The sequence below is a fragment of the Ptychodera flava genome, chromosome 11 (assembly GCF_041260155.1).
Source record: "Ptychodera flava strain L36383 chromosome 11, AS_Pfla_20210202, whole genome shotgun sequence".
NCBI classification, from domain to species: domain Eukaryota; kingdom Metazoa; phylum Hemichordata; class Enteropneusta; family Ptychoderidae; genus Ptychodera; species Ptychodera flava.
The window spans coordinates 40,280,495-40,550,893 of NC_091938.1; the positions used below are offsets into that span (position 1 = coordinate 40,280,495).

At 37.1% G+C, this 270,399-nt stretch overlaps 13 protein-coding genes, 1 non-coding gene and 1 pseudogene across 19 annotated transcripts; 7 read left to right on the forward strand and 8 right to left on the reverse strand.

Moving 5' to 3' along the window:
- Positions 1–650: 650 nt before the first annotated feature.
- On the reverse strand, positions 651–36,848 carry LOC139144269 (uncharacterized). The gene is given in 21 exon segments (XM_070714934.1): positions 651–3,887; positions 4,043–4,144; positions 5,023–5,123; positions 5,126–5,202; positions 5,778–5,980; positions 7,639–7,755; positions 8,862–10,178; positions 11,883–12,866; positions 16,865–16,975; positions 17,318–17,458; positions 18,100–18,241; positions 19,599–19,696; positions 20,065–20,142; positions 20,789–20,912; positions 22,625–22,701; positions 23,231–23,282; positions 23,782–23,910; positions 24,531–27,043; positions 30,018–30,030; positions 35,478–35,574; positions 36,545–36,848. Coding segments are annotated over 21 exon segments (6,744 nt in total). The 5' UTR covers positions 36,657–36,848; the 3' UTR covers positions 651–3,731.
- An 11,861-nt stretch (positions 36,849–48,709) lies between these two features.
- LOC139144270 (E3 ubiquitin-protein ligase NRDP1-like) lies at positions 48,710–54,817 on the forward strand. The gene has a single exon (XM_070714935.1). The coding sequence runs from the start codon at positions 48,718–48,720 to the stop codon at positions 49,675–49,677; it is 960 nt and encodes a 319-aa protein (XP_070571036.1). The 5' UTR covers positions 48,710–48,717; the 3' UTR covers positions 49,678–54,817.
- A 1,791-nt stretch (positions 54,818–56,608) lies between these two features.
- Positions 56,609–66,115, reverse strand: LOC139144271 (uncharacterized). The gene is made up of 8 exons (XM_070714937.1): positions 65,909–66,115; positions 63,121–63,202; positions 61,513–62,730; positions 60,956–61,058; positions 60,206–60,327; positions 59,766–59,894; positions 59,160–59,233; positions 56,609–58,024 (listed from the first exon to the last, which is right to left on the reverse strand). Exons 2-8 carry the CDS (start codon positions 63,191–63,193, stop codon positions 57,965–57,967), a joined length of 1,779 nt encoding a protein of 592 aa, XP_070571038.1. The 5' UTR covers positions 63,194–63,202; positions 65,909–66,115; the 3' UTR covers positions 56,609–57,964.
- A 6,485-nt stretch (positions 66,116–72,600) lies between these two features.
- Trnas-cga (transfer RNA serine (anticodon CGA)) lies at positions 72,601–72,682 on the reverse strand. The gene has a single exon. It is a non-coding gene; the product is annotated as a tRNA-Ser (tRNA).
- Positions 72,683–76,424: 3,742 nt separating this feature from the next.
- On the forward strand, positions 76,425–99,475 carry LOC139144272 (uncharacterized). 3 transcript variants are annotated; one of them, XM_070714938.1, is made up of 4 exons: positions 76,425–76,617; positions 96,964–97,083; positions 97,329–97,601; positions 98,652–99,468. In XM_070714938.1, the coding sequence occupies exons 1-4, from the start codon at positions 76,557–76,559 to the stop codon at positions 98,885–98,887; spliced, it is 690 nt and encodes a 229-aa protein (XP_070571039.1). In that variant the 5' UTR covers positions 76,425–76,556; the 3' UTR covers positions 98,888–99,468. The 3 variants fall into 3 exon arrangements, with proteins under 3 accessions (XP_070571039.1, XP_070571040.1, XP_070571041.1); XM_070714939.1 differs by lacking the exon at positions 76,425–76,617 and adding an exon at positions 90,422–90,672 and having other exon boundaries at positions 98,652–99,475; XM_070714940.1 differs by lacking the exon at positions 76,425–76,617 and adding an exon at positions 93,651–93,672 and having other exon boundaries at positions 98,652–99,026.
- Positions 99,476–104,804: 5,329 nt separating this feature from the next.
- On the forward strand, positions 104,805–117,739 carry LOC139144273 (tubulin delta chain-like; annotated as a pseudogene).
- LOC139144274 (ribosome biogenesis protein SLX9 homolog) lies at positions 116,388–140,098 on the reverse strand. Its single transcript, XM_070714941.1, has 5 exons — positions 139,914–140,098; positions 128,451–128,652; positions 127,127–127,271; positions 126,569–126,622; positions 116,388–117,875 (listed from the first exon to the last, which is right to left on the reverse strand). The coding sequence occupies exons 1-5, from the start codon at positions 140,013–140,015 to the stop codon at positions 117,749–117,751; spliced, it is 630 nt and encodes a 209-aa protein (XP_070571042.1). The 5' UTR covers positions 140,016–140,098; the 3' UTR covers positions 116,388–117,748.
- A 242-nt stretch (positions 140,099–140,340) lies between these two features.
- On the forward strand, positions 140,341–146,460 carry LOC139144275 (uncharacterized). Its single transcript, XM_070714942.1, has 7 exons — positions 140,341–140,752; positions 141,398–141,571; positions 141,981–142,057; positions 142,561–142,674; positions 143,043–143,207; positions 143,863–143,956; positions 144,151–146,460. Exons 1-7 carry the CDS (start codon positions 140,437–140,439, stop codon positions 144,396–144,398), a joined length of 1,188 nt encoding a protein of 395 aa, XP_070571043.1. The 5' UTR covers positions 140,341–140,436; the 3' UTR covers positions 144,399–146,460.
- LOC139144276 (uncharacterized) lies at positions 146,001–150,867 on the reverse strand. 2 transcript variants are annotated; one of them, XM_070714943.1, is made up of 9 exons: positions 150,650–150,867; positions 150,067–150,200; positions 149,529–149,670; positions 148,907–149,028; positions 148,147–148,257; positions 147,709–147,754; positions 147,277–147,337; positions 146,766–146,856; positions 146,001–146,187 (listed from the first exon to the last, which is right to left on the reverse strand). In XM_070714943.1, the coding sequence occupies exons 1-9, from the start codon at positions 150,756–150,758 to the stop codon at positions 146,059–146,061; spliced, it is 945 nt and encodes a 314-aa protein (XP_070571044.1). In that variant the 5' UTR covers positions 150,759–150,867; the 3' UTR covers positions 146,001–146,058. The 2 variants fall into 2 exon arrangements, with proteins under 2 accessions (XP_070571044.1, XP_070571045.1); XM_070714944.1 differs by lacking the exons at positions 148,907–149,028; positions 149,529–149,670.
- Positions 150,868–152,190: 1,323 nt separating this feature from the next.
- LOC139143162 (caspase-3-like) lies at positions 152,191–157,159 on the forward strand. Its single transcript, XM_070713296.1, has 6 exons — positions 152,191–152,487; positions 152,927–153,170; positions 153,707–153,987; positions 154,893–155,068; positions 155,435–155,564; positions 156,242–157,159. The coding sequence occupies exons 1-6, from the start codon at positions 152,472–152,474 to the stop codon at positions 156,490–156,492; spliced, it is 1,098 nt and encodes a 365-aa protein (XP_070569397.1). The 5' UTR covers positions 152,191–152,471; the 3' UTR covers positions 156,493–157,159.
- An 11,971-nt stretch (positions 157,160–169,130) lies between these two features.
- On the reverse strand, positions 169,131–176,758 carry LOC139144533 (probable LIM domain-containing serine/threonine-protein kinase DDB_G0287001). The gene is made up of 8 exons (XM_070715231.1): positions 176,704–176,758; positions 175,748–175,850; positions 175,431–175,560; positions 175,042–175,177; positions 172,363–172,543; positions 171,977–172,115; positions 170,077–170,184; positions 169,131–169,556 (listed from the first exon to the last, which is right to left on the reverse strand). Exons 1-8 carry the CDS (start codon positions 176,756–176,758, stop codon positions 169,131–169,133), a joined length of 1,278 nt encoding a protein of 425 aa, XP_070571332.1.
- A 2,972-nt stretch (positions 176,759–179,730) lies between these two features.
- On the reverse strand, positions 179,731–191,547 carry LOC139144278 (UDP-GalNAc:beta-1,3-N-acetylgalactosaminyltransferase 2-like). Of its 3 annotated transcripts, none has more exons than XM_070714946.1 (12): positions 191,307–191,547; positions 188,659–188,786; positions 188,062–188,161; positions 186,872–186,960; positions 185,697–185,801; positions 185,143–185,238; positions 184,031–184,144; positions 182,913–183,018; positions 182,550–182,733; positions 181,759–181,837; positions 181,109–181,299; positions 179,731–180,699 (listed from the first exon to the last, which is right to left on the reverse strand). In XM_070714946.1, the coding sequence occupies exons 1-12, from the start codon at positions 191,404–191,406 to the stop codon at positions 180,495–180,497; spliced, it is 1,497 nt and encodes a 498-aa protein (XP_070571047.1). In that variant the 5' UTR covers positions 191,407–191,547; the 3' UTR covers positions 179,731–180,494. The 3 variants fall into 3 exon arrangements, with proteins under 3 accessions (XP_070571047.1, XP_070571046.1, XP_070571048.1); XM_070714945.1 differs by having other exon boundaries at positions 188,062–188,162; positions 188,651–188,786; XM_070714947.1 differs by having other exon boundaries at positions 188,062–188,162; positions 188,647–188,786; positions 191,307–191,346.
- Positions 191,510–204,406, forward strand: LOC139144279 (F-box/WD repeat-containing protein 7-like). Its single transcript, XM_070714949.1, has 12 exons — positions 191,510–191,641; positions 193,527–193,751; positions 194,388–194,566; positions 195,723–196,000; positions 196,852–196,970; positions 197,594–197,745; positions 198,231–198,303; positions 198,616–198,727; positions 199,625–199,749; positions 200,434–200,509; positions 201,058–201,173; positions 201,634–204,406. The coding sequence occupies exons 2-12, from the start codon at positions 193,644–193,646 to the stop codon at positions 201,760–201,762; spliced, it is 1,467 nt and encodes a 488-aa protein (XP_070571050.1). The 5' UTR covers positions 191,510–191,641; positions 193,527–193,643; the 3' UTR covers positions 201,763–204,406.
- A 22,978-nt stretch (positions 204,407–227,384) lies between these two features.
- On the forward strand, positions 227,385–243,132 carry LOC139144280 (extracellular tyrosine-protein kinase PKDCC-like). The gene is made up of 8 exons (XM_070714950.1): positions 227,385–227,800; positions 228,113–228,976; positions 232,167–232,280; positions 238,234–238,341; positions 239,781–240,030; positions 241,375–241,488; positions 241,769–241,945; positions 242,246–243,132. The coding sequence occupies exons 2-8, from the start codon at positions 228,281–228,283 to the stop codon at positions 242,326–242,328; spliced, it is 1,542 nt and encodes a 513-aa protein (XP_070571051.1). The 5' UTR covers positions 227,385–227,800; positions 228,113–228,280; the 3' UTR covers positions 242,329–243,132.
- Positions 243,133–252,884: 9,752 nt separating this feature from the next.
- Positions 252,885–265,508, reverse strand: LOC139144281 (EH domain-containing protein 1-like). The gene is made up of 2 exons (XM_070714951.1): positions 264,466–265,508; positions 252,885–257,008 (listed from the first exon to the last, which is right to left on the reverse strand). Exons 1-2 carry the CDS (start codon positions 265,387–265,389, stop codon positions 256,313–256,315), a joined length of 1,620 nt encoding a protein of 539 aa, XP_070571052.1. The 5' UTR covers positions 265,390–265,508; the 3' UTR covers positions 252,885–256,312.
- Positions 265,509–270,399: the final 4,891 nt, after the last annotated feature.

The following is a 270,399-nucleotide window of genomic DNA, read 5'->3' on the forward strand; positions in this document are numbered from 1 at the left end:
AGGGGAATCTATAGTTTTGAAAGATGATAACTAATTTGAATACTGCAATATTTTAATTTGTGTCGAGCATGTTTTAAACAATTTGACAATAAACAAGAATTTTATATTTGCACAAAAATGTGAAGTAAAACGAACACTGCTATTGATGTACTGATGATCTTTTTCAGAAGAGTGTTGGGTTTACTATATTCGATAAGAATAACAGTGAGGCAGTTTACTAAGTTGCATGGTAACGATAGGTCTACAATGTATTTATTGGATTGACTCTTTAAACGCCAAAGTCAATCTTTGTCACTTTTAAAAAATATGTCCCAGTCATTTTTTTCAGATTTTTCCCAAAATTCTGATAACTAGCAAATGTGTCCATTTAGTCTAAAATTATAGAAAAAAATTCCCGAAAAATTTATAAAAATTGATAAAATGTTGCACTAAAATTTTGATGGGAAAAATTGCAGTACTCAAAGGGTTAAATGAATTGTAACAACAAAGGGTCATGTGGCCAAGACAGGTATGTGCTAACCACTGACCTCACTTTGAATCAGCATCCCATGCGGTTCTTATGGCATTCAAATGGGAGACCCATTCTCACAGTTTGATGTTAACAACAGCCCAAACCATCATAGAGAAAAAATACACACAACACACTGGAATTGGGAAGATAACACACATCTTTTTATTTGATGTTTGTCAACAATGGAATACGCAAACACCATGTATGGCCTAAACAATGCATCAGAGTAGCATTGGTGAAAAGATATTCTTGAGGCCCACGGGCCACACAGTACATGCAGCAGAAAATTGTACTGAGGTATATGTGTAAAATAGGGCAGTCAACTTCTTTCCTAAAAAATACAACTGCAACATATAAAAAATTCTATTGCAACAGGAAAATTTTTAAATACAGATATTTTTAAACAACAAATTAAAATATGACTAACATGTGTTCCTTTCCCACCTTTTTCTAAGAAATCTACAAAAATTTAACAGTAACTGGGGAACACATATGGAGGAGGAGGAAATGGCATGTAACAAGTTTTGAAAAAATCAACAGCACAACTTAGGTAGTTACAACACTGTGGTGGGTTGGACACATGGCAACCAACATTTAACAACCCTATCTAGAAACTGACATCAAAAACAACAAATCTTACAAAATAAATGAAGATCCCCTAAAAGTAGAAAAAGTCAAGTTTTAAAGTCATTTTTCTGACACAAAAAAATCTGTATCTAAAGCCCCAAGAATTGCTGGGATAGAACATCACATGATATCAGTACTCTTGTCAAGCCATTTATAGCTTTGACTGCCATGGTGAAACGACACTGAGATTTAGTTTTCATACAGTTGGGAAGCTTAGACGTTGTTGGTATACCCACTTATCATCATGATTTACCACATCTTATTGTTTTCTATAACATAGTTGGATCTCTACAAAGAGAAATCTGGGTGAATGGGTCAAGGGAAGACCATACATACTCCAATTCACTTTGATTACACAAGTTGAAATTGCAGACTTATCTAATGGATGGCCTATTACAATCTGCATGTCTTTCTAGAGTACAATGGTGTCTGTGTGTCTAGGATTGTCTTCAATGATCAGCCCAATGAAGATTACTTGGTTTACTAGTAATCATTTCAAAGAACTGCCACGATTACGATCCACACAATCTCACCACCATGGTAACGTGTTGGTTATAATTACATCAGACGTCTGTCAGACACAAACATACTGACTAAGCAATGAAACATGCAGCCTTACTGTGTTACCATGAATGAAGAGCTCATTAGAATATACTGTAGGACTGACACAATGTGTGGACACTTCATACTTTGTGAAGGCTAACATTCTGTTCTGAATAAAAAATGCTTTTAATGTCTTCAACAACTACTGCATGGTCATGTGAGCATGAAATAGTTTAATTCTTCGTTCTGTATCAATGATTGTCATACATCGTGGCATAAGTTTCACAACACATCTTAGGAACTGAACCAATAACAGTGGTAAGTACAAAGTCCATATATTCTCATTGCAGTCTTCTGTTTGCAACACCTCAACCAAGGCAAGTTACAATGTCATTGATATTATACGAGTTTATACTCAAGAAATCACAGACTAACCAAGCTGTGGTGTTAACTTTTTCATTCTACTACTGTACAAGTCACTGTGTGCATAACCTGCAAAGTTGGGAAATGCTAAAGACTGATCTATTACACACAATTTCTGGTGATATTTAATATTTGTGTTTGCTATGACATTGGAAACAGGTGGTCTACAGGTCTGAGTCACTGTGACGATTTCTAGGAATATATATCAAAATATTCTGCGACAGAAAAAACTACTCAATCTGGGTCAAAAAGGTCAGATGTTACCCCTGCACTCTGATTGGTTAATGTGTTCTAACATTTGCATCAATTTTTCCAGAGAATCAGGTACATTAATGCATACTAGACCATACTGGGGTGTTTTAATCATATCAACAGTGTGTTGTCCACACACCAGATCGATGATCGTGCAGATGAAAATCCCAGCTGTAGACCCAACTAGAACAATAATATCATCCCTAGGGCACACTTAACCCTTTCACCCCCAGTTCCCTGTGTGCAGGTCCAACTTTACCATAGAAAACAATGGATTTGGGTCAAACTATGGTGGTGAAAGGGTTAAAATGATGGGCATCCGTTTTTGCTTGTTATCTTTTATCAAACATAAGCTGTGTGACAAAGTATTGTAGACAATTACAACTCAAAAGAATCTTCATAGTATTCCATGCTCATCATGGTCATTACAGTGTTTTGAAAATATACAAAGTTTGTGCAATACTTGTAAGAGGCTGTAAACCCTGTTGAGGAGAACGGGCTGAAATGATGTTTGTACACGCTGGCCAAACATCAGCTTGCCCATGGCATACTGGCACAGGCAGCATTTCTATTCAATTTCTTACCATTCTCACCTGCTTTGAAACACATTCATAAAATTTCCCACCGACTCTTTAACAAACTAGAGAGCTACTGAAGTCACATCACAATCATACCATTTTGTTACAAAAATTTGTAAAAACAGGCCATAAGCCCCTGACAATTGGTACAGTACTTCTACATCAATACAGCACACACTTTTCACATCTTGCCTAAAAACTAAGCCTAACATCTAACTGAAAGACATCTTGACATAAATTACAGAATTTCATCAAACTTGCTTGATATTTGAAAAAACATTTCTGAGCTTTCAATAGTATCACCTTCTGTAATGATATTTTACAGTTTATATCTCATGGAACTCTTTTTGTTTTCCATGTAAAGTTTCTGTACAGTTTTGAGGATTGTCATTTTACAGGAACAGCTTTTAGGTGTACACCAGACTTTTAGGTGTACACCACATTTTTAGCTAAATTCAATAACCCTGGGATTCTGTCTGGCCTAACTTTGCAATATGTAGGTAGTGAAAGCCTGTTGATCATCACCCCACTTAAATTAAAAGACATTAGGAACATTTGACTTTGAAAGGTTCCCCGTCAGTTTCAAAAATTCCACCTCTGCAAAAGGTTCAGTTAAAAGATGCACAAGGGCATTTAGATCTATGTACACTTTCTATAATAAGAAGAGACTTTGAAAGCATTTTGTAATTAAACATGGAAAACACTATAAAATGTCCCTGAAAAAAACAGACTTTGTCATATCGGGTGTCAAATCTGAAAGAATGAAGATTATTGTACAGAAGCCAGACAGTTCAACTCTAATCATGCGAACTCTCTTTCTTGTACACAGCACCATATCTGCTCATGTACTTCCTTATGTATTCCTTGGCTTTCCCTTTGACATTTTCATTAACTTCCAAATCTTCAACATTCTGGCAGTGTTTTAATTCCTTAGCCATGATACCATGTGTCAACTAAAATGGAAAAAACAACAAGAGAACAGTTATATGGCTATCATGGAATTTCTTCAGTAATCTGCATTGATCATGGGCAATGAACATACGATAGTTTCCAAAATATTGCAATAACCTCATCTTTTCATAGCAAAATAAAAGACCTTTGACATTACCTTCCTGGCTAAGTGTTTGAAGTCATCTGTCTTGTTAATTCTGCCAACCTTACAATCTGGTTTCCTGTATGGATTCAGCACACTTACAACGTAAGAAGACATCTGTGAAAGAGACAATACATATTTTCAATCGAGTTAAAAAAGTCTGAAAGTGCCAATCTAGTTCTTTTATGTGATAAGTCAATTGTTCAGCCACATCTCAATTTCCTTTGTAAATAATGACAGGCATGGACACACATGATTGGCCTATCATGTAATGCCAATTACTACATATCTCAATTTCCTTTGTAAATAATGACAGGCATGGACACACATGATTGGCCTATCATGTAATGCCAATTACTACATATCTCTGCATGGTCATTCAAATCATTGCATTGAATAGGGACATCTGAGAAATTTGGAATTCCTGAAAGCCTTGTACAGTGTGTGTTGTGCCAATGGTTACCCAAGCTGATGAAACCAGCCCCTACAAAATGTGTTCTTTGCGCATCTTGTGCTTGTTTCAATTTTGCATCTACCTGAATGCATCATTAGACATGTTGTTCAGTGGATTACAAATATTGACTTCAGCTCTGAAACCACTTGACAAAGTTGCTGCACACATATCGTATTTGTATCAAAAGTTATCTATCAACAAGTTTAGAGTCCATAAAATAGCCACTGCTGAAAACAGCGCACCAGAATTTACTTGAAGGTGAACAGCTTGTCAAAATAAGTGTACAGCTTTGCTGTCACTGTCATTGTCTTGGTGACATGAATCTTTCAGGATCAAAAGATGTTTAGATGTTCATACTGTGTCATTGTCACGTCAAGTGTGAATGCATTCTCTGACTGTTGGCAGATTTTGAGAAAATGACTCATTCTCTGCCATTGGTTGCAGCTACCCAATTCTCCCAACGACCAACAAATACTTAAACACCATGTCACCTCAACAAATCACTTCTTTAGGGAATTAGTGAAATCAATGAAGTGACTACCTTGCTCCTGAATTCTTCCTTTTTTCGTTTAGCGACTTCACTTGAAGTATCAGCTGCTGCTTGTGTGGCTCTTTTCTTAGTCTTCTCATCGTAGGTTGGGTTCCAAGGTCCATATCAGCCTCATCACCACCCATGTCAGGGGAGTTGCCATCCCATGTTGGTGGATCCCACTGAGTTTGTCTGGTGAGCAATCAAAATGGAGCAATATGTCAAATCACATCTCTGCACACATTTCCCTGATATAAGCCTCACAGACAGCTTAGGAAGCACATCTCTGTGCTGCTCTAGTATATTATATTTCTGATTGGTGCTTACATTGCTGTACAGTACCATATGAATCAAGCAGTTAGTAGTCATTAGGCAGTCACTCAAAGTTTGATCGTTTACATATTACAGAATATGTGTTTTTACACAGGTTGTATTTTATAACAATCAATTTACTTTATCCATAATACATCTACACAAACGCCAGAAGTTCTAGAGTTTATCGTTAGATATAGCATCAGGTCGTATACACTGCTACAGAAAACCTGTTTCCATTTGTAAAACCCTAAATGTGTCATAACACAATGAAAGAACTGCAGTTTACAAATTATAGTTATTTTCATGGCATGGTACTACATTAATCAAACTTGATAGCATTTTTTCTATGTCAAGTTCTCCATTGGAAGTTTCAATACTTTGTATCATGAAACATAAAATACACTACCAAATCTATGTCTTCTATGTTTTCCTTGAAGTTTACCCACACCTACCTTGTTTTGCTGTGGTAGTAGTATACTTTGCCCTCAGCATCTCTTGCAGTTTTCCATAATGGTGGCAGTACAATGGGTTTGGGTTTTGGAGGAGATGGAATGTCTGGAGTTTGTGATGGTTGAACAACTTGAACTGTTTGTATTGGCTGAGATCCCAATGATGCCAGACGCTGGTTTAATTGCAGTTGCTGTAGTTGCTGCACCTGTACAGATCAAAGGAAATGCTATGATTGGAAGCTTGGCAGAGTAGTAATAAGAATTATATGAGTCACCGCAGTAAAACATCAGGGAGTATCATGTAGAATATTAAAAGATATCATATCATTACTGTCAGATTAAAATGTGTTGTTAAAATGCAGTTTAGTCAAACCATCAAATATACATATTAAAGAAATGGACCATTTACAAAAAACCTTTCATACTGCAGCAAGTTAATCCTCTTTCTAACAGGCTCCATACACAAACCATAGAAATAAAAGATTAAAAGAAGTTAATATAATGGGTAACTGGAGTTCCCTTGACAGTATTGTAAGGAAAATGACACGTTTTTCCAATACTTTCTTGATTCTTTGACCCTGCTCATCCCCGTCGCCTAAATAGAATAGTTTCACTATGCAGTCAAGTCTGCCATTGTTTATTTTCATTTACGACCACGAAATTTCACCCTCTACAAATATGCAGTTTCATCTGTTTATAACAATTATCCTTTCATCTGTGATGAGTTTTTCCTAGTGACCATTACAATTTTGACTGCTATATTGTTGTTCTCACAAGATTCAGACCGTTTGATACTGGAATGTTGAATTGCTTTTCCACGCAGTCAATGCATTCCAGTTCACACTATGCTGTTAATCGGCAGCATACATGACCTCTTTGTTTCAAGTTTTGGGTTTTTTGACGCTGAAATTTCACCAAAATGTCACTGCTGTATCCAGAAATTGTGTAATCAATTTCTTTGGCTGTGTAAGTTGATTTGAAAATGATAGAAAGTTGGAATGGTGTTTAAAAAATCGTACATAAATTAGCATAAATTAAGTGGTCATGGCAGATAACATGGGGTTGCTTGAGTGTAAGCCCCTCCCCTTGTTTTACCATCGCTTTTTTGCTGCCACACTGGGGGCTTATACTCAGACGAATGCAGTACTTCTCAAAACATGATTAGGGGGGTTTCCTTGTCATAGTATGATCTGAGACAGTAACAGGCATACAGCAAATGATCACCAACTCAACATGACACTGACATAACAGTCACACTACATGGCATATCTATGTGTACATGTACATTTTCCATGGATTTAGGGTTTTCTGTCCCATCCAATCAAGTTGATAATTTATCCAATGTGAAAAACAAAAGTCTCAAACTTGCCACATCAGACATTCTTGAAAGAAAACTTTTGTATTAAAATATAGTAAAGAATATCAGAATGACATTTTGGTCTTGAAATAGTGACCTTGCCCTTGTATATCTATAAGGCCTGTCATCATTTGAGTTATCTATAACAACATAAACCCTGCAAGTTACACAGGTCTGTGTGTTTTGCAATCACACATCTGTAAACACGATACATTTTGATGAAATTTAGCATTTCACTTTTCTCTGTTAAGATATGAAAAAGCTCACAAACTGGGAGCAAGTCTACCATACACAGGTCTCATTATCAGCTAGTACACATATTTTCTCTATTCCATGCACATTCTTGAAAGAATAAAATAAAATAAAATAAAACAGTAAAATACTTGTCATTCAAGGATGCATTTATTTCTCATAATTCTCTAATGAGAAAATATACCATACATCTCATCTGACAATTCTGTCATACACTTATATATGCAGAACCATGCATAAATTTATGCATCCTACCTGTTGCATGTTTTGTTGGATATCTGGTAGCTGTGTGATGGTTTGTTGGACCACCATTCCATCAGCTGTCACAAAGGTAGTTGTTTGACCTGGCATGGGCGTTGGCTGAACAAAGCTCTGCAATTTAGAAATTTGAATTCAACATCAAACAATCAGGAAGCAAAGAGTTCACATGATTCAAAATCAATAATCTGGTAAAAAAATTTATACAAGAGAACACTTCAATACATCCAAAGGTACATGTGATCTTTACATTTCAATACTTATCAAAAAAACTAGCTTAACATCTGCTGTACTAATAAAAAGCTGTAAAAGCAAAACTTATATACATATACCTACTGACCATATAGCAAGTTAAATTAGTAAAATCATGATGATAAATATCTACGTTTTCACAGGCCTTCAAATGTTCAAAGTCTATATTAAAGTGCAGCATGGGACATATTATGCCAAACAGGTTTTAACCAACTTGACCCGATGGTGACATATTAGCTTGGTAGGATAAGGGATCAATGGTATTATTTTAGCAACAGACTACCTAGCTAGGTAGTTATACCTGTGTTTCAAAAACTAACTGTTACTTTAGATGTACACAAGAAGGAACATCTTTTGGATGAATTTGAAAAACAATTAGACTTGGAATAATGTTTGGTAGTTTGTAATTTCAATGACCTCTGAGATGAATTTGCAACTTCTTTGATTCATGAATATTGACTGGTAAAGCATTCAATTGTCAAAATTGTACAAGAAGCCACAGCTGCATGTGAGTGAGTGCTTTCTACAGCGAAGAACTGTATACACAGAACCTGTATGGATACACCTACAGGGAACAATGTCGACTGATTTGTGATTGATCAGTTTACTCTCCTGTTCATAATGGAAATTATTGATAATTATTGTGTCAGGAAAATGATTTACTGAATTGCAACATTGTAACAAAGTCTCACTGTGAAATGGTCAAGATGAGACCAAAGAATTCAAATTGCTAAGTAACTGTTGCTGGGGAGAACTTGCAACATTCCTGAATGCATGGACTTTTGTGATTTCATTTGTAAGCAAATAAACAGTTGGAACCCAAAAACAAAAAGAAAACTGCATACAAAGTACAATTTTGCATCATCAATTCGAAAGTATGCATTTGTAACATTGCCAGTGTAGCAACTGAGCAAGTGTTGAATTCTTTGGCATTTGCATTGAAAAGATACATGAACAGACTGCTGTACCTGATGGACCATTGGAGACTGTGGCACATAAGTCTGCTGAACCACATAGCTGCCAGGTTGCTGTGATTGTGTTGGTTGTTGTGGCTGTTGTTCAGTTGGTGGCTGTCTGGGTGGTGGCGGTAACTGTGGAAGAGCTTGTGAATATGCTGATACCCCACTAGAATATTGCTGCTCTGATGGCATATCAAAATGCGCCTGTGATGACGGAGGTTGTGGGGGTGGTGGCAGTCTCTGGGATGGTTCCCAACCCTGTGATAATTCTGATGCTGGCGGTAGTGCAGTCATACCAAGATTAGGGTCATTTATTTGGTGTGGTGCAATGCCATCACTACCTTGCTGTGCCATAGCTTCTTGATGAACTTTGGTAGGGTCAATTTCAAGGAGGGATGGTGGATGAGAATGGGAATGAGATCGCTGGATAGGGCTTTCAATGACTTCATGAGGTACCATTGGCATGGATGGTGTTTCAACATCCATCATTGGGACAGATCTTTGTACTGGAATCATACCAGGATCAACTGGCATTATTTGTCCTTGTGGAGGCAGTATGGGAGTCTGTTCTATACCATCCGGCTCCATGGTGGCTGGCTGTATGGGAATTTGCGGAGGCTGCATAGGTATTTGGGGTTGCACTTGACCTCGGAACATAGTTGGATCTTGGACAGGAAACTGTTCACGTTGTGCGCCACCATCCTCAAACACCTGCATTTGACTGTTAAAAAACTGTTCCTTCGCTTTCTGCATTTCTTCCACTCTCTGTTGCTGCTCCACCTTTCTCTCAAATATATATCGTCTTTGTTCCTTCGTAAGTTTCTTCTTTGAATCCACTTTTTCTGTTTTCCCTTTCCATGGTTTCCGCAACTTGGGTGGAGTGGAATATTCTGAGGAATGCCTGTCTGATTCTGAATGATGTTTGCTTCTGTCATCATAATGGCTGTACCCTGAAGGACTACGTGATCTTCGTCTTGAGTATCTATCATCATATCTGTCTCTATCTCTGTCACGGTCTCTGTCTCTGTATCTGTCACGATCACGATAACTGTCCCTGTCCCTGTAACTATCTCTCTCCCTGTAGCTATCTCTGTCTCTATAACTATCTCTGTAGCTTTCTTTGTCACGGTGACTGTCTCTGTCTCTGTCCCTGTCTCTGTCTCTGTACCTATCTCTCTCCCTGTCACGTTCTCTATCTCTGTCAGAGTCTCTATCTCTGAAGTAGTCTCTGTCTTTCCCTCTCTCTTTGTCTCTACTTCGATTATCAATCTCATTATCTGAGTCCTTTTTCTCTGGTCTTTCCTTTTTTGGAATTCTGAATATTTCCTGAGGGACAGACAAAAAATATCACAAATGTTATTTTTTGGAGTGTTAAGTTACCCTGAATACAAAAGCGCAAAAACTGACATCTTTCCCAAGCATAACATTATCAAGAATGTTACTGATTTGATTCTTGTAACCTGACAGTAAAACATTGCAAATATACAGAAATTTAATAAATCTCCTCATTTTTGTGGTGACGTGTCAAGATTCAACTTGTCTCTGTAATTATCAGTCTCTGTATCTGGGTCCTTTTTCTCTGTCCTAGACTGGATAAATTCAAATATTCATGATAACTGTGAAACTGCCCAGTATGCATGCAAAAAGGAGATCACGTCCTCCCATGATGAATGGTAAGTGTAAATTGTTAAATGATCACACATAACAAAACTGTGAACTTTGTTGAGCGAAAATTCCTAGGTTTTATATACCTTACTCATTCAATTATAAGACCCTGCTCAAGTATAAGACCCTCCCCCGCTTTTAGAGGATTTTCAAAAATGCTATACATCGTATATAAGACCTCTCCCTATTTTAGTTCAAAAAGAAAAATATAAGCTCTTTTTGGTATTTATATATAAAACCAAATATGAGCTAAAAAATCACACAAATCAAAATTGACGATAGTATGATTTCAACGATCACACATGCCAATTTGTTGCTGACTGACCAACTAAAGATTAAGAAGAGCCTCTAACTTCCACATTATTCAAGTGACGGTAGTTGTATCAGACTTCCCATTGACACTCTCAGGGTTGTGTGGTCGGATCTGTGTTTGAGCCTATGAAGAGCTGTAATGTAGATACTTTTTGCCGTGCAGGGAGTGTATGTATGAGCATGGTGTTGTAAATTATTTAGTGGTTGAAATTTTCTGTTGGACCTAGAAAAATCACTAAAGGTGCTAAATAATTGACATTGACATTCCTATAATGGAACAACAGGTAAAACTAATTTTTTCCTTGTTCTTTTATTTCTGTACCCTTCTGTTGGTCACCTTCTGTGGCCCCTCCTAAAAATAATAGAATAGTCCAATGGCAGCTCTACTAAGCTGCATGCTGATGCATGACGTGTGCTGCCAATTTATGGAAGGGATTATTGTTTGTAGCTAACAGTTTACACCGTGGATGGATTCTTACCGTTGACTACTGAGAGATTCATTGCCATGTCATTTTTTACTCGACACTGACCTTAGATTTGCAGAAAGGTTGGTTGTTTTTATTTGCAGCAAATGCATGTACATACACAATGTTAACTGATGCCGATCGGGGAACATGTTTGACTTTCCGTTTTGAATTTTCTCTGACTTTCAATAATTGCTTCAAACTTTAATTTCACCACATAATTTGGTTAGCCAGGGATTATTTCAGCAGTAGAACTTTGAACAGCGATAAAGAATGCATGTCAGTTAGGTTGGGAAGTCATCGCTAGATCACTGATTTATCTCTGTAGGCATGGTTGCCTGTCAATGTACATAATTGTGAGTTAGTGAGAATGGTTAGCCCATGTAAGCTTTTGTACCATCTGAGAAAGAGTATGTAAAAGTCTAGAGTTATGCTGAATGGACATGAATAAATTAGCATAAATTAGCAGTGTTGGCGGATGGGGTGGCTCGATCATAAGATCCCCTTATAATTACACCCATTTAATGTTGCTGACCCCAGGTCTTATAATCGGACGAATACAGTATAGCAAATCACAACAACAACTAACCTTCAATGTACTCCAGCCTTCTAGTAATCCTTTTGCCATGTCTGCAATACTGACAGTCTTAGTTTTTTCTTTAACATCTTCCATCGAATCTGAATCTGAATTTGATCCTTTCTTGGATTTACTTTCAGATTCACCATGGCTAGCAACCGCTGATTTATCCTCCTCGGACGGCATCTGTTGTTCTTTTGGTTTTGAAATTTCTTCACTGTGCGTACTTTCCTGAGTGGCCTCATCAATGTTTTCATTGTCTTGACTTTGTGATGAATTTTGGCTGATGGCGCAATCTTGTCTTTCATTTTGTATATCAGTATCATTGGTCACTTCAAAATTCATTTCATTTTCCGTTTCAGTCTTCCCAGATGTCCCAATATTCTCCTCTTTATCATTGTCATCTTCATTACTCTGTTCTTTGTCTTGTATGTCCTCATTCTCTTCAGCTATCATTTCCATTTCACCATTTTTAACTGCCTGTATTCTGTCCTCACAGACAGTGTCTGTCTTTTCTGATTCACTGTCAAGTTCAAGTTTCACACTGTCTACCAATGCCACATTCAAATCAACCTTCTTTCCATTTTCAGAATTGTCACTTTTAATTGACAAAACACTGTCTTGGGAATTCTCACCAGCGAGTGCAGAAAATATATTCTGGCTGCTTTTAGAGTCTTCATCAATACTATTTTCATTCTGTATTGCCAGCTTCCTTGGTATTTTCCTTCTCTTGGGAGTAGACTCACCTTCAAGTTCACTTTCAGAATTCTTCTCACTCTCTGGATATTTCACACTGTCTACTGGACTCATGTACTGTGAAGGCTGTATTGTCATTGGAGTAGCTGATCTTTCACTGGCACTGGAATACTCAGCATCTGCATCTTGCTTAGCAACCCTCTGTGCTTCCTTAGCCCATGTTTCCACGACAACCATCACTCTACTTTCCTCCAATATAGTCTTGTTTGGAATGGGCAGGTGTCCCAAGGTCAATAGAATCTGAATAGGGAAGCACATAAACAAGAGATAAGTGTGTGTAACTGTCAAATCTCTTGTGTTATACATTACTCCATCACTGTAAGGATGTTTAACCCTTTGCACCCTGACCCCCTGGTACATGTACTCTATGACGTCATCGGACATTTATGTCCGAGCCGGGTTCAAAGGGTTAACATCTACATGGTGACTGTGTTTCATTGAGACTCTAGCATAGCACAGAGGTATGCCACAGGCTCTTCAGGATGTCAAAGGGCACAGGTTATCTGTAAAACAAGTCTTTTTTGATAGCATCCTTTCTTAGCTAATTTAGCGTAGTGTTTAAATTTGCCAGTTTAAGATGCCACTATTTTAAACTTTCCCCATATTTACTATGGACAAGATATCTCTTCAGCTGAATAAAAAACACGCTGATTGCAAAGAAAATCCAATTTGCTGAAAAGCATGCATTTAATACAAAGTATTTCACAGTATGTAAAGTGAATGTCTCAAGACAAATTCACCATGTCCACAACATTACACTTACATGCATTCGTATGATACAGGGCTCGAAATTAGCGGTAGTCCTGCGTCCACAGACTACCAACTTTCCCTGGGGCTACCAAAGTCCATGAAATGGTAGCCCACACGGACTACCAAAGCCTGGGACATGAAATACTTGGCGTGCGATGTCCGTCACTTTCGGACGAGCTAAATGCAGTCAACCTGCAGTTTCATTTGTTTGAAGCAGTTATCCTTTCACCTGTGAAGAGTGTTTTCTGGTAACTATTAGGCCTACAATTGTCACTGCTATGTTGTTGTTTTCACAAGATGCAGAGCGTTTGATACTAGAATGTTGAGTTGCTTTTCCGTGTGCAGTCTTTGCATGCCAGTTCACACTATGCTGTTGATCGGCAGCATACAAGACGTACTTGTGTCAAGTTTTGGGGTTTTGATGCTGAAATTTCACAAAACTGTCACTTCTATATCAAGAGATTGTGTAATCAGTTTGATTTGAAATAGTAATATAAAACACTGTGTCAGTTAAGCTTGGCTGAGTTTCGCTGTCTTTTATCTATGGTTGTCGATCAGTATCAATGTATTACGTTCTGTATAGAGAGACTCGGGTGTAACAAGGCATGCCAGTTCATAAAGATCATGAGAATATTTTTTTTCTGTTTTTCTTTACTCAAGTTAAAATTTCTTTGGATGTGGAAGCCGAATTTCAAAGTGATAGAAAGTTTTAAAGTGTACATAAATTAGCATAAATTAAGGGTTCGTGACACATAACATGGGGTTTCTCAAGTTGAAGCACCCAGAGTTTTACTGCTATTTTGTGTTGCTGAACTGGGGTATACACTCGAACGAGTACAGTATCCCTAAAGTAAAATATTCATGGACTACCAGCCATTGTCACTGGGCTACCAACTTCAGAAAATGGTAGCCCAAGTGGACTACCAGGGAAAAAAGTTAATTTCGAGCCGTATGATACATATAATGTACATTATTGTACACCTGCGTCTGTAACCTATGGAGTTTTGTTGTACTGTAAATTTCGGTATCAGAGGATGCGGAGTCCAATAACTTTGACACGGAGTACAATAACTTTTGGTGTCATTGGACGCTATTTGACCTTTGACTTCAAAACACCTTTATGTCAGCGCAGGGAAAAAGGAGAGATTATTTTATTGAAGTTTTTAACAAAAAATATACTTCTAAACATTCAGTACTTCACAACCTTAGTAGTGGTGAATCAAAAACCTGTGAATTTGGGCAAAATTATGCTACTAACCTACAATTTCGATCACGTACACTGCACCGCACGAGTTTGAAATTTCGTTCTGTGCGCTTAGTGGACGCGCTGAACGCGTTCTCAGTTTGCTCGCGATCGCTCAGTGCAGTGCGGGACGGGTATCCCAAAAATGCTTTAATTTTGACTTCTTCGCGGTGAAATTGGACCAAAAAGGCGTATAATGATAAGGTTACAGTGTTCTCCCCAGGCCGTTTAACAGGATCGGCCCCGATCCTTTATTTTTTTCGCCCGATCCTTTATTTTTTCGCCCGATCCTTTATTTTTCAATGCCGATCCTGTTTCATGTCCGCTGATTCTCTTTGGCGGCGATTTTGTCACTTTTATTTCAGCGAGCGTATCAAGTGTGAAACGGTTCTAATGTGGCGATAACACGACGTGCCAGATGATTAAAAGGTTTATTCCATCGCCCAAATGTGTGAAATGGTTAGACTGTTCTCCTTTCATGTCGATGCTTTAGGTGTTTTACACACAATGCGGCAGGGTTATCGGGTGCAAAGCACCCAAAGTCACGCTTGTCTGTGAGGAGAATAAATGGGCGGGCCGTAGTGCAAATGAACATCGGCTAAGATGGATGAAACTTAATTCAAAAAGCATGAAATGTGTTATGCTGCCGATCGTGCAGACAACGGCCATTTTATACAACGGACATGGAGTATACTCAACGAAAGGCTCAGTGTTGCATCTTTGCCAGCGGGCACTCAGTCAAAGCATCACTGGTTGAACTGTCATTGCCACCAAAGTCTCGCACTGGTAAGGATCCAAAGGTCAGGAAAAGTGATTTCGATCAGAAGTGGCTGAAATCGTACGATTGGTTGAGACAAACATCATATGCAAAAATGTATGGTACTGCCGTGTGTTCAGATTGTTGCGTGTCCGAGTTAGCACGCTTGTCAGCCATATCGAAATTTGTGTACGTCAACATGACGTTGAAGCCATGTGTGTCACCTCGTGTCACGCATTCGTAACTTGCATGGGTTCGTTCGATTGACTTTGAGAAACAGTTGAACTTGATCCAGTTTCAAAACCCATGACCCATTTTACAATATTCAAGGTACCATGAAATGAAATAAAAAGGAACTGCATGAGCGAAAATAATCATTCGTTTGATCATATGAATACAGCAGCTATGTACGTACGGTTAGGGATACAGTATAGGTTCAAAGGTCGCGTGTGTCAAAGAGTGCACCACACAATGCAATGCATGGCGGCCGACGCCGTGCAGTTGTCGAAGTTTCGTACGTTTGTCGAAGTAGAAGTCGATGCAATTTCAAATCTTGTTCTTGAAAATACCCGGTATCAATATTTTCGGGCTTCTCTTTATTATGAATTGAGTTTTAAAGTCAACATATTTCTCTGCAGGCATGCTCTGCTGACTCCGAATTGTAAGTGCAATATTCAGTCCCGTATGAACTTGTCCGTGTAACTGTTTTGCCATGGACGTTTAAAAAAGACGTCCATGGTTTTAGCAATCAGGCTACAGACAAACTGTAGTAACTGAAGATCACATAAAACGTCTGATTTTGAATGTTATTCTAGACAGAACTGGAAGACTTTAAATGAAAAATACGGATGTAATATATAAAAGATTTTACTTTATCCTTTTTAGAGATTTTTTCTGATGCTATGGAGTGATGTGTGTATTGCATAATAAACATAACATTTACATAGTTATTGTTATGCAAATTAGCCGATCCTGTTTCAGAAATTTCTGGGGAGAACACTGAGTTATTCACAAAATACCGGGATTTATATCTGAGTACATCGTGCAGCGGAGGTATTGTCCTCGCCGCTAGGCGTCGAGGACAATACTGAAGTGTACGATGTACTCAAACATAAATCCCTGTATTTTGTGAATAACCTTATATTGTACAATCAACATTCTAAAAAGTTCTTTTCAACTCTTTCTGAATACATTTGCAGATAATACACTAACTGATTTGCAACCATAAACCTACAGGGTGGTGGCTCAAGCTTTGGTGTGGTAGGGACCTACTTGTTCAATTCTACCTCTTTCATGAAGGATATATACCCCTACAATAGTGATCAATGTTTTGAGTAAACTCAGTAATTCATTCTTGCCGAGAAGTTATACCATAGGGTTCCTAGCAATGTTTGAACACGAGTTATTGACAAAATGCTGTAAAAAAATAATTCACATATTTTAGCCAGACCAATACAAACTAAGATTCACAAAAACAGTTTGCCCTACCTGTGTTTTCATCTCTTGTGAATTATTGCCAATATCAACCATCCAACTCCAGATCAACTTCAAACCATGGTAGCTGAGAAAATGCTTCAGACAACTCTGGCTAGTAGTTTCCTGTCCAAGATGAAAATAAAATCAGCTTTTTTGTTTGCATCAACGAAGAAGTTCAATAACCAACTTCAATATTTCAGAGACGGCAGTGTACCAAGGGTTACTCTGCTGTTAAAACATGAAGGTTTACAGATTACAGATAAATGTATCAGTATGTACAATGTAGTGTCAACGAGAGAAGAGAACAATTTTGAAAATGGAAGACTGCTTGATGTCTTGAAATAATTGACATATATAGACCAATGGTACTTCAACAATACATTAAGATGTTGTAGAAAGACACTGTCACTTTCAAACACTAAGAAGGTAATGCATGAAATTTTAAATTGATAAATTGGTCTTTACCTGGAGAATTTTTAAAAGTTGAAGTCTTTGTGTTGCAGTTTCTGATCTGACCATAAGACGAGACAGATTAAGAGTTTGATCCTTATCTTTCATGCCCTCGCCATCAAGATCAAAAGACATCCGCTCTATTTCTTCATCCAGCTTAACATGCACAAAAACAAAAGTTTGGCATTAAATACAACGTTAACCATACAGGTCTTATGTTACAACGCAGAAATAAATACTGATAGATTGTAGAATATTCATCATTAATCATAGAGCTCAAAATGGGCAGAAATGACATCTGAACTTATTCAACTTTGATTCACCAGACTGCTCACATTTTTGACCCAGAGCTTTAAAATTCAGTAATTTCTTGTTCCGATTCAAACTGAAAACCTATGGTACCTACTCAATTGGCAAAGAAATCAGAGATCAAAGTCTCTCATTTACATCCCACATCACTCAATTTTCATACAAGATCCATGACAGTAAACATCTGACCTGCATGTATGAAACTGCATATCAAAATTGTCTGTTAACGGCAGTAAAAATGCTTTCTGTGACATTATTAGCAAAGTTCTAGGGCATTAACTGTTTTGTCAATATCTTTCCTTTAGTTTTGATGAATTGATATTATCTTTGAAAACTTAATCAGAACAAATTTCGCTCCATTTCAATCTGCAAGTGAAATAATTATGGCTGTAGGATATGCAGTATATACATGGTGATGTCATTCCTTCTTGACCTTTGAAGAAGATCAGACAAGTTATGACACTGGCATTGCTAATTAATCAACTTACAGATTGGTCCTCAAAGTCTTCTTTCTTTTTCTTTTCTAATTTCCGTTTCTTCCCCTGAGATGAGCGTAGCGGTGTGGTTTTATTTCCACCCAAGAAACCTCTACAATTGTTAGCACCACAGAAACACTTCTGGGCTTCTTTCCTAATATTAAAAACATACAGTACACAATATACTTTTAAAATTTACAGATGTATGCGAGCAATACAAAGCCTGGTGCAGCCTGGTAAAGCTTGGTAAAACCTGGTAAAGCTTGGTAAAACCTGGTAAAGCTTGGTAAAGCCTGACAGATTTCTGAATCCAATGATGAAGAAGCCACATAATTTTTCATTCAATTCAAGACTTTTGGCTGATTTCTGATAAGTATAAGAATGTGATCATGGAGAAATGGAATAAACAACAACTTACATTATTGCTCTGTACTAACTGTATTTCATCGAAATGAAAATATTTTTTTTATAACAGAGATTTTTTGTGAACTTTGCACCAAATATAGTGCATCTGTACTTTTTTGAACACCTTACTTGGAATACTTGGTCAACAAGTCTCCCATGAAAATTATCAGCAATACTCTCTTTCATAACAAAGTAAATTCTCTGGAAATTAATCAAATTCTAGAGCACCTTACATTAGACTCATTTTACATGAAGCCAATCAATGGACTATAACTGTGACTTTCAACATCAGCAATTCCGCTAATACCCATAATATTTGGGCTATTGGTCAGTTTAAGTACATTTCTGATACTATTATAGAAATTTTTACTTTGGAATCGTTTACCTTTTGATAAGTATTGCAATGCTGCACACCTTATACATTGTGGCATTGGATCAAGTTAGAGTAACTCATCATTTTGTTTTCATAACTAAATTCCTTGTGTTTCTATTCTGTGTTACTGTAGACATATTTGCATCAACTTTACGTTCAAAACAGTCACTGTTTTCTCAAATAGGAGCATGAAACTATTGCTCCTAAATATCATCTTAACAAAGGGTTATAGTTTATAGACAGTCTATTGCAAACCTATAAACACACAGTGAAGTACCTAGCTGCAACATAGCCTAAACCACTGTACCTCTTCATTTCCATCATAGGCTAATAGCTTTTTAAGCATTTATTTTAGATTGTTACTCAAAACAACAGAACAAGTGTCGAAGAGAGATTTGATTTCACTCTCTTCCTCTGTCAATGATAAATTCAAAGTCTAAAACTCAGCTCATGGATTTTTACATTCATATAACCAGCGAATTAATGTTTACTGTTTTATTAAGTTTTCATCTGGTGTATTACATATGATGCATATGGAGATTTGGCATGGCATTTTCTATCATAACACAAACTTTTAGTCAGCATGACTTTTTTATTTAGGTATTACTGGCAGTTTGGAAACCAATCACTTCCTAGCTAGTGGACAACAGAGACATCAAAGTCAGGACATTACAGTTTCATGACTTGAGGAGAATATTGGAATGTACTTCAGCATTACTGCAAGTATACTCACCCATAGCGTTCAAACTGGTAGTCAAATGTCAGTTCTTCTGAAGCTGGAATTGCCCTTTTAGTAAAGAAACCCACTCGTATCTGACCATTCACTGTCCACTGAAATGAATCACAGCATGATATTTGTCAGCCAATATGAAAGATTGTTGTTGTTTGGGTCTAGATACTGTAGCAATATTTCAACTGATTACTATTATTATCATGTAAACATTTGCAAATCTTGTTATCATATTCTGTTGTTTGGAGTAACTTGGATCATTTTCAACCCTTTATAAACCACAGTGGTTTGGCCCAAACCCATTATTGCCAATGGTAACTGCAGACTTGTTCACAGGACAGAGGGGGTAGGGTGGGGGATTGAACCTCTTGGACATAGCTAGACTGTCAATGGCAATGTCGACGAGTGTGGAAATCAACAGACAATCAGTGGTTCATACATCATAAAATATTTATTCTTTTTCTCCTACCTTCTGTGTTTCACAGTTTGGATCACAGCTGTGGTTAATAAACCTTGACACATTGCCTTTCTTGGTTGCATCAATGATCTGTAAATAAAACACATTGACTGAGTAACTTCTCATCTTAACAATTATTCATCTGATTCAAAATACAGTATGTAGCAATTAACCAGTTCACTACCATGTCTAGACTCCCCTGATGTAAACTGGTTCTATACTTTACTTCTATCCTACCATCAAAATTTTCCTAAAGCTGCAGTCCGAAATCCCTTGTTTTGGCATTAGTCGACATTGACTATTTAAACGATATCCCCTTTGTTTTCGTTTGAAATTTTAATAATATTGAGCAATAACTTTTCACACCAGGTTTGTCATGTAAAAAAAAATTCTAATGTTCTTATCAACTAAGAACTCAAGTTGTAATGTTAAAACATGACATACTGAGAAGTAAACACTAGCTCTGCTTACTCTACTGTTTTCTGCCAAAGTTTACACTTTAGAGTGCATCTTTTTCACTTTACAAAACAGAAATCTAATTACAAAGAAACTTGTCATTTGGCTCTGTTCTTCACAATATCTGTCATCAGGAAAGGGCTTTTGAGTTCAACAACACAATTATTAGCGTCTTTTACTATTGTCCTATATCCACAAACACATCAGCATCACTTTAGTGTCAATGACATATAGGTGACACTCCACATATTGACAATATTTGCTAATTCATACAACTTACTTCATCACTGGTCAGGGCCATGAAATAATGGTGTCGTCTATTTTCTTTGTTGTACTGTTTGGTCCTTGCTTTGAATTCTTGGTAGTTGAGAACTTCACCAACATACTCCAGAACAAAATGATTCCTGAAAGAAACAAAGGTAATAGTTTTATGTCTTGGTATCAACTTGAAAGAGGTACATTTTCGAGGCTAAAGTAGAAATTTTTGGTGACGAGGTTAAAGATATGTATAACATTACCGATACTAGGCAGCCTATACACTTGGTAACACTGCATTTACTGATATTTGCATACCTTGTCTACAAAGTGTACTTGAATCCGTAAATTAAATCAATTGATTAGATATAACATAAATCTGCAAAATGGAAGCTGATAAAGGTCACCATTATATCAACAAGTCATCGTTGATGACACAGTCCCCACTTGTTAATGGGTACTTTGATTACAGGTCCTCAGAGAGGATAGAGTCCTCTTCATTAGGTCTGTGATAAAAATACTTATGAATAAATTCGCTTGATACATGCCTGAGTTGTAGTTCAGGACATGAAAAAATCGTAATAAAATGGCCACATGGTGGCCATATTGGATCGTATCACAAAACAAATAAATGTGCATATGTATGACATAGGTCAATGTCCTTGTAGCAAATTTGATTAAAATTGGTTGAGATATGCCTGAATTATGGCTTGTACATGAAAAAATCATAACAAAATGGCCGCACAGCAGCCATATTGGATTGTATCACAAAACAAATTAATGTGCATATGTATGACATTGGTCAATCTCCTTGTACCAACTTTGAATAAATTCGCTTGAAACATGTCTGAGTTATGGTTCTGGACATGAAAAAATGTAATAAAGTGGCCCACACGGCGGCCATATTGGATCGTATCACAAAATAATCGATGTGCATGACATAGGTCAATGTCCTTGTACCAAGTTTGAATAAAATCGGTTGAGTTATGCCTGAGTTGTGGCTCTGTACATGAAAAATCGTAATAAAATGGCCACACGGCGGCCATATTGGATTGTATCACAAAACAAATTGATGTGCATATCTATGACATTGATCAATGTCCTTGTACCAACTTCGAATAAAATCAGTTGAAACATGCCTGAGTTATGGCTCTGTAGATGAAAAAATCGTAATAAAATGGCCGCCTGGCAGCCATATTGGATCGTATCACAAAACAAATCGACGTGTTTCTGTATGACATATGAAGTAATCCTTGTACCAAGTTTGAATGAAATCGCTCCAGGCATCTCTGAGATATCTGTGTGAACGGACGGACGCACACACGCACGGACGCACGCACACACGCACGGACATGACCAACCTATAAGTCCCCCCGGACGGTGTCCGTGGGGACTAATAAGCTACTCTTCTCCGAGTTGTTTTGACAATGACTTGGCAGGACCACTGGATGACAATGACATTGGCACTTACGACGTTGCAGGACCACCGGCTTGACATTGTACTAGTGACTAGCAAATGCATGACAGATTTTCAATAATGTGGGTGAGGAGGTCACAGAACTTTTGGATTTATCTTCTAAAAGTGCATGAAATTTCAGTTTTGACAGTTTTGACAGGGAAGATATCCTATTAAAAGTGCAAAGATAAGTACAGAATTATATTGCCAATGGAAATTTATTTGGGAAGCCAGCTGAGCAAGTTGTTCTGGTGTGATTTTAGGGATTCTTATCATCTATGGATAATTATAAACCTCAGTACATCAGGTCAATGTACATGTATATGAATGAATCAATTATTAAATCAAATGACTAACACACTGTATACTAGTTTGGTAAAACTACATCATGTGATGATCACTTACTCAGGAACATCTTCGACTGTTTTAAGACCATGGCCCTTCCAGTCTGTTTCAAATATTTCCAACTTTGGGTATTCCCTCTGTACAGAGAAAGAAAGAAAATGAAGAGATGAATGCTGGGTAATTCTCTGGTAACATTTCCCCAGTGCAAGAAATACTTGGTTAAAATAACCTTCAATAAAGGAATGGTCAAGATACTCTGTAAAGTACACTTGTCTACACGTTCCAATGGCCCAATGCACTGTCAAACTTTATTGACTTTTCATGTTGGACTGATAAACAACAGTATATGCAAATATTAGAAATAAAAAAGAAGAAAGTAAGAAACTGCTGCAAGTCTGCATTGACAATATTGACTATTTTTACATCCTTCGATTCAGGGTGCAGGTTAAACACAATTCGTATTTTAACACATTTGCATTTTTCTTCAAAAAGTCTGGGAATCGCTGGAAGTTCTGTGCCATCCCTAGCACCGCACAGAATAACTTGTCTTGCTTTCATCATCAAAGGTACAACAGATTACATAACGGTAATTGTCAGGGCAAACTGTACTCATTTCAACTGATTTGAAAAGATGACAAAACAAACATAGTTTATATATACACATACCTTTTGAAACCTCTTATTAGTACAATATTCTCCAGTTGGACATCTTGAAGTACTACAAGAATACAAAATAGAACAACTTTGTAAGTAGTATTCATATTAAAAAAGTTTCTTTGTTTTGTTAATTAATGTTTAGCATAATAGATGAAACAAAGCATGGGATAACATCTTGTATTTTGGCTTTTATCATGTCATAAATACATGGGTATTCAGGCATTATTTTTGCTGACTGGCTGACAATTCACAACATAAGTAACTGTGCCGGCAGATAAATTTACAAATCCGGCACGGATTCAAATTTTGACATGGAAACTAAGTCCATTACACTGTTCTGGAGATGATTTGTATATTTTCCAATCCATGTGTTCAGAGTATGGATGTAGACTGCTTTGTATACATCATTTTCTATTCCATGTGTTCAGAGTGTGGATGTAGACTGCTTTGTATACATCATTTTCTATTCCATGTATTCAGAGTGTGGATGTAGACTGCTTTGTATACATCATTTTCTATTCCATGTATTCAGAGTGCGGATGAAGCAACAGGTCACTTACCATTCTATCATAAGTAGTCTATTCAGGCAATCTTCACCACAAGCTGCTAAACCTCTTTCTCTATCATCAACTGATGTAGTACACTCACACTGCATTCTCTTGATTTCTTTCCTGGCCTTAGATTTCTTCCTGTGTTCAAACAAACAAAGACATGTACAAACCAGTAAAATACCAAACTTGTGCTCTATGACAGAATATGCTTGGCATGGGTAAATAGTTTATAAAGTCCTGTGACATTTTTCTCTCCCCTGATGTTACTGACTATGGGGAACATAGGAAAGTGTGGTTGCATTTACAGACTTCATGTTCTCAACAAAAACACTGGAAAATTACACAAACTACCATTAATTTTTTCAAATTGAAGTCATAAAAACTACAACATACGACTGGAATGAAAGTAGTTACAGTGAAAGTGTACAAACATACATGTATATGTACTGTACTATCATCTAGAACTCATTTCATTGCCTGTTATATCAGTACAATATCATATTACTAGTCATACAGCCATGTGGTGCATACAAATGTACATTCTCTTTGAGAATTTCATTTTGCTAAAAAGGGATGATCATTTTCCAGTTCCTTAACATTGCTATGAAATACATTTGTAAAAGACAAACACTCCAGTACAATATCTTTAACAGGGCTTTGCAACAGTGAAAATCATGCCAAACATCTCCATTGGATCAAATACGACTGTTATTCTAATTGTATAATATACACATTATTGCTAGGGATAACAGACTTACCTCTCAGTCAGATAGATATTTTCTTGAATAGGATCATATGGCTCAGGTTTTACATCATCTTTTTTTGGTGATTTCTGACTCTGGGGAACTTTATTTGATTTCTGCTCTTCTTTATCATTAGCTTTATCTGCAGTTGCTATGGCTACAACAGTGTCTTCCATCTTTTCAACTTTGGAATCATTTGCAACCGTTCCAGTGGTAATTTTCTCAGACTCATCTTCCTCCACCTTTATATCCTTGACAACCGCCTCCGTTTCCATTTCCACAATATCCTCAACATTGGTCGTTGTTGTACTTACTGGTTCTATCTCTTCTTCTTTGATGTCAACGTCAGTTTTCACATCTTTTTGTTCGCTATCATCTGGAAGTTCACTTGCCATGGCTGTACAGTTATCATTTGTCTCATTCTTCTGTAACATATCTTCACATTTTACTTCATTTTCTGTAGCTGTCTTGTCTTCACTGAATGTTTCATGTTCATTCTCTATAGCATTTTTAATATCTGGTTTATGTTCAACTTCTTTATCTTTCTGTTCTTTCTCCCTCACTTCCTTTTCTTTCTTTTCTCGTTCCTGTTCTTTCTCCTTTTCTTTTTTCTCTTCAATTGACTTTAATCTCCTGCTCCTCCTCCTCTGTGTTCTACTCTCCTCAGCACCATTTTCTTCATTTGCAATTTTCAATTTAGGTTCACTTCTCCCTCTGTTCCGTTTACCTCCTTTCTTTGTACTCTTTGGCGTATCAACTTGGACAATACCTTCTGAAGAGTCAACCATTGTCGCAGGCTGTTCTATCTCTACTTTGACAATACTTTCCTGAGCTTCTACAGATTGTGATGATGAAGGAGGGGAACAAGTTGAGTGAACAGTTTGAATCTCTAAAGCTGAATCAAGTTCAGTTGTAGTGTCATCACATGGCTTATTTGTTTTAGAATCAGCAATGGATGTTGATTCTTGGAAGATCTCTGGTTTAGATTCTGCAGCATCTAGGTTTGATTCTTTGGACACTTCCTCTTTCACAATAGAAGGTTCTACAGTTGCATCCTCTTGCAGACTTTCTACGTCACTTTGCACTTTGTGAATTGATGAACAATGAATTTCATCTTTCAAACTCAGTGTCTCCTCTGTAACATCAACTGATGGGCAAAGTGTCACTGTTTGCAATCCCTGAAGTGTTTCTGAATCATTTGAATAATTATCACCAATTTCAGATTTTTGTTTCACTTTGAAAACATATTCCACTTTGACAGAAGTTTTTTCACTTTTCAACTGAGACTCATCTTTGAGTTCGGACTTTTCTACAGCTTCACTAAATTCCCTGTTTTCATCTAGAGCTGTTGGTTGATCACAATATTGCTGTCGCTCATCGCTATTTATTCCCTGTTTACTGTCAGTTTGTTCATTGTTAGGTGATTGTACATTGTCGTTCTGTATCTCATGAGTTTCTGTGTCTGTACAAACAGCATCCTTCTCAGCTGATGTTTCACATGACAAGTGATTTTCAGGTTTGTACTCATTTTTGCTTACAGTTCCGGTTGTCTCCTCATCTACAGAAGTGGCTCCATTTGTATTTTTTTCAAGTGGTATGTCTTTGTCACTGTCTGTCACCTTTATCTCTTCAATAACCATCTTTTCTTCTGCAATCAGGTTATTTTCATCATTGGCTGTACTTTCACTTGTCTGTTTGCATTCCACTTTTTTTGTCTCCTCTGGCTCAATTTGCATACCCTTTCCTTTCGGCTTTTCATCGATTTTCACAAATGTCTTGGGAGGGGGTGAGCTAACAAAGTTATCACAGTACTCATCCTCTGCAAAGTCAGTTTTGGAGAAATCCATCTTCCTTAATCTTTTATCTCTATTTCTGACATTAAATCTGAATGGTGTGATTTTGGATTCAAACAGGGTAGGATTCCTCTGTCTGCTGGTTTTAAAAGCTCTGGGAGAATCTATTTTTTCCTTTGATCTATCTCTAGTAGTACCCAAGTCTTTCCACTGACCTGTTTTGCTTTCTTGGCTAGAAATGTTCTCACCTGAATTCAGTTTCTTCATGTTTGAATCACACTCTTTCTTTTTGAAGGTTTCTGCATTCATAATACAAGGTCTTGCTCCTGTAGCTTTGGTCAGATGTTCAGACATAATATCTTGTAGCTCTATTTTCATAAACTTGTCCTGCCTTATATTCAGATCATTATTATCAGAGCGTGAATCCTTGGATTTGAACGTCTCCTCCACTTTAAGATGTTTGGGATCAGCAGTTACCACAGCAACGGTTTGTCCTAGGTGAGAACCAACGCTTGCAGTGTCATCAGTTTTTGGCTGGTGGATACTCTTACAACTGTCACTGGTGTGAACATCCTTGACTACGGACACATTCTCTTCTGCTTCACTGTTTGTAGCACACACTCTGTCAGACTCACTCAGTGCCTTTGGAATGCTGTTGGCTGCTTCACTGGTTTCTCCTTTTCCACTCTCATTTGTTTGTTTTACACAACCACCAGAACTTGACAATGCTTCTTCCTGTAAATCAATCCAAAAAGCTATCAGAAAATTGTGAAACATTCATTGATGATTTTTGCTGATGGAGTTTACATTAGACAGAAAGTAAACATTCATTCACAGAACACTGACTTTTATGTTTCAGCCAGTTCAATCATACAGAGATTTGCAACATTGAAACCCGTGGCAAATGAACTTGTGAACATCCTGGCTATTGTCTTTTACCCTGACATGGAAAATCAGTGTCCAGTAATTAAGAGATTGTATTGTTTTAAATAACATTTTATTGAAAGCTAGATGTTGAATTGTTGCATTGTTGACGTGAATTTGTATGAAGTTCTTGAACATCAGATTGTCATAGATGTTCAAAGGTTTGCACAGCTTATGCCACACCGTGACTCATCAGTACTGTACAGGCTCAGTTGATTAGCTGAATACTGTGTATTTCAAGATGCTTCAAGAAGTAGAACAAGAAACTAGAGTTGACACTGACAACAAAAATAGCGAAAAAATCATCAAAAGTTACAACTACCGACCCTTTAAGGTCATTGCAATATTGCCCTGATTTCTTAAAGGAATACTATATTTGTCTTAAATAATTGTTAACAGTTGTCTTCATGACCACACTGATTGCATCAACTACAGGCACAATAGCTGTATTGTACTCAATCTTCAGAACGAGGGCACAAAGTGGGTGTGTCTCTCATCATTCAATAGCACTCTCACTGTAATGTGACAGCATTGCTTACGGAATCAGTCGGTCAAATTAGTCTACAACATTGCACACATGCAATGTCAACTGATGACTTTCATTTTCTCTGATCAACAAATTATCAGCAAATAACTGGAAATGTAGTTTGTCATGATTCAAAGTCACATAGTCAGTTGATGTCCCTTATATGAATGATAACATTTGACCTTTTGTATTACCCAATCAGTGACTTTGATCTACAACATGTGATATGCTAAATAGCTATTACTATGTCTATTGAGCTGTGACAACATAAACAGCACATGCTAATCTCCTGCCAAGGAGAGTGACATGTGCTGGTTTTGCTAATTATTTACTGGCTATATCTCACTTTGCTGTCAAAAATGTATATTTTTTTGAAAGTATATTTATATAGCCCAGTGTTAATACTATGTGTGACTACTAATCTTTTGATCAATTATGCTGTCATTATCTTTGAATGTCACAAAGAGAAAGAATTGATCTCCTTGGCGTTGCATCATAGTTAAACCAATTGACAATGTGATAACGATTTCCTATCTCACTGGTACCTCCCTAGTGATGCATGCATCGGCCTCTTTGGAGCAAATCTCTTGTGGTACTTGAGGTTCTTTTCCAAGTCTGAGCAAGTACACTGAGTTTGAACTTTACTTTGGCCAGTTCTAATTACATGACAACAAACATTTGCTCCTTAGTTGCTGTTAAATTCACTAACCCATGGACAAACAACACTGGGCACATAATATCAGGAGTGGAATGGTATTCATATGAAAGAACATCATCCGATCACCAACATTATGATCACTACAAAGATTTGCAGTTGATATATTATTGACTGGTTGACCAGTAACCTTGGTGACTAAAAATCTCAAAAAAATACATTAATTGCTCTATTTTACAGGACTGTATAATTTTGTAATCAAAATAAGATACAGATCAACTCAGAAACCCAAGTTTGAATTGATATTACTCACTGGATATAAATAAGCCTTTATAGTATGTCAGGAATTTACAGATGAGTACCACAGTTCTTGGCAAACAACTCAGCATTTAAATATTAAATCACTGAAAATAACATTACAGTTGGATAACACTTTCTGTCAGGATTTTTCAAAATACAACATCACAAAATGATGAAATTTCTGATGAAAATCCATATTTAAAAACAAACATTAGGTATGATTTAGCCGCTGACTGTCAACTGATGATGTACTGAAGTTCAGATCATTTCTTTTCTATGTGCAGTTGCTTTGGATGAAAATGCACAAAAAATCAGTTGGTCATACCTCTGAAGGCTAAAATTAATGAGTAAAAGGCAATGCTATTTTTTTTATTTCATGCAAAAACCTTATGAAATTCTTTTATTCTTGTATTGATTTATTTTAGTTTGAATTTTTAACAGTAACCATCCTTTACACTCTGGAAATGGATAACTAGTAAATTGTAACCTTTCCACATATTACACTTGATTCTGGGATGACAATGACACCAGGTCAATAAGTGAACAAATTTCCCAGAATGCTTTGACATGTTGTGATAGCAAATTACACCCAGTGTGAAGACTGAACTGCTGATGATAATTTCAATGTTTTTTTCTGGAAATTTGTTACATTTTGTTCTTCTTCTCACGTAAGTATGTCAAACAGAAAGTACCTGAGCCTTGCAGACACAGTAAAATATTATGAACCGGTTAAGTATGAAATATTATTCAACAAATGAATTCTAGCCTGGACTCAAAGTCGGTTGTTAAAACTTATCACACTGGTACATACTCTATTGATAATTGATGACTTAATGTTGATTTCTAGCATATATAATAGCTGGACCACTGAAAAAATGCTACACATTCATGCTCAACGCAGTTCATATTTTGAAAACATTACTCAAATATTTGACCTTATTTCCCCATGCATTGCAATCTGTGTATTGCCGTATTTAGGCAATAGTGTACCCCTTCCGGCCTATTATGGAGTGCAAAGTTTGCTTGAGTCCATTATGGGTCGGGCCAAAGTACACTAGTGCTTCTCTCTTATAATTTTGGCGATACCAGTGACTTTGTAGATGTAGTAAACATCTGGGCCCACAACACTGTATAATCAGATACATCGATAATAATTTTAGGGATGACATCACAAAATTCACTGGTATTGACAATGCTATATATTATAATTACACAATAATATTCAGCAGGTAGAGAGAGTAGGGTTAATGTACATCACAAAGCTGAAGCTACAGGAAGGAAGCTGAAGTTGGTAAGGTACCCACCTCACTATCTTCTCTCAATGGGTCAAAGGTGAAGATAGCAAAATGCAAATACCGGAGACACATACCAGAGAGAGAGAGAACATGAAAGGGTAAAAAAAGAAAACAGAGGTTTTAATAACAGGCACTGGCATTATTGAAAAAGTTTTGTATTCAATGTCAATGTAGAGAGTGTGTAGAATTTTACAGTGTCAGGTTGAAAATATCCAACAACATTTAAAACACTTTCTACATTGCATGCAAGGTTTTGTGCTAACATACATGTACATGTATCCTATGGCATAACATAAATTTGAAAACTTCCTGTAAGTTCACATGAGAGGTATGATTCCTGTTGTCAAGACAACTAAAGTCAGATTCCTTGGTAACAGTAGGAGTCTGATATGCAAAGATGACCCTATCGTGTATTATCAGTGGAACATTTTACAGTAGGAAGCCATTTTGTTGTTTTCTATTTGGCTTTCGTTGTGATTAGAAACTGTTCACTTGTGATAAAGTGATGAAACTAGTATTATACAATGTACATGTATATTCATGTAAAGGTACATGTGAACGGAACTACTTACAACAGTCATGATATACATGTTGCTATAAAATGATTTCTTATCTAATGATGGTCATATTTACACATCATACAAGTACATGTATGTCACATTCACAACCAGTACATGTCACTATGTTGACATCAAGCTTTAGTGCTACTGACATTCAAAAATTTACCCAAGTTGAACTCATTGTAGATAACAGACACCATCCATAGTGTACATGTCACATAGTTACTTCCAGAACAAGTAATATTCTGAAAAATCGTCTGTACTTCTATCATGAAAATATGTCAAGACTGAGCATCCCTACTACAAGTACAAGCAGTAAACTTTATCTTGTTGTGAAATTTCATCTCATGCAGAATTACATTTACAGGCATGTGAATTGACCACACTGGTAAATACATACTTGTATTTGGAGCGCTCTTTTATTTAAGACATACAAGAAACAATTTTACATAAATTGTCCAGCTCAAGACTTAATCATGCATCACAATCTTGTTTGCCAAAGATTTTAAATCATCATCTAGAGAGGTAAAACCTTCAAAGTGTTGTGATGTGTGTGGTGAATTTATTGTAAAAGCTATCAGTGATCTTTTTTTCAGCTAGCGACATCTACACAACCATGTTAAATAAAGGCTCCACCTTTCTCTGGCAAATAGTTTCTCATCTCATAATCATGCAAATTAAATGGTGAAACACTGACATGCACATGGTGCATAATCTCACAAAGAAACCAACACTATTAAATAAAGGTGTACAATTCCATTGGTATAACATCATGACACATTGTATTCTCTATCACAGAGGAGATAATATCATCGGATTGTGAATCACTGATGATCAGCTGACATCTTGCAACAGATCAAGAGCGCAGGAATATTTACAAAGTGTAAAATCTGTTAATATCCACCAATAATGCTTTTGATATCACAAACATTGTTAGTTACACAGATATGTACGACACATCTAGAAAATATAGCTTCACTCTGGCAAATTACACACTGGAAGATACATGTACACTGCAGTACAAGTTCCATTTTCTGTACCGTCATGTTCAACAGAGTTACAGTAATTACAATGAACGTGATACTTGAAATTACTGTTGCACTACCATTATCAATAAATACAACCACGGTCCCTCCACAAACCTTGACACAGTTCACATACAATGTATGGTCAGGTATGTTGAACAAATACTTCTACATGTATAAAGATATTCATTGCTACATTGCTATGTAATTGTATTACACACATGTTCATTTCAGCCCTGCCACTCACAACAAAACAATATACCAGTGATGACATTATGAATACCATACCACAAGGTGTCCTTCCAAAGGGTTTGAAACCTGTCAGCTGATACCATGTGTATTACAAGTCTACAAGAATGCCATGGTTCTAGACAACCTTCCTTCATTTTGATATTACACGGGTTTGTTGAACAATAAATTTTATCCAGATAACACTTGTACTTGGGTGGGAAAGTGCCACTGCAAAAGTTGCCATCTCTGTTAATTTTTTTGTTTTTTTGGGGGTTTTTTTGAAATTTTTCGTATAGTTTTGCAACTTTTGTTATTGTTATATTTTTGAACTTATCTTAAATCATTTGTGTTTTCTGTTTTTAATTTGTATGTGTACTTTGTAAAATTTATTCTTTTGTGGAGGGTTGCTTTTTTATATGTGTCAGTCACCTGTGCGACTCATCCTGACTTCATGTCAAAACTGATTATAAATAAATAAAATAAATAAACACATAGCATGGTCAGGTCACTTTGTCTTTGCATACAAGGTACATGTAGGATCACCGTACAGAAAAGCTTATATTCAGTCAGTGATAACAGTTATGTCACATGAAGTGTAATAAAAGACTCCGTCAATCTGATTCCTCAAATGCTGATGGAAAGGAAGACAGACAAATTTACGGTGCATCTACAACATGAATGGACTGCAAATTGGTGAATTCTACATGAAGCCTGCTATTCGCAAAATTCATGAACGACCATCATTATGAAGAGAGGGACTGTTAAACTCTGGAAAGATCTGTGACATGTTTTAGGTCTAAAAAATCTATAGATGTCAATATGGTACAACTTCTGTCAGCATTGCTCTGCCATTTTCATCTCTCAACAGCTTCCTTCCTTTTCAATCCAGCATCGAATAGTATCATTATAATTTTAAAAATTACGTTGACAACATATAATCTAAAATGTAACCCAAACATTGCTGGCAAAGACTTTGCAGTGAATGTGACCTACAAGTGTATAGGTATAAGTATACATGTGCAGTAGGTGTATGTGACAGGCACATGGCGGTCTGTTTGATTCTCTTACACATCACAATGCCCAACTATCAATTCACTGAATAAATTTAAATTATTATGACAAAAATTGTGAAAATTTACTTTACACATTCACTTTCGGTTCAGAATCACTTTAATCATGTAGTAAAAGCAACTACTAGTAGGTTATTTTCTTGATTCCAACAATTTTCAAAGCTACATTCACAACTGATGTTGTCAGAATAGAAACGCAAAGTAGAAAGCTTGGCCACTGTATGTCTTTTAAAATGAGGTAGAGAAATCTGCATGTATGCATTGTGCAAACTGTGCTGTCCTGGGAAGCTGTCCCTTTACAACACTGGAAGAATACTGTTTTTGTTGGCACATATTTGTTGCAGACAAGTTGCATTTCAACAGTCCTGTGAGGAAGATGCCACATGACCAAACAGTCAGCCAGACAGGAAGCCAAGTGTCATCATAATGGTATTAGCTGATGATAAAGATGTCACATGATCACATGGAGGAATTTGATTGGCATACACGATGTCAGGCACACATCAATGATAACAACTGCAAGACAATAGAGCAATTCAGCCCCTTTACCACCAATTCAGTTCTACACTCACAACTTCACCATTTCATATATCAACGCACATGTCACTTATGATTACCATAAAAAAAGCAACAGCAAGGAATGACAAACAGTATCTGGTTTTCAGTACGTAAAACTTGGGTGTTTAAACCAATGATCACAAAGTTCTCAACATTGACTGATTGAATTAGACCCATACACTTTAACAAAAACAGCAACAGATCTAGTTTTTGGTAGCCATATGGTCAGTGGAGTGTCTGTGGTAGCCATAATAATTATTGTACATACCCATAATGAGTAATAAATGTAAAACTGCAGCAAAGCAAAATGCATCTGGTCATAGTATCAATGCTTAAGCTGTGGTGTTCGTACAAATAACTTTGTTAGGAAGAAACACAACAAGAGTCCACATCAAATTGCCAGTGACAAGTACAGAATAAGTGACCACCAACTAAGATACTTAACCATTCAACTCCAATTCCCTGTAGACAGATCAGCTCACACGATTGATAACAATTGGTCTGGGCCAAAACATGGTGGAAAAGGATTATAAAGATGTTGCAGAAAGCCTCTTTAAAGTTTTGCAGTTTAACAATTGCAAAGTTTGTCAAGTTAGACACTACATATTACTATAAAATATCACACTAAGCAGGATAAATAATTAACAAAAGATTTGAACTAGAATGTTACTTTCTGATCAGTAACACAGGGCCCAGGAACATTTGATATGGATGTCAAGTGCTCCTGTTTGTTGTGCATTACATTGAATAACCCTTGCTCTCAGCATGCATAATAGATTACGCCCCAGACAGGCCATGGATTTCAAAATCAGATCATCTATTACATGGAGAGTCATACATCTTTTAAAGAGAATTGTGCACCACAACTTACTCAAATCAAATCCTAAACTCAAGGTGCCACAAAAAAAAGTTGCTGTGATTTACGAATGCCTGTATGAAAAAGAAACACACCACCTAACAAAGCCACTCTCCTGTCGAGACACTACCACGTGATTATGACCTTGGGTTCCCCTTGTAAGAACCACTTTACCAACAAATGTGTCCCATAGTGTTTAAAACCAGAGTCCTGCAGTATTGTCGATAGGCAGGCAAAACATTAGTGACATTGATGCTATATCCTGTGATAATTGCGTTACTATCATCGGAGATTTTCCCGCGACGAATAAATGATTGACAACTGGTAGGCGTTGATCATCAAGAACCACCGTGGTATAACACGCCATTTTGAATTTTTCTGATACCATCATTTCAGTCTCGCGCTTTGACCTAGAAAATGAGCAGTTCAAATTAAAATACTGACGTGTTGATTTATATGTAAACTCAATAACAGATTCGTTTACTTGTACCGAAAAGAGAAGTATGAAGTATTTGTTACACGATACGATGATAGCTGATGTGTTACAACCATACAACCATACATATAAATAAAGGCAGCCATGTTGGATTTCCTTGAAAATGAGCGACAGGGCACCGCTAGCTTGTCGGTCAAAATGAATAAAATACAAAGATATTTCGTCAGTGTGTGTGACCGTATAGTCAGTGGTGTAAATATGATTTGATTTTCCGATCCAAAGTGACAAGGACTGTGACAGAACTGCCAATAACGCTGACGACGTCCGTGCTAATTTTCAGCATTATGTGGCTCGGCGGCCATCTTTGAATTACTTGTTACGCGTTTTTATGTTGGGTAATGAAGCTCGACGCGATTTTTCTGGCATTACCTCAAATATTCGGCGAGAAATATGTTATCACTGATCTTATATGATATTTTACTGATATTCGCACATTAAGTTATGAGCTTTTATCTCAATTAGGCTCTTCGATCGGCGACGATCGCAATCTGTAATTGTGACCTAGAATGTGAAATGCTGGCAGGACGTCACTGCACTATGTACTCCAACTTCGAAACATGGCTGTACATCTCGCTATCAGGGTTCCGAACTTCGACCACCATTCTCCTGTCGATAGAGACAGTGATAGTACCAAATTAAGTTTTAAAGCGTGTATGTTGTGGTTTAGACTTACCCTTGTAGTAGTGTTTGCTGCAGTCTATCGTTGCAATGTCTCTGTGGACGGTGGTGTGAACGTCGTCTTTGTTTGCACTTTCTTCCACGTTTTAATGCTGAGCGACAGGCAATCGCAGCAGCGTTTGAAAACATAACGAAAATCAAATTATCGTTTGAGAAGAGGTTTCTGTATAGCTTGTAGTAGTCCTGTTTTCAGGAGTGCTGTGCAGCTACCGTTTGACCAAGAGAGCTCGTGTAACGCAACTGTTTTAGTGAACGTGGTCACGTAAAAGGAACGTTCGTTTCCATTGACATTGCAACAATGTAGCCAAAATACGTACGTCCATTCCCCCAACTATAACAACCGTATTTATTTCCCTATCTTACCAGGTAACATTTATTTAAGTATTGCAATGATGGCATAATCTTCGAAAAGTAAACATTCATCAGAGCACACTGAATCTGTAGACATTTGTTTTATATTCATGGTATCTTATGGATGTGTACACCTTCAAAAATACGGTCCAAATAAAATTATAGGCTGTTGCAAAATTCGAACCGCCTTTTACGTCGTCTGTCTGTATAGCCAGTCGTTTTCGTGTCATTTTGAAACCTACAATTAAATGTTTCACAAGTGCCAAGATTAAATTATTCAGCATGATGATGTATGCAGCATGTTTAACAGAAGACAGATAAAAAAGTGCCCAGTTCTTCCAACGGAAGGGTTAGATTTAAAATACGCCAAGGCGTCAGTCAAGGGTAACAGAGTGGCGCGCGCAGATGATGCGTTACTGGTGTCAACACATTTTTGCCAAATCTGATCATACAAATCTTGTTCTTAGAGTATATTGTAAAGATATGCAACAGTGCTGTATAGAATGCCTCTCAGCACGGTACTACAGTAAGTAGTAGTATTTACCGGTATTTGCAACACACAAAATATGTGTAGTAATACTATTACTAAGGCACTCCATAAAGAACAGAGGTTGACAAATCATTAGCCAACAGTGGTGTAGGAAAAATACAAGTTAATATTGCTGTCGGTATATTAACCGTCTGAGTTTTTCAAAAATTGCTGATACTTACTCGGTGGGACAAGCTGGGTCGTACAACTCGGCCATTCTTGAAAACAGTTACCGCGATCTACCTGTGTTAGCGAAACCGTCACTTGTACAGCGACAAGAAGCTTGATTTCCATAGGCTAAACTATGTGAGCTGAGATTCATCGGAGAGATCGATGGATCTTACGACTGCGTGGTAAATTTCCTAATCATAACTTCCATCTATAAATGTACGCTCTGCAAATTAGACTGTCATTCAATCCCGTTTCCATGGAAACTGGTCTAAAATTGGAGCGGACGCGCACGCTGGGTTGGGATTCCCTCATCCACTACGGCCACCAGCCTCGCTTTAACCGATCCCGGGATTTTTGTCACATGGTTGATGACGTCACTCCAAGGGACACGGGAGGTTATCCTGTACGCATGCGTCTGTAACATAAGAGTTGTTCAGGTCTGTGATATATCCTGAGAATCTTTAAAATCGGCATAAAGGAGCGATATTTCCAGAGTAGTATGTATAATAGACAGGTAAGCTCATCTCTTTCCTGATCTGGCTCTTACCCCGTATGTATGGCGCGGAACACAAACCACGATGGAACACCTTATTCTTGTCAAATATGTCGGCGAGATGTTTGTTGACATTCGCCGGGTGGATACGAATCTGGTAATCACTACGACTGTACTGTGGAGGGTATGAATCAAGATCTGGTGTGAGAATTTTCCCTGTCGTACTTAAGCGTCATTTTTAAATTTCATAAGTTAAAGACAGTACTTTTTACCAAAATGTAATTGAGAAAGGTAATTGTGTTGCCACGCTGCCACTAGTAATAATGGAAGATCGCTATTTTGACCTGCTGAATAGAAAATCGCAGAAAATGCCAGCTGATCAGACCAAAGGCAAACAGAACAACTTAGATCACTTCTCCAATAAGGCAGTATATGTCCAATACATCTGTGGAATGTTATCAATCAAAAGTATTGTCTTAGCCGAAAATTACAATTTTAGTGTATTCATCTTCCATGCAGAAATGTCTGCTAAAAATTAGGAGGCATTTACCTGATAGCATGTTACTCATTTGTGAGCTACTTCCATACTGGACAGTGGTACTATAGCATGGAAAAGAGGCCAACTGCCCCTTCCCTTCAAAAATACACAAAATCAAAAACTATGTAGTCAAATAATGTTTGTCCTACTGTGTATAACTAAACTGCCAAAACAGTCACTGAGTGTGTGGGAAGTAAGGGCCATTGTCAAAATAAAAGGAAATGCAGAAATACTATGAAAACCAATAGAATTGCAATTAAAACAGGATTTTTGATAAAGCCGACTGGGACCCAGCTATGATATCTTTTCCCTGCCAATAGACTATCATATCTTTTTTCACTGTTATCCCAAACACTAGTGGAATGCCCATACCCACAATCAAATGAAATGAGCCAAGCACAGGAGTCTGAAATTTAAATAATTCTAATACATATATCAGTCCAAGTAGGAAATATTCTGTTCAACCAAGTGAACAGTTGCATGGGTTTCACAAATAGCTTTCTCAGTCACAGGTTGTTTTGACAATTTATGGATTAATATATGGTCTGTTATAAACTCCAATTCTGTGAGAGAAAAAACTTGACATTGGCGAAAGAAATACTGAGTTGTTAGCCCTTTGGTTGGTGTTAAATATTAATCTTATTTATCAAACACAAGGATTATACAACTGGATGGATTATACATGTAAATCTATGAAAGGTCAGGTGTCTGAACAAAATTTGTTTTACACTGCAGATACCAACATCTCTGTGGCATGATATTCTTTGCCATTGCCAGGGACACTTAGAATACTTGTAATTCAACTGGTCTGAATGCAACATAGCAATGTTTGTCATACTGAAAAGGTGCCAAGCTATGAGAAACAGTTTTAATTTTACTGTAGAGTATTCATACTCACTCCATTCGATAAAAAGATCTTGCATGTCAATCATTAACATACTTAAACAAAGTCTGGCATGAATTCAAAAATGATGCAATGGACAGGTCAAGTTTGACATACGCCCCAACCTCCCCAGTAGCTGTTAATGGTTATTGTATCCTTTATTATGCTTTTTTCTGTAAAACAATAGTTTCATTGAACACTAATGTTTTGCTGAAGGATGGCATTTGCTTACAAAGTCATCCAGAGGTTTTCATAATATCTTTAGACATGTCATTAAAACCTCTATCTAAAAGTTAACCTAAACTCCCAAAATCTTGCTTTATTGACAGTCATGTTTGCAGAGATAGTGACTTACCAGTATTGTACTGTGTAACAAGGTAGGGTCCAAATGCTTAGTATGCATGAGGTTTATTTAAAAAAAATGGTTAGGGGGGGCTGGAGGAATCGCGATTGAAATCTTATTTTTTTTCAGATCCCCCCCCTCAATACCCTCAAAAATTTTCAAGTCCCCCCCCCTCGATACCCTCAAAAATTTTCAAGTCCCCCCCCCCAATTACCATATAGCCACATATTTATTAGGAATGCACACAGAGTAAAAAAACATGTAATGTGTCGTTCTGCACGCAAATGTTCAACACTACCTCTTATCAGCAGGTTGTAGAGCCATATACCTAGGGCAAGTTCTTAAATTGATTTATTTTTAAATGCATCAGTGAACTTTTTGGATTTCTCAGTCTAAGCCGACTTGAGTTTATCCAACTCTGGCCAGTTCAATGGCACCAGCTGAAAAGCACACAAAATGACAATCATGAGAGAGTATGAAAATTGTGTATTCCTAGCTACGTTTAACCAAATTGTGAAAAAATGAGCACAGTGGCCTACCAAAATTTTTTTTTTCAAAAGTACAAGACATATACAACTTAGATGCCACTTATAAAAAGTTTTACAAAATTGACAATACTGGAAGGTTAAAATATTCCATGAAATTAATGTTTTAATCTCAGAAATTTTGGGTGTAATAATGGCAAATTTGATAAAAAATAAAAGATTCCATTTAGTCACACATTTTTCCATTTAAATTAGAGTCTTTACTGTTCAAAGTTTTACTTTTGTGTTATTGGTACAATGAGATGTGAAAATTTCATTCACTGCATGAACTTGAAATGAATGGTATTATATATTGATTTTAAGTGATTTTAGAAAAACTGACTTTTCATCGTAGATTTGTATAAGATCAAATATGGTGACCCCATCTTTTTTCTTTAATATTTGATTGTTCTCATATGCCAGAATTCAAAAATCCATGGTAACTGTTAGTCCCCTAGTCTTCTATGTGTACAAGTAGATGTGTGTGTCACTGTCAATTGAGTGTCCTATGACCAAAACTCTTCTTAAACTACATCAGAGTCAGAGCTACATGTATCACTGTCACTGCCAGTATGTAGTAGCAGGGCAGTAGTTGTATTAACTTTTTATTTTGACAATAATTTTGTTCAGTTTATACAATTGTGTTCTTGTTCTACTCCCTACAGAATGTTGAGCTATCCAGTACTCAGCTTGCCAACACAGCCTACGGGTACCGTGCATTTGCATCATTTAATTATCACCAATATTTAAACAAACGGGCTTTGTTGACAAACTGAATATTGTGTTTTTCAGCAGCATGCTGTAGAGAGACACCAAGAAACTGTGTTTGATACATTGCATAGAAATATTGAAAAATTATCAACAGTTGTAGCTCCTGCCCCATTACAAGGCCAACTTGTTCTACGAAAATTTAATGGCATTAATACATTTGTAGACTTTTTCGAGATTAAAGACATAAAATTTGACAAAACGGTTCTAGATTTTGTTTAATTATTACTAACATTAGAACCATTGGACGACATCAAAATGTTGGGAGTCAAAATATTTTCAGGTCCCCCCCTATAGGCAGAGCAAAACTTTCAAGTCCCCCCCCTCAACTACCCTAAAAATTTTCAAATCCCCCCCTGAATTCCTCCAGCCCCCCCCCTCACCACTTTTTTTGAACGCGGCCTTATGTAGAAGAAATGTTTACAGAAGCCCTGTAGTGTACCTATAGTATCCATGGTAGTTTGTGCCAAGATAGAAACTGTAAACTGTTTCTTCATTGTGATTGAGTAAAGTCTGCTTCAGGGGTGTAGGGATGTACAGTATGGAATGTGCAGCATAATACACACTGTCATTGAGAGAACTAAATTTAACTACTTCTGTTTTGCTCATATCATGCAGTTGTACTGGAGTAATAAAAGAAATTTATGTCCATTACAATTTGTAAATCATGACATACTGGAACATGTAATAATTTGTAGATAAATCCAGGCATGTATTGTAGTATCACCACTACATGTAAGAGTAATGTCAATTTCAGCACATGAAACGCATCAAAACAACTATCAGTTTGCACAATCAATTCATGAAATAGTTGGAAGCTTTGCCACCGTCAACATCAAAGATCTTATGTGAAATACATGAGTACCTGCATACAGCTCTGTAGAGTAGGTAACACAGGGACATATTTGCTTGCCAACTAGTGTTTTATTTGAGCTGGGAACCTCCCTCAAATTTCAAAACAACATTTGTTGAAACATGCTTACAATCTTTCTATTGATAAGCACCATCATGCATATATCATTGTCAATGACCAGTGTTTGCCAATCACACTACATCTCAGTGCTCTGCTGTGCTGTACACTCTATATTGAAACATCCACAACACTGAGAATCCTGGTCTTCCAAGCCATATTGAAGAACAACTTTGATATTTCCTTCAAGAGTTTGACGTATTTGCTTGTAATCAAATGAAGGCAGTAAGTTGATTATAAACTTTAGTACCGTAAGGCCTAATTATTACAAGAAGAACTTGAAATGGCGATGGATGTTTATCAATGAGTATATAAAAGTATGGATGCAGATTTTTTGTAATTGTACTAACTTGGCTCAAAGCAGAATGGATACAGAAATGTGACCTAGCTGTCACACTTTTGGTAGACTTTACAGAAATAGATCACAGGCCTGTGCATGAGTGTGGTAGGACCACTAGTATTGAGGCAATATCTGCAAAATGCTATAGGAACTGGACCTGCAGACCACAGGCGTACGGAATGTTTCCTAGATCGTTGTCGGATGGGAAATGACTGACTCTGTACTGTGAGGCCGAAGGCCGAACCTCGCTCGGTACTGTATAAGAATACAAGGTATGTCACGGAAAAATCGACCGGTGGCCCGAAACAAACAAAATAAGCATCTACCTCAAAAAATTACATCGACCGGTCGGAAATACCTTCAACTTTCAAATCTTTACTCTGGTTACAGAATTCTTTCAAATCTGCCAGTTATGGCGATAATTGACTGTCCAGCGAATACTCGCACTTGCATTGCCACTCCGCCATTTCGAATAGCTGTTTTACTGGGGTTTTTACTCCCAAAAGCCTTTGCGAGTGGACGAGTGCCACCCCGTGGAGAGTTTGTTTACAAATGTCAGATGGCGGGATTCACAAGCATGAACTTTCCCATGGTTTGCGTTGATTGCCTTGTTGCCTGATAGCTGAAGTTGTATTCACTGACAGAATGAAATTTACCTATAACGGTTAACGGTTGAATTTAGCGGTTGTGGGGTCACGGGGTCACTTGTCCACTCCCAAAGGCAAAGGCTTTCGGGAGTGAAACAGCTATTCAAAATGGCGGAGTGGCAATGCAAGTGCGAGTATTCGCTGGACAGTCAATTATCGCCCATAACTGGCAGATTTGAAACAATTCTGTAACCAGAGTAAAGATTTGAAAGTTTGAAGGTATTTCCGACCGGTCGATGTCATTTTTTTGAGGTAGATGCTTTATTTCGTTTGTTACGGGCCACCGGTCGATTTTTCCGTGACATACCTTGTATTCTTATACAGAACCGAGGTTCGGCCTTCGGCCTCACAGTACAGTGTCAGTTACTTCCCATCCGACGACGATCTAGGAAACATTCCGTACGCCTGTGCTGCAGACAATGGGATTTACATTTTCAAATAGTTGTTTCATCACGCCACAGTCCCTCCACACATTGTGGAGGGACTGTGATCACACCATGATGGTAAAATGACCTCTGGCGTGTTTGTTATGCAATATACTGGTAATTAGTCGGTGCTCATACTGTACATGTATGTTTGATTCTTTCACAGCCCATGGTTTGTTACGCAGGTTCTAATCTGTTACCTACCTCCACTGATGTGCTCTCCACAGTCTGGCTACACCAGCCCAGGGCCAAATATGAATTGAACCCAGGTTGCCAACAACTTTTTTGTCAACAATGATTCTTTGCTGATATGCAAAATCATGAAAAAGTTTGAAGAATGTCAGTTTGTTGTTTTGAATTATTATTTAAACGCCCCAATTCCCCATTGACATGCGGTAATTAGTAATAGGATGAATTGATATCAGCTGTTGCTATGGTAATAACATATAGCATATAATCATTCAAACTACCTCACAAGACACTTGGACTACATGTACTGGTGTCAAGCTACATGTGTAGCTCTAGTCCAGAATATTTTCGATCGTGGTACCACATAACAAATGTAGTTTTGGTATGATAAGTCTTTGGGTAACTTACCAAAACTAAGGAGAGGTACTAGACTAGGCTGTAGATAAGAGTTACCGTGATGTACTTGGGTTTTTGAGGGGGCTCAAGCTATCAAGACCAGTATGTACATGTGTACTACATCCCTAACCTCTAAAATCAAGTGATAGTAGTAATTCAGTGTTGAATCTAGTCTTGTAGAACCAGGTGACATTTGGCAGCCTTCCAGGACAAAAATGGGGCCATGACAGTTGTTTGAGGTCACTCTGAAATGCACCATGTAAATAAAACACTGAGGTAATCAATAAATGTTCATCAGTCTACACTTGTTTTACACTCTACAATTTTTCATGCAGTGTTTTCTGTAAACATTCTCCTGTTTTTTTAAGAAGATCAGCTCAGAATGCTTAACAACAGTCAAATGACTCTATGTCAGGTTCCTCTGTGTTTATGAACATGAGTCTGTTCAATGTGTCTGCTGCAAGTCTATTTCATAGTGATATCTTGATGTTATTTTGCACTCTAAAGCCATGCTCACAGTCTACTGTCTAAACAGGGAGTATACATGTACATGTAAGTGCAATGTCACACAACTTATGAAGTTTGGACACAGATCACTGTGATACTTGTACATCAAACCCCAGAATCAAGATAATTTATCTCTTAGTCACTTCTGCTGTACAGTACATGTAGTTCTCATTCTTTGAACACAGCCCACTTTGTATATTACATCAATGTGCTTTATTAAGTTCTTGATTCTTGTTTGTAACGTGATGAACAAGCAGAAACACTGGGTAGCACTACAAAATCACAATATTAGGGAATCTTTGACGTTCATGACGCTGTACATCAACCTGGCAATTGCTTTACCTAGTAGAAAGACATTCTACCATCGAGTCGAGTCGAGTTGTAATATTAAACTGTTTTCATTGTTTTTCCTCTATGGCTTAAAAACAATATAAAAATTTGCACATTTAAGATCACATCACCATCACTTTTAAACCTTTATGCTCTTTTAGACATTCAGGCCACTTCGACAATCTTTTTGTATGCGTTTTGAAGACGTGTGTGTTACATTCTTGATATACACTATCAGTGTCCACTCTTACCATGTGTTTTTGTATGTGTCCATCTTAACAATAATCAACTTCCATCTAATCATTTGACCAATGTACAATACATTGCATTATTATACACCTACTGCCGTAACCTATGGGAGTTTGACCGTCCAATAACTTTCCGTATTTTGTATAGAACGCGTAGTCCCGAATACGGGAGACGCGCGACGCGCGAATTTTCAGGGGTTTGTACTGTAGCAATTTTATTTCAACAATCGCGCATGTTCCACTCATATCGCACGTGCCGCATCCCTCAAAATTTACCATAAAAATTAGTTTATACGGACGATTAATGAGGGAGGTGTATAATAATAGGGTTATACACAAAATACGGCCCTGGGCCGTGTTTTGTGAATAACCCTATATTACAGTGCTATGGGGTTGACGCAAGAAACATATAATTATCTGCAAACTGAGAGCAGTGGAGACTTTAGGTAGCTTTATGCCTCTGCACCAAGTCATGTAGCACTTTAACAAAGGCTCATGAACGGTAAATTAGCATTCAGAGTTCAATGTTGGGTCAGGTTAGGTCAGGTCCATGATATCAATAATATCACTATAGGGCTGAGCCCATCAGCTTGTGCAGAGTAAGACTTGAAATGAAATTTCAATGGAAAGTGGCAGTTCACTATTCATAATAGATGGGTTTTTTAATGAAAATATACAAAGATACTCCAGTGTTCTCCCAAGGGTTTCTTGGTAGAGTGGTGAGTAATTTGCATAACAATAAATGTGATTCTTATGGTAATGATTTCTTTTGTTTACCAAAAATTAAAGAGTGGCAACCACCACTCTATAATTGCCCTGGGGAGAACACTGTACTCTTGTTTGTCAGAGATGTTGGTAGCTAAGCCCAGCTACCCAGGGTGCTTTGTATGAGGACAGTGACCTTTGACGCAAGTCATGATGACTGTTGGTCACTCAATAATATTTCATCCAAAACAAAAATATGTTGATTTGTTATTTTCAAAGTTATCTCTTTATGCCGATTGCAAATTTTGTTTGAAGTGAAGAATATTGAAGCACTAGAAGGCATTGTATAGAACCGAAACGTAGATTTTGTAAGATCTGTAACTCCGGTGACGTTGAGGACGAGTATCACTTTTTGTTAATTTGTTCACTTTACGACAGTATTAGAGTTAAACCACCATGTACCTTTCTTGATCCAAACTATGATAAATTCAAAAGGCTTATGAGTTCTAAAGATCCCAGGTATTAATGAATACTTGTAAATATATCTACAAAGCCATGGCTGTGAAAACAGCAGCCATCTGCAACTATTAGTATGAAGCATTAATCTTCAATTTATTTTTGTGAGTATTTTGTAAATATTGTGTATCATTTATTTCATGTCTGTATTTGTGTGATAGATAACTTTACTGAGAGCTGGATGTTCTCCTTGCATTTGGGCCCAAGGCCTTGAAACGCAATAAATTACTTACTATCAGAAGGCATTGTGGGAATGCATTGTATCTGGTCAAGGAAAAATTTCTTATCATACAGCAGTGACATATGCATATCAGGGAGCCATTTGTGGCCAACTTTGGTGGCCTGCTGCATAAACTATTAAATTATGATCTTTCGTCCAGTCTTTCCGCTTTCTATCATCACTTCCTGGGCTTGACATGAGTTTAAAGAAATGGGAGCTTTTTGAAAGATGATTTATTGCCACTCTCACATCATCAGTAAACATTGAAGTACATGTACGTCATGTCAGGACTGGAGTCTCGGAGCCACTAATGTTTTCCTAAATCATCTCAAAGTACAGCAAAAGACAAGATGCACATTTTACCAAAACAAATATTATTTTGCACCATCCTTTGATTCTAGTTTTAAGACAGCAGTAATCGATATACAGTAAGTTATTGTTCTCTATACACTTGTAAGTCTGGTTTATTCTGTGAAAGTGTGGTAATTTTGGTGGGCTACATGTATGGCAGTGATTTAAACCTTTTCTACAACCTTACTCAAAGTGTGTGTTAGTTAACTTTGTTGGTCATTGAACTCCATTAAATTGTTTAAATGAAACATTCTTAGAATTTTAGTCTGTTTATACATGTAGTTTGTTCCAGCTGTCATTAAACACAGTAGTGCATCAGTAAGGGAATTATGCAAGCAGGAAATGCATAGTGGTAGGTCAAATGAGTTTACCAGGAAGTAAAGCCTTTCCTGATAACGTATCTGTAATGACATTTCTGAAATACTAGTGTTCCCATCAAACACCCAAAAAGCTTCATCCGATCATGAATGTAACAGTAGAATTAGTTCAGCCTTCAATATACCGGTATCTTCTCAAATATGACCTGTGTTTTGTCACTCTGACCAGAATTTGGCTGGTATGTATATGTAACTATATTTCCTGTTCTGTGATGTAAGCATGTAAGATATGTGTACCGTAGATCTGAGTTTACGTAGATCTGAGTTTACGTCAATACATACGTGTCACATGATGTGTACGTACATGTAGGTATGTCAACTTTTGTGAGCAGATGTATATATGTATTTGTGCATGCACACACATTACAGGAACACTCTAGATACAAATGTTACTGATTATACATATACATATACATCTATGTATCATACATTTGTACAATGTAAGGAAGTTGAAGCATAATATTGTACATGTATGTGTATCAGTGCATATCATGTGGCTTTGGAAGTTTGATGTCTATATTCACCTACATTTGTAGGCTCATACAGTATATATATATATATATATATATATATATATATATATATATATATATATATATATATATATATATATATATATATATACATATATTATATATATATATATATATATATATATATATATATATATATATATATATATATATATATATATCAACAATACTGTTCCCTCTCAATCAAGAGAATGTTGTCCTTTCCTGTCAAGTAAGCCACTGCTGTAAACTTCAATTATATGTATTTCTCAGAGTTTCATTTGCTCATATGATTGCAAATATTTTAATTGTAATCTGCACATTGCGTTAACCAACTAACAAAAGAATTCAGGAAATTTGAATAGGCAGTCTAGGAACCCTAGAGTTGTCCATGATTTGCACAGGAGTCGTACATATACTGCTGGTAGCTAGGCCACCATGGCACTGTTTATCCAAACTATGTACTTTTTTAATTTTGATAAATATATGATGTATCAGGATATCAGGACATTTAGCAATTATCTTCTTCAGTATATGTAGTTACATTCCTCATTTACTCACTGAATTAAAATATTTTCCCAAATGCATGTATTTTTTTAATTCAACCATTTTTATCACACCCAGAATACTTCCACTGTGAATCAAAAGAGTTCAATTGTAACTCGTCCTAAAGGTTAGTTAGGCAATTTTTCCAAGTAAAGCTCATAAGGTTGTACAGTGATTTCTTTTTCATATATTCCTGCTCTAACTGAAGTAACAATCAGACATGTGTTCTGCCTTGAACTATGATCTGAACTTAGCAGATCAACACAATGGTCATGCTTTCTTTGTTTTAAAACAAACTGAGTAACATAACTTCAAACTGTGTCCGACTGTGATTTTTTTAATAAAACTGGTTCTAAAAGTGTAATCAAAAGATTTATTGGTAAGTCAGCATTCTTTTATAAATTAAAACTGTATTTAAAGATCAGTCTGAATTAAAAAGAGAGGAAAAGACCTGCATAAGCAACGCAACTGAGATAATTCCAGATAAAAGAATTAGACTAGATTCCATGAAATACGTATACATGTATTTATTCTGTGGTATTGTTAATATTATAATTTTAGTCCGAGCAAGTCCACTGAGCATTAACTATTCTATAGGTCTGTATCAATGTAAATCTGGTCCTGATGTCTTTAGTCTGTATCATGGAGTGTCACTAGTACTGGCAGTCACTGATCTACCATACTCCATTTACATTGCATAATAACAAATCCACTTCCCTAGAAATGGATTAGAATAAGTGCACCTTGACAATGGATGGGTGGACTGGACAACATATCACTGGATGTTCAATCCCATTGATCATTGATTCCAGATAGAATATATAGTGGTTTATTGGAAAAGGGAAAAGGGTCCTTTTCTGTTGTACACATGGAGTATTGCTATGAACATACAAAGATATTGAAACATGTTTCATTTACATGCATAGATGATCTTGAATCTCCAAGTCAATGGGGAGTTTGCCATCATTTGACCAAAACTCCAGTCATTGCAAGTACAAAGTAAAAATTTGAGTTGTTTTTTAGGATGATGGTTAAATTAGTATGATATCATTCAGTAACTAAAATACAGTGAACACTTTCACAACACTTATCATTGTGAAAAGAAATATGGTATGGATCGCTCACAATATGAACATACCGTACTACACTTTACACAATGTACATGAATTATGTACACATGCAGTAGTACAGTCTATGATACCATACATGTACTCTCAGACTGTTACTGTTTGAAAATGCAGCACTCCCCACTGTGATGGGGAAAGATTTATAGACATAACAATCTAAGATTTGTTCATAGGTAGTTTTCATTGACAGATTTTATTCTCTGTTTCTTTTTACATTGCAGTAATCAAGATGGGTTTTGAAGTTGGTCGTTTTGAAGGTGAAGTTGATGAGGAACTGATCTGTCCAATATGCGGAGGTGTTCTTGAAGAACCAGTTCAGGCTCCTCAGTGTGAACATGCATTCTGCTCAGCATGTATCCAAGAATGGTTGTCAAGACAACACACATGCCCAGTAGATCGCAATGCAATCACGTCAGCTCAGCTGAAACCAGTGCCACGTATACTTCGTAACTTACTGGCACGTCTGTGCATAGCATGCGACAATGCCAAGTTCGGATGTAGTGTCATTGTCAAGTTGGATGCTTTACAACAGCATTTGGATGAGTGTGAACACAATCCAAAACGACCTGTGCATTGTGAGCAAGGGTGTGGACTTGTCATACCAAAAGATGAACTCAAAGATCACAATTGCGTACGTGATTTGCGTGCACTGATACAACAACAGCAGACCAAAATGAGCAACTTCCAGACAGAACTTGCTGATGTTAAAAGAATGTACACAGAGCAAAAGCGAGAGCTACAGATGCTGAAAGAGTACATGCGTGCTATACGATGTTCCAATCCAAATCCCAGCCCTTCTATCCGTGCTATAGAAGATGAAATTGAAACCAATGAAGTCATACGCTGGGCAAATTCCTTACCAATATCCCGTGTGACAAGATGGGGTGGTATGATTTCTACACCTGATGCAGTTTTACAAGCAGTCATCAAGCGGGCATTGATAGACAGTGGGAGTCCATCACATATTGTCAATGATCTGATGGATAATGCTCATGAAAGAAGATGGCCACCAGGTTTAGCAACGCTTGAAACACGACAATTAAACCGGCATACGTATGAACAGTATGTTACAAGACGTATCCCTGGAAAGCAGGCAGTTGTAGTGATGGCTCATGACAACCAACATATGGGCGAAGATTTCAATGTGGAACCGGGTCTTGTCATGATTTTTGCTCATGGCATTGAATAGATTTCATCTTTCACCACTATACATGTAACTTGGTTCCAGCCAATTGTTTTCCAGGGTGCAGTTGGGCCATTATGTGTGGAATGTGGGTGAATATTCAAGCTTAAAATTTCAAGGCAACTGAGATCTCATTGACCACAATTTCTTGACCAAGTGCTTGTAAAACAGTAAATAGAAAAATGGCATTCTTACCCTGCGTTCAGATGAGGTTCTAGATAATCACAGAAAATTATCTGACCATTGAGCTAACTGGAGCATTTCAAGATTCTTCTCAGCATTACTGTCATTGCTGTTAAGTACAATGATTTGTTAGAAGAAGACTGAGTACTGCCACAAACTTGAGCTTGTACAAATTTCAGTGAAATTTTGTGTGTCGCAACAGTTACCTGCAGACTAGCTTGGATAATCTCCATCGTGTGCACTTTGTAAAACATAACACACAGATATGTGCAGTGAAGTAAGTTAAACTGTAAGAGTTAATGACAATATAGATATTGTGTAGTTTTATCTTTTGACGTATGAATATACATTGTAGAATTGAAGTGTTTTCACAAGGCATTGGAATGTGTTCAGTTATTTAATCTGAGACTTTCCATCCAAACTCAACTCTTTCACCCCCGTTTCCTATTGTAGAAGTCCAAATTTGCTGTAGAAAACTATGGGATTGGACCAAACCATGGTGGTGAAAGGGTTGAACTTTGTGCCACAAATCTGTCAAGAAATGATGACAGTATAACTGATTATGATCAGATGAAGAATGGTCTCTCAAAATTGCAATTGCAAAATTTCATGCAAAGTTGCTCCTCCTTGTAGTAAAATTAAAGTGATCTTTCATTTTCAGTTATTTTAACAAAATTTAAAATCAGTCAGTTTCCAAGATCATGAGCAGTTAGTTAATCACTGTAGCTGTTTTTAACTATGTTAAAGCATTCATTAGCGATAAGTTGGCTGGAATAGCAACACAAATGCTTCATCACTCACTGCCCAGAAGTCATAATAGCATACATGTAGTTTTCAATGATATGATTAGACATTCATACATTCAAATAGCAGTGAAGGGTATGTAGTCACATTGATTTCTTAGATCACTGATATTAGTTGTCAAGTTACCTGTGATCTTTAAATAATTTGCTGTTATACTGGTGATCACTATCTCAAAACTTCCTAACTTATAACATTAGACACCTCACAAAATAGGATCTGTATGATCATTGTGTAGTTCTATACTTTGTCCCATGAAGTTCAATTTACTCTCATACCAGCTTTTCTCTGAAGTCATCAGCAACACTCTATGGTAGTAATGTAGACACATGTACTGGGATATACTGCATATCTTCTGTAGGTCATGCATTTGCTAACACACAGTATTGGCAAGATGGTGCTGAGTTATTGATATTACTTTGTTGTAACAATATATACATGTCATAGGTGTGATCAGCATGTATCTTTTAATCAAACTGACTGTTTCAGTGTCTGGGTATACGCACTGTGTACAATGTACTTTCTGTATTTCATTTTAACAGTCATTATTGTACATTGTAAAGTTATGAATGCCTGTGATGATTAGAGTCACATATACTGCTACATGTTTGGACTTACAGCTCTGCATAGTCTACTATACCGTAAAAACTGTGATGAGCTGTATGGATTAAGAATCCATTGATTGATATGTTCAAGCATACCATAACTATAGTTGTATGTACATATCAGCATGTTTGGAATGCTCCGATTGGAATTTCCATGCAGAGGAACAGTGTTATTTTTTAGAAAGTAAATCTGTGAAACTCACAGTGATATTTTCTGATCTGTTATCATATTATACTGCTGCTCTAGATATTGTGTACAGATATACCCAGTGACCTCTGCAATGTCATTCAGTAAAACTGCATAATTTATGTTTAGATCTGTGTAAGATTAGTCTCAACATAATTAGTAATGGTGATAGATTAATAAAATGCTAAAATTTATCCGTGAATGAAATAGTTTTAGTCCTAACTTTGCCTCTGTAACTCAAATGTTCAAATTTGATGCATGAATACAAATGTATATGTCTTTGAACCCTGGATGTGGTGTTTATTTTTGAGATTGACGATCGATTGATTGATTGATGATTTGTGTCATTGACGATGACATTTGTAATTCTGTCATAGTATTTGTACATTTATGCTGAAAACAGTAAGTAATTTAGTCCACTCATACTTCTGTCATTTTCTGCAGCAAAGAGCCCCATCAGGTAATTCAGGTTTAAGACTGAAGTTTGTAAAACATGGATATCAAAAGCCAATTTGTATACACATGCTATGAAGCCACTGCACTGCATCCCTACCCAACTTCGAAATTTGAAATACGCTTTTTGTCAAATCCACCATCTACTTAATATGTATGTGTATACTTCAATCACAGAAATATTGACACATTTGTACCATATTTCAAATAGAAGTCACAAATTGTCATGTTAAGATCATTTGACAATGTATCGGTATTTTCAATTTATACACAATGTGAACCATTAAGGATGTATTTCTGACACAGTACAACAAAGGATATATTTCAGGCACAAGAAGAGATATGTTTCAGGCGCAAGAAGGGATCGCAGTCAGAAAAATGTAACAACTTAGCCGGCTATTGAACGTCTCTTTTTGAGAAAGGGGAGTTAGCTGAGTGGTTCTGTCTGTTGCCTTTCTGCTAGGCGACTGATGCCATATGTTATGAGTTCGAACCCGATTGAAAACTAGCCGTATTCTTAAGCAGGAATGAGAAAGAGTTTTGCGGTGTGTGCATAGTGAATCATATGGTAAAGAGTTAACTTTGATACAGTTAAATTGTAACAACTGCCAGGAGTTGAACTAAATTGTACATTTTGCATTCCAGTTACTTTGCCCTATCATTAGTAAGTTATTATTATGTGTGTTTGTCTCACTGTTTTCTTTATGGCTGGAAGAACCATTGACAGTATCAGTTTCACGGTGAACATGAAGGGTGATGGGAATTCCATATTCTACACATCAGATCAAAAGGACTTTGCAAAGAACAGATTCAACAAAATACACATTGTGATAATGTGAATGACAGTGTGATATACATGTCTCTATCGTGCAGTCTAATAATTGATTTATTTCTTGGCAGCTTCACTGCAGAACTAATAAATTGCAAGCTAGTATTTTCTATTATAATCATTTGATATTTGATCAGTGTCATTTTCATAGCAAGAAAGAATGGAATTCAAATATTAACAGTAGTTTTTACAACTTCCAAATGATTTGACATTTGGGAAAAGGGAAGAACTTGGTATTCATAGTTTGGCAAAGCAAAATGCTGATGATGGATTAAACCTCATGAAGTAGCTTACAATTGCTTATCTTTCTATGGTGTAATACAAAATGTAAAATATAAACTCAGATTGTTTAGTTTAATTGCTGAAATAGGTAATAGTTTTATAGTGTAATTAAGCACTCAGGTATAATATGTAATGACTGGTGAAGCCTGGCGCTTCAGTGAAACATGATACTTACGTTCAGAAAAAAATGTTATTATGTAAGTTGATATTTAAAAACATCATTTCTAAGGTATCAAAGCAGAGTAATTTTCTGCACAGGTTGGACTGTCTGATAGTGAATGATGCTTTAATAATTACCAGTAGTAATAAACTCTGCGTAGTGTTTCCATATTGTTTTCAAATGCACATGTTACTGTCTCAGGGGTTATGGATATTTGTAACCATGTATGATATTGAAAAAGTATCTGGACTAACACAAAAAATCAAGTCTGTATGACTTACAATGACAACACAATTGACAGGCAAAATCATTTACACCATCTCTGTGGTGTTCTAATAGCATACAAGGTCTTACATCCCATAAACAGTCTCAGAAGAAAATAAACCATGTCCTGTTGCAAAGGCAGAAGCTGCCTGAAATGGGCCTTATGTTTTAAACCTTCTGTCAGAATTGTTTGGTATAGCCCTGTCATGCTTTTTGTCCTGGTTGTGTCCATACATAGGGAAAAGAGTAGCAGGGTTATTTTCAATTGATTGAGTCAGTGCATTTGCAGAATTGTAAAAAACTACTTTAATGGACTTCAGTCTTTCACCAGGGGAGCTTAGTCTGTTTCTTATAGATAATAACTCAAATATGTATTTCTTGGCAGCAATTACACAGTTTTTGGAGCTTGTTTAATGTAACTGTGAATGGCTGACATGTAAAATATTTTAGATATCAACCTTCATACACTGGTGTATGAAAACATCAAATGTACTGGTTCGTTTGTGGTACATAATAAATGTTTGCATAAATTATAAAACTAACCATATCTCAATAATTTCAATAAGTCAAAATACATCCCAGACTCAGGTCATCATTCTTGATAACTAAAATCTCAAATTAAATTACACAGTTAATAGGAAATAGGAAAACTATTGCAAATATATTTTTGTTGGTTATTTTGAAACAATGCATTTAATATCACCATGTCATGCTCTTTGATCATCCTATGATGTGTATCATAAATAATTTTTTCTGCATTTTTATGATAACACTTGTTATTTCAAAACAGTTTTGAGTTTGAATTCCTTTATTTTGTGAATGAGTAAATTTGAAAAGTTTTACTATTAAAGCAGAATGTGTGGAGCAGAGCTATGTCATCAGATGAGTCAGTTATTTGACAATTGAAACTTTTGTTTTGCCATACCTTATTTGTGATCAAATTGTTTTCAATGTGTATGAACTTCAGTCTTGCACAAAGGGAGGTTAGTCTGTTTTTATTAAATCATACACATCCCTGTCTAGTTCATTGTCTCGCCAACATTCTAACCAAATTTTCAGTACTTTCTGTACTGATTGAGGGGTTTATAATTCATTTTATGTGATTGGATATGCTAGTACCAGAGTTTCAATTTCAGGGGTTTGTCCCAATCTGATGATGCCATCATGGGCAGCAAGTGAATAGTTGTAGTCGTTGGTAGAAGCTGATATTTTATGAAGCATGCAGTGTGGATTGTTATTGTCCATGTGGTGCACTGGTAATTAAAACTTTACCCCCGTTGCATGTGGATGGCTTTTAAGCTAATGAAGAATTTCAACAATTATTGTGTATCTTGCTGTACAATGATTTGAATTCAATAAAGGCTTATTCAGTGTTACTAATATTATCTGGATTGTTGATATTATGGCTGTTTGCTAGAATGACAGTTATCATGAGGTGTGGTTTGATCAGTAAACATTTGCAGATGAGTATAGAATGGATGTTACATGCAAGATGTGTGAATTAAAGTAATCAAATAGAGCATTGAGAAGCCCATACACTAGTGGGAAGACTGTCATAAATTCAGCTTGTGTTACAATAACAAATGAGTAAACTCTGGATATTATGACAATGACAGTGGATGACAATCTAGCTAACAACATGCATTGCATGCCCATCATCACCCTGAGACATAGCATACTCAGCAATACACTCTCTTTGTTGTTTGAATGTCCCAAGCTTACTGGTAGTCTATGGATCTTTTATAACAATGACAGTGGATGGCATTCATATTATAGCTTACAACATAACTTGTGAGACGAAAACCATTAGGAGACAACTTGTGTTTTCAATGAAGAAAGTTTGGAGTAACATATCAAGATTTTAGACAAACTCGCAGGTTTCAGTGTGTTGTTTTAATTAAACAGACATACATAATTCCAGCAAAAACAAAAAGCGGTGCTACCTTCCCTATTTTTAGAATTTCCCTTGATCTATAGTTCACAGGACTGTGGATAGCAGAAAACAAAGGTTTACGCAAAGATCAATACTCATACTGTATCATACATCTTGAAAATTTCCATAAATGTCTGTAAATTTATAGGTTTCTCTTATTGGTAAGTAGAGTTGACAGTGTTACAACCCTTGCATGGTAGGTTAGAATGTGTAACTCACGTAGAATTGTAACAGTTTGCTGAAGTAACAGCGGGCATCTGTTTTGACAGATTCATCATCATTTGTTTGCTGCCCTCACAGGTGAGTTACTACAACTAATGCAGTAATGAAAAGTTCAAATCACAAAAGGATAGATTGAAGAGAAATATTTGTACTGATTAATGACAATGTCTCCCATGGCCTGAAACCATACATTTGCTAGGTAGAGTGATATCAGAGAATGCAAATAACTGGGAATTTTTGAAAGGTTAACAACTCCAAATTTAGTCAAATATAACTGAAACTGTACAGGTTTGTGTAAATACCCTGGTACTGGACCTGGATGGCGTCTCTCAGAAGTAAAGCCCTCATTGAAACAATTTAGAAATATGATTCCATTCAACTTTCAAAAGGTTTGCTGCATTTTCATTGTGACCTCTCCCATAGTGATTCCAGATATCAGTGTTTACATTAAGCTAAATAATGTCTGTTATTTTATTTGTTGGGAAAAATTACACACTATTTTGTTGATACATGATCAATTTGTAAACTTCTAATTTTTTGACAAGATGCTGGATAATTGCACGATGTAAATACACCTCACCCTTCTCTAAAATAGAAAATGTTTCAGATAAACATATGTAATCCACTGACAATAATGCAACAGTTAATCTTAAATTGTACTACCTAAGTCTTAAAACAATAAGAAAGTAAGGTTTAGGTCATCGTGCTTAGAGCTGGTCTTAGTATGGTAAAGATCTGCAGTTCTTAAATTCACTCAGACCTGTCAGTCTTGAGAGAAGTCTTCATTGCCACCATGTCTGTGGACTTGTTGAGACCAATGGAATTGTGTAATGAAGAATGTATGTTCAGAAACCAGACTAGACAACTGGAGTGACGGACCTTTAATAATACCTTCACACTGATCCTGTAGACCATATATCAAATACTAAAATAAACGATTCTCTCCTGTCTAAAAAATGTTGATTACCTCATTCCTCACATAGCAAGTTACAAATAAAGACACTTTTTCACACCAGTATTATGTTGAATAAATGGGTTTGTGTTTATTGAAATCCACTTCCAAAGAATATTGTGAAATATGGGCATTGCAAGCTAATAGACCTAAATCCACAGCAAGCACATAACTATCAGTATAAAACATCTTAAAAATTAATAAAAGTTTTCAATAGGATATCAGCCAGAGATTTCAGATGATGAATTTTCTCTTCAGCATTGATAAAGTCATCTTTACGTTAATTAGCATCTATTGTTTTCCCAAAAGCATGAACCCAAAATTAGTTGACATTATCAACTATCCTCTGGATGTTCTAGTACATATCTGGACTAAGATAATTTATACCACTGCAGATAATCACTATTGTCAATACCACTTCCAATGCTTGTTACAGGGTATATGTACTCTTCATACAGTATATGCTCCAACTAGACTTCCTAGTATTGATTCAGGACATTGATATCCAAGGTTTAAAAATCTTTCTCTCTACAGCAAAAGCATATTTGCTGTGTTTGTGTGCAAACACCTTGATTAACAGTATTATAAATTACTGTGTAAAATCACACATTAATCGTGAAAGGTTATACATTCAGTTTCAATGTAAACTCGAGGTGTCTTAAAAGCTGTTTGTTAGCTGAGATTTACACAACTTGACACAGTGTACTTTGTATGTGGATTTCAACAATGGAACACTGATCATGACTTTATATGGTTATTAATATTTCAATGGCACAAATAGATCATACTTGAAAACAATGGAAAACACTGCTACATTTCACCTCTCGGTGATTAGATATTACAATATACATGTGACATGATGTTTGTGACAGTGACATTCACACATTTTTGCCATTTTACATAAATACTGGTATGTGTGTGTATGTATGTATGTGTGAGTGTGTATATATATATATATATATATATATATATATATATATATATATATATATATATATATATATATATATATATATATATATATATTAGACACCTATGTATTTCAAACTTACTAGAGTTAAATGTTGTTTAACATTTGACAGCTTAGTTTTCAAACATTTAAAGTATTGAGTGTTGTGACTGTTGACTGTTGGTGTTACAAGGTAGTACATATTTCAAGCATTGTAGTCATTGTTGTCACGGTTGTCACTACTTTTCATAAATGCAAATCAATTTCACATCTTATTTTTAAGGCGTAGTATCTATGGAACATGAACTGAGGTTGATATTGTCATACAATCTATGTTCACAGTTGGCACATGAATCGCAGCAAATGACTTTTACAGATCAAGCAGTATGTATAGGTAAGCAATGCAAGTATATGTCTTTGCTCTGTGAGTGCATTTTGTCACTGGTGATGGATGTAAGACTGTTGTCTGATTGCTACATTTCTGGTAATTCATTTCCTTTATATTTCAGGTCTTCTTTCTGTGGTGGCTGGACCTAAAATGAAAGTGAGAATATATCAAGAAATTAATTCTTGTATGGCCATATAAAGACACGAACATATATGTTTTAATTATTTTACATTTCACTGATCGATTAATGGCTGGATGATAGTAAACTTTTTAACCATTTCTCCTTATTAGACTGACTGGCACTTTTACTGAATATTTTATTAAGCTTGATAGGTGCGTACTGAGCACATCAACTGTCATATCAACCACTATATCAAAATCACAGCACTGCTAGGTACCAAGTTTAAACACGCAGTCTCAAACCACGTGCATTGTAAAAACAAGAATGTGCCTTTGGACATATATTCGGACACTCACATTTTCACAATTCTTTCTTATCTACCACTTGTTAACACAGGGATGCGGCTATTTTGACTTTCATATTATATCGGTAGATATTAGGTAATCTGTTTCTCTAGTAAAGAACTTTACATGGTCACCCCTAATTTTTATTTGGCAAGCGAATGGTTGAAAGTTTCATCGATGGAAGTTTGAGCAAAAGTTTAAGTCAAAAGTTTAAGTCTTTCACTTCAGAGGCGCCTAACCTGAGTTCCCAAATAGTTCATACACCATAGTTCCCTTGATGTTGTCCAAAATAAAGATACCGTATGATGTTAGCGCTTTCAACACAGTCAGAAGGAAATCCAGAATCATAAGTCTACTTTAATATTTCCCAGCTTTTCACAAATCAAAGACTTAACAAAACTAAATACTGTATTTTGTTCGCATTTCCTTTCTCTCTTCCAAGCAAACAAAATTACTTTTCACGTAATCCACTAATACTCGTAGAATAAAAACTGTCCAAAAATCGGAATCTGTTTTCAACCTTTGTGTAAGAGTTTGTGGAGTTAAATGTTTGATCTAATAGTTTGTCATCATACAATAATAGCTATAAAGCAAAGATTATCGGGAAACCATCAAATTTATCACACAAAGGGTTAATTTCATTTGTTTGTGTATTCGAGTTGTTGTTTGTTACCGGTACCATTGTTATGAAACTGCCAGCTTAAACTTTTGATCAAACTACTTTCTCGGTGCAGTTTAGCTATTTTGATATGTTAGCAATGAAAACAATGCTACAGAGTCTGCTATTTTTAACAGCGGGCATCTTAGCTACTTACTGTGGTTGCAAGTGGGAAGCATTCCTTGGTCTCTGGATCTAAGGAGAACGATCTGGGACAGGAATAAATGGCAACTGCAAATAATTAAAAGACAAAATCAAAAGGACAATTATTGATATCGTCTTGAAAATTCATGCACTATCTGCAATCAGTAAATTTCAATAAACTGCATACATATACTTTTCTGAATCACAGTGAGGGTGAAGGTAAAAATATATAAAAATCCAAATCGACCTACTGCCAGTGTATTTGTCGAAGCTGTGTTACGCAAAGCACACACATTTTACTTTTTTTAACATTAAACCCGATATTGGTTGATTGGTAGATATGTGTAAATTATTGCAGGCGCACTTGTTTGTGATTTTATTATGAATATTCAAATATGGTTTCCAACCATTTACACTGTCATGAAGGAGTATAAAGCAGGCCTATTTTCTGTCCGAATGAAAGTCAACTCACCAACGAACACCTTCTACTCTCGATCTTGAATTATGTTTCTGAATACATTATTTTCATGTACGGTTTTGTACATTTCAGTTAATTGACGTCACCCTATGGCAAACAGCCACAAATTAATTGTAAAGACGTTTTAGAAACACAACTCACCGTAATCGCATCCTAATTCGTCAATGCCTGACGTACAGTCAAAGGTCGCGTCGCACAAATCAGATTTAGGCCTGCATATACCATCACAGGCGAACTCATCGTGTTTTGAACAGTCTTTCGTTTTCATTCCTTTGAAAAATGTACATAGAATACATTGATGAGGGAAGCCAAGGCAAATTAATCTGGAGACTGATTTTTATGGACACAGAGGGGAAAAACTCAACGGCAACAAAAGTAACAACAACGATAATAATGATATTACAATATACCAGATGATGATGATGATGATGATGATGATGATGATCTTTAAGTAGCGATTTTACCTCGAATGCACTGTAACGGAAGTCGACCCTTGATAACATTATTATATTCGTATACAGCATTGAAATTATATATTTTGCAAATTGTGATTCTGACATCATTTTCTGTGAAAGACGTACCACATTGTAGCTCATCAGAGCCATCTCTGCATTGTTCGACGCCATCACAAATATCCTGTTCCTTGACACATTGAAATCCATCATCACACTTTGTATAAGTGTCAATGCAAGGACGACTACACCTGTAATGTCAAGGAAAGGGCAAAAGTTGCTGAGTAAAACGACTAGTTGTTTCTCGTTGAGGTGTTTCCTTCACTAAATGTACAATTATCATTGAAACGAATGTACATGTATCGTACTGCCCTCTATTTCACATGCCGACAAAGTTGATTGAAAATGAGGTATTGGCCGAAAATAAACTTTCAAGACACGGCACTTCGTAGATTTTGCAATAGGGTGCTATAAATAAAATTCTTTGTTTGCCGTCCGCGTGCTGATGGATTTTCAGAGAAAATTAAGAAACCGAACACAATGTTAACAGTATTACATATAAAAATATTATATTTCCAACAGAAAGCAAATAAAAATTGTGCTTATGTTAATACACTTGTGTTTTTGTCTGTGTTTGTTTTTTCCCTGGCTGGCTGCTAGCTTTTTTCAAAAATCCAAGGACGACAAACAATGAATTTTCTTAAAATGGCGTAAGGGACAAACACAGTTTGAAGAATTGGGGCTCAGTATATTATACAATCTTTGAGCAGTCTACTGGGACGTAATCATCATAACTATATAAAATATTCATTGATATCTTATAATTAGCAAATGCCTAATCAAAGGTCATGAGGACATGATAGAATCAACTGTACGTACGTCAGAGGACTTTCATCCCATCCAGTGAAGCAGTCACTGACACCATCACATAAATCTTCAGGTTGCAAAGTTATGAGTCTTCCGTGTAGATCAGTGCATTTAACTGAAATGATAATGCAAAACGATTACAATTGAAATTATTGTAGGAGAGGTTATGCTGTTCATAACACTATTTTCAGCTTAAATAGAAATATTGACAGAAAACAACTATAGAAGATTGAAATTTTACTCCTTTCCAAGATTCTGGGAGTAAAGATTCATTTTACAACCTATTTTATGACTATACCACAACAGCTTATCATTAGTCGGCAACAGCTACCTCGGTCATCGTTTTCTCGATGTGTTGCATATTTTCCGCGTTGCTATTCTCGTCTCGAAATTCTTCCGGTACTGTGTATTGTAAATGTGGCAACACCGCCTGGTAAATAATTAGAAACGTACGGAAAGGGCCGAAAATGTGAGCTTGCCATCGCGACTATTGTTACAGAAAATCTTTTTCCAAAAATCAAATCATTACTGATAAATATCTTAAGAAAGCAACAAAGCAGTCTACTCACCAACATGATTTGTTTTATTTTCTTCATTAATATTATCTTTTAAATCCTTGACGCTGCCCTCATCTTGTGGAATAACATCATTAGATGCTGTACTGTCTTCTTCCACTGTCAAGTCGGAGTCAGTCGAGTCAGCTGGCTTTCCATTTCCACCCTGGCTTGTTCCGAGCTCCTGTAACTCTTCCAAAAGACTTGCAGTCGACTTCTCATTTGTGACATTTTGATTTGATTCCAGGCCGTACAGCTGATCTCCAAAACTATCCCCTTCTTGAGTTATAGAAACTTCAGCTGTAGCATTTTGACCTTGTCGTAGTCCGTCCAATTCCTGTACAACGTATTCTTCCGAAGCATTTTCTGACAAATCCACCTCAGAGAATGTACCCTCGTCATCATCTCCCGATCCAGACGATTCAATTCCCCGTAATTCCTGTACAATGCTTTCCATAAACCCAAGTTCCAACAATTCTGCCTGTAGCGAGATGACATCATTGCCATCTCCAGAACCAGACAACGACCACTCATCTTCAACTCTCACACTTACTCCGATGCCATGCAATTCCTCAACTACATTGTCTTGTGCTCTAGACTCTGACAAATCCACCTCAAAGAATTTCCCCTCTCTAGCATCTCCTGATCCAGACCCTTCTAGTTCCTCCGAATAATTGTTGTTCATTTCAAGTACCTGCAATTCCTGTATGATATCAACTCCAAATACAGACGCCAACATCGATGCCTCCTCGTTTTCATCTCCGAACTCAGATCTCGATGGTTTTGCAAAAACCTGGTTTATTCCAGGTAAATCTCCGTCTAATGCCTCGGAAACGTCGTCTGCTAATCCGAAGCTCGGTATAACTTCTTCAAGGTATTCGTCCTCAACACGGTCTTCATATCCAGGTCCAGATGGTCTAGCCATTTCATTGTTGCCATTATCAAAGTTCAATGACTGTCTTGCAGTATCTTCTTCCTCTTTCAATACATCAAGTTGTTTGGACAGAAGACCACTTAGAATTTGTTTCCCGCTGCTAGACTTTACCTTTCCCAACAGCATTTCGTTCAACAATGTTTGAAGTATAGCAATCGTCTCTGGATCAACGACCAGCTTCTCTCCATCATTTGGAGGAACAACTGCATTGGTGTCGCTTTGTTCGGATTTCAGAGATTTGTTGTCGTTATTGGTGTTCCCTTCCCCGCCATGTTCACTATCATGCTCTCCTGAAAAATCTGTAATGAAGGACAGTCGTTGACAAAAAATGCTCGGTTTGGGGATTGTTGAAATTCCATAACTACTGGTCATAAATACTGCACATTTGTATCAATCTGCATGAGCCATACTGAGAAACTTAAAGATTTTGGAAGTCTCTCGCATTGAGAGACACATGTGTGTGGCGTTTGATAATATCACTCTGCGATATTGAGAAGGCAAATTGTATAAATACACCGACTCCATATGTCCTTAGCTGGCTGTATGGAACACCCGCATAGCGATGCACAAAATTAGTTTTCCATTCAAAGTTTACATTTTTGTTTACAGTTTATACTTTTGTCAAGAAACTTTGAAAATTAACATGGTAATTATTGCACGTATTTGTGAAAATCAAATGCTTTCTTTACCTCGGACAGGAAGGCCTGACGTCACTAAGGCCAGAGAAATAACCAATGCCAATGATAACGACAACTTGTTCATATTGCTATTCTGCAAGATAGAAAACAAGAAAAGGTTAATGGATATTTTATTTTATTTTTATTTCAATTATTTTATTACTCATCCAACAGGCGAACCTATTTCCGGGATGAGGTACCCACAACCCACTACCAAATGGAGCAATGAGGAGTAAAGTGCCTTGCTCAGGGGTACAACACCGTGCTGGAGTCTCGAATTCACCATCCTCTGACAGCGAGTCATTCCTCTGGACATATTAGTGAGTCCAGTACCCTAATCACTGCCCCACGGTGCTTCCACAAACTATATATATCATAATGCAATATATAATACAAAATATATCTATCACAATGAAATTTTCATGCTCGAAGACTAATGCCAATGATTTCCCACTGCATTTTAATTCAAGTGTGTATAAATTATGAAAAAATTATGACTACAAATATTTATAGCAGTTCGTCTCGTTTCGCACGACCTTTCTTTAACGACGAAAATAACAGCTACTTTACTTTATAGCATGCTTGTGGCTTAATCGCCATTGCGCTGCGAATTTCAGTTGTTAGAAGAAATATTTTATACTTGATCCTGTTTCTACAAGTACACAATGAGCTCTGAATGATATGGGCGTATTGAGTCCACATTTTACAGTACAAAGTAAATAGTCACACTGTTTCATAGTGAACCAGCTGAACTGTTTTCGAGCTATGGCTTTATATTCCATGGGGAACACAATTACAGTAACCTAGTCGTGGTTTCCACAGTGTATGTACTTATTTCTTTGTGGCTGGAAATTTATCAGAAAAAAATTTTACTCATTGTAATGTAAAGTTTAAAAATTCGGTATACAAATACTATTATCAGCCGGACTTGTCTGTATCTGTATCTACAGTATAATCTGACTCAAAGAGTTTCGGAATGATTTTTGAAGAGTTGATATCAGACATACAAACCCCGTTGCTCTTCAGCTTAATATTTCTTCTCCCTTTTCTAAACTGCGACGAAAACTGAATCACCTCTGTCTTATTGGGTGTCGTTCAATATCATTATAAATAAATGGGATGTGATGTGAAAGGGCAGACAATTGTTTTACAATAACACGTCATCACTAGTATTGATCGTGGTCTTGTACTTGCCACTTTCGGCATCACGACGTTTTCAGGAGATGAAACTATACAGTTGTGGCATGGAGATTGTGTCGTTCTTTTAGTGAAAATAGCTGTGAAATTTTCACTGTGAAGTACACAAAGCGTTGATTAAACAAAAGACATGTTTCGCCAAGTCAAATCTTATGTGTTACATAAATAGCTATGTGACCAAAATGGCGATTGCGATTCGAAAATCGACAAACTATCCTTATCTCTGAATATCCTTGAAGTTTCCATGTACAAACTTCACAAGATACCTTTAAATTTGTTTCTCTTGCAACCGTGCTCTTTAGTCACATTATGGGAAAATTAGATAACAGATTTAAGTTAAGACTGGGCACATAATTTAGGAAGAAAATTGGTGAAATAAGATACCAGATTCAACAGTTTGAGCAATTTTTGCCACATGATGTTAGAAGTCTTCATGCTGATCCGGAACAGCCAAGAATTTTAATTTGACGTCAGTTTTCAAGTTCAACCTCCTTGCAAACCACGAACGATACGTTCCTTTCTAGATTGTCCTTTCTTAAATTGTAGGGCTTTACAGTGACTGCTCAGTTCTGAATTTCGTCAAAGATTTTCCGATTGCTCATTAAGAACATCCCAAAATGTTGAAAACGTTTATAAAGCAGTCCAAGTTAACCCTCAGTAATAGTTGTGAGTTTTTTGTCAATGTATAATAAACAATACTTTTATTCAAGTAATGAAAGTCTTTCTGTTCATATGTTATCGTCACAGAGTTATTACGTTTCCACCAGTTTCTATCAACCATTATGCATGTAGTGCAGTAGTGTTCTACGTGTTGAATGGTATCTTCATTAAACCATGAAAACGCAATGGAAGCTATTAACATTTCTTTAAGTTCAAAAAGTGGTGTTAGCCATTTCGTCCGTATGACAAGCATGGCAGTACGTGCACTCGTAAGATACCAGTAATTTACAGCCTAGACTTCCTTTTCATTGATGATTTTCTATTGAAATTTTTCACGTCTTGTTCTTTACTCGAGAGGGATAGGGTGCTAAACTACCCTTGATGTGTGACAGGGCAAAAGGATTATTTGTTTTGGCAGAACAACAACAAAAAAATTGCCGATTTATCCAAGGCGGGGATTATTGAAGGTTTCATAACAGACACAATTCTCGCGATACTTTCATACCATATGATAGCGCATTTTTAACTCATTGCTCCTTAATTTTACATTACTGTAAATTTTACTACCAACATTTCTTTATTCTCTGGTATTTAGCCACGTTTGTAGGCCATTGCTGACAAAACTAATATAAACGCTAAGAAAACTGTGGAATCTATACAGAGGGTACATTAATTCAGTAAATTAAGTACGTAAAGAGATTGTTGTGGGACATCGCCATTGGTACCGAATTGAGAAGGTACAAAAGTTGCTCACGTCAAAGAGGGACCTATCCTATAGGGTTCACTGGAGTCTGAAAACTGCAGATTGTAAGCCAGAAAATTTCTAAAAATCAAAATATCGCGTGATAATTTTCCACGGCATTAACACCGCGAATTCCAAGCATATAAGCACAAGTTTAAGCGTAAGATGAATCACAAGACACGTAAAAAACACTGGACTTACCTTCAACCTTCAATCACACGTGGCGTTGTTCCTTGTGTATATTTTATGCAAGGAAATGACAGCGTTCTCAACTCATATCATCGCGATATGCTTGAAGAATGCGAAGAAGAGCGTCACGTGTATGAAATCACTCCTCTCTGATGAGAAACCACTGCGACAACGCAACAAGTTGACAAGCTGCTTCCTCCGCGGAATGTTCTAATTTGAGAAAATCGATCAACATCGATTTGCGAAAGTCTTCCGCCATTAAATAATTGATAGGGTGACGTATTGATCTTGCTCCATCAAAGACAATCCGACGCTGATGATTGGTAGGTGTTGGAAGCATCCATGATATAATGGTGAAAGTATATGATAATTTTACACTGATTGTCAACACTTCTTAGGAATTGTAATTTTTGCGCCAAAAATATCAAAACCAGAATATTTCTCTTGAAAATTTGACGATTTTCCCGATCTTGACCAAGATTCAACACTGAAACAATATAGCGACGAAACTATCGCGAACGCTGTATGTGCGCTACATGTCTCCGAAAATGATGAATACTAACAACTTGAAAATGAAGTAATGTCACAGGTATTAAGATTAGACAAAAATCAATTGGCTAAACTTATCATTAATATTTTGCAGTGCCCCTCACAATCGGTCCGGAGAATGTCGACCACGATCTGAAAATCGAACTGTGATAAGACCCACTTGTGTCAGTCATTGTCATTTGTGGATTTTCTGCAACAATTGTATTGTTTGTACATTTTCAGTCGTTGTCAATGCCAAAAGAGCCCGGAAGAGGATTACGTAACAATCTTATTTGGCTTTATCGTCATTATAGTTAAACCAAGTGACAGGTAACTGTAAACCCCGACTTTTTCAGCAGTTTACCCTGTGTATCAACGAGTTCCCTGTTTCTTTTTTGTATCATCTCCGTAGAATGTGTATAAATACCTAGCCCATAGCCTATACTTGCAGTGCGCATGCGTTTGGCATTTGCTGTCATCGTTTACAGTTGAGTTCTTGCCTCAACTTAAATTGATTGTCACGCACATACACGTGAAGTACTGGATATTTTATAATACTAAAGCGAATAGACCAGGAAACTGTATACGATGAGTTGAACTAAAATACTGAAAACAAATCGTCATTTGCTTCGGCTGTCGTAATTACATTTTTGGACTATTCATCACCCATATACAAAAGAGGAGTCGTTTGAAGCCTATGCAGGTGAACTGACCGTGGAGGTGTTTGTGTGTGCTACCTTCATGAAGAGACATATAAACATAAACATAAACGTAAACATCTCGTGTATGATATGTTCTACTTCATGAAATCTCTTTCCAATTCTGCTGGAGCTACGAGCTAAATTATTCTACATGACTCGATCTCAGTGTCTTCCAAAATATTTTTTCTGTGAATATTAAATTACAAATACTAAACGTCAAATTCAATTTGCACTTCTCTCTTTCGTTAAATCCATAACAAGGAATGTGAAGGCAGCAAGACGCTTCAGGTGGAAATCAAACGATGACGTCAAAGGCACAATTTTCCATTCGGACAGAGAGTTGACGTAATAGTGTAGGAAAAAAGCATGACGTTCATCGACTCGCCTCTCTCTCTCTCTCTCTCTCTCTCTCTCTCTCTCTCTCTCTCTCTCTCTCTCTCTCTCTCTCTCTCTCTCTCTCTCTCTCTGCAAATAAATTATTTAATTGTTCACTTCTCTGTCTGTTTTTATTGTTTTGTAAATATTGAGAACACTCCAGATAGTTTAACATATTCAGATATACAGTACTATTTACAGAACGAAGATAGTTTTCTGTAACAAATGAATCTTCAAAATTCGATAACATGACAGTTTTTCGCAAATACAACTTTTACCATAAAAGTCAAAATTTTCTACAAAAAATGATTATTAAAGAGCTATCGCATGGAACGTCTTCGATGGTTCAATGCATTATGTTATTATAGTAAACTTCAACACTGTCCTTATCATTGATAGAGTTTCTTTTGATAACGATTGTTTGCCAGAGTGACACGACTACAATAAATAACACACAACGTCCATGAAGCTGATTGCAATATCGAATTTTCGACAGGTCGGACAAGGTAGTTGCTCCTGACTGGGTAATGATATTGACAACAACAACAAAAAACTATAGAGGGTTTTGAACAATGAATTATTGTCATTCGACCAAGCAAAATTCATTCTGAACTATTTGACATTGATTGTCAGTGGTTTTGATGGAGTTTGTGTGCATTGTGTTAGTGATTGTGTATCTGTGTGCGCTTCATAGCGCTCCTGTTGAGTAGGAGGGTCACAAGCTAAATCGCAACACTGAGGTCGCTATCGAACCACATTTTGAGGTGGGACGTAGGCGAGGGGTCTGGAACGCAGACTTCTTTGTAGACGAGTAGACGACAGGTGCAGCCAACTGGTAAATTTAATCAATTTCGCCAAATCATCACCAAACAAGTTTTGAAGGCTGATATACCAATTTTAATTATTTTGACCTTGACCTAAAATTTGGAGGGGGAAAGTAGAGTTGTTCGTAACTGCCCTTCAACTGGAAAATGCCTCTCCCTGAATTTTGATGCCCACTGCCCTCCAGTATCTATGGTCTGCCCGCTCCCCTCTCCCCGCCCATTGAAAATACTGAAATTTCTTCCCCGCCCGCAGTAAATTTCTTCCCCGCACGCAGTAAATATCGACGTTTTTCTCCCCGCCCGCTGATTACTTTGGAAATTTGCCCGCCCACTGAAAAACTGCGCACGAACACCTTTTTTGCACGAACAGCTTAGTTGGCGGCACATGAGACGACGTTAATCGAATATTGGCAAAACTTATCATATCCTGGGAAAACACTTCACAGATGGCAACTTAACGTAACTTGGGGGTACTGTAAAGTTCGTTTCACGGTGAACCATGTGATGGTGCCCGACTGCTACCGGTAAATGTAGCGTTGCAGCTTAGAATCTGAAAGTGACGAAAAACATGCAAAAGCATCCGAAGAAATGGACGAAGAAGTGATGCATGATGTTGATTGCCAATTGACTGATTTATCAGAAGATTTGTGCACAATATATACATGTCCCATTACTTCCACCAGAGGTTTACTGAGACTTGGTATGTACTGATAAGACCATTAACCCTTAAAGTGGATGTAAATAGACAGCATGCATGGTCGAAGCAATCGCCATATATTCATTCTATCGTCGTGTGTTTTACATTGCAAATCCATTACTATTTTCATGGAATGATGCGCTAAACAGACCAGCACAACAGAAAAACAAAATTCAAGCCACTTAAACAGTTCGTTTTAATGCATGTAGTATTGAATTACGTTCGATTTAATCAGGATTTTAATTCGATTTTAAGAGATACACGACGGGTCCACACTTGCGTAATGTAACTTTCCAACTATCCAAATAAATAAATGAAAAAGTCATCGGTACAACTGTCTACAGATACAGAATAACATTTGACATCACATCACATCACATCATTACAAAATCACATAAACCCCATACAACGCTTCGCCGATTCTGCATTAACTGTACTATAGCTTTATCAGCAATGAAATCATAAAGTTTTAACTTTTAATGAAATTGGCCAATATCATTATAAGCTTAGACTTTCATTACAAGTATTTCTGCACGGGGACCGATCATTTGCCTTGTGGAGTCATCACGGGGAAAAGCATGAAAAAGCAGTTAAAATGAGGACCATTTTGATTTGGGGGTTGCTCGAAAAAAAATATGAAAAGATAGATGACAACGCTATGAGGAAGATCATTTGGCTTTTATGATGACATTTTGCTCAGTGTTCTCACGACGCGCTAAATATTTTCACTCACGGACAGGTATGCTCAGTTTACTATATGAACTTCGACGTAAGCAAGGTTTTATATTTTGTGGAAGGACTGCTTAAACAAATAGAACAATCACTAGAAATTCCAAGAGTAAAAAGGAGTACAAATCAGTGAGTTTTATGCCCGTAATGATGGATATTATTAACGGCACAAAAATAATTCCAACCTTCGATTTCGGAAGCCCGATATTGTTACTGTTTTCAAACCATTGTGAAAGTGCTTCAGGTGACTTTACTTACATATGTTGGAGGGTTCAAATTGGCCCTGAATCAACCACAATTTGACTTTTGTAAACAGTGTGTCCGGTACTCGGCTGTACCTTTGACAGAAAAAAACAAACACATGTGTTTCTGCATAGTAGCTCCAGCGTCAACAGTTTCAAAAATTCCGTCAATTTTCCTGAACTATCCAAATGAATTAATTCATGCTAAACGATTTTCCTGGCGTTCGTTTTGACGCCTTTGTGTGTCTGGCATGTTTATGAGTGGAATTCACAAAGACCACTGAAACGACGAGCAGAATGTGTGTAGAATGTAGTTTTCATCCAAAATGTCGTCAAATGTACAGCTGTCCCTACCAGGAAACGAGATTGGACAATGCAAGTTATGCATTATAAAACGTTATTTCACAGACGTACGGGGTTTTTTTGGCAGCAAGGGTAGTCTTCAGTTTTTGAAGTTGAGGAACGGGCACGGTCTCCTCAGCTTAGTTTCCTTTCAATATTGTACGGTCAGGTGAGGCAGCTTAAGGGCCACTCAACTCGACCGTAAGTGAGGTTATTGGTCGTGAATGGGCCGTATAAAGCTGGGTAAACTCAGATTTTTGTACGCAGAGTCGAGTTACAGCAATGAGTGAAAATTAAAACTTCGACATCGCTTCTTGCAAAGGCTTTCGGTGTGTTCCATATATATATGAATATACTGCAATGTGTTTTCACTTATGCTGTGTTACCAAGTCCTTTCGCCGAGCAGTAATACTCAGTCACCAATCAGATGTTGCTAAGTGATAGAACACCGTTGTAACAATGTCCTAGAAAGGCAAATACTTGTTTAGTTCCCCAGTACAGGCATTGTGCACGCCGACGAATTGCCTAAAATTGCCAGGGATTAACTTTCTTCAGGGCGGCCAACTTTCTGTCTTTAATCCACAAAAGCTGGCCACAGATTAATCACTGAACAGATAGCTTACCATTGTTCCTCCACACACAGGGGAGGCTGTCATAATTCAGTGGAATAGCAACTCAAAACGGACTAGTCGGGATAATGACAAAGAATGAATCATCGTGGAGGTTGTGTTGTTAGCTACTACGTCCACTACATAATAACACGATGGGAACTAATTTGGGATAATTGGATAGTGAAGTAAGTTCGTTTTAATCTGCAAACGTAAGCTCATCTGCTTTTTTTAACTTATACACTTGTTTCCATGAGTATTTTGTAATATTGCAACATTCAACTATATGGCACTAAACACTTTTGAGAAATTTCAAATATACGAAGATCCAATTATCCCAAATTAGTTCCAATCGTGTTAATATACACCATGCCGAAAGCTTTAACATATGCCCATTGGACGAAATAGTGAAAAGGGCAAAGCGGATATTTTCCATGTAATAGTGATAGCATTTCCCTATGTTTCTATACCTACTCAAAGATTTTTGGTCTACTGGTTTATGTGTGCTAGGTTCATAAATTCTCGTTTTCAAAAAAAATTGCACAACTGTGTTTTTAAGGGTCTTCGATGAAATTAAGTAAACATCACATTGGCCAAATATAGAACATCCATTTCCAGTAGCAACTACAATATGTACTTATCCAGTAATTTTCAACAATAGCAATTGCAAATTGTGAAAGTATGAGACTTGACGATTTGACGGGATTTCGAGTTCTGGACAATGTAAGCAAAATCAAAATGTCTGATTTGAGCAATGATAAATGAAATATTTGTGGTAAAGATGAAAATTTTGTGGAATAACAAGGAATACATCCCAACGATAACATGGATATATACTTTAACAACAGAAATAGACAATAACATCGATGTTATATCTGATATAGTTTACTGAAACACTGGAGGTGAAATAAGGAAACTGAAATAACTGAAATATGACGAAGTTAATCCCACTATTAGTAAACTCACTCTTCGATATACTGTAGTATGATATCGATATACTGTAGTATGATATCGATATACTGTAGTATGATATCATGAACTGGGAAGGTAATGTACATTCTTTCGTGAACAAGCTGTATTTTATCAGAGGACAAAAGACAAAGTTGCCAAATTTGGCACCTCAAGGGGTGTCACCTCTATATGAGATACATCCGACAAGTTAGCCACGGGGGCACCCATGATTTCTCCTTTTAAAACTCAGAAAAATGACTTTACAATAATCACCATGTCTACTTTAATACAACGTCATGATAGGTTTTGCCAGAATTGAGCCATTTTAACGACCCATCAAACACTCAAGGTCCTACATCCCGATGTTGAATTCATTGGTACGAGCATACAGCTGGACTGAAGAGTTTATGTAACAGCCTATCCCGGGAGCTTAACATATTTGCTTAATATATACTGCTTTACATGCAGTCATGAATTGTTTTCAACATAATGCTGGAAGCACGAAATATTATTTATTTGTGTAAATTGTACAAATAGATATTTTTGAAAAATGTGAAGCCGGGGATTCATCATGTTACTTGGATCTTGCGCCATAGATCAACAAAATATTTGGGTGTAATAAACCATTCACATACTGTCTACAATACCCATATATGAACTGATATAGTGATTATGAAGGTTGTCTCTTACGTCATTCAAAACAACATCGTCGTGGACAGGATTCGAACCTGTGTGGGGATACCCCATTGGATTTCGAGTCCAACGCCTTAACCACTCGGCCACCACGACGCATACTTAGATAAGTTCAATAACATTATATAAATTTAGTGGCATTGCATTACATTACATGTATTCAATATACTAAGTAAGTAATTCTACGGTTTATTCATGAAGTCATTGTCATATTTTACCGACTAACTTTGCCATCAACAGTCGTAATGTAAATGATAAGGTTTCTGATGTATTCAAAAGGTTGGATCATAGAGTTCGAACAGTCCAACACTTGGTAAATATGCAGGAATTTTGAAATGATCAGTGATCATATTTGAATATGTAAAATAACAGCTGCCACTTTTATTTGAAATATACATAACAGGAATCCACGTCGAAAGTACGCGATTTTTTACCTTGAACATTTTTAGGGTAAAGTACTCTATCACATTTACTGATCAACTGAATGCTTTAAATATTTTTGCTTTCTGTTCGTGTTGTATATATGGCAATGTCAACTCTTTGGTAAGCATTTTTTCTTGTAAAATTCTTTAAAATGAGAAATAAAAACATTTTGGAAGTATAAAATCTGGTTCCGTAGAGGAAAGGATTTAAAACACAAGTGGCTCTGCTTGTATATTAAGTTATCGGAAAAAGAATACATTATATCTGCATACATATACTCCAATCATGAAATAGTATTAGTTTATGTTATCATACTTCTCTAAGCAAGTTACATTCGATTCATAAATACTCCAACGAAACCGCGATACACCATGTGATAGTGTAATTCAAGGGTACAGAAGTGTTATAGAGACAGACTGCCCGAGACAGATTTCAGTGTTCTCCCATCTCTACAAATTGGTTTTATACAAGAATTTTAGTCTGTTATAATAAACTAGAAAAAGGTTTGGCAGAGTGTGTTTATAAGTCGTATGTGTTATCTTAATAATATGAGAGTGAACAAATGGGATAGATATACAATAAAATAAGTAACATGTTCCAAAGAACGCCCAGGAGACCTTTTTCAAAATGTCAAAACTGATCCGCTGACGACAAATTGATAAAAATCTCTCTCAAGAAGTTTTTTCAAATAATTACCCCATTACGAAATGATGTCTTCAGCTGCCACCTTAGTATGAGCAAAGTCAAACAATCGACACTGTATTTATGTCGTTGGAAAGACTTCTTCCTTAACTTGAAAGAGAAAACTCACACTCATATGAACTTTTCAAGTGTCTGACTGTATGGGGGAGAGAGAGAGAGAGAGAGAGAGAGAGAGAGAGAGAAGAGAGAGAGAGAGAGAGAGAGAGAGAGAGAGAGAGAGAGAGAGAGAGAGAGAGAGGAGAGGGAGAGAGGGAGGGAGGGAGGGACGAGGGAGGGAGGGAGGGAGAGGGACAGACAGACAGAGACGGAACAGACATACATATGGACAGGCAGACAGACAGACAGACAGGCAGTGACGGACAGAGACAGAGGTGATTTTCAAAGTCTTTCTCTCGTTTTTTTCTGTTTATCATGCACATTTAATGCAGTTTCTCCGACTCCGCAAAAAAGGAGTGTCCAAAGCAAGGGGACAGCTTGTCAGAAGAAGTGTACACGGATCCACGTTGTCAAGTTTCAAACAGTTGAGTAATTGAGTTTGAGTGTAGAGAATATCAAAATTTGTATACTTTGGTTATCAAACTTGAAATTAGAGAGCCAGAGACTCTGTCTATTGCTAGGAAGTTGGTTGTTTATTCAACTGCCTATAGTGTTGGCGCAATTTATGAGCAACGTCATCGGAAGCCCTAAACTATTGAGGTAGTGGACTGACTACTGCCTCCATGCCGACACGAATACATATGTACCGACCAGGAGATCGAAAAAAGAAGATTAACCCTAATTGTCCATTAACTGAAAATGTGTGAAAAATCGATAAGTAACAAAAGCAACGTTCATCAATGGAAAACGTCAATTAGCCCTCACTCATTTCGTGTCCATAGTGAAATGTTGGGCATTGAATGTCCCTGAAATGAAATACTTATAAATTTGTGCATTTCGTTCAGATTCAGTAATGCTACTCATTTAACCTGCATCCCACGACTACCTCATTTTCCAAACCATAAAAGCTACTAAAGGAGAAGAGAAATCAGACCCTTTGCTAATCTTAGAAATGAATTATTCATGTATTTTCCGCGATGTCTGCACATGGTACAACTATTTCCTTGGTTACGAGGCGATCCAGACTGAATTGTTAGAGGCTTATATTGAACGGAAATTTGTATTTTTGGTCAATTATTAATTGTTCTAATTGGCCACAGTGAGCTAATACAAGGACCCCATAACATCCCGGGACAAGAAAATAAATGTGTTTACTTAGCTGGTGATAATACTTGTCGGCGTTCGAGCCATTCAAACAAAGTCAGTAACCTGTTGCATTGTGGGGCCATTTTTACATTTTCATACGTTTTGTTAGACTTTCCCTTCGATTTAGATACACTCTTCAAATCTCCACAAAAATATTCATTATAAACTTTGCAATCTCGAAAACCTTGCAATTCGAAAAGTATCGCCAGACATTGTAACTTTGACAAGAACAAGTGAACTTCCATGCAAAATTTGGCAATATGCTTGGCTGTTCGTATATCAAAGTCTCTCTCTCTCTCTCTCTCTCTCTCTCTCTCTCTCTCTCTCTCTCTCTCTCTCTCTCTCTCTCATTATATGCAGAGACATGGCGCCCGAGGCATATATCAATTACTGATGACAAAACAAGGTATATTTACTTGTTGGAAACTAAATGATGACGTCACGAAGAATACTATTTTAATAAACTGCCCATCGGTAACTTTGACTTATGTATCATACAACAATCTTGACGTCATCAAGTGAACGCCACACCTTTACACTGCAGGTTTGTTGGTCGATTCTTCACATCTTTTGACGCACTGTGATTGCTTTACAAAGACGAAGTCATTGCTGAAATCGAGTGTTGAAATAACGTTGTGCCGATACAACATCAATCACAGATACAAGAGGTAAGAATCGACTTATGTAACAGTCTCTTATGATATTCAGTTTTCTCTGAAATCATACTTGTAGTGTTAATTCGCAATACATTTATTTTCAAAACAGTAACAAAATGTAATCGATTTGTTTGAGGCAAATGTATCCGTTATGATGTTGTGTTATGTATTTGATAAAATGAAAAACTGCACTAGGATACGTTATTTTTTCATGCATTATTTAAACACATAAGTCTGTTTATTTCTAGTCATTAAATAAACTTACTATATCACCTAGGTCATCAAAGACTAACTAGAATCGTCTCTTCCTATTGTCTATCTCTCCGTACAAGAATTTTTCAATTTATTGATAAAATAGTACGCCGCCGACCGTGATAATATGATGAAAATTACTGCAGTTTTATTTTTGTCGTATGCTAGCGGTATCCATTCACAGGCAATACACTGCGTTAATTTCAAGGATGGTAGACTTAAGTGAAGAACCATTACAATGCTGTTTGTTCACTTTTGCCTCTTATGATTATTTTTTTTTATTTATTAGATTTTGTCTATATATATATGGCCGCAGACAATAAGTATCGCATATTTTTTAACGGAAACTGCCAAGTAGCATGGTTATAACAAGTATTTTGGCGAGTCATTAGCTGCGTGTACCGTTCAATTTACTTTTTCCTGCGATTAGCGAAGGCAAAAGCATTTAAATTGGTTTGCTCGGTATTAATGGTAGACAGTATGCAAATAGTGACGTTCAGAACGTGATCCGAAAAACCTCAATCGACGCTGTCTTAGGGGGCCTCCCTCTGGGGCGGGGTTGTTCATTGACGACGAAGTAATCGGCAAACGTCGGATTAAATGGGAGCAGGGGGATCTGCGACGGAGGTGCGACGAGATATTCAACTTTTTCCAGGGAATGACAAAATGATGGTTGATTTGGTGACGATATAAGAATGAGCAAATGTCTGATTGTGGTGGTGGTGTTGGTGGTGTTTGCAATCTGCTTTGCAGCAGGTGGGTTTGTTTTATATTGTTCCCCATGAACAAACAGACAATTTTGCATTTCAGAATACTTGAATGCAACAAGCTTTCAGTGGAGGTATCCTTCTATAGCAACAATTCTGGTAAACTCTACAGATATGAGAAATTAATACCATATTTGAATATGTCATAAATATAGCTATCCCATTGGTATAAGCTGAAATACATGGAACAATGCGGAAATGAGTCAAGACAACCTCTTTCTATGCTTTTGGTATACAATTTTCAATATATTTCGCTCATTAAGCGACTCAGGGACTTTCAAGTGTGTGGTCCCGTCAGAGCTCTACTTGAGCTAAGAGAAATCAATATTTGGACGTCTGAACAGCTCCCTAGATCAAATGATTAAATCGATAAAGAAACCAAATCCGTATTCATTAAACATGGAAGAAATTGATGTTTCAATACTAAGTTCTAATTCCTTGCTTGTGGTAGGAAATATTTCCCCTGGCTGCTATACGTTAATGGATCCTATATTACGTGTCACGTATATCGTACTTCCTTACCCAGTTACCTCAAATAGGAATATTTTCAATGACGTTTTCAATACTTTACCGTGACGGACGTACCAGTTACGTTGTACGTGCAACTGATGTTTGTAACTTTGCCCTGATGCAGGGCATGAGTGCCACAGAGCTGTGGCTTTCAATCTCACTTGTATAACCAGTGTGTTTTGTTAGATCAATACCTGTACACGTAAACAGGTGTAGGTCTTTATTAGTCCGACTGTCTCTCCGTCTGCATGTCCGCATCGGTCTGTCTATCAGTCTGTCTGTTTGTTTGTCCCTCCTTATGTGTTCTATGTATGTATGTATGTATGTATGTATTTATGTATTTATGTATGTATCATATCTATGTATCATATCTATCTGTTTGTCAATGATGGAACTGGGCCATGATCTACCATTGACATTTTAAGTCGATGTCAGTGAACGTACCAAATCATACTATGGTTTCAATTAAGGGACATCCTTACATTCTTTATGCAACGTTACGTTGCAAGTTTTCACTTCCACACAGCATTCAATCATTTTTCTTAGCTCTTTCTCTGTACACGTTCTCCAAACTTTGTATTCTTTACCCGCTCTATCTTGTTATGTGATCACCATTGTCCTTACTTATTGTTTCCTTACATCGAAACCTTTTCATTTACTGGTATACAAAAAGTCTGATTTTGTAAACAAGTTTGTGTTTGTTCCAATCGTCACTGCAGACTTAATCCTCTTCCCCAGTCTCTGTCTTTTCGCAATTGTAGATTTCTGCCATTGTTGACTCATTCGAAAATAGATCTATTACGTCATTAGTGCCTTCCATATTGACACCGTTTCTTGCTAAATTAAAAACAGTATCATTATCATAGTTTAAAGTACAAATCGTCATTTAACTCCAAACTCTCTCGATTTCTATCTATACGATGACACAAACTTTAAAGAAAACAGTACAAGTTGGCTAGGAAACGATTTCATAGAATGGACGAATGCCCATTATCCCAGCCAAAAGCTACCAGCACAAAACTTTTTATCCATCTTCAAGAACTTGAAGAACACAATGTCCGCTTTAAAGAGTGTGAGGATAGTTTAACCTACTGACATTTTAATTAATTTATGTCGAGTGTAAAACGATTAGGCTGACAGCCGGCAAAGATATTCGACCAATGGGATAAAGTGCTGTCTTGTTTCAAATGGTTTTGACCTGACACTGTGTAGCCAGTGTTCAAAATATTGGTGTGTTACTTGTCTAAATGACTCGCACACGTTACTGAGCATGGCGATGGCTTACGTCACCAGACAATTAGGATCACTGTACAGCGACACTTAACAATTAAAGATTGAACAGTTCGGCAAATAAGCGCGAGTATTGAAACTTTCGAGTTAGTCTGGCGCCTGACTAAGCCAGTGGCCAACTTTTAAAATTGACATGGGGCTTTCGAAAAATGATGTAATTATACAGTCAACAATTATTTTCATTTATGTAATAAATTTGTGTGTAATCAAATATACAGGCAGGACATCTGTGGACGACAATCTCAGTTTGTAAACAAAATGACGTATAAGCCCATTATGTAATAATACTGTGTTAAGATGAAATAGCGGTATTGACAGCTATCAACTGTGAAAGCGATGACTAGGCGATGAAGTATTTCTTGAACAACTGGACAATTCAATTGTGCAATTATTTGGGCTCCCCTCTTCAAATGTAAATGCCTTTGTCAAAATAGCCTATGCGTTTTACAGAACAACTGCTTTCTTCCTAGATGCTTTCCTTGTCTAAGTTCAATTTAAGTCATGTCGATGTTGCGAAAATAGATAGCACCTGATAATTATACAGAAAAAAGTAATTAATGGAACATTGAAAAACGCGAAATTATTTGGTGAAATAAGATTATTTGTCATAAATTTTAATATTCATTTTCCGCAACGTTTTTTATTAATTACAACACCGAAGTTTTCTAAGTGCCACATGGCATCCTCGACTATACTCTTCTTCCTTGAGGAAAATATGCTTATGTGTCATGCCAACGAACGATTATTACAACGACCAATTTAATTCACTGTCCTTCAAGATCTCACGTCTGTGAAAGATAATTGAACCTGTACGATGAATGCCAATTTTATATTATCTGATTATAAACGCGGTACGTTTGTCGGAATAAAATATTTGCAACAGCGAAACTTTAAAAAGTTCTCATTTATGCAAGATATGAATGTCACCTGGGTGTTTGCACTTTCCAATATTGAAGTGAATTGATTAAGGAGGCTGTCATATAGCAATGTTTATAGGTCACTGAGCATGACTATGCACATGGGCATTGATTTCTATAATTGGGGTCTTGCACTCTGAAATGAAGAATCTCCGTGTAACATGTGATGGCGACGATACTTTGACCACGGAGAGAGGAGTGGGAAGCTACAAACCCAGAAAAGTGGTTCCAGGAATATTTGTCGTTATTATGGAAAGTGTTTTAAACATGAAAACAATAAAAAAGCACTCGCTCTGTTAAGTTACTTAATATTCCTACCTGAGCTAATTCGATTTCATGCTTAGTTAAGTTAGACTATTTAATTTCAGAGGCCACCAGGGGATTGATTAAAATATCGATATTGCCCCTGGCTTTTTAATTAACCATGCAAACTCAACTGTGTCAATACAAAACGTTCAATATTGTATGTTAGACTGGCGCGTTCACCAACAGAAAGCACATTACAATGATTTGCTCGTACTATGAATCACTCATTTATGCATCCTGCCAGATTCATGATAATTTGATACGACAAAGTAAACACACAGAGGTTGAAATCTACACAGGGTACCCCACTTCAAACATTTAAAATATAAAAAAAACAAAGACGACAGCAACATGATAGTCAAGTTTCCCTTTTAGTGGACTACAAAGGATACATTTCCGAGACTAAAAGCGGCATGTATCGTACGTCTTGGTTCACTTTCATTGACAGCATTGGAATCTATAGTGCACGGATCATTTATCTGTTTTTATCTTGCAGTCATCATTTATTAACAATGCTATGTTCTGGTTCCACGAAGCTGAATATGTACCCAAGCATAAAGAACTGTCATGCTCTCGTTCTGTCCTTTGTCGCTTGGTGACATGTACAAACACCACACATTACAATGAATTCACAAAATATTTCGATTCAAAGTCGCATTATCCCGTATATAAGACGTTCATTGAGCATTAAAAATAAAGGTGACTCATTGTTTTTGTCTATAGACGAGCAGTTATTTGTAAACTCGAAAATACATTAGAGAGAAAAATGTTATTATTAAGATTACATATGTACAATATTTTGATGGAATGTAAAAACAAAATTTAAAAGTAAAGCGAAGAAATAGCGTAAGATGCAAATGTAATCATACAATTTAAATTCTACTGAACTATCAGGACTTTCTTACTCAACAGCAAACTGTAGGTGGTATTTTATACCTGAGTCTGTGCAATGATATAGCTAGCAATGTAGTATTGATTAATCTGATATCTTAGTATTAAAATGAACCCAAACTGTTTGAAACCATTGTAAAAATATTCCCGATAGTAAAACGTAACATAAAGCCTAGTCAAGTGTTCACAATTTGGTTTTCAATTTTGTTGTGTGAGATGTCGCTTATGAATTGCATCAATTTATGCGTTTTGTTCTGTACGAATACAATAAGAGCATTTTCCTACTTCAGATTAACCTTTCCCAACTTGAAAGGTAAAACATCACGTTAGAAGGAAATTGTGAAAGCTGAGATTTCCTTCAATATTGAGACTAGATGGTATGGCCTAGGTCCTAGTTTCCTGGCTATTCACAAAGCTTGCCGTCGTGTTTCTCAACTAATCCCTGGGGCGTTTCTTTATCAAACCGCAATGGCAGGCTAAAAATATCGTTGTTGCCGTTATCAACCAAATTGATCATTCACACAGTAAGCAAATTAATTCATGGCAATATTGCGGCTATATTTAGCCCAACGTGTCGGGATAAAACCATTGACATTGTGAAAGGGGATGGCAAAGGTTAACGCAGGTCAATTCCACACTTCAACGTTTATTAATAAACCTTTATTGGCCATGTAGCATCACGTGTCGGAATTGATGTTGAATGACCTTCATTTAATGACTTTGACAGAAACCTTGTTTGCTATTCCGTTCATGGTGAGGTAGTTCAGGTTTTCTATCAAGTATGAGTATGTTTAATATTACAAAATAAAAGTAAATTGAATTTTAACCTATGTTTGATCTGAATACTTACTGAATTAAATTTTCACAATAATCTGCATTACTTTGGTTTTTGCCATGAAAATTCTAAAATATTTTACAGTATTCAAAATTTCAGTTAATGGCATAAAGGTCTTTACTCTGGCGGTTGTGAGTATAGTTTAATGTGAGTTGTTTAGCTATCAGAGTCGTAGTTGTCATTTGTCTCGGTTTCTGAATAGTTCGTGTTTTTGTCGCTTTCGTCACACCCACGTTGTATATGCGTTATTTGCCACTGGCTGCAACTCGATAACTTCTGCTTTGAGGACAAAGGTGAAAAACGTCAATGATGAGAGACTGTTTCATCTAATATCTCCTCCATGCTGTAACTTGCGCAGTGCGCCAGACGTCTCCCTCTGTGTCTTGCCTGCGTAGCACTGCAATTCTTCGAAAAAGACGGAGCTCAATACTGAATTTCGGATTTTTTTATTCAAACTTCATACCGTCTAAGCTGACAAAAGATAAACATTGCCTGTACTTCAACTGACTGCAGCATTCAAATCGCTATTGATCCAGTCGTCAAAATAATAGATGTTGTTTTACAATGAAGTCTTATAATCTTACAAACAATAATTCTTAATTATTGATGACTTAATGAGTGATTAAAAGTTTGGACAATTTGTTGATGACGTAATGAATACGCAAGATCACCAAAATACGTGATATCTGTTCTTTATCACAGGAATAAAATAGTATATGAATTTGTCAAAGTAAAAGACGTGGATGCGTTGAAGTAAAAATCGATTAGTTGGGTTATTGTCGCAGTTTTTGATCGATACCACTATTCTGAGGGACATACCTAACTTAAAGGACCATTGTTATTGTTGATAAATGTATTCTAGTCCGGACCTAAATACAAAATTTCAACAATAACAATTGCAGATTATACTCATATAGGGTATATTTATGAGCTAAATATTAGGAATTTCTCCATGGTTCAGGGATTCAAAACAGAAACTGCAGATGATACACAGAAACAAACAAAATAAAAAATGACCAAAGTTACAGCTAATGGATCTTTAAACCAAAGAGTGTAAATCTTTGCCCATCAAAAGTGATACCACTGAACGAATATGAAGTTTATGAAATCAAGACAAACATACCTTTATAATAATTTTCCTGAGAGTGCTGTATTGCAACGTTCAGAGAACCCCCTAGCGCAATATACTTTTGAACGCGCCATATAAAACTATGTAGTTGTTGATTAGTACTGATAGTAACATCTCCACATATATATATATATATATATATATATATATATATATATATATATATATATATATATATATATTACAGCGCTCGATGCAAAATCAGAGCGTTATAAACATAAATTATATCTATGTATGTGATATGTAGACAGATAGATAAATAGATAGATTGATTGATTGATCGATTGATTGATTGATCGATACGTAGTCGCTGGTAAAGAAGCAGAATTTAGTCTAAGAACTTGTTGTTTCGTCAGGAAATCATTGTCATTTAAATCACTGCTCCATGTATAAACGGCATTATCATAATCGCATGATGTTTGAAAATTTATTTTTGTACAAAGGTTGCCATCATAACTTTACAGATCGTTTACCGATTATTTCCGTATAAACGCTGACAATATGTTTCAATGAATATAATGATTTACACTTTTGCTGCAACTTCGATCAAAGTCAAGGTTATAACAGAAAATGTCGTTTGTCAAAATCATCAGCTTTAACAAAAGTATATTTTTGTTAGCTTCAAAGTCATTATACATTATTTAAACTGCATGTCAAATCTTAAATGACCTAAGCTTCAGTAACACCCTACTCTGGACAACGTCAAAATAGTCCGCCAAGTCACAGCTTTCTATCCACATAAGCAACCCCCTGCCATTGCAGTCCAACAGACCATTATATTGCGGTTTATGTCTCCAAGTGTAAATTTGAAGAAGCTTCCAACGGTAATGACAGAATACGTACACCGTGAGTTTATTTGTACCGTCTGTGATATTAAAGCGGTAGAAGACCATGGCATACACAACGATGACGTCATCACACAGATGACCTGATAAACGGCGTCAATTACATCCACTAAAACGAGTCATACGACCAATCTGTATTCGAAAGCTTGTAACCTGTACAATTCCCCTGGAGAAAAGAGATAATTGCTCTCTTCTTAAATGTCTATGTGTAATTTAAATATATTTGATCTGCGATCTTAAGTGAACATCTGCTCCACTCATTTGCATCGATAAATGCTTTCTACATAAACGATTCACAAAACTTGAAATTATTCTTATAAATGACATTCGCTCTCAACTATTACGTCATATCGTCTGCAGAATTTTGGCGCCCGCTGTTGTTTACAAATGACAGCACCATGGTCACTACGACCTGTGCATGGGCAATCAGCGAAAATAGTGACGTTTAGCAAGGCCAGTATCCCAGATGTCTACTGCTTTTCTATTTCCAACTTCTTTTTATTTCTCCTGACCTTAGAATGTTTCTCAAAATAAAAATAAGGCAAGGCAGCAGTTATGTTTTATTGCAATATTTGTAAAGCTGTTCATTATACAGAGTTGTCTTATGTATCGCCCGAAAAGTTAATCTTGAAAACATAATCTACGTAGGATCCAATTAAAACATTTATCTTGTGAACGTATTAATGCACAATTTTGCTCTGTTCATAAATTGGTTATTTAATACTCCATAATTAGAACTACAGTATTCTTTTTCTGAATGTTACAAAATACCAATGAAGAAATTGGAGACCGCCCATTCACTGACGTCAAACAATTAATCTTGACGGCTGATCAGTGATTTCCTCCAGTCATTGAGCTTACCACGTTGAGCATCCATGACGCAATTACTGGGATAGATGTTCAGTTGAGGACTAATCTGTTCACTGGATCAGTGTACTAGTGAATCTAAGCAATCTAGTTGTCGTAATTTACCTTAAAATCCGGTAATAGTTTCTCCAGGAATGTGATCTAGATGTAGGCAGTGCATCTAAGTATACTAAATAAAATCACTGCAAACAACGTTGACGGGGCCCAAGAAAGTGACAGGAGAAGTGCAAATCCTGAGTAAAATGAAGTCTTTGCAGCAAAACTATAGGTGGTATAAAATTATGCTTAGTAAGGAAAGGGAAATACAAGTTGTAGTTGCTGAAAATACCTAACAGTAGGTCAAAGGTCAACCCAAGGTTAGCCCAGAATTTTGGAACAACTTCAGGTCCTTCACTTGGTCCATGAAACTGTCGCCTCTCCCTGGTTTGTCTTAAATTTAGGTATGGACATAATTGATGGGGTATGTCAATTATTCCAGAGATAATATGTCATTTAATACCAAAATTGTACCTATTGCACATCCGGAAAAGTAGGTCAAAGGTCACCCAAGGTCATCCGTTATCTCGGTCATTCGATTTCGGATAAAAGCCATTGCTAAATGAAGTTACGAGAAGTCATGGGGACACTGGTTTTGCCACCACACACAAAAATATCACTTATTATTCTATAACCTAAACCTAAAATACCTCATTAAGCATCGAATAGATTATTCTGGAGAAAACTTTATGTTAAAATTATCTTTATTCAACACAGAGGAAATCGTTCTATATACAGAACTCTACTTAATTAACAGTTGTCGAGTTTGCTTGTAGTTTGACTATCAAAAGTACCAACCCCAAATTGAAAGCATTGACATCAAAGGTTGGTTCATAAACTTTTCAGTTGGCAAGTACATTTCTTTAAGAGAAAATTGGCTTGAAGACAATTAGGCCTAACAGTGTCTGAGCTTGGAGACAATTATACAGTGTCTGAAAGGATAATTTCACAAGGTTTGTCACGAGACGTACATATTCATGTCTTCGATGTCTTCAATTACTTCCACGAAGTGTGTTCAGAAATTACGTTGCGTTCACAAAAAAAAACCCGGTGAAGGTGGGGGGCTAGAGGAATTCAGGGGGATTCGAAAATTTTGGGGGTAGTGAAAGTTTTGCGCTGCCTACATGTAGACCTGAAATTTTTTTGGTTGACATTTACATTTTCCAATTCCGAGGTTTGTCAGGTAGTTCGATTTAAAATGAATAACGTTTTAATGTCATCCAATTGTTCTGATGTTAGTAATAATTAAACAAAATCTAGCACCATTTTGTCACATTTCATGACTTTTATCTGAAAAAAATCTAAATATGTATGATTTTTCGTAAAAAAACCAAACAAGTGAGTCTAGTAACGGGGCAGAAGCTGCAACTGTTGATAATTTTTTCCAATATTTCTATGCAATATATCAAATACAGTCTCTTGCTGTCTCCCTACAGTATGCTGAAACACGCAATTTCAGTTTGTCGATAAACCCTGTATATATAAATATGTATTGGATGTTAATTGAATTAGAGACCAGACTGAAAGTCATTTGTCAATGATACAAATGCACAAAACACATACACAAGCTGTGTTGGCAAGCTGAATACTGGACAGTTCAACATGCTGTAGGAAGTAGAACAAGAACACGGTTGTATACACTGAACAAAAATATTGTCAAAATAATCAAAGTTAATACAGCTACTGCCCTGCTACTGCAGTGTCACTATAACTACATACCGGCAGTAACAGAGATAGCTCTAACTCTGATGGAGTTGAAGAAGTGTTTAGGTCAAATGACGCTCATGACAGTGAAATATACCTGTACATAAAATCAGACCAGAGAGCAACATATGATATGAAAGACCAGGAAACTTGAAAGTTATCGGGGAGTTTCTGGGAGAATAATCAGTCAAATATTAAAGAAAAAAGATGGGGTCACCATGCTTGATTTTCTAAATTTTCACATTCTTATCGTAAAATAACACAAAAGTAAAACTTTTAACGGTGAAGACACTAATTAAAATAAAAAAAATGTGTGACTGTATGGAATTATTTATGTTCTACCAAATTTGCCATTATTACACCCAAAATTTTTTAGATTAAAACGTTTATTTTATGGAATATTTTAATCTTCCAGTATTGCCAATTTTGAGCAGTATCTAAGTAATATTTGTCTCGTACTTTTGAAAAAAATATTGTTTGGTAGGTCACTGTGCTCAGTTTTTCACAATTTCGCAAAACGTAGCCAGGAATTCACAATTTGCATACTCTCTCATGATCGTCATCTTGTGTGCTCTTCAGCAGGTGAAACAAAAGATTTCCATGGCGACTCCTCCAGCCCCCTCACCCTTCTTTGTGAACGCAGCCTCACCCAATTACCTTGTACGGTCACCGTGCAGTGCTTATCTTCGTTGTTGTATACCAGACGTGAGAATAAAGTAATACACGGGTACCATATGAAAGGTATTCGATCTAGTCGCTTACAATCTTATCTTCATTTACACCCATATTGCTAATGTCGCTTTTGCAAACTGATTTTGAACTTATTCGGGGTGTCCAAATATGCTTTTTTTGAGCTATCAAGCATTCAGGTTTGGTGCAGAACAAAGATAGAGAGATCCCAATTTAAAGAAACAAATATCAAGTATAATTCAAGTGTCATCTATATTTTCGAACATGTATATATTCGCATCATATCCTGCGTATACGTCTTTCATAAAGAAAAAACATTAATTTAAAAATATTAAATTGGCAATGACTTTAAAGTCACGATTCCAACATTAAGTTCAATTACTACTTTGCATTCAGTAACGGTGGGTGCAGATGTAATGTTAATCTAAATAAGTGTTTGTAATTTAATTACTCTCACTCTTTCATATTCAGTGCGCGAGCGATTTCATCCAACACCGCTTTGATGCAAGATCACGTTACCGAGAGAAATTCTCTCTGTTAATACGAAGCAGGGCAAAGTGGAGGATGTCATACAAATGGTCTTCATTTAATGTTCGTTTCTACAAGTTACACACAGGCAATTTATCTAATTGAATTTAAATGTTTTAACATGAGTCATGCAACCAACAATGCATCGATCATTTAAGCAATAACTCCGTCCATGGTTTCACTGACAGTAATGTCTCTTTTCAAGTCATGAATACTTAAAACGTTTTGATAATCGTCCTCCAGTGAGCTACTAACTGCTTCAATTGGTTGAAATTGAAACCTACTCGGAGTTGTCACGGGGGAACGCGGTTTGATATCTGAAGATGTGGCTTTGTTCAGTTTGACCTTTGACACTGAAATGACTGTAAGTTTCGCTGTTGTGTTCTTTTGAAGCGTCGAACATTCCACAAATTGTAATCGAAATGTCAAACAGAATGACAAGCGGCGACATCGAAGGGTTCGTCATCAAAACAGATTGTGTTCCATCATGATTGCAGTAAGATTTAAGGTCAATATCAACAAAAAATATCTTGCTTTGAGTCCAGTAGTATCATTAACATTCAAGATAAACTAAGGTGTACCGTGTAATACATGAAGTTGGACAAACTAAAATATGTGTGAATTCACATCACATAATTTTTTTACTATACTTTTGATGCCTATGCTACCATGCTCACAGCGTATCCATGGTAACTAATCGAAGAGAAATGACTGCAAACTAGTTTTACCATCAAACATCATCACACAGCCAGATAATAACTGTTCTGATTTGCTCGGTAAGGCTTATGATAGCCAATAAGAGTCCTACAATGAACACATTCGTAATATTCTAAATTAAATGAACATCTTTCAAATAGCCGCCGTTTTGAAGTCGCCTAGTCCCCCGGGCAAACAAATTGCAAATAGTCAATATCCCTTTTTGGGCACCTCTGGGTATTTTTGTCGAAGACCCTTGAGACCGATAATTGCATTTGATAGATGGAACACATCGCGATTCTATATACTTTGCTAGTTTTTTTTAATTATTAACAATTAGAATTTATTTTAGCCATGTTGCTTAGAATTCTAGACTAGAGCTTTGGTAAAGGGAACCATACCTGGCCGTTGCACATCGTATTTTCCGAATAACATCTGCTGCTACATAGAAACCAATACAGGAGTCCTTTCATACAGCCTATACACCTCTGTTTTAAAACTCGTGAATTGTGTGTCTGAAATTTTGCCTTTTGTTATTATGATGAATGGTAAATCGACATTAGAATATGTGTACATTTTAAAATATTAAATGTTTTACATGTATAACCGTAACTTTAATAATTTCTCTAACAGCTTTGCTGTATATGTTTTCCCTATCCCCCTCTCTAAAGTAAGTAAAAACAACTTTAAACAAAACGTGAATATTTTCATTGACAGTTATTAATGTAGTTGGCGCCTTGAAATTTAAAGATTTATTCTTTCGCCCAAACGTTCCATTATAATACTTTAAGATATTGTCATTCGAAATCATGAATAAAAATCAGGGGTCACTGTGCAAAATTTAAATTTGGTATTCGAGAACAAATAACACAATTTTAATCGACACTTGTTCAAAATGGCTGCCAACCCTGTGTTAACTCTTTGGAAAAAAATTAAAAAATCGATTTTACACAACTTTATTTACTCCATGAGCTTAAAGGTGAGCCCCTACAAGTGCTGTGCCAAAATGTATTTTCACAGTTTTAGAGTCAAAATATCTGTCCCCGGGGCGCAAGGCCCTGAAAGGAAATTTATTCCACATTGTCAGTAGTCATAAACCGTTCGATTCGTAACTTTAAAAAGCTGCCTCTACATCAAGCTACCGTTTCCATAATGAAATATAACGTTATGATTTTCTCACATAGAGCTTAGAGGGGTGTTTCTCTCACAAATCAAACACTAACGAGATCTAATATCTCATTTTATTTAACTAATATTCCGTTAATATATTTGTAGGAGTGTGTTTTTGAAAGGCTATGATGGGTATTACAAAGTTTGTCGCATACTTCAATGCGTATCATATAAAGCCTAGTACTTCATCGGTGTGTAACTGCTTGCAGTGATGGGGACGCGATTGTATTCTCCGGTATTGTCGTACCAGTACCGCTCCCGACAACTTGAAGCAGAAAAATCCCATCAGGTCGAGTTACGTTCACTGCGTCAGAATCGAATGCGTGCGTGAGTGTATTCCTGTCAACCCACGTATGATATGAGAGTGTGTAAAAAATCCCCTTGTGACTAATTATCGTGAATTGGTAATGCAACGTCAGACCATACAGTTTACCTGTCAATGTCAACCATACATAATATAAATTTATCGGATTGCATGTCTGGATGCCATAGCAACTGTCGGAAAGAGAGGGATTCTGAAATGAATACAAAGAGTGCCAATAGTTTTAGACATCTATGAAATAAAATCTAATAGCTTTTGTCGACTCATTGAGACGAAGTAGTTCTCGTCACTTTCCGATATAGCTTGTCCGCAGATTCGCAAAGTAGTATTTTCAATATTTCACCTCTTTCCTACGCAGTAGAGTGTGCCAACGAAGAAACTACTACTGTATATCCAGTGGGAAATCGACTTAATATTTACTGAAACTGTGTGGGTTAAGTGACACTTGCTCACATCATGGACAATGATGTGAAGACGATGGAATACATGTACTCTGAGACTTGTGAACAAACGTTACAGCGGGACTACAGTTACTATGATAGAACGTTTGTCTCTAATGCTGAGGTACGCAGATTCTGGTAGCACTGTCATCTTGTCATCGCGTAAGAAGAGGGACTTGCAATGAAAAGAAGCGTGGTTTATTTGACCAAAGCCAAAGATACCAGTATTCTTTACCAGTGTCTCAACCAAAGTTCTCCCGTTTCACTTCTAAGTCGGTCATCCGTGTTTCACTTTCAACTTTACATGTTATTCATAATTGAAATTATTGCTGTTGTTTTTTTCTAAATTCTGAAGTGCTGTGCCAACATTATTGTCAACGGAATTCGTCCCCTTGAAGTTGCATCATGAATCTAAATTTGTGAAGTCAAACTGATTCGTTGAGCTGTATTGGATGTGATTGAACTATCTCATCGCGTAGCTTGTGTGTTGCTTAACACTATTGCTGTGGTGTGGTCTGTTAATCTGTTGTTTTGTTCGCTTACAAATGGAGATACGATCAGCATGGGTGCGTGCTTTCTACCACTTCAACGCACCGCAGATATTCCATTGCCTGTTTGTGACGTCATTGAGTCCGTGGCTCGTCGCTGTGTTCGTGAGCGCATTGCTCTTATTACATCGAGGATCAAGCAGTGGGGACTACTGAAAAGATTGCTAAGGATAACGATCCATATTCCCGTTCGTTTGGGAGAAATTACGAGCGATATGACTGTCGCTTTACGGCAATTCAGATGACATCATCGCGTTGACCACAGACTATGGTCGTCCTCACAACATTACTGCTAACGGCCGTCTTGCTTGCCAAACAAGGTAGAACTTTAAGATTTTACTTAATAGCAGTAGTCACTTTGTGTTTCAAAGTCGATAAAACCCCCAAAATGATGCTGAAAAGTTCTTATTTCGTACTTCAAGGCCCCATACGGAAGAGGTTGAACTAAATACTAGAGATACCACGGTGAAACAAGGCATTTGGTATATGCTCGTTTATTTCTCCACTGGTATTCAGGGACAGTCAACTATAGTCCTGTGTTTTCAAAGTCGTGTTGTCAGTCATCAATTCATGAGAGGCGAATCACTGTTCATGCAGATGTTGTGGTCACGAGACACTTTCTGGCGGGTACTGAGTAGATTGGCATGGTACAGCAGATCTTTTACTGTTAGTGCCCACAGCGTTTTCTTCGAAAACGCAGTTGGCCAGGCAATGCCAAGGTCATAACATTCGGTTTTTATCCCTTCTGCTGAATCTAGTAATTGCCAGTAAAATGTGCATGGCAAAAGTAAGATAGAATGCATTTCTAGGTCTCTACAAGACAATTGCCAAACGTTCTTTCGATACGGATCCCATTGGTTCCCGAATTTCACAATTCCTTTCCAAACTGTATCTGGATGTAAGCCTAGACCTAATTTTATAAATATTATTTCTATGCAAGACGGATACACATTTTGCATTGTCGTCCACCAGACATCTGTGTAATACATTGTGGTCAGAATGTCGGCGAAATATTTGATCGCAATTTTACCTCGCGAGAAAATCGCGCAAAATGTTCTTAAAATTCCTCTGTGCAACATACGCGCTCCAATGTATTAGCGTCAAGCAACCTTACGAACTCTTCACTGATTCCAATACTTGTTAACAGTGATGTGACGACTGCTTCATCGAAAAGAATTTGAATGTTAATGGCATGTCGGGAATTACCAAGGCTGCATGGCCGTCAGTCATGAGTTCAATTTATTAATCTCGTGTGTAAAGACCTCAAAAGTGTTCCCGACCTCAAAGTCACTCGTGGCCGAAACCACAGACTGAAATTTTTTAAGGAATTCCAAAGATCAGAGTGATATTATAGATGTGTGCTACACAAGTACAGTGAGTTGAAAATCAAAGTAAATGTGAGTATAAGTTATTTAATAATGGTATACCGTAGCTGATGCTGAAAAATATGTGCAAAGTTTGTAATGTTTTAGCACAGACGGCCAGGAGACCGAAAACAATATCCACGACACCTCTTGTAAAGTAATCGTTTGGTGAAAGAAAATGACTTTTTCCCTGGGAGTTTGTTTGCTCAGTGAATTGAGTGGATCGGCCAAATGCCATCACAAAGTGAATACTAATGATTTCAGCAGTCGCTAGCACCTGTGTCTCTGAAGATACGCACTGATATTCTTGCTGTAAGAGAGTTCAATTTTGCGTAACCAAGTATTTCAACATGTCTGTACTTTTTATGTCGATATATTAGTCACTATGGCGCTGTCTTTGGTTGGCTGTCCAGTTTTCCCGAAGCGATGATGATTTTCAATAGCGGGTGTAGAGTTAGATCGGATTACACCCACAAGGTTGTGAACTATAGCAGTTGAATTGTGTTCTACGTATCAGCTAGAAATCGAATTGTGTTACACCGAATTGAATAAAATTATTACAGGGCAGGGACTTGACTTATACATTAATAGTGTCAAGATGTGCATGTACAAAGTACCTTTGTTGTCATAGTTACATTTCATATTGGAATCAAATTACAAACCTAATTGATGTACATCTATAGGCTAATGATCAGGTCATTTAATTATGACAAGTTCAAGTTAAAGCTCCATAAGCTGTATCTTTTAGCTATTTTTTCAGAATTTTTGTTTTGTGGTTTTCCTACACTTTCTGCATTGAATCCCTAAACTGTAATTAAATGTCAAGTATTTAGCATATCAACACAACCTATATGAGTATAATCTCCATTGTTATTGTTGAATATTGTATTCAAGTCCGGACTAGAATTCACTTGTAAACAATAAACAAATGATCACTACACACATACAAGCTGTGTTGACTTAAAGAATACTCTAAATTTCAGCATGACAAACAGATTAGGGTCAGACACGGTAGTTGATATACAGAAGCATAATACTGAAAAACTTACCACACGTTTACAGCTTATGTCCCCTTAATAACCTTTTAATAGTTTATAAGTCTCAAAGTAACAATATCTCTGCTGCGCTGTACGGTACTTATTACTGAAAAAACGATACTAAGATTACAATTTGCAACTTACTCCTGAACAGTGGAAATCATAAAATCACATCTTATAGTGTATGCTAAGATAAGAATGCGGTTTTTGGACAGATAGTCGGACTCTCAAATTTCTGCAATTCTTTTGTGGTCTACCACATTTGGGGCTCATTTTAAAGCTCTTTGAGAAAGAAAAACATTCACCGTCTTAGTTCTTCGAAAAACCAAAATTTAATTTTCCGCCATAGAGTTAACACGGGAATGGCGGCTATTTTGAATTTCAAACATAGCAAAATGTTGGGTAATTTGTTCCCTAGTTCCAAACTTTTCTAGGTGACCCCCGATTTTTTTTATTAATTTGGTAAGGGAATAATTGAAAGTTTCATTCAGGAAATTTTGAGCAAAAGTTTAAGTCTTTCACTTTCGAGGCGCGTACTACCTTAAAGGGATACAGTCGTCGGAACTACGCTCAAAGATCGTATGGGACCCATACAACAAATGTAAACACTGTATCCAAGGTACAATGGTGATTGGTGAAAGTTAAAACATCTCTGTCATGATCTAAATCGTATAATTTAAATGTTGCAGCTATGATGATTACGCCTAGATATCGTGCATGAAATACATTGTTTGTAAACTAGAAATTGACGACCGTTTCTTTTAACTGAAAGTTCTTTTTTCAGCGGTCGATGGTCTTTGCATAGCGCATGCGTGTTGTCATCTACTGTGTGTCACTAACAGTTATGCGAGGCATCCATACAGTACAATTATATGTGTGGTGTGGAGTGGATGATGAAATGGATACAGAACTATGGCCGGTATGGAAAAATTAACGCTTTCATTCATTTGTTAAACGTCCCCTCCCGGTTTTGGTACATTCGACGTGTCCTCAGCTGTTGGTGTTAATGCAAATATTCTAAGTACCAATGAAGCCGAGAGCAAAGACTTGATGAATTGAAAATGTCTGCCTTGGACATTTGTGGCTTAGCACTAATACAAATCACCTATACAGGTTCACGTGACGCGAATTTCTAGAACCTGTCACTCAATAATTGACGACCAGAGGTTTCCTATGGGCTATGTGTGTTGTATTCACCATTGAAGTTTTACTTGTCGGTAAATAACAGGATATCAACATCCTGAACCTAAATTGATAAGTTAACATTTCTGTGACTTTGGTGTCGTTTTTTAATCTGTGTTTTCCTTGAAATATTCTCAGATTTCTTCTCCATCTCTCAAACTGTTCAGTGGAAAGATCCATTATTTGATGACGCACATGATTACACAACCTTGCCCTTCTGGCGTTCTAGATACCTCACACATGAATTCCCTTTTCAACCGGGTTATTCATAGAAAGTAATGTAGTTGTGGATGTTTACATTGGACTTTGCCACGAAACATAAGAAATCGTGTAGATCCTTTTTGCATTGGAGAACCTGCCGGAAGAAATATGGATCGAGTGAGATTGGAATCACGTACCCACAATATATTTTTCATGTAGTACCAGTTTGCTCAATAAACTCACAGCCATCGTTGATGCAACGACCGTTGGCGGATGACTTCCATCCTCAGAATTTTGTCTTACAATACTTTTGTAAAATTAATTCTCAGTTAATCAATTAAAAGTGGTGGCCGAATGCAGTGTTAATGTAACTAGCTGTACAATAGGTTTGCTGAACGCATATTTTGACGTGCCAAAACAGCATAGCTTCACATCGTAAGCACGGAGAAGTGAGGCCTGTACAAATATTTTGTCGCTCTTTTATTGAACTTTCAGTTAAGAGAAAGTCCATTCAAATACAGCTCCTGATTTGACTAAGATAGTAAATGAGAAATATTTCAACCCAACATTTTTAATCTACTCATTTACTGTTTAAAATGTGAGGTTAGTGCCAAATGGTACCTAACAGACAATTCATTAAAATACCAGTGTAGATTCACAAACCGTACGTTGAAATGAATATTTGCATATATGCAAAGTACTCCGGTATATGGTGACGATTGCACAGGGCCACGAAAAGGAATTCTGTGCGATTTTGTGTCGGTGGGTGGGTATGTACCGTGCTTTGGTGTGACATTTGTATTGACATATACAATGATCTTGATTACGTCGACCACGTTAGACAATGCTTCAATCACGCTAAAAAGTGACAGTTTAATGTTTCAAGTCAACAAGCAAACGTTAGAGATGTGATACAGGCTTTGGTCCATACGATCTGTGTAGAGATCGTCTCTTCGTGTTCAAATGCCACAGTTCAAGGGCAGGCAATTTTGTAAAAACTGAAATACTATTTCTACATATTTTAACCTTGCCGATTGGATAAGTTGTGTAGTTCAACCAAGACATAATTTACATTTTCTTTGTGTCAATATCTTGCACATTCCCGCCATATCAATTCCTGAGAAACAAGCCCATCATGATAAAATTAAGCAGACTTAAAGCAGAAATTAAAATGGAACCAATATCATTTTCTGAGTAGGAAATCAACAAAGTCAAGAATTAAAATTGACTTTTCAATTTTCAAATTATAAAAGGATTTGACTGACAAATGTGTAAAGAAGATAGATTCAGGAAGGAAAAGATGGACACTAATAATTCAAGTACAGTTCTGTTCTACGAAGACGGTAGAGTACATCTACTGCTTTGTGAAAGGTTTGTTTTTTGAGCAGACAGTTGTGAATGATAACAGATAATGGTGATCTGACGTCGTACCATTTGATACCAATATTCTTATTCTAAGCTAGAAACGAGGTCGATACTGAATAGATCTGTGTAAAGGTTAGGCTGTTTTGTGTGTTTTATTGATTCAGACGATGACATTCACATCATTTGGTAACCTGTGCAGTATTTCTTGACGTATTCCCTTTATGTTACGACATCCTACTGCAAGTCTTGGACATTGTGACTTTAATTAAGTGGACGGTATGATATAGTGTATTTTCGCTCTAGGGGGCAACAAGGACACCAGTGGATAAATATAGCAACAAGTCATAAGTCAGTTTAAGTGACATTTGACCGACCCTGCAGGACGATGCACTTTAGACGAGCGCGCGTGTCAACTTCACCTACATTATTTTCTTTCAGTAGGGATGAGCAAGTAATATGTTTGGAGGAAATGAGTGTCACAGCTCTCTTTGACCAGAGAAAAAAATACAACATTTAAGAATGTGCAGTTTGGAATTTAACCTTTATGCTCTCGAGTAGACGGTTACAACGCTGTGATAGGTGCCAAACTGATGTCATAATCTACATCAATTCTATATTGTTCGCCGTGGTTTTCTGTACATCAATAGATGTACACAACTTTGTCTGGCGACATTCCCCCTGTGGTATCTGCAAACAAGTGTTAGGATATACTAGGTCTACATGTCAGTGTGCCAAACGTATTCACCATTGCGATTTTACAAAATTGTTTCATAGCTCATCATCACCAGTGTCGCAGTGTACTCGGATTGGTAGGCTAGGCTAATGTGATGTAGAAATCTAGCTGATAGACAATACAGCCTGGCGAGAATTAGAAAGTGCCTCAGGACAGCTATCCTCCCTTGGCTAAGGTGAAACATGATAGTTATCATTTCTGAAATATCAATCAGACGGCCAGACAGTTGTGAGATATTAAAAATCAATCGCGTTTGGCATTCGAGAATGCAGACATCGCAAATACTGAACGATTCAAGCGGTTGTCTCTGAACATCTGTAAGAAATGTTTACATTTCGTTTGTAAATAATTCAGTTCACAATGTTACCTTTCAGCTTCGTTTGTAATTGCCCTTGTGTCGGACTAAATTGCTGGGAACAATTGTTCGTAGTACGTAACGGTTTTTTTAGACTCGGGATAAGGTGTTGCATTCATTTGGTCGCCATGTCCAATGCTTTCTCTCAAAACACTGACAAACACAAACACTACTTGACTGTTTAGAAAGAAAACATTTTAAATGACTGGACAGAACTTGCAATCTTTGTGTCTCTGATTTCAACGTACGATAAATAACACTGTGATCTTCTTTCTAGCGGAATGATCTGCAGGAAATTAATCGTCTCAGATAGATTTTTTGAACGGCTAAAGTAATGTTTTCTGAGTTTTAACTCGAGTTTCCTTATTTTCCAGTCACTAGTTTGAAATGTCATCATTGTGTAGAAGTAAACGACAGCGGTGACTGCAGTAACGCCGCCTTGGTGGAATGTACAGATGAGCAAGATATGTGTAGAACGGTCGTTTCATGGCCAGGTACGTATTCGAGTCTAGCATCACATGTATACGGCAAAGTTTTGACCACTTCTGTCCCATTAACCCTATATCTATGGGAGATATATCTACACAAAGTTATTACGAACAATATGAGTTGAACGGGTAATTTCAAAAAGTTACATACGGGAATACAGACAGAGAAACAACAGACGAAAGTAGGGGCGTATTGTATACATCCAGAACTTATTTTTTTCAGTAATTTTGTTCGGTTTTACATTCAACAGATAACGGATCAAGTGAAATGACGCTGGTGAAGTCGTGCAGTAACAGCAGTGAATGCAGAGAATCGGACGAGACAGGCACGCCAACGTGTTATCCATCTGCCCAGGGATGGGTCTGCGTCTATTGTTGCCGTGACAACATTTGTAACCAGGGAGGTGTTGGAAGGGTAGTCCGACCTCCACCTATCCCACCAGTGCCTGAGCCTCTAGTACAGAGGCTGGCCGGTGACTGTGGGAGAAACTCTCGCTTCTGTGCTACATCGATCACGTGGTCAGGTATGCCTAAAGAGCTAACTTTCTCAAGTTACACGCTACATCAGTCGATCGAATTGTTACTATTAGCAACTATTAGGAAAAACATCATTACGGAAGATGGTATAGACGGACGGACGGATAGAAATATGTATGTCTGTCTGACTACCCTGTCTACCAGCCTGTTTGCGAATGTAGTCACCTAGTATGTATGTATGTATGTATGTATGTATGTATGTATGTATGTGTGTGTGTATGTGTATGTATGTATGTATGTATGTATGTATGTATGTATGTATGTAACGGTATGTGTGTGTGTGTGTATGTATGTATGTATGTATGTGTGTGTACGTAAGTATGCGCATACGTATGCACACACGCACGTCTGGATATTTTACCAACTGCATTGTCATCGAGGAGATGAAGAAAATTAACTGCCATGATTATTTCCACGTGTCCATATAGGTTCCGGCATTACCAATATTGGTATTGACATAAAGTAGGTTTAGTGAGAAGAGAAGTCCCAATGATATTGTCTGACAGAAAGTATGCCGCTATCGTAACATCTACGACATGCTCCACTAGCTTTGAGATTTTAAAGGGACATTAGCTGTAACTGTTGACTCATTTTTCACTACTCTGTTTCAATGTATCAACTACAGAATTTTACTATAATCTGATCATCATGACCAATGCCCGGTGTCTTGCTTGCCAACACAGCCTGTATATGTGAAATGACCATTGTTATTGTTGATAAATGTATTCTAGTCCGGACCTGAATACGAAATTTAAACAATAACAATGCAGATTATACTCATATAAGGTATATTTATGAACTAAATATCAGGAGTTACTCCATGGTTCAGGAATTCACACCAGAAACTGCAGATGATACTCAGAAACAAGCAAAATAAAAAAATGACCAAAGTTACAGCTAATGGATCTTTAATATACATCATTTCTTCATTCGACTGAAGTCCTATTATATTTGTTAGCTTCTGTATGATTTTTATAAAACATTCATCATTTTACCGAACATTTCTAACAATTGTATCATTTTCTGTTCTGCTTCAGATGCCGAAAATTTCGTATCAATCAATAAATTCTGTAGCCAACCAGAAACTGAAGACTATGCAGTAGCCGAAACCTCTACTTTGTGTGACGAGGAGGAAAACCCTGATTTTTGTGTTTCGTGTTGTATTTCCGAGATGAACACATGTTTCAGTAACATTAACAGCGCCAATGTCGTCACTCTCAACAGTTTGGCATATATTCTGACTTGTACACTTATCTACCTTTTGCGTGTATGACACCCTTCCTTTATACATCGTCAACTCCTTTTTTAATTAAGATGTCCTTTGAATTCAGTCTTTGTTCTTACGAGTTGAGAAATTTCCCAGAAGATCAGTTATTACATAGAACACCAATGATCCATAGTCTCGTAGATCTCACATGTTAATAGTTCAACACAACACATATAGGACTCTATAGGTGTGCCAATCGCGTGTAATATAAATGTTTTTCATAAACAGTATTCAACTTAAAGATATTTCAACGGTGAAATAAGCACTTTAATTGAAATGTTTAGACTGAATACTGAGTGAGATATTCAACCAATAACAATTTTTATGGTCTTGCTACTTTCTGATTATTTCAATACGAGACTAAGAATAAGACAGTGATACTATAACGATAATTCAATAAATGAATAGCAATAATTTCTTGTTTATCAACCAAGATTATCTTTACCATACTGGTGTCTATCTTGTTTAAGAAAGCAAACTTGGTGAAGATAATATACTTGTCACGACAAAGTGACGCCTTTTACCATTTATACGGATAGTGTGATAAACTTTTGTTACGGATTCTTAATAGATGATATTAAATGCAGATTACCCAACAAAATGTCTACTTGTATTTTGCTTCCAGCTCGTGTATGTCACCAATCTAAGGGATCGCACGTTGACACGTTGTTGCAAAATCTCTTATAGGTTGATTGGAATACATCTTTAACATAGACGAACGTGGGACTGTAGTTGTAAATGTCACCGTACTTCGACTTTGACCTTAGGCCTTCATAATAATGCACATATCTTTCGATTCTCCTATATACCCAGTGTGTGTATTGCAAAATAAAAACTATCTACTGTTGATTGACCAATCAGAGTGCTCAATTCAGGGTGTTTTATCTACTCATAAAGCCTTGGTCACACAAATTCCAGAAACGAATGACAGCGCCGTAGTAAAGTACTCTCCAATCAAAAGTGAACATGTCATATTCTGTAGACATCTGGTACGTTTTAATATTCAAATTTGGTAACACAGCGGAAACCAGCTGCAACAGAAAATCTGCTGTGCCCTAGGGCATTTATATAATGTGGCCTAGGGCATTTATAGGATGTTCCATTACATTGGAAGGCTATTTCACAAATAAAAGTTTTAATTCATATCCTAAACATGTTACATTGACAAAGGGGACGGTTGACGGAAACACATTGAAAACGAAAATATATCAGTTAGGGGCGATAGTTTTTAAGTCAGATAAAACCCTCGTACTCGGGCTCTTCTGGTATATAAAGTCCAACCCTACAATAAAATGTCTCGGCCTGCGGCCTCGACATTTTATCGTTGGGTTGGACTTTATATACAGAAGAGCCCTCGTATACTCGCTCGGGCTTTATCCTATACATAATTTGGCATAGAAGGTGATCTCTTGTAGACTTGGCTTTTCGCTTGCTATTGGATATTAAAGCCTCAATAGCTGCGAATTTTATGCATTTCATGATTCTATTTTCAAAGCAAAGTTGGTTGGTGTAAATGTGCTAACTGAAGGACGTGCATAGAAGTATCACTGCTTGCTGATTTGGACCATGCCTATACGTTTTAACAGGCTGAATAATAAACGGTGGCGCACTCATAAAATTGCGTCCCACGGAAAAGTACAAACAACACAGTATTTCCTGCATATACACATCGTGATCATACCAGAAACAAAGCATGATGCTATTTTACTGGCACAACACACGATGGCCAACATTTTGTTGTTGTAATATTTATTTTCTCTGTCATATCATTAGTCTTTGAAATGGCGGGAAATCTAATAAAACTTTTGAATTTACATGCCACTTTCGACACTTATGACAGTGTAATACATTTTTTCAGTCTTTAATGAGTCACGTTTCAGAAACACCGCAACCGAAGGTAGGTAGTAAGAAAATATTCATGTAATATATAAAATCTCATGCTCCTTGATAGTCTGATTTTTTGTTTAAGATATCTCTATGTAAGGCTAGAATATCAGCCAATCAATACACCAGCAAATTGTTAGCATGTCTGTGGTTGATTCACTTGCACTGTACCAAAGCTTTTGGTACGCATGCAAACTATGGAAAAACTTCGCGGACAGATCCACAGAATTCAGACCAACTCATGGGAGAAGCAATGGACATAATTGGACCTGAAGGGAGATGGTCCAGTGGATTCAAAGACATCATATCTGTACTTTGCTCGTCATTACTAAGTCATCCATTTCTTGGGAAGCAAAGCCACAAAACATCATCTAGAACTATTACCTCGATGACTTTTACATGTAAAGCAGTTATTCTGCAAAACCCTTTCACAAATTTTAAGGGACTATTATCTACTTGTAAAGTCTATTGACAACTCTAATTCGCTGGTTCAAATCCCCGCAAATCATTATGGATAGCCAGATCGGAAATTCTCTAAAAGTGTGCTAGTTTTGCTGACTTCGTTAGTTGCTGATAGACCTTGACTTTTGTTATTTCATGACAGGAGTTGATAACATCTCGACTTTACTGAGTGACGGGTAAAATTTTCCGGTATACAACACAAACCAAATGGAGGGGAAAGAACAGTAATTCTCGCGTTGTTTTCCTCTAAGCCGATACATCCCTGACGAAGTGCGGCGTATCGGAAGCTTGTAACTTGCTGGTCTGTTCCATATCATTAACGTAAATGAATCATTTCAAAAGACAAATCAACTACACAAAAGCTTTAGATTACGTTTCTGAGAATTATTATAATCCACCAATCAGCTATGACCTTCCAAGCCGCTGCACATCAGAAACACCATTTTGTCCCGTCGTCAACCTTTCCTGCTTCTGCACTTCCAGTCTCTGTCACATAAGCTTATGTAAGAAATATATGTATTTCGAACATTGCATTTTATTGTTGTTGTTTTTCACACAGGACACCAACAAATAATATTTTACGGTAAACGACACTCGAAGAAATGAATAATATACTTTCGTCGATGGCTGCCTTTTAAACATTAGTTGACAGTTGATAACCCTAATCGGCTATACTGTATGCAACTGGTTCAATATATCAACTTTAAACACTTTGACTACACATACTTTAATCTTTAGACTTTTTCTCCATCATTACATGTGTGCATATTTCATGAAAAACTCTCCGGAAGAGTCGGGATTGATGCCAGAAATTAAACAATATGATGCGGCACGGGATGGTCATAATTCGAGCAGAGTATGGTTGAACATGATTTTTTCAGGACCACACCATTTTTTCTGGCGATAAATGGACAGTGACAGCAAATGAATTGAGACAAAATAATTCAAACGTAACGTTTTCTGCAAACTACAACGACAAATGTACAGCTATCAGGCACTCCAACTGTATGCATACTGTGCAGACCACGTGTCAACCGCGGGTGTCAAGCAGGCCCGGCAAGCAGGCAAAGTATAAACAGAAATGTGAAGATAATTGTCCATTCAGGGGTAAATGAATCGAGTTACTTAACATTACAAATGCAGACATCCGGTAAAATAAGATAAAATAAAATAAAATAAAATAAAAGAGAAATGTACTGATTGATTGATTGACTTTATGAATGAACTGAAAAGACAATGTTTGCACTGATGACGATGTCTTTGATATGAAGTTTTGAACCATTAAAAGTCTACAGGTATAAATACTTTTGATATATGTGATACCCTTTCACAACCTGCTTTGAAATCAAACAAACTCTGGTAGATTACAAGGTCCTTCAACGTTTCTGCCCTATGGTAGGTTGCGTTGAATCGTCAGTGATAAGCGGAGGTTTAAAAAGACATCATGCTTCACGTACAAGTCACTTCACTGTGACTTTGCCTTACAATACAAATTAAATATATAGAATATCACAATGTCCTCTTCGATACAGTGACACCATTTCCAAGTAGGAGAAAACAAAAACAGTTGGATCATTTATCCCGCTTTCACCTAACAGCCTAGATATCTAGAATTCCGCTTTCGCTTACCAGGACGTCTAGAATTTAATGTCTCAAATGTACCAAATTGCTTCTATTATAGTCTGCTGTGTTTGAATCCTGATAAGAGTATAACTGACTACAAGAACAATCGCTTTCCAGTGAAAGGTTGTTTCTAATGTGTCAACGAACTCCCGCACAGGGTAATAGGGACAGTGTCGATATCATTTGACTTTGGCCCACAACATCAGTATTGTATACATTTCATCTTCAAGAAAGGTTGAGTGTACATCTGATGCCCAATGACTAAGTAGGTCGTATGTGTCATTCAGTAATATTAAATACATTAATTCTGCGATTTAAAAAAGAAACCATGAAGACATGACAAGATGGTGGCAGTATTTTTGTTACTGCACGCACATCTCGTGTTGAATGATCGGTTAATACCGTAGTTTAAAATGCTTCTTCAGGCTTGCCAAGCTTTTTGGGGAACTTTCTTCTATGATTAAAAACGACATGTCACGCAAAGTATGTTTAATCAGAATGGCGAGTTTCGAGAAGTATTTCCTACCTGAACGATAGAATATGGGTACATTGTTGTCAGGTTCATGATTACATCTAGTCAAAGTTAATTAGGGGCCTATAAAGCCAAAAAAAGAAGAAGAAATGTTTCTGGTCAGGTCTTTATTTAAAAACTGGTGCGGCGACGCGCATTTTATTTTTTTTTATTCTTATTTTTTTTTCCCTAAAGGGAGGGAGGAGGGTCAGTTTTATAGTTTTATCAATATAGTCACATATATACTGTTCATGCAGTCACTGATCATGCCCCCCCCCCCCCCCCCCCAAAGAATTTTCATTTTCTCTTCAGCCATTTTGGTTTGGTGTCAGCCGCGCCCGCCGGCCACAAACAGAAAAAAAAGGGTGACGCGCTGTTGTTCAAGTGACGCGCGCGCTGACCAGAAACATTTCTTTTTCTTTTTTTGGCCTAATGAACCAGTATAAATTGTACTGCGAAATGCACATTGTAAATTTGAAGAGCTATGCCTGAAGAAGCCACATGGTGTTTTGGATAACAGGTTTAATGATTTGAAAAGTCAGCATGTTAGAAAAAGTCGCAGGTACAATTCCGTTAGTTACCGTAAATGACCGAGAGTCTATGAAATTTTACTGCACTGAGCGTTCGTACCTATCTCCTAGTTTCACCGCGATTGCGTTCGGATTCACTTAGGCTAAGGCCTAATTTGAGGTCCATTTTTCATACACACGTACATGTAAAGGCGGATAGAATACGCCTCGGGGACAGATATTCAGACTCTCAAACTTTTACAATTTTTTTTTCGATATACCACTTGTGGAGGTTCATTTTAAAGCTCTTGATGTAAGAAAATTTTAAACCGGCTTAGTTTTTCGAAATTCGAAAATTTTATTTTTCTCCATAGGGATGGCTATCATCTTGAATTTTAAATATCGGTAAAATTGGGTTATTTGTTTCTGTAGTACAAAAATTTGCACAGTGACCCCCCTATTTTAATTGTTGATTTTGAAAGAGAATGGTTGAAAGATTCTTTAAGTTTGAGCAAAAGTTAAGGCCTAAGTCTTTTACTTTCGAGGCGCATAAGCTTAGCCTATAGGCCTACAGCCTTAAAAGTTCACAGAAGACTTTGTGTCTCACGTCACTAGCCCGTTTGACAAAGCTTGTCGGGAGCTTGGCAATGCCAAGGTGAAGCCACAGTCCCTTGGTGGGCTATTCAGCTCTGGGACTATAAATTTTTTTTCGCCCCGTAGAGGGCGAATAGTCCCAGAGCTGAATAGCCCACCAAGGGACTGTGGTGAAGCTTGTCATTAATAGCGTGGTTAGGCCTACACAAAAGTTCAACAAAACTACAAATTAGCTGGGCGTTTTGAATCAGTTTGCGTTTCAGAGAGGTGTTGCTAAGCGACGAAAGTTTCTCATCATGGCAGGTTATAGGTCAATACCCACAATGCTCTATGGTATAGTCAATGGCGGCCTACTTCGAAAAACATTGAATTCAAACATCTCATATCTTTTCTGCATGGCGGGGATGGTATGACTTTGATTTGTGGATTTTTGTTGTCAATCATTTCGAAATGGTCTCTTCGAACGCAGTGGTCATTCCGATACTGTGGACGTGAGGATTGAGTCACAGTCTTTCAATACTTATACCTTGACTTGACGCTTGCACACTCAGTACACTCCGTACAGTGTGTTTATGTTTGGACATGTCGTGCCGATCATGCCGATCGCAACTCAAAGTTGAAATGGTTGTGTGATGAACTGCAATCACGGTCAACAAGTGATGTTTCCCTGAACAGGTGTCGCCACAGGACAGATTTGATTGTCCGTTAAATATAATTCGATTTGTTCGTAGACAGAGAACTGAGTTGAACATTTAACTAACCCGTGACCGGGTCTGGTTGTGACATTATTTTTGCACGAAGATGTCGACGGTATTCGTCCAAGTTGGCCAGTGTGGTAATCAGATTGGACAGGAGTTTTGGAAGATCGTCAACAAAGATGTTCAGGAAATCGGGTATGTATGATATCCATTGTAATTCATATGTCGGGATTTATCTGTCAGATATTTTCCCTTTACTGAATGCAAATACTGATTTTGCTACGACAACACAATAGCTGGCAAATTCTCCAAATTTAAAACAGCAATAACATTGTAATGTGTAGGGAGACTGGAAATGTAGGGGTTAACTATGTTGTTTATGTATTGGCTGTAATTAGATTCGGCTGCAACTTCCCCAAAACCAACTGGACAAAGGTCAACTTGACCTACCCCACCCATCGCAACCAACTGACATGTAAGTCAGCTGGACCCTTTACCAGCTTGACCCATGGACCATTAGAGTTAGACCATGGTGATAATTAAGAAAGCAGTGAATGATATTACACACAATCAATACTCATGAATGCAATCACATATACTTATTTGAAGATAATACATAGGATTTTACAGCAGGCCTTGTTATTATGGATGCATGCATGGTCAATACACTTACATCTTTCCATAATGTAAACAATTTCACAGCATGAAGTTTATCTGTTTCAACATTTTGATCAATACACTCATACGGTAAACTGGCGGTTCAGTTACATTGGTATTGGTTTTGGTCCAGTTGACTTGGGCTTAACGTCCAGTTGACTTTGGACTTTGGTCAAGTACACATGGCTCCACTTGTGAGCCTACATTATCTATCTAAACAAAACAAAACATTTTCTCCACAGATCTGCAATTACATATACATAGTCTCCACTTACCTTGCATAGACATAAAGATTTTCTTGCGCCTTCGTTGATATGTGTCCATGCAGTTGTATGAAAAAATTGTGCCTTTGACTTAGATCACAATGAGCGTATATCAGGATGAATATTGCGTTTCGCCCATTTACCAGTCAACAATTGTGAATGTGATAGAAAACCATAAGCTTCATCATTGCAGCCAAGTGAATGTTGATGGTCATATACCAACTCATGTCAGACCACAGAATCAACTACCACACAAATCTTGATCACTCAGTCTATTATGTGAAGCACATTGCACAAGAAATTTTGAGCAACTTTGGAACAGACATAAAGGATAAGTGGGCTTTGGACTTAGTATTTCCAAAAAACACAGTCTCTTGGTCTAGCATTTCCGGAGTACAGGGTAACATACTGTCTGGGTCTAACATTTCCAGAGGTACTGGGTAACATACAGTCAACCGGTACGTCTAGCATTTGGACGAGGTGCTGAGTAACATATAGTCTGGATCTAGCATTTCCAGAGCTACTGGGTGACATATAGTCTGGATCTAGCATTTCCAAAGGTACTGGATAACATATACTACGTCTAGTATTTCCAGAGGTGCTGGGTAACATATAGTCTACGTCTAGCATTTCCATAGGTACTGGGTAACATATAGTCTACGTCTAGCATTTCCATAGGTACTGGGTAACATACAGTCTACGTCAAGCATATCCAGAGGAACTGGGTAACATATAGTCTGGATCTAGCATTTCCATAGGTACCGGGTAACATATGGTCTGGATCTAGCATTTCCAGAGGTACTGGGTGACATACAGTTTAAGTCTAGCATTTCCAAAGGTACTGGGTAACATATAGTCTACGTCTAGCATTTCCTGAGGTACTGGGTAACATACAGCCTGGGTCTAGCATTTCCAAAGGTACTGGGTAGCATACAGTTTAGGTCTAGCATTTCCAGAGGTATTGGGTAACATATAGTCTACGTCTAGCATTTCCAAAGGTACTGGGTAACATACATGTACAGTCTGGGTCTAGCATTTCCAGAGTACAGGGTAACATACACTCTGGGTTTAGTATTTCCAAAGTACCAGGTAACATGCAGTCTGGGTCTAGCATTTACAAAGTAGGGCTGATGTGCTGCATCTCGGAAGCTGATGTCAAATTGGGTGGGTGTAAAATGACTCCCTAAGTTGCTGTGAATAGTGACAATCGACCAATCAGATATAACCTTCCAAGCACAGTGCACATCAGCAGACAAAGTACAGGTGGATAACACGTAGTGTCTTGGTCTGTCAGTTTCAAACAGTCCTTTTGTAAGGATTTATGGTGCATTGTTGTAACAGCAGAGTTAAGACACAGAAAGTATGGCTGACAACTGTACTGATAGACTTGGGATTGCATACAACTTTCTTAGACTGATTTGTGGCTTCAATTGATGCTTTTGTCCTTAGGCAGCTTGATAAGTAGTGGAAAACTCAGCACATGCTCACATTAGCACTTATATGGCGGTATAGCTGTATAGGTTGTAAATAATGAAGAGAATGTACCAGCAGTGAATGGAACAACTGTCTGTTCTAGCCTTTTGGGTATGCCATGTTGGTGGAATTACCTTCACAAGGGTTCTAAAGTTGATTCCATATAACATGCATCTTGATTATGCTGATTGGTCATGTACGTGATAACAGACAGCAGATGTTATTTATTCAAATCAGAGTTCATCCGCCCAAAGAAACACACAAAGGTTCAATGAATTTTCAGTTTCCAAATCATGTCTCACTCAGTATTACAATGACAAGTACGACCCTTGCATCACCTCTGACAAGGGTCAGATAAACCAAACACAAATCTATAGATTTTTTTGAAATAAAATCAGGTCTAACAGTTTGAGAATCATATTTCTACATATGAAAATGAGCAAGTACATACAAAACTTATTAATATTGACAATTCCTTCAGCTATAAAATAATTTTAGATGTAGTAACTGTATTTATGTTTGAACCCAGACAACTGGGATGTATTTGTGTGAAAAAAGCCGTGTTTTGCACAGTACTTAAATATCATGCAGTAAACTTTGTTCACACAAAAGTTTTTTTCATATATCACTTAGAACTATGAATTAATATTTCAAACATGTTTACCTTTTTAATGACTCAACCTTCAAAAATAAATTGGTAAATGACTGCCTTCTTTCACGTAGATTTCTTTACACATCTTGCTCTTTTTAAATATATTCATAACTTCATGTATGTCGTGAAATACTTTACTACTGACATTTATGTAGAGCAAGTGTAGAAGTGATACTTAAATTACAGACTAGATTGTTATGATAGTATTATGATTTGAAAAACGGGTATAATTATAAGTATCATATTTCAAATATTCTCACATATTGTGTATTGAAATCATGTTTTCTTTTCCATTTTATGAATTACAATGAATTATTTGATTTTTGAACATTGTTTTCTTTTGTACTTTTAGGCATGTATTCAATGCAAGGGATGGAAAGGTGAGGTCAATAAACATTGACAGTGAACCCAAAGTAGTCAGAGCTGTACTTAAAGATACCAAGAAAAGGTATGTACAAGTACACTATAAGAATGATGATTTGGATTTATGTATTCTGCATGCAATCAATATGATGCATTGCTTCATACTCAAATCAAATGAAATTGTCAGACAAGGTATATGGACTCTCCATACTAGCTTAAGTTTCACAGTTTCTGTTTAAAGGGACAATGGCTGTACGGTTACTTCAGGTAATAGTTTTGCTGTATAAAACAGCTAATTTCTTTAGTCTCTTTCAAGCGTAGGTTGAAATGTACAGTATTATTCTCAAGAGAGAGTAGTGTAAAATATGCAATATTGCAGTTGACAAATTAACTCTCATCAGCACTAAAGACTATCCTAATACATTATGCATGAACAAGTTTAATTCTAAAGATATTAAAGTAATTCTGGGAGTAGAACAAGAAATTGGACAGACAGAACAAAATACGGAACAATACATGATCAATATGTGATACAGCTAAAGGTACTGTCCATCTGTTGTGATGCCACTCCAGACAGTGATCACTGAATAACTTCAACAGCTGTATCCGCTCCTCAAGACTACCCAGTTTTCACAATCTACTTAACTTTTTTAAAGGCACACTTCTGTTATCAAGATGAAAACAAATTGTAAAGTTTCTCCCATTTATTTGTAGAGTGCTCAATTTTGCAAACAATTGATTAAACTTAGGATGAAGGAGATCATGCATGTTTACTTCAGTAACTGTTGTATATTTATTCATTTCAATATTCCTGTTTCAGTTGGTTTCGTGAATCTAATCTAATCCTTGGTAAGCAGGGAAGAGGAACTAATTGGGCTTTAGGTAAGACTTTACTTTGAAAAGGGCAACCAAATTTGATGGAATAACTATTGCAGTCACAAATCTTTCAAATAATTAACTTCAGACTGGTTTAAAATTAAGTGAGATTGAAGAGCAGATAATAGCAAAGTATAAAATCAAGATCAAAGTTACATGCACTTTCATTTCAGGAAGAGTTACCACAGTATTTTCCCTAAAGTCTGTATAGCCTCCTTGAGTCAATAAAATAAAGTTGTTTATTCTGCATCATTTCGCCAATACCTAATGGTTATATTAAAAGTTCTGCATCAAAAAATTAATTCCCCGTAATCATAGTGCTGTTTTGATTGTAGTTTAACTGAACATTTTTTTCATCATCAGGATACTATGGTTCTAAACAAGAACAACTAGACTCTGAAAACTCACTGCTTCACAAAACTGTAGAGTGTTTGAGGAAAGAAGTGGAGCGATGTGATAACTTTTCTGGAATTGTTATGTTACACAGCCTCAGTGGAGGTACTGGCTCAGGTTGGTTGATATCTACAATACTTCTGTACATTTGATGCTTTTCAATAGTCAGTGTTTTTAAGAATCTTGTTGTATGCAAAGCAGCTTGACTTGTCAAACTATTCAAGTTCAGTGGAGCTTCATTCAATATTGATAGAAGTGAAAAGATTGCAGACTTTATTTCATATCAAAATTTCGACACAGCGTAAAGTGTAAAAACCTGTAGAGTGTATAAATAATGATATCATGTCTTGTGAAAACTGGCTGTTGTTGATTGATCAGGAAAAATTTATCATTTCTAATAACTCCTTTTTCCATTATCTAGTTTATTAACTTTTTCCAATTCAAGCTTAAGAGTGTCTTCTTCTCACAAAACTAGGAAAGAGTAACATATTGAATATTTTGCTACGTAGCATTCTGTACAAACAATACTGCAGTCATTTAGAGAGTCATGTCTGCTTCTGCAAGGCCCAAGTAAAAATAGTTTGCAGTCATACAATGTATGCATATACAGTACAAGTATGTCTTTGACACATTGCCATGTCATAATTCTGACAGGTCTTGGATCTCATTTGTGTGAAGTGATACGAGATGAATACCAAATGCCATACATGATGTCTATTGTAGTGGCTCCTCACAGCCTTGGTGAAAGTCCATTACAACATTACAATGCATTACTATGTCTATCATGGCTACAGAGGTAAGATATCATTCATTTTCTCATTGTAGGTACCCTGTATATTTAAGCAATAAAGCACACCCAGCGATGGTATACCACAAGATTTTGACCAGTTCACGACATATATGCACGAGCGATAGAGAGTGTATATATATGAAGTGAAATGGTCGAAATCGAGTGGTATACCGTAGCTGGGTGTGATTTATTGCTATTATATCATAACAGTATATTGAAATTCTGGCATGGAACGTCATAAAAGGAATTTTTCTCAAGCTAAGAGCTAGCGCGCATGCCTGCCGTGGTATATCGCCAATATACCACGGTTCTTTTCGCGTCTCGACCAATCAGATTGCTGTATTTGCACCATCAATATACTGGTATGATATAATAAGTAATACATGATTGCAAGGGCAATATCAAAATTTGTGCCTGCCCGAAGAATGGTACTTGGTACTGCACTAGCAATAATGGCCTGAGCTGAATACATGTAGCACTGGTATCATATACTGGTATATGAACACAATGAGAACTAGCCTGAGGATACCTAACACAGTGATCTTGCTCTTGCTATCATGTGTTACAATCTTTTATTGCATTAAAGTTTTGTGTCCAAACCTTTGCATACTATCCTTGTAGAATATATGTGATAGTCACGGCAAAGTCCCCAGTCACCTGCATAGTGAACCCCTTCATTTCCCAATAGCCATACATGACTTCAGTACTGATCAAATATTTGTAAAACCAGAAGCAGGCAATGTTTGCAGCTAACATTTACACTCACTGTCCAATTGTTCCAGACTGTTGTGTAATGGCTCTACTCCAGAAGAAAAAAAAACATGATTGTATGTCCAAGAGATCAGGTGATGATAGTACAGACAAATCCACATGCAGCAACAAACATGCATACAAATGCACTTACTTCTATGAGATTGCACGCATGGATTGGTGGTCTATTGGAATTATGCAGGGCTTGAAATTAACTTTTGGTAGCCCAGTGACAATGGCTGGTAGCCCATGCAAAGTTTTATTTTTGGGATTTTTTTCATTAACAAGAGAAGAAAAGCTATTTTCAAGATTCTGCCCATGAAGTGAATTTGTTAGTTATTTGATGTGAATACTTGCACACCTTTATTACCCAAAGGAAACTGGTATAATTGACGACAGTGACACGAAAAAGTTTGGTGACCTATCATTGTATTGACAACCCGTTTCATTCTCAGAGTTGCATGCCAATTTTGATAGTCGTCATGGCAATGACCATCACCTTCTCAGCAGTGCTAAAAACAAACCATGGGCTTTCTGTAGTAGGGATGAGTTTGTGATTGATACATTTTGATCAAAATGCAATGAGAATACGTTTTCATTGGCCATCATTTTCTGTGCCTGTCATCCAAGTACATCAGTTTAGATATTGAAACTTTGTTGCAATTCCATCGCAAGGTCGTCGTTGTAATTTGCAAAACAAAGTCATAGTCTGGCCTTACTGTAACCAGCTTGGTTTGACTGCATTTAGCTCATTCAAAAGTGAAAGACCGGACATGACACGCCAATTACTGACTGAATTTCATGTCCCTGGCTTTGGTAGTCCATGTGGACTACCATTTCATGGACTTTGGTAGCCCCAGGGAAAAGTTGGTAGTCTGTGGACGCGGGACTACCGCTAATTTCGAGCCCTGTTATGGGTATACACCATTCAGCTTGTGTCAAGTCAGCATGCCTTTTTGAGACAATCAAGTTACAGGGCAAGTGTAGAACAATGTGTTATGTGCAGAAAAGTCAAGCACTTCTCTCAAATGGGACCTTGAGGGCAGTATAACCATCAAGCGGGCAAGAGTTTCCTGAACAATGTTATTTAACTTTTTCCCAATTGCCATGTGATTAAATCTCAACCAATCACAAAGACCAGATAACATTAGGGGTGTAACACTTGTACTATTCCAGTCTCAACAATATGTTAGTTTGTCATCTGACTCTGAAATATCATTTGAATCACGACACAGTGTTCAGTGCATTGCAGCGTGGGAGAAATACATATCACAATATTTGTAATTTGATTCATAAACCATGTCACACTGCTATTGTATTCCATCTGGTGTGTGATGAAATAATCATAAACAAAAACAGGTTATTTCATCAATAATTTTCCACCCTGTTGATTTCAAATTTTACAGAAAATTTCAGAGACTTTGTATAAATGAAGCTGATATTTTCACATTCACATGAGGTCAAGATGTAGTGTTAGAACATGAAGTAAGAAATTCAACAGTTTTGGCTTTCCTAGATCTGATAATGGAGAAAGCAATTGCAATATCTTGAATGCTTTGATTTGAAATCACTTGATTCTTGGTACAGTGTAAATAACCACATTGAAATATATCACAGGTCAGTAGTAAGTCTTGTTTCACCTGTGTATGGTTCAATTTTCATCATTTAATTAAGTTGAATATACTGTATTGTTTCACAGACATACTGATTGTGTTGTTCTGTTCACAGACATACTGATTGTGTTGTTCTGTTCACAGACATACTGATTGTGTTGTTCTGTTCACAGACATACTGATTGTGTTGTTCTGTTCACAGACATACTGATTGTGTTGTTCTGTTCACAGACATACTGATTGTGTTGTTCTGTTCCAAAATGACAATGTTCTCTATCGACTAAAGAGAATGTTAAAGAAGACAGATAGTGGTAGTATTTCTATTTATGACATGAATTGGCATATATCGTCATGTCTGGCTGGTGTCTTTTCACCGATATCTACATTGACACCTCAAAGGTAGGTCAACAGCCAAATGGCACTGTCTTGTTCCCTTCAAATCAAGTTTAGAAGATCTTCATCATGATGAGTATTACTGTAGTGATAGCTGCTGTAGTCTGTGTGTAATTGAGAATTGAATATCTCACATGACAGCCATGTAGGTAAACATAAGGATATTTTGTTTTTATGGCCTTACACCAAATATCCACATTTATAGTAATGAGACAAAGATTTGCATGAACAAGATAAATCCAATTGACAACACCACTAATATCTCAGAGTCAAAAGTCTATCATGTTACTACAGTGTATGTTGTTGACTTTGCAAGGAATCTGCCACTCTTCAAATAGTCAGACCAAATGTTGTCACATCAGTTTTGTCTAACATCTCTTCCCACTGCTAAAGATTCACGAGACAACTTTCAACTTCCCCCCTGAATGTTAAAGATTTCTAAAGCTGAGCCTAGCTGAGTTAGTAAATTTACATTGCATAGAAAAGCAGGGTTTGAAGTTAGCTCAACTCTGCGATGCAAAAGGCCATGATAGTCAATTGGTAAGTGAACATGTCAATGCCATGTAATGTACTGTCTGAAACACCGGCACAGTATCAATCATTGGTTTGTAATATAATTGTTCTGTGCTATATTTCATCAAAAAAGCAAATATTCCCATACAAGGAGATTTGACAAAACCTTTATTGTTTTACTTACATTATTGAATAGTGGTGTACCCATAGGATCTGAGCCTTGGGAAATGATAAGGTCTGTGTGTCCAATGCCATCATTGAAGTTTACCTCAATGCATCACATATCAAAGAGGTGAGTATTTACTTTGTTTGAGAAATCATTTCCAATGAAAGTATTAAAACTCTGATATTACATAATGTCTGCATAATTTTCCCATCTTGTTCATTGAAGAGTAATGTACATCATGTACTTTTATGATATTGGGTCAAGTGACAGACAAAAATGTCACTGGCGGAAACTTGAAGAGGAGATGCACCTTCCATGTAATATGTGTCTTGTGGTAGGAGTTGTGCAAGTGTTCTGAGTCACTTAGGCTGGAGTATAATATGACTTTTAAAACATTGCCAACAGGAAATTCAATTGCATGTCTAACATAATGGTACATCTATTTCAGTTTTCAGTTTTGTCTACAGTATATCCATGTCAATGTCTTCCACATACACAAATTTGTGAAGTACATTCCATTATCACATTTTTATATCTCACAAACAAAATCCAAAGTAATGAAGAGAGTCTAAGCCCGTGTCAAAGTCAGTCTAAGTTATACTTGCTGTAGTATTTTTATTCCCCAATTAAAGTGGTTTACAAGGATAAGTATCATTGCTTTTCAATTCAAGACAAACGTTGATTCTTTTAAAGAGTAATACTGAGTCTGTTGCAATGAATTAAAAAAAATGTGTGGCTGTCTTTAGGATTTCTGATTCCGATTGGCTGAGTGTCTTCTTTGCAAGCTCTGGTAAAAATGTAATGAGATAAAGTATTCCATGAAAATTAAATCTGTGAAAATTAACACTCTAGTGCCAACAGGAGATATCAATGCACAGTTTCCTGTGTGTGTGCATATTCTGACCATCAAGTGTATGTTTCATTGCAGCAAAGCCACCTGGGAAACATGTGTACATCTCTGCTTCACACAGTGCCAAGACTTAACACAGCTGGTCAGACTGTATCCTTTTGTAACACCGCAAATACTCCTCAGTGTTTCATCCGTCACAGTATGGCCATGGCAAGTATTGAAATGAGCTGTGAAATGCTGACTGTGAGAAGTACTGCTTGTGAAAACAGTATACTCCTGCTGCTAGCCACAGCTGTACCATTATTCCAGCTGTTATGCTATTATCGGTGCATTTAACTTAATTTCCATGAAAACTAATAATTTCTACTGTTCTATTCTTGGCAATAAGATATAAAACTTTTCAAGAATTGAGTAATCAAGTTTTTAGGAATATGACATTTGAATACTATAAAGTCATGCAGCTCTGATCTTTGAATTGTAGGTGATTTCTTTGTGGTCAAGTCTTTCACAATGAATCCCTAACTCTACACCAGCACACTTCTTTATCAAGCATTGCTGTTGTCAGAGGTGACAGTACCAATTCATTTTCCAGACAAGCAAGGCAGGTTGAAGATAAAATAAAACATAGCTGTAACTTTGTAGAGTGGAATCCATTTCCTGTAGACTTTTGGATTGGTAAGTACTCATAGTTCACCACATCTCTGATATATCGTTCTTAATGACATGTTTTGTTGTACATTTTAAGTTTGAAATGACGGTTACTAAATTACAAAAGAAATACATAGGTTTGTGTTCAATTTAGAGTAGTGTATGGGAAGACATTGGTTTTTGTGAATGTTTGGTTTCTCATGTAATAGTGTAACTGTTTTTTAAAGAGTAATGGACACAACTATGAAATCAGACCTGATGGTACCATTCTAAATTTCTGATGTTAGACGATGGCCCCACTCCAGAATAGAAAAGTTTATTTTGTACATGTGTATCACTGTGTGCTTGAAATCAAAGTTTAAGAAACCATGGATGACATTTACAGGTTTTGTGATTCAATTACAGGTAAGAGACAACCATCAGCTTTGCCAGGTACAGCTAGTATGACATTGGTCACAAACTCTGATTCCTTTGTGGATTACACTGAACATGTACTGAAGAGATCACGACAGATGTTTGATGCAAAGGCCTATCTGCATTGGTATTGGAAACATGGCTGTCAACAGGTTAACAGAACATGCCATATTGTTGCTGGGTTTATCAGAGATTTACATTTGAACTTTGAAAGTATAGGAAGATTAGTTACTGATTTGGGAACCTGATAAATAAAAGCCCAACTTTCTTTATGTTTGTCTTCAGGTGCATTTCATATCCAGTGAAGAGAAACAATACTCCATACCAATGATTTATTGTGATGTTTAGTATACATTGTATTACATTGCAAAGAAGCTGTTTCTTCTATTGAAGCAAAGACTTCAACACATATGAACATTTACAAGATTTTATTAAAAACATATCCTTACAGTTCTCACTACTTAGGTTGGAATTTTACAGTAAAAAAAGGGGGAGGGCTTGTTAACAATCACATATCTTACATTATAAACACATAGGTATGCATGTATGTATGCATTTATAACATATGCTACTTACAGTGATGTTTGTGTTTCAGCATTTCAAATATTTTTCATGAGTCGTATAACACCTTGTCAAAAGCACTGTTATGCTATTCTTTTCAGGAGGACTTCACAGAAAGTTTTGAAAGTATAGAGAGTCTTCTGTGTGACTACAGGGCAGCAGTGAAGTGATTTTGAATTCATCAAATGGTTGGACATCATTTACAGCAAACTACAGTTTTCAACAAATATCCAGATAAAATTCTTGGGTGGTGTGATAATATTCGAACAAGATATTTCTCAAGGACTATTTAATTTTTAGCCAACCATTTTTATGATCAATGACATTGTATTATCAACCAATGTTAAATGATTTTAGTAAAAATTCACAACAGGTTTTCTTATCAGCAACATGTAAATGACACTACAGACTATGTAAAATAGTGTATTTCTTAATTCTAAATGAATTAACATTTGATCATCTGTTCTTAGTGACACTGATTGATTGTGAATGGTAAAACTTGTATAGAAAATATCCATCAGGACAGGGCAAAGGGAAGACCTTTAAGAGAGAGCAACAATGATATCAAATTGTTTGTCTCTCAGTTCTGTCAGAATGAAATCCTGAAATTTTATTTTTTCAACCAAACAACATCTCCAGACAATATGGTTATGTTTTTTTTTCTCTGGACCAAAATACCATACAGTACTTTGTCTTGAAAATATACAAATATGTTGGCATATGCATAGCTAGGTATTTCCAGATCTAATGTATGCAATTAATTTTCGTAGAGTACATAATGTGATCTCTTATATATATTCTGAGATTTTAGAAAATTAAAAAGATATTTCCATGTTAGACCTTGCTGTTATCAAGTGCAGTAAAAAATCATGTATGAAAGATATGGTGAAATTGAAAAAAAATTGTGATGGGGTTGGAGCTGCAAGACTGGTGTAGAATTATGTGGAACTTAGAATTATGTGGAACTCAGAACTGCCATTATAAATACTGATGTCTGTACTTTGATAGGTGTCTTTATTGTTTGGTACTCAGTAAATGACATCGCTTAACATGCTGGTTTGTTGTGATACAATGCCTTTCTAGATGGTCCTTCCATATCCAAGACAATAACAACTGAATTGTTAGATACAATGACCATGTATAGAAAATACATTCAGAATGTAAATTATATTTTGGAAAATAAAACTATTTGACTCTAACAATGAGGCCTGTCAACCTTGATCCATGTGTTCTTCCTGTAACATTTGATTCCGGAGCTGTTCTTTAATACTTGTAAGTGGACTAGTTTTAAAACTTGAATTGTTCTGTACTTGACGAAACTTTGCCACTTCCTCATTCCTGCAATGTTGAAGGTAAAATACTCATTGAAGCAAGCAGGCGCATGAAAATTTAGTTATTTAAAGCAGTTGTGTGTGTGAGTATGTGTATGTACTCTGTGTGTATGTGTATGTATGTCTGTATGCACACACTGTTCTAGCTCAGGTAGATTCTTCAAATTAGAAATGCAACTAGCTCTCTTATTTTTTCATTAAAATGCATACATTCAACCCCGGTTGAAGACAAATGAAACCATTGCAAAAATGAATTAATGGTCATGACCATTAATTCATTTTTGCGATGGTTTCATGTATCGTGTCTAAAACCAGGCTCAAATATAAGCGCGGTCACCCATTCATTGACTATCTTTCCTTATTATAAGTAGTATCTCGTATCAAACAAAATTCATGAAAAATGGCTGACTTGTCCCTTTAAATATAATACAAAGGTGCATCGGAAATATTTTCATAAAATATCTGCCACTGAAATCTGTGAATCAATGGCATTAGGGTTCTACAAGGTACAGGTATGAATCAATTGAATTCTGATCTACAAGATATGGCAAATATCTACATAATGCATACAGTTCAAAGTGACAGATCAAAGAATCACTTTGAAGTGCTGCAAATTACGCCATGATTCTGCTAAATCATGATTTTGCTGAACAATTACATGTATGTTGTGATTGCTAAAGAAATCATGCTATTACATCATAGTACTTTACAGCAATACATGAGACTACAGTTGTAATTTCAGGCAAAATTATTCCCATCACTGAAATCATGAGAACAGAAACATAAGATAACTAGAAAGCATTTGCAAGCAAAAGCGAAGTTCCAGAGACCAGAGCAGCGGAAAAAACAAGAGAATGTGTGACAAAGATAGGTGCAGAATGAAAGAGTGCTTTGGATTTTAATATTCAGGGCTGATAGCAGTAAACACCATAATACAACTAAAAGCAAGGCAGTCCGGGGAATTACAGTACACAGATTACAAATGCCTACATGTACGGTAAAAACGCAACAGATACATACGGGGGCGACAACGCACGGAAATGTTTATCAGACGACATTCTCGCGAGCCAGAGCAATAATTTTCGCTCCGCTGACCTACGCAAAAATCAATCGCTTGACGGGTAGCGCTGAGTTGTTGCCGTAAAGAGCCGTGTCATTTACGACGATGATCAGACGAGAGGAAACATCGGACCTTGGCCGTTGAAATTGAGCCACATACATTTTCATTTGATAAAAGCACAGACTAAAACAATTTTCATTGCTATGTCGCTGTTTCCACAAGATACTGACCATTTGATCTTGGAAAGTTGAGTTGCTTTTACGTTCAGCCAACGCATGCCGGTGCATGACAGACAGTACGTTCACTATGAATGCCTAGCTCTGCATGGCAGGGCTGTGTGTTACCAGCGTTAAACGGCCTCCCACCACAGCCCCGCAGACTGATATAGGAGAAACTCATGAGGGGAACGCTCCATTAACTTGGACGTACCCGAGTAACCCGAGTTGGTTATCAGAGGATTAATCTCTATGTCAACATATGCGAACAGATTATCTTTTAGTGTAAACAAAACATTAGCACTGCCGGAACTACTTTTAGCATGGCCCACGCCGTGACGGCTCTTGTCCGGCACTCATGATTTCCGACCAGCGTTAAAAGTGCCGTCCAGCACTTGCTGTTACTTTGAAGTCATCATTTAGTTCATAAAATTGCATGAAGAGTTTACAAAAACGATGGTACTATAGAATCCCTTTCAAATAAAATGCTGTTTAAACAATACTAGCAGTTAATTAACGTACGCTGATTTTGCATACGAAAAGCTATTTTAGTATGAGAAAGTACGGTAGCGAAAATCAGCACAACAAAACAGGACTTCAGCACAACAAAACAGGACTTTTACTAAAACGTACTCTCTCAATTTCAGTTCATACTCACATTGCGGAAAGGTGCATGCAATGTAATGAAAGTCACGAGCAAACTTTGGTGTCAACGGATCCAGTCTTTGAATTATCAATGAACACTCACTTATTTTTCTGGTCAAAAGCCAAAGGCTACTTGTCCATCGCAACAAGCCTCTCTGTTTGAATCCGCGTGTTCATTTTTAGCCGGATGCCGGCCAAATTGACCGGCTACTTCCGTATTTTGGCCGGCTACTTTTCAGCAATGTTTCGCTCTCTAGCCCCGAAATTCTAGTTTTGATAATAATATTTTGATATTTGTTGTCTTGCAAGCCGGAGATAACATTTCAGAAGTGCCTATGTGGCTATATGTAATCTAGCAATTTACGCGGTGAACTTGTTGCTATCTAGTATCAGCCTGTAGTACCGCGATCTGCGAACGTGTACTGTACTGGGAATCGCTCTCGAGGTCATCCTTGCTTTCCCGACTACAGCCCGAATTATTCCGACGTGAATCGGGTGCAGTTTACCATTGGACTGACGTTACGCCCACCAATAGCCGGCCATTTCCGAATATAGCCGACGTTTGTTTCTCTCAAACGCGAAAGAGAAGAAAGTCTCAAACGCGGAAGAGAAAGTCGACGCTTCAGAGCTTTTGTTTTCTGCGTAAGAGTAGGGCCTTGTCTGATGGGTAGGATTTTGATCAAATGTAAAGCGACCAAAAGTTACTGAGTCTCATTTGTCATACTTTTGAAACGCCACGTCAATCCATCCATAGTCGATCATAGATCTACATCGCGTTTTGTGGAGGGGCCGTGGTTAAGCGGAAGGGAAAGTCTACGCGGGAGTCTACGCTTGAAAACTTTGATTTTCTGCGTAAGAGTAGGACTTTGTCTGTTTGTTGCCGGAGGTTTTAGATCAAATCTAAATAAACAAACAATTACTTGGTCTCATTTTTCGTACTTTTGAAACGCTACGTCGATCACAGTGTCAACTTTCAGGTCGATCACAGTCCCTCTATCCACCGGTCTGGAAACGCCTATTGTAAAAGGTGTCAATCACCTGGATCGCACAGCCAAACCGCGATACGAGGGGCAGTCACGTGATAATGCGTAGCTTGGGTTTGTCCTGCATGCCACAGTCCCCGATTGATGTCTCTCGAATTTTTGCTGTTTTTGGCTATTAAGTGTTCTCTGCGTCTATCTACGACACGAAGACAGAAATTATCATATCCTAAAACCGGTGTTTGTTTTTCGTGATCCTTCTCCCATCGTAAATGATGATAGTGTGCGATAATTTCTGGGTTGATCGCTGCGAGTGTGTTGACGCATGGATGTCTATTTTTTACACCCATGGTTGACGTAGCACAAGCAACGGCTGGAATCACACCGGAAAATTTGTCGTCGCTTTCTCTTGCAATGCTAATATTCAGTGCCTCCAAATATGATTTAATTATGTTTTCTGTGTAATACTCTGTGAAATCATGTCTGTTAACTGAGCAGAATAGGAAAGACAACTGCAGAAATGCATGGATAGAGGGACTGTGGGTCGACCGATATTGCATTATGTGTAAGCTTACTGTGTCACAATCGACTAGTCGACTGCAGGTTGTGTTGTACACATACAGTGTCGTACAGGTTGACGTTGGGTGTCGTCAATTTGGAATTTTATCAAACATGAACACTGGAATTTAGCTCTCTTTTTCAATTATATTCAACATCACCAAAAATCAATGGTAAGCTCGCGAATTCGTTTTATTGTGAAATTAATACCGTGAATTAAATCACTGAAAATTGTGCCGTCCGCCGACCGGCCTCGTTAACTGCCTCTACTATATCTCCTTTCTTATAATATGTACGAGTGGCCATACTGTTTACAGACGGATCCGGCTAGCAATTCATTGACTTAAATTCGCTCTATAGGAGATGTAACTTCACAGGATACGCGCAGCTCTTGGAGTCCTTACTCACTCGTTACGTTGTTTGCAAGTGCAAGAAAAATCTCGTGGAAAGAACGTTCCATGCTGTTCTGATCACATTTGCATATATGATCAATGCGCGTTACTGAAGTGAAGCGCCCGAAAATAGGAAACTTGAATGAAAGTGAACGAAGAACGATATTTTCTTTCACCATATTTCTAAAACTTAGTTTAGAGCCTAAATTAAAGAATAACTAGATTACTTGCAATGAAAAAAGGGCAGTTCACTTTTTCCTGTCAACATAGTTCCATGTGCAAGCATATGTGTGTGCCCGTGGTACTGAGTGAGTCGTTACAGCCCTGACGTTCCTATCATAGCACCAGCTCGATAAGATAATCGCAACAATGGAAAATTAACACCTCGGGGATTAAAAGTCTTCTGTTTGTCACCCGAGTTGGCAGGCAGCAACTCGGGTTTCAGGTACCATCAAAGTTAATGGAGCCTTCCCCTAATGCGCTGGTGGCTCTCAGAAATACGGCGGGCAGTTTCTCCGCCAAAACAGCCGATTTTGAGTCCAAATTTTGCATTGATCATCGTTTTAGAGCACACCCACCGCGCCTAGGTACACGATGTGCCCAGCCGCGCTTGTAAACTTAGGTAAAGTATGGAAAGCCGTTCGGGACCCCCGGCGACAACAGTCAAACCAATGCAAAATTACATAGGAATGCAGCGGCGACAACTGTTACACAAATCTGGCAGTACAACTGGCGACAACAACAGAATTTTGACCGGCACCGACAACTCCAGAGCCGACAACTGTAGAATATCACCCGACACCTACAACTTATCACCCGACACCTACAACTTAAAAGCCGACACCTACAACTACAGCTGGCTCACTGGCCCGGCAGCGGCAGCGCTGTTCATTTGGAAGCGCCTGCGCACTTTGATTGTACTCGATGCCGCTGGCGACAACTCTGGTCAATTCAAGCGGCGCCTACAACAGTGGTTTGTTCATTAGTAAACGCATGCGCACTAAGTTGTACCAAAATCCGCTGGCGACAACTCTTGGCCCTGCTTGCAGCGGCGGCGATAGTGCTGCTCATTGGTAGGCGCATGCGCATTTACATGATACCAAAAATGCCGCTGGCGGCAACTCTGGGCACTGCTTGCAGCGGCGGCGACGGTGGTGCTCACTACCAAACGCATGCGCATTTAGATTATACACAAGACCTACCAGTCTGACAGTGCTGTTAATGATTAATTGTCAGTAATGCAGTTTTAAGTTCTATCGGGAATATTAGGAACTGTCACATGTATACTTCTCTCTCTCTCTCTCCTCTCTCTCTCTCTCTCTCTCTCTCTCTCTCTCTCTCTCTCTCTCTGTGGTCCTTTTGATCTATAGTAAGATTGGTTATTGTAATTTATATATCATGATCCCATAAGGGGATACGATTTCAATAAATGCAATGATCCTTTCATTCACCATATCGTAATATTAAACAATCTTGGTAGAGCCGATGTGTGGAGTTGCCCTCATTTTCCTTTATATTCATTTACATAATATAGATACGAACTTTATTTTAGAGAAATGGTTGGGGTGTGCGAAATGTAATTAATACACCCGTCCTGATTTTAGACCTAACATCTCGCTATTTTAGGACCCCATTTCAAATGCATTTCACCGTAGAGCCAGTTTACAAAATCCATAGCGTCGAAATTTGCACAGTATTGTTGGATGAATACTTTAAAGCACTTGCCTTGCAAGGTCGACGTGACCACATCCGTTGGTGGGTGGTCTGGGCCAAGCGTACGGGAGTCATCTGATGTTAGGGGAGAACCATTTGATTGGGGGGGTATGGAGGAAATGGGTATTGGAGAATTTTTTTTCCTGTCACAGTGACAGCAATTTTTCTTTCTACTGTCAGAGCTGCATCAATTTTTTTCAAATGGAGTAGCAGTGCAAATTTTTTTTATTTGTCATCAAGTTTGTAATGCGTTGTATGTAAGGGAGCCGTCATTATTTACGGCCTGAAACTCAGAAATTTCGAGTGACACCCCCCCCCCCCCCCGTCAACCATGATGAATTTGAGTAACTCCCCTCTCTAACTCTGAAATTTTGACTGATCCCCCACTTAGAAAGGTTAAATACATGTATTTGTAAAAATTTACAAAATACAGCAACAGTAAAGACCTTTGAAATCCTGATGTACTCTGCTAGACTATCATCAGTTATCTTATGATGGTTCAAAAAAGGTGAACCCATCAAAATGAAATTGAAAGTCACAATAAAATAAAGATATAAAAGCTCACGCAGTATCTAACCATATAGTATATTGTTTAATTATGACAGGGTTTTCACTAGGATATCTGACAGGGCAGAATTTGAAAGTACAGGGGGAGAACGCGCGAGAGGCTTAGGGGGAAGTGTCACAGGGGCTTTCCCCTATCTTGCATGGAAATTTTTAAGATATTGATGTGTGCAATGGTGCAGTCTGGTGCAATCTGAGAGTTTTTTTTTACTTTTTTACTAAGTGAAAGTGTTAGAATACCCCCAAGGGGGAGAGCACGAGAGGGGGTTTCCCCCTCTCGTATTGGAAATTTTGAGAAATTGATGTGTTTAATGGTGCAATCTGAGATGTGTTTCAATTTAGTTCGCGCAAAAAAATTGAGTAACCCCGCCCCCTTTCTTCCTCTCCACATTTTGAGTAACGGCCCCCTGAAGTTTTCAATTTTTTAGTGACCCCCTTGTATTTCATTATATTTGTTGTTCCTCAATTTTTCATTGTCAACTTGTACATCTTTCTAATATATTTATATTGAAAGAATAATATATTGGTTTTAACACTAGTTTATTGACTCCTGTCTTGGTGGTTTAAAATTTTCACAATTTACAGAAGTCAAAAAGTCCCCTTTAAATAGTGCCTATGCCATTGAGATATTGCAACAAAAATCCTGAAATATGATTTCTTGGGTCAGAAAAGGGAAGGAAAACATTAAGTGTACTGAGGTGTAAAGTAGACCTATGTAGTGCATGCTTATATCATAAGTGCTGGGAAAAAAACATAAGAATTGCTTGTGGTAAAAACATTTGCGCCGCCTCTGGCGGCGCGGCGGCAAAGAATACATGAGAATAGGGTTTCCAAATTTTGCTAATTTTTGGTGCATTGTGACAATGTTTTCTTTCACTTCTGTCTGTTATGACAATTTTTTTTTCTCAGGCCATGACAGGGTCAATTTTTTTTCTTCTATCTCACCTGGCGACAATTTTTTTTTCTCAAAATCCTCCATACCCCCCCAAGAATCAAATGGTGTTCCCCTTATCGCTCGCTAGCTATGCGGCATATATGATTTTTTCGAAAATATTTGGTGAAGACAAACTACTAAAAATTTAGGTGTTAGAGCCTTGGTATAATATTGCTAGGTAAATTTGGGATACGAAATCATACCTGAGAAAGACATTCAGATGCGCAACATATATATTGTGAGTACACAGCCCTATCATTCCCCATGGGGATTCAAATTTCACCCTACTCATTCGTTAAGAATGTTTAACTTCGTTTTCAGCTATTGCGTCCAGACTGCATCGATAGATTATAAAGTAAAATCTTTATTGAAATCGTATCCCCTTATGGGATCGTGATATATAAATTACACTAAAGGTTAAACAACCAATCTTACTATAGATCAAAAGGACCAGAGAAAGAGAGAGAGAGAGAGAGAGAGAGAGAGAGAGAGAGAGAGGTATACATGTGACAGTTCTTAATATTCCCGATAGACCTTAAAACTGAATTACTGACAATTAATCATTAACAGCACTGTCAGACTGGTAGGTCTTGTGTATAATCTAAATGCGCATGCGTTTGGAAGTGAGCACCACCGTCGCCGCCGCTGCAAGCAGTGCCCAGAGTTGCCGCCAGCGGCATTTGGTATAATGTGAATGCGCATGCGCCTACCAATGAGCAGCACTGTCGCCGCCGCAGCAAGCAGTGCAAGAGTTGTCGCCAGCGGATTTTGGTACAACTTAGTGCGCATGCGTTTACTAATGAACAAACCACTGTTGTAGGCGCCGGCGCCGCTTGAATTGACTGGAGTTGTCACCAGCGGCATCTAGTACAAGCAAAGTGCGCAGGCGCTTCCAAGTGAGCCAGCTATAGTTGTAGGTGTCGGCTTTTAAGTTGTAGGTGTCGGGTGATAAGTTGTAGGTGTCGGGTGATATTCTACAGTTGTCGGCTCTGGAGTTGTCGGTGCCGGTCAAAATTTTGTTGTTGTCGCCAGTTGTACAGTCAGATTTGTGTAACAGTTGTCGCCGCTGCATTCCTATGTAATTTTGCATTGGTTTGCCTGTTGTCGCCGGGGGTCCCGAACGGCTTTCCATAGTAAAGGCTATTTTTCTCTCCTTGTGCGAGCGAGGCCATCGATATGCCGCCATCTTGTCTCATGAGCATTCGGGCGAAACAGTATAGCGCCACGTACGGCGGGTATTTAGAGAAAAATAAAATCAAAAAGCAACAAAAAACAAAGCGAAAGAAAGCTAGAATTATTAATAACTGAACGCAATATGATAGTTGAGCAATGCCAAATAAAAAATAAATAAATAAATAAACAAGAAATGCCCGTAAAACCCGTCCGAGCTGAGCGATGACGTCATAAGCGTGTCGCAATGCATTCTGGGTAATTAAGGTAAAATTTGTGTATAGCATGTTCTGCGGTAGTAAAACCGGAAATAGAGAAAGAAAGAAAGAAAGAAAGAAAGAAAGAAAGAAAGAAAGAAAGAAAGAAGGAAAGTGAGCAAAAACTAACAGTTCCAGAGCTGGTCTCTGGAACTAATTTAAGTGACTAAGATGGACTGGATCCACAGAAATTACAAACACATGAACCTTACATTAACTTCTGACGATCTTTTGTGCTGGGGGTTGGTCTGTGTTTCTTCTCTGGTCTGCAACAAGAAATGGTATCAATAGAATTATCAATGTAAATTACTAGTTCCAAATGTTATGCCAAGAAATTTGCTGTTACCTAAACACACATGACAAATTTAGATTTGGCTGTCAGAGTATAGTAAATGGACGTGTAATGTTTGGCTGAATTTTATACCAACATTGTTCACTTGACAATGTGGGGGGTATGATGTCATACCATATTAGGCTTTATCTTGGTCACAGTTGTGGAGGGACCGTGTCTTGGTTTTACTTCACAACATACTCTCTTTTTCTGCCATCTTTTATCAGTACCGTACATCTGCATACCTGGTAACACATAGAAGTCATTACACTTGTACCAATGTTTCTATACCTACACTGTCCTGGAATTCAATGGTAACTAAACACTTAATACTAAAGCCATACAGAAGCAATCCCTGAATTTATATACAATTAGAAAAAATGCATTCCTCTCTGAATCAACGAATTGAATTGAATTAGTTAAACTTTGTCATGCATACCTTTTGTTTCTTTTTGATGTTTTAAAATATTCTGTCAAATCAGGAAGAGCATCACTTAGCAACTGTAGATCACCAACAATTGGTGTTTTTGCTCTCTTCTTGGCTTCTTTCTCTTTTTTACGCAACGTCTTTATTGTTTCAATTTCTACAATTGAAAAAATTATAGAAAATAGAGTTGAAAAGCAGTATCACGTAGGATCAGCAATGTTTACTCCACATCACTTCTTCCTTGTACAGGTACATACAGAATTAAGAGGTTGCAAATAGCAAACAGCATTTCAGAGAAATGTTCTCCAAGCTGTCATATACTGTATGTAGAAGCCTTGTTTTTTGCAAGTTATTTGGAAGTCTGGAAGAATTCAACACTGACACAATCATTTTCTATGAAATCAACAATTTACTCTGGCCCAAAAGTTGTATTCTCAAACAACCACTAAATTTCAAATTACAGTAGTTACATGGCAATGCCTACCTTTGCTCTTGATTTTCAAAGGAAAGAAAATAAGTTGGCATGACTAAAGCGAAGTTTTCAAAATATGAGCACAAATAATGTACATGTACGTCTCATCATTAAGAGATTATTTTGCATGTTACACAATGTTTTTGTCCAACTTCACTGTTTGCAAAAATCAGTATTTTTAGTTATTTGCTCACCCTAGATTGGTATATTGAATTATACATGTTGGTTTACTTTTTTGAATGACAAGCAGTTGAAGTTAAGTGAGATAGAATTTATATCAATGCAAATGCATGCAAATCACTGGGTTTCTTGGCTTTTTTGTTTCACCCATTTTGAACATTTCTCCACTCTGACTGGATCAAATTGTGTAAAATTGTCACATTTGATTCTTTAAATACTATGCAATACTATGTTTGTTTCCAATAAAGTACTTACATTTGCAGTGAGGATCTTTTCAATTTGGCTTATCATGATTTTAATTTTTGAGTACCAGTCTTTCAATTTCTGCTGTTTGGGAAGGTATTTAAGACAGATACAGCAAAATGAAAATATAACATTTTTTTCTGCATAACCCCTGGTATCAAATGAGATATTACATTTCATAAAGTATATTTTAGACTTAAAATAATTTATGTTATGTATCACCAAAAATGATGTGTTTTATCGCTAGTATGTATCCCTGCATGCTTCAATAACCACATTTACACTTTTTTAAACTGTATGGCATAAGGGGGTTTTCTTATTGTCTTGGATGGGGAATATTTCTTTGAAAGAAGTGTGCAAGTAACATACAAGACCACCATAAGACACACACTACTATTCTACGCATGAAGAAGTGGTAGCATAATAAAACATTGTACATACTCTGTAACCACTGTTCATGTCTCTGTTTCCGTCTATCTTTCTTTTTCATCTGTCCACTTTCACTTCTGCTGGATATTGTACTTTTCACATCAATGTCTTTGTCTTTCTTAACTGTTGGATTGGTAATGAGTTTGTCAACGTCAATCTTTGTACCGCTGAACAGCCCCTCAGACGGGAAAATTGGTGGCAGTGACAATGGAAACTAATGGAGAGAAAGATACATGTATACAGTATACATCAAGAAACAACAACATATCACTAGTATGGTCAACACTTGTGAGGCTTTGAACTATCACAAAGTCTTGCTTGCTACAAATGAATGTTTACAGAAGTTCACTCAGCAAGAGAATGTTTTCATTCTGATGTCACACCAGCAAACCATTTTTTCTCACTTTACATTTCTAACAAAACTGCTACATACTGATGAAATTCTGTCATATTCATATTCATTCTGATGTCACACCAGCAAACCATTTTTTCTCACTTTACATTTCTAACAAAACTGCTACATACTGATGAAATTCTGTCATATTCAGATTTCCTTCAGAAACCCAAATCATGATAGTAGACTTGAAGCTACATGTAAGTTCAGAGTATTATTGCTATTGTGACATCAAAACATTACAATGATCAAAAGGAAGGGCATTCTCATAGAGACTGTGTGTGAACGTTACATTGTGTACACCTCCTGGTTCATTACCTCAACCTAACATTGCTAGATCACTGAACTTTTAAACATTTGTGAACTTTGAAATATCGCTGAGGAATGTACAATTTAATAATACAAACACATGATAGCAAGGGTAAGATCATGATTTGTTGCCTGCCAAAGGTATGTTGCTCATGATGGTAACCTTGGTGATGAACACAAGCCGCAGGTGAGAGTATCATCAATATTACCATCATAAGCCCCATCCTAAAAACGGGAAAAATTGTGATCGCTCCCCTGCTATCATGATGAGTTATTTTACCAATGCTGTCTGGTTCAGCTGTCACATGCCAAGGGGGTTCTACCAGTGTTTTTGTTAAGGCCGGTACCCCGGTAAATGTTACCGGGGTTCCCCAGTGATATTACCGGGGTTCCCCAGTGAACACGCGAAGCGAAATCATGTTTCTGATGTTGATACTTTCATTCATATTCACGTACGTACGCATCGTAATAAAGTATGAATCTCAACGTGGTTTCCTTATCGCAACACTGTCCCTCGCGTCCTCTCACTTTACATACAACATTGTTGCACGCGAATGTTGCAATTTTGTTGCCACGGTTTCAGGCTTTCATGTCTTGCTGATGTGGCTGAGCTTGAGAAAACAGCGGGAAAAATATGAGTACAGAGTTAGAGAGCAGCCGAACCGAATCAGCATACATCGTCATGCCGCGCAACTATTTGAAAACACTACAACCGAAAGACGGATTAGGACAAAATTCAATTCAGCATTTCTTCAGAAAAGTTCAAAATGCCGCCGATTGTACACGGCCAAAACCGATATCAACGCAGCAGCCTGAGCACAACAGCGAGGTCGGACATGCAGCGAGTTCCCAATTATTAATACAGCCAAACGATGTGAATGTAGTCACCGACGCTTCATATCCAGACAAAACTCCTACAACGTCGTCTTTGGATGAAAGTGAACATGACACAGTGAGATTGGTCCTTCGAATGGCAGCGATGCAACTCGGACCTCTACAGAAGGCTTTGCTGACGAACCGGCTCAAAAGAAACGCAAACAAGTGCATTGTTTCCAGAATTGCTGGCTTACGGACAAAACACTTTGTTATGACGAAGTGGTCGATCTTTTCTGGCTACGATATGATGATGAAAAGCGGGGCATGTATTGTTACTTATGCCGCAAACATGATACATCTCAACAGGGTTCATACGTCTGGAGCCGAGAATGTAGCATTCGCTACCGCCGAAATGTTGTCAGTAACCACGGCAAATCTGAAATGCATCTGTTGGCGAAGGAAAGGGAGTGTCTGCAACGGTATTCACAGTTTGAGCAAGAAATTCAGAAACGGAAAAGTGTTGAACATGAAGTCGTCATTGCTGCCTTCAAGTGCGCATGTTGGATTGCCGAAGAAGACATCGCAGTCAGTAAATATTCGTCGCTCATAGAACTTGTGTCACGTATTGGAGACGATCCTTTACACATGCGTCAGTTCGGGCATACCAGTTTCTCATCGGTCAGAGAAATGATAACCATCACAGGTGATGTTTTGGTTTCAAAATTGATAGAGCAGATCGGATTGAGTAACTTTGCATTGTTGATAGATGAAGTGACAGATATTACAGTATATCAGCAAGTCATCATGTACTTGAGATATTTACATGAAGGTCATATCAAAACTCAGTTCTATCGCGTCGAGCGTCTGAAGGAAAGCGCTACGGGTGCAAATTTGGCCGATCTTGTGAAAATAAGATTTCAGCGGGATAACATTGACCTGACCCAACTACAGTTTGTTGGATCTGACGGTGCAGCAAACATGACTGGTAAGAAGTCGGGGTTCGTTGCTCAAATGAAGAAAGAAAATCCTCACGTCGTGGGAATCTGGTGCGTTAATCACAGACTCGCGCTTTCAGTCGGCGACACAGTGAAATCGTTGCAATGGTTAAAACGCTATGAAGGAACGGTGCAACAAATAAACAAGCTGTTTGAATATTCACCCGAAAAGACCAGAAAGTTAGAGCAAATATCTGATCAGTATGAGGCAACGTTTTCCTCCGACAGGCGAAAGAAATTCGTTCGACCCGCCGCCACCCGATGGACTTCGCACGAACGAGCCAACGACGCAATCTATCACGGATACGAAGTTCTCCTTCAAACGCTGCATTATTTCACCGAAGAAGCTAGGGTTCCAGATGCTACCGCCGCGGGATTATACACTTCTGTCGGAAATATATGTTTATCGGCACCGTTTACATCTTGCAGACTGTACTGCCGATCGTCGGAAAACTGGCGAGACTTTGGCAGAAGGACGTGTTAGTGTTCAGCGAGGTCAAACCCCTCACACGTGCGGCGATCGATAAATTGACCACACTCAAGCAAACTCGCGAACCGACGCTCGAACTTCGCGCCGAGTTTGAGGGAAGCGGCGATTCAGCGATGGAGAAATACAATTTACCGACAAGAATGATGCAAAACTTGACCAGTTTTATGACACACTGCTCACAGAATTGTGTGAGAATCTAGAGTCCCGCCTTGCTTTGACGCCGTTCCTCGAAGCATTGAACTGTTTGATCCGTGTCGTTTCCCAGGTGTGAACGACAAACAGTACGGGAAAGACGAGATCTCCCTGTTATGTACACACTATGAACTTGACGAAGAGAAAACTCAAGATGAATGGTGCAATTTCCGGTACAAATTTGAATCACCGCCCATATCTACAAAGACTACTGCTGGAGAGGTTTGCGAAGTTGTCGTGCAACAGAGAAATGTGCTCGGGGATGAGTATCCAAATTTGTGTAAACTTGCCGAACTAGCACTTCTCATTCCTATGTCTAACGCGTGGCCTGAGCGAGGAGCTTCCTGCTTAAAACGAATAAAATCGCGACTGCGAAACAGAATGAAAGGAGATTTGCTTCAGGCAATCATGACTATCGATCTTAATCATGGTGCTGGTGATGAGAATATCACTGATTCTGTTACAGCATGGCGAAATAAACCAAGACGTAACGTGTTCGGAACCGCACACCGTGAGGACATTCACGACAGTACAATGCAAAGTTTATCGGAACTGGTTGACAGTCTAACTGCAAAGCATCGAGAGCTCATGAATCTTGTGTGTTACAATGATGAACAGGATGCAGACGAGGACAGTGTTGCAGATAAGAAAGAACAGTAAACAAATAAATAAGAACATTGACTGACTACAGTTTGATGGAAAAATTAAAGTTTAATCCATCCATAATTTTCATGAATCAAAAGGATAAGTTGGCTGTCGTTTCAATGTGTTGGAGTGTGCTATGCATAATAAATGAATATTAATAATGATGTCATTGATTTTTTGCTCAAGCTGGATTGGGGTGGGGTGTCAACGTGTTACCTATGTTCCCAGCCATTTACCTATGTTCCCCAGCCTTAGCAAAAACACTGACTACACATGCCTTTTTATACAACTAATGCATTCCACTTTCCTACATGTATGAGCAGAAATGAGGCACACTAACTCAAATGCATCTACAGTTGACAAGATCACCACATCGGATAAAGTGTCCTCAACCATGTTACGTCACTTTTTTCAAGTACCAATTACAATAACTGGACAATAAGGGTATACGTTTAATAACATTACTGCTGCTTGGTACTGGATGGTATGTACTTGAAACCTAAACAGACCCAACCAGCAAGACATGGTCATAACAATATCTTACATCTTGTCACAGGGATGGAGGAACCTAGTTGAACAGGTTTCAAAGAACCACAAACATGTTTGTGAGTTTCAAAAGCCAGTAAGATGTGAGATTAATGGGGCACAGACAACGTTTTTCATTTATCACTAGTTGCCATCTCAGATTTTTAGACATTGTTAAATACATGTAGCTAAGCTAATAGGAATGCAAAATAATTATTTCCACATTAAATTAAAAGAAATAGGTAAACTAGCAAAATGCCAAATTTCATGATGACTATAATTAGAGAAAACGATATTTCAGTTTATGATACATTCATTACATGTGAAAGAAAGAATTAAAAGCTATGCACTACAGAATATTTTTAATCTTGTCTCCAAAAGTAATGTTTCCAAACTTCTGGAAAACCATAGTTTTTCTCAAGGATCTATGGGAAAACTAATCATTCCAATTCATGAAGCTAGCACTAAGAAAATCCCTTCAAGGGGCACATGTGTAGCCATTATGAATTGCATTGGTTAATGTGTATAAATATTAGACTATGATCACATTTTTAGGAAGCAACAGTGTTATCTAAACTGAACAATTTGGTTTCAGGAAGTGATTTTGCATCGCTGATAAAATACTTATCCCCATGAAAATAATTTATCATTGAATATCTCTACAAAAACAAAATAACTCTAATCACAGCACCAGGGAAAAAAATTCCAGATTGATGTTAAAGTACTGTAACACCTTCGCCTGACTCTGGAATTTAGACCTATTTGAAATGTTAATGTGGAACTGAGTTCATGGGAAAATCTCTTTCACTATTATCAACATTTGTAAAAAGTTTAGAATCTTGATTGCTTTGAACAGTAAACAAAAAAGTTACATTATGGTGTAAATTGACAAGACAAATTGAATGGTCTTCAACAAATCAACAAGACTCCTTGACAGTAACTCATTATTTTGGGAGGTACAGAATTGACAGTCATACATTGATTTCAGAATTTGTTTTTTGTATGTTGTTTTCAGTTCAAATGTAGGTTCAGAGGAGCTATGAAAAGTATAAAACAATAGGTATGAAGGCTTTGTTCTCCCTAAATGTGAAATTAACATCAAAACACTAATTTACATGTACCATTCATGCTTCCTTGTTCTGAATATGACCAATTTTGACTTATGGCTGCAATGAGGGGGAGAAAGTAATATCAAATTTCAAATTGACGATATTGAGGATGTTAATTTAAATTTTTATAGATTTACTTTAGGAATTGCAAAAACTATGCTTTCAATGGGAATTCATGGTGATTAATTGCTATCCTATTATATAAATTCCTCAAAACACAGTTATTAAAATATAATCATTTATTTGAATCAAAAATGTACTACTAAAAGAGAAAGGAGTATTTTAACGTAAAACACAAACAGTAATTGGAGCTGTGCTACTGAATCTCTTTTTTAACCTACATGTATCTACAGAGAACCCTATCCTTGAATCAAACAACAAGATAAGCATTTCACACTGGAAGTCCACGGTTCCCGGACACTTCGCACCAAAACCACTTTGCACCATACCATCTCGTCCCATACCATTTTGCACCAAAACCACTTTGCACCAAAACAACCTCGTACCAAAACCACTTCGCCCCAAAAGTCACCTCACCCCAAACCATTTCGCCCCCAAAACAATGCCACTTTGCCAAAAAAATTGCCAACCGGTAAAGCTGAAAATAACCAACCACTGCCATCGTAGTTTTCATCACCTTTCTATCATCCAAGGACTGAAATCTTGAAATTGTACACATTTCGAGAAAATGACATTGTGCAATTCCGCGCAAGGAACCTGGGTTGTAGCACTGAGTAGTTGTGTGTTTGCAGTGTTTGTTTTTTCTTATTCTACCGTTCATGGTTTCATGCAACAATAAATAGTTCATGGTAGCCAAAATGTCCTGACACATGAATGCTTCCATTAGTTACAGGTAAAAACAACATTATAATACGTCATGGCATTGTTGTTTTAGGAGCTCATTCTGCCATGCATGCCGAAAAGATTGCGTTTTCGTCTTTCTCAATGAGGCAACAAAAAGTAAATTCTGCTGCTCCGATAAAATGGTTTTCAAAAATAGGGTAGGTACGACGGCAGGGATTTTTTTCCAAAACATTTTTATTTTCAAATATGCAATTTTCAGGGGGTTCGGGGCGATCAAACACTGGCCACAACATTTTCACAACAACGTAGGTATAAAAGGAATGAAAACATAAGAGACATCCTCATTCAAGCAAAACTCAGGTGCCAGGTAGCGAACATGTTATTTTACGGGATTTCTTTCTTTTTTTTACTTCTGTGTTTACGTAGTTCTAAAAAGTTTAGGGTCGGCAGGCAAAAAATAGGGAAGGTCAGGTAATCGGAACAGCACAATTTTTTTCTTTGGCCTCGTATTCCTTCATGCCTGTTGCTTCTCCTTGTTGTTTGTTTTTGTATTCTTCTTTGGGGGCTCACATCTTTCAAAAAAACGCCACATATTGGTAAGGCAATCCGCAACAGCATAGTCACTGTAGTCAGGTCACGCACGTGTGACAGCAGACTTGCAGGACCTATGACCTTTGTAACAAACTTTGTCAGTATCAAGAATTGTGATTGGTCAAAATAACAGCCTGCCCTTGAAATCGGCCAATTACGTGCGTTATTTAAAAAAGTTTTAAGCTGTCGCGGCTGTTGTTCTCTGTCTGAAGAGTTTGTAATTCGTTGCGTATTGCAGTAGCAAAACTTGGAAAAACACTCATGCAAGAGGGGTTCGGACCGACAAATAGTTGGATACATATAGGCAAACAAATTCGGTTTTCAAAATTATTATGTGAGTTTTGCACTGGTCCGAAGGACCAGTGGTCTGGAAAAACTGCTGGTCAGTCAGGAATTCTGTTGGTCTCGGACCAGCATACCAGCATTAATTTCGCACGCTGCAACAGGAACAACTAAAGGTTCCCAGACACTTCGCATCAAAACCACTTCGCACCAAAACAACCTTGTACCAAAACCTCTTCGCCCAAAAGTCACATCGCCCCAAAACATTCCGCCCCTAAAACAACACCAATTCTCCCCAAACTTATAGCCAACCGGTAAAGTTATAACCAACCACTGCCATCGAAGTTTTCATCACTTTTCGATCATCCAAGGACTGAAATCTTGAAAGTGTACACAGTTAGAGAAAATGACACTGTGCAATTCTGTGCACGGCACCTGAGTTGTAACATTTAGTAGTTTGCGTATTTTCCTTTTTCTAATATACCGTTTATGGTTTCATGCAAGAATAAACATTGCTTCGTGCATATAGTAGGTTTGTGGTAGCCAAAATGTCCTGACACATTGTTTCCAAGTTGCAGGTAAAAACAATGTTATGATACATTGTTGTATCATTGTTTTAGGACAAGTTGGTATTATACTGGGGCAAAGTGGTTTTAGTACGAGGTAGTACTTGGGGCAAAGTGGCGTTGGACAAAGTAGTACTTGGGACGAAGTGGTTTTGGTACGAAACGGTTTTTGGGCAAAGTTGTGAGGGCCAAACAGGAGTTGGTGTGAAGTGTCTGGACCCCCAAATAAATTGCTATTTGTTTTTAATCTTTCTGATGTTATGATGCAAACAGTACCGAAAGATGAACGATTATTGCGCGATAGTCCTGGCAACACAGTATCTGGCACTGATCACAGTGCCATGTGTAATCATCCAGGATGGCATAGGCAGGGGGGATTTTCCCCTTTACCAGAAAATTTAGGGGAAATTTCAACAGTTCATGTGTTCTACTTGTATATCTAAGGTAATCTTGGGCTGGTCCCCTTTGACAAATTACTAGGGGATGCCAACATGTCAACAGAGGGGGAATCCCCACCCCCCTCTCTAGGTGAAACACTGTATAATGCAATTCCCAGTAACAGAAGCATTTGTTGAGCCAGCACTTATAGCTATACCGATATGATGAAGATGAACTTCTGGCTTTACACTTCATTCGGTTCATTTTGCTCACAACACGGTTACTCTACCCCACCCAATGATCGCAGAGATGAACGGTCCATGACCATTTGATCATACATCTACATTTGGTGCTTCAAACTAAACAACTGGTGTTGTTGTTTTTTTCTCAAAAACTGTCTACCATAAATTTGAAATCCTGTGTTGTACAATAGGTGCTCGAGGTAGGACCTCCATGTTCTTACTGAACACTCGCACTCCTAGCCTCCAGGCTCCCTTGGCGGCGGTACCATGGATGGCCATGGAGATGAAGCAAGCCCTCGTGATTGTTCACACGTTCAAAATAAATGCTCCGAGTCTATTGACACCCGGGTGTCAATAGCCATATAGAGCTTCTCCTGGCTATTGACACCCGGGTGTCAATAGCCAACCGGCCCTCTATTTGGCTATTGACACCCCTCCCGTTTTTTCGCCAGTCGGCCTCCAAATTCAGGGCTCGAAAATTTTTTTAAAATTCACTTGCCATAGGGCAAGTGAATTTTCAATTTCACTTGTCCGGAAGAGAAATTCACTTGCCCTGAATTTCAGATGATTTAAGGAGTAAATGTGTATGATTTTATTCGTGTCATTGTAAAGAAACCATAGCTGTAACTTACTGATAAATTTGTGTCCTTATTCTGTGTATCAAAAATAATATCTTATGTAATGTATACATGCACAGTGTTTCAGCCAGCTTTTGCTAGCATGGGGACACAGTGACACATAGTAGGTCTTAATGGGGACAAATTAAATTTTGGGGGACATGTAGTGTATTTCAATAAAACAACACTGGTACATTGTCATTGTGTGTCATCATGACCTGGTACCTGGTTTTAATAGGCAAGTCAGGTAGGTGCACTGAGGGTAAGTATATAATAGGCCACTGGTGTTGTGTCAAATTGTGCCCATGTGAAACTTTCAGTATCATTTAGTTTACTGCTACCACATGGTATGTGCATAAACTGCAGTGTTCCCTATTAAAGTCACCAAAATGATTAGCCAACTCATTAGCCAAATCAAAAATCTTGTAGCCACTTTGAGCAACTTTTAAACAGTTTATGATCTCAAGTGTAGCAACAGCTTTCTTGGAATTCAGGAGTTCCTAATTTTACAAATCAAGATGTTTTGTATGTTGTTCATGATAGTTTTAACATTAAAGAAATATTTGTTTAGTTTTTATTACATGAATTATCTGTGTTTTCATGACATTGATGGGATTGAAATACTTTTCATTTCTAGTGGTAAACTTTTGCCACAAGAAATAATAGGTGGCAATTCTAAAAATCAGGTAGCAATGTGAAGTGTATATTACCACAGATACAGAATACTTCTGCAGCATTGAGTCACTGTTCACAGTATGACAACTTATCATACATATACTCTACAAGCTCCTTATGTGGTTTTGTTAGCCACACAAATACAAATTTTCCATGCAGAAGAAAGCATTCAGTAGCATAGTGACAGTGTAGATACAAGTATTGTGGTGTTGTGTCATAGTTGTGATCAAGCAGGCTCAATAGCATCTTCAGCATAAGTATTTTGCTTGAGACAAAAAGGGTCAGGTCAAAATCCTTTAAAACAAGACACAATGATATTGTTCAATCATTTCCAATGTTTTAAAGAGTAATAATAGTTTTAATGACAATGATAACATTGTAGCCCAGGAACATTTTCATTTGATATTTTGATATCATCAAGAAATGTCTGGTGATGTTAAATATTACATCATTAAACTGGAGGAATCTGCAGAAATATTAATGTGATGATTTGAAATGGATATGCTTGCTGCAACTACTGTTGACAATTTCCCTTTGCCATAACTGTTAATAAAATTTAATTTAAAACTGACAGTCAAGCTAAATGCCATTAAATTGGAAAGCACCAAGAAATTACCTTTTATCATAAGATTGTACCTATTAGACCTCCCTATGTGGTTTCTTTTGAACCATAATTGTGTACTTAAAGGGTCTTCATTCATGACATCACATAAGGTGACCCAGATTTGACCTTTCAGAAAACCTCAAGTTTTTTCTCCTTTTCCTTGTATTCTGACTCTGTTTGTGAAAGTTTCCTTTGAAATAATGGTTTTTACTATCAAACTGAGTAATTGCAGGCCAAATTTTGATTCAAGCAAAGTAGGTAAAACTTGGACTAAAAAGGACGACCGGTACGCGGGACTCACAGAGGCAAAGCCAGGCCTCAGTGTATTCATGGTCGTCCATGATGTATTGTAGCACGGTCCGTCCGTGAGGGACTGAGAGAGACTGTGATTGCAGTATCGAACAGCAACAATGTTTACTTCACGTACCAGGGAATTTGTAACTTTTTAGAAAGGAGAGTAAAGTGTTTCAATACATTGTAACTTTGTAGGAAGGAGGGTAAATTGTTTCAACACCGTACAACATTTTATTGTAAGCTGTAGTTTTCTGTTGAGGAGGCATCGTGACATGATTTCATGAGAAGAAAAAAACATAAGATCGTGCAAAGACGTCAATATTTTGCCATTTTGTAACCAAGCAGAACAGAGCTATTTTATCGGCCGGCCATATCGAAAGCGGTACACTCAAAGAACTAGAGAGTGGCAGCGCGTACGTACAGTGGGCTCATTGAAATTCACTTGTCCGTCAGGCTTGGAGAATGTTGTTTTCACTTGCCCGGACTCAAAATTCACTTGTCACGGGCGTCGGGCGGCGAGAATTTTCGAGCCCTGCAAATTCAACCAAACTTAGCTTAGTTATTCTAAACAACATATATTCTCAATAGAAATCCAAAAAAATTCCTTCGAAATAGCTTCTTTCGTCGTCATTTTGCGGTCCGATAGTGCTACTGCAGGCGGCCTACACCAGTGGGTGTCAATAGCCAACCGACACTGTATTTGGCTATTGACACCCCTCCCGTTTTTTCGCCAGTTGGCCTCCAAATTCAACCAAACTTAACTTAGTTATTCAAAACAACATATATTCTCAATAGAAATCCAAAAAAAATTCCTTCGAAATAGCCTCTTTGGTCGTCATTTTGCGGTCCACAGCGCTACTGCAGGCGGCCTATACCAATGGGTGTCAATAGCCAACCGGCCCTCTATTTTGCTATTGACACCCCTCCCGTTTTAAAGCTTCACTTACTTTGCCAACATTTGGATTGGTTTGTGGTTTCTCATCTTTCTTTTCATCGCATTTAACTGCTGCTGAATGATATTTTTGTCTGGATCTCCTTACTTTCCCCATCTGAACGGTTAATTCACCGTGAAACCGTGTGGAGGGACAGTGATCACTCGCTCACTGTTGCTGTGCAATACGCAGAGAAACGAGAAACATGTGGATGTTGATGACCCACGCTGACCCCGTTCCCATACATACTTATTTACGGTAATTTGAAAAAAATGGCCTGAATGAAGTTGAGGGTCAGGCAGAGGGACCGTTGACCATAGTTTCCATTGTAGGTGAAATGAAATATTCTTCAATGATTAAAAACAATAAATAATGTAAAATGTCCCTCCTGTGATGTAAAAAGCTCCAGGTTCGGTCATTTGCTTTGCAGCAATAGCGGCTTGTCACTCTTTAACGGTAAAGGTTAAACATTATCAAAATACTTCCGCGTTTTTGTGGTCAGTTGTGTCATCGTCGTATCAAAAAAATTCACGAGGTTATGGCACACAGACGGACACAGCAAAGTGACAATGGAGAGACTGCGTACGAAAATAGAACCACCGATGGGGATAAAGAAATAAGCGCGGCATCCAAGCACCTCCGCGGTGAATTAAGCCGTCGACCCCGAGCGAAATATGGAGCCAGCAGTCCATCGGACGTGAAATTCACGCCACCTTTCGTCGGAGTGATCATGGCCTTGTCCTTGCCAGTTTCTTTATTGGTATTTTGGTACATCACTCTGCCTTTCCTTTGGTGGTTAGTCAGTTCTATCGTTGGAGTGGATTTCATCAGGAATATCATGTTTCTAAAAGAAGGTGAGAACGAATATCATTAATTCGTCTGCTTCTCTCAGACGTTGGAAGGCGCCCTCACTGTCGCCGATACTTGATACGCACTTGAAATAGCGAAACATTGGGAAACTAACTTCACCACACTCGTACTTTTCCGATATTTTCAGTAAAATAATACAGAGTGTAAATAGTCGAAACTAAACAACCATGTCGTTTTTCAAATAACAGTCTTTTTGCATGATCCAAACAATGTCATGACCTATGTGTTAAACTTTGAGAAGACTAGTAAATGATTTATCTGTGAGATTTAAACCACACTTTCTAAAAAGCTGTATTCAAATAGTGTGTTTCCATTCATTCTTTTAACAGCTTGTAGAAAGTACTCTTTGGCACATTACTTATGCACTTTTCTTATATAGATTTATTTTTTCATAATTGTTTTGATATATATTAATTTTTCTTGTCAATAAATTTCTTTGAAATTATCCATCAAACAAAGATTAAATCTTTGTCTACGTAAGTGTCATAAATCACTAGCAATGCTCTGCTGCTTCATTCACCTTGTAATAGAAGTAGGATCACAATAGAATACTGGATTCCTACTCTAATAACAAGGAATTGCTACCCTTTGGTGTATGGATACATGTGTTTGCATCTCTTTCCTTTTAGATATTGCCGCTGCATTGACATCACCCTGTGCTCTGTGGATACCAGCTGATGAGAGGGCATATCTGAATGATCACTCTGACTGGACAGTGAAGAGATTGTCCAATGTAACTGCTAATCAGTTTATAGACTTTGTCAATAGAGGTGAACCAGTCATTGTCACTGATGCAATGAAAGGTTAGAAGTTCTGAATGAATCTGTTTTGGTCAGTGCCAAGCAATGACAAGAATAGCAATCTTCTGGTAACAGTTGAAAACTTCAATTTAACAACTTGGAAATCTTTTAATGTTCATATATTGAAAATGAACCATGATTACTGATGTAACTCCTTACCCTTACACAGTGAATATATGGCAATAAAAAATGGTGAGCGATGTCTATCTACTGGTAACTTCACAAACACTCTGTTAAGGGCTGTTTTAGATTTGAATACATGCAAAAATATTGAAAGAAAATTTATTAACATCACATCATTGTTAGCTTTACTGTTTGTTTCATTGCTTAACGCCCAGGTTGTCATAAAAAAAACCCAAAGTTTGATATACTTTATCAAAAATCAATACATTTTTTGCTTTTTTCTTTTCAGATTGGGAATCATTTCATAAATTCAACTGTACATATCTCATTGAAAATTATCCAGATGTTGAATACTTTGATTGGCAGGTAGGAGGAAAACTTTATATTTAATATACTTAAGAATTTTAGTGTAAATGCAATTGTTTAAAAAGGTTGGAATATGATGAGAGTAATACATTTTGCTAATTGTTACAAAACAGAGATTTACAGGTTAGTTTGACATTTTTGTATAGAAAAACACAAATGTTTGATTTATACAAAATACCTTTGAAATCTAAACCCACCTAAAATAATTACAGACATGATTTCTCACTTACTTTATAAAGGGAATAATAGTTGAGTTTAAATCACTATGGTAACTTGTCTATGTTTTCGGTCATCATGTTAAAAGAGTGATCATATTTTCATCAATATGTATTGAATTTCTTCAAAAACACAAGTATATGTAATTTCTTTTACTGTACAGTGTCAATATTTGTTTGGTGAACAACATGTCATTGCCACAAAGCTAAAATGCCTCACATATTTAAATTTTCTCCATACTTATGTCATTGGTCTAGAACATTACAATTAATATTTTTGTTGTACAGGGAGGTAGAAGGATGCCAATACGATACATTCCAGAAAGATGGGAACAAGCTGGTATGGAATGTGCAAGCGGCTATATTGAAATGTCATGGCCAGCCAATAACAAATATTTGAAGGTAAAGATTGATAGCTGTAAAATCTTCAAAGTTCCTTTTTTGATCATAATAGTAGATCACTGTGTATTAGCACTCTCACAACACAAAATTTGTTGATGCTACATATCAAACCACATTAAAAAAATCCAAGTGTACCAATAGTTTTCTAGAATGAAGACAAACAAGTACACAAATTTCAATGAAATTGTGAGTGATTTTCTATTTCATTGACTTTTACTCTGTTACCCAGACTGCCCTCTCCTACGAGAACTTTTGACTAATTTATATTTAGGTGCATTCAGAATGAAAACATTGTGATAGATTTGAAAGTATCATTTGTCATTGTAACTTAAACCTATGAGAGCTAAACCTCTGGTTTTTTCAACCAGGAATGGTCTGACCAGATGCCAGCACCATACTTTTTACCAAAGGATGTTTACACTGATGGAGGGCTTGCTGAAAAGACAGTCAGCATGACAGGATTTCTTGGCACGCCATCCACTGGTGTTTCTCCACATCTAGATGAAACTTGTGACACATTTATGACAGTACAGGTTAGAATTTTTACTCCCTAAAGACCATTTGGGTTTGTAATCCACAATATTTGGACTATCCCTGTATTGAGATAGTCCCTGGGGATAGTCCATAGACTCTGAATTAGGGTCTATGGATAGTCCAAGATAGATGATAGATATATCTATCAGAGAATATCAATTTTTGTACCTGTACAGCTTAGTTTCATAGAGATAGTCCTGGTTTTATGATGATAGTTCTGGTCATATCACTTACTATATTGCTTTTACCAGTGTGTCCAATAAGCTAAATGACCAACAACTGACTTAAGAAATCTCTTCCTGATGTAAGAAATATCTCTCACTGACTCTTACACACTACATATAGTGGTATACAGCTAATATAAAGAATTGTCCAGAAAGTCCAAAGAGTTTGTGAGTTTGAGGATATTCTACTGCCAACTGTTATGATCCAGAATATCAGAATACATCCTAGATGAACTGGTGTGGTAAATGTGTTGCTTGCACGCTGACTTCTTAGTAACAATCCTGTTAACTTAAATTTTTTAAGTGTTTCCTTTATGATTAGTCATCAAAAGACAGTAACATTATTAATCAATGTTTGTCCAGAGATATTCATGAAAAAACATAAGCATTTAGAGGTATGACTTATCAAGTGTTGGTTCTTGTTCAATAGTTTTCTGGAGTGAAAAACTGGAGTATATCATGGCCAGTCAGGGAAAGTGATGAGTTGAAATGGGCCAAGCCGACAATAGTCACTTTATATCCTGGTAAGTTCTGTCCTTCTGTTTATATACTGAAGAGAGCAGATGATGAAAACACAAAAACTGATTTTCAATCCAATTGGTGAGAAGATATTCTGCATTTAAATATTTTCAGATTGCCTTTGATCTTATAACCATTTTATTTTGCAGTAAAGTATATTATTTTCATATTTCAATTCAAATATATATATTTTTTCCAGGTGATATTTTGTTTTGGTATGTCAGTATGCGTCACCATACAGAAGTCTTAGAAGGATGTTCCCTCAGTTTCAGTTTTCTTCTCAACACGCCGGCTCCAAAGCAGTATTTTGAAAATCTCCATGAGGACTTCAAAGCAGTAACACAGACTGAACGGAACAAACTTTTTGCCAGCACTCATGCTGCTAATCTAGACTACATTGACTCTTGTAGCATTGTTCATAACAATGGTAAAGATTACATCATATAATGGAGATTTGATCACCATTTGGCCAGTCTTTCAACTCACAATGCAATGAAAACAAGCTTTAATGAAATTGCAATACCTTTTCTGGATTTTAACAACATACAACAGTATGAATCTGTGATTATAATTTGATTGTGAAATCTCAACAAATGCTGTATCAGTCATTTTAGGGATTAGTGAATCCCAGTGTATTCCTTTTTTACTGCAAGCATGAGATGAAAGATCAACATTGCTGGCTGTATTTATGCTTTATCGTTTCAAGAGATATTTCAAAGAATTATGACCTTTAAAAACAAACTTTGCAGTCCATCGCTCTGAAATTGGCCCATTATGAGTAGCAATCAAGGGATTATTGAAGTATTTAGAAGACCATACATCATACCAGTAGATACATGTATGTTGATTGAACGCTATCAACAATTTGCTATATATTTGCATATATACAACATGTTATATGAACACTGAAAATATTGGATCATGTCAATAATGGTAGTTTTAAAGAATCTCTAGCAGAGGTATAGTCTTGCTAAAATACCCTAGACAAAAAGTATATAATTTTGTTTGGTGCCATGCTAAATGTCAGCCAAACTATGAGTTCTCAGTGAGTAATTTTGAAGACCCACATTACATGCTTCCATTTGAACAATTATTGCATGCTCAATATGACCTCCAAGGTGATGGATATTGATGCCTGGAAAATATCAACCGCTTATTTGCCCAGCGAATATGTCTGCCTGCTTCCTATGTACCTTGATTTCTCAAGTATGATCAACAGACATCTTCAGTACTATTCAAGAGTCAAATTACGAAGGAACATTTGTTCTGTTAAGGTTGGAATTCAAAATTCCAGTATTGGGTCATACACAGTATTTTTGATCATGCTTCTACAATGTTGAAGTATGGTCACAGCAACCTGGCAATTTATTGTTCAGGTTTGTGTACAGAACTTGATCATGGACAAGTGTGCTTTCTTCTCAGAAAATTCTTCAGTCAGGCTTTCTTGTCATAAGCCATGGACTGATAGAATATTTTTCAGTATAGTCAGGCAGCTCATAAATTATGAAGACTGGGGAGGAAAGTATATTTGTACAAAGAATTGTGTTTTGGTACATATGCTTCCATGCAAACTCAATGGACACAAACATGTAGACCTAGATAGTCATCAAGTTATCTAACATGTTACTTGAAATCCTAAGAATATATGTACATGTCATTTCAGAATATCGTTCCTTTAATCTGTATTCTGTATTCTGTATCTGCAGTGGCAGCTATTATCTCACAATTTTTTGTCTTTGTCTGAATGGTATAGATGTACAGGCTTTAAAGGATGTTTGATGAATTTTTCATGAGAAACTCAAACTTTGCATGGAGATATTGTGAATTGTAATGTCAAGCAAGGAATGCCAGCTTGTGATGTCTGACAGTCACTAAGCAACATTAGAGTTGTTACCACTGTTTTAATTAACACTCTGCCAAATCCCACACTTTCCATCTTTTGTGGAAAAATTATCACAAAATACAAACTCATTAAATTGCTCATGTAAACACATTCAACCATACGGTATCATGAAATCCCTATGCAAGAAATTACACAATACAAATGAATTTGTTTGCTACACCTTCCTTTTATTTTTAATAAAATTCAGTGACATACCCAAGCATATCACAAAACTTGATAAAGAAATATTTGTTGGATTTCATCAAGATCATTTTCCTCAATTCCAATGGCAGATGCAGCAGCATTGTAATCCAGTGGTATTGATTTGACCCAGGATTTCACATTGATTCCAGTCTGAAATGACAAACAAGTTTTTTTAGTAAGTGCTATTGTAACTGTCTGTTCAAAGGTATAATTTGAAATCACAGAGCAAGGTGTATCTCTGAAATTCTTTGTCATCAAAGTAACAAATGAACACACAAAATACCAATGTGCAAGTGACTACAGTTGTATGTGGAGTATATTTCCTTGATGACTGTTGGTTTGTATGTAGTTTACATCCATGTTTGTATGTTCCTTTCTTTTTTCTACAATTTTCCAAAATAAACATACAGAATTGTTAAAACATTCTTGTATTTATTCTCATTATTTTTGCATTGACAACCATATTTCATTCTACTTTAGATTGTTCATTATCAACAACACAATGTCTCTACTTGAAGTTACAACATACAAAAATTGGTACAGTGAACTCTAAAAGGTGTGTGCATTTTATGTTTGGCTAGTCAACATTAATAACAGACATTTTGTGAGATGCATTAGCCCTAAACATGAAACATTAGGCCTAAATGCGTATGAACAACAAATTCAAAGAGGACACCAAATATAGTCCTATTATTTCCATTTGACTATTTGGAAGTAGACATACTCACCTGTAGACATTGTAAGGACTGTTCAAGGCTTGGTACTGTTACAAGATAACATCCTTTCCTCTGAATGCTTTCTGCAAGGAATCTCCATATTCTGTGACAAAATATTAATTGAGAATTATAAAGCAGTTTGCAACAGATTTGTTCAGCAGATTGTATCACAGACAGTAGAGGGGAAGACAGATTTGTTCAGCAGATTGTATCACAGACAGTAGAGGGGAAGACACATCAGTATTGTAGCCAACTTTTGATTTCCAGATTTTTTCATGTCAAACAGATCTCATAACAGCCAAATACATTCAATCCAGTTAAATTGTAGTCAGTCCTTTCCATAATTACCAGTCATGCACTTCTATGCATCACCAATTCAATGAAGCAGTCAGTATAATATTTCTTGTACTTTCACTGTTCTGCATAAATTGTATTGGAGAGACACTGCCATTACCTCTACACAGCTTATAATCACTATTGTATCTAGCATACAGTACATATACTATGTCATTCTGAAACTTACTTGGTTTGATCTTCCACTGATGCAAAAAATTCAAAGACATTGTTGAGGACAACTACATCAGCTGGAAAGAAAAACAAATGTGTGTTCTTTAGTTGATTTCAAGCAATAGCAACATACTTCATAGCAAGAATGTCCCAGCTAGGATATATTTCAGTATTGTGGAAACACAAAAATATGGCTTGAAGATTGTTGGATGTTGATAATCATCAAATGCAAAGAAACTGTTAGATGTTGATTATTACCAAAACTAAAACTACGAAAACATAAACTATGGTTATCTGCATCAAGAACCAGCAGATAGCATGGCATTTTTCTCTGGAACAAAAATTGGTTTTATGGCTGCAATAATGATGATCGATTCGATATACATTGATAAAAATATGAAATTTTGCAAGACTGTAATAGCTAGGATTAATTGTCATCAAACTTTACCCTGTTGTAATAACATCTTCTGTGTACACACATCAGCACAGATGATCTGAAACAAAACAGTAGTGACAGCATTGTGACAGTTCATTCAACTATAATTATGCAAAGATATACCTGGCAACCTCTTTGGTATGATGAACCACATACAATGATTACATGTAACCTTCAAATTAAGATCTACTGGTTTGGAAAGGGGATATTGAGAGGATTCACTACGCCATTTCAAAATTATGATAAAGTTGGACTTTTATGAAGTATAACCACAACTCTTATTCCATTCATTTCACACAGAACTAATACCAAGATGACAATCAATTGTCCATTGATGACTTTTTGTTTTCCTGTCATTTTTACTTCAGATAATCAAACAGTCCATGTAAGAGACAAAGAGTCAAATTAGCACAGAGATTAATGCTTGGTGAAAATAAAAAGAGAATTTACCTTTATCCTGTCATGGAGTTGATAGACATCAACCATTTTCTGTTGCAATCTACAAAACTCTTCATTGAATTCAATTCCAATAATATTGGCAGCATCACTGTAGTAGTATGTCTACATGTGTATTTATGAAACAACAAAGTGAGCCATCAGATTTTCTGTTTAACACTGTATCATGTTTCTAGGTTACTATCATAGAGTGTAACAGATGAGTTGAGTTGTGATCAAGAAGAGAGCTAACAACACTACAAGCAAGCGAGATGTTGTTCAGTGAATGTTGCACATATGTATCAAGTGCAACTTTTACGAAAAATTTACAAACTATGTAAATCTTTCCATGTTCAAAATTGTACTTTCGTAATCTTATAAAAACCCAACATACTGAACCTAAGACTTAAATTGTCTGCAAAGTTCCTATAATCCCTCTTACTTGCTCTGAAACAGTATAACTTGGGTAAAAGAGATACATATATGCTATAAACAAATTTGTTTTCACAATGGCTATTTATTTCTTGATCATGGGCTACAATTGCAAACTGAATTAAGAACATATATGATCTGATGTACATCAACACTTTGAAATGTTTTAAGCGCCACTAAAAAAACATTTTATTATAACTTTGATACTCAAAGGATCCCTTGCTCATTGAGCCCCTGGATTATACCACAGTCCCTATGATAGCGGGACCTTGGTTCTACCTTTGACCCTCTGTGAGTGGCAATTGCTGCAGTTTTTCAATTGACTCATGTAAACCTAACTCACCCCATACAGAACAGCACCAAGCCTTGATCCAATGTCAATGACTGTTTTGTATTTAATATCTGGCAGAACATGTTGAAAGATAAACTTGAGCTGTACTATAGAGCAGGAGTGTGAAATAAATGCTGTAACAGAAAGATTAAGTGAATGGTTAGCTACAATTTCTTGAATCTCTGGACATCTGATTTCTCTTTAGTAAAGGTATACAATGTAATTCACACTAGTTTACATCAGTTAACATGTACCCTTGACTGTTCTCATTTTAGAGAGTCATTATTATGAAGCTTCACTAATTAAAAACAGATGTACCTGACATCATTATAAAGGCTTCAAAATACTTGGACAGAAAAAAGGGTCTGAGAATAGATAATGATATAGATCTGTAAAGAAATGTGATGATTGTAACAGTAGTATGTGTACTTCAATTTCCAAAACGGAGCACATATAGCTGCAATATTACACTCAAAAGTGGAATACAGTCAAACCATGATTACAGTTCAGATACATGCTATGCTAACAATTTTCACACAGTCACTGAGAGCACAATCAGTATTGATACCAAGTTCACAAAATGCCTTCTTTGGAAAATAGCTTTCACTAACTAAAACATTCATAATTCACTTACACAGAGGGGCAGTGTTATGAGACTTGCAGTCAAGGCAGTAGTTTTGACTCAGCTGTCCTCTATTGCACAGATCATCTACTGTGTCATCATCATAAAGAAACTTGTCAACATGAATTGTGCATTGATCATTAGATCCAGAGTTCTTTAAAAAAGTGAAAGGAAAATTGTGGGCAATATTTTACTCAGAAAACACTGGTGCTGCAGAGGTAAATTTGATTTTCTATAATAACAATCAAGAATTGATTTGAAGCAATTTCTAGGTAGTATACATTCTTGGAATTGTATACTTTTGATGAATTTTGTTACTAAAAGCATACACCACATTTGTACGGTGGTGTATGATAAAAACTGTTTTGGTAACAAACTTGCATCATCGTATACAATTTTAACAATGTATACCTTGTACTACCTAGATTTGCTTCCCTATCATTTTTCGATTGTCATTTTGTATTGCAATCAAGGTGTCTTGCCAAAATAAAGATAGCTTGAGTGTATTAATAAGTCATTGATAAATCATAGAGTACAAATCCACACTTACTTGATCAATTCCATCATGTTTTATTTGTTCATTGTTGACAAGGCCATTGATGGGTAACTCTGAACGGAGAGACTCAGCGATGCTTTGAATAATGATGTCTTCATTGCTGGGTCCATCATCTTCATTAAAGTTCTCTGTTGTAAATAATAACAAAGCATTCCTCTTTTTGCTAGATTTCAGTAAAGTGTTCACATTCGACATTCAATATTATCTGAATACTGCATTGGCATGCAACGACATTCATTTTGATCAAGAGGGCCAGTAGGAAGGGCCTCTCTAACCTTTCTGGGTGGCCGGGGAGAGGTATGTGGGCTGCGGAACTTTCACGTTTTATGGTTGGCCTAAACCTATTCTTATCACTGGTGGCTTTGGAATTCGGGTGAGCAGGGTATAGTAGCAAGTAGAAACAAGCTGATATTGTGCATATGTTGTGCTGTGATATATTCTTGGAGAGACTTTCAAATGTGTACGTGTATGCATGGAGGTAGTAGTACTACCTCCATGGTGTATGCTATCTTGCTAGCTTGGAGTCCTGCCATAGAACCTTCCGGACTTACTCCCGTAGAGCTGTACAATGTATTACCTTCTATCCACCTCAGAAATTGCTTTCTGTCGGCCAGTTCTACCCTGCCGAATAAATGTTGAAACTCGCTTTTGGCTTCTTCGATATCCATGTCCACAATAGTTTGCATGTACGCGTGCTCTAAAACCACGATATGTGTCAGAGTATGGATGTATCAAGTCATCCTTGGTCAGAGGAGCTGGGCCATGCGTGTCGCCATTTGTGTGTAAACTTGTTGTGAGCAGGGATTCCCTCTGTGACGTCATTGTGCAGTCTATAATTTGCATAACAAAACACTTCGCCGACTGTACCTGCACAGGCTGCAGTACATATCTTTATAACAGCATTGCTTTCACACAAACACAAATAAGCAACACTCTTTACAAATAACACTTATATAAAAAAGCCGTTTAAACTGTAAATGTAACTTAGGCAAAAGATCAGAATAATGCTAATACTTATAGTGACTGCAGTCTGCTGGATTGATTCCAGTATGTTTCCGTACAACTGGACCATTAACAATACTTTTGGCAGAAGAATAACTCAAATATTTATGTTCAAACCATTAATTGTTTGCGTAAAATAATGATAGTCAAAATAATGATCAAATTATGGTGACTTTTTCCCTTTAGAACACTGACTCAACATTCGACACAAGTTAACATCATTCCAATCTCCAAACCATTCAAATCTTTTACTATACCGAAAGTATTAGAGAGTGCAGGCCAGGGAGTCAGCTCCCGAAATATCAAGTTTTGATTGCTATGCTTGGGAGTCGCCCTACTATACATCATGGTTTTGAAGTGTACATTTGACCTCAACTCACTATCTTCACCCTCGCACAATGCCACAATGGCTGCGTTGTAGATAATGACGAGACAATTTAGTAAACCAGAAGGCACACATTTGACACACTCACTCGGTTACCTGAAATTACATGCGCTGATGAAGAGCATTGTCAATAATCGTTAATATTAATATGACGGTCGTGGCTTCCCCCACTATACAAGGATATAACGTGTACAGTGAATTTTTTCGCATTTCAAATATGTTACAGAATAGCGAGATAACATGAGTAATTGCAAGTATTTGGTTTACTTATCATGTACATACTTGTATGAGCATAAAAAATCGCCCACCCATCCCCCGAGAATTCTAGAAATGGCTGAAAGAACAATTTTTGAACGAACAGCTAAGTTGGCTGCCCTGAAGGAAAATAAGTCAGATATATGTTACATCGATAAGATAGTAATTAACATTCCAACTTATTTAAAGCTCAACTCGACAACTAACGTAACAGCCATCCAGATAACCTTGACAAATTAAATGACAACGAGGGGTTATCGGTTTCTGCAAATTGTTTATCACTAGGTGCCATCACTCATCTGGTTGGCTCAGTAATCAGAACATACGGACACGTAAGTATTAATTTTAATTCTGATTCGATGTCAGCTACTTATTTCAGGGAAGTGAGCGTCCACAATAATATTCGGAGTGTCACGTGTATATATAGATATTAACTACAAAGTCCAAAAATCACTGTAGAATATAGTTAATGGACCAGTCGTACACAAGGAGGAACACAAACAACAACAGAAAAAAAACGATTATATTGGCCCGACGACATAGGTAACAGCCAGCTTCGGCATTCTATATCTTGCAGTTTTGACTATACCTTATTTTTTGGTTTGTTTTTTTGTTTTTTTTTTGTTTGTTTTTGTTTTGTTTTGTTTTTGTTTTTTAGTTTACAGTGTTGACAGTGTGATTTGATATTCACCGAGTGGAAAATCGGTAACAGTAAATTCTTTTGTGACATACGGAACTACAAGAAAATCTTAAAATCATGGATGACGCCACAGGTAAGCATATGTTCATTATGAAACCCTAAGCATTGGTGATCTTGTTTGATGACTACACAGCATTATCTATTTTCGTACAATAATGTGACGAGATAAGGCAGTATCCTGGGTTTGCTGCCGGACCACGAAGATTGATAAAAGTATCTCAACTAAACGTTTATCAATGGTTGATATGCATAACCTACAGATCAGGCGATGAAATTGGTGTTGTTTTAATGATTTTATTGTGTTCCAAAACCATGAAAACTTGAGTCGACTGGTTTTTTGTTGAATGAACGTCAAATAAAATTTAAGCTTCAGCATTATGACTTTTTATTACTAAAGAACAACCGTGCAATGAAAAAAAAATTAAAATTGTTACAATAAATCGAGACAAGCAGCGCTTACTACAGCAAGTGAACTGAACGTCTCCTTTGTCAAATTCTTTATATGTCGATAGATCTTCCAAGTATACTGGTTGAAATGAAGTTAGACCCTATTATAGAGTATCCAGGTATTGAATTGAACTCTACTCTAGAGGGCGTCATCGATAACACGGCTCACCTCGGTTCGTACGATGACAATGAGGAGATACCACAGGACACAACGGACACTGTGATAGCACCATCCCATTCACAAATCAATTCCTATCAAGGTCACAGTCATAACAACGATTACACAGATGCGGAATACAGACAAATCAGGTATTTTTGGGGTTCATACAAACCTATGAATCGTCCCAGAGATACGTTAAAGTCTAGGCATAAATATACTTAATGTTTCGTAAATGAACACAATACATTCCCACTGTTCCTGCAAATCAGGTAGAGGGGAAAGACAGAGTGTGAGGCATACTCTGCTTTAAGCATTTAGGCAAATTTAATTAAAAAATACACAAATGTGAGAAAAATGGAGATAAGCTCAACTTATATATTCGTCTTGTGCAGTACGTAGCTGTCATTTCCATATTTGGACATCCATTTTGGATTTGCGAATCCCATAATATTATCCCATGGTTTCAGTCAGACATACGATCTAAGTTTAAATATGTTTTCATTTTGCTTTGTTGTGAGTTGGAAAGTTGCAACGACACGTGTCACGATGATTTTAATTTTCTGCATTAAAAACGACATACTTGTAGACTCAGCCGTGTATACACAAGAAAAAAACTTCAAAATGCATGCCGCTTGCTATCTCATATCTCGGGCGTCTCTTTAAGAGAATTGATTTTTTATTTCAGCAATGAGCCTCAAAACCAACTCAAGATAACAGAACCTCAAATTGGAGAAAGATACAGTACAGTTGTCAATGACCTCAAATACAACATGTCACACCCCAGAAGAGGGCGGGCTATTATCATCAATATTGAAAACTTCGATGAAAAGTTACCGGTAGAGACAAGGAGATATGGAACGAGCGTCGATGCAGATAATCTTCTACAGACATTTGGAAAATTAGGATTTGAAGCTTATAGATACGATGACCTATATGTGTTCGAAATCGACGATCTCCTGCAAAAAGGTGTGTGATTACGTCATCATACAGGCTATCCATATTATTACCTAACCATGAAAAATTCACTTGTTGCGAATTTATTACACTGGACTACATGTTAACCATCGGCTATTAAAAAGTTTACATCATCATCGTAACTGAATGATTAATTTATTAATTTTCATAAAATTTTGCACAATAACAAACACTCGTCACGTATAGGATTTAATTCAAACATTTGGACATTTCGTCATATTCTTCCGATCCTCTGCTCATCCAAACATCGTGAGAATGTTCTCACCAATCCAAAGACCATTCTATTTCTTAGTAGAAGTCTGGCGATGTTCGTGGTTGTTATGTCTCACAGTCTTTGTAATATATCATCAGCATACGTCACTTTGTCTGTTGCAGCCAAGTCAATATTTATGGATTTTGAAAAAAAGAACGATCTAAACCAATAATTTATTTTCATTTTGAAGCGAATGTATTCCACAAAACAGAATATTTTACGCAGGCGCAAACACTTTGAACTTCAAGCCTTTTTTGAATTCGGGGTTCGAGGAGAAGACTTGAAAGCCAGGTGTTTTCTTCTCGTAGTCTCATAGTTTACAAAACCGATATTTAATCCCTTTGACAATATTTCATTCTATCTGACTGAATATATTATGTGTGTTTTATCACATTTTTTGAAATTAAAATACACACTACGCATGACATGTATACTTGAGAACCGTTCGATTGTAAAAGATTGGTGTTTGTAGCTCAAATTTGATCATTCTGTGATATCCCATGGACATCCATGGATATCCACACGTACACGCGTCGCCATCCAAAACATAATCTGTTCCATTCACAACGACATATTTTGGTCAAGGGAGTAAATCAGACATCCCCTAATTACGACACTCCGTTAATGTTGTATGACTATACAGTTGCTTCAGAAGACCATAGTAATTGTGATTGTGTAGTGGTGGCCATACTGTCTCACGGCAGTCAAGATGTTGTCTACGGCAGAGACGGGCCAGTAGAAATTGATCAGATGACGAAATATTTCAAAGGTGATGTGTGTCCAACTCTCGCAGGGAAACCAAAATTATTCTTCATTCAGGTATGTTCCATTATCAGTAGAGTTACACTATACGTGATGTTACAATGCAACCTTTTACTTTTCAAACTTTGAAGGATTTGGGCCTGCCATACAACGAAGTTGATCCAGTAATTTTGTCAAGAAAAATCAACTTCATTTTTCTTTATGAGTTTGTTTTAAAGGAAAATACGTACCAACTTCACCGTGTTTGAGCGAAATTTGTAAGCTGTTTTCTAAATCGATTGAAACGTACATACTATCGGAGTCATCGTAGGCAAGCGCACAAAAACATGCAAATTAACGCGTACGCTATTAGATTATAACTTGCACAATATATGAAGAGATTTGATTTCGAGTTTACCTCACTGTGTACATTGTGTGCGATAGGCCTGTAGGGGTCAGCAAGTGGACAGTGGTATCAGTACTCAGACCTATGATGAAATCGACTGTGGGCATCCTCATCCGCAACGTATACCTATCGAAGCAGACTTTCTAATGTGCTATGCGACAGTACAAGGTGAGATGAGAGATATGCATGCATCTCTACGGCACAGCATCCATTCGCATTTTAGTTCCTGTGCTTTGACAGTATTGTAGTCGATAAAAACTTTGAACATATTTGATGATTTCAAAGCATTTAAGACTTAGTCTTGACGAAATCATGGTAATCTCATCGGGAAGCCATACAAAGATCATGACTTAAATCGGAAAATTGTCATAGGATACAGGAATTTCAATCGTCCAAAGACGTGTTCAAGTATAATGAACTCAGTAATTGGCCATACAGTGACACTTTCCACACAACCGCCTATTGATCCAGTGCTATTAGATAGAATGTTTTCAAACACAAATATGTAACCGTGGGTTGCAGATCACACTGAGATCATGGTAGATCGGCACGATGATGATGTTTGCAATGATCATCATCATAATCAGAATAAACATCATCACTATTATCATTATTATCTTCATTATCATCATTGTCATCAATTGTCAGATACCTATTCACCGGCAAATGATTAATTATACTAATTCAAGTGAGCTGCCATCATCTTGTCAATGTCAGTAAACTAAGGAATTCTTCAGTCTTCCATTTGTGTTATGAACGAGGACGAAGTTGGCGTATTGACGAAGATTATATCATCATTCTAATTATATGCTTTTCTTAATTATATTTCATTTCGTTGTCTCCAGGATTTATTTCGTGGAGAAACGAGGAATATGGGTCAGCATTTGTCCAAGCTCTATGCCAAATGTTGGACTTGTACGCCAATGGAATGGATCTGTTACGAATAATGACAAGAGTAAACTACATCGTCGCCAACGAATACGAATTTACGATCAGTACATTATCCAATGAATTTGGTCGTATCGAAAAGAAAAAACAGATGCCATCCATTGTGTCTATGCTCACAAAAGAATTATATTTTTCTTCCAAGCCTTGACTTGCGGACAGTTACTCCAGTTACCTGCCGACTTCAATAGCAGCATTGAACTACTAGTCAAACGAACGTAATGTCACGTTATTTCGCTAAAGAAGCACGTGTGTCGTATATTATCAACGAAAATTCGTACTTTAGACAGACAGCGTGTAAGTTTTAAAAATTTAATCGATATTGGATAGTAATCAAGAAAGAATACTTTGTATAAAGTAAAATGATTTTGGGACGATGACAGTGATGGAGAATCATCCTTCTCGAAGATACATGTGGCTTCTTCAGCGGAATAACGTGACATTACGTAATCGATTTTCATGCTTCCAATATCCAGTAAGATATATTACAGTCATTAACCAAAAACAAAAACACAAACATGTTTCGTGTCGGTTTTAATACAACGATGTATACTTAAACTTACACTATTTACATAAATCCTATATCACTTCTCTCTAATATCGAAGAAGACACGCACAAAACACCTATTCTCCACGACGTGGCTGCTTGCTTGTAGGATTAGATGGTATAGGTGGCACTTGAAATAAATTTTATAGATTATTGCAGAACAAGCGATTTACTGTATATTATTATGACTCGTTCTTGTTGAAAGACATTGCACATTTTCTTTGAATATGGGATCTTGGATACCGTGAGTAAATAAAATATAAGGCGTTTGAAACAGCTATTTGTGTCTTTTTTTATTTCAAGTTGATATTAAACTTCAAGTTTTTTGGAAGAACGAATATATTTTGTGCAATGGTCATAGCCTATGCTTTCAGAAATGGATCGACACAGGCATCGTCTTTGTCAATGATGTCTAGACCGAGATGCAGGCACTATCGATGCAAATTATATTTTACAGAAGTTGGTAGATAAAAGAAACTGGATTTCCAAGATGATTATCGTTACAAAGGCAATACTTTCCAGCTGGAACAGAACACTTGCAGGAACAAGGGGTTGATTTCATTCAACGTTCTCATCATTTCCTTAATATTCACGGGGGAAATTTATATTCCGCAAACCTTAAAAAGTAATTGAAATATTCTTTTATACAGCCTTCCTATCAGAACGACTTTTACATTGGTATAGAGAACACATTTAAAATCAATATATTGGAATAAAATTTGAATTACTCTCACAATCGGACAGACGAACAACAGAAAGTTTGAACAGTTTAATTTTAAAATAATACACTATATCCTTCTGAATAACCTTATTCTTCTAATCAGCTCAAGTACTATCAGACAAACAGTCGTCAAGTCGACGTCGTTTTCGTAAAATAGTGGTCATCATTTTGACTGGATTTTCTGACTAAAGCTATGAAAACAACTCAGATATACCAAGGTGAGAAAAGGCTCGTAAGACTTGAGTGCAAACCAAGAGTCCGGTCACCTCCGAAGTGCATATATTTACCTGTATCGTGGAATCAGGGTAGACTGTTACTGGGGCAGTGTTCACTCCACAATTTATTTAGTGTTTCGTACCGTACTCATTCTCTTTAAATGTGCTCGATAAAGGTTTGGCAATACCGACCACTAAAATTGGCGAGGGCTAGAAAGTCGGACGGCGGGAATTAGTGACAGGTGTATCCGATGAAGAACTGAAAATTTTCCGTGCATGAGAGCGTGAATAATAAGATGGCAGCGGCGGAACCATAGTAACTGATCGTCCGGTAAAAAATGACAATCGTCGGTATCTCAAGTACGGGTATTTGAATGTCGGATAGCGGCGATTGGACGACAGTTGCGCTAATTAAAGGGGCGACAAATTTCCCGTACTTAAAGTGCGACGATTGGAACTGCAGTGAATGGGCTGCTGGGGACATTTATGCCGGGAAAGAGGTTTAAAAATCCCGTACAAAAAGCGCGTAGATTGGAATCTCTGTCAACGGGCAGCAGACCACACGTGCGCCCGGAGAAGGGTCGTCATTTTCCGTACAAAAGAATGTCGAATGCAATGGCCGTCAACGGGCAGTTAGCGAAAGCTCTACCCGATAAAAGACTGACAATCTGCTGTACCTAAGGTCAGTAAGGTCAGTGAAATTGAATGACTCTGAGCGGTTTGCATGCGATAAATGCCCGATAAACAGCTGACTATCTTCCGTACCTAAAGTGCGGGAATTTCAATGGGCACAATCGGGCAGAATCTGACAATTATGCCGCTGCATTACTACCAATCTCCCGTCAGAAAAGTAAATAAAGACAAAAATGTACAAATTTTATTCTGCGTCTACATTTGCCGCGGATGGAACTATCTATACCTGCCAAGCATCAATTTAGATTAATTTTCTTTTTGTAACGAAATTTACCTTTCAATGATTCAGCAAAAATTATATGGCGGAAATGCCTATTGATATGTGGGACAGGCAGGGTTCTAGTTCTACGGGGATTTTAATATCATTCCCCGATGCAGTTGACGGCTGTGCTGATAGAAGCTTAAGAAAGTCTCGTACTGCTCCTGAGTGGTCAAACAGTACGGATGTATGTTGTCGTGTATGGGTAATTACGCGACAAGTGTGCTCCATAAAAGTTTGGCAATACCGATAACTAAAATTGGCGAGGGCTAGAAAGTCGGACGGCGGGAATTAGTGACAGTTGTATCCGATGAAGAACTGACCATTTTCCGTACATAAGAGGGTGAATATTAAGATGGCAGCGGCGGAACCAGAGTAACTGATCGTCCGGTAAAAAACTGACAATCGTCGGTATCTCAAGTACGGGTACTTGAATGTCGAATAGCCGCGATTGGAAGACAGTTGCACTAATTAAAGGGGCGACAAATTTCCCGTACTAAAAGTGCGACGATTGGAACTGCAGTGAATGGGCTGCTGGGGACATGTATGTCGGGAAAGAGGTTTAAAAATCCTGTTCAAAAAGCGCGTAGATTGGAATCTCTGTCAATGGGCAGCAGACCACATGTGCACACGGGGAGAATGGGTCGTCATTTTCCGTAGAAAAGAATGTTGAATGCAATGGCCGTCAACGGGCAGTTAGCGAAAGCTCTACCCGATAAAAGACTGACAATCTGCCGTACCTAAGGTCCGTGAAATTGAACGACTCTGAGCGGCCAGCATGCGATAAGTGACCGATAAACAGCTGACTATCTTCCGTACCTAAAGTGCGGGAATTTCAATGGGCACAATCGGGCAGAATCTGACAATTATGCCGCTGCGTTACAACCAATCTCCCGTCAGAAAAATAAATAAAGACAAAAATGTACAAATTTTATTCTGCGTCTACATTTGCCGCGGATGAACTATCTATACCTGCCAAGCATCAATTTAGATTAATTTTCTTTTTGTAACGAAATTTACCTTTCAATGATTCAGCAAAAATTATATGGCGGAAATGCCTATTTCTATGTGGGACAGGCGGGGTTCTAGTTCTTCGGGGATTTTATATCATTCCCCGATGCAGTTGACGGCTGTGCTGATAGAAGCTTAAAAAAGTCTCGTACTGCACCTGAGTGGTCAAACAGTACGGATGTATGTTGTTGTGTATGGGTAATTAGGTGACAAATGTGCTCCATAAAGGTTTGGCAATACCGACCACTAAAATTGCCGAGGACTAGAAAGTCGGACGGCGGGAATTAGTGACAGGTGTATCCGATGAAGAACTGACAATTTTCCGTACATGAGAGCGTGAATATTAAGATGGCAGCGGCGAACCAGAGTAACTGATCGTCCGGTAAAAACTGACAATCGTCGGTATCTCAAGTACGGGTATTTGAATGTCGAATAGCGGCGATCGGAAGACAGTTGAGTGCGACGATTGGAACTGCAGTGAATGGGCTGCTGGGGACAGGTATGTCGGGAAAGAGGTTAAAAATCCCCGTTCAAAAAGCGCGTCGATTGGAATCTCTGTCAACGGGCAGAAAACCACATGTGCGCCCTAAGAAGGGTCGTCATTTTCCGTACAAAAGAATGTCGAATGCAATGGCCGTCAACGGGCAGTTAGCGAAAGCTCTACCCGATAAAAGACTGACAATCTGCTGTACCTAAGGTTTGTAAGGTCAGTGAAATTGAATGACCCTGAGCGGTTTGCATGCAATAAATGCCCGATAAACAGTGACTATCTTCCGTACATTTGCCGCGGATGGAATTTTCTATACCTGCCAAGCATCAATTTAGATTAATTTTCTTTTGTAACGAAATTTACCTTTCAATGATTCAGCAAAAATTATATGGCGGAAATGCCTATTGATATGTGGGACTGGCAGGGTTCTAGTTCTACGGGGATTTTAATATCATTCCCCGATGCAGTTGACGGCTGTGCTGATAGAAGCTTAAGAAAGTCTCGTACTGCTCCTGAGTGGTCAAACAGTACGGATGTATGTTGTCGTGTATGGGTAATTAGGCGACAAATGTGCTCGATAAAGGTTTGGCAATACCCACCACTAAAATTGGCGAGGGCTAGAAAGTCGGACGGCGGGAATTAGTGACAGGTGTATCCGATGAAGAACTGACAATTTTCCGTACATAAGAGCGTGAATAAAGATGGCAGCGGCGGAACCAGAGTAACTGATTGTCCGGTAAAAGACTGACAATCTTCGGTATCTCAAGTATGGGTATTTGAATGTCGGATAGCGGCGATTGGACGACAGATGTGCTAATTAAAGGGGCGACAAATTTCCCGTACTAAAAGTGCGACGATTGGAACTGCAGTGAATGGGCTGCTGGGGACAGGTATGCCGGGAAAGAGGTTTAAAAATCCCGTACAAAAAGCGCGTAGATTGGAATCTCTGTCAACGGGCAGCAGACCACATGTGCGCCCGGAGAAGGGTCGTCATTTTCCGTACAAAAGAATGTTGAATGCAATGGCCGTCAACGGGCAGTTAGCGAAAGCTCTACCCGATAAAAGACTGACAATCTGCCGTACCTAAGGTCCGTGAAATTCAACGACTCTGAGCGGCCAGCATGCGATAAGTCACCGATAAACAGCTGACTATCTTCCGTACCTAAAGTGCGGGAATTTCAATGGGCACAATCGGGCAGAATCTGACAATTATGCCGCTGCATTACTACCAATCTCCCGTCAGAAAAGTAAATAAAGACAAAAATGTACAAATTTTATTCTGCGTCTACATTTGCCGCGGATGGAACTATCTATACCTGCCAAGCATCAATTTAGATTAATTTTCTTTTTGTAACGAAATTTACCTTTCAATGATTCAGCAAAAATTATATGGCGGAAATGCCTATTGATATGTGGGACAGGCAGGGTTCTAGTTCTACGGGGATTTTAATATCATTCCCCGATGCAGTTGACGGCTGTGCTGATAGAAGCTTTAAAAAGTCTCGTACTGCTCCTGAGTGGTCAAACAGTACGGATGTATGTTGTCGTGTATGGGTAATTAGGCGACAAATGTGCTCCATAAAGGTTTGGCAATACCGACCACTAAAATTGGCGAGGGCTAGAAAGTCGGACGGCGGGAATTAGTGACAGGTGTATCCGATGAAGAACTGACAATTTTCCGTACATGAGAGCGTGAATAAAGATGGCAGCGGCGGAACCAGAGTAACTGATTGTCCGGTAAAAAACTGACAATCGTCGGTATCTCAAGTACGGGTATTTGAATGTCGGATAGCGGCGATTGGACGACAGTTGCGCTAATTAATTAAAGGGGCGACAAATTTCCCGTACTAAAAGTGCGACGATTGGAACTGCAGTGAATGGGCTGCTGGGGACAGGTATGCCGGGAAAGAGGTTTAAAAATCCCGTACAAAAAGCGCGTAGATTGGAATCTCTGTCAACGGGCAGCAGACCACATGTGCGCCCTGAGAAGGGTCGTCATTTTCCATACAAAAGAATGTCGAATGCAATGGCCGTCAACGGGCAGTTAGCGAATGGGCTGCTGGGGACAGGTATGCCGGGAAAGAGGTTTAGAAATCCCCGTTCAAAAAGCGCAGTTAGCGAAAGCATCAATTTGCCAAGCATCAATTTAGATTAATTTTCTTTTTGTAACGAAATTTACCTTTCAATGATTCAGCAAAAATTATATGGCGGAAATGCCTATTTATATGTGGGACTGGCAGGGTTCTAGTTCTACGGGGATTTTAATATCATTCCCCGATGCAGTTGACGGCTGTGCTGATAGAAGCTTAAAAAAGTCTCGTACTGCTCCTGAGTGGTCAAACAGTACGGATGTATGTTGTCGTGTATGGGTAATTAGGCGACAAATGTGCTCGATAAAGGTTTGGCAATACCGACCACTAAATTTGGTGAGGACTACAAAATCTGGCGGCGGGAATTGGTGACAGGTGTATAGTGCTGACAATTTTCCGTACACAAGAGCGTTAATAAGAATGCAAGCAATGGGACCAGGGTAACTGATTGTCCGTAAAAGACTGATAATCTTCGGTACAAAAAGAACGGGTATATGATTGTCGGATAGCGGCGATTGGACGACAGGTGCGCTGATTATTGGAACTGCATTCAATGGGCTGCCGGGGACAGGAATGCCGGGAAAGAGGTTGAAAATTCCCGTACAAAAAGCGCGTAGATTGGTATCGCTGTCAACGGGTAGCAGACCACAGTTGTGCCCGGAAAACTGTTGACATTTTCCTACCAAGAGCATCTCCGGGTTTGTTTGTACCGTGGTCCATTCGAATTCCGGGTTTGACCTATTTAGAAATAGGATTCTAACAGAGCAAATTCAAGATCGAACTCTTGTCCAATGTTAATGTAAATCGTCAAGTGAACGGATGAAATTATGAAATTTACCCATATTTCGACTTTCATTCTCTGATCCAAGGGTGAAAAAATGGTTTGCCGAATAACGTCACTGATTAGACTGCCTTTGAAAAAAGCAAGCCAAAGATAGAAGAATAAATAAGATAAATTGCTAGCAGACATGAAGTAAACTTAATGCACCAACAGTTGCTTTCAGTCTTTCCTTTACACTTTCATCACACCCTTCAGGGTACTATTTTCATAACCTCTGATATCATTGCATTTCGTTTCATCAATACCGTGTTATGATTAACTCACTCCTTTTTGCCATTTTACATGTACCCAGATTCTATATGCGACAAATTCACTATTATGATACACACAATTTACACTTGACCGGGGTAAATTGAATGATTGTGTTTCACACCTTGGGCGTATTTAGGTTACAGTGACCGGCAGATCGAGTACGGGATCGATAGATCGAGCGGAAAATCGATCGATCTAGCAGGGACTACCAAGCCCACGTCCGCCTGAGCCTACTTCTTAGAACAAATAATCACAAAGCAGCTCGTGTTTGCGGGTCCGATGAGATAGATCATGGGTAAAGTTTTGACCAATCGCCTCCATGGTCGGTTTACGTGATGAGAAGTTAGTGCTATAGCAACAACAAAAGAAAAACAGAAAGTTCTATCTTCCGTACGCAATTTATTCGGTGCGCAACACTTGCCCATACCGAGTGCTCTTCTTTGTCGTTGAAATCATTTTCATCGAAAGGTTTTGATATGATCATCCCAGTGTTCATCTTATCATTGTCATAGTGTATTTCTCAATATTGTGAGTAGAATGGCTAGCGCTTATGATCAATTAATCGATTTCATGGAATCCGGAGATGCTCTCCTGAACATCAAGACGCTCACAAGTAAATGTTGGTAAGAATTCGATATACGTTGTACTTTTGACAAAACATTCCGATTGTAACTCAGAAATCGATGAAAAAGTCATATTACAAAAAGGTTCGATGATTTGAAGCCCCATGCACCAGTGGATAATGTCCCCGTCTTCGCTTGCCAAGGCGTCTCGTCCGGGCAGCTTGATGCTCTCCGAAAACAGGTACTTAGTGCTAGTGGAGACTGTAGTCGCGAGGACCCGTGCGAGCGGACGATGACAACACTTCTCATAATCAGTAACAGACGCCTTCACTTACAAAGCAGGATGAATGCTGTGTTGCTACAGTGAAGGCAGTCTTTTTTATACCCACCAAATTAAAGGTGGTAGCTTTCTAATCTGAGTTCTTGCCTTTCTTTATCAGGCAATTCATCAGCGAAAGACGAAAAAGAACAGGAAGAAAAAGGAGATCAACCTGAGACCCTCGATGGTAGGTCCTGTTGACTGACTTTTCAAATCGACCTGATAAAATATTTTCAGACTGATACTTCCATCACTCCTCTCCGCTGTACCTTTATACCTGGTTGTCTGGGCACAGTGACCGACACTTTAATCGTCAGATGAAGTCCCTGTATACTATGCACTTTCTGACTAATATGGCTAAATACGTAGGAACAGAATGTTTAACGTCCCTATTTTATTTTCTTCTTTACAATATAGTCAGCGATTACGAAGATGATGAGGATGAGGATTGCGATGTCGATGGAGATAGCGATGAGCTAAAGGAAGAACTCAATGATATTGAGGCAGCATTTAAACGCACAGAAACAGAAGTTTGTGATGTTAAAGAAGCGTTTGAAGATATTCAAATTGAATTTGATGACGTTGGAGTGCCATGTGCTGACCTGACCGAAGACTTTAATGAAGTAGCTCTTGAAAAACTTGCAGCATCTGGTAAGATGGATGAGGTACAATTCGAAGGTAATCCTTTGGATTTCGATTCTGAATCAGCTCGTTCAAGGTCAGAGTTAGATGTTCAGGACAATGTGGAGGACGATGTGTCACGTGACGTGGTGTGTGGCAATGCTTGGTTCAGCCATGGTTCAGTAGAATGATGGCTGCTGTCAGAAGATTGTTCAGGCGATGTAAGTATACTTTCTAGACTTTCGTGAGTATGTAAGGTATTTTGTATATGTCAGGCGTGTCATTTTATTGGTAAAGCAGACACTGCGTTTGTAGGTCTCTTAAGAATGAGAAACAAGATTCAATAAATCATAATCAATGACAAACTTGGGGGAACACAATTATAAGTCTGTCCACTTTTCAATGCGGCGGTACTTGCGTAAAAGAGCACGTGTGATCAGTATTTCTTTGATATGGACACTCTCTTAATAGCTTTTCAAAAGATAACAATCGTCAGTCAACCATTTTATGAATATTCAATGGATGTTGAGTCAATACAACGCAGATGTTGTAGGGTATGTCTGGTCCTATGGAACGATGATTGTAAGCATTTCTAATACATCGGTGTAGAGTGAGGGCAGGCTCTGCTCTGGGACCATCGAGCCCTCCCCCCTCTCGCCAAAATGAATAAATAAAAAAGTTTTTCACACGTCGTCGTTTACATCTTATTTTCAGAACTCTCTCCACCAATGACCGTCGTGGAAGTATGGAATGCTAAAAAGTGCCAGGATAGATATCCCCTTACAAAAGAGAGCACATGGGGAAATTGTGGAGCTAATGTATGTGCCGTAGGACAGGAGACTCGGAGAAAGATACCGATGACGAACGATGTCATATGATATTGGTTTAACGAAGAACTGTTTGACTTTCGTGGCAGACAGTTTGCATTCTGTGAAGAAAGATAGAGGACATGAAGGAGTCAGCATGAACTCTTATTTTGCAGTGACTTCCATTTAGGAAAACTCTGACTTTTTTGAATTTTCCATGATTGCAAATTTATTACTTTATTATCAGTTTTTCTTAGCATTATGTGCAACTTTTTCTATTGTATTTTGTCTGAGCAATTTATTTTTGTCGCTTTCATTGCTAAATATATTATAGCAATCTCTTGCAACTTAAATTATTCCGTTATTTATCATTACTTTGTCAAATCTTACAGTAACTGAATCCTTGATATTTTTATTCAGTCGCTTTATCTTTTGTACGTTTACTGGTGAATTTACATCTGAATAACGTTATTATCACTACTGGCAACAACCAAAGACATCGCATAGTAACCACAAAATCTTCCATTCTTAAAACCATGAATATGATAAAATTGTTAGTATTGCTATCGACGGATACTATTTATCCTCTGACATCGATGTAAAGCTCGGCACCAATCCTTCAAGTTGCGACTGTAAGTTACTTTGCGTATAGAGGAGATATTCATTGGTGTGATGAACTTATAGAAAATATCACAAACGTTCTCTCTTGTTTTTCTTAATGATAATCTGACAGACATCAGTGTTAAACCTTCAAGTTGCTCTTACTCTGACATACGCTTTTAATATTGGATTCACATGTGGATTCTTTATATCCATGCATCCATAAATTTACAAAATGATGGTAATTTTACATGTAAGATGCTATAAACATTCCTCCAGATACATTGAAAATTCTCTTCCGTTTCAAAACCATCTCGATTCATAACATCACTGGCTCATCGCAGAAGCGGATCATGTAAAGTGGTCAGTTTGTTTGTATACATCGTGAGTCGGCATTTGTCAACAACGAGCGGCTGACATCACATATAATAGTCACCCGCGCTTTCATTTTATTTTTACGATAAGATACACTTTATTGTCCATAAAAACATGGAAAATTGTCTTTAAAATCAGGACTGCCATAAAGCATCAAATACGGACAACACCATAAAATACAACACAATAGCTGTAAAGGAACACAGCGCTAGATTAAAAGTTCCTACTTAAAATGTTGGTTGCTCTGCTTTTCCGGACGGAATCAGACAAATTCATGGTTAAAACAGCAATTGCTGACGGTGTGACTTCTTAAAAAGATTTTTTCTGGGCCTGGTCTATATCAATGCTCCCAGAAGCTTTACAAATTTGATGGTGTCACGTGATACCGTCGGAGAAGAGCCGGAGCAATGCCATTATACACAAATATACCATTGTTATGACTCCGCCTACCCCTGCTTCTTCCAAGTCTAGCCACATTCATCAAATTCGCCTCTTGCAGACTTTTGACAAGAAAATGTAAAACAGTTGATAAAATGCTATTTTTTACTCTCTTTGAGACTAAAGCACAAGTTTAATTCCGAGTAAGCACTGGTGACAAACTATCTAGCTGAAAATGTAGAGCTTTAACTTTAGTATACGTATTCGGCGAACAAAAGTAGATTTTATACCTACCACCACTTTACAGTCTAAAAGTGAAGAGTTTGTGCTTTAAAGTTTGAATTCTCAATTTGATACATCTCTACCTTATGTCGGGAATGAATGCCCCGCCCACAGGGGGAGCTGGAGGGGGCAAAGAAATGCAGCTATGTATCTGTCTGTATCTTCGTAAATCCCTGCGTTGATTTTCCGCAGCACCTGGTAACTCCAGTAATCTTGTAGTTAAAAGGACAGACAGGTCACATCACAAAACATAAATACAACGATACGATACATATTAAAAACGTGGAATTTGAAGCACAGTCCTCAAGTCTCTGATCCACTCAGTAACTTTGATCTCCTGTATTATGTAATTCAAAAACAGCTTTGGACGTGAAAAAAGTGTACGTCTTCATTGTGACTATACACACTCTCAAAATCTCTACTGTCACTAGAATTTGCGTCTTTGTCACCAAATCTCACCAAGACTCTTCCAACGTTATCTCAAAGTTTTTAAGTTTTGAATAGCATATCAATAGCATTAGTTTAGATAGAATTCTTCTCAGCATTACAAAGGACAATCATGTATGACAGTAGTGTGTGCCACGACCTTTATCCTACAACTTTGAACTCGAATGGGCCATCGAGGTGGACGGACTTTTCTGAGATAGGATCGAATGATTAAAAGTAACATATAAACTGATGTAAGCACTTCTTCTCTTTACCGAACATGCATTAGAACGGATTAGACATGCATTAGGACTTCTCAATTAGCCCCCCCCCCCCCCCATATACAATGCAAGATCCGAGGTACATGAATATTCCACATTGATTAAGGGTCATTAGCATAGAATTTTAATACGGAAACATGCTCATTAATGTAATCTGCATATTTGAATATCATTATACCTCGCATCTTGCACTAATAGCCCCCCCACACACACACACACAAACAACAAACACACACACATATATATATACATATATTTATCACATGAACTGGCCCGTATCTCCACCTGTGTGACGTACACCAGCACAGATAAGAAATCCATATTACCCTGTTGTACGTCATCAACCGGAACTTTTTTCCTGCAATGGTACCGTTCGTACGTGCACGGCACAGACCAATTTGTCGTGATTGATGCCGCACTCTCATGGCATTTTGACAAAAAGGTGCCCCGATAAATCCGTATGTCTGATTGGTGGAGATACCATTCGGTGTAACAAAATTTAGGCTTAATCGGATTTATGAATGAAAGTATACCTGTAAACATTTGCACATCTCCTGGGTGACGGGCCGCTTTACTCATTAAATAAAACTAATCCGAGTAAATAAAACACAAAATCGCGATAAAATCATGCACTTTGTTACATTAATGTTGATCCATCCACATAAAAGAAAAATAGAAGACTGTTCATGTGATAAATATATAATCCCATGGAATTTTTCTCTGTTTGACGTCATCGTATACTCGTGTTTTTCGCGGAGCCGCACAACTTCTCGCCGAAAATGGGATTATATATAATTATATATATATATATATATATATAATATATATATATATATATATATATATATATATATATATATATATATATATATATATAAAAGTGATATTCAAGGTGTTTCTTGTCTAATACTTATCACAAAACTGACGATTTCAAACTGGAATTTTCTGTCGCAACGACTATTTTATTAAGATGCCTTTAAAGCAATCGATATCAATACGCCAATCAAAATGAATATTCCTCATTCTGTCTTGTCTTTTTCTGTGGCAATTAATTTCTGCAGGTCTCTGCTGACTTGCTTGGCGGTGGGTCGATTTGCTGGCGTCATGTCGCAGCAACGCTGACAAAGGTTCTTGAACTCTCCTTCATCCAACATGGAGACGTTAAGAGGTGTAACTGGCTCTCCATTATCTAGTTTGGCAGTGATTTCCTCGATGATCTCATTGTCGAGACGGAGTTCATCATAGGTCGTCTCCAAGGTTACTAACTGTGCCATACAACAGCCGAGAGCCCAAATATCCTTGGCCTTATTGCATGGCGGTACTTCCATCTTGAATACTTCGGGTGGGGCATACATCATCGACCCGGCACCATTGAACTTGGGTGTCTTTGCAAAGCAACTGTAGGCGAAGTCGATGAGTTTTGTACTCATTTCTGGCAGTTGCAACTGCGAAACAAAATATGAGATTAAATCAAAATCGTGCCATTGCGCGTTACTCTGCCATTCATGTTTATCTGTCAAAAGAGGATTAGATTAGGGCTAAGTTATATACATGTACTATGTTGTCCGGTAATATTTAGAAAACTATTATGCAATATTTGTCAGAGCTTGCTTAAAAATTACAAGAACTTTAATGGAATAATCACACGGGATAATATAACAAGATTCAACATATTATTTCCTTATGTAGCTACCCGAAATACCCTTGTTCCCCAAATCCGTTCAATTTTTTTTTGTCGGCAACTTCGCATAGTTGGGGCAGCCATCTTTTTTGTTTACTTTGTTCACTTATTAAATTCCAAATGTAGTTCGGGAAAATGCCAAAACTGGTGACGTTTAACATGCATAGCTCGACGTTTACAGTAAACATCACGGCATATTTTCCGGTAAACGCCACCAGGATGGACAATGTGGGCATGGGTATATGATAAAATGATATACTCAAGAATTATCATATAATACTCACAAGAATATTGGATAACTTCAAATCATTGTGGATGATACCGACTTTGTGGAGAGCCTTCAAAGAGTTGGTCATCTTCAACATGATGTCATACTTTGTAACCAGAGGCAACTACAAAATATGAATTCGTAATACAAAGGATTGATATATTATTGTCCATCCACCATCCAAAAAGGCGAAAACTCAACGGTAACCGAACAAATGTACAATTAGGGGTAAAATGTTTTTCTCAATGTCATGGCATGTTTTTGAGTCCTGAACTCGCTATCTTCCATGGGTGGGTTTGGTGCTCTGGCCATGACGAGGTCCCGAAACATAACATTGTACGATTTTGAGTCAGTTTTCCCGACAGTACCACTATAATTCTCCAGCTACCCATACGGCCACATAGCAATTAAATACATTTAATGCAATTTTTCATGATTTTCAGTCCTGTCCTGAAATGTTATGTCCAAATTCAGATTAGATCCGACCAAACATAAAAAAAACATTCTATTTTATAACACATCCCCCAAATAACCTTAACCAATCAAAGTTCGCATATCTTGTTTAAACATATTTTATACACAGGGATCTGTAAGCTCCCTAAATGTAATAATCTCCATAAATGTAATATTAACCACAATAGCAATAAAATCAACCACAAAGGCAATAAAACAGCCAACCATTAATGTATACAGTAACAACCCGAAACCACAAATGTAATAAACAAACTAACCATAAATGTAATAAAACTCAACTATAAATGTAATAAACTTGTATGATCATTTGTTTATCAATGCCTTGAGTAAATAATAAACTTTAATAAGACTAGTGTAATGTTTTTGCATACATTCCTAAAACTAGGTTTCCTTTCCGAAACACAGAATAGAATACATTAAGAACACTATCAGAAAACGGTGAGGTGCCAATCAAACGCGTTACATAAAGGAAGTGGAACAGCACTTCAAGACACTAATGATGACACAATAAGGAAGCGTCGAAATAGCTCGTCATCCAGTACAAGTACACAAAGTTTACAACAGACGACTCAGAACAACAACAGAGAAATATAAAACTTTATAATGGAAACTTACGACACAAAACATGTTGGCAAAAACATAATATCTATATTTCAGTCTAGTAAACAAAATACGAACACTACCATGAACACAGTAGTACAAAATTAGCATCCCCAGTCATCGGACAACATAGAAATACAGACAATCTATCAACTGGAGATAATTTGAGGCAACTGATGAAGAAAGCATGGCAAATTTTCTAAAAACAGTGTCATAGGATCATATTGTTATACAGTCTCTCCACTTTGGAGTAGAGACTGCACTGACACAGATTACTGCCGTGTCTCGCTGTGGCCAATCAGTATACTATACACAAACAGCGATACGTAAAATACTCTTTCAAAATACACAAAACACACTAAACGCAAACAATTAAGATATGAACAATGTATAGAGTTGTTTTCCTCATTACATAGATAAATATTTAAGGGCTAATCCTTCAATTGTGATTACAAAATAGATTTGTTACATTTATGGTTGAAATATTACATTTATGGGGAAATTTTATTATATATATGGTTACCATTTATTACAATTATGGTTGATTTTATTACTTTTATGGTTGATTTTTGTTATATTTATGGGCAATATTACATTTATGGGTGCATTGTATTACAATTATGGTTGATGTTACATTTATTGAGGTCGTTACATTTATGGAGGTTACAGGGATATTCATGGGATATGGGTCATGCGAGTCTAAAGGTTCAATCTCAAAAGAAGAAATGAAGATGCTGGATCATACCATTCTTGGTGATGGGTAGTTTTGACCATATTCCCTCCACTGAACGTGGTAGAAATGTTTTGCAGGACCACTACAGTTTACTCTACAAGAGACTCACCGTTTCTCCATACCTGTACAGAAACTTTTTCAAGTTCAGACTTCGAACGTACTCAAGGACAAGAACAGAGGACATTTCATCCTTTCGGCACAACCCGATCAGTCGGACAAAGTTGTCATTGTTCAGTTTGGTCAGAACCCTGAAAAACATAATAATTGATACAATCTAGTAGTTGACATCTCGCTGTCTCTGTTGCTCTGTCATATAACAAAAAGAAAACATGTTCTGCATAGTGATGTTCTTTGGACAAAGTCTTCCGTAGTTCGCTTACACAAAACAGGCAATACTAGCTTCAGATTAGCGGATTGAAGTTTTTAATTTCGGTTTGAACTTTCTATCCAACTCTTTAAACAGTATCAGTGTTAAAAAGAGAGCGTGCGATTCACCTGTTCATATGGATTTCATTTTCCATAATTTGTTTGAAAACATCTTCGTCTAGGTCTTCTTCATTAGACAGATACTTCAGTACATAAAGTTGTTTGTGATCGTGGATACTGCCGATAGTAACGTTTGAGTAGAATCCAGCCTTTATCTTCATCAGATCATAAATGTCGTCCTTGTCCACATCTGTCAGAATATGGAATTACAAAATTATCTATATCCTATACTGAACATGGTCTGTTGTCTCCACTGTGGGTATGAATTATTTAGATTTAAACTATACCACTCAAGGGTGCTTCAAGAATTCTTCGCGATCCTTCACTGATCGTAAGGCTGCAGTCACAAAAAACGGTGGGGGGCGCTGGAGGAATTCAGGGGGAATTCGAAAATTTTTGGGTAGTAGAGGGGGAGATTTGAAAACTTTGCTCTGCCTGTAGGGGGACTTGAAAATTTTTGGTTCCCTTTTACGTTTTACATTTTCCAATTCCAAGTTTTTGTAGGTAATTCAATGAAAAATGAATACCATTTTTATGTCATCCAATTGTTGTAATGTTTGTAATAGTTTAACAAAATCTAGAACCCTTTTGTCAAATTTCATGACTTCTATCTTGAAAAAATCTAAACATGTATGATTTGTCGTAAACAAAACCAAACTTGATCCGAGTAACAGGGCAGAAGCTGCAACCATTGATGATTTTTGCAATATTTCTGTGCAATATATCAACTACAGTTTCTTGCTGTTTCCTTACAGCATGCTCAAACACACAATATTCACTTTGTTGACAAAGCCTGTATATATAAAAATGTATTTGGTGATAATTTAATTAGAGTCTAGACTGACAGTCAGTTGTCAGTGATACAAATGCATGGTACACATACACAGGCTGTGTTAGCAAGCTGAATGCTGGACAGTTCAACATGCTGCAGGGAGTAGTACAAGAACACTCTGAACAAAACTATTTTCAAAATTATCAAAGTTAATACAGCTACTCCCTACGGGCAGTGTCACTATCAGGTACCGCCCTGCTATACTGCAGTGTCACTGTCACTGCATACCTGAGCAGTGATATAGAGACATAGCTCTGACTCTGATGTAGATGGTAGTTGAAGAAGAGATTGGGTCAAATGACGCTAATGACAGTGAAACATACAGGCCAGAGAGCAACACATGGAAGACAAGGAGACTTTAAAACTTACATGATCGGGGATTTTTGAATTCTGGCATATGAGAATAATCAAATATTTAGAAAAAAGATAGGGTCACCATGCTTTATTTTATAAATTTTCACATTCTCATCATAAAATAATACAAATGTAAAACTTTGAACAGTAATTGAAAAAATATGTGACTAAATGGAATTATTTATTTTTTAACCAAATTTGCCATTATTACACCCAAATTTCAGAGATTAAAACATTTATTTGATGGAATATTTTAACCTTCGATTCAAGTATTGTCAATTTTGAGTAGCATCTAATTCATATATGTCTTGTACTTTTGAAACAAATTTTGGTAGGTCACTGTGTACAGTTTTTACAACATTACAATAAGCATGAATTCACAATTTGCCTACTCTCTCATGATCGTCATTTTGAGTGCTCTTCAGCAGGAGCAATTAACCTGGCCAGAGTTGGATTAATTCAAGTTGGTTTAGACTGATAAATCCAAAACGTTCACCGATACACTTAAAAATGAATCAATTAAGAACTTGCCTTTACAAACTGCTAATAACAGGTAGTGTTGAACATCTGCGACGAACGGCGCGATACGTGTTTATTTTTCTGCGCGCACATCCTTTACTGATATACGGGCTTGTGACAGTTGGGGGACTTGAAGAATTTTGATCATATAGAGGGGATTTGAAAATTTTTTAGGGTATTCAGGGGATCTGAAAAAAATAAGATTTCAATCGCGATTCCTCCAGCCGCCCCCCCCCCCCCCCCCCCCAATCGTTATTTGTGAACGGAGCCTAATGTACAAGATTGTATCACCCACTGACTGCCTTTGCTAAGATCCTCAAAAAGACTTAATACAATATACATGAAATTGTTGTTACATATCTAAAAATTTGTACTCATTTTCATGAAAGCTTAATCTTACAACAAACATTAATTAGTTTTGAACAACACCTGGTCAAGTAATGCCAGTATAACATTGATCTTAATCCTGAACTTACTTACAGTTATGTCCGACATTTGCTGTCCGACACCAGCTGTTAATAATATCTATTCGGGCCCTGTCACACCTTGACGACTTAGCCAGCGTATGCCGACGGATCAAAATTTCTCTAAAACGCTGGCTTCCTGAACTAGCGATGTATTTTTCAATTTTGGGCGTATACATAGCTTATTCACAATGTACTCGTAGGTTAAAAATACGTTTTGGGTGCGCTAGACAATTAACTCGACGCATTTCGACTTGTGTAAGTAACGTGTGTCACAGAGTACCATAGACAGTCTATGAAGTTACTCTGTGCGTGTGTAAACGTGTGTCAACGAGCGCATAACCTTATAACCTACCTACAACTTGTGAGCAGTGTGTGCGGGACGTATAAGACATACGCTAGCATACGTCGAAAAGTTTTATGCATTTACAAAAGTTTTCGACCTAATCGTACTTCGACATTTACCAGTGTGCTTCAGCGTGCGACGTACGCCCAGCGTATTAGCAAAATTGTTCATACGTTGGCTAACGACGGCTAAATCGTCAAGGTGTGACAGGGCCATTAGCAACAAACCTGGTACATCCTTGTGTGACTCTTTTCCTTTCAACATTTTCTTCGTGACTTTGATTTCGTCCTTTTTTTCAGTAAACTCCGTCTAGCAAAGAGAAAACAACATGCAAATAAGAAGTTCAAAAATGAATAAATAAGTATAGCTATGTCTTGTACAGTTTAGATTTCGTAGACGTTGTTATATGACAAAACGAGTGCATCTTTTCAAACTTTAACATTTCTTCTGCTTGAAAGTCACATGGTTATCGCTCAAACCCCATCTACTTATATCGGGTTACTGTGCACATATATCTCTCTGAACACACATAGTGCCGTTCTAGTTGTCAAATTATATTTACCTCATCATTTCGCTGGTTACGGCCAAATAAACGACTTATCCGTTTCCTAACTCTATTGAAGAAGCGCCAGATAACATTCCGACGTCTGCTCCTCACACGTATGTCTTCATCGGACACACAATTATCCAATCTGCGAAAAAATAATATCGAAAGCAGGAACTAATGAGGCTAGAGCTCTATCAATGTTCTGTTCATCTTCGTATTGGTAAAACTTAGTATTGCGGCCAAAGGAACACCGCAACGTCAATCGATTCCTTCGCCTATCACTCACAAAAATCATCTTTACTGGATACGAAACATGCTTCATGGTTACTTACGAATTATCGTCAATTTCCACCACTGCAGCTGTTTCCTTCTCAGCATCAATCAAATCATTTATTCTCTTACACTCTTCATTGCTACCCTCGCCAACGCCGGGGTCTATTATATGGAATAGAAGTAACTATAAACAACTAGAAAACCGCTAGTTGTATTCTGGACTGGATTTAGGGCAATGCATGTGAGTTCTTGAATATTTTGGAGTTTCTTATAAGTGGACTTTCGGTTTCGCTTATTTCATCAATTTCGACGATTATATATATATATATATATATATATATATATATATATATATATATATATATATATATATATATATATATATATATTAATAGTCAGAAGTAGTCATACAGTTTAAATTCACTCGGAAGAAAATAAGTACGTATTAAGTACAGCAATGGTGTATAGTAACCTCATACAAATGCAGAATGGATCATTATGTGTTCTCTAAGATGGTGTCAGATGAATGATGAAGATATGACATCAGCAGGATTAGTTTATAACAATTATCATGTAGCAAAGAATGAACATTATCAAAGGCTCCATATGTGTTCATCAGTATTTACCAAGGCGACTGTTTCGGGAATTTGAAAATAATACAGTCAACTGCCTTGGCTCCCCAAGCAGTACTGATCAGGTACCACCGCACCTTAAGTTATTCGGAGTCTGATGTTATGTATGATGTCTTTAGGTGTTGTATTGAATTTTTCAAAAAGTAGAGGATATCTTGACATAGCTTTATGAAACTGATGATTTTATATTGTTCTCATCCTTAAGACAGCATCCTATCGTTGAGACCAAGATACGCTGAGATACACTAGAAATAAGTTATAGGGGGCCTATGCCATGGTACTCTCGTTACACTTAGTACACAAAGGGTCAAATGAATCTGGTTGGCTCAACAATTGAAGAAACGAAATTAAAATTTTTCTCTGTATTTTCCGGGTCTACTTACCGACACAAACCAGGAAAGTTGGAAGAAATAGCATGAAAATGTGAGACACGGCCATTGCGCAACGTTGGAAATCATTCATATGAGTAGTGCTGCTTACTGTTCTGTGTTCTGTTCCGTGTTCTTTCTCAGTTGTAACCAAGCTGATGACGTCAAGAATGACAGTAGAACGCGCGTCAACCCATCGGGAAAGTTCGATACGTGTCTGTTGGTCGGTGGTTTTTGGAGAGCTCTTCCATAAGATGCCATAACATGGAATATATTTCGAAATATCAGAATAAATTCTGTAAACGTAACATTGGTCTTTATCACAGACCAAATTAATTGGATAGTACGGCTATTACCGTAAAAAAATGTTATCCTACTTCCGACGACAAGAATTTGTTTAAAATTATTATAACACAAAAAACGCCATCAGTATTGGTCGTATCAAAGCTGACAGCCATGGGTCATTTGGCTGGTGTACCACAAACAATCTTACGATCGACACGAGTAAAAAACACATTTGTGATAGTTAAAACACCTTAGAAATCGTTTAAAACAGAGAGTCGTTTTATGGATGAAGGATGATGATATGTGCAAGGTGTTTCCTCGGATAAACATTCTATTAGACGCCATTCATTGATGTTATCGGAATCGTTCCTGATTCTTTGCACCTTTGTTACTATCCTGTATGAATACATGCTATTTTTTGTTTTAAGTCTTTTCTTCTTCTGCATATAAAATGTAATCACTTAGTCTGTATTAGCATATAAATAGATTACTACATCTAAAACAGTACGCATATCCTCCGACTTAATATAGAGGTTCTGTGTCCAAAATAAAAAAAAAAACGTTTGTCATTTTACGAAATTTATGTTGCCATGCGCTCTTACATTATTTCTTTACATTGCCTGTAAATTCATTGTCCTAGCAAAAAATACTGAACGAATTTAAACTATTAATTTTGTGATTCATACTAACTGTTTTGAGCAAATGTGCAGGATTTATTAACAACAAGTCGTTTGGAACATATGGAACTCATTGCAATTCTTGAACGAGAAAATTTATTTCAATTTATCCAAGAATATAAGCTTACAAGAATAACACTGAATAATACTGAATAACAGTAAACAAGTAAATTAAAACTGGAAAAATAAAAAAAACAAAGAAAAACGGCCACAATGTCAAAAGATAGAGAATAAACAAAAACAAATAAGTATATAAAACAAAAATAAACAAGTAAAGAAGCAAACAAACAAACGACTGACGGATCAATTGTGAGACTTCCATGAAACAGACTAGATTCACCTTACTAGGGAGTGGTCCTCCTCTCTTTTATATCTTTTTTATTTTTCTAGTTTTTATTTACTTGTTTACTAGAGTTCCTTGTGATACTATTAGGGACGGTTTGGGGTCTTGACAAACAACTCATCTGTACCGACACTGAATATAACACCATCCTTGTACATCTACAATGTTAAACCATTATGGTCACACTCAAAAAGTAAACGAAAACGCACATTGTTCAAGCCAGACAGAAAAGCTATTATTTCATTTTAAACACAAATCGGTGAAAAATGGGCTACCAACGAACCGTCCCCAAGGGTCGGGGAGTAGGTTGCCTTTGTCTCTCAGCACAGGTTTCTTCTTCCAACTTTCCTTTTTAAAGTTCGTGGATAAGTCTTAAAAATCGGCTGTGCTTACGGTTCAAACGAGAGCCTGCACTTTCGCCTGTGTTGGGAATATGTTCCAATCCTCTTTTGGGGTTAAGTTTATTTTATATTCGAAAGTACTACATGAAGCCCGAAAGGAACATGTATTATTTTTTTTATTTTATTAATTATTTATTTATTTGATTTTTTACCTCTGTTGACCGAAAGGCCGGAAGCATTAATGCCATTTTTTTCTCCTTTTTTTTCAGTATTTTTTTCCTGTGTGTCCACTACGTATTCTAGTTCTTCCTATAGCATGATGAAATAACCAGTTTCAACCTAGCGTCTGTATCATAACAACCATTATTATTGTTGACAATGAAGTCAATTTTCAATAATAATATTGCTCATTTTACACATAACAACTGCATTGTGAGTTTAAGACTTGGTATTTCATCATGCTACAAGAAGTTTAACAAGGAACTCCAGCTTCAACAAGGAACAAAAATGCTGAAAAATATTCTGTCTGTCATGGTGTAAAAAATTTTGGTGGCCCACCCCTTACCTTCCCTGGAATTTTCATGGCCCACCCCAAGAACACTCATTTTTTTTCGTGGCCCCCCCCCCCTGCCGTTAATTGTGCTCGGTCCCTAATCAGACTAGTACAACAGTCATCTTGACATAACATAGCCATATTTGATTTCTATCCCAACCAACAGTGTTTGTTTTCTATTTTACTAGATTTCATCATTTGAAGCAACTTTTTTCATCTGACAAATTTTGACAGATGACTACCACTGCCAGTGTTGGTTTTTTTACACGTGACACCACTGACTGAACTTAGAAAGAACCATTGGTTTTACATGCAGACTATGTTAGTCAACAATGATCAGCTGAATACATGACACCTTTGTTCTGCATTTTCTCCTTTTTTTCAAAAATTCATTTAAGCTTTTTTCACCAAACCATTCTTTCTTTGTATCCGTGTCATGCTGTAAATGATATGAGACCTGTCAATCAATCTTGTCAGTATATCTTTTAATACTTTCTACAATATTCATTTGACATAAATAAAATTTTGAAAATCGTTTAAAATTCAAGGGAAGTGTTTGATAATATATGTGTATCAAAATGTGTCAATTGTGTTGCAAAACCTATGTACGACATCAGGACAAATCCAATAATTATCACTGAGCAAAATTTGCTATTAAAGGGCGTGTCCTCAGGGTTAAATAGTGAATTCTTTCATTTTCTGGACTGTTCCTGAAACTCTCTACACACAAGAAGTTGTTCACACCTTGTACTTGAGCCAAGTTTTAACAAAAGCAGGTGAGGGATGCCTGTGTTACAAAATGTAACACAATGACTGCCATACAGCCGTAATTGATCTAATCACAAAACAAAATGACATGCACACATCTGTTATCTTGAATTGTATTTGTGCAAGATTGAACAAAAATAAATGAGCTAGGTCTGTATAATAGCTTTTGGACATGAATAATTTCATCTCAAAATGGCCACCAGGAAGCCATATTACATCATATCAAGGAAGCAAATAGCAATGCATGTGTATCCCATTGAACATTGTCCTTTTGCCAAGTTTCAATTAAATCAAATCAGGCATGTTTGAGAAATGACTCTGGATTGACAATGACAGATGCATGGATGACTACACTCACTCTTATGATGAAAAGACAGAACCTAGGTATGTCACACAGGACTTTCTCAGTTGAGACTATTGCTGTACATTTATTGCTGTCATTGCACTTCAGTTCTGGCACAAAACTTCTACTTTACAATCCATTGAGATGTAACGCTCAGTAAAGACAACCTGACAATGTATGTATACCAGTATGACATGTACTACGTAGTTATTTTTATGTGAAGTATCCAGACCCAATAAGGGTAAACCTAGGATGAAATTTGTCGTACAACAATACATGTGTTCTTCATACTGATCAGTCACTGGCATAAAATGACAGAATGCTATGCTTCCTTTCATCAATATAATTGGAATTTAGCAGTAGCACTTAGGACTTTTTAAAGTGTATTTCAGGCAATCTTGTCTTCACAAAACAATCTCCTGGTTTGTAATGCTGCTTTCCGCTCTTTGCTTTTTTATGTAATTTTGAAATCACTATGATGGAATCATCATCATCATCATCTGCATCCACAGGGGTTAGCACATTTCATCTTGTTCTCCCAGAGTACTTGTAACTGTTGAACTGTGTTGTCAGGAATGCTGTACATATCTGTATGACACACACGGCTACACTGCCACTGTGAATCAACTACATAATGTGGATTCAATGCTGACAACCAAATACCAAGTGAAGTATCTTCACCCTGATATGCATATAAATGCCTAGAACATAAAAGAAACAATGATATCAGCATAAATAATTCATTAAATGCAACTTATTAGCCTGGTAAGCAATGATGTATTATCACTGACAGAAATGTGACAGAAAGTCACGTCTTCCACACATGAACCATTGCGCATCAAACACTAAGAACTTCTGGAATTCTGGAATTGTTGAACTGGAGGGACAGACACATATTGAGTTGCATGAACAAACATACAAATGAAGTCGGCCAATTCAAAAAATTCCTTTTGATATACCTGGTAATCAGTTACAAGTTGGGAATAAAAGATCAAAAGATAAGTTGTTTATCAAACAGTAAATGGATGGATAAACAAACAAACTAATTCATACACAAACATGCTCATCAGATATCAGTTTGTGATTTGTATTGTTGATAAACAAACTTACATGGAATTATCTGATATCCACTCCACTAAATCACTTGACAAGACATATCCTGATCCACATGCAAATGCCGGATACTCTGATGCTGTGTATGCAAAATCTGTCCACTTTCCATAATGGTTTATTTCCCAGTGCTTGCGAAATTGACTCCACCATATTCTGGTATGTTTTTTCAAATTTCTTCTATGAACAGTCTGTAAAATTAATTGTTACCAGTACAATAATTTGACAACAATGAACAGTTGTAATGACAATTCATATCACCAACTTGTACTTACAATTTGCCAACATTACAACATAATATATTTTTATCCACATTGTGCAAATACAACAGCGAATGAAATCAATGTTGTCGATATTTGCTAATTACACTGCATCAGAAAGTTGGAGAATTTTTGGTCTGCCTGAAAATATACTTCATAATTTTATAGACCAGAAGGTCAGAACAGTTTCTGTTTTATTCAGTCAAATACACTAATGTATACTGTCAAATATAATCACCCATAATTTCCGCATCATTGTTAATACAAACATAAAGACAGTGATCCTCTCTGACCAATAGTATCAATTGATCATCTGTGTAACCATTCCCAGTGAGTTTCATGGCCTGCCTCTCAGATTGTAAAGTTTGCAAGAAACACAAAAGCACTCACTTGAAGTATTGCTGTCATGTCTATATAGCAGTCATCATCAGTCTTTAACAGAAAGTCAAATGACACATGTTCTGATGTCCTGCAGAGAATATACAACGGTACATTAATGAACATGAATAGGATCTGGAAAACACATTTCAAAAAGATTTACAATTATACTACCATACTTTACATTTTAATAAAATTCACAATATTTGTTCAACCATACTCAACATTTTAATAAAATTCAAAATTACCATAATACTTAATGCATCCATCATTGTAGACTGCACCCCTGTTGCTTAGCTTTTCTCAGCAGCTGAGTTTCTGGCTGGCCAAGAGGCTAAGGCATTCACCCCACCAACTACGCAACAGTCTACTACTTACTTAGCGTGACAGTCTACTGATGTTTAGTCCTTCAATTAATTATATGTTTTGATACTTGTATGCCCACAGACTTGGAGCAAGTCTACCATCATTGTTATTAATTGCACTTCTGATAACTGTAACTCACTACTTTATTCCAAGCTTCAGGGTTGACACTTCCTGGTTCACAACGCCCTACTTGAACTCATCCTTACCTATTTGCATTGATCATCATCTCTTATGTTTGCTACAGTTAGTACCTTCTTTACTCACCAGTTTTGTCTGTGCATGTTGTATTACAATATTTATTACAGTTACTAGCCCAGAGATTGACTTATACAATGTGAGGACAAAAATGTACATGACCCTTCAATCTAAATTTAAAAAGCAATTTGTACGTAGATATCTGATTTCACAAGGAGTTATCACATGACCTGTATACTCACCATTTGTAAAAGTGAAGCATCTTCTTTGGAATATTCCGATATATGTCTATTTCATTCACAAGGATAATATCATTGAATTTTGTTATTTCTTCTCTAAGTTGTACTTCTTCTTTTTTCTTTTCCATCTTCCAATCTTCCATTATTTCATTTTGTTGAGATAGTACAGTTGTCAAAGTCTTGCTGCCTGTCAAAATAATTTTGAAATATTTGTTATTTCATTCTGCAAGAGCAGAATGAAATTAACTGATACGCTATGAGTAATGTGAATATTGCAACACTCGACATTGAGATCGTATCACAAGATGTTTCATTGTCATTTATACTGTGACTGAGATCACTTGAGGAGCTTGTTAAATGACTTACCATGAAGGACAAACATAAAATTGCCTGCTATGTAGTGAAAGATTTCCTCATTCAGTGTCTCTTCTATAACTGGAAATTGATCTTCAATGGTACCAAAACGACTGCCCTAAAAATACAAATGATGTGAAGAGACATTGTTTGTTCAATCATAGTTATGCAGTTCTCAGAAGACAGTAGAGTCAATCTCTGTACAGGCAGTTCAGGGCAGAACCTTTTACAGTAAACATTACAGTAAATACAACTGACTGCTCTCAAGATACTTCTTATTGCAGGCATTCTCATGAACTTTCAATCTGCCCACATGTGCGGTGGTTGGATTAACTGATAGATGAAACCAAATTTTAGCAATTTCCATTCAGGACTTCCAAGGTAGCTGTTTAGTAAAAGAGGAAGGCCAATGGTGTTGGTCTGTGTTGTATGTTCACACTACAGAGATGTAACCTCACTGACGTACAAGTACTCCCCATAAAATTCAGATTTTCAGTTATCAGACTGTTAAGATACTGGTACCATAATATTTTGGTGAACGCTACCATAAGTAAACCATGAATGTCTCCATGGTGTTTTAGGTGATAAGTGCTTTTGTATGAAAATGAATGTGTTGCTCTAGATACGAGATTTGTAGTGATTGTTTATGAATTTATGATTGCTATCAGTAGTTTACAAGAACAAACAAGAACACAGTGAATGCTGAAGATGCATGTTTGAACTTTTATCTCTATCTCTAGGATCTCTTCAAATTATATAGTAAACATTTTTTGTGTGTAAATGCTTTGCCAACGTCTTGAATTTACATTTTAGTTACCTTTGGTAAAAAGGCCATGGTTCCAGTGGTAACTGATCCATTGTGCCAACAACTACCATACTAATTGTATGTGTCCAAGCACACCACATCTCTGAATTATTTCAATGAATAAATTCATGAGTATGTTCATACGTTTTGATAAGCAAATAGTACTGCATTTAGTGTTTACCAATAATTGACAATTCATGGGATTTCTTTCGTTATATTTGATACAGGGCTTACAACCTAATCTGTCTTTCACCAAGGCCTTATAGTAAGCTAAACAATGGATAATCAATAAAAGATTTGTACGCTACAACTACTGGTTCCTTACCTTTCTAAATGTTATGGCACCTCCTCCATCGTTTACAGATATGTTTGCATTCACACCAAGTTTTGCTGGATCTTCATTGGTGAAATTTTCTGCCACTATTGTTCCTTTGAAACCCTGGCAATACGATAATATTCCATATTACAAACCAAACAAAGGAATTACTTCAAAGAGGCCAGGTATTATATATCACCTGGCGAATAATACCGGTATACTATCTGTATTGCAAGGCAAATCATATTTCATTTTCAGTATATAATATTGTTTTCAATCATACAACCTGCAAAATATGTAATTTAATTATGACAATATCTTTTCAGAGCTGACCTAGAAATCAAATGTTGGAAACTTCAGATAAAAACAAATCTTTCAATCTTTGAACATGAGGCTGAGTCTGCAGAACATGTATTTTGTGCAAAATTTGACATGATGATTGTAAATAGCATGTTGAATTACTTCATGAAATGTAAACACTGTGCTCACATGAATGTTTTCACTTCGTTACTGCATTGCCTTCAGTTATACAAATGAATATGTGACAGAAGCCATTGTAATCTTTGATTTGGTTTCTATGATCAGAATCCACCCACAGCCTATAAAATGTCATTCATATCAGCTTTGTCAAATGTCCTCTGTCACTAAACAGAGTCTTAAGACTACCTTGTTGTCAGTGTTCAACATTGTGACAAATGTCAGTCAGTTCTGTGTTTCTCTCACTTTGTACTCATTTGATGGCTGTTAGGATTTTTTACAATCATACTTTTCAAGTTTTAGCACTGATGGCTGTTTATAGTGATGTTCTGAAAATCGTCCCTACCAGTATCATTGATTTCCTATCCACTGTCAGAATAAATTTGCTACAACTGCAATCAAAGATGAAATTGAAAGAAATAAAAATTTGGAGTGACAGTTTCAAATAGTGATGTGTCAACTCATACCAGTCATAACATACACGTACATGTACATGTAAATCACCCATTTGAATCTTTACCCATGGGTAATTCATCACAGATACAGGTCTTGATATATTCCACTGGTACACTGGTGCAGAGTGATTTCTCAAAAACTACAGTTACAATTTTTTCTACTGTGCAGCAAAAGTTTGGTAAATTTACCTTTGGTAGTACATAAGGTTCTATCACCTTAAATCTAAACTGACCAATGAGAAGACCAGGATCATCGCCATGGAATTCAACACTCACTATCTCTTCCTATGGAGAAAAAGGTCAAAAGGTCACTAGTGAAACGCAGAAACACAGCTGCCACATTGCAAAAGTAGAGGTCTTGGGAGCATATTGAATTCATGCAATTTACCATTTGTATGTGGTGAAGATTAAGAAGTACCCCTGTACCTTTTAATGTAGGCTACTGTGAATTATTGTGTCATAAGTCTAGAGGCAGAGAAATAAAATAACTTTTAGTCTGAGAGTGATTGCAAGGAAGAGTAAGACACAAAGTGGTGCAAATCAAGTTTACAAACATGCATACAGTGATGATCTAGTTGCATGCACTATTACATCAAGTTCCCTTATTCAGTCACTTCACAAGCAAGATTAAAAAAAACATCCTGAAATGTTTTCCATGTACATACATACCTGCTGATCTACCTGGTAGTATGGTGGCACTTGCAATATGCGTATTTAGTATCCCAATCATAGCTATTACTGACCTGGCCTATCGTATCATACAACTTGACTTTCAGATGAGCAGTCTGTATACCATCTTTACCATGGTCAAAGATTCCAAGTCTTGTCACCACAATGTCAAGATTAACCTGTAACAAACAGATTACTTTAACCCTTTGCACCCTGACCCCCTGTTACCCTATGACATCATGCGGACGTTTTTGTCCGAGCCAGGTTCAAAGGATTATTGGTATTACCACACGGTGCTGTGCATCACTGAATACTAGGACTCTTGAACATAAACACGATTTTTCAAAATAAATATAGCAACAACCAATACCAGATGATATTTGTCTTAAACTTTCCTAAATGTCAGATGATTATGTAAGCAATGTTACTGCTTTTTCTCGTAGTCATACTTGACATCACCTTCAGTAAAAGTAAAATTCTTGAGAATAATGTTATATTGACTTGTTTCAAGTTGAATTTTGAATTTTTGTTCTTTGCAACAATATCTTGTATGCAGTTTTTATATTTTGATGTGACCATGCATTTGTGCATTAAAGTTCAAGTTTTCATGGTACACATGTATGTGGGGCAGTAGAGTCTGTGTCAATAGGTGTGAACAATATGGCAAAGTTTAATTCTTCTATATCAAAGTCACTCCACCTCATCAAACAGCTGGACAGGCAACAAACGTGAATACAGTGGCAGTTGTGGTAGACGACTAAAAATCACAACTTTTAACACTGAGTACACATAATGCAAATGTACATGTAATAAACGGTTTATGTTGTCTAGCTTTGGAAACACTGCTCTGTCTTTTGGTACAGTTACCCCAGTACCTAAAATCAATATCTCATTATACAGATGAACATTAACAGAAGAAATTTAAGCACTTCTTCAATGATACTAACTTTCTTGAGATTCATCACCAGCTCAGATTGGATAGGAAAGGCTAACACAGTAAAACATAAACATTCACACTTTTTAATTTAATATGTCATCGACTTCTGTATACAGAATGAACGAGAACCATATGTTACAGCTAAAGTGGAGAGGCTTTCTCCAATCAAGTAATTAAGAGGCATACATTACTGGTATCGCAATTGCCAATCAAGATTCCCAATTCAATATTTCAGTTACAGTGGTTGTTGTATTGCTTTAGAATTTGCTTGATGTGAGAAGATTTTCAGGATAAATACCGTAAAAATCTCACCAGAAAGTCTTGTCCAAGGGGTCTGCTCTGACTGATCAGTTCAGTGGCTACATCATGTACTTCTAATGCTTGTAACTCTTTATCTAGAACTGAACAAATCATGAATCATGTGACTAACATGTTAAATCTGAATTATTACCAATTTCGTTTCCCATGGCATTGAAAAATTCATCTGACTCACAACAGATTTAAAAAGACAAATTGCACAAAACATTATGATCAGTTTAGTGTCAACATTCAAGGAATGCAGAATCACTGATTTTGCTTGCATGTAAGGAATATCAAGTAATGTCTCTTGGCACTATAGCCCTCATTATCAGGTAATATGTGTACATTATCAAATTCCCAAAGCCACGTTCCTGTTCCTGTGTAATGCTATGGGCAAAATTACCTTCTTATTTGTGTAATAATTTGCCATACCTTGCCCTGACACACTTTGTCCAAGGAAAGCACATGCATTTCAGAACAAGCTTCATTCTGGTAACTACTTGCATTGCTATCAGCAAACGTTTCATTCATAAAACAACTTTTAAGCTAGCAAAAGATTCAAATGTTTTCTCGTTCTGATTGCATGGGCAACACTGAAGTTGGCGAAATTGATCATGCGACAGATTAGCCAAGCCATTAACCATTGCTCAGCTTCAATTACATTGTCATTTCATTGTGAAATACTCACAAACTTTACCTAAAGACACAATATTTCTTTGGATTGAACTTTTTCTGATGACTGTATCTCCCTGCCTGTGTAATATCATTCACAATAATTTAAACCCAGTCATTCGTCTTACACCTTCATTTCTGCCTCATTCTTTGTTGGTACATGTAAGTTACTTTGCAAGTTATACAGGTAAACAAATGTCATTATGTATCAATATGCGACAGGAATCAGCCATCGCCTTTCCAAAAAATTTACAAAAATGGCGATAAATGTTTGATATCACATTTGTTTCTATCTCCAATCTCTGCAAACTATTTTTAACTACGTATTTGTCATTCCATAAGGTATATAATAAATCTTAACGGCCCTGATACAGGTTTTGTGGCCTTGGTCCTCTTGCATAAAGGCCCTCACTGCTTGGGCCCTTCCACTGTACAGCTTCCATCAGCAGTACCAGTATCAGGGCCATAAAGATTATAATTTTCAAATGGATTGCAATTCATTGTTCAGACAGTTAAGACTGGACACCTACCTGCATGAGTAATGTTCATCAAATCACATTCATATTCATTTTGTCTCAGAGATGGTGCAATGTCACATACTTGGGATCCAATGATGAATTTTACCAAGACACTGTAATAGGGATTAGAAACATCGTATTAGTTAATAGGAATGAATCATTCAGGTAGCCATTGATATTGATACCTGGCTATCACTTTATCTGAGCACCCAGTGAGAGAGTTACTATTTAGGTCATGTGGTAGTGTCAATGGCACTGCTTTGCTTGAGTTCTTATATAAAGAGTACATCACATTTTTAAGATTCAATGCAAGTTAAAAGTACTGATTGACAGTTTTGGTGAATTCAGCTTTCACTGATCAAATTCTCTTTTAGTAGACAATCAAATGTTAAAATGCTATGTCTTCTTGGTTCAGGGCGACCCATGCATTCTTACCTGTAGGATTACATGCTATTATAGAAGATGATGTACAGTGAATATGGAAATATTGGGCAAATAATTCTCTCTGACAATAGTTCATCTGCACTAAAGAACAGTGTCTAACTCAGAGCAATTGCTGGAATTATGTAATATTGACATGTAAGAAAGATGCTGTACCTACTTGGTCTGATTGGTTCCATCCTCAGATACAGCTGTCAGCCATGTCTCCCTAAGTGTCTGCCTCAACTCCCAATTTTCTCTGGCTGATACGATGCCAATCACAAAGTCATAGTGAGTGAATCCTTTGTGAAATATGTCTGTTGAAAAAACAAAATTTAGAAAGTAGATGACACTCTGTACAATTTCCACCCATTTGAACATTCTGATAGAACTCCAGTAAACACAATTTTATTTGGTTTGTCAAACCTGATAAAATATTGACTCAATTGTTCTCCAATGAGTAAATAACCTACTGCTTGGAAAGTAATGCTGTAATGTATGGATGAATGTGTCTCTGAATTTTGGATGAATGTATTTTTCAAGAAATCATAATGAAGGCCTTTTGGGATATAGTTGTCAATGTCCATCAGGCTAGGAATACTTTGATAAAGGAATTATTCAATACATAATAACATGCTCAGAGTACTTTTGAGCATGTATACCATGATATAAAAGAAGGGATATCTGTAAAATAATATTTTCTCTCATTCCAGAAACCATTTCTTGATTTCAACCATATTAAAAGTGACAGCCTCTATATTAGCAAAGTGGATGTCTGGTTTATGGTACCAGGAGGACACTTTAGAGGATCACTTCAAAGTATTGTCTTTATTGGCCAGATAATGCCTTCAATGTTTTCCTTTTGACAAAAAAGAAGAGCAGATGAAATGTAATGACCAGTTGTCCTTTTCTCAGTTGAATTGTACACATACTTTGGTTTGATTGTAAATAATCTGTTCAGTTTTTACAACCAAAGAGACAATTCAAATGAACCGCGAAATAAAATCAAAGTTACAGCCAGGGGGAACAAGAGGTGAATTATGGGTAATTGAAAATCTTCTTAGAGTGCTTGTAAAATTTCAAGACATTGCATATTACATGGCTAGTACTACATATCTCATATCTTTTAAATATTATTCAATAATTATTTCTTTTAAATCTGAAACTTCTTTTTTGTCTTTCAAATAATACATAAAGATACTAAAGGAACACATGATTACCAGAATTGAGAATGGATATGTAGAAGAAACAATACTACCTGGCGCATAAAATCCCTTGCTCCCCTGGAGGAGAGAGTTGCTGAATGTTCACAAACAGTGTTGACATATCTTAGAGCAACTACCTTCATCTGTGAGAAAACTACTTTTAGATCACCTTTGTTCCTACTACATGGTAATATTTATAAAGATTCTTACTTTCAATGTACATAATAGATTAAACCAGGTGTATGAAATGCAGCTGATGACCAAATTAAAATTTCATGGACTGGTTAAATATATCTACCTATTCTTTTTTCTCCTCATTTATATAGTTTTGAGAGCTTTTATTGTCCCCTACAAATATATGATAAATGGAGAAATTGACTTATTGAGGATGCTTGGGGTGAATTATGCCAACTTTGGCGTAAAGTTAGGAACAACCATTGTATCTCGGCATACATGTAAATGGACTTATTGATTGAACAAAAGGTGATATTTTAGTGCAAATGGGTCAAGTAATATGCTCATTCACTTGGACCGTCGCCTAAATTTTTCTGGTGATGCTGGATTGAATATTATAAAACATTACAAGAACACAAAAGACATCTGACCTCAAATATTTATAAATCTTAAAGCTTTTCTTTCTCTCAAAAAAGAAAAGAAATAAATCGAAATTTATTTTTAATAAATATAACAAAATAACTTTATTTACGTTCAGAATGCAACAAGAATACATTTATATGACTCACTCAGTTAATGCTGTATGCTTTCCTCAATACATTAAAATAGAGTTGAGGATAGATGCTTGAGGATTCCGGTTTTCGAAATATTAAGGGAGACAAATAAAATATATGACAGCTGCCTCTGTTCTCGGAATATGTTTTATTTACCATGTTTTACATGCGTGAACGCTTCGTGATTGCAATATACTAGTACGGTTACTCTACGGTTACTCTATCCCATGCCGAGTAACCTTGATACTAGAAGAAAAGGTCACGAAGCCATGATTGATACACTAGTGCGAGACGAATATTCTTAGCTAGATTCTAGCCCTGCGTACTTCCCGGCGTTATACTGCCTCCACCACAGCCCTGCAACGATCCATAGAGATAACTGGCGAGATTCAAAATGGCGATCTCCATGGGTAAACAACTTGTCGAGTACGTTATGTTTCATAAAACGAGCGGTTTTGGACGTTAGGAGAAGTTTATCGCATTTTTTCTGGGGTCGGTTAGGAGGTAAAGGTAGGCACTGGGCAGGGAAAGGATTTTGGCCCGATAGAGTAGAATTTCGGCCAAAAAGACTGTTTTTTCGTTGCGGTCCGGATCCGGACCGCAGAGTCGCCAGTTATCTCCATAGACCGTTGCTGGGCTGCACTGAAGGCCGTATGACGCCGGGAACACACAGACCTGTACGCAGGGCTACAGTCCCTAGATTCGTGTGTTTCAGGCAATTTATGCTCTTATCGTTTTCTTAAGGTTACTAATGCTTTTCCCAATTACAGTGATGGAGGAGACGTGTACCGATGTATTCGAGCGGACGGAAAATATTTTCCCATCCGCACAAATTCGTCGCGTATACGGTATGCTACAGCAGCACACGGTTTGTGAAGTGACTGTTTTGTAAACACAGACTGACCGTATATTCGCCACACGCTCGTGAACGGACGGGTTTGCAGTATTCCTATGAATGCCGATAATGCAACGACGAGAAGCACCCTTAGTTGAAAATGAGCCATGCGACATCTTAGGACAGCTTTACTTAGCTAACACTATTCCCAATTTAGGGCTAAACAGGTAGATAACCAGCTGAAACTGGAGAACCAAAACAACTGATGGGCGCGGACATGTTGGCTTGCAGTGCTTTATGGGAGTCACCTCCAATGACCTCCCGAGTTCAGGGGTCACAGAATGTCCTGCTTGGAGGGTCACTTGAGCTGTCAGTTACAAAACCAGCAGATCTGCAACCAAACGGTAAGCAAGACGTTGATTATCCTCGAACATAATGTTTTACAACAATTATAAGGACATTCGGTTCCTAAATTTATGATATTATGCTTACTTTATGTCCAAATCCCTTTTGGATGTGTACAAACAAGAATGAGACATCCACGATGCGATGGCCACAGCACAGTTACGTGTGGTTCCGATACACAGCGGTCGCCGTCTTCATAGAGTCAGGTGCAGCCAACGAACAATGCACTTTTAAAGGGGTACTTACTATGATAAAATATATTGTACACGACAAGTAATGTGAACTGACTAATTTTAAGACATGAGGGTAATTAATTATCTGTTCATAATTTGCCCTCCCACTGAAAATTTTTCTACTTACCCTGCCGCACTCAAACTACATTTTACCCACTCCCCACATATTTTTGCCTGTTTCCCCTCCCCACTGTGAATGTTTGAAGCTCCCCTGCCCTGTGGCGAAAAAAACTTGCTGATTTCCCCTGCCGTGGAAATAATTCCCCTCAAAATTTTGTCATTCCATTTCCCCTGCAGACATGAAGCTACCCTACCCTGTGATAAAAAAAAATGTCGATTTTCCCCTGCCCTGAGAAAAAAATTCCCCTGAAAATTAACATTCCCATGCAGACACATACTGCAGTGGCCTTGTATTTGGTTTCCATCTCGCAGTACATAGAGTGAGATGTGGGGTCAATCGATAGGCTAAGTAGTCTGGGTAACCTTTAAAAGGTATAAGTACTTGCCCTGTGTCCCCATCCCCGGAAACACCATGGCTGAAATTCCCCTGTCCCCGTTTTAAAAGTAGCTTCCCCTCTCCTCGTTTTTCACCATGCCCTGTCCCCAGGATAATAAACTAATATCTGCCCTGCCCGACAAAAAAACTAAAATTTGCTCCCCTGCCACCTAAAAATATGTCCCCTGCCCTAGCAAAATTAAAATTTCCCCAGCCCTCAAAATTGCTTCCGGAATAGCTTTTTCGATGAATAGCTCCGTTGGCTGCACCTGTAGAGTGTACGGTAGCGGAGAGTTGCATCGGGTCAAAAAGGATAGTTTCCTTGTAGTTTCTTATGACATCAACATTACGTTTGAAACAAAAACAACACAACAGATATCTTCGTTGAATTTTATTGGCCGACAACAACATCAACACGATTGATAAGCATAAACAACAATACAAACAACAACAATAATGACCAGATTTCTTGGTTCCCTATGGGTGTAGCCAAAACCAGATACTCTCGCCATACTCGTAGGGCTAACTATAGGGTATTCTATATATAGCTTACGCAGTACATCCACCAATGCAAGGTTTATCGGATCTTATTCTATAAATCCTCTAAGAATTAAATAAATGTGTCAAAATTAAGTTATTTCATGTATGTGAATGCTGAACATGTCTTTTGTACACAGTAAAAATTTTTCTGTGAGAAAGCATAATAGTGTCAATAAGAGATTGTTACAAAAATAGTAGCATAGAAACATCACACTATCAAAGCATTATTATATTATAAGTTTCACTGCCAACCATGGTTCATGTCACAACTGTTGCTCAAAACGTGCATGATTTTGTTAACATGACTGTACATTTTGATGACACAACTGATTTAACTATATTATATTTTGAAGATGTCTATGGAATGATTGAAATGTCTCCTGTTATGACCACCTAACCAGACACTATCAGCTTTAAAGTGTACCAGTTTGTACGGGAGGGAATTTTAGCTTCAGGTAAACATGTAGTACAGACACTAGTACTAAAGAGTTTTTCAATTTTAAAATGTACCAGAATTCCTGTCTGTGTACATAGAAAACTTATTATTGTGGAAAAGGTGGAATGACCATATATTCAGCATTAAGTAAATGTCATTTTTTTCTTTGAAATTTGCAGGTATAAATGTTACATTAAAAGGTTTAAACTGACAGGACTGGACTGGGTAGATGCCATATTGTCATGTGTCTTTTGTGCATGTGCTGCAAAACATTCAGTGGATAACAAGTATCCAGGATGCCTAAAACATTTGAAGAGAAAGCCACTACAGTTGTGAATACTTTTGAAAGTTGCAATAGAGACCAACAGAATGAAATTTTAATAAAACTGCTTCTGAAGTGTCAGGTAAGCTTAACCCTTTGCACGCTGACCCCCTGGTATCCTATGACATCATGCGGCCAATTGGATGGGCTAATGTGCAGCGCTGAATAAGATCTGACCCAATTGGGTAGCTGAATCTTACCAATATAATGAAAACAATACGAACAGACTCCCTAAGAGGCTGTGAATAGTGAAAATGGACCAATCAGAGAAAGAGCTTATTCAAGCTGCACATCACAATTGGATGGCAGAATCTTACCATTATAATTAAATAATACAAATAAACTCCCTAAGTTGCTGTGAATAGTGACAATGAACCAGTCAGATATAACCTTGCAAACATGCTGTAAAGTCAGCTGAGCAGACATGGCTCTACCACTCATATGTCAGGTGATTGTCTACGGTAACAAAACATGTGAGATTATTGATGGATGTTCTAAGGCATCAAAACCTCATGACATAATATGAATATTTTGCACATTTTGTCCATCGGAAAATATTACAGACAGAAAGATTGTTTTCAAAGTCTGAATTCAAAATCCTGACATTTACAATAGCCGTAGACTTTGGAATGTACTCTTGTAATGTCATTATGTGTACAGTAACAATGGAATGTTAATACCAATTTCATTGCCACACTTTGTATGTTTCTTGTTATAGCCACTGCAATTGAGATTTCTGTATGCAGAGTTAAAGCCATTACTGGCAGTAGATTTTGTGGCTTACCTGCCAAAAGAACTGACAGAGAAAATCTTTTTCTACCTGGATGCAAAGGATCTATGTAGAATAGCTTGTTGTAATAAACTATGGAGAGAAAGATCCAATCATGACCCAGTCTGGTAAGTCCAATAGCTATAGACACATCCATCCTCTAGATTTCATCTTGTAAGGGACGTCTCAGATTGCCGCACAAGTTCAAAAAATGAAATTCCTTCGTTTACATCAAAACCCTCTCCCCCTCCCCTAAACGAAACTTCAAAAGTGCGAAATGTTCATGTCTGCCTGAGAGTACCATGCAGCATTTTGCTATAGGTACTGGAGAATATGTATCCCCAGACCACATTACATGTACATCATAAAGCAATCGATCAAATTTGAGTACAATTAACCATATCATGACACAAACGAGTTGGAAACAGTTACAGCAAAATTTGTTGGTACGAGTGTGCAGTTTTTGTTTGTTTTTATACACAATATAAGGAGCAGTGATCACACAATAAAAGTGTGAAAGTGAAGTTCACTAATTGAATGGAGGTCAAACCCCCTCCCCAATAACGAACAAATTTTGCTTTTTGAACTTATGCGACAATCTGAGGCTGTCCCTAAAGCGTAATGCTGTTCTTTGTGTTACCAGTATTGTAAAGATCTTTACATATAAAATATGGCTATGGTGTACGGCAAGTTTAAGGGTAGAAGTGTTTAAAACTATGGTATAACAATAATAAGTCTTTGTCATACAACATTAGTATTTTCAATTTTTTTCTTGAAATCTTTCAACAACATTAATAAAATTAAAATGGTTCATATTGGTCCCTGTAAAAACTAGCAAAGGGAAACTTCAAACCATAAACCATGATCTTGGTATTCATTTTGTCATAAATCTGATGATAAAAACTGTCTTATTATGCGCATAGGCCAGAATGACAAAATACCTCTTTCAAAAGATAATACAAAAATCTCGAAGTGTAATGAGACCTTCAGTGATAATTAAAAGTCAGTTTCTCTTGAGTCAATTGTGTGAAATAAGTTTACCACTTTATGGAACTGTTTTGTCCCTTTCACTGACAAGAGTAACTCAGAAAAAATACACCTCTCTACCCTCTATTTTATTTACTTCACTGTTTTAACCCTTTGCACCCTGACCCCCTGGTAGCCTATGACATCATGCGGACATTTTTGTCTGAGCCGGGTTCAAAGGGTTAAGTGAAAGTGAGTCTGTGGCATCATGGAATTTATCAACCAAAATGGAATACCTTTATATCATTTTAACTATAGGCAAACATTATGCAAAAGGAAGGGTTGGCTACGATATGGTAGTGATGCAGATTTATCAGCAGAGAGACCATTTTCTCCAGATGTTATCACAAGCATATCCAACACATCACCAACCTACATTCCACCAAACTCTGTCCAGTCATTGGTTCCAATCTGTAAGTGGAAAGATGTGTATATGAGAGCTCATCATCTAGACATTAACTGGGCAACTGGAAAATACACTGTAACACCGTTGTTGAAAGGACACAAAGAACAGATTTCATCATTGGACTCAGATGGTAGGTTATGTATTCCAGTATTTTTGGTGAAATATGCAGTTTCTTATACTACTCCAAAAATAATGTTCAAACATCCAACTTGTCAAAAAAGCCTGTATGTATGTAATGTATAAAGTTACTGTTGACTACTGAATTTTTTATCTCAAAAAGCGCTGATTGCGATTTCAGGTTTGTTACTAAATATAGCTGCATGCACGTGACTTCAGATACAAATTTTATTGTTGTATGCGTGGCTGTTGTCGCAGCTAGTAGTCTGAGCCATGCCATGAATTAGTGTGTGACCTTTGATATACCTTGTAACAGTAGCAGATTTTATTTCTGTTATTGTGGAAAATGCAGACAAATGTTTATTTTTGCATATTAATGAATTATGTCATTTGCGATCAGCACTAGTCATTTGTCCACAATAACATTGTCTGCTATGTTTTGTATTGGCATTTATTAATACTTGGTATTTCAACATACTCTTGGAGAAGATTAAGAAGATGAATTTCTTTTGTAGAATAAAAATAATGAAAATGTTATCAACAGTTTCAGCTATTGTCCCTTCAACAATGAAAGCAAGCCATCAACACACATAAATGTAGGGTCTATTGTGACATGAATGATTATGGCCTTCCCTGTGTGTGTAGATAGCTAATTGTAATTTGCATTCAAACCTTAAAGAATGTCAGGAAAGGTTTGCCGGTAACCAGTACACAATATGCTCTATGTAACTGCATTACTTTACTACATTGTATATTTTGAGCAGGTTTTTCCATTTAATGTGTTGATTCAAATTTGTGTCATCTATACTACAAATAATTCCATCAGATAAAGGTGTTAGTAATAATTGAAATGCCATGTTTCAGGTAAGATACTGGTGAGTGGCAGTCAAGACAGAACAGCCAGGGTCTGGGATCTACATTCATTGCAGTGTCTTCATATCTTAGATGGACATACAGAATATGTCACTTGTTTAAAACTTAAGGTGAGCTGCAGTGAAAGTTACAATGTTCTCTCAGTGTTCATCTAGTCACTGTTTCTGTGATTTCCATAAGTCGTCTGGTGTGACTGAAAACTCATAAAAGTCAGTCACAAAGACACTCACTTCAGGACAATCAATCTTTTAAAAGTTACTCATCAGATGCAGCAACAACCACCATACTGCATGCAGTTATCCATTCCCAGTCATTTAACATGAGTCAAAGAACGAAAGGAAAACAGTCTGCATCAGTGAGTCATGGACACAAGCAACATGTTCCAGCAGTATATTAATGATATAGACATCATAATCAAAGGAAATCAGTGTTACTCTTGTAAAATGCATCACTTGGACTAAAAATTGTCCAAAGAAAAATTACAAGAGATTACGGTATAGTTTTCCTATCTGAGTGATTTGGTTCTATGTTGTATTGTGGTAGATTTTTATCAAATGTCCATTGCATATATGTAATCAAAGATTTGTCAACCAATAGAATGCATGCAATCGGCAACTAGAATAAATGTTTGGGTACGTCAATGTTGCTTGCTCCTACTATGAGCAGTAACAGTTTGTTGGCAAATAGAATTCTTGTTTGTTATCTTGAAGATGTGTGGTTTCATCATATCCAGGGTAACATAGTGGTTACGGGTTGTTCAGATGGTATAGTACGTGCGTATGATGTCAAGACAGGAAGGTGTCTTAAAAAGCTGCAAGGACATACCAGTGGAGTTGAATGTTTGTGTTTTGATGGTCAAACAATTGTCAGTGCTGCTAATGACAAGTAAGTGTATCCTCTCACGGGAACATTATTGTATTTTGAAAGGGTATTGAAAATCATAGCTGCGTATAAAAGCATATTAATTGTAATGCTTTAAAAATCTTGATGTTATCAGTTTAACTTGTGACACATTGTCTGCTAGTACAACGTAATTCATTTTATTTTTTCTTTTACCTGAAATTATGTGTTAGCATTGCCTACAAGTTATGTTTGCCCATGTTCCAATCTCATTTACTCAAATGAGTACAAGGCTGTTTCAGCATATTTCAACGCTTGTATCCTGACAAAGTGTGTGTACACACTTGAGACGATCACCCACTACTGGATTTGTGACTTGGAGGTTCATTTACAAATGCATTTCCACACTTTCACCGCAGTACACTGACAAAATTTATATTTGGCGGGGACTATGTCATTGATAATGACTTGTTATTCTTCATATTGTTTATCATTGTGTAACCATGGATATTGTTTGTACGTTATTTTAGGACCGTTAGGGTATGGTTATATCACAGTGGTAAATGTCAACATGTTTTAAGAGGACATCAAGATGACATTGAGGTAGAACTACAATTTGAATAATTGAAAGATTTTTGTAGACAAAGCGCATCTTATCCAAGCCTATACAAATTTTTATTATTTCTGTACTTTTTGTGATGAAAACAAGAGCTCATTTAGTAAGTAGACACAGATTGCATATTAATTTTGTTTATTGTCCCAAAGTTCATTAGTTAACATAAGGCACTACAGTAATTATATCTATTAATCCCAACCACAAAGTATCTGCTGCAATCCTGGGTATTTCTGATTTTTTGTTTTGCCGGAATATATCAACCTCACAAAACATGTTTACATATGTCTCTTCAACTCTAGTTTCTGTGTATGTATAAAGATATGGCTGTTTCTGCAAGTTGGGATGAAACACTAAAACTGTGGAACTTGAAGAAAGGTATCTGTGTGCATACATTGAGAGGACACACTGAAGGTAAATATATCTGCAAAATTTGTGTTATAATTTTTTCAAAACTCTGCATTTTATTTTTTACATATTTAACAAGCAACATACTTTGTGTAGATAAGAACAAGAGTAATGACAGAATTGATAACATATGCCAGAACAGCACTTGAAATGGCCCTTTTTGCACTTGAAAAAATATACTGGTATATCAACATGTTTTCTTACAACAGTGTGACCAAAAGAGCTAGAGTTGATATAGCCAAGTTTCAATGACCTAAGAGCTGAAAGAGACTTGTCTGTCCATACACACATCTACCCAGTGGAGTAGATGAAAATAAGTATTCAATTTTATATGAATACAACAGAGCTTTTCTTTGGACAAGTATTTGGAATAGAAGCATTATGGACTGTTTCTTCATACAATGAATAAGTGTAAATCTTATGAGGTCATTCGTTGAGGGCGATGCGCAGCGCCAATGTCCGAGTGCATCCTTTGCGGTATTTTCGTAATAACCTTATTATTATACATCTTATATTCGTGACTGGGGCATCAAATTGTCAGAGAAATGACCGTTTTCTTGCAATGTCAACAATTTTTCTTCTGATTTATAGCGCAAGTGTGGTGTGCTATCTTGGACGCGCTCTGCAAGTTCTGGATTGTGTGTGTGTGTGCACTACACACGTACGTACAGAGCGCGCGCGAGACATGTTCTGGCACTCGTCCAATGACTCTCTTGAAACCGTTCAACAGTGAACGCGCAGATACAGCCGCAGGGGATGGGGCGCCTTGAAACCGAACGTGTTACGGAACGGGCGTTCCGTACGGCTTTTTTAGCGCACGCAAAATTCTATTGTTCTCGATGGTAGATGTATAATAATAGATTTTATTTATATTAGTAAACTTGCTGTTTTATCTATCCACAGTGGTGTACTGTTGTCAGTTTGACAAAGACATGATTGTAAGCGGTGGCGGAGACAACCACATTAAGATATGGGACACAGAGACTGGTTATTGTAGACAGACGCTGATGGGTCATACAGGGGAAGTGGTAGGTTGACAGATGTCTTACAGCTTTGTTCAGATGTGAAAAGCTCAAGAAACCTTGAATTGCATTGAGTACCTTTTGAGATTGACTCAAGTAGGACAATTACTATAAAAGACTAGGCTTGTTTTTCTTTTCTCATCATAAACCTCTGATGTAAAATGTAGTTTCCCAATTGGCCAAAGAAAGCTGTTTGTGTTTGTTAGCTGTTTCAGTATTGGGAGAAGTATTCAATTGAAAAGGAAACGGACAAAGTTCTGAAAATACAATGATTAGTATCAGTATTGTGTATCTGTAGAATTGAAAGTCAAGAAATAACCGTTGATGCAGGCTGACATACATGTACACAAGTTTTGGGTACAGTGGATGACATATAGCACCAGCTGCTGGTGTCTACCCACCTGTGGAGGGGGTTACATGTATTACTCTATCAGTATTTTTTTCTGACCTATGAAAGTTGTGTCCTCACAGTCAGAATGATGCAGTGTTTTACTTTATACACTGACATAATAATATACCTGGTAGTCTGACATGAATAACTGGTAGTTCTAGTTGACTGTTGATGATTCCAACCCTAATACACTGATGACAGTTTGCATATGCATTGTGTAGAATCAGAGATACTTTGAAGATCTAAAAATTGATGTAACCAATGTACTCACATGGGTTTATCTTTATTTCTTTCTTCAGTATTGTATGAAATATAACAGTGAAGTCATAGCATCAGGATCTGCTGATAGTACTGTGAGACTCTGGAATCATCAAGGTTGGTTGTATTGCTTTTATTATACAGTCACTCAGGTAATCATGATGCAGAATTTGGTGCACTGAAACCTAAATTTCTTTTCAGTACTAACAAATAAACTGCATTAATGTTGACTCTGAAATTATTCCTGATCAATTGGATACATCAAATCTCACTGAAAGTGTCAGACAAATTAATATCAGTCTTGTGAATCTACCAGTACATCAATTTTGTGATCAGAAAAAAGTCTTCCTCAACTGTGCAGCACATCAAGTATACCGAACACCAATGTTGCTGCAACGTGATGAAATGTTTTGTTTCAGCATAGCCTTGCCTCATATGTACCCATTAAAATCCATAGTAATGTCCATGTCAACATCAACAACTACAAGAAGTTTTGCAGAATTTCTGACATGAAACTCAGATATTGTTGTATGAAATTCTGACATGAAAGTTCACATCACAATATCTAAAATGTTAACAAGCATCGTATCTTACATTCACTCTGTAAGAACCTACCAAGTTTTTATTTTTGCAGTATTTGAAAGAGAAATGTCTTATTTAAACAGGTATATGTATAAATGTAATGAGAGAGCACATAGGAGTTGTACGATGTCTTTGTTTGTATGGTCCTAGACTGATCACTGGTGGTGATAGGAAGAAAATAGTGGTATGGGATGCCAAGGTAATTATACGTCACATCATGTTCTACTGTTAGAAAGTTATTAAATCTGCTCAATATATAGAATCAGATTTTTCTCAATGTTGAAGCATCATATTGATATAGTGAATATTCTCACTTCTGTTGAGATAAGATGTTTGAAAGCAGTTTATCACACTTTTTAGATTCTGTGAATTGGAAAGCATGTAAAACTCATGAAGCCATCTCTGCACAATAAATTGATAATTTTCTTTCAATTTCAATGGTTGCTATGCTGATACTACTCATGGAAACGCATTCATAAGCAGTTAGAGTCACACTTATAATTATGCAGAAATGGATTAGTTTTTCCTTATTCAGTGTTCATAGATGTTCCATGATGCTGTATTGCCTTTCACACCATGTTAGTTTTTCAATGGCAGAATGAATTTGAAATTCATCCTGATACCTTCCGAAACTTCCATTTGTCTTTATTTTATCACAGACTGGAGAGAAATTGAATGTTGTTCATCGTAATCCAAGTCTTCTTCATAAGATGTGGGTGAATGATACAAAACTAGTGACAGCATCACCGGAATCTCCAGGTGCCATGACAGTTATCAGTTTTTGGTGACATCACTTTCATCAGTTTTTGATGACATCACTGTCGTCAGTGTTTGATTATATATCCTTGCAGGCTTAATGGCTGCCATTTCCATGGTTAGTGTTTGACAATGTGACTGTCTCTGCATGGACTGTGGTAAGTTTCTCCGGCCTTACAAACACAGCATCAGTTATATTAGTCATTAGCTTTTGATGGCATTGCCATCTCTACAAGAATTGCAGTTGCCATGGTTGTTGTCAGATGTTGATGAATCATCATCCCTGGATGGATCATGGTTGCTGTGGTAACATTTGTGTCCCTGTATGGACTGTGGTTGCTATGACAGAGTCCAAGTGGAAAAAGGTAGAAATAATACCAATGAACTGATTATCAATGAAGTCTGTCAGGATCAAGTTGACACTTTTTTGCAAAACGTCTTGCCACAGTGATTTGTTACCTTACTAAGTACAGATTGACTTGTATCATTTAAGTATTTCTATCAATCTTCAGACAAATGATTCAGAAGTTATTTAACATTCACATTCAACATCCAGTCAATAAAAAGCCATAAAAGTGTGCTGATCAACTTCCATTTATGAACAGATTTGTCTTTTACAGCTAATTGATGTAGACTGTGAGCATGCAATGTTAAGAAACAATTGAAGTCCAAATTATGGCACTTATATGCACTTATAAAGTACAGTATACATGTATGAAGTATGTGACACTTCTTTGTGTTTCCTACATCAAACACAACAAAATGAAAACATTTCTGTTGCTATTTCTTGTAACTACAAAGATCACCAAGCCCATTGAATGAAACTATAAAGTTGTTGAATTGTTTATATCAGATGCTAACTGATACATATGACAGTGCATGTTTTTTGCATCAAACCTCAAAGAAACCTATGTGAGTCAATGTTATATTACAAGCATTCTGACACTGCGAGCACTAAATTTTTGTCCTAAATTTTATTTTTGACCCATTGTGTGAATTTTATCGAAGAAGAGTCGTTTTGTGTTTTGAAATGATTGCTACATTTGATGGATGTTTACATTAATATTTTTATGAATATTTTAAATGTATTTTCAGTTAAGCTAAGATGATTTGTACTACTTTTGTATGTATATCTGTATATATTTTGCTCAAATACAGAAAAGAATATATGTACTTACTGTTTATTGTACATGTCTCAAAAGAAACACCCAGTATTAGCTTTATCAACAGACTGTGGTGTAAGTATTTCCATGTGTGCCTTGATTATTCAACCAAACAACAGCTTTAAATTCCATTCCACTACTTTTGAAATTCTCTAGAAAAGGCACCTAACCAGATGCTGTATAGGGGATAATGATTCAACGGTTACTTCTCATTAGAAGCTACAACTTCCCAGTTGTGATTTTAACACTTATGTTATGAAGAGTTTTACGTTAAAGGCCCATGAGCTGCAACTCTGCGAAATTTGTCCAACCTCAAGGTACTTCTAATTTCTCAGATATTCATTGCAATCTGCAAAGTGAACGATAAAGTAATAAATTATGCCTCAACAACATTTCCTTGTGGCAGAATGGGCAAGAAATTGAACAGATTTTTGTCCATTTGAAATTTATCCCTATTTTCAAATCTTGCCATATTAGGTGAAAAATGTTAATTTTTTGTCAAAATGCTGTGAATCCCTTTCCCGTCAGTTGGCTGCAGCAAATTGTCGGCCTATTTGTAAAGATTCAAATGGGTACATGCACCATTTACGCTGTTTATCATGCAGTTGCAAGGAGGCAGCCATATTTGGGTGCGGCACCCATTTATTATTTGTCTTACTGAAACCTCCCCATGCAGTCCCACTCAGAGGATAATTATACTTAAGTAAACATCGCTGAGTAAGAACATTTCTTTACACTAGTTTTAATCTAAATATAAAATCATTGAAAAGTTGCTGCTCATGTGCCTTTAATAACTGGAAACACAGAAGAGGCATTGTCCAGCATCGAATATTACATAAATAGTTCCAGTCTGTGTACCGGTAAATGTAAACCAAATGAAACGTTTACAACAATGCTCTACTGTGTGTTCTACTTGTCACTGTCCTTGGTGCAGAAGTCACAATAGAGATGGTAATTTATATGGAGATCAGACAACTTTATTATTTGCCAGAATCTCATGTAAGATTACATTTACGGTAAATACTAGGTATTCCCTGACAGATATTAACATTATTGATCAATGTAAAAGAGGAATTTTAAGGAATGCTGAAATAGAAGTTTTAAATGTACAAATGTCTTGAAAACATGACAAACAATATTAACTTTCTTAAAATAATTTTCTTTCCGTCCATGATCTATTTGTCCTTTCAAACTTTGTTAACAAAGCTGTTTACATCTGCTGTTGACCATGAATACTTCATTTAAACATGTTTATCTGTACGTCATAGCAATGTTGTGCACACTTTTGGTTTGTAGTGTTTTCAGATGAATACATGTACTTTCTGCTTTAAAAGGTTGAAACAAGAATAAAAACTTAATGAATGGTGAAGTTGTATTGTGGTGCAATCTGCGCTTTTACATGAAGATATTGTAATCAATTATGTTTTTCAGGCTATCACATCTTTCAGAGGTAATGGTATTTCATAGCTAATGTGTGTATACAAATTATTTCCTTGATTAAATGTGAATTAATTTTAGCCCACGGATGAAGTCCAGGGGGCTTATAGATTGGGTCATGTCCCTCTGTTCACGCAGATATCTCAGATATTTTGACAAAATGTCACGTGACCTTGGTGACCTATGACCTCAAATATACATATTTGTCCATAACTCAGTGACAAGTGCTACACCCTTTACATATGGTATGATGGGACACCTTATGACGCCACATATTGTACCTCATTAATTATGTACATATCTAATTTTGAGCGAGCCCATAGAGCTAGAGGTCTGATTTTTGGTATATAGGGATAACTTAGCAATACAATTTTTTTGACAAAATGTCATGTGACCTCGGTGACCTTTGACCTCAAATATACATATTTGTCCATAACTCAGTAACCACAAGTGCTACACCATTCATATATGGTATGATGGGACACCTTATGACGCCACATATTGTACCTCATTAATTATGTGCATATCTAATTTTGAGTGAGCCAATAGAGCTAGAGGTCTGATTTTTGGTATATAGGGATAACTTAGCAATACAATTTTTTTGACAAAATGTCACGTGACCTCGGTGACCTTTGACCTCAAATATACATATTTGTCCATAACTCAGTAACCACAAGTGCTACACCCTTCATATTTGGTATGATGGAAGACCTTATGACGCCACATACTTTACCTCATTAATTATGCACATATCTAATTCTGAGCAAGCCAATAGAGCTGGATTTCTGATTTTTGGTATATAGGGATAACTATAGGATAGAAATTTTTTGACCAAATGTCATGTGACCTCGATGACCTTTTACCTAAAATATACGTTTATGTCAATAAATAATTAACCACAAGTGCCATGTCCTTTATATTTAGTAGGATGGGAGACCTTATGACAACACACGCTTTACCTCATTAATTATGCACATATCTAATTATGGGCAAGTGAATAGAGCTAGAGGTCTGATTTTTGGCATATAGGGATTAATTAGCAATACAATTTTTTTTTTCAAAATGTCACGTGACCTCGATGACCTTTGACCTTGATTATACATATATATGCATAACTCAGTAACCACAAGTTCTATACCCTCCAATTTTGATAGGATATTAGACCTTAAGATGTCACATCTTGTACCTCATTTATTATGTGCATATGTATTTCTTGGCTGGCCAATACAGCTAGAGGTCTGATCTTTTTTCCCGATTTAGAACCATAACTTAGACATGCCTCATGTGTTTCAAATTGGGAACAACGACATAGACCTATGTGCCCATAGATCTCAACATATATACTCCAGTGATACTTCTTAATGACCACATTTCCCTGGACCATCAAGACTAATACTCCTATTACAAGTGGGGACTATGTCATTGTCAATGACTTGTTGATTCAAAACTCACTTTTGTTCATCACATTGACTCTATTGTAGGTAAAGCCAATTGCATAATTGGTCTCATTAAACGCAATTTTAATTTGATTACTCAAGTTGCTGTCCTTCAACACCTGTTTATTACTATGGTGCGTCCAATTTTAGAATATAATACAGTCATTTTCAATTCAATTCAATTCAATTCAAATCAATTCAATTTCAATTCAATTTCTGAGAGTCAGGCAAACCGTATTGAGTCAATTCAGAAACATTTTCTTAGATATTTACATCATAAACAGGGATGTCACAGTGACTTTTCATCTTGGTGTAATTGTGACTAGAATTTGCTCTGTAATCTATTTAAAATTCAACCTTTGTTCATACGTAGGAAACTATTTGATTGTATGTTTGTGCGTTTGCTCTACAGATTGTACAGGTTTTTATCGTCTACGTGTATCTAGATACTCTGCTAGACATAGATCTCTTACACATCGCCTTATTGTAGAGTTGATGTTACAAAAAATGGCCTGATTGGACGTACGTCACGACTTTTTAATGATCTGATTTAGGTTTGCGATGTAGATGTTTTTGAAGAATCTCATTCAACTTTTAAAAGACATGTTAATTTGTTTTTGTCATTGTTTGATTTTTAGAGTGCTTTTTTGTTTGTTTTCATTTTAGTGTATTTTATCCTTTTTTTATTTTCTTGTCTGTAAGTGGCTGCCTGATGGCGCTGTTGATGAGCATATAAAATAAAAAAATAAAATAAAATTTGAACATGAATGTTTGACAGTGACCTAGACCCAATGTATTGTCAATGGTAGAATGTTATCAAATAAGTTGTCTCCCACATTGTTATCGAAAGGTAGAGTTGAAACTTTTTGTCATTATAGAGGACAGTTTTGCACAACAGAGAGGATTGGTAAGTAGAAATCATGAAAACCTAAATCTTTTGCCTTCAGATGGCTGCTCGGATCATCAATAAATTGTTTAATGTACCCTAAAACTTGTGCCCGAAGGGCATGCCGAAAATGGAAATGTCAGAAAATGAAAGTGTCAGAAGGTATTTAAAAAGGAATTCAATATTCAAAAACTTCTCAAGTCCCCCCTTTGTAATGTCAATTATTTTTCAGATCCCCCTGGTATGTCGTAAATTTGTTCAAGGTCCCCCCCTGAAATCTCCCACCCCACCCCCTCCAGAGGTTTTTTGTGAATGCAGCCTTACATGATAACTCAAAACCGCCTGAACAGACAAGTCGGATTTGGTGGAATGTACCATTTGCTGATGGCAAGAACTGATTAGATTTTGATTAGTGTGGCTTGCATATTAATGAAGTTGTGGCATATAATTGTTTTAGCTCACATGTTCACACATGTGCTAATGTAAAAGCAATGTCTGTCTGTCTGTCGGTGTGTGTGTGTGTCTGGCTGTCCGTCTCTTTACACAATAACTCAAAAATGCCTGAATGGATTCAAGTCAGATCTTGTAGACAGTTACCATATGCTAATAGCAAGAACCGATTAGATTTTGGTTGTTGTGGCTTGCACATTAATGAAGTTCTGAGATATCATTTTTTTTCATATTATAGTTTCCTCTGGAGACAGTGATAACAGTGTAGACATACATCAAGAAAGACTGCACAAAATGTCATGAAACTTTTCAAAGATGACAATCTCAGAACATCATGATGATACTGTGAGTGTCATGACAATTATCTGCTCATTTGCATATGTAATGAACTTTTGTAATTAGTAATATAACTCTGAAATTCCTACACCAAATTCGATGATACCTGCAACTAACATTGCTCTGATATTTATCTAATTGTATTGAGAAGCTATGGGCAGTGTCAAGTTAATAAACAGCTCATTTGCATATTAAATGAAGTTTTGTACTTAGTGATTTAAAGTCAAGAGTACTGTGCTGAAGTTGATGAAACCAATGCTACATTTACTGACAGATATCTGATAGTTCTGTTCAGCATACTACTACTGTAATGATTCTGTTGTAAACCACATGGGCACATTTAGTTCACATCTGGTTGTATATTCATTTGAAGAAGAATGCGAATAACCAGTAAAATCAAGTCATTGTACAACTCGATTACGTACAGTTAATTGCTTCAGCTAGAATCAGAAAACATCAATCATGAAGAGTGAAACAATGTTGTCTGTATTTCACAAGTACATTCTCTTTCTGTGTTGACCTCTGGGGCTCTGTCATAGGATAGTTACCTCCACCAGATGATGATATATTGTGATATTACACTGTCTACCAGTAGGAATTTAGCCCTGTGCATTACCCCATGCTGATTATAAAGTGGTTCAGCTATGGAATTTATGACACCCCGACTGGTTACAATAGTTTTGCCATGTATATTGGACTTCCCTTCCTTGTAAATGGCTTGGTCCGTAACCCTCTTCTCTTCATAGTGATAATATTAAACTAATTAACATTGGACACCCTGAGCCCAAAATGAAACCGTAAATTCAGGAAGGGGCATTGCTCAATCAATCTCCTTGAGATTTATACAAATTAATAAGTATACATTGAACTTTGTAGGCCCGGCGACAGATCAAAAAGACCTAAAACAAGTAGAAATATAAATTTAAAAAACAAAACAAAAATAAGAATCAGAAAAATGGCCAAACAGTAATAATGGTTTGATTCACTAAAACTATATGCAAGTCAAAAACAAGACCTAATGAAACATAAATATTACCAAAACATCCAAGTCAAAGCAATTCCTCAACAAAAGATCACACCAAAAACCTAGACAACTTGTGTCTTCAAGCTTTGAATAACTTCTATCAAATGACACAGATCTAAGGTACTGGTATAAGTTAAAGTCATAATGTTGGCATAACAGCCCCACACTTAGTTCACCTTTCCGTAGACAGAGAGCAAATACCACTGGATTAGACGGTTAGGTACCGCAATGCCTTATGGTTGTAATGACAACATCAAAGATATAGGCAATCTCTCAAGTCCTGGTTGTTCAGAAGTGAATGTGATGGGCCTGTTTGAGTCTTCTGTCCGTAGAAGACGTAGTCATGGACATAGGCGTTACCATCAGCCTAAATTGGATACATCTACCTCCAACTGCCATGACAAATTTTATGAACTGCTTCTTTTATTGCAGAAGTCTTTAGGTCTCAATCACATTCGTACTTCATTATTTGCTCTTTCCATCAAGGACTTGAGAAGGTTGCATGCTATGCATTGGGATTGTCTTTGACAGATCCGAACAAACAACCGTACTATCTCGTGCTGAACCTTATATATGACTGATGATCATCGTCATTTCACACATCTTCCATTTACTAACAAAGGAATTGATGCCATTAATATCAGCAATATACTTCACAAAAAAAGGTTACATCAACTATACCTGTTAGCTGTGGGTCCATAGCTGTGGTGTTTTCGGACGGGATTCCTGCCTTTTACGGGCTGGTTTTGACTTTTTACGATTTTAACCCCGCCACCACAGCTATGGGAAAATGCATAGAAAAGCGTCCATGTTACGCCCGACAGCACCCTTGTCGCAACTTTGTTCGGCGATATTTCGAAAAGTTTCCATCCAAATTACAAATTGCCAACACTCATCGACAACTTGGTTATTAGGGACTCACCACGACCAGAAATCCGCTTAAAATTCACTGAAATATCGCCGTTTTGCTAGCTTCAACCGACATGACTACCCGGAGACCGCCATTTTGCTGGCGTAAAACTGTTGTTCGAGGCTCTCTGCAGAACGTCACTACAGTGACGTAGCGGTGACCTCTCAACTTATAGAAAACAAACTGAGTATTTCATCGTGTGATATCGATGACCATCGTTTGTCCCATGGACATTGCCAGTCTCACATAACTGAAATCAAACTTTAACTTGGGAAAAAAATAGTTCAGTCCTGGGATCTGTGATTGTTTATGCGGCGCGGATGCCGGCTGTAATCTCTCAGTTTGTTTTTATAAGTTGAGAGGTCACCGCTACGTCACTGTAGTGACGTTCTGCAGAGAGCCTCGAACAACAGTTTTACGCCAGCAAAATGGCGGTCTCCGGGTAGTCATGTCGGTTGAAGCTAGCAAAACGGCGATATTTCAGTGAATTTTAAGCGGATTTCTGGTCGTGGTGAGTCCCTAATAACCAAGTTGTCGATGAGTGTTGGCAATTTGTAATTTGGATGGAAACTTTTCGAAATATCGCCGAACAAGTTGCGACAAGGGTGCTGTCGGGCGTAACATGGACGCTTTTCTATGCATTTCCATAGCTGTGGTGGCGGGGTTAAAATCGTAAAAAGTCAAAACCAGCCCGTAAAGGCAGGAATCCCGTCCGAAAACACCACAGCTATGGACCCACAGCTACTATACCTGTATACTTTAAGAACCAGTCTGTACCTATTCTGTCATATCAATACACCAAGACAATCTCCAATAAAATATTCAATTACAATAAGGCATTGCGACACTTAAAAATTGATGAATTCCTTCAAACACCAGCATCCTGTGACTGCTCTACATCTCCCTTCAAATATACTCCGGTTGGCCATGTCATCATTGGTGATCTGAACTTGGTTGAACATCATCACCTTCATAAGATATTATTTGTTGACCAAAGTTCAGAGAACGTCCCAGGATCAACTGGAACCATAATTTAAAGATCATTATGGACTCTGTTGAAGAATATGCCAGGAAATGGGCTAAAAGGGAGGATGTAGAGCTGGACACACTGTCAGAATGGGTCAAATCTGTGAGGAAAATAGTGTGTGGCCGTATTGGTCGACTAAGATCACATGTTTGCAGAAGACTCTATTCTGTATTTAAAGATCCTGATGCTGTTAAGTGTTTGAATGATATCAATGACAAATATGTTGTCGTTCCTGCTGATAAAGCTGCCAATAACATTGTATTTGTCTGTAAGAAGTATTATTTGAATGTCTTATAGACAACTTGGTGTAACTAAAAGACCTTCACCAACTCCACTTACAGACAATCAATGTTCAGCAAATCTGAAATTTTTGCAAACTATAAGTCATTCATGGATAATTTTAATATTACAACAAAGGATGACCATAATAAGTTGCCTAGCTTATACTGGATACCAAAGCTCCACAAAACACCTTACAAAGCTAGGTTTATCGCAGGATCTTCAAAATGTTCAACAACAGAGTTATCGAAGATACTGACTTCTGTTTTTCTACAAAAACTGTTCACACCGTTACAAATATGTAGTATTAGGGTATAATTCTACATATTTTGTTTAAATGTTACTAACGCTAAATTGTTTTATACCGAGAAAGACATTATCAGTATGCTTGATTTCCTCATTGACAACATATTTGTTGAATTTGGAGGACACATTTTCCAACAGTGTATAGGAATTCCCATGGGCACTAACTGTGCCCCCTTACTTGCAGACTTATTTCTGCATGTTCTCATACTTCAGCAAGCAACTGTCCTCACAAGGAATGATGTTGAAGTCCACAAAAGACTGTCATGATGCCGAGCTGTACAACTTGCAATATTGTTTACCCTACCGTATTGCTATCCCGTGATAATTCGTGAATTTCATTCTTTGCAATGATATCTGTACAAAATCCCAGCTGGCAAAAATGTTGTTATAATTTCGCCGGCTGCCGGCTTCTAATAAAATAATCATTTTCAATGACTTAACCCCACTTGGTTAATGAATTTGGAAACTATTGACGAAAAGTGTGGTCATATTTGATTGTATCGCAGAACAAAGCAACGTGTTATGTATGACATAGGGAGAAATCCTTGTACAAGGTTCGAAAGAAATCGCTCGAGGCATTTCTGAGAAATTTGCGTGAACTTGTCGGAAAGAATATTTACGGATACCTGTTTGGTGGAACAATATTGATAGTAAATGCCTCTCACGAAACGCTTTTGATCTGCTGTTATGTTGATTTACAAATAAAATTTCACAATTATTATGAAACTTTGTGCAAATTCACATCATGTGGTTCATTGGATTACATTATATTTGATTAAACATCAATAATGACCATATGTAATGAAAGTACAGTATTCGACTGCGATAATTTTGCATGTTAGTGAAAGCTGATACAATACGAGCGTTTCTGACCACAAGAGGGCGATGTCAAAATATGTTCAGAAAATAGTGCCAAATTGCATCCTTTTAATCCAAAGTGCACAATTTTGACAAAACTCTTGGGTTTGCCGCCTAACTAGTTTTACGTCTAAGCCGTACCTGAACAGATAATAGCAGCTCGTGCACTGTAAGAGTGAAATGAAAGCAATAGTTTGTTACTGTTTGAAATGAAAAACCTCATTGAGATTTTACTAAGGCTGCATTCACAAACACTTCTGGGGGAGAAATTGACGAGCGGGGCGAGGGATTTGAAAATATGTTAGGAAAAGGGGTACTCAAATGAAATGGTCTCTGATTGATATGAAATATGTGTTGGGTTGTCTCTTAAACAAAGAGTAACAACAATAAATTACATGGAATAAACACATTCTCTGTTGTGTTTTTATTGTTAAGAATACATACACAAACATATACAGGTACTTTCTCACACCTATAGACATCAACCAGATCACATTGAACTACTCCGACCTCTTTCTTCTATGTGTCTAAAGAAACTATTTTCTTCAATAACGATGATTACAGTTTTTACACATATACTGTAGGGAGTAGAACAAGAACATGCAGTCAATACACAGAAGAAAACATACTAAAATTGGCCAAAAGGTACAGCTAATGTCCCTTTTTATACAATTATGATAACTATGTTCAGTTTTTCTGAAAGGTGAGGGAAGTCATTCTGTTTCCAAACCATTTTTATGTGATAGTTGTTTTTTCTGTTTTACAAGATGAAGTTTGAGCTACGTGTTCTAATGAAATCAGGGGATGGATGCGAGACCATATGCTCGCTCTAAATGATGGAAAAACCGAAGTCATTTATTTTTCTTCTAAATTTACAGGTGTAGGCCCGGTTCCTCGTTGTGATAATATAATAGATGATGTCATTGTTCAACCATCTGACACTGTTCGTAATCTTGGTGTCACGATGGATTCTGGCAGTATGTCAGCACATGTTGTCAATGTTTGTAAATAGGCTCTCATGCTCTTTGGAAGAGTGGTAAAATCCGTAGTATACTTGATCAGCCTTCAACTGAGAAACTCATTCATGCTTTATTACATCTCGCTTGGATAATTGCAATCGTTTACTTTTCGGCCTTCCTTCATTTGAAATACGCAAACAATTAAAAATTTGGCATTACCAGGAAGAGAAAAAGTGATCACATTACTCCCATTCTTCGTGACTTTCATTGGCTCCCTGTTGAACAACGTATCCAATTTAAAATTCTTTGTATTACTTTCAAAGTTCTTTGTAGTTATGTACCATCTTACCTTGATGAGCTTTTGATTAGACGTTACAAGTCACACCTTGCGTTCCCTTTCTGATGGGAAAATTAAGTTACATCAACCCATTGGTCGCACAGCTTACTATGGTGATAGAGCGTTTTCAATTTGTCCGCCTCGTTTGTAATATTCATTACTGTCACACCTTCGTTCACTTCACTCATTTGATAATTTAAATAAAGTCGGGTCAGAAACCTACCTTTTTAAGTCATTTTGTATGTGAGTTTTATGCCATTTTAAGTCTTTTTATACATGAGTTTTATTTGCTGATCTATTTCAAGCATTTCGTGATTTTAACAAGCTGTTTTATTAATCATTTTTACTGTTGTCATTTTTCACTTTTTTAAATGTAAAGCGCATTGAGATATTTAAATATGTAATGCACTCTATAAGAAATAAAGATTATAATTATGATCATGTATACATGGATTGTCAATTGAAACATACATATATCAGCCTAAATATATCATCCTTTCACATGTTTCTGCAGTAACAAAATAAACTTTGGTTTTTTTCTATATGTCAAACAATAAGTTACGTTTCATTTTGTACTGTAGTTATTTCAAAAAACTAGCTTTTGTTCATAATTTTAAGAAATGAAATTGAATATCCATTATTGTTTACTACATTCAAAATACCTGCTTGAAATTGTAAAACAAGCAGAAGAGAATGAGAGAACCAAAGGTACACCCACCAGTGCACCTACACAGCCAATAAATGTACCCGGCAAAATTATGACTGACAAGTCAATCCCTCATCAAGCAGAAGAAACTCCAGTCTGCAGTGATTAAGTTACTGGAACTGAAACTCCGACAAAATGTCCAAAGGGGCATCAACAACTCTTGTACAACTGCGACTTAATATAGGTGGGGAATTTCATGGCGAGCAATAACACAATTAAAATATGTTTCAAACTTATATAATACACTGCCCGTTAGTCTGTCATTGCAACTTCAAAAATAGAAAGTTCCATGAAATTACTTGAATTTTGAATTTTTCGACATTTGAAAGCTTTTGAAAATCAAATAATATAGTACACATTCGTAGTTGACCCTTTGACAATTTATTCATCAAGATCAATTCTGAAAATAATGCCATTGCTTTCTCTGTTGTGGTAAATACTTTTGGACTTGATATATGGTTAATCTAAACTTATGGAATTTCAAGGAAAGGTGTACCAGAAAAACATAACTTATATGGCAGTAATATTATATAATCGAGGTATTCTCACACAAGCCATTAAAGCCCCACTAGCTGTATCTTTTAGCATTATTTTTATGATTTACCTTTCAAGCTAAAATAGCTAAAATTGCAACTAAACGGAATTCTTGTCTTGTCGATTTTGTCATCATTTTTACCCGGCAATCAAGGGACAGGAATAAGCATTCTGGTGTTAGCTCAGGTCATTGTTGACTTTCTAAAGGAAAGATTATTTAGCGATGGGAGAATTTCAAGGAGAAATACATGCAGAAAAAGTGACATCTTCTAAATTGTATAGTTTATTCAACATTTATAAACAGTTAGTTATATTTGTTATCTATCTATCAACAAAATATTTTGCACCCTTTAGATTAGAGTTAAGATATCAATTTGTAAACAATGCATTAGTTGACCAATAAAGTTACAGTAAATGTGTATTTTGCATCTCATGTGTTTTATTTCATCAATCAATCAATCATATCATCGATCTTTTGTTACTCCCATATATATATTTGGGACGTACCATTCTATTTGTACGTATGTCTCAATCATATATATCATATATACAAGAGTGTTGAGCTAAGATAAATAGTGTGTAGTTAGATAGATATAGAAATAAAGATATGTGTGTTACGTTTATATATTATCATGTATATATACATATAAACATTATGTATATACATGCACACATACATATATAGGTGTGTGTGTGTGTGTGTGTGTGTGTGTGTGTGTGTGTGTGGTTTTGTTGTTGTTGTTTTTTTTGTTTTTTGTTTCTGTGTGTAACATACATTTCCATTTTGACCTGATTGATTTTGCAGGGCAAAGGACTGTCATTGTGATTTTTATTGTATCTATAAAATTGTTGTGACTTATCTCTACTTCCTCTGTCTACCAATTACGTGCTTAAACCATATTAAACCACATAAATCAATTAAAAACGTTCTCAATAGAAAGATGCTTTATTCTTATTGTCGATGTTGTTGTACTTGGCCTCAGCCCAAGTACATTTGTTTCATTCCGTGGGAAAAAACTGTAAGGTATAACCATTTCTGGCTGAGACCAGGGAGGGCAAAATGTATTGGCTTCATCTTTCTTGGCATAATAAATGGCGTAATGATGTTAACTGAATGGAAGTGCTGCTCTCAGCCAGTCTTGAATAAGTGAGATGTGAATATAAATGCTTCTCTATCTGAGTTTTTGCCACAAAATCTTCTGAATATAATCAAAATGTGCATCGAAATGCAACAATTAATGCACCCTCCGTTTCCTAGGCGATGGCACGACCCTTGCTACACCCACTGGACGAGCCAAAGTGGGAGGGGTAATTTCGGTTTGGTCGAACAGGAGGGCTCGAGACCAGAATTTAACATTAAACTTGAAACATGTTTAATCACTGACAAGATGTGGATTAGTGGTAATCAAAGAGAAAGTTTGAAAAGGAAAGGTTTTATATCCCGGACACAATGAAAAACATTACGACTGGAAACTGTACCCCGGTGAGAATAGTAATGCCCACAGCGATGGAGAACACTTATCCTTGAGCTGAGAAAACCAGACCATCATTTCGAAATAGAGCTGCAGATTCGAGAAGCTCGTTAAAAATAGCTAGGTACACTCCAAAGGGGTGGGTTCGCGTCTTGAGGGCAAATTTCGCCTCCTTCATTTAGAAATCGTACGTTTGTTTTTCCAGGGGAACACACCATTTGACACAAAATTTGCATGAAAAGGGGTCGCCAGTAAGCACGTGGTCAAATCTGGCATAAGAAACAATATGAAATGTTGGGTAAAGCCAGTCCAAAATAAACTGATTTGAACTTTTGTGTTTTGTAATTTATACCACTGCAGTAACATGACTTTTTTTGACAACATCACACAATGTAATACGTTTTGAAACTGAATACCCGACGTATTCTGTGTCCCCTTTGCTAAAAAATACGGTATGCCGATTACCATGTAAGGAGATGATGACGTCAAGACAGATTTGTAGTGCGTTTGGTCTTGGATGGTGCACGAAGTTTTGTCGAGGTAGCTTGTGTATTTATTTCCTAAATGGGAGATATTAGGGTCGATCGAAAAGAAGGCCGAAAAAATGTTATGATACTCTAAGCGAGCTGAACTCCAATGCGAATGGTTGGATAATTTGGAGGATGTCTAGACTGATCTCGTCTCATTAAGATTATTTGGCGGTCAGTATTGAATTTCAACTGCGTCACAAGTTTGCGTCGAACGGTCAACGAACGATATTTTAGAAATCTGGAGACATGGCACATCGCAGTTTTATTTTAGTATTTTATATTTTACAAAAGATGTAAGAAGCAATGATTTTGTTGAAAATTCTGAAAAAAATATAGGAAGATTTGATCGCGAACACATTTTCACTTGGGGTCAACTAGCCCTGCGTACGATGCTGTGTGTTCCGCTACAGCTAACCGCCCCGCACACCACAGCCCTGCAAAGACCCGTACGTTGGGTCGGTGACTTCAAATCCATTTTGGGACTTGACGTAAAAAGCCAAATTACTGCCGAAATTCAGCGTTCTTGGGCCCAAGTCGTATCCCAGCCTACCTCAGCTACTCGATCGCTTCCAAAAATGACAGTCTTTTATTCACTTCTGTAAATAACCGTCGATGTCGGCAACTCTCTCGCTGGCCCTGCGTACGATGCTGTGTGTTAGCTGTAGCACATAGCATCGTACGCAGGGCTAGGGGTCAACATGGGGTCGCAGCCATGTTGCCTCAAAACTTATTTCTGTCTGCACTCAAAACTCAAAAATGTCGGATATGAACCTGAAAAATCGATGTAATTTTGTCAAACTTCGGCGAAATTTCAGCCTATAGACAAAATTTCATCTAGGTAAGGTAAATTTACTGAAATTTGATCGACAAATAATCCTGAGCTGAATTGAGAACGTGACAGCTCGCCTTCTCCGGGAAGTCATGCATCCGGCCAGCTGCCCATATGGCCGGGTGCATGAGATTGTTTTCAAGCGACGGCGGCAGACCGTACGGGGCTCTGGATATGAACCTACCGCCGGTGTAGCTGTAATAACTGTTGCGTTGTTTTTAATCACCATGGACGAAGTCCGAGGGGACTTATAGGTTTGGTCATGTCCGTGCGTCCGTTCACGCCTAGTACCCAACCCCATACAGATGCACGTCGATTTGTTTCACAATGCTTCAAATTTGGCCGTGTTAGAGGACTTTTAGTTTACACCTCCATAGACTCCCATGTATAAGGCAGTTCTCCATAGATTCGCATGTATGATGCCAAGAAAAATAAAAATTTAGTTTCTCATCGTATTCATATTGCCTAAAGGATGCAGTGACACAGTTTTTTTGTCCCCACGGATAAAGTCCAGGGGGCTTATAGATTGGCTCTATCCGTCCGTGAGTCCAGTGAGTCCATCGGTTCACGCAGATATCTCAGACATTTTGACAAAATATCATGTGACCTTGGTGACCTTTGACCTCAAATATACATTATTGTCCATAACTCAGTAACCACAAGTGCTAAACCTTCATATTTGGTATGATGGGACACCTTATGACGCCACATATTGTACCCCATTAATTATGTGCATATCTAATTATGAGCGAGCCAATAGAGCAAGAGGTCTGATTTCTGGTATATAGGGATAAGTTAACAATATAATTTGTTTGACAATACTTCACGTGACCTCAATGACCTTTGACCTCAAATATACATATTTGTCCACAACTCAGTAACCACAAGTGCTACACCCTTCATATTTGGTATGAAAGGACACCTTATGACACCATATATTGTACCTCATTAATTATGTGCATATCTTATTTTGAGCGAGCCAATAGAGCTAGAGGTCTGATTTTTGGTATATAGGAATAACTTAGCAATACAATTATTATGACAAAATGTGACGTGACCTCAATGACCTTTGACCTCAAATATATATATTTGTCCACAACTCAGTAACCACAAGTGCTACATCCTTCATATTTGGTATGATAAGACACCTTATGACACCACATATTGTACCTCATTAATTATGCGCATATATAATTTTGAGCGCGCCAATAGAGCTAGAGGTCTGATTTTTGGTATATATGAATACTTAGCAATACAATTATTATGACAAAATGTCACGTGACCTCGATGACCTTTGACCTCAAATTATATATTTGTCCACAACTCAGTAACCACAAGTGCTACACCCTTCATAAATGGTATGATGGGACACCTTATGACACCACATATTGTACCTCATTAATTATGCGCATATCTAATTCTGAGCAAGCCAATAGAGCTGGATGTCCGATTTTTGGTATATAGGGATCACTAATGGGTAGAAATCTAAATATGCCCATCTAAATATTAGACATCAACCATCGAGAACAAAAGAAATTTGCTGTAATTTGAATATTTAAGGAGTTTAAGCAATTCCCGCTATAAATAAAGAACCCCTGCCTCAAACTCCACAAAAGTTGCTAGACATATTTTGCCGTTGTCATGCCATTGCTTCGTTTAATAACCAGTTAATCAAATGCCTCATTGACAGGAGGAAATTCAAGACCATATTTGAATAGTAGTATATATTGTCCTCAAAATTACTCTATCACGGCCCAAGTACTCATTGCCTTCAGCAATACTGCCTTGTTATTATTATGTTTATTATTGTTGAGTTTTTCAGACATTAAAATTTTGTACATACAAGAAAAACATAAATAGATAAAACATAGTGCCTTTTTGTTTAATTATTTACGAAGTTTTTTTTTACATCAATTTATTTAGGTTTTTTTACCCTGCTTTCCAATGTTTCTCTAATACTACTTACCTTCAAAGTTAACAAAACGTCCATCACTCGCTGACAGCAGATGTGTACAGTGATTTGATACACCAAAGCGTTCTGCTATGTCTCTCATGCTCGATCTGTTGCTGATATACCATATGCAAATTAGAAACTGCTTGGATTGTTCTATAAATAAATTACCTCTGATATTCTGAACTGCAAATAGTGGAGCGACACTTTGAAAAATTATTTCAAAACTTGTGCGACAAAGCAGAAATTTTGTCTGAAGTCGTCTAGACAGTATTGTGGAATGATGCTTTCAGCGTTGTCTGCGATTTTCGGAACAGTGTCACGCCTGTTAAAGAAAAGGCTTATTTTCATTGGTATAGTACGACCATTAATGTCAAAAATGACATCACCTTGTAGAATTTCTTCGATCAAGTTGAAATGCAATCGTAGTCGCTGTGTTGTAGATCAGCACTTGCGCCGTCATGAGACGAGAACCAGCTTGCTTTCGTTTAGGCGAACGTGATAAGAACATAAACCGTTAGCCAACGACGAGGGCGGGATTTCTGTCACGAGAACTTGGCATACTCAAACGCAGAACTCATAAACAGAGATATATCAAGTGTGCGCCACCAACGGCTGGACAAAGCAAACCCATTTCCTTGCAATGTTAGCAAAGTACCATAATTGTGTCATTTTGCTTCGAAAATATTCAAAATCGTTACTTTTCTTGTCACACAAATGGTTGACCTCAGGGCAAAGGACTGTCATCGTGATTTTTATTGTATCTACAAAATTTGTTGTGACTATCTCTACTTTCTCTGTCTACCTATTTACGTGCTTAAACCATATTAAACCACATAAATCAATTAAAAACGTTCTCAATAGAAAGATGCTTTATTCATTATTATGTTTATTATTGTTGAGTTTTGTAAGACATTAAATTTTGTACATACAAGAAATACGTAAATAAATAAACATAGGGCCTTTTTGTTTAATTATTTACGAAGTTTCTTTTTACATCAATTTCGTTTATTTATTTTTACCCTGCTTACCACTGTTTCTTTAAGAATACTACTTACCTTCAAAGTTAACAAAAAGTCCATCGCTCGTTGACAGCAGATGGACTGCATCTTGCTACACCAAAGCGTTACGCTATGTCTCTCATGCTGGATCTGTTGCTGATATACCATATAGAAATTAGAAACTGCTTGGATGGTTCTTTAGGCCAATCACCTCCGATATTCTGAACTGCAAATAGTGGAACGACACTTGATAACTATTTCAAAATTTGAGAGACACAGCAGAAACTGTTGCCTGAAGTCGTCCAGACAGCATTGTGAAATGATGCTTTCAGCGTTGTCTGCGATTTTCGGAACATTGTCACGCCTGTTAAAGAAAAGGCTTATTTTCATTGGTATAGTACGACCATTAATGTCAAAAGTTATATCACCTTGTAGAATTTCTTCGATTAAAGCCCCCACTCAATTATCAGATTTATCTAATATAAATATTATGTACTTGATAAAATATTCAATGGAAAACAAAAGAATGACAAACTGTTAATGAGCTATTGACACATTTGCTAATGCGAGAACCTGGGATTGAGAAGGGCGCCTTTAAGTTGAAGTGCAATCGTAGTCGCTGTGTTGTAGATCAGCACTTGCGCCGTCATGAGACGAGAACCAGCTTGCTTTCGTTTAGGCGAACGTGATAAGAACATAAACCGTTAGCCAACGACGAGGGCGGGATTTCTGTCCCGAGAACTTGGCATACTCAAACGCAGAACTCATAAACAGAGATATATCAAGTGTGCGCCACCAACGGCTGGACAAAGCAAACCCATTTCCTTGCTAATGTTAGCAAAGTACCATAATTGTGACATTTTGCTTCGAAAATATTCAATATCGTAATTTTTCTTGTCACACAAATGGTTAACCTAACAAAAATTCATTACAACATTGGATTTTGCGTTTTCCGTTTGACAATGTGACCCGAACTGTCCTCTGATCATTAAACTTATGTTATCGTCAAATTGGGGCTGCATGTTGCCAACAGTATTTTTTCAAAGCACTATTTTTCATCAAAGATGACAAGGAAACCCCCTAATACTATATATTTTGGAAACGCAGAGACTCTAAAGTTTAGTATGGTAGCATAGTTTACTCGAAGAATGAAGTGGGTGTATATTTGGGGTAAAAAATACCTTTTAAGTCAAAACTTTTACACTATTTTCTAAAAGGTAATATTTCACTTGAAAGATGGCATAGGTTGAAAGACTGACACTCAAAAAATGATTAAAATCATGATTAGCAAAATTAAAATGCCTCTTATTCAAAATGTAAAACTTAATTTCCAAACAAAATAATCATTTTATTAAATAGCATTTAAAGAACATAATGTGAAAATTTCAGAAAAATTGACCCAGCCAGAGTGGAGTAAAAGTCTTTTGAAATCTTAAAATTGAGAGAAGAAAGAAACAAGGACATTGGGTGATTTGCATACATTGCATAAATTAGCACTTCTTTCTCAGGCAATTTATGACTACTTGGCAAGCTAAAATGTGAACCTAACCAATATTTTAATCTTTGGTTAACAAATTGATTAAAGTTGAATGAATATTTGCAAAAAGTGATGTTTGAGAGAAATATGCTGTGTCGGGTGCAGCGCTCCCTAAACTTCAATTAAGTTTGTACCTGAGTTCCTCTGATAACATTTTGATCGACCTACCCGGCCGGTTACGATATAAAAGGTATTATTATGCGTTACCAAGCCTAGTTGTCAGGCTTGTAGATATCGATATATTTTCGTTATAACTTATATGTTTGTGATTGTCGACTTCACCTACATAAGTTTAAAAAACAAAGGATATTCTTCATAACAAACCCTGAGCAAGAAGAGTAGAAAAGTCTCAACGTTTCGACAATATAACGAAATGCAACAGTGCTTCCGATAAAGACAAACTTTTTAAGGAAAACTACGTTTACATGTGCACTAAAGCAATGTAATATCTATGGAAAGTTTGACCAGCAATTAATCCGCCTAGCGCCAAAGATCATCGCAGCAATCGCTTTGTATGCGTGTTACCGTGGTTACCGAGACTGTTATCTGTTTAAGGACTTGATTACACATTTCAGAACACCCTAGTTAGAGCTGCTACATAATGATTGCTAGGTACCTAATTTGAACAACTGGAAAGTTTGTGAGACGTGTCACAACCAAAACATATCATACCAATAAAACTTTTTTCCTGATATGAATACAAACATCTCCATTCTCCGAATAATCACAAAAATATTTGAAGTCGGTGAAAGAACATGAACCTATCTAAACAAGAAAATCTGAAAAGTTTATTTGGTATGATAAGTAACAATTGAAAACTTCTAAGATTTCAATCCATGGTTTGCTTGAAGTAGAAAATTGCAGATATTACTATTACATCAACAAACAAACCATGCATCAGCTATCTGCCTACCTAATGTTGATGCAATAATACCATTAAGTATTTTCATATCTTGGGATGTCAGCCGTTATTTGCGTATTTAGGGACTAAATTGTTTGTTTAAACCAAATCTGATTTCCAACCCATAATGCGTCTGCTCAATCTGTGCCAAGGCAGATATAAAATATAGTAAACTTCTCAAGATTTTGAAGAACACAGACAGACATTGATGCATACATCCCAACACCTACTGAGAACATGCACACTCAACCATACATACATACATACATACATACATACATACATACATACATACATACATACATACATACATACATACACACACACACACACATACATACATACATACATACATACATACATACATACATACATACATACATACATACATACATACATGTGTACGTACTACTTATGTACAACAGACGTGATTACGTTCAATAGACTACATTTATTATGTATACATATGCAAATAAAAATAGATATGCAAATCACTGGTGTCGACACAAGTAAGATGAACATATGAAATTATATGAATGTAGATTTATGAAACCCCATCGCTTTCAACTGGTAGTGTGACAGCACTTAAATATCGTTCATGGAAATGTCTGTGAATTGACACTGCATCTCTTTTGGTTCTCCTGATAATCATTTGAACAAAATTTGAAATCCCTGTGAGGAATGTGTAATTACTCAAAAGTGGGATTCGAATGAAATCAGTGATTTTTCACAAAATACAAAAAAGCTTAGAAATAACACGGTAGCAACATCAAACTCGAAGATTGCCCTTTTGCTAGAATCAAACCTTCGCAACTTACCGAACACTATACACATAGTGACAATATTTTGACACGGACAATTCTGATTCGAGTCGGGGGTGCTTTCACGTTGCGTAAGTGGAATACAGAGATCAGCAACAGGGAATGTCACCGAGGGGAAGTTACCTATTGTCATGTTAATCATATCCCTAGTGTGGAGTCAAAGAGGTTCCACAGCCTTGATGTGAATGCCGTGAGTAAACCAATCATACATTGGAATTTGATCTGCAATGTGGCTTAAGTATATAAACGTTAACCGTAAAGTCCAAGCTCGGTGAAACCTAGGACTCTGTAAAGAGCGATGTACTTCAATCTGATGCCAAAATGTTAAGTGTCCGACTATCAATCTAGAGTGTCTACAATGTGGGGTCAAAGTGAACTACCCATGTATCATGCCCACCAGCAGTACATATGAACTCCATGGCGCAGTTACAGAGAGTATAAAAATTCTTGGTGATCAATGAAATCGGTTCTTCTGTTTGTTAAAGACCATAGTTGATTTGATTTTATTACAAAGCCGTGGTGACATTAGAATCGTTGGGATATGTTGTTTGAAAGTTGTATTCATTTGGCTGTGTAAATGCGTCAATTTCATTGGCAGTGATTTCTAAACGTTTACAAATTGTAAATTCGTTTTTAAGTCTATGCTCTTTAAGTCTATGCTCTTTAATTGCCAATATTTATCATGGTAATAGATCGCCAATCAAAGCTCACCAGAGATTCATTTTGTTGCCACGAACCTTTATGTTTAATGGATGACAATTGCCTGGCAGCCAAAACAGTGTGACACTCGCTCGGTCACGTTTAGCTGAGCCACTGCATGAAAACTGAATAATACAGATAAATTCACACCTATGAGTTACCTGTATTATAGAATAATACACGTGAATTCACATCAATCCACATGAATACACACTTGCTGAATACAAGCAATGGATTCTTGACTGTATTCATCTGTATATGCACTATTCAGCTAAAATACAGACAATAATCCATGCTAATACAGTAAGTATTATTGGGTTTTTATACAGTGTGAGCCAATGGCATCGATAGAGGGTTTGCAGTTGTTTCTCGTAACGTTCAATCAACCCATGTGTAATAAGATGAGGCTTAGCTGTGAAAGTTGACTTTCATTGTGCCAGGGCATTGCAGTTTAGGCGGTTGAAAAACTTTGCCAGATATCCGTCAAAGCGACCCGAAGACACAAACGAAGAAAGTTTTCCTTTTTTCTAAGTCATCGCATATTCGTTAAGCCATCTGCAAGTCATCCTAATGTACCATTAGGATCTGAAGTACAGACTTAGAACTATCGGACCTATAATATATTCAGTCAACTTTCTTTTTCTACAGCAAATCAGTGCAAAACAGTTCACAAAACAGTAAAAAAACGCTAAATTTCATATTTTGATTCCATATCTTACACAGCCATTAGAGTAAACAAGTGGATCCAGTATCACAGAGCTGGATGCCTTTTGGTGGTCACTCCGGTCATCAGCTATCCTCAGTTACAGGGTCATAGAAAGACCAGACGATGGAAATCTGAATGATTGGGGTAGCAAACAGCAGATGTATCTTGGAGCCGTCTTTGTCAACACTGGTGTGACCTGACACAGAAAGTCCTACCATGATGCAAACAGGCAGCCTGTTATAGAATCTGCCTTGAAAGATGTAAGAACATATTCCAAGGCCGTTGACTGGTAAAGCACGATGTTGAATGTATTTATTTTAGAAGTGAGTCCCCTGGCGATTAGAGTATTTCAGTGATAATGTTCACAAAACTGTGGTGGTTTAAACAAAGTGCGAATGGCAACATGCATTTACGATAAAATGCCTTGGCACTAACTATCGAATTTGATATTATCATTGAAATGAAACAAAGGTTCGGGACGAAACGTTTTATCAACATGTCTATGCTTGCTGCTTCTAAATGAGATTAGGCTAAATATAAATCTCCCATTGTCTTGAGGTGATGGCGCTGCTGCAAAAGTAGAGATATATTTATTCTCCTTAGTCTTGCTAAACATCTTTGGCACATATGCTTGCTATAAGCCATATGGATCACATTGAATTCTGTTATTTTAATGGCCATCTTTGGCCACCCAGCAATATTGAAAACATGAAAATAGGGACATAACAGACAAACAACGAAAAGGAAAGTTGAATGCGAACCGAAATAAACGATCTTGTCAGTGTTGTGAATAATGTAAAGAATAAACGTCGCATTTTGAAAACCTTTAAATCCCTTGCTTTTTATTTTGGAAACTTAAAATGAATTCATTAAGTGAATCTTTGATTGCAAATATGTCCATCTTTAACATAGAACATCACGATTTCATAACTGTAAAGCGAACGAAAACTGTAGAAAGGAATGGTTTGAAAATGGACTTGGTGAAAGAGGATTGTAAGTTAAAGATAAACAAATAGTTCAAGGCGAATCCTTCTCCTTTAAGTCTCACCGGAACTGAAAACTTGGCCACAACAAGACTGACTTTATCATCTTATAAATAAAGTACAAATATCCGTTCGTGAAGACAAAATAACATTGGATTGAAGGTGACCTCAATCCCATTGAGACCTGATGAATGTCTTATATTCCAAATTGTGTATTTCACATTGGAAGTCATAAATTGAATAATATCGCGTCGTTGTCATAATTCCGTCTGTCGCTAAATTGATGTCGTTGTTTTAATCGAACCTTAATTTCGAAATACAATAACACTACACGTTTTTCCTAAATGAGTTCAAGGGTTACATCTTTGCCACAGATATGATGATGTTCCATCACTTAGAAGTTTTGGCCGAGTTTCCCACTATAGTAACAAATTGCGAGACTGGAGCGAGAAAGTGACGCTTTCTCGCAATTGGTGAGAATCTCTTGTTATTCTCACTGCTGTCGGTGAGACAGTTTGAATTCTCACTGGTGAGCAGTGAGAAATGCATTTCTTGGTGAGAATAAGGAATGGTAACAGATTCTCACCGGTGAGACTGGAAATTCTCACCAAGCCTAGTCAGAATGGTAATTTTACTGGTGAGAATCAACCAGACTCACCGTTCATTGGTGGGAATCGGCTAGACTCCATTATTCACTGGTGACAATTAACCAGATTGATTCTCACCAGTGAACAAGAAGTCTAGCTGATTCTCACCAATGCCACGGTGAGTCTGGTTGAATCTCACCAGTGAATGATGAGTATGATACATTCTCACTGTGAAAATTACCATTATCACTGTTCTTGGTGAGAATTTCCAGTCTCACCGGTTTGAATCTATTATCATACTTGATTCTCACCAAGGAGTACATTTCTCACTGCTCATCGCGAGTGAGAATTAAAAAAATCTCACTGAGAGCGGTGAGAATAATAAGAGCTTCTCACCGATTGCAAGAAAGCGTCACTTTCTCGCTCCAGTCTCGCAATTTTTTCCTATAGTGTCCCGTGATGAGGCCTTTGTGGAATTCAGTCCAATTTAAATCATTCACCGTTTTGCGTTCGTCGTAAATTAAAAACTTGGAAGAATTCCATTAGCCATCTAGCACTCTGACGACAGGTTGTTGTATTGACTTTGACATACTTGCATACACTCAGAACAAAAACAAATGTATGAATAAATTAACTCCTTGAATTGTCCTTTAGTGGACGACTTAAAAACGTATAGATCGATGGACACGAAGCCATGCACAACACAGACTGCTAACCCTGCCAATTTAAGCATGTATAATAGAAACCGTAGACCGAGAAGGAGAGAAAACCAGTCTTCGCACAGAAAACAAGCAGAGAGGAAAATTAAATTTCCTGGAACGTCTTGCCAGAATATTGGCTCATTTCACTTAACTTCATTTTGCTTTAAACCTCTTAAAGTGAAATGGAGACTCCCATGTGCTCGATCCCTCAAATAGCTGATATTTTGTCCGGTTTGAGAGTTGCGTTTTTCTTCACTAAGAGAAAGATATGTGTATATTGACAGCTTCACTGGTTCATTGTCAACTGAAGCATGTCACAGGAGCTAGCAGATGCTTGCTAAAGGTTGGGTCTGTAAAAGCTATGTGGTAGGGAGTGTTATAGTGTTGATGAAAACAGCCATTGGGTAACTTCATTAAGAGTCTGACGTATTGTCAAGCCAGCAACATTAGCCGTAAGTGGCCGCTAAGCGCTGCCGAGGTATTGTTCGTCGTTTTGTAGAGGTCAACAAAAGCCATGAAAAGAATCTGAATGGAACATTTTAGAGTGCAAATAGGAGCAAAGCAGGCATTATTAATGCAGCTTTAAACACGGCATTCTTTCTTTGTGAACACTCGACTTGTTTCAGGGTTACTGGGAAAACATCACATTGCACTCAGACTGGCCGTCGCAAGCTCGGTGTCCAGTTCCATTTAAAAACATCACGGTAAGTAAACAACTATATTTCATATTGATTAAATGCCCCTAAGAAAATGAACTTCTATCAAAAGTTATGGTTAGTGATTCCTGCTGTGGACCACATCAACCCCCTACCATTCTATTCAGTGAAAACATCTCAGTATTGAATCGCCACGGATCGCGCCCCCATACATTATGGCATAGTTCTTTATTTTTATTCAACCGCTCATAACAGAAGATTCTTGGCGATTCTGAATAGCTGTAATTAATTGTTGTTGATGACGAATCAATTTGTCCTCATTTGTCACGTGTATCTGTTCCTTTTCTGTGTGTTCTGCAGAATGTCCGTAACTTGTCAGAAATGCGTCGTAGTCACGGACTAAGGTTGGAAGCGCCGCTACACAGCCAACCGTACCGATCATAGATAGCCGTACCTAGCACCGAATGTACACAGGAGACAGTGAAGCGAAACCCGTCAACTGTACAACACATATCTCTTATTGTTAAGATGGCGTGTTCTGTTCCATGGAAGTATTCCACTCTCAAACGGATAATTCACAGGCGCCGTGCGTACATCGCCGGTCTTTCCCTTGTGCTGTTACCGGCGTTGTGGTTTAATATCTTCACACTTTCGCCCCAAGAAAGTTCTAGCTACAGGGAATACCGGCTTTGGTCGTCCGGGATATATCCTGGCAACTCGGCCGTGGAATTTGAAGCTCGTTTAACAAAGCATGTCGCAGATCTACGCCAAGACTTGCAGGAACACCGTCTTCATGTAAACAAATACGAAAACTTCTTGAAACAATTGCAAAGCGAAGCCTTGGAACCAAACATTCGTCGTCTGATGGATGTTGAGTATCGAAGCAAATTCAAGTTTTTCCACGGGAGAAATAAAACGTCACACGCGGACGGAGCTTCTTGGTTGTCAGCGCTCACAACAAAACGCTTCTCGGGCAATGGATGTGAAACTCTGGCAAACGTGACAAAGAGGGAACCTATAGGAATAGGATATACCAAATACGTTGAGAAAGGAATCTACAAAGGGGAAAACTTGGCTATGAAATCCGTCGCATTGAACGGTCACGATATGACTGAATGTAACAACAAATACATGAGCTATGGTGACTGTCTGAAACTGGCCAATTACAAATTACTAAAGGAGATAACCCTTCTCACCCAGCTACAACATACAAACGTTATCAAGGTAATGCGTTTTTAAGCGTTTATCAAATGTATGTGTATGTATATTTCCTAAAGATGGGTTTGAAATGGTGCGCTTTGCATGCTTACGTGGTGTATTTGCAGCATACATGCCTCCAATAACACTCTAATGCTTGTAGTACAGAGAGATGCAATTGATACCCCGTCGTAGACAGAGGCCAACACTGAAAGTGTGGAATTCACTGGGGCGTGCCAAACGCTTTTCTTTGGATAAGCAGCCACACATTTGGCTCTCTTCACTCAATTTCTTCAGAAATTCACAGTAAAATGGATTAGAGCTAAATTAAGGCTTGTATTAGCCTGGTAGTGTGTACGCGCTGTGCTGCCCATGTATTGATCTCAGTGACATAAATGGAGACAGGAACAGCTACCAACTTATACGAAAGGTCAGATCGTCAACAAAGAAATAGCATACAGCGACGTTCTGTTTTACTCAAACCAATGATATACGAGGTGTACTGCCCTACACAGTCCTAGTTTATGCGATGTAAAGACTTCTTGGCCAATATGTAATATTAGTGCGGTTCACAACAAACCATAATAATACGGGGTGAATTTTTGTCAGAAATATTCATCAAAAATGGAATCTAAGAACCGCTTTATTGAGCCGGATGCATAGTCAGTGTTATTTGTCAAGAGTTGACCCAAATCAAACGGCGAGTTTGATGCAATTTTACTGCTGACACTAGGATCATGATTCTGCCATTTAAGACGTGAAATCAGCGTTGCAGGAAATGACCCGTGGGAAATCTATATGTGAGAAAACCTGAAAACGGCGTCATAATCGTCTGTGCTAAAGATAGAGTGTTTTGATATCAAAACAATACATTGACGCTGTAAATATAGCTTTATGACCAGATTTTACCCATTAAGCAAAGAAAGACAAATTGTCTATTAAATTTACGGCCAAGAACACCGATTTTACATTTTTACGACTCACTTAGGAGCGGTAAACTGTGAGTAAATGTTGATTTAATACACCAGAATGACCATTCCAATTTACAGTCACCCATTCGGTCGTTATGTGGCGGTATCTGCTATCAATTACAACCCAATATCATACATAGACTATACCACGGCATAGATAGCGGGTTTGCGAAGTGAAAACACGGCAATAGTGGAGGCTCAAAACACTTGGTTACATTTGTCAAGTGTAGTCCACAAAGCAGTTATAGAATCACGAATTGAGAAATTATGCTTGAAAAGAGACACAGCAATTCTCACATAAATTCAGACTTCAACAGCATATGCTATGTTATCAACAAAGTCTGCACACCTATATTAAATGGTTCTAATTATACGTCTAACAATTGAGAGAAAATAATGAGAATCCATGTTCCCTAAGAAAGCATGTGTAGATCAGACCAAGGAAATTGGGAGTCGGCATATTCTTGATTGCTCTGTGAAGTCAGCCCCAGGATATGTACAGACGGCCTATAATGAATCAAGCAAAGATTTGAATCACTCGTAATATACACAGAGCTAAACGTTGAATAGCGGGATGCCATCTTTACCAGGCTCATATTGTACATGAAATCTCAACGGGTGTTATATGCACTTCCCTCGTCCCCATTAACTGATTACCATCGTGAAAAAAATCACCCAATCTTGGTGATAATTACCATTGATATCGATTATATCCCATTCTGGTGTACCATATAGTTACCCTACATTTGTTTTGAAGTTTAGCGTGCATAGACCTTTTAAAATTCCGACATAATTGAACAACTTTTTGTTTCTACATAGATTTTCTTCTACAGCAGATCACCCGCTGTTTCTAACATTAAAAATAAGAATCGCCCGCGCCCAATGAACAATTTGAGGATGCATACAAAATTCAATCTGGTACTATACTATACTCTGTTTTCTTATCATACTTCTATGATAGAGAAACGTTGAGGGGAATAGTCAGTTTCTACTTGAAATGAGCTATGTGAAAATCAAGAATATCACATATTCGTGTCATCATTTTAATTCGAAGTATAATTATTATACAATTGTGAGGTGTATTTACATCGAAATTTTTGTATGATAATACTGCTATCTTTATAAAGTGCCACTATTGTCACGTGACTGTGACAAATGCAGTCTTCACAAATTGACAATTGCTTACATCACACTGTCATAAGCTATCTTTAAGTTTACTGAAATTTTGACGTATATATCGAGAATTTACATTGACTTTGCATGCTAGTCTGTCAGCAGACACTTAATATGTTTGCTTGTTTATTACCATCCAGGGCCATAATTCACATTGTAAGCGACATTAATTTGACCAAAGCATTTTAAAAGTAAATATGAACGGCACGTGGGGTTAGCTATCGAATAGTCATTATACCCGCTCGGCTGTCAGTCAGTTTAGATAGTCTATACTAGAACAGTCCACGTTGACAGTAATTGCACACAATATACTGTCTTCCAAGACCTTTGGTCATGTATGCTGATACCCTAGGATTATCTGCGATTTCTCATATGTCTCCGCCAGGACTCTTGTCCAGGGCTACTCGGTACGCTTGAAGTAAAGAATAACACTTGCTCTGTAAATTAGGACAAACATTTTTCGTATTCCAGTAAGTGTTCGTTACGGCTTATTTGGAACCAATACTGTTCAGCAACTCTTGGTCGACGATGCAGCCTGAAAAAATGTGCTATCTTCAGAGAAACGTCAACTCTTTCTTTTTTTGACTGAGAGTTGTGATCAATGGTACCGTGCGACTTCCAAATTAGGAATTATTCTAACTATTGTCCTTGAAAAGCATTGATTGCCTGTCCTCGGTTTCGCATATCAAGCATTGCCGACTATTTTGAACCTACAGAATTGATGACATTTCGACAGGGTTAATTGTGAAATCGGTGAAGCGGCCCAGGAATTATTTCTCTCAGAAGAATATAGCCTTAGGCCATGCATTGCAAAGTGCTCATATTACCAATCAATCCCCGGTGCATTGCGCGGAAAATAAGGATGCCAAGTGCCATACAAGACACCACGCACACTCCCCTGATTAGCTACAGTTTAATTTGTTTATTTTAGTTACATCAGGGTACTGGTGGACAATTAGACACTGTTCCTCATTAGAGTATGTCGTCAGCCCATACATGTTTACCCCAATGTCTTTACCAATGCAATGGTTAGGGTTCACGTACTTGAATGTTTTCTTTTTCTTTCAACACAGGTGTCTGGTTACTGCCTTGACGATTCTATAAACAAAGTCACTATCATGACAGAGCTAGGGAGTCCAGTCAATATTATAAGCCTTCTGCAACAGTCTTGGGAAGACAGATTTCGAGTGAGTATAACCTAATTTACATGTCAACATGTTGATTGCTGTGATGGTATATGAAAAAAAGAACCAAGAAATTGAACCCGAAGATTAAAACCACTGTATCCACCGTAGTGGCTCATTAGAAACACGCTAATTGGCAATGGGAATATAGACAGTAGATGCAAATTTAAGGAACACAATTGCATCGTTACAAAGCGACTACCAACAACCACAAGAAACCTAGTTGACAGTTTTGAAAACTGGCCCAATCGTTGTTGTGTTGTTTTTCAAAGCTCGTGTTAATTGTCTCTAATATAGCTTCAAATATGTTTCAACATTCAAAAAGTACTATTTTCACAAGGTTTGGTCTTAAAGTGGTTTGCCATCTACGAATTCGCCCGGCTGTCTTCGTACGAAGACAACGAAAAAAGTGCAAGGTACACAGTCGCTGTTTTATGTAACATCAGCCTGGCTAATGCGGTCAGTTTTATCCAATATGAATCGTTGAACCCCGGACACGTTTACCATTTTAAGTCTATCAACTTTTTTTACACTCAGATGACATGGGTCAAAACAAAATCATTAACTGCTGTGTACTATTTTCAGCCACCAGTCTTCGCCAGCCTGTGTTCAATCAGCTGGTTAAGGAGACTGTTGGTAGAGTTTGCCAGCTTTTGTCTCATTCAGACACCATGCGTCATCTTATTTCAGTCAATGTACTCTGTAACATATATCTATACATTAGGCCAGAGTAGACATCTGGGCCTATCTGCAAGAGCTCGGATATATTTTTCTGTCAGACCAATATGTACACTGAGATGCGTCTGATATAGGGAAAGTCTTTGATGCATTTACCACAAGGCGCTGTTTCAGCTTCAAAATTTCCATTCACACTATGGTACATTCGCAATCTCACACATCTCTATGTTTGACCATCCTGATGCAGGAAGTTATGTCAGCATGGCAACAACCTATCATAGTTCCCATTCGTATCATGTGACACAAGCCATTTACGCAAAAATCCGTATTACAAAATTTGCGTCTCTAGATTTCATGTACTAAATAAGATGACAGCCTCTACATTACTGAACATAGCCCACTGTTTTGATATCTACTATAGAGATCACATAGTTTCTGTTTACATTTTGATCATTTCTATCAGAGTTGATAAAAATTCCATGCACAGTAATTGTGGTCGTCCATCTTTTTTCACGTTCCACGTTTTATCGAGATATTTCAGTGTTAAAATAAACTAGCAAGACACACACGACAGTCTCCACGCAATATCACTGTCACTACTTTCTGGGTACTGATTACCAAACATTACTGAGAGTGTAGAAACCATTACGAGTTTCCACAAGGAAATAAATGTGACAAAATAAAACAAGCAAAAAAGTGTTAAGTCGACAGATAGTACTCGCACATTTTCAATTTGAAGCTGTCTTGTTATCTTGAATCAAAAGGCTTCACATAATGTTTGTGTTAATCTTTCCCCATTACTGCTATCAGGTGTTTATGCGGGGATGGGGTTTGTGGGAATTTTTTCTTATGAGGGACAGGAGCTGTAATCTTTGATGTTTTTTTGTCATTTTTGTTGTGTTAAACAAGTACTTTTTCTTTTCTCCTCTCCTTATTTTGAGATACAAACTTCATTGTCTTTGCAAAAACTAGGTATGGTGTATGCCATTTTATTGTTGACAAAGGAATTCTCGTCTTGAATAACATACAGTTGTCAGCAAGCACATTGGACATTAGAGACATGCAAGTTGTGAGAACAAGTTGAACAACTGGAATTTCAACATAATATTTGGAACGCTAGAAGACGCTGCATTTTACAAACAAAACATTGCATGTTGATAAATGCATACAAATTTACAGCTAGTGTAAGCTGTATTCACCACAAAACAAATTTTCCAGGAAAAATTAGAAATTGGCCGTCTCGGCGTATTTTAAAGTCTGTGGTTATTCCTGTTGAAAACTCTAAGGCAAATTTAATAATTCTCGTTTTCGGGAAAACCACTGATCTATTTCCCGTAGGGTTGACAGCCAGCAAAGACAGTTATTTCAACTTCAAATATTAAGGGTATCCATTGTATTCTCAAAGACAACAATTTTGAGTACCTCGCCATTTTGATGTTGAATTAAAGTGGTTCACTGAGAAAAGAAATGACAAAAATTTAAGATGTTCAAGCTGGAACGATCTGAGGTATTGATCAAGCCTGGCATTTTTGACCTTCCTTACGCAGTGATAGTTTCTACACTGTAAAGTTAAGTGTTAAAGGATAGAACACCAATTAAACGCCTTTTTGTAACACTTTTTGAACGCCTCTAGACGTTCAGAAATTTAACACTACGTGTTCAACCAACGTTCAATTTTTGAACATGCGTGTGCAGATTTTGAACGCTACGTGTTCATCAGACATTATATTGAACACCATAGTGTTCCATATCTGAACACACGTTGCACAGGAAATGTGTTCAAAAAATTGAACGCTTTTACGCGTTCAAAGGGCTGTAACACTTTTTGAACGCATGGACGCCGTTCAACGATAGTGTGTTAAAGGCTAGAACACATGATGCGCGATTGTTGAACACCTTTAATTTTGGGCGTTCACAGGGTGTTCAAGCCTTGAAATAACATTACAGACCATTGATATCCAGTAAAATTATTTTATTCTAAAAATACACGAAACATTTCTAGAGTAAAATACAATAATTTACTGTACAATGGGCAATTAAACATTGCAACTTTGTATGTAATTTGTCACAGGAAAAAAACCAACAGTGTTAACACCTTCCTATCAAAAACATAAGCAATAAAAATCACCATATTGTGGATGACGTTATGTTCATACTTGTTTAAAATGTACAAAAATAATCTGAAAAAGCTCAAATTTGGCATGTTTATTGTGTTGTAAAGTATATGTATGAAATGCATACTCCATTTTTGTAAGATGGTTTCTTAAAGACATTTCCTCTTGTATAGACAATTGTAAATTTTGAAGAAAAAAGAAGTTAGTCAAGGCTTCTCTGGTGCACATGGTATATAGTTGTCCACACTAAAGTAAACACAACATGTCAAGTTGTCAAAGTGTCACAGTAAGGCACAACATGCAGAAAGTGGGAAAATTGGTCCTTAGCAGGGTAAAACCTATTTCCTTGTCCAACAAAGTCCTTCATAAACAAAAAGGTTTGTTTGTTTGTAATATCTTTAAATAAACCCTGAAATAAATGGGTGACATTTCAAAAATATACTTCTCAGAAATTTAAAACATATTCATAAAGACCTTTCAAATACTAGTGTACCCTGCTATTAATTTTAATAAAATCTTTTTACCAAAAATGGTAAAAATCACCCTTAAAATGAAAAAATATACATTTCATCATAACTTGCATATATCACATTCTGGTAATCCCTAATGTCTTAAAAATGTCTGAAATGTCTTTAATGTCCTAAAATAACAACGTTGCAAATTTCTGCATATTTGAACAATCTGAGAAAGACTATCAGTAGAGATCTATGTCCTAAATATCAAAACTATTCGATTAGCAGTTTTGAAATAGATTTTTTAAAGATTTTTTTGACCAAAAAATGACAAAAATTGCCATGAAATATAAAAATTTGAATATTTCATCACAACTAGCACAAATTTGACTAAGGTCATTTTTAGGGACATGTTTACCAAATATTGAAGACGGCAGAAAAGTAGGAGAAGATTTTTACCCTAAAAATAGCAACATAAGCCTCAAAAGTAAAGTAGCATATTCCATCACAATTTGAATATATCTTATTAGGGTCATCCCTTGGGACCTGTAATCCAATATTAAAGGATTCGTACAGGCTGTTTTGAAGAAAAACCTATGGATGTACAAATTTGAGGACATTGCTGCACATCCACCTATTTAGCTGATAGCAAAGCTAAAAACCAGTGTTGAGAGACGTGTTGAGCTACAATACAAAATAATCTACGGTTTGGTAGCACGCTATGATCAACTAAATGTTACAACTGCATAAGCTTTCAAAGACGTGAATTCTCCTTCATCAGATGCAGGGGGGATGAAAAATTGAAGTAGAAAGTGACAGAAAATTCAGAGTGAAAATTTCAGAAAAATCAGTAATTCAGAGTGGACATTTTTACTCTGAATGGTCTGTCGCTTTCAGTTTTAATAAGGGAGACTACACGTCTGTGAAGGCTTATTCTCTGACAACATTTAGTTGATCATAGCATGCTACCAAAGCTTGGATTAACTCAGAACAAACATACAGAAATTTATCAAAATTCAGTTACTGACTCTTGGAAGTTTAATCTACATTAGAGATGAACTGAGGTTCTCAGCTTGTTTCCAGACAGCTACCTGTACACTCATCTTCTTCGTTATCTGTACCACCAGCTTCTATATAACAACTCTTCGATTTTCAGTTAAATCCAACTTTTTACATCCTGAAAAAATGCAACAATAGGTAATATGGCGAGATGAAACTTTAAATGAAAGACAAGAGGCTGATTAGGTTAAGGAAAAGGGGAGACTTTCATATACAGTGCCTCTCTTCAATACTGTTACAAAATATTTGCTGCTTCTTGTCATCAACTGATTAAAATAAAAAAGCCAAACTCCCATATGCTGAAACAATACATTGTATACTCTACGATGTTCAACTGATGTTTTACATGCGATTGTGTCTACTAAAAGACATGTGTTAGCAGTGATTACGCAGCAGTACAATGCAAGGCGTATCGATCGCGCTCAGGTCAAGGGTTATCGCTACAGATGTGTTTTGATGACCCTTGACCCGAGTGAGATCGATCGATAGGCTATGGCCAAAGTACCACTGCGTAGTCACAGCTAATTGTTGGTATAGCAGCCATGAAAGAAAAAAAGGTTTCCTCACGTAGTTAAGCTATTTCAAGGTACAATACTATTAATTTCAAAGGACGATAATATAGATGCTTCAAAAATCTAATACCTTTTACTATTTTGGAGAGGAAACTTACCCTTTCTGGTCTTGCTTCGCACGATCACGACTTCAGGGTGCGCTTATACAAGAAAAATGTCGCAACTTCCGTTTTGATGCATCATGGGAAAGGAAAAGGCACCAAACTTGAACACCAAGTGTTTAGAAGTAGAACGCCTCTTGCACGCCGATGTTAAAATTAAAACGTTCATGGTGGTTTTCTGATTTTCTTTTCTAATTTTTGAACTTTCAACCCGTAATAAACGTGTAAAATTATTTTGTATACTTCCTTTTTAGAAAAAACATGCTTTCAGCAATTGTAGGCCGGAAATATTTTTCACTTAGTGTGAAATTCGTTACACCAAAATCCGTGTACGTTTACCGGACAGTGAAGCAATAGTAAATTTCATATAGCCGCTGTAAAGTAAAAGCACAAAAGACTGTCAATTGTTTCACAGTATTGTAAAATTTCTGTGATGCAGAGTTTTTGAACACTTGAAGGAGATCGTTGTTAACACATAGTGTTCAGATTTAGAACATCAATGTTAATGTCATGAACACTGGTGTTAACAATATGAACACTAGCCGTTCAAATTTGAACACCGACATGTACATTTTGAACGCGTGAAGACGCGTCTAGCGTCCGCTATTTTTATAGTCTATAACCTGATAACAACATCGATTCCCCAACACCATTGCTGTGATGCTTAATGCTATCACCAATGTTGTTGGTTTCTTGACTTCGAATGTGTCGGTGGTTTGGTCATTTCAAAAATTAAACTCAAGGAGATTTCGTTTTGCATAATTTACTGGAAGGTATGTGTTTCATTTTCCAAATTTAAAGCTATAACAAAGCTTAGACTCGCTTTCCTTCATTAGATCTCCCATGGATTAGAGCGACCTGAGATTACAGAAATAATCAAGAGATCCAAGATTTTCTCCTGAATATCAAAGCTTCTTGATTGATTCCACTAACCAGTTTATTAGTTCCTCATTTCATCTGAGCTTCAATTTCTATTCCAGGTTTGTCTGGGAGTCAGTAGTCTGCTTCATCATCTGGCCAAATCTCCCATGGGGCAATTGGGTATTCATGATTTCAAGCTCGCACAATTCGTCACTGTACATGGCGAAGTAAGTAGACTAGACATGACCTTTCACCTTTTATTCCCATGCGAATCCCGTAATTTTTGATGATAATATCTTTCCTGGAGACACGCTTTCACGCATGGTCTCATTTGCCGGAAAACTGTTAGATCTCCTGCCGATATTGAGGAAAGAAACAACACACACCAATGTGCGAATCGGCCGAAACGACAGCTGTCCAAACACTGTATTTTCAATCACGCTATCACTCATGCAATCGAGGGAAGAATCTTTCCAGTCACGAAAATTGGTCAGAATTTGGACTTTTCAAATCAAGGGCCTTCAAATTATTTCGACTTCAATAGTTTATACTAACAGAGCTTCTTCGTTTTCGTTTTTCACTTCGATGATGATGAATTTTAAATTACGTACTGTCAAGATTAATAATTTTTTTTTAAAATCACAATATACCAGCAGAGAGAAAAGTCCAAGATTTATGAGGTCTCTCGTCATTTTATTACAACTCAACTCTCTTTACTTCATCGACGACGCTCTAAATATTGATGTTTTGTATGATCAAATGTTAAGCCCGGGGTTTTGCATCATTCAATTGCTTTCTGTTTCGAGAAAAATAATTTCATCGAAATTTCTTTGATGCATCACAGTAGTACACCCTGCAGGTAAAATGGTCGATTTTCCGTTCTGACGTCGAGGATTAATGCGAACGACATAGAAGATCGTGTTCGCTCCTTGTTTATTAAAATCCCTGCCTCATCATATTCTCTATTTTAGTCAACTTTCAACTTTCAACAATTCTGTACATAGGGCCTACTTGCAATTTCCTTTGTTGTATGTGTATTCTGCACTTTTGTATCAAAGTATTTTGTTGACTAGAGAGTGAAAACATTGAAAAATGCAAAAATTACAGTTGACATAGTGTGGCACTTGTAACGGCAATCTCTAGCTGATTAGGGTTTGTTTGACTCTTACCGACACAGAACCTCGGAAAACAAAAGGACCAGAGTCTACAGCAGACATGTCCATGAGAATTTTTAATATGACCTCTGCTAAAAGATGTCATGAGCAGCCATATTAAATTTACAGATAATTGGTGCATAATACATATCCAAGATCTATAATGACAAAGTCTCTGTTGGAAGTCGTATCGATTCTGTAAGCTCACAATTTAATGGAAATGGAAAATATTGAGTATGGATATCAAGCTGTGATCTCTTCCAAAATAACGGAGTTGTACAATATCTGAATAATGAAGTATGCTAAGGACCATGCACACAATTAGCTACACCCTGATACACACCTTTAGTTGAAGTTCATTTGAATAAATGTTTTTTACATCAAGATCGTAGTAGGTTATCAAGCTTTATTTTTCTCGATCTCGTGGTAGTAACATACAATCAATAAACAATTATCTGATCTACTTTGCATAATTAAGAATTGTATGTGCGATCTTTTTATCCGTGAAACAGATAAAACTGGCAGACGTTGATGATATCGACAATGAAGAACCAGCATGTAAAACGCAACGAAGCTGTGACGAAATAATAGAATCCAAGACGTCCAAAACATTTCACCTTCCATGTGTCAAGGGCAGGTGCCTTGGATTTAACCCACTGATGAATATGTACAATGCCTATAGGTTTTTCTTCAGCTATTTACTTCCATTCGAAGTTCCCGATACAATGAATGCATTGGTTGCGGAAGTCTTAAATAACACAGGTATTTCATTGGTTTAAATTTTAAACGCTACCTTACGTCAACATAGACTTCAATGTAGTCACACACTTTCCAATAGACTCTCTGTTCGAGGAGAGTCAATATTTGTAAACGGTCATTGTTTATGACGCGAAGCGAACGCATGCACATTGGAAAGATTTGCTTGTTCTCTATTGGGAAACTCCTGCAAAGCCGCTAAGAGTAGAGAAAAGAAAAAATACTATGAAGTTTTCGTCCTGCATAATTGTACATTGAGAGAAAGGGGAGAGAGAGAGAGAGAGAGAGAGAGAGAGAGAGAGAGAGAGAGAGAGAGAGAGAGAGAGAGTGTGTCTGTGTGTGTGTGCTATCGAATGACTCTAAATTGAGAAATGAAAATGTGATATTGTTTTGAATTCTATGATTAAGAAAGGATTTAACACTGCGTTTGAATGATATTTCATAATTCCGCATTACAATTTTGTTATGTTTCTATTAATTATCCTTCTCGTTTCACGTTGAAGTACAAGGCAATATTTGATATGACATGTCATTTATATACAGTTATTGATAACTTGTAACCACAAGATATGGCATACGTACTGACGCTGCTTTAGCCATGATCCCGTTTCTATGGAAACGTCAATATCAAATAAATTCTGATTACGTAATGAATTGGATTCCGTATCCTCCTTTTGTGTGATTTGTGTTCCCACTATTTGGAGTTTGAATAGAACAGTGGATAACGCAATGTGTCTGTCACGTGATAGCTGCCATTGATGAATCTATTGGTACGAGTTTTTCAAATGACAAGGACGCCATGTAGTGTTCTGCCGATAGTCGTCAGTGTATCAGGCTATTCTCGGCCATTATAGGGTTATCTAAAAACCGAACATTGCGCAGCAATCTACTAGCACGGGGTCTCTATTAGATTATCTTCAGTTTTTCAACGGTGTTCATCTGTACGGCTCTATAATGGGTTTTTGATGAATGAAAATTACATCTCTGTTATTTATTCATTCAAAAGAAACATCGCGGCGCTTTCACTTTCTTGGCTACAGCAGTAATTTGATTTGCCATAATACCTATGTGACGTCAACATTTATAAAATACAGCTGCTTCAGGGGGTGTGTTGAATGTTTGAGAGTCTAAAGCTTTGTAACAGCGCTCCATTACTTAATTTCGGAATACACTGTACATGCAAATAACATTACCTATTGCTATTTTTCACAAAGAAATGAGCATTAAGCTGAACTTTGAAAGTACCACTTATAAATTGTGAATTCCTGCCATCATTGATGTAAATAGATGATTTATCTGTTTAATTAACTTGTTTTCGTCCATCACAATAATCTTGTCTTTTTTCTTTAGGGTCGTTTTCATGGGACACCAGTACGTTGCTAAACAAAATGGAGAGGATTTTAGATATTTACAAACGAGGGGAATATTTACAGTGGCAACGAGGTAACCAATCAGAAAGACCAGGTATGTCTCTCAACAAAACGGCCTATTTTTTCTGAGTCAAAACGTATAATTTGTTGACTACAAAAGAAGCTATAAACGCATTTTCTCTTCACAATTTGAGTCTGCAACGTTTTGAAACTAGAATAGAGCCACATCTTCTACCTATGCCATTTGAAATCCAGTTAAAAGAAGAGATCACATCTAATCATACAAGATCCAAATTTGAAAGGGATAACACCATACCACACTGTCGTAATATCCTTAATCGTTAGTTTTGACCGGTTTTACATTTTCCTTGCAGAGTACGTTGCGATGCCAGGGAAGGACTTGTCAGGAAAACACGACTATCGCTGTTTGTTATCACATTCTGGAGATGGTTGTACGCTGACTGCTTTCGATCAGCGAGAAGGTGAAGATTTATGCACAAACGATAAAGAATGCCGTGCCTTTGTAATGACGTCAAAGAAAACGTGGTCTGGTAAGGATCCTTGATAAAATTTATTTCACTAAATCCAGGCAAGGGAATCCTTGCATCGCTCGAAAGGGAGGCAAGTAGGCGGCATGGGAAAGACGCAGACATGACTGAAAAGACGGAGACAGAAAGATGCACTGAGTCAGTAGACAGGAACATAATGAAGACAAAGTCACATCATAAAGATATTTAGGCAAGGAAGAAAAGATGTGAAATTGCGATCGTATGGAACTTCATTAGCCAGACTTTTATTTCTTCGTTGAAAGCTGTATTAATCCATTGTTTCATGTTTTTATTTCCTTGCAGGTCGCACGGTTATATACTTAAAGAACAACGTCAGTGAGCCACAACCAAACGCAGACACAACGCTCTATGTGAGGGTCACGTGATGGGGTAGATATCCGAACTCAAACAGAACATATTGAATCATTTCTTTTTCTTAGAAAATTGCCAATGTGATTATGATTGGCAACCAGCAGATCTATCAAACATTCCAGGATCAAAGATTTTATGTTCCTCATTTGCTAATGAAGTATAGTTTACTGCATAAATAGTTTCTTTTCGTTTTCAATGGTTACCATAACGACAAAGCCTGGTATGACGACCAGGCTAACAGGTCTATCGACGATTGGCTAGAATGCATATGGCTACATTTAAGGACGAATCAACGTCTTACAATATGACACAGAAATTAACCAGACAGTGAAGCTGTTGTGCCATTTTGGTTTATGTGAATTTTTACATTTATCAAATAAGGTATCTCACCGTCCAAAAAGAGTCTAGGTCTTTCAAACATCAACTTCAAAATCACTGAAATGTGCTTGTTCCGAATGAGTTCAAATAGCTGTACGATGAAGATAACTGCCTATGTTACCAGGCTAAGATCATCAGAGCTAAGAAGGCAGAGCGAGCAATATTGAGTGTTTGTAATTTTGTTCATGTTTATTGTGATCACTACCAAGATCTTTATTGTTTATCTCAGTGCTGGTCGGTTGTAAATATTTTTAGTTGACGATGTACATAGATGTTTTCTTTTTATGCTACATGACAGTGATAAATTATATCCATAGCTAAGATATAGTATTTTGAAAAACAGTACTTTTACAAAATTGTGTAAAAAAGAAAGTAACCTAACCTATTTCGTAACAAACATTTCAAGGCAAGCGAAAATAAAACATATTGACATAAAAGGCAGTGAGTTACTTTGAGTGTGTTGCACCATACATGTGTTCAGTTACAAAACTAAGAATCAAGAAAAGCTTGACGCTTCAATGTTTCAGAACGTCTATCTTAAGAATGAAAAAGGCAGAAAGTAAAGTGAACCTCTAAAATGTGAATGATGTACAAATGGACTGTATCGGATTCTATCCCATTCTTGGTGCGTTCATCCATGGGTTGACTTACGTATAAGACGAAGGGTAACCTGCAGCCATACAAACAATGAAAGACCATAGATGTGGGATTTTTTGTGAAAATAAAATAAATATTCTCTAGAGGAAATTAAATGGACTGATATTTAAATGGGTGTAGTACTTTGCTAGTCATCAAACAACTGAAATTCGAGCCTTGGTAGCGTTAATTTTCCCCCAAGCAGAAAGTTATATTTAAACAAATTTTGTTGACAATTTGTATTTTCTTTGAAACTTCACAAGCCTTCATGCATTTTAAAAATTTGAAGCGCATAGCACAGTGCTATGGATGACAGATAGATCAAGGTGTACAGTTATCGCATGCAATGAGAGTCATGATAAAATCCAAACAACACCTAAACAATGTCTATGTCATGGCAATCCACACTAGACCGTCCGAACAAGATAAGCTTATGCACCAGTACTTTAGATAGTATACCAAGAGACTGTCACTGTACAGTTGTTGATGTGTAAAAATAACATGTTGACGTCAAGTTTAGGTTTAAAAGATTTAACTGCCCATAAATTAATTTTGTTAAGGTATCCTGATCAAGACATCCATATCAGTTTCCTAAGACCACACCATTTTGTTGTCATAGAAACCGGACAATATTCATCAATAGCTTTCGTCTGGTTCCCACCAAAGGATGACATATACGCATTCAAGTTTAACTATTGTTACAATCACTATCACCATGGTATCTGAAAATGGAATGTGGAAACTATAGATCATAAATCATGCAAAGCAAGATTCTTTTACCAGTGAGATGTACGACCGTCGTCCGATCGGCACGACTTGTCCAGGTCGGCATGGTGAAGTTTCCTTTGATGGTTTGAGAGATGTTTCGGTCCAATAAACACCACTTGGCTGGCGAATATGATGTACAGGTCTTCAGCTCCGCTGTCAACGACTAGGGACTTATCAGATAGATTGATTTTCCGTAGTCCTCCGTCAACTTTACACTTCTCTCAAACTGCTCAGTAAAACTTTCGTATTTGGGTTACTAGTCACATACGGCGATGACCCGACTTGGATTTGATCGAATGATGAGGAAATTTGCATATGAAAGTTTATTGGGTTTATTTACTTTTTTTGTCACATGTCTCCGATACCGCTAGGTTGGCATCTTTTAAATTTGATGTGCAGCTTTGTAAGGATCCTCTCCTCGAGTTTTATCAAAATCAACATAAAATTTTCATATGCACATTTTTTCGAGAGTTTTTGGCTCATACCATTACTACACTGATCCATTGGATCAAGTGATTTGATATTATTTGGCCAATTTGTCTATTGAGTCCTTATGAAGTCATTAATTTTTTCTGGCTTCTGTCATAAATATTTGCCAAATATTCTGTTTTTACAATTTTTTATCAAAAATAACAACATTTCAGTCAGGATTTTGTATTTGATTTACATGTACTATGCAGTGATTCCGTCCATTGTTTTTTCAATGAAAAAATAACAACGGGGCTGTATCGTCGACCACAAGGTCGCTTGCTCTGTGTAAACACCTACTTCATATTTTGATGAAGTCGTATTTAGCAAACGACAAGTGGAGGAACGCTATGAATCAATAGTGTAATCTAAACACAAGGTTCTTTCTAAAACACTATCATTGTAATTATGCTGACATTGATTGTTAAGAAATGAATGCGGTTCTTCATAATGGTATGATCATAGCGATTGGCGGATAATAGTTCCGGTTTTCAGAACTGTCGTGCCCTAACATTTGCGGAATGAACGATACGACTACATCTTGCATTCTTGTCTCAGATTATTATCGAATATTCAGAACTGAAAGATCTCAACCTAACATGGTTTGATAGATTGTATCATAGACAGTAGAGGGGTATATGATTGTATCACGACACTCAACGTGTGTCATCAATAATATTGATCTAAAAGGGTGCAATAATAATGTCGTGTTTGTTGTTCCGACCGAACTGCAATTGAAATATCGACATTGTCTAAGTAGCACTTAATGTAGGTATCAGAGAGGTTGTATTTAGCCAGCAACAACTACAACCTGCAATATTTAATTGAAACATTGGTGACAACTGTCCAGTCATTATCGACAGACATAATTTGTCTGTACAAAGTGTCTTGGGATTTCTTTACCGTAATGTCAGTGTGGACCAACAACAGTGAAATAGGTATCAATCACTAACCTAACGTGATGTTTGCACACTTTCACCGCCATGCATTTTACCGATCGATGGTTGTATTATACAAACATGCATCAACTCTAGTATTTACTCTGCAAAGTGGAAAAAATGTAAGATTATTTGCAGAGCGATGAATTCACAACACTTGTCCTCTGAAGGTGACTCATTGAAGTGCCATTAAAAACAGCTTACGAGACAGTGTTGAAACTATTGCCCACGGGAGACAATAACACTTTCTCTCCTCCGTCTGCTCTGCACACTTGCTGATAAAAGTCAGTTTGGGCAACTCTTTGTGTTTATCTTCACTCAAACAAGTCTGAGACCTAATAATACCAAATTGTTCTTCAGTGAGTTCACGACCGTACTGAGTTCAAACACAATCACCACCGTCCCTCGGATCCTAGAATGTGCATTAGAAGTCTAATTGCGTTAGAGTAAGCTGTGATCTGGGGCGCGTCGGAAGATACGATATCATAAGATTTACGTACCTGTACAGTACAAATGCAAAGATTGATCTGACTAATAATAACGGATCAAAGGAATCTTACCGGACTGCATCCCCCACCCCCACCCCCGGTGGATTATCTACACAGTTCTCGCGAAATTGTCCATGATTTGGCAATTTCTCTCTGAAACCCAGCAGCAAACGGGTGTCTACTGGGTACATGCACGGCTGAAGTATGAAATTTGCGTCCTTCCAAGACAATGTACATGATGCATGCGGGCATTTGGTAATCAAAATACGCAAAACAAGCTTAAGTGACATTAGTTATGTATACCTAAAGTCAAAAGCTATGCTGTCCGAAAAACGTAAGTTTTAATGTAAGAGACAGTGACAACATTTTGAATTTGGATAAAAGTTAGGCACACGGTATATTAAAAGTCTTACAGCCGCCTCATCGACGTGGGGGCGTCATACAGTTTCGTTTGTAACACGGTCAGTCACATGGATAAATACGCAAACTTGACCATTTTGACACAGGCTGCAGGGCTATATACCTGTGTAAGATAATTCCACGGAACACATTGAACCTCGACTGACAACTTGGTCTGTGCAAAACACAATATGTAATCAGCGAACGATGCATGGTCGGACTTTGTTGGGTAACCTAATTATTATTACATTCAAAATAGCCTTTTTCTCTGACATTGACTTTCCTTCCAAACATACAGAAAGTGGCACGTCTAAAGTTTCTCGACACTTTCGACGATGCTCCTTCCTGTGTGCGTTTCTTGAGTATGCCATGTAATGATCACGATTGATCGTTTTTCGAATTCTCAGAAGACATCATTGCTAATCCGTTTCTCTCCATAGATACTTTCTGTTGCTAATTACATGTACATCAAATGCTAATTAAGTTTCATTGCTTCAAATTTAATAGTTTTTGAGATGACTTCATTGAACTGGTTTTATGGAGTTCAAATTTCCGAAGCCACGTCTGCTGTCGTTTCTGATGTCGATCAGACTTACCGTCATGCCACCAACTGGAGGGACGGTGATCAGACCCACCGTCACTCCGTCCACTGGAGGGACAGTGATCAGACCTACCGTCACTCCGTCCACTGGAGGGACGGTGATCAGACCCACCGTCACTCCATCCACTGGAGGGACGGTGATCAGACCCACCGTCACTCCGTCCACTGGAGGGACGGTGATCAGACCCACCGTCACTCCATCCACTGGAGGGACGGTGATCAGACCCACCGTCACTCCATCCAATGGAGGGACGGTGATCAGACCTACCGTCACTCCGTCCACTGGAGGGACGGTGATCAGACCTACCGTCACTCCATCCACTGGAGGGACGGTGATCAGGCATACGTTGCGATGCTAATTTGCAAGTTTTTACATGTAAAGCAACGTTGCAATTAGTCGTCATTCTGTGGTAAATGGCGAAACTCTTTAGGTGAAGCCCTCTTCCCAGTCAAGAAATCAAGCTATAGCCTTCCGCAATTTGTTAAATCGAATTTGTGAGTGAGTTGATTTGTGTGGGCCTCTTTTTACAGTTGAAATTTATTCATGATATGAAGCCTTAGTAGTAGTTGTACATCATCAATATGGAAATTCACGCCGACATACCCGTAATTATCAAGAGCAGAGCATACAAAATTTATACTCAAAAACTGATGATAATTGATGATGATAAAAGTCACAGGAATAATCTGATGAAAGGAAGTAAGAAAGAATAGAGATAATTTAAAGTAAGAAAAAAATTAAGGTACTAGGTAAGAAAATTTAGCCACAAAATCATCAACTTTGCTTTCTATAATGTCTACAATATTCATCCATGGAGACAAATAACATTTCAGTTGCTCTACGTGTAATTGAAGAATAACTTTAATCCTATCAAGAAAACTTGATTTCTTGGAATGTTCCAAATTAGGTATTTCACATAGGAAAGGTAGAGTAAATGATATCTCAAGTCACATAGTTGTCATGGATAATTCGTATTGCTGCTCAGTTTGTGTATGTGATGTATGCCTTCAGACAGTCATTGGTACAACGCCATCAGCGGCAAGGGGGAAACTCACAGATATTTCTTCAGCATAGTGCGTGTTGCGACTCTTGCACTCTCGAATTCTTACGAAGTATCATTTCCTGATTTTTTTATTCCTGATGTAGCTACACATCCTCTTATCATAATCAACATGAATTTTACTTGTTTTAATGGCTTAAAGTCCATTCTATGTCCACTGCTTATCAGCTTGTTTACATTTCAAAAGTATTTTGTGCTTCTCCCATAGCACTGAGACTTTTTAATTTTTGCCAGCTTTAATTCAGCTCGAAATTATCTTAAACAACCAAATATAACCTATCAGAGGGACATCGTCGCTGTTTTAAAGATCTTCGAGCAAGTTTGTGATATTTCTTGGTGTATTTTGAATGTAATTAGAGATGTGAACAAGCAAACTACAGACACTCAAAACACAGACTACAAAGTAAATATGGGCAAAAACATTCTCATGGTTTCCGCTTACAGACAGAACCGATAAATGCAGCGATTATGTCATTTCTGCCATCTTGCAGGATTACATGGTAATGCCAGTAATGTTGATTTATCAGCAAACTGTGGGTCTTCTAGTTGGCTTATAATCCAGTGACGGTATGCATATCATGCATATCATATCACGATAGAACTTTATCTTAATTCATGATTTAGTTTTATTTTACACATACCAATTAAGTCTGTTAAGATTTTGTGCCTGAAATTAGAACACTACTCTTCAAAGTAATCTAGTTTCAGAAAATAAATGATGTCCGAGATTTCAGGTGAATAACGAAAATTTTGTTTGGAAAAGTCCCTGCCTCGTAACTTCATGATAGATGGTTCCACTGATTTCACCCCTTCCAAAACTTTGTGAGCCAAGCCATGTTTTAGTCAGACATAAAGACCCATCCCAATGCATGTTAGAGGAACAACTGGTTGAGATTAACAAGCGGTGTGATCTGACGTTGTTCTCAAACAAATCAACACACACGCACATCACTCAAATACATAATATACTCATTCCCACTCAGGTAACACAAACACTGCATCCAAACATCTGAGTAGAAATGATCGTGTACATAGGCAGATAAAGTTTTAGCTGGGAAGGTGAAATTGGACATTTACCAAGTCGATGGATAAGTGGACATATTTGTCGATTTTTGGTTTTCTGAGATCAAAGATGAGGAATATGGGACATCCAGTACATGAGACGCACCGTAAGACGACTGTCGGGACAGGTAACTTTTCAAGTTTTACCTGCCCAAGGTATCACTTCATTATTTTCCACGAATATTCTGCAGTCGCATTTTTCAATTAATGTTATGTTCCATAATAATACTAAAACATAACAATGATTTTGACGATGTCGAAAAGTTATGTATTTTGCCTTTGTTTGTTTATTTACTTTGGTATTTTTTTTCTTTTTTTGGTCTAGACTACATAACATCATTACTGCAGAAAACTGCTCCACAGAATACATGCACTATGAGAGAAGCTAGAACTGCCCATTCCGTTTAATGTCCTGTTTCTTGACAAGTGAGATACGGGTTTGGCATATCAGATAGCACTGACCAATAAAACTTCCTGCCGTGAATGTCAAAAGGAAGAGGATATGTTAATCAGGACAATGCTGCGTTCCATTGCACTAATGTCATTGTAGGCGTTTAGATGTTTAATCCTTAGAAAGACTTAGATTCTATTTATATTAACACAGAATATCTTTAGCGGATAGTCTAATCTTTAAGAGATACTTGAGACTTTGCCATGGAATGTCAATATTTTATCAAGTCGCAGACTTGTTCTTCACCCCACCCAAATTAAACTGACGAGTGAAAGTACACAGATACAAGTACTCTCCTCGTACTGGAAAATATCATTGAAGTCTAACAGTGGGAATAAAATGAAAGTTGTATGTCATGAATGCACATCTAAAAGTTTGGGACGGATTGAAAGTATGACATACGATATCATAAACGCAAAACTGTTTCCGATGAACAACCGCTGCAGACATACCATCTACCCATGCCAAAAGGGGGCGCACTTCAGAAATTTCTTTCATAGAGTACGCTGTAGTGCAGTTTTAATATGGTCTTCTGATATATTTTCAATAGCAGAGATAAGCATATCAGCAGTGTGAACTTAAAATTGTTTATTTGTCGGTTGAATCAATGTACGCTATCACTACAACATCATGAAAAACAAAACAGCTACATCTGTCCTCTTCCATTTCCCAAATAAATGAATTTGAAAGTGAAAGATCAATAAAAGAAAAGGTTTTTCACCGTCAACCCCTACATCTACCTGTACACCAAATACTGAGACGGTAGCTTTGGCGGTATGGGAGCCTTTGTGTGTGACGGGCATACATCCGCACATACATACCCACAAATATACAGACATACAGACTCAGACTCATCATATAAGCTCTTTTTGGTATTTATATATAAAACCAAATATGAGCACAGGGTGTTGTCTAAATGTCCGTCCCCAGGGGTGGGTAGGTGTTTCGTTGTATTGCTAATAAAGATATATTCTACCAACCTTTGGTGTTTTGGTCTTAAACTTAGCACTGCCCTTGACAATCTTGCGTTAACGTTTTATCAACATGCTGTATCTATTATCTGATGAGTTTGAGTGCCTAATTGGCCAAAGTAAGCAAGGGTAAATTACTAAGCTGTGGACGCTGTCACCAGATTATCACCGGATTAAATTTGACAAAGTCAACAACGAACGCGCCAGTAAGGTATAATCTTCAGTTATACCTTACTGGCGCGTTCGTTGTTGACTTTGTCAAATTTAATCCGGTGATAATCTGGTGACAGCGTCCACAGCTTAGTAATTTACCTTTGCTTACTTTGGCCAATTAGGCACTCAAACTCATCAGATAATAGATACAGCATGTTGATAAAACGTTAACGCAAGATTGTCAAGGGCAGTGCTAAGTTTAAGACCAAAACACCAAAGGTTGGTAGAATATATCTTTATTAGCAATACAACGAAACACCTACCCACCCCTGGGGACGGACATTTAGACAACACCCTGTGATATGACTAAAAATCGCGCGAGTTATAAATGGCGAAAATAGCTTTTCCGGGATAAGTGACCACAAAGCTAGCACGTATGTGAAAATCATCCTTGGTGAACTTCCCCTTTAATGAAAGATATGTTATTTTGACAAACATTGAGAAAATTGCCTTAAAATGTACATATGCAAATTTCATAGTAGTTTTCACAAGTCAAAAATAATCACCTTTAGGAACCTATGAAAGTTATTACACGAGCAATTTTGGAAAATATGCTGTTTCGACAAAATATGATAAAATTGGGCCCAAATATTTATATATTCAACTTTTATATCCATTTGGTTATATGATGATAAGGTCATCCAAAAAATATAAAAGCCAATTGTGAGACTCATTGGACAAGTGATTCTTGACACGGTCCCTCCACAGGGACCGTGTTCTTGAAGAGAAGACTTTTGACAAAGAATTAAAAAAAATTCTCAAAATATACATGTATAAATTTTATGCTAATTTTAAGAAATATCCGAAATACATTGTCCTAACAACATTTCTACCAAATATCAAAGTAATAATACTATTATTGACAATTTTGAAATTTAAGAAAAATTATAATTACATGTATTTCATATTTGTGCAAGCAACATCTTTAAAATTCCACTCAGTTCTTTATGATCACTAAAATAGCATACCTAAGCTGCTCACATTTGGTGCAATATTTTTTTTAGTTTAAGCTCCACAAATTTGGTCTACCGATGGAAGGAGGGACACGCACATACATACACTGACAGAGTGATAACATTGCCCCCCCCCCTCCCCTCTGCCTTTGGCACTCAGGGATCCAAAAGCTCCACCTTCTCTGCAGTCACACTCTGGATCAGCAGATACCAAGTATACAAAAATAGCAACACAAAAATTATTGCTCTGTATCACATCAGACTTGCAACTGATAAGATTGTGAGTACAGACCTTGTCTGTCCAGTTTAAGACCATAAACTGTTCCACAGATTTATTGTGACCTGTAACCTATTGGTCTAGAAATCAGTTCACACTGTGTTCATAAAAAGTGGGCGTTGGATGTCTATGTCATGCCTGACAGCGTTAAAAACAAGGCTGAACTTATATCTTCTTTTTATACAAAGAGCATAATTTAGTATAGATCCTGGGATACAACACTCCATCCAGGTTTAAATGGTTTTAGACCATACTTCAATAACATCCTTGAATATGAACTTGCTATTGCCATGTTTAGAAATGTGGTAGTACTGTGTGCTATTGAAAATACAGAAGTGGTGTACATCATGACATAATTCATTGACTTTCTAGCTATCTAAGCAGTGTTATTTATGAGTATATGCTTGGCTTAAGACACGCTTGGGCTGGACAAACAGGCTAGAACACTGATCTTTTGTATGTACATACATGTATCAATGGCTATCTTGAATGTTCTGGTTGTGAGTGCATATGATGATACCTGCATACACATATGTGTACAGACCCTTGAACTGACCCTGTTATATTAAAGTCTTCCATGTCAGTTTCAAGTAATGTCTGGCATGATCTGATTCTAATGTATTACATATACAGAGAGTCAAAAACTGTCATACAGTATCCAATATTTGGAGTGCATGTTATTTGGATTGTCAATTTAAACTACCATAGTGTCCTAAATGCCCTTAGAGTGCTAGTTATACACTATGCAAACACAGGATGGCAGATGAGTGTACGTCATAGATTTTTCTGTCCCCTGGTCATTATTCACATCTAATTTTCATTCCTAGGGTTGCACAGTTCACAGTGAGTGGTTATCAATGGTCTGCTGTAATTTTGTTGAAATATCAGACATGCCACGCAATTAGACAAGTTAATTATGCAGAAACAAGTCATTTACTTCTACCTTTCCATATATGTACATATTTTGCACAAAAATAGCAAATACAGTCTACAGGTAATACTTCCTATCAAATTGAAATGTTCAGATAAAAATTGTTTACATTACACATACTTATCACAGAGCAATACATCAAACTTTTTCAAAAAATAATTTCTAGGCTTCCTCCAAATGCCTAACTATTCAATGGCTATGCAGAAAGCTTGCAAAACTGTGAAAGTGAATGTTCAGTTCATTTTGTGCAATGAAATTCATACACATCCCTGCCCTGTAAAACAACACATTTAATGTACAGTGTTGTGTAGACAAAGGTAGTTCATTTAGTCTATCAATTCCATTGCTTAAATGTTGTTTTTGTACAGCATCAACTTTCACATACTGCTACTTTAACAACTAGGTCACTGTTCTGATAAACAAAGATCAAGCGGTTTCTTTTACTACTTTTGTTTTTATCTCAATTGCAAGTTCTAGTTCTACTCTCCAAACTATTTAGTTTGCTAACACAGTGTCTATAAATGTAAATGTACTGTTACTGTTTGCACTTGAACTTCTAGTCATGACCAGAATTCACTTGTTAACAATAACTAGCAGTTGACACATCTACAGCATGTACAGGCTGAGTTGACAAGCACAACACTGTGTATATCAACATGATTTGGTGAGTAGAGCAAGAAATTGTAGCTGACATTCAAAGCAAAAATAGCAAATTACAGCAAATGGCCGTTTTTAAAGACAAAGAATATATTTAATACAAACGTCAACTATTGAAATAGAAGTTATGCATTTGACATTGGCTGGGTTGTTTCCTAATGTAATGGTATTTATGCAGACGTCTTGGAAAACTGTGCCTAATTGAAATAAAATCAAGTATAAAAGGTCAATGGCCACATGGCAAAATAAAACACTGACATTTATCATATTTATTAATGATTGTGTATTTATTGAATAGTTTTTGCATGTAGCATTGTATAGAAGCTACATGTACCAATTTTAACATCAGTCAAGTTCTAAACACTGGTCTGTTTTCATAGGATTTCAACTCTCTTATTATGAATTCACATGGCGCAATACCAGATGAAAGAAACATTTGTTCAGTTTGTTACAAAAGTTTTCCATTTGTTCAATTCTAACACAACTAGATTGTCAGGTGTGTATACACAGGTTTTCTGTTTACAAACAATTATTGGACCTGTGAGTAAAACTGGTCAACATGACTTCTGTAAATGTAAATGTTTTAAAACTGTCACATCTTTCAAATTAATACAGGATTTTCCCAGATACAGCTTGTACCTACATCAAGAAAATGTGAAAAGATCTGGTCTTGTCGTTGTTGTTGTCATGGAGACTGTCATCTCAGCAATGGTTTTCCTGCAAGGGATGCAAATCTCTGTGTCACATGATACTTGAAATCCAAGTATCAGACAAGGATCCCTGAAAACCTGGTGACATTACATTTGTGATTTATGTAGCTATTTCCCTAAGATAACACCAAGGGGGATGACAGGTACATATTTGATAGTGAGCATGAGATATTATCAATTCTATTTTTAATGCTCTACCAACAAATACGAATTCATTGCATACAAAGATTGTCACCATATAGCTAAAATGACTTGACAAAGTACTTTATGAAAGCCATTTGACTAAAACTCAGAACTGAGCAACTATGTTCTTTCAAATCTGTAATTGCTGCACCTGTATCTCTACTGTGACCTTTTTCAATGAATGCTGAATTTTGAATTTTTATAAATAAAAAGCCATCACTGGGACATTTGAAAAGCCATTTCAACAAGTACATGAACACTCCACAGCTGACAACCAAGCTGATACAGGATTAACTTTTGTCACCAATCACCATTTCTTGGTCTTTGCTTTTAATCAGAACTGTACACAATATTTTTCTCTCCTATAGCACTTACAGTTACTATGCAAAGTTGTCCTTTTGAAACTAAACCATCACAAACTAACCAACTCTTTATAAGCAACACAGATGACTAGGCCCGCTGCAGAATAAACAACACAATTTTTTCTCTCTCATACAACTTGCATGTGGTCTGAATATATGAACACTGTTCTCATTGATTAATATACACTAGTTAATTTTCATTGAATTTTGCATGAGATGATGCGCATAAGACACATGCAGTCAGTGTGTTTTGTCTTACAAATTCTACAGCACCATAATGATTGTACATGCATAATGTTTTAAAATTTTCAATCATAACCCTTAAATATTAGAGTACAAAAGACAAATTCAGATCTTCCATGGACCTTTTAACTAAAGTGAAACAAGTGATAATATTATCATAGAATAATTATACACAGACTCTGTGTATGCAATTTAATTTCTTGCAGAGAGAGTTTATCAAACTTTCCATAAAAAATATTCACAATTATGACATCTACAAAGATATTTCACCAGGGCATTAAGTGTAATCTTGGAAATGAATAGCCAATAAGTTGATAAAAAAAATTCATATATGAGCATCTCTAAACTCATCAGAATAATGTGAAAATTGTAACTCAAAGTTTATGCAGCTATTTAATTACACTTTACCAGAAATGTTCAAAATCACAAAACAATTCTTTGAGAAAGGACAATAACCATGGTAACTGAATAAAGTCAATATATTCTAGAACATATCTTTTTTCCAAAAACTGTTTGGACATAAGCTATCTTATCTACATTCTTTGAGTGTAAACTTAGTACTACATGATAAATTAATAAAAACTTTCAAGTACACATTCAAAATTGAATAAAATTATTGCATTCTGAAGTGATCTCACTGCTACACTAATACTTTCATAGTATTCAAATTAGATCATTCTGAACAGTGGCAAAGTATAGTTATCACTGTAGTAAATTTGTGTGTTTGCCAATATGAGAAATGTACCGTGTGAAAGTATTGTTCATAATACATTACAAAGTTGACTTTGGTTGTTTTTGTTTTCCTCTGTGACAGAAACTCTTAAAATATTATAAACTTGCAAGTCTGACATTACATAAAGAAACCTGTCATTCCAGTACAGAACCCCCTTTTTAAACCGTTAGGAAATAGAAGCAGCAAGTCTATGCATGACATCTGTTTGGGGACAAAATCACTGGATATGAAGCATCTAATCACAAAATCTTGCATCTCTATTTGGCATGCATGTTGCTGGCTCTTCCAATATCACTGTATCTTGAAAAACAGACATGCAATAAACTGTGTACATAGTAGTTAAATCACTTAAATATTTTAACCAAGTAAAAAATCCAGTAATCAAGAGTAATGGCTCTACTATCAGTTGTACCATATGTCAACTCAATGATGGTCTTTCAAATTGGATAATGTCTCATTCAGTTAGTTTGTATTATTAACTATAAATATTTGAACTGTGTGAATGTTAACACTGACTAAGCAATAAAGCCTTTCTTTGATGGTGGTACAAGATGAGATGGTAACTCTAATGGAAGATCATTTCCATCAAGTTTAATATTGATGAGATGCTGTGCAAGTCCAAACTCCTCAAGATCCAACATTCCGTCCCTATCCAGATCTGATAGCTTCCATATCTTTCCTAGCACAGTATTTGGAAGCTTGGATTGGACCATGTATTTTTTGGCAGTTACACCGGATATTTTCCCATCAACTGGATGCAGTGTCTCAAAAATCCGTTCATATTTGTCAATGTCTCTGGTAACGATCCATGCTTCATGTTCATTCTTACCAAAATCAGCACCTTCTCCATAGCCTACTCCGAAGGGTGTTGAATCATTACCGAAGGCACCACCTCGCACAGCTGGTTCTTTAGAAATCGCCGCCTCTTCCGTCGGTATCATCTGCATCAACCTTGTCATATCATTGGCCAACATGTGATCCACTTTCTCTACCAACTTTGGTTTCAGAGGATTAAACTTGCTGAAGTCATGCTCTTTCAGCATTTCTTTCATTTTATTCAGCTCTGGGAAATCACCAGGTGATATTTGATGTTCTCGCTGTATCTTGCGGTAGATGTCACCAAGATTATTGATCAGCTCTTTTTTCTTGGAATCCTTGCCGAACATGGATGGCATCTCTTTCCGAAGGCTACTGATCAAATATGCATGGACCTAGACAAAGAAGAAAGTAAAACTCAGTTTGGTGCATACATATACATATATTCTAGGTGAGATACATTTTGTAAAGGTCTAATTTGGAACATGATATCAAAGAAAATGGTATCAGTTTCAAATTCATTTGAAATAATGGCAGCTCTGACGTGTTATCATCTGCAAACAGTTTGAGCAGAAAGAACAGTGTAGCATTTATCAACACATCAACACTGTGATGATGCACTGAATGATAATTGTGATCACATAAGTTAGGAAGAATGTATGGTAGCTGTGTATAATACACATTACCATAGGAATTTCTCCTACTTCCCTTAAGAGTCAATGATACTACTCTGTACATGTATTTGACCCATAACATCAACTTAGCTTAAACACATAGAACAGCTTTCATTCTCCGGTTTAAAACAACAGACCATTGGTGCTCTGGTGAAACTATGGTCCATTTTTGTATTTAATAATCTTACATGTATTCACCATTAAACAACACTAGTTGTTGACTGAAAACAGTTGCTGGATGATTTCAACCAAACATTTCCAACTTTGCTGATTACATCAAAACTAGACATTTGTATAAAGATTCTACAAGCATACAAGTGGATCACACATATCAAACTGCATCCCTATGTGGTTTTTGTTGCAGAGGTCATCTTGATGAGAACTTTTAAACTTTTAAATTTTTAAACTTTTAAACTTGTCATGTGTTAAATTTATTTTTACATATCATAAATGTCCTTGTTGTGTGGCTGTCATTCGTGTACGTTATGTATATGTATTTGTATAGTTTTTCTTTTTATGAGTCTTGTAATTACTTTTATGTATTTTTATAACCACGTTTTAATTTCTCTGTACAGAGATAAAAAAGTTGTCTTGAATCTTGAGGTTACATCACTGAAGCAAAGGTGAAAGTAAATGCTGAATACTGACTCAGAAGGACAATACTTATGACAATGTAATATTTAAAAAATTGACATACATGCTGATTCTATGACCTTGAAGCGACTGTATCGGTGATTTGGGCTAAACATTTCAAAACTTGTTGATTACATCAAAACAAGACACTTGTGTGATTTCTACAAGCATACATGTACATATGTATGTACATGTACAAGTGGAACAGATAGCTGTTGTCTTTGAGGTCACTTTGAGGTTGCATTTTTCAAGCAATTACCGGTATGGTAAAGTAACTGTCTTTGCAAAATACTGACTCAGGACCAATACTTGTGAGATGAGGATACCAAATTTCAGTTGTGGTAATACCTAATGTGTATCCAAGGTCTGATTCTAAAATAATCAATAATACATTTGTATTCAGCCAAGGTTGAGTTTCTAAAATTTGTGTTGCCATTATCAATACAATGGCCTTAAGGTCACAGAAATCACATGATATGCAGATCAGGTGTCATTCATAACATCTGGACATGTGTACAATGCCTGTATGGTCTACAAATATACATTGTACATGCCTTTACTGGCCAAGCACTATACTTGACAAAACAATGTCAACAAAAAGTACCATAATTGTTGCAAACATATGGTGCCAAGGATATTGTGAGTGAACAATAGAACAAGTAATGAACAAATAATTCTTAACCATTGTTTCTTTCAATTGAACATAACTGTACCAATTAAAGTCCTGCAATGGGAGAATTTCATTCAACACTAGTAAGTGAAACCATTGTGTGATGCCCTGCCTGTCAACATCCTCAAAGTTTTTTTCCTATTTGTATCTTTTTATTTCCGATACATATCTTCCAAATCACCATAGTTATTTCCTTATATTTGATACCATAGAAAGAAAACAAGGAACATCCTCGATAGACAGGAAAAGACGGAAACAAAATTAAATCTCAACAAAACAGACCAAACAAGGAATCGAACAAATTTGTTATACAACAACCTGATAGATGTCTTGAAGAAATCCATTTGACAGGTCACCATCACAATAAAATGGGCCTGCTGGCAGAATAAAATCTTGCACTCTATCTATAGTATGAAGGTGTTCTAGAAATGGGGAGACACTGAAAACACCATGTAATAGCAGTAAAAACAAATACCATAGAAATGGATAAATGTAAGAACAGTAGTACACATGTTATCTACATTTCTGTTGTGGTTCAAATTCAGAGTTTAACCAATCGGATCGTTGGTCATGCATGGCCAAATTCTGATTTGTCTAGTTAAATTATCAGAACCTGTCCTCTACAGAAATAAAATGACATTTTGATCTGTTTGTTTATGAAATTCACAGGTTAATCCTCCCAAATGGTATTTATTTCTATGGTTTGTGTATGGAGCCGGGTAGAAAGAGGATTAAGAAGTCATTCCAGAGTTGAACAAGGAAAAGCAGACAAGGAAGAGAAATTGATAACTACTAGAGACCACTTTTCCTGGCATCCATGAAAACTCTGAACAACTGTTATATCATAGGTTTCCAATCATCATTACTGACAGTCATGTGACATTTCCTGTATATCAAATGAAATAGTGTTCTATCAGAATGTACAGCATGAACACAGTGCAATGATAAAAGATCCATGACAAAGAAGGGGAATACCACACTGGAGAAAATATTTAAATATTAAAAAAAAGTACTTCAGTATTGATGAGAACTTCACAGTTAATTACAGATATACTTGATAATAATTTGCTGTTCAATGTTGTAAATAGAATTTGCATATATATATATTTGTGGACATTGGGATTTTTTTTAATTTGTGAACTTTAAATGAATTTATTAAAATAAATACTATAATGAAAATTTGTGGTTATTCGTGAACACAAGAATATCAAAAGCTAAATATCAATTTATAAAGTATGGTCAAGAGTTTTTGATTTGTGATTATCAATCTATTTGAAAAAATGCATGATGCACATATGCAAAAAAATAGATCAATTATTAATGTCAAAAGTAAATTTATGTTTAAATTTCAACTGATATCAATAATAATCAACTCAGTGTAGATCAAAAAGGAATGACATAATGCAGACACACACTGACCTCATTCAACCCTTTTACTGAAAGGATCAAAATAAATTCTTTATCACAAAACAATGATCACCTCCAGGGTTAAAAACAGTTAAAAACAAAGCAGACATTAGCAAGTCTGTTCATACTAATGTTATGTAACAACCATGACAATAAGAGAGCACAGACAGGATTTTGTCGACCAGTTTGGCTGACTACACTTATGTATACATAAAGTACAGCAAACACACTAAATCTGTCTTCATTGCATGGCCATATGGTCAGCTGTTGTAAAGTTTTCACAATCATACAGGAAAAGAATGCTAGCTTCAAGAAAATGAAAAATTTTTAAAAGATGTTCCGTACATATCTAGCAAGTCTGATCAGTTTCAATGGAAGAAGTCTACCTACATTGTAAAGTTGGGATTACATATAACTGTAAGACTATTCGTGTCATTTTCTGCCGGTATGAAATTTAAAAGGTACGGTGAAATTTAATAGCAAATATTCAAATTGTACAGCAATAATACAGCCTGAGTTTTTAAAAATGTAATTAATATTGTTTTGCATCCATCAGATTTGTCTCAGATGATGTGAAAAACTAAGTGGACAGAAATACATTCATGATAATCTGCGGTCAGTGGTGGTTTGGTAGGCATATTATCCTGAAACATCTGCCCACAGTTCAAACAAATATACAGAAATTGTCTACCAGTATCATTTTGTTTCAATGTATCTGATACAAAAATGGAGTTTGAATTCTTGTACATGTACTCTATGGCTTTAATTTTTTAAGACTGGATTATTTAATTATGAACTGTTTTTGACCTACCAGTTACTGACAAATTTTTGGTATTCTATATAATATTATCATGTATATGCAGCCTAAAGTTGATTATTGAACAAAAACCATCAATACAATGCTATTTTTAATGTAATTAGGAATTAGATTATTGCAGCTTTCTCCAATCCATGTTTTAAAGAAGATCACAAAAAAAAATCTAGAGTTTTCACTTTCACATGGAAATAAGCAGTATTCTTGAAAGTTTTAGACCATAGCTTAAATTGTATAACACTCTTTGGCAAGTAACCTTTAGCTTTGTGAGAAGGCCATCAATAAATAAGCCATATTTCTGAAGCAAAACTACTGTATAGACATTCACTGATGATTTCTTTCAAGAAAGGTATAAACCAAAACTATCACATGGTACAAGTCCTGTGTAGCTTAACTTGTAAATTTATGTAGGTAAAGTCATGATATCCCACGTGGAAAGGAATAATTTGCAGTCTGCAAGAATTATTACAAAAATCACAACTTTCTTCGAGTTAAATTCAAGTCCCTTGTCCTGATCCATTTTAAAGTTTGTATATTGTCACTTTATAGACACATTGAACCTCAGAGTTAGAATCTGAATGTCAAGAAGTGTTGGTGCAGGCATTACTGGGTTTATCAACAGGAGGGACTGTACTTTATCATGCATTACATGATAACTAGAATGAGATCACTGCAATGGTGTGTGATTTATCACTGAATTTAGATAACACTGTCTTCTTGGAAGGTTCAAGTGGATACTGGATTTAGAACTAGTCAAAAAAATAGGTACGGCTAATCCTATCTTTCTTGTCTATGTTAATTTGGCCAAAGTAAAAACTGTGTTCTATTAACCATGCCTTTTTCACGTAAGGTTAGTAAGTCAGGAACTATTTCATATTTTTAGATTTCAATTCAATCCATCAAAATCCGTGAAATTTGGCACATTCATGAATGATTTTTCAAAATACAAAAATGTTCAGCATCAGAAGGTTTGACAAAGGGTACTTCAAATTTACTATTTGGCCTTATGTGAATAATTATGTCAGTTTCTCACACTTCTTTTAGATTTCAAAGCTTTCTGATCGACAAGACTTGCCTCCGTTAAAACATAACCTATGGTGGCCGTGCCTTCTCTCACGCTGGCCCTAAACTATGGAATGCACTACCACTTGACATCAGAGAATCTACAAACCTAGAAACTTTCAAAAGAAAGCTGAAAACTCACATGTTCACCAGAGCATACAGTGTGGCTTAACCATTGAGCGTCACAGAGTAAAACTTCTGTTTTGGATTTTGGCGCTACATAAACTCTTGCTGATTGATTGATGATTGATTGTTAATAACTTCCATGTTCAACATCATTATAAATCACAGACTTATGTAATCTAGTTCGCATATTGAACATATTTTGTGACGATTATTGTGATGTAGTATTTGTGTACGATAGGCATGATCTGTGACTCATTCCAATGTTGTTTGTACATGACCACTAGGGGGTTTACACGTGTGAGTTAAGTCCGGAGTTGACACCGGAAAAGATTTAAACCTGTGTCAGTTGGACGTGTGAACAGACAACACCGAACTAACAAAGAACTAAATTAATTCGGTGTCGGAGGGCTGGTCCAGGTTCAGTGCTCCGTACTAAACAATGGCCTATTTACACGTGTGACCAGAACACCGAACTAAACGCCGAACTATATCCTGTCTTCGGGCTTGCGGTCATTACCACAATGGACGGTGTTCAAGTAAGAAGCTCTCGCGATCGCGGCAACAATTTGCCGCAGGAAGAGATCAGGCTACTAATGTCAATCTGGAGAGACGAAAATGTGATCCGTATGATGGACGGCACGTCGAGGGATCGGCAAGTGTATGAAGTCGTCGCTGCCAAGGCCAGGGAGAAGGGACTCGAGAAGACAGCGGAACAATGCCACAACAAAATCAAACGGTTGCGAGCTCAGTTCAAGTCTGTGTCCGACAACAACCGTCGTAGTGGCAGAGCTAGAAAAACGATGCCATTTTACGATGAGTTGTAGGTAGTAAAGGGAAAGCAACTGGTAGTAAAGGGAAAGCAACTCCACACATCGTTCATATTTGGGTTGTTTGCATTTTGTGTATGATATTGTGTATAATATAAGTGTATTATCATGTTTAACTGTTTTATGTAAAATGTTGCTTGGCCATGGCGAGACGTACCCGTAATCTACCTGTCTTTTGTTAATCCGCACTGGAGCGGAGAGACTATTGACACTGTGATCCTTTCGCGCTACGTTTCGAAAACAGAGTTTTCTTCATCAGTCGCTTAAAATTCATTTTTGATTGGTGAGACGTGTTGAATGGTTGATTGTTTTTATTTTATAATATGTTGTTCCACTTACAATTGGTAGGGAAGCTAGAATGTCTACTGTTTGGTCTTGTTGTGTTTGTGTAGGTTCGTGTGAACCTGAGTTTGAGCTATTGTAGTTTTTGTGAAGTCTGGCGCTTATAAGTGTGTTGCCTATATTTCTGTTCCTTCTATATGCGATTATTGGTTGGTTTTGGAACAGTTTTTTAGTGTTTTGTCTTTTTCAAGTTCACTCCAGTTTTCTGTCAGGGCTTGCTTGATTTTTGTCGTTTCGATGTACGGGCTGTACGTTGTTATGAAGACTACTGTATTGTTGGTGGCGTTATTTCTTTCGCTTGACCCGAACTAAATTTATACCTTGTGTATGACGTGTAAACGTGAGATTGCTTAGATCGCTGATAAGGAATATTTACAGAGCGACTAATCAGATTCCCTCAGGTTTAAAAAAATACACGTGTAAACTTACTACTGTTACCATTACAGATATCAAAGAATCTAAAGACAGCACAGCAATCATTTCTGAGTGACCAAAGGTTCATTTGAATAAATCCATCAAAGCCCCTATGCATATATGACCCTTATCCAGCATCAGCCTCAATGTGTTCACATTATTTACTGCAACTGTGTACCAATAATAATAGCACAATATCTGTTAAATATTCATTGAGTGATTTTCATCTCATGATGCAGGATGCAAATTACATCAATGTGACATTGAAAAAATCAATTACAATTTTTGAGGTGACCACTCAAATAGACAATAGACCTCCAGACTCTGTCACTGGACAAAGGTCAGTCATATGTGAGTGGCAAGGTTGTAGGTGTGACTTCATTCTTTCCAATATGTTTCTTTTTCTATGGCTTGCGTTATCATTCTGTCGTTACTGATTATAATTGTAACCTTGGTATGGGTTAAGGAAACAAAACATGGATCAATAATGTCCTGACATGCAACAGACTGACCTCTAGATCCCTGTCAAACAGGAAACATAGGTCATCTCTAAAATCACCAGGAAGTACCATGAATAACACCTGAATCATCATCATATTCAGTGATGTTAATCACTAAATGCAGCAGCTGATACTAGACGTACTGACTTGTATGTTATGCAACTCTGGACCATGGGCATTGCATGATGATCAGAGAACATCAAGGCATTGTTTTTGAGTTGCCCACATTCGTGGTGCTCTACTACCACCATATTTTTACCAATTCATACTTCCATAATTGTTCTACTAATTTAATGAATATTACATAACATGGCAAGCAAGCTCTACCCATATCCAGTTCTTTGGCACTTTTTTATGATGACAAACTTGTTATATCCACTCACCTTTGCGAGTCGTGCCCTCTTGATCAAGTCATTCAGTTTTCTTAGAGCAGCATTTCGTGGCAAACTCTGAATTTCGGCAAACAGATCTTGTTCTTCTGCTTCAAACAGACGCCTATTCATATCAAAGTGCAGAGGCTTGTCCCAGAAGGAACCGATGTAGACACGGGATACTTCTGGAGTAGCCAAAACCTTGCCCAGAGACCACATCAAGGCTCCATAAACTCTCATCAGTTGTTGATGATCTACCATATCGGCTTTATTAAGGACGATACGTATTTTGTCGTCGTTACCCCTAAGGACTTCTATAATACGTCGAAACTCATCAGAAATGTCTAGTTTATGGGCATCGAATAGTAATATGATACGATCAACTCGCTCGGCAAACCACTCCATTACAGCGGTGAAATCGTAACCACGATCAACTCTTTGTTTCTCGCCTGCCAAGATACCTGGTGTATCTATTATACTGATACTGTCCATGACTGGGCTGTCAACTTGAGAACATTGGAATCGGTTGAGGAAAGCGTTACCAAATCTGGACAGAGGTCTGAACTGCTTCTTCGGATCGACAACGAGGGCGTTACCCGGAATGACCGTTTCCCTCCCCTCAGAATCGCATTTCATTACAGCAATAAAGCAATCTGTTGTCGGTTCTGGGCCGATTCTTAGGCCAGGAAAATCCTTCTCGAGCAAATACCTTATGAATGTCGTTTTCCCTGTCGAATACTGTCCGACAAGCAGAACCATTGGCTTGGCACTGAAGTCTGGGTCGTCCAACGCCGGCGAGTGAAAATCATGGAATTTGTAGTGTTCCTCTAACGGATAAATCGTTGTCTTGTATACACTTCGCAAACCCTCAGTCACTGAATTGAAGACTTGGGGTTGCTTTTTACGACTCTCGTCACCTGACAGCCAGGAAAACATGGTGACTGTGAGTTATTTTGTCGTTTTAGCGATAAATGCCGACGAACCTAATGTGGCCCCGACCTGTGGTGGATGAGCAGTTTACTGAATCGGAAGTTGAGTTTCGGGTGACGTCACCAATTTTATGCGCAGACTCTAACGTGTAGCCTAGCCTCGTGCGAATGAAGACTGAATACGTGTACTGTCTGAGATGTCCGTCGTGCATTTCTGATAAACTCAAAGTCACTTTCCTTTTGTCCTCATTTGTTTTAGTGATTAAGTGATTACATAATATGTGTTATATGGAACTTGACCCATTTTATTGTTCCTTAGACGATATGCAGAACAAATATTTTCCTCATGCATTTGAGCTCCACCACGCCACGCGCAGTCGAAGGTCACACGACAGGAGAGCGAATTCAATTTTCTTTCCCACCGACGAGGGCGTTTACGATTTCACAAACCTCACAGAATTGCAAAAAAAGCTACGGCAAAGTACTGTATATGGAGAAAGGATTTGCTCAGCAAAACAATCCACGACCAAAACGAAACCATCTGTATAGCATCTCACAGCCGACTTTCCCGAACACGCTCAGAAATACACACCGACGTATATTAGTCATAACAAAAGTGTAAAAATAATAGATTTATTATTCTTGTTAAAAAATTGATTTTTTTTTCATTATTGTATACTGACAAAAGTACCCTACTACACTCGAATCCTGAATGATGATCAGTATTTATGCCAAATTGACTCAAAGACCCTCAGAAATAGTCTAACTATAGCCACAAGGGACATAAGTCTGTCCCTTGTGGTGGGGTTCTTTGTGCTACATTTTATTTTACTTTAGTTTATTGTACTTGGGCCTCAGCCCAAGTACATTTGTTTTCATTCCGTGGGAAAAAACTGTAAGGTATAACCATTTCTGGCTGAGACCAGGGAGGGCAAAATGTCTTGGCTTCATCTTTCTTGGCATAATAAATGGCGTAATGATGTTAACTGAATGGAAGTGCTGCTCTCAGCCAGTCTTGAATAAGTGAGATGTGAATATAAATGCTTCTCTATCTGAGTTTTTGCCACAAAATCTTCTGAATATAATCAAAATGTGCATCGAAATGCAACAATTAATGCACCCTCCGTTTACTAGGCGATGGCTCGACCCTTGCTACACCCACTGGACGAGCCAAAGGGGGAGGGGTAATTTCGGTTTGGTCGAACAGGAGGGCTCGAGACCAGAATTTAACATTTACACTTGAAACATGTTTAATCACTGACAAGATGTGGATTAGTCTTAATCAAAGAGAAGTTTGAAAAGGAAAGGTTTTATATCCCGGACACAATGAAAACATTACGACTGGAAACTGTACCCCCGGTTGAGAATAGTAATGCCCACAGCGATGGAGAACACTTATCCTTGAGCTGAGAAAACCAGACCATCATTTCGAAATAGAGCTGCAGATTCGAGAAGCTCGTTAAAAATAGCTAGGTACACCCGTAAAGGGGTTGTTTCGAGTCTTGAGGGCAAATTTCGCGTCCTTCATTTAGAAATCGCGTACGTTTGTTTTTCCTGGGGAACACATCATTTGACACAAAATTTGCATGAAAAGGGGTCGCCAGTAAGCACGTGGTCAAATCTGGCATAAGAAACAATATGAAATGTTGGGTAAAGCCAGTCCAAATAAACTGATTTGAACTTTTGTGTTTTGTAATTTATACCACTGCAGTAACATGACTTTTTTTTGACAACATCACACAATGTAATACGTTTTGAAACTGAATACTCCGACGTATTCTGTGTCCCCTTTGCTAAAAAATACGGTATGCCGATTACCATGTAAGGAGATGATGACGTCAAGACAGATTTGTAGTGCGTTTGGTCTTGGATGGTGCACGAAGTTTTGTCGAGGTAGCATGTGTATTTATTTCCTAAATGGGAGATATTAGGGTCGATCTAAAAGAAGGCCGAAAAATGTTATGATACTCTAAGCGAGCTGAACTCCAATGCGAATGGTTGGATAATTTGGAGGATGTCTTGACTGATCTCGTCTCATTAAGATTATTTGGCGGTCAGTATTGAATTTCAACTGCGTCACAAGTTTGCGTCGAACGGTCAACGAACGATATTTTAGAAATCTGGAGACATGGCACATCGCAGTTTATTTTAGTATTTTATATTTTACAAAGATGTAAGAAGCAATGATTTTGTTGAAAATTCTGAAAAAATACAGGAAGATTTGATCGCGAACACATTTTCACTTGGGGGTCAACTAGCCCTGCGTACGGTGCTGTGTGTTCCGCTACAGCTAACCGCCCCGCACACCACAGCCCTGCAAAGACCCGTACGTTGGGTCGGTGACTTCAAATCCATTTTGGGACTTGACGTAAAAAGCCAAATTACTGCCGAAATTCAGCGTTCTTGGGCCCAAGTCGTATCCCAGCCTACCTCAGCTACTCGATCGCTTCCAAAAATGACAGTCTTTTATTCACTTCTCGTAAATAACCGTCGATGTCGGCAACTCTCTCGCTGGCCCTGCGTATGCTGTGTGTTAGCTGTAGCACATAGCATCGTACGCAGGGCTAGGGGTCAACATGGGGTCGCAGCCATGTTGCCTCAAAACTTATTTCTGTCTGCACTCAAACTCAAAAATGTCGCATATGAACCTGAAAAATCGATGTAATTTTGTCAAACTTCGGCGAAATTTCAGCCTATAGACAAAATTTCATCTAGGTAAGGTAAATTTACTGAAATTTGATCGACAAATAATCCTGAGCTTGAACGTGACAGCTCGCCTTCTCCGGGAAGTCATGCATCCGGCCAGCTGCCCATATGGCAGGGAGCATGAGATTGTTTTCAAGCGACGGCGGCAGACCGTACGGGCTCTGGATATGAACCTACCGCCGGTGTAGCTGTAATAACTGTTGCGTTGTTTTTAATCACCACGGACGAAGTCCGAGGGGACTTATAGGTTTGGTCATGTCCGTGCGTCCGTCCGTCCGTTCACGCCTAGTACCCAACCCCATACAGATGCACGTTCGATTTGTTTCACAATGCTATCAAATTTGGCCGTGTTAGAGGACTTTTTAGTTTACACCTCCATAGACTCCCATGTATAAGGCAGTTCTCCATAGACTCGCATGTATGATGCCAAGAAAAATAAAAATTTAGTTTCTCATCGTATTCATATTGCCTAAAGGATGCAGTGACACAGTTTTTTTGTCCCCACGGATAAAGTCCAGGGGGCTTATAGATTGGCTCATATCCGTCCGTGAGTCCATCAGTGAGTCCATCGGTTCACGCAGATATCTCAGACATTTTGACAAAATATCATGTGACCTTGGTGACCTTTGACCTCAAATATACATTATTGTCCATAACTCAGTAACCACAAGTGCTAAACCTTTCATATTTGGTATGATGGGACACCTTATGATGCCACATATTGTACGCCATTAATTATGTGCATATCTAATTATGAGCGAGCCAATAGAGCAAGAGGTCTGATTTCTGGTATATAGGGATAAGTTAACAATATAATTTGTTTGACAAAACTTCACGTGACCTCAATGACCTTTGACCTCAAATATACATATTTGTCCACAACTCAGTAACCACAAGTGCTACACCCTTCATATGTTATGAAAGGACACCTTATGACAACATACATTGTACCTCATTAATTATGCGCATATCTTATTTTGAGCGCGCCAATAGAGCTAGAGGTCTAATTTTTGGTATATAGGAATAACTTAGCAATATAATTATTTTGACAAAATGTCACGTGACCTTGATGACCTTTGACCTCAAATATATATATTTGTCCACAACTCAGTAACCACAAGTGCTACACCCTTCATAAATGGTATGATGGGACACCTTATGACACCACATATTGTACCTCATTAATTATGCGCATATCTAATTCTGAGCAAGCCAATAGAGCTGGATGTCCGATTTTTGGTATATAGGGATAACTATAGGGTAGACATCTAAATATGCCCATCTAAATATTAGACATCTACCATCGAGAACAAAAGAAATTTGCTGTAATTTGAATATTTAAGGAGTTTAAGCAATTCCCGCAATAAATAAAGAACCCCTGCCTCAAACTCCACAAAAGTTGCTAGACATATTTTGCCGTTGTCATGCCATTGATTCGTTTAATAACCAGTTAATCAAATGCCTCATTGACAGGAGGAAATTCAAGACCATATTTGAATAGTAGTATATATTGTCCTCAAAATTACTCTATCACGGCCCAAGTACTCATTGCCTTCAGCAATACTGCCTTGTTTTACTTAAGTTTGACTGTGAAATTTCTAATAAAGATTTTGACTCCAAAAGCGACTAACTGCTTTCTTTACCTACAAGTCCTTATCTATATCTCCTCTCCAACCTGTACATATCACTTTAATTCCTCCGCAACCATTGCCAACTGGGCTAATCGACTGTCCGCATCGGTGGATCAATTGATAAAGTCAACACCACAGCTCTCCCACACGTAGTAAAATAAGTCTCATTTGACTTGTATGTAATAAAGAAAGCAGTAAGACGGTTTGGAGTTAAAAACTTTATTTGAAATACCACAGTCAAAATAAATTAAAGTAAAATAAAACGTTACACAAAGAACCCCACTCCAGGGGACGGACTCCTGTCCCCTGTTCTATAGCATTTCACAATGAAGTGCGGTTATAGATTGCCTCGGCGCAGCAGCTCTCTAAATATGATGTTTAGAATTTTTCGTCCAGAAATATGTTGTTTATACACACATTCATCATATACAAATTGAAATCCAAGCTGGAGAAGTTTCCGCATGATCCACTGCAAGTACACTTGGCATCTGCTACGATACTATCAATATCACTTCCACCATTGAGATGGTCACCGTGAGTATCAGTGGAAAGGAGATCATGGTATTTATCGTATTCATACCTGTATCATTTTAAAACATATTCCAAAAGATAGTACTATGCTCCGTCGGAAGCAATCTGTTCAAAGTAAATTATAAATAGTGTATCTCTATTACTATAAT

Bases quoted from the DNA above. Each gene is read 5' to 3' on its own strand.
- LOC139144270 (XM_070714935.1), top strand. From the start codon at position 48,718: ATGGGTTTTGAAGTTGGTCGTTTTGAAGGTGAAGTTGATGAGGAACTG.
- LOC139144271 (XM_070714937.1), bottom strand. From the start codon at position 63,193: ATGAACAAGTTGTCGTTATCATTGGCATTGGTTATTTCTCTGGCCTTA. The intron at 61,059-61,512 runs GTGAGTAGACTG...TTATCATTTCAG, and splicing joins AAATAAAACAAATCATGTTG to TTAAATGCACTGATCTACAC. The intron at 58,025-59,159 runs GTAAGTAGCTAA...CTTTCATTTTAG, and splicing joins GCTTCCCACTTGCAACCACA to GTCCAGCCACCACAGAAAGA.
- LOC139144272 (XM_070714938.1), top strand. From the start codon at position 76,557: ATGAGCAAATGTCTGATTGTGGTGGTGGTGTTGGTGGTGTTTGCAATC. The intron at 76,618-96,963 runs GTGGGTTTGTTT...CTTATTTTCCAG, and splicing joins TGCAATCTGCTTTGCAGCAG to TCACTAGTTTGAAATGTCAT. The intron at 97,602-98,651 runs GTATGCCTAAAG...GTTCTGCTTCAG, and splicing joins TACATCGATCACGTGGTCAG to ATGCCGAAAATTTCGTATCA.
- LOC139144274 (XM_070714941.1), bottom strand. From the start codon at position 140,015: ATGGGGAAAGTAAGGAGATCCAGACAAAAATATCATTCAGCAGCAGTT. The intron at 127,272-128,450 runs GTATGTACAATG...TTTCAATTGTAG, and splicing joins ACATGAACAGTGGTTACAGA to AAATTGAAACAATAAAGACG. The intron at 126,623-127,126 runs GTATGCATGACA...TTCTTGTTGCAG, and splicing joins ACATCAAAAAGAAACAAAAG to ACCAGAGAAGAAACACAGAC.
- LOC139144275 (XM_070714942.1), top strand. From the start codon at position 140,437: ATGGCACACAGACGGACACAGCAAAGTGACAATGGAGAGACTGCGTAC. The intron at 140,753-141,397 runs GTGAGAACGAAT...CTTTCCTTTTAG, and splicing joins TATCATGTTTCTAAAAGAAG to ATATTGCCGCTGCATTGACA. The intron at 143,957-144,150 runs GTAAGTTCTGTC...TATTTTTTCCAG, and splicing joins AATAGTCACTTTATATCCTG to GTGATATTTTGTTTTGGTAT.
- LOC139144276 (XM_070714943.1), bottom strand. From the start codon at position 150,758: ATGCAAACTATTGTGGACATGGATATCGAAGAAGCCAAAAGCGAGTTT. The intron at 149,029-149,528 runs GTAAGTGAATTA...TTTCTGTTACAG, and splicing joins TCATAACACTGCCCCTCTGT to CATTTATTTCACACTCCTGC. The intron at 147,338-147,708 runs GTAAAGTTTGAT...TTTTCTTTCCAG, and splicing joins GAAGATGTTATTACAACAGG to CTGATGTAGTTGTCCTCAAC.
- LOC139143162 (XM_070713296.1), top strand. The intron at 153,171-153,706 runs GTATTTTTGGGG...TTTTTATTTCAG, and splicing joins GCGGAATACAGACAAATCAG to CAATGAGCCTCAAAACCAAC. The intron at 153,988-154,892 runs GTGTGTGATTAC...ATGACTATACAG, and splicing joins CGACGATCTCCTGCAAAAAG to TTGCTTCAGAAGACCATAGT.
- LOC139144533 (XM_070715231.1), bottom strand. From the start codon at position 176,758: ATGGCCGTGTCTCACATTTTCATGCTATTTCTTCCAACTTTCCTGGTT. The intron at 172,544-175,041 runs GTATGAACAATT...ATATTCTGACAG, and splicing joins TTTAGCCGTCGTTAGCCAAC to ATGTGGACAAGGACGACATT. The intron at 172,116-172,362 runs GTGAATCGCACG...TATGTTTTTCAG, and splicing joins AATGAAATCCATATGAACAG to GGTTCTGACCAAACTGAACA.
- LOC139144278 (XM_070714945.1), bottom strand. From the start codon at position 191,406: ATGGCTCATTTTCAACTAAGGGTGCTTCTCGTCGTTGCATTATCGGCA. The intron at 183,019-184,030 runs GTAAGGAACCAG...TTGTATTTTTAG, and splicing joins GTGCCATAACATTTAGAAAG to GGCAGTCGTTTTGGTACCAT. The intron at 181,300-181,758 runs GTGAGTGCTTTT...TTAATTTTACAG, and splicing joins ACATGACAGCAATACTTCAA to ACTGTTCATAGAAGAAATTT.
- LOC139144279 (XM_070714949.1), top strand. From the start codon at position 193,644: ATGCCTAAAACATTTGAAGAGAAAGCCACTACAGTTGTGAATACTTTT. The intron at 196,971-197,593 runs GTGAGCTGCAGT...CATCATATCCAG, and splicing joins TCACTTGTTTAAAACTTAAG to GGTAACATAGTGGTTACGGG. The intron at 198,728-199,624 runs GTAAATATATCT...ATCTATCCACAG, and splicing joins ATTGAGAGGACACACTGAAG to TGGTGTACTGTTGTCAGTTT.
- LOC139144280 (XM_070714950.1), top strand. From the start codon at position 228,281: ATGGCGTGTTCTGTTCCATGGAAGTATTCCACTCTCAAACGGATAATT. The intron at 228,977-232,166 runs GTAATGCGTTTT...CTTTCAACACAG, and splicing joins AACATACAAACGTTATCAAG to GTGTCTGGTTACTGCCTTGA. The intron at 241,946-242,245 runs GTAAGGATCCTT...ATTTCCTTGCAG, and splicing joins GTCAAAGAAAACGTGGTCTG to GTCGCACGGTTATATACTTA.
- LOC139144281 (XM_070714951.1), bottom strand. From the start codon at position 265,389: ATGTTTTCCTGGCTGTCAGGTGACGAGAGTCGTAAAAAGCAACCCCAA. The intron at 257,009-264,465 runs GTGAGTGGATAT...TTCTTTGTCTAG, and splicing joins AGAGGGCACGACTCGCAAAG to GTCCATGCATATTTGATCAG.